This window comes from Platalea leucorodia (assembly GCF_965183815.1).
Source record: "Platalea leucorodia genome assembly, chromosome: 16".
NCBI lineage: Eukaryota > Metazoa > Chordata > Aves > Pelecaniformes > Threskiornithidae > Platalea > Platalea leucorodia.
In genome coordinates, this window is record NC_138838.1 from 4506587 (window position 1) to 4787911 (window position 281325).

General features: G+C 47.0%; 6 protein-coding genes across 26 annotated transcripts; 5 read left to right on the top strand and 1 right to left on the bottom strand.

The window, feature by feature from the left end:
• The first annotated feature begins 988 nt into the window (after positions 1-988).
• UBE2G1 (ubiquitin conjugating enzyme E2 G1) lies at positions 989-30241 on the top strand. 4 transcript variants are annotated; one of them, XR_014229918.1, is made up of 7 exons: positions 989-1180; positions 16329-16431; positions 19506-19603; positions 20683-20861; positions 24590-24713; positions 26848-26883; positions 27005-30241. XR_014229918.1 is itself a non-coding variant. In XM_082328085.1 (7 exons), the coding sequence occupies exons 2-6, from the start codon at positions 4043-4045 to the stop codon at positions 24674-24676; spliced, it is 495 nt and encodes a 164-aa protein (XP_082184211.1). In that variant the 5' UTR covers positions 989-1180; positions 3843-4042; the 3' UTR covers positions 24677-24713; positions 27005-30239. The 4 variants fall into 4 exon arrangements, 3 of the variants coding, with proteins under 3 accessions (XP_082184211.1, XP_082184209.1, XP_082184210.1); XM_082328085.1 differs by lacking the exon at positions 26848-26883 and adding an exon at positions 3843-4070 and having other exon boundaries at positions 27005-30239; XM_082328083.1 differs by lacking the exon at positions 26848-26883 and having other exon boundaries at positions 27005-30239.
• Positions 30242-31857: 1616 nt separating this feature from the next.
• Positions 31858-69506, top strand: ANKFY1 (ankyrin repeat and FYVE domain containing 1). 7 transcript variants are annotated; one of them, XR_014230010.1, is made up of 26 exons: positions 31858-32004; positions 37228-37441; positions 39018-39136; positions 41459-41594; positions 43141-43264; positions 44842-44991; positions 45922-46087; positions 48206-48410; positions 49158-49226; positions 49970-50169; positions 50602-50699; positions 51099-51321; positions 52271-52369; positions 53633-53786; positions 54762-54930; positions 56163-56281; positions 56627-56783; positions 58046-58246; positions 59326-59502; positions 59936-60083; positions 60347-60437; positions 60776-60900; positions 61120-61266; positions 61771-61861; positions 62597-64837; positions 69420-69506. XR_014230010.1 is itself a non-coding variant. In XM_082328666.1 (25 exons), the coding sequence occupies exons 1-25, from the start codon at positions 31995-31997 to the stop codon at positions 62727-62729; spliced, it is 3525 nt and encodes a 1174-aa protein (XP_082184792.1). In that variant the 5' UTR covers positions 31858-31994; the 3' UTR covers positions 62730-67029. The 7 variants fall into 7 exon arrangements, 3 of the variants coding, with proteins under 3 accessions (XP_082184792.1, XP_082184793.1, XP_082184794.1); XR_014230011.1 differs by lacking the exon at positions 69420-69506 and adding an exon at positions 66187-67029; XR_014230012.1 differs by lacking the exon at positions 69420-69506 and adding an exon at positions 66506-67029.
• Positions 69507-69511: 5 nt separating this feature from the next.
• Positions 69512-72758, bottom strand: CYB5D2 (cytochrome b5 domain containing 2). 7 transcript variants are annotated; one of them, XR_014230016.1, is made up of 7 exons: positions 72401-72758; positions 72163-72303; positions 71319-71505; positions 71150-71205; positions 70798-71020; positions 69853-70014; positions 69648-69731 (listed from the first exon to the last, which is right to left on the bottom strand). XR_014230016.1 is itself a non-coding variant. In XM_082328671.1 (5 exons), the coding sequence occupies exons 1-5, from the start codon at positions 72642-72644 to the stop codon at positions 69721-69723; spliced, it is 639 nt and encodes a 212-aa protein (XP_082184797.1). In that variant the 5' UTR covers positions 72645-72758; the 3' UTR covers positions 69591-69720. The 7 variants fall into 7 exon arrangements, 3 of the variants coding, with proteins under 3 accessions (XP_082184795.1, XP_082184796.1, XP_082184797.1); XR_014230014.1 differs by lacking the exon at positions 70798-71020 and having other exon boundaries at positions 69602-69731; positions 69902-70014; XR_014230015.1 differs by lacking the exon at positions 70798-71020.
• A 115-nt stretch (positions 72759-72873) lies between these two features.
• ZZEF1 (zinc finger ZZ-type and EF-hand domain containing 1) lies at positions 72874-132973 on the top strand. Of its 3 annotated transcripts, none has more exons than XM_082328663.1 (55): positions 72874-73383; positions 77597-77741; positions 78852-79046; positions 79951-80122; positions 80809-81008; positions 82094-82304; positions 83780-83896; positions 84127-84305; positions 85327-85425; positions 86505-86596; positions 87614-87762; positions 88321-88432; positions 89650-89865; positions 90769-90869; positions 91208-91377; positions 92172-92305; positions 92611-92681; positions 93130-93244; positions 93837-93996; positions 94920-95041; positions 95128-95238; positions 95832-95998; positions 96615-96696; positions 97333-97534; positions 98590-98738; positions 99118-99358; positions 100951-101030; positions 102241-102334; positions 102905-103421; positions 104075-104239; positions 105544-105663; positions 106515-106676; positions 107332-107461; positions 107723-107861; positions 108070-108235; positions 108819-109081; positions 110087-110259; positions 110842-110989; positions 111556-111695; positions 112138-112415; positions 113492-113666; positions 114205-114337; positions 116044-116240; positions 116826-116945; positions 118218-118406; positions 118763-118863; positions 119397-119532; positions 120667-121026; positions 122901-123044; positions 123919-124087; positions 125989-126087; positions 126858-127023; positions 128587-128737; positions 129260-129331; positions 129827-132973. In XM_082328663.1, the coding sequence occupies exons 1-55, from the start codon at positions 73018-73020 to the stop codon at positions 129899-129901; spliced, it is 8940 nt and encodes a 2979-aa protein (XP_082184789.1). In that variant the 5' UTR covers positions 72874-73017; the 3' UTR covers positions 129902-132973. The 3 variants fall into 3 exon arrangements, with proteins under 3 accessions (XP_082184789.1, XP_082184790.1, XP_082184791.1); XM_082328664.1 differs by having other exon boundaries at positions 111559-111695; XM_082328665.1 differs by having other exon boundaries at positions 88324-88432.
• A 29417-nt stretch (positions 132974-162390) lies between these two features.
• ATP2A3 (ATPase sarcoplasmic/endoplasmic reticulum Ca2+ transporting 3) lies at positions 162391-221898 on the top strand. Of its 3 annotated transcripts, XM_082328464.1 has the most exons (22): positions 162391-162601; positions 182387-182404; positions 182849-182931; positions 186085-186189; positions 186944-187082; positions 190920-191000; positions 192041-192126; positions 192665-193129; positions 199284-199372; positions 202031-202133; positions 202384-202515; positions 204841-204966; positions 206061-206279; positions 206749-207084; positions 207177-207397; positions 208110-208312; positions 208425-208510; positions 209141-209274; positions 209711-209828; positions 210475-210592; positions 212563-212635; positions 216889-221898. In XM_082328464.1, exons 1-22 carry the CDS (start codon positions 162484-162486, stop codon positions 216962-216964), a joined length of 3129 nt encoding a protein of 1042 aa, XP_082184590.1. In that variant the 5' UTR covers positions 162391-162483; the 3' UTR covers positions 216965-221898. The 3 variants fall into 3 exon arrangements, with proteins under 3 accessions (XP_082184590.1, XP_082184591.1, XP_082184592.1); XM_082328465.1 differs by lacking the exon at positions 212563-212635 and having other exon boundaries at positions 210475-210601; XM_082328466.1 differs by lacking the exon at positions 212563-212635.
• Positions 221899-227542: 5644 nt separating this feature from the next.
• On the top strand, positions 227543-240837 carry P2RX1 (purinergic receptor P2X 1). 2 transcript variants are annotated; one of them, XR_014230019.1, is made up of 14 exons: positions 227543-227767; positions 231149-231296; positions 231778-231849; positions 232297-232366; positions 232913-233009; positions 233730-233810; positions 235409-235550; positions 236638-236768; positions 237444-237534; positions 238119-238184; positions 238829-238921; positions 239464-239511; positions 239815-240021; positions 240608-240837. XR_014230019.1 is itself a non-coding variant. In XM_082328709.1 (13 exons), exons 1-12 carry the CDS (start codon positions 227631-227633, stop codon positions 239506-239508), a joined length of 1173 nt encoding a protein of 390 aa, XP_082184835.1. In that variant the 5' UTR covers positions 227543-227630; the 3' UTR covers positions 239509-239511; positions 239815-240308. The 2 variants fall into 2 exon arrangements, 1 of the variants encoding a protein (XP_082184835.1); XM_082328709.1 differs by lacking the exon at positions 240608-240837 and having other exon boundaries at positions 239815-240308.
• Positions 240838-281325: the final 40488 nt, after the last annotated feature.

A 281325-nucleotide genomic window follows, 5' to 3' on the forward strand; every position in this document is an offset into this window, starting at 1 on the left:
AATTTTTAGGTCTTCCTCTCAGCAGTGCCTGTCCTCAGACTGGCAGTCATCTTCTAAAAGCTCCTTTTCTGAAGGCTTTTGCTGGAGATCCAAAATCAAGCCTACATCCTTCAGGGATAAATTCATGCAGGAGAGCCCCTTTACCTCAGAAGCACAAGAAGGGGTTTGCCTTCTAGTCCAGTTTTATACCTCTTTTTCTTTCCTGGGCACATCTTCAGTGCAGCAGCGCGCTCCCCCTCACACAAGCATCCCCATCACACCCACAGACAAAAATCTTCTACATTTTGCAGCAATCCTGCATGAGCAACTTTCATGCAGCAGCTGCTAACTCTTTTTAGCCTGTTCTTTTTTAGCTGCTCTTTTTAGCCCCTCCTCAAAAACTCCTGAGTTGGGGAGATGGCTGCAGCCTAAGGGCAAGCAAGGCTTTGAGGAGGGACAAAATGCCCAGATAGCTTTTGTTACTTACTGCCCTGTGTCTGAGAATAGTCTTGTGTGGTAACTGAGGGAAGACGTGTCTCTCCCAGGGAGCAGCCAGCTGTCCCTCAGGAGAAGACCCTCAGTGAGATGCCGAGCCGAGGCGGCCAGGAAGGCAGCCAGCAGCACAACCACCGTGCTGTGGAGGGACGGAGCATTACGCCCCTCCAGAGGAAAGTCCTCCCCAGCAGTAGCTCTTTCCCTCCCTCCATGCAGGCTAGGGCTTTAAAAGGGAAGGGGGGGAAGGACCTTCTCAACATGGCGGCCGACAGCCCGCTCGACCCGCCTCCCCGCCCCGCAGCCCCTCTCAAGATGGCGGCGCGGAAGGGCCGGCGGCCGGGCTAGAGTGCGCCTGCGCGCCGCGGCCCGGAGTGCAGTGAAATTCCTCGCGGGCGGGGGGAGGAGGAGGTGGCGGCGGTGAGGAGGAGGAGGAGGGCGAGGAGGAGGAGGAGGAGGAGGGCGGCACGGAGCCACGGCCGCTCGCCCCTGCCAGGGACCCTGCGTGCTGCGGCGGCGGCCGGCGCGGAGCCAGACCCCCGGGGGGCGCGGTGGGGGCGGGCTGAGGGCCACTCGCCGCCGCCTCGGGCGCTCGCAGCACCAGGAGCCGCGCCGTCCCCGCCGCCGCCGCTGGGACTCCCTCCCCGGGCAGAGAGGGGGAGAATGACGGAGCTCCAGTCCGCCTTGCTACTGCGGAGACAACTGGCAGGTACGCGGGCCGGGGGCCGGCCGGGGGGAGGGAGGCGATCCGCCGCGGGGGAGCGGCGGGGAGGGGAGCGGAGGCCGGCCGGCCTCTGAGGGGACGGGGCCTGCGGTGGGGGAAGGGGCGCCGGCTCGGGGGAGGGGGCGGGCGGCCGGCGGGGGGTGTGTGTGAGGGGGAAGGGGAGACGCCGGCCCCCCCTCGCCGCTCCCCTGCCCAGCCGGGAGCGGAGGGAACTAGGCCGAGCGGGGGAGGGGGAGCCTGCCTGGCCATCGCTGCCAGGGGAGCCGGGGGGAGGGGTGCGGAGGGCCGTCATGGCGGGGGGGAGCGTTTCCTTCGCTGCCCCCGTCCCGTCGGGGAAGCGGGGGTTGGCGGCGGCCCTGCTCGCCTGGCCCCCCGCCCCGCTGCCTGGCGGCCTCCCCGATCTCTCCTGCGGCCCTGTCTCCCCGGGGCGGGGAGCGGGGGGAGAAGGGAGCCGGAGCTTTCCTCCCCGCCGCGGCGGGCGATGCGTGCGGGGAAGTCTCGGTGGCGTGAGGGGATGTTTGTCAAGCCCCGAAGAGGAGCGGAGGAGGGAGGGTTCCCCTCCGGAAGCGGTACTTCAGGGCCGGGGTGAATCGCCCCGCTTCGCACACCTTCCTGTGGGGACCTGAGGTGCCCCCGTCCCGCCTCCCCTCCCCGGCTCCCCCCCCTCGCCTCCCGTGCCCTGCGCCGGGGAGGGCGGACCGGGAGGGGGAGGCCGCTTCCCCCTTTGTTGTCAGGAGGAGACCCGGGGGCTCTGCGGGCACTGACGGGGCGGGAGAGGACCGGGCAGGACCGGGATCCGGGCGGGGGGGGTGGTGAGCGGGACTGCCCGCCGTGTGCTGCGGGCGGGGGGGGTCCGCCGGGGGCGAGAGGGCGGGACGGGTGCGGGGAAGGAGGAGTTGGAGACTGGGCTCGGGGTGGGGAGGGGGGACGGGAAGGGCCGGAGCGCCGGGCCCGACCCCGCCGCCGAGGCCGGAGCGGGGTGGCAGCTTGGCTCCGCGTCGCCGCGCCCCCGCCCCCTGCCTTTGTCCCCGGGCGGGCGGGCGGCCGTGAGCGCCGGCCCTGCCTGGGCCGCCGCCGCCGAGGGGGCCTGGCTGGGCCCGGCCCGCCGCCGCCGCGCATGCGCCGGGCCGCCCGGGCGGCGGGGCGCACAATGCAGCTCCATGTGTCGCTCGCTGCCAGATTTAAAGAGAAACGAGCCGGCAGCCGGGTGCGGCGCGGAGCCTGCCGCCACTCCCTCCCCCGCTCCCACATGTTCCCCCGCATCCCCTGCCTTCGAGCTGTCTGCGGCCGGGATACAGTAATCCCCTCGAGAAAACGCACAGATCTGCCCGGCACCTTGGGCGAATCTGATGGCCGTTTTCGCCCCTTACGTAAAAATTGCTTCATACCCCGATAAGGAAATGTGTGCTAGGTGTACCTAAACTCAGGCAAATACAGCGCTGGCTGAAGTTTGCTGAGTAGCCGTACAAAGGGACGGGGTCACTGGGTGGCACAGGAATTCCTGGTGGAAGATTTTGGCCTGAGACTTCAGTAATGTCTTTGAAAGCGTAAGGACGGAAAGCAACACTGCTAAGGAGGTGAAGTTGCATAACCAGGTATAGCCAGCTAGATGATGTGCTTTTTCAATGTCCAGCACTGTCTTCTGGTTTTTAGTTGATTATAGTTTGAGAAACTTCAACATAGTTAACTATTACCACAGGATTTTTTTACCCCTTTAAGGTGACATTCTTTTAAAAAAAAAAAAAAAATCTCATACTGTGGCTGCACTCCTGAACATGAGCATGTACCTCTTAATGCCTTAGTAACTACTGAAGTTGTTACTGACATTCAGTGAGGTTTCTGCATGTTTGGCTATGTTAATAACACTAGGTATAGCTTACTACAAGAGCCCAGACTGGATTTGATGTGAAGCTTTTCTTTCCTATAAATGATGCCTCTAGGGAAGCAATAGTGTAGAATAGTTCCTCTTTAAGTTGCTAAAAATGAGCATTTGGTAACCTAATACAGTTCTTCTGCTATCTGTAATTTCTCTTTTAACCACCTAATTGTGCTCCCTGAAAGAAAGTGACATTTAGCTGAAGCCTCTCGATAATAGGTGTTAGCTGTCAGCTTCTGTTGTGTAGTGTGTTGTGTTTTTTTTTTTTTTTCTTGTCTTGTGAGGTCTTAAGACCTTCTGTAAGCACAGGCTGGTTGGATATGTAAGTAGACTTGTAGACTGTTAGATTTGGGGGTTAACTTCTGTTTACCTTTCTGCTCACTCTTTTCTGAAAGCTTCATGTGTAATGGTAAAAACTGGTAAGCTTTTCCAGTTACCCCTATTACTGCTACTGATTCAACTGTGCTGACTCAAGTACTGCAACCATTTGCATGTAACATGCAACTCTTTTGTGGGGTTTTTGTGTTTTAAGTAATATTAGTGCCTTTGGTATCCTTTTACATGTATTAAAAACAAAATTGAAACCATATTAAAAGTGATTGTAAGTGTGCATACTTAAGTGTGTGGTGAGTACTGAAGAAGAGTCTTGAACTCTTCAAAAGGCCTATTTGGAGTAACCAACCTGAGAAAGAAAATAGTTTCTTCTGATAATGTAAGCAACATCTAAACTGAGCTCAAACTAGACTCTGACACTGCTTTTTCTGATGGCAGGCTATTTGAAGTCGCAATGCAGAGACTGAGCTTCATGATGTCTGATCTTCTTCCCTACTGCTGACTGTCTTCTTCCAAGTCTCATCTGCTCCAATGTGCCCCTTTGTTTACACCCACACTGCTTGTTCTACCTCAGAACAAAAATCAACATTGTGGTATTCTTTCCCCTGGTGGGGCTGATACTTCAGTCTTTCTGCTACATGCAGCTTTTGCATTGTATCGAGTGTGGTGAGTCATTGGGTTGTACCTAGTGGTTGGGTTTTGGAGGACAGCGAACAGGCAGTGGATATGAGTTATGTGATCTAAACTAGTTTAAATTGCTCTAGATCACTCACTTGTCAAATTAGCATTATTCAAGCACAAGAGATTTGAAGTCGGAGCTCTTAGACTTGGAGCAAGACATCCAGAAGTGGAGGGAGGTTGAAGGGGGAATCTGAAACCCGTATAATGGTGGAGCAGTTGAGGAATATAGAAATTCTTTAATGGGTGAGAGCCTGGATAGTTCTTCTCAATGCCAAGAGGAAAAAACAATGACAGGAGGAGAAAGGAATGTAAAACAGTAGCTCTCAGAATGGTTACCTGTTTTGTCTCCCATATGATTTCGTTCTTAATAAAGGCATTATGGGGAAAATAGGTGTCTATGGCATGTAGCACTTCAATGACTTGTTTTGATTCTTGAAGACTGTTAAAGTGAAGGTCAACTGGTAAATCTTCTTGATTCTCAGTGAGACTTGAAACCAAGGGTCTTATCAAAACACAGAACGAAACTTGACAACATAATCCCAGGTTGCTCCAATAAGTGTATGAAGAGGGACTTTATTTTTTTCTGGAGCAAGCTGGCTTGTATTGTAACTTGAGCAGGTAACTAGTACCACAGCACCATATATACAACATGCTTGTCAACTTAAGTGGCATGTTCGGGATGCTCGTAGTGCTCTAGGAGAAGGGATATTCAATGACAGTCACAAAATATAACTTTGTTAGATGTGGGCTGGTTTGTTGTCGTCCCCCCCCCCCAGGTAGCTTCACAGTGCATTTGCTAATGAAATATTGAGCTATATCACCAGGGAATTAGCATAGTAGCTGTTACTATATTGACATGTGCTTGCCCCCATTTAGGCACAAGAACAGTTCAAATCAAGATAGTCAGAACTTTGGGTAGTTTTTATTTGTTTTAAGTGTTTAAAGAAACTGCTTAGTGGAGATCCCTGACTACCAAAGCTGGTTAGAGCTCTAGTCTAACTAGCTCGAGCTGAAGGGAGGTTCTCCTGTATGGATATCTGTGAAGCTAAATGGCTGTTTCTTTGCAAATCAATGTAATTGTAAGCTCTAGCAGCTTCTGGAAATCTCTTAAAATTCAATAAACGTATTTGTTCTTACAGATGTTCTTTTTTTTTGAAGGAGAAAGGTTCTTTGTTGTGGATTGGTAATAATGTGAAATAGAAGCCATGACCTGTCCCTTTCCTCTTATGGGTAAGGTGCAGGGAAAACTAAAGGCATGAAGTGCCTCTGAACTTCCAAAAAAGTCAACAGCAAGTATGTAGATTAGTATAGCACTAGATTAGCAGAGTTCGCCCCCCAGGGGAGGTGGGGAGAGGATAAACTGTGTTGTCTGTACAGCCCCAAAACTTTATGCTCTTTAAAAGGAGGCAGGAGACAATTGAGAGTGTGAAGCTACTCTTCCAGTCTCCAGAGCTGTCAAGCCCAAGGGTTTTGCAGACTGAGGCACTTCTCTGAATGCTTTTATTTCATCTTTCTGCTAAATCCTTGCTGACACAGACTTGTTAGAGTAGGCAGACTTGTCTAGTTCATCCAGCAAAATCATGTAGGGAGGATGCAGTTACATCAGTAGCACACAGTGGAACCAGAAGTGCGAGTCTGCTTTAACATAAACATGGATCACTGAAAAAAGGGGAATAACCATGCCTGTGTTGGCTGAAGTTGTGTTGTAAATATTCTCCAACTTAGCATACAAAAAAACCCACACTAATGTTTTTCTCAAACATAAGAAACGTGGCATTATTTCAATTTGAAGTGTATACAGCTCCTATTTCAAACTAAAAAGTCTAACTAAAAATTAACAAGTTGGGAAACTGTATTAAATACTTAATGTGACAGTTCAACAATTTTTACTTCCTTGTGTGGAAAAATCTTGTAGTGTAATGTTGAGCTAGTTGAATTCCTGGCAATTACATAGGATTTGCTTTTAAAATATTTGAGGAGTGCAGTCTGAGGGAATTATGGAATTAAGATACGTTTACAGATGGAAGCTGAGGTGGCATATCTCTTGGGTGGCTGGTGGTATAAGAAGCCTTTGTTTACAGTTTAGTACTGGCTGTTTACTGGCTTATAGTAGGTTTGTCTATAAGGTAATCATTTCAGTGGCATTGATCTGAAGTATTAAGTTGATGCTAGTCTGCCTATTAGCTTCCTTGGAGAGGTTTGTTTGTATGACCAGTAATATTCTGTATTATCCTGAATAGTTAAGACTCCAAGGTCCTGCACATGTCAGACTTAACTTCAGTATCACTTAAAATGCTATAACCCCCCCGCATTTTTTTAAAAGGACTCTTTCATATTTTTAGATAACCATCAGTCTTCGTTGCTCTGATGCTTTTTGGGATGCTTAGATACAGTATGTGTGTACCACTCACCTTAACACTCTTGCAGTGTAGGGCCCCATTATAGCAGATAAGATAATCCTGTTTCTTGTGAGATGTGTTGACAGAAGCATCAAAGCTACGTTGCTCATGTTGACTTTATAGATAATATCATTGCTAAAACACATGCCTCGTTACAGTGACTAGAGTCTGAGCAGTACAACAGCCTGAATTTCTGTTGCACTGCAAATAACATAATGGATGTGACTTGTGGCAAACTATACTAGCTGCACGTGTTAGCTTTGCAAATGTTCCTGTTGCAGAAATAAGCCGAACTCTGCCTCTTCAAAGAAAAGAGTATTTATGAAAGCAGTCACAAGAGTGAAAATTCAGGGATGCTGGCAGTTCTGGAAAGTGAGGTTTAGCTAAACCTCAGAATGGAGGGGCTTGATGACTCAACCACTTGCTTGAACAGGATGAAGCAATAACAACCTGCTTCATAAGCTTACCCCTTGATGGGGCAGCTGTAGTCACAGCCAGTTGGCTCTGGCTAGGTCAGCTTACTAATCTTTCAGGGAAACAACCAAGCTTACCATAAATGATGAGTTCTTTCCGTCTCTGCTTCCCCCCCCCAAACAAGGCATTGTAAGTCACACCAAAGTATGGACGTATCTGGATCTGGCAGTAAAGTGACTTTGTTCTGTTAGGGAATGGCGGAATAGGAGAATGCTGGTGGAAATCCTGTGAAACAAGGAGCAAATGAATACCTATTGAGAAAATACCTTCATTAGAATAATTCCTGCTTTATTGATAAGATCTTTATTTGGAGATGTTAAATCACCTAAATCCCACTAAAATGTCTTGCTTTGTGTGATTGATAGTGATTCCAACTTTAGTATTAAAGAGCTATCTGCTGCAGAAATGTAAACTGTAAGGATTTATTGATTTGCTATAAATGTCTTTTTTTTGTTTAAGAGATCTGGGATAAATCAAGTAAGAGTGAATAGTCCTCAAATAAAACCACATGTATTTATAACTGATTCTGCCTTGACTCTTCTGTATCTCTGATTTTTTTCTTTAATGCAAGGAAGACTTAGAACAGTACATGCATATTCAACTAAGATAGGATTATTTGGTCCCTTTTGTAGTTAGTATTGGTACAAGTTGTGTGTTTTGTTTTTTTTTTTTTTTTTTCTTCCCCCAAAGCTCTATTGTAAACAGTTTGAAAATAAGTGAACTTTGTAGGTAAAACTTGTTTGCCTCAAATAGGCATTCTGCTAAATTTTCATCTTCTATATGGATGTTCTTGTTTGCCACCTGTAAGGCTGGGGTTTTTGAAAGTCTTTAAGCACATGGGGTATTCTGCAGAAGTAAGCTTCAAGTATGGGTGTAGGATAGGGTGGAAGCATTAAGAAAAATAAAATACAGCGTTTTGTTTCCAGCATACAGATTGGGTTCTAATGAAGTGGAACTGAACTGAAAGGTGGCAGCTGTTCTGAAAGTATAAACCAAATACTAAAATGAGTGTGCGAAGTTAGGTGCCTGGAGAAAGAAGAGCAGGTGGCTTGGGTGAGGAAGAGGGCATGTGACTCTTGAAACTCACACTGTCTGCTTTTTGTCCCAACGTATGGGAACAGAATCTGGTTAACACTTCACATGCAGGCCTGTGCTATCACCGTGTTGCACCTGCTCCATGCTTCAGTTTTCAGTGGTGTGTGGATATCTGTCAGTAGACCGGTCTTGGCAAGGTCTTTCACTTACGGAATCTAGTAGGTCTGAGTTTTAGGCCACCCCGCGAGTATAAATGTTCATATTTGCTTCTCCTTCCTATTCTCTGGGCCAAGGCATATCAGCTGCAACAGAGATCAGATATCCAGACCTTGTAAGAACACTAAGTATAGCCATCTAAATGGAATAGGATTCCATAAAAATAACTGCTCTCCTGGGCATGAATGTTAGCAGTGGTTGTACAGGTTTAGAAAGATAGTAGACATTTTGATAGAAACCCTTTGTAAAGGCTTTCACATAGAGTCTTTCTGTATATAAATTGTTAGTTAAGGGAAACCTATTTCCATGCAGTCATCACAATACCTAGTATGTCAAACTGGCTGTTTTTTTAGTTGGCTTGCACTTGGTGCTGATCTAAAAGATGCTGCTGTCAGAAGTCACTTACAGAAGTGTCTTAAAACAATTCTGAATAACAATGTAGCTTGAATTAGGACATGCAAACCTGTTATTCATATTATAAGCAAGAGAGAAAACAAGCTGGAAAAGTGTCCTTGACTTGCACAACAAACTATGCATATGAAGAAAGCTTCTGATGAACTCTTCAGATGTTAACATCTCCCTATGGCATGGTCTTGTGATACAGACTTTCTAGTGGATTTCCTAGAATCACATTCTATTCTTGTATGCAAACCACACGCATCCTAGAGCTCCTAGCTCTGTTCAACAGTGCTGTTTCATGACTGATGTGTATATGACTGTCAGAAGATAACTGGATGGAATTTTTTGTAGCTTTAGTCTGTTGGTAATTTGCAAACAGCTGTTAAGAAGTTAATTAACTTTTCCTGCTGTCCGTGCTCAACTCAACTACAATAATATGACTGGCACCTAGGATGCCATTTGTCTTGCCAAATTCTAGCAGTTGTATGCAGTAGACATCTGAAGCTCTGTAGGCTCCTTTGTAGATGAGAGAAATAAGTACGTGTAGCGTGTGATTCATCTGACCTGTTTTTGACATCTGCTTTGGGACGAGATAGTCACGGAGTCTCAGGAATGACTTATCCTGGTAAGATCTCTATTGAACGCTGCTGAGGGTGACAGTCTCAAATACAGGCAGATGCATGTACCCACCTAATACTTGTCTGACTCTTGAAAATGGAAACATGCATTGGACACTGAGGGCAAAATGAAGGTGGTGTTTCTATTATACCAAGTGTGATAGATGAATGTGGCCCTGTGCTGCGGTTGACTCTTGATGGGCAAGCCACTGAATGTTTCCTGGTGAGATACTTGCTTCCTTTCAGGTGTGGACTTCAGAATCAGGGTCTCATCCTTTTGACTATCCTTGTTCTTCCCTTCCTCATACCACTTCCCCCCCAAAATTCAGACCTTACTAGGAATTTTTTTTAACAGACCCATTCAACCTCCATTTTAACCGGGGTGATGTAACTGTGCTAGATTCTGATGTGATGGGATACACAGCATGCTTCAAGCAGCCTAGCCAAAGGGGGCTCTTCAAGAAACAGTTTATCTCAATTTCTACCAAAAATACATGATTGATATTAATTTGAACATATGTTCTAAACTTAATGCTGAGAATCTTAATTCTGGAAGTATAACTATTTCAAAACTTTAAACTATACTATGGAATTCAAAGGTTTTCATCAGTATATTTTTTTTTATTTCCAGTGTTCTGTGGAAGCTGATTCGGACAGGAAAGTAACTCGAACACCACCTTCATCTTGAGAGTAAAGACTTGTGGGCTTAGTAGGCACGCTGCGCTCGGCAGTTACTTAAGTTACTGAGTCACAGACACTTGCTTAATGGTAACACATCAGGGGGAGGGGGAGAGAGACCTTCCTTCTGTGTATGGTTAGTGTGGGATGTTGGAAAAGGACTGGTTTGAGTGTGTGTACACAGAAGGCTTCTATGTATAAAGAGTGCTACAGAAAGAAAATGTCTCGAAATAGGTCATCTCTATTCTTGCCTGTCTTTATGACTCTTGGGTAAAATGGTGCATGGAACAGATCACGGGCCGAGTAAACTGGGTTGCCAGGTCAGATTGGTAGCTTGGTATCTGTGGTCTAATTGGAACTGTGTGACAGAGCTGGCTTTGAGACCTTTAAGTTGAGATCGGTGTCTGAAGGAGTGTTGACGATGTCTATTAGTGGCCACCTCCATGGACTTAAGAGACTGTGGGGAACTCCTTAAGAACCCAGACAGTACCAAAGACCTGCAAGCTTCCAATTAGTGTGTTAAGAGTCAGTTTTCAACTAAATAGCTAGCCTCCACTTTCAATTGTCTGTCTTCAGGTATGCCACAGCTCAGGTGAACATGGAGCTACAGAACATGCACAACAACTTGATTCTTAGCTTATGTCTAGAATAATGTGACACCTTACTAGTAAAAGAGTCTTGGGCTCTGTCTAGTCAAGTTTCTCTGGTACTTAACCTTAATCCACAGACCCATAGTGGCCGTTATAGGAGCTTCTGCCCCCTCACTTTGGGCTAGTGCTGCTGTCCTCCTGTTTGCAGAGCTGAGCTGTGGCCCTGGCTAGGAAGCTGATTGTGAGTAAAAACAAAAATCGAACAAGAAATCCCCAACCTTGTCCTCCATCCTTCCAAAACCTGCTTCACTGTGCAAATCCTCGGAAGGCTCTACAGGTACGGCTGAGGAAACGGCAAGCGAAGCGTGTTGATGCAGCAGTGCATGAAGCTGTGTAGCACTTCACTGAGATGATTTCTGTGAGCAACTTGCCTGTTAATGCTGACTATACAACCCTCCCTACAAAGCCTCTGAATTGAGAGGAGAATTAGATTTGTAGAAGTCTGTAATGCTGCCCTTATCAACAGGGGGTGATGCATGCAGCACTGGAAATTAGTTGCCAGGCTAAAGTTAAGAGTCAAATGTAGAGCTGCTACTGAACTGGTTGGTAGAGAGCTCTCTCTAAGATCTTTAGTGCTTTGGTCTCGCTCCAGAAGAATTACAATGTCCTTCCGAGACTAAAACTATTCTGTCTTAATTGCGGTCTTATTTGTCACTGCCGAAGCGGCTACCAGGAGTGTGTGCGTATCTCGTGCTGTGTTTTGTCTGAACTCTTTGGATGAGCTTGTGGAGCAAGACAGAACATGATGAAATCAGGTATTACGGAGAGCTCTGGGAATACATCTTTATAAGGAGATCTTGTTACTTTATCTCAGCCCTGATCTTCTAGAATCAGAGACTTACAGCTGGGTATGCAGGCAGAAAGGAAAGTCTTGGAAATCGTCACTGACCTCAGTTAAGTAATATGGAAGTCACGGCATGGGGTATGGAGAAGAAGAGTCTAGAACGAGGGTTTTGAGTCTGTACAGTTGTTAGAAGCTCCTGGACTAGTGCTGAGACTCACAGAAAGCAACCAAGAAAAAATAAGCCTGATGTATAGCAAATGTAAACCTCTGATATGGCCTGCTTGTTCTGGGAACGGTGTGTAGATCAGCTAGGTGACTTCTTCAGAAGCCTTAGCTACAACTTGGGCTGTCTGGTCTCTGTGCTGGACTCCATCCACTGGTTGCACAAAACTCAACCACTGTGTAACTTACTAAAGAGGCTGCTATTAAAAATAATGTAGAAGCTTATATTTTTGAAAGCTTTGTTCTGTAATGTAGCTTAAAATACTCTGAAGCGTTCATGTGCGGTGGCTGACTGGGTGAAACGTCAAGCTGAAAAGTTTAGATGCCGTACATAGCTGCTACATGTAGCCATGGGGCTGTTTCTGCTTAGTCATTTTTGTTGACGCTGTTTTGCTTTTGGATTGGTGAAAGTCTCTTGGCTTATATAAAGGCAGTTTTAGTGAGTGTGGGAACATCAGTAGCTTGCTGTCAACTAAACACTGAAACTGGAAGCACAGTTTATGGTACTGCGTTGGCTCAAGTTTAAGGCAATGGTAACTTAGTTCTGCTTTACTAAGAGCTGAACCGCTAAAGGAGCACTGTGTTGTGTTGGCAGATCATCTGGGATGCTAGGCATAGGACATTAAGGTCTGTTCTGGACTTAAACAACTCTGTTGGATTATGGGCCTGTAGTCTTCCTCAGCTCCCCAATCAGGTATTGATTCAGGACTGGGATTAAAGGGACTGAATGTCTAATTTATAAGCAGCTACAGGATTCCTTCCCCAGTATGTTGCTGCTTGGCAGCTGTCTAGGTTTGTGCTGCTTTGGCTGTCAGCTGCTGCTTGAGCTGCGAAGGACTCTACCTGAAACGGCTTCTAGAGTGAATGTAATATAATATGTATAGCTATAATATTAAACTATCAGAAATGCAGAAAATATTGGCAGAAATACTAAACCATACTGTGTAATACGTAGTAGCAAGTAAATTGCACTTATTTTGGCATGGACATGATGGAAGTGTTAATGTACTCATTTGCGTTTAAAAAGTACAGGGTATCTTTAAACAATAAATCTCAAAGGAAAACTAAGTGTTGAAAAAATAACGTGGAGGGATTCAGTTCTTCATAGGTGTCTGCCTTCTGTGCTTTTCCAGGACTTGTAGGCTAGCCCTTCAACAGGGCTCTGCAGAGGACCTGCGCCAAGGGCTTGTTGCCTCTCCCTGGCTGGGGAAGGGAATTGAATCCTTTGCTTTATGAAGCGTACTCGCTATCTGTGTGTTCATCTAGGAAAACTCTTGTTCAGGCTGCAAGTGGTTAACTGGTGGAGTTGGTAGGAAATGACAGCCGCAGAGGACAGGTGTCTGGTTTCTGGAGCGCAGTGTCAGTGTCACCAGAGGCTCTGGCTGGTGGGCAGAAGGCGGCTCCTGTGACTGCCAGCGTAGTGTATCCCTGCTCCTTTCTTGCCATAGTGGCATCACTATTCACTTGGGATTTTGGTGCATGGATTTCGCTACTGGGTGAGTCTCAACTCATGAAGAGGTAGGTGGTACTACCAGTTAACTCTTCTGATATGCAGTGCTGGCTATACCCAGGGGAAAAAACCAAACCCAAACAAACCGTAGGCTTCAGTGTTTGCAAGTTTTAACGAGTAGCAGCTCTCAGCTATCCATGGTAAAGCAGCCAAGGATGATGTTTTTCATATCCCAGTGCAAAACTTTCCTGAGATTTCCTTTTTTGTCTGCCAACCAGCCATTAGTTGATGTTCAGTTTAGCATAAATAATCTGGATGGAAAAGCTCACTTTAGCTTGCCTATGGTAATTCTACATACCTCTAGTGGAGAAGGTGCCTGAGCTTATATCCATTGTCTTACCTCAAGTTAAAGTATTGGTGCAAGCAATAGCAAATAGCAAGCAGTAGCTATTTGAACTATGCTTCAGTATTGCTGCCGTGGAAGGAAAATGAGAACCTTTTACAAGCCGAGACCGATGCCACCTCCTGTAAAAGAAGTAACATCATAATTTGCTTTATAGGCAACATCCACTAAGCAAATTTCCATAACTGCTGTAACTGAAGATTTTTGTCAACGGCTGTCCCTTTCATACAGTTTACAGATTTTCTGCATTACAAGAGTTGGCATCCAGCAATCTTATTCCTTCTCACAAGATCTCTTGCAATACAGTGCTGCAAAGTCTTAGGTATGAGTCAGAGTGTAAGAGCTGGCTTTCTTTGGGAACAAGTACATGAAAAATCTTTCAAAGGACTTAAGGATAAAAAGAGTTATTTGGAGGCTCAGACAGATGTAAAAAGAAATTGAAATAGCATGAATCAAGAAATAAAGAAGAAAATGTGTATATTGGACTTGAAAATAGCGTGGCATATTTAGATAGAGAAGCATGCTGAATTCTCCAGAGTCGTAACTTCTGGCAGGCTTGTTTACAGTCTGATCACTGAGAAGTGATAACTAGCAAACAATAAGGAAGCTAAATGTGAGCAGCTTGAGTTATAGGAGCTTACACAGAACTTGGCATAAACCTTTTTCTCCCTGTAGAAATGAAAAAATGAGGGAAGTTGTGTTTTGGAGGCTCAAATTCAAGTTTGAAAGTCTTAAGGTGAGACACTCAAATCTAATATTTGTGCTCTTCCTGTTGACTTCTGTAGTTGTTACGCTGGATATTCTGTATTACATACTAATGTAATATCCGAAAGGATGACTTAAGTGTCCTGAACAGAGGTGGCTTTTTTGCACAAGCAATAGACAATTTTTTTTTTATAAAATCCTGCATGAAAAAGCAGTTTGTATTCAATTACTAACGTGGTGGAACTTTTAATATCTGATGCTGGAGGAATGTCTATAGTAGGGAGATAGTAAGTGACTGGTGAACTCCTCACTTGATGTGAGACACTTACCTAGTCTCTCTGCCCCGTCACCTAAAATGAAATAGAAGTTACTCACGCTCACGCAGCTGTTTCCACAAAGTTTCATTGATGCCAGAGGGTGAAAACTGGTCTGCTTAGTGGAGGTGTGGCCATGCTATAGTTTTTAGTTTTCAGGTTTGCCTCTTGGTTAAATAGCCTGTGATATCACCTGTTGTTTCAGGTATTGCCTTGAGAAAACATGATTTGGTTCAATACCTAAGTCTTTGTCCTGCAACTTGGAGAGTGAATGGTTGACCTCATCTGTTGACTACCCCCCTGCTGAGCAGCTTCTGAGAAAAGCCCTTCCAATAAATTTCTTGGGATTTTAGCATTGAGTCATCAATGCTAATTTGATTCTGAAATACTAATGGCCAGACAAAGTTGATATTTCTGCTATCTACCTCTTCAGGACCTTGGTCCTTCATGCGAGCTGAGCACTTTCTTTTCCCTATGTGGACATGGACTCTTCTGTGTAGGGCTTGAATTAATTCTTCTTGCATTTTTTGACCATGTTTTACATAGTTAAGAACTTAACTGGCAAACAGTGACTGCAAGCTTATGGGCAGATCAGTTTGGACTTAATGGTAGCCTTTTCTTCATAAAGGTATGAGGTTCTCACTTGAAGTTCTTCTGCATGTACCTGAGGGCATTATAAGGCCCTCTGAACTGAAGTCTGTAATGCCTAGAAATCAACACAAAACACAGCTATTGGGTTTACAAAGAGGGACTATGTAGACTAACGGTACTGTGGAATATAATAATGAGGGCTATATAATGTCTGACAGGATTTAAAATAAGTGCAGTAGTAATTGTAAAACAAAACAAAATCCCTAATTTAATCTGGAAATTACTGACCAGTTGAAGGAATAACTTTTTCTCCCCTTCCCCTATCCTAAATACCCAAGATCCATCAGGATTTTGTATGTACTGTTGGAAATGTGGATTGAGAATTTCAATTTGGCATCAATATGGCATTTAAATTAGTTTTTGACTGGCAGCTATCAGTTAAGAGATGTTCTCTTCCCCCCCACCCCAAGTTGAGTTTTAGGCAGAACTCGTTTGAGGTGTTTATTTCCAAATCTTATGCTTTTTCCTGGAGCAGGCTGAAGACAGAAACTCAGTGGAGTCCACATCTAGGTCTGACTTCTGCGTAGCTATTTCCAGATAAGACTTCTATCTGGCAGTAACTATATGAAGTAGCCTATAAACTTAAATCTCGTATTGCTTATAACTACTGGATAAACCTGTGAAACAAAAGAAAAAATAAAAAAAAAAAACCCCAAACCTAAACAGCATAACAGCTTATCTTCTATGCTCTCTTCTAATAGTTCAGAATGTAGTAAATCATTGTCTCCAGAATGCAGTGGGCACAGGTCTCAAATGCTTTCTGATTCTGAAAAAAATCATTTAAGGGAAATAGGATGTTAGTTTTAAGTAAAAACATAGTGTGACTTTGTTCTTCTGTTAACATTTTCTAGAGTTAAAGATAGACTTTAGTTTAATCTGGCTCCTCAGGGTTCTTATAAAAAAAGTCATACTGCTTTATTAGTAGAAAATCTGTTTTCTGACTTGCACACAGACCTCTTGGTATCTAGTTTAGGAGACGATGTCCCACAGTTCTGAGTTATTTTGGCTCTTCTGCTCATGATGTACTTAGATAGTTTTAGAGTCAGATTATGGGTCTCAGCTCTGGCAGCGTGCTGTTGTATGTGGTAGGGAGCTGAGGATACTCACCCAGGCCATCAGACCATCAGTAGGCGCCAAATCACTGAAAGTCATGGGGTTTTTTGGTCATGTATAGAGGCATGAGCAAAACCAGTGAATGCGTATCATAGACACCTAAAGTCACTCTTAAATTCTTTTTCCTACACAGAGCTCAACAAAAATCCAGTGGAAGGCTTTTCAGCGGGCTTAATAGATGACAATGATCTTTATCGATGGGAAGTCCTTATTATTGGTCCTCCAGATACACTATAGTAAGTACTGATACTTATACAGAAAATTAAGTGAACTTGGATTTACTAGTTCTAGTTTGGTCTAAGTGAGTAGAAGTTAAACTAAATCTTCATACTGACTAAATTAGGTAATACTGTTCTGTTGCTAGTAAAATACCTGTAAATAGCTGAATTTGTTATATAGAAGTTCTAAACTCCTTTGCTCCCCTAGGAAAATGTAACATTGATCCCTTTGTACTTGTGTAGAGATGAGAAAGAATAGGCTGTACTTAGAGGCAGCTTCTGTTTTCTTATGCATTTAAGTAAGGCAGGTATAATCCACTATTTGCTGTTATTGCTGTGAGGCTCTAGTTTAGCTGATAGTACAATTTTAAACTATTGCAACATCATGCTGGTGATTGTAGGAAGATATTCAAGAGGGATGTAGTTCTGGAAGCTGCAGCAGACCGTAGGATTAGCCTCAAGTCCTATCAGTTTGAGATGGGAGAACTTCCTAGTGTGACCTAGAGTACCTCAGTGTTGATCAAATTTGAATTGTTGGCAAACCTTGCACAGAGGGCTTCCAAAAGCTTGTATCTTTATCCTAAGGACTGGGTTCTTTAATTGGCATTTGAACACAAAACTATGCAGTTGATACAGTAACTTATTTTCCTGGACTTCGTTTGCTGTGTTTTTGCATTGCTGTGTACCTGAAGCACTCTGGCACATGCAGTGTGGTTTTGGGTTTTTTATTTAAAAAAAAAAAGAGCTCTGGCTAATTGAGAGAACTGTTTCTCTTTCTCATAGAGGTTATATATGATCATCTACTCTAGCTCCTGGAAAAAGGTTTTATGCCAAGAAGAAGTCAGTTTAAAGTGTAGCTCTTGAAGATGAACTCTGTTCTCCTTCATTAAGCTGTTCAGTGGTAAATTACTGATACAAAAAGCCTAGTGACATTTACTTAAGATCAATTTTAGTTCCAACATGAAGTTGTTGTCTACCTCTGTCTGCAGACTTCTGAATAAGTACCTAAGCACAGTAATTGAATTGCTTTGCCTCTCCTCAAGCTCACTACATTGTGATTCTCAAGTCTTGCATGAGATGAATTCTCCAACTTCTGTTGACCTCTTTTGAACAGTCTTGTAGTGGCTCCATTATATTCTCATGGCCATCTTATAAATACTGTCAGTAAAGAAATACTGCTTCTAATTGAACCTTTTCTTATATGTTAAAAACTGCAATAGCATTTTTCGCCCACTTCAGTAAGGTGCTGAGCTTGTTTTGAGGCTTTTTAGATAAGAAGCTCTCTTCTGTTCCAGTCCCTACCTGCTGCTTTTCAAGGTAGCATTATACTGAATCCTTCCTCCCTGGTTGTTTTATGATGACAGTAGAACGTAATGGTTTAACTTAACCAGGTGGTTCAAAATTGTCAAACTTTTAGTCTCATTCCTGGTCCCACTTGATTTATTCCGAGTTTACCTAAAAAGACTTTAGACTCGGCGCATGACTCTACTGATAGAGACCACTTTATCAGGAATATTGCTAAAAGTGGCCCTGATGTCCCTTAATTGACAGCTGTACTTCATTAACTGGTTTCTAATGTGTATCCAATTAAAGAGCTGTATTTATATGTAGTTGATGAGGGGCAACCAGGGATGCCATACAGCCTAGTAGCTTGAGGATCTGCTGCTTTAAAAAGGGAGAGAAGAATTTTTCACTTTTAAAGAAAGGGCTTAACTGGTTTGGGGCCATCAACAAATGCAAGCTAACTCTCCTTTGTCTTGACTAGTATGGATGTTAAAATAGCCAGTGTTTCCAGAATTCTTACCCTTCCCAGGATCAAGGATTCTTTGGAAACTGCCTGCCTTTTCTAAAACTTGAGGAAAATGAATGCTGTGGGTTTAGATACCCTCAGCTGCTTTATTTTAAGAGCCAAGTCACTTAGATGTAGTGCTTTTTGGGTTTGGGTTTTTTTTTTTTTTGGAGACACTTGCTAGAATTGCACATCTTTGGTTAGTGGTGGTAAAACTTGTTATTTTCTCAGTAGCTTGTGGGCTTTGGATACTGGCTCCTGCTCCTTTACAAATACAGTAAAAAAAAAAAAAAGAAAAATTTGCACGGAACAGCTTTCTTTTCTACACTAAATCTTTTGCCTGCATGGTTACCGAGGAGTAGCTTGTCATACTGCACATCTCGTGCCACCTTCTGTGGAGGTTATGTTCTGGTTTTTGTAACCTCTGCCTTTGCAATTTCAAATTTTGTTACAAGCTTCACAGTAACAGCAAATGTTATAGTACTAACATTAGTGAAGTATTCCACCTATAAGGCTTCCCATTTAATACAGGCCTTCATGTTTTTTTTCAAAAGGGACTATTCCAGGGTATTGAAACCTAGTTAGTTAAAAAGAACAACCAAAAAAAAAACCAAACCCAAACTGTTACCTTAGTTAAATATGGGCCTGTAACTCCACATAAAAACTAGATGTCTCTTGTTTATTGTTTTCCAGTTTAGTGGGTAACTCTAATGCAGAACACCTCACTGTCATGTCTGAGTCCCTTTAGCTTAGCGTTGAAAAGGTAGTATTGGAAGTCTTTTTGCGAAGTAATGCTGTAGACACAACTATAAAGCTTTCTGTAACTTTTCACTGAGGCTCACTGCTGCAGACTGATATCAAGAAATTAGGACTGAGGTGTCTAAAGGAGGAAAACAAACAGGTATCTGCTGGGCTGTACTTGAGAAGGGGAGTTATTGGCAATACTTTTTTTTTTTTGCACTGTTAATAAATGTACTGGGAGGAAAAATGTAAGTTGTAATTCCAGATGGTGAATTCCTTGGCAGTTTTTTGATATTTTTTTCTTTTTTTTTCTTTGATGTGTTTTTTTCCCCTCTGGAACATCATCCTAATTCTAAAAAAGATACTGTGAGTTCCCCAATGCTGTATCTTGTGAAAGGATCTTCTCAATCTAGCAGCTCTTTGCATTGCATATGGAAATGATGGTACTGTTAATTACTAACATGATGTTGAGCTGCGTGAGAGCTAAACTTAGAGCTTTTGATACATCAGTAAGTTCTAATCTTCAGCTTAAGCTTACAAGAAAATATTTTTGATTCCCCAGTGAAGGTGGTGTTTTCAAGGCTCATCTTACTTTTCCAAAAGACTATCCACTGAGGCCGCCAAAAATGAAATTCATCACAGAAATCTGGCATCCGAATGGTAAGAAATGTCAAAGTTTCAATTTCTTTTTGCAATTGAGAACTAAAATGCAGTGAAGACAAATGGATACACTTCTGTTCATGTTAGAAGTATGAAACTCTGTGTTTACTTTGCCATCTTCACTTCATAAAGAAGTAATAACCATGGTAGAGTCTTTAATAGTCCTGCTCTGAAAGACTGCTCCTAAAGTACTTTTAGAAGCTACTGGAAGTAGCTTCTTGAATTCTTGGTACCTGTTCAGGAATTTTTATTTTTCCCTAAGTGAGAAATTCTGGTCTGAGGAGAAACTTGATGTCCATAGCTGCCTTTTGTTATACCTTCAAACATTTCATCTTAGTATTACTAACCTGGCAGTTCAATGTAGAAGGCCCAAGGTTGTCCTCCTCCAGTGAAGTGTGAAAGGAAATAACAGCATCTTTTAGTCCCTCCAAAGAAGATTCCTCCTAATGTTTCATTTACTTATGGACTGCTGAACATAGATGGAAAGGTAAAATAAAATGGAAGAAGGTTTTTACTGGGAATGAGGAATGCTTTTCAGTTTCTAAAGTCATTATTGAAGTTGCAGATGTTGAAAGCTGGGTGGAGACCAGCACAGTGCTCCCATCATAAGGGGCAGAGAGACTGTTTTGATGCTGTGTCAGTTTCAGCTCTGGAAATATCAGAGTACTTGTCAGGCAGTTTCTAATTCCAGCAGCTTAAATCATATTCCAATATATTGCAGTAATATCCAGCTGTTGCTGTGGAAAAAAAAGTCACTGTCTAGTTTGCTGAACTTAACAGAAAAAGCTTTAGCGGAAGCCTATCTAAATAGTCTTGAAGTTGCAACATGATGTTAAAATTAAGTTCTTCCTCCACGTGTACCCTTTCTGCCAGAGGTCCAGGCATAACGACAGACTTCCACCAAGCCCTATTTATTACAGATTGAGTTCTGTAATAGTTAATTACTTTCTCTTTTTGTAAAGAGTCTTCACCAACGCGTTTTCAGACTAGCTGGAGTGAAGATTAACAGTTCCATAACTATCCTGAAGAAATGCCAGCATGTTGTTCATTACTGAAATATGCCTTGTTCTATTTTGTAGTTGACAAGAATGGCGATGTCTGCATTTCAATTCTTCATGAGCCTGGAGAAGACAAATATGGCTATGAAAAACCTGAGGAACGCTGGCTTCCCATTCACACAGTGGAAACTATAATGATTAGTGTTATTTCTATGCTGGCAGATCCCAATGGTGATTCTCCTGCTAATGTTGATGCAGCGGTAAGATTTTTCTTAGTCTGCCAATTGTCTTCAGTGTAGAAACCTAAACTTGCAATGGAGTTTTGCTTCTAGTTTGACAAACAGTACAATAACTTTTGAAAGAACCTTTTATATCACAGGCTAAGGCTACCTTTTTGTTGGGAAAAGCAGTCATGTTGTGAAACAGAACTGCTAGTTAGCCCTGTGAAATTTCTTATGGATTGCAAGGGAAGGATGCTGTCAGATTTCATAGGCAGTGGTTTAATTTCTCCTATGCAATAATGCAATTATTTATAGTAAATAACTTATGCGCAGAGGTACTTAATGGATAAACTTCAGCTCCTTTAGTCTTAAAAAATCAAAGGAAGCTGGCTGTAAAATCCTGTGTGGCTATATACATGTAGCAGGTACAACTGCCATTAAGTGTAGCTGCGGAAGTTAACATATTCTAGAACCTTTTCTGGTTCCTAGTATGTTATTAGTATAATGCAGCAAAATTTTTGTCTTGGTAATTGTATCAGCTGTTAACAGATTTAGCAATTTGAACGGAAGGAGAAAATGTGGTGGTGTCCCTCAGTATAAATGTGTTGTGACTTTTGCATCCACCTCTCTACAGCAGTCTTCCTGGGTCGTGGATTAAAGCAGTAGGTTTGACTGTGTAGGTCTGTGCTTTGAGAACGTACTGGAAAGCTTCACCGGGCGTCTGGCCTTCAACTCTGGAGGAAGTGTTGTCCCAGACTAGAATGACTGGCTAAGGAATGAGGACGAATGGTCTGGTTTATAGTTGAAGACCAGGGTGAATCTGCAGTAAGGATTCTGTCACAAGTGAGATGCGTTTCATGCAGCATAGTGTTTCTGGAGCATGGCCTGTTCTGCGTGGGTGTATAAACACAGCTATCAGCTCTCTAGAAGAACTGCGTTTATAGCAGAATAGCAATTAGACTAATAACTATTTGTGGTGGGGAGGGAAAAAATTCTCAGTTCTGAGGGGAGCAGGGGAGCAGGCTTCAGGTCCCATTCATTTGAGATATGCCAACATACTTTCCTTTGAATTACTCTTGAATTGCAGTTCAGCAGTGACTAATGCATGATATCCTCTCAAAAGAGAAGTTCTAGGTCTTTTAACGGGGGTAGTGAGGGAAAGGGAGATGGTAATCAGAAGATGCCAAGTTTTCTAGAAGCATGTTCACCTGCTCTGTCAAGCGAGCTATACCTTCCCAAAGTGAGTGGGAGTTTAGTTTTCTGAAGCCTTTGATCTACTATGCTGTCAGTATTTCCTAAGGTGGTTGAGCTCTGCTGAAAAATCATGGGAATAGTCTCATGTGGAACAAACTTAATGGGAAGAAAAACAAAAATGAACACACAATGTTGTAGTGAAGATTTCCCTCATTTAACATTCTGTTCACTGTCAGACCTCCCCTTCTTGTGTCACATTGCTGGTGGAAACAAATAGCCAGGGCATGTGGATGTTTTCTGCTGGCAAACCTGAGAGCACTGGAAGGAGCAAGTTATTAATGAAATGCTAAAAGTACAATTAGAATTCCTCAGTTTACAGACTCATGTAGCCAACCTAACACTGGAGAAAGCTTGTACTTTTAGCTATGCTTGTCACCTTCCTAGCATCTCACAAGATTTTTAATCTTTCTGCAGTGTGCCCCACTCTCTGCCAGCCACTTCAGGAGTGTTTCAACCCCCTCAGAGAGATGCTAGCTAGAAAACTATGAATTTGTTTACCTGAACCTTAGGGTAAAGGTTGAAAATGTCTTAAGGAAACACAGCATTTTCTAGCCCAGCTTGAAAGAACAAAAACTTAAATCCAAATCCAACTGTGAAGGCAGTACTGAGGCATCACTGATGTAACCTTTGGATGCTAGTAACTGTTTTTCTGATTGTGGTATTAGATGTTCCAAGTAACTTTTAACCTTAATGTGCTGCTTGAACAGCTTAGCATCTCCTGCTCAATTGTAGATTGCATCCTCTTCATATTAACCAGAACATACTCACCAGGGTAATGAAGAATCAGCAGCTCATGTGCTTTATTCTGAGCTGCTATCAAGACGCCTTCTACTTGGTTTATGAAGTACAAGTTTACTGCAGCAACAGTATCTGACAGTTATTAAAAGATACTTTGTCTGCTTTCATTAATTTCTAGTTTTAAATGAGTCTAGAGAATAAGGTGCTACACGCAGGTCACAGCATTATAGAGGAGCAGAGGATATGCTCGCTTCCTGGAAAAAAGAACTGTGCACATTGGAGTACTGTCTCTTGGAGTGGGAGAAAAATGAGGGACGGGAGCCTGAGTCGGTATTGTGAGGAGCAAATAGAACAGTTCATGACCTAAAATAAGAGGTTTGGAGAGATTGCTGTCAAATTGGAAACTTTGCTTGCTATTCAATTCTGAACATTTGCTTCATAGAACTACAAATATAAAAGGTAGAAACAAAAACTAAGAATCTGAAGCTGGGAGGGCACAAATTCAATGCTTTTCTTGGCCTTAAGCCATCTTGTGTAAGCTGTCCTATGTCCCAATCCAAGGAACCAAATGCTTGCTGTATTAATTGCTGAAAAGAACAGATTAATTAGTAGCCTTATTTGTGCTTTCACTGGAAGAATAAGACATGCTGGGCTTTCCAGCATGCTGACTGGCTAGGTGAGCTTGGAGGTGGTGAATGTTAGGATATACCAGTTGTCCTAATTTTCTCTTGCTCAAATGTGCTACAACCTTCACTCCAAGTAGGGGGTGAAAAGGTGGTGTGTGCTAGGTTGCTTCAGGTGACAGCGTGGGGTTTTTTTAACCCCTTCCCCCACCCCTGCAGTAAGAATATGTTGCTTATATAAAAAACTAAGAACTGTAGAACTGATTTCATTAAATAAGGGGTTCTTCGTATTTTCCCAACACTTTCTTGCCAGTACCCAACATGTCAGCCTTAGTCACAGTGTGCTTTCATCTGAGCTTGTCATGAGGCTGGCACAAAGAACTTAAAACTGGCTGCGCTTTTTCCTGTGGGTTTTGGTGATACCATGGTGTGCACATCTCCAGGTTCAGACTTACCTCTTGCCTATCTTCCTGTTCATCTTTATCTTTGTTCTTCTTCTGTGCAGTTCTGAAATCGGGTACCTGTCACAGAGACAATCTCCATAGGTGCGCTCAGTATTCTGTTATGGTCTTCCTCATGAGGCAAATATCTTGCAGCTGTATCTAACTAGGAGTTTTCTTTCTAAGGACACTGCTGTGCCTCTTCTGAACACTGTGACTTCTGTATTCCTATCCTGGAGTGTCCTGGCTAGATTGAGAGGGAGTTAAAACTGTCCTAAAAATCACAGAATAACTACTGGCTCCACAGTAGCTGTGTACCTTTTTTTCATCACTGCAGTTAAAGACATTTTCTCTAACCCATAGCAATAGCTTGTGGTCTACAGTTTGAGTTTGCTGCTGCTTTGCAGGCTGAAGTAAATAGATTTCAGCCTAGACATTGTGAAATATTGGTAGCCACCAGGTTAGTCTTGGAGAATGCCTAAAATCCAAGGGGGAACGGTTGCCGCCTCACTATCTTGTGAGCAGTTTGCATAGAAACCCAGAGCAAGCTTTCAAAAGTCCTGAATGTCACAGGTTTTTGGTGACTAGTTCAGTGACTGTAAGCAAATTTAGCTGTTGACTTGATAGCTAATGTCTAAAAACACCGAGAGTATTCCTAGAACTTGTACGTTGTTATAGGACTGACATCTGAAAGCTGTCTATTCAATTACAGAAAGAATGGAGAGAAGACAGAAATGGAGAATTTAAAAGAAAAGTTGCCCGCTGTGTAAGAAAAAGCCAAGAAACTGCTTTTGAGTGACACTTATTCAGCAGCTAGTAGCTTCACTTTTTTCAGGGTAAGTATCCTTCTAAAGACAAGTCAGTTACCTGAGTTGAGGGTTTCCTGCCTAAGTGTTGCTGAACTAATTTTTTTTTCCCTCAAAAGCAAAAAAAAAAACCAACCAAACAAACAAAAAAACAACAAAACAAACAAACAAACAAACCAAACCCAAACCAAACAACCTTTCTTCTCAGCTGCATGGTCTCAGTGGAGTTCTTTGGCTGCATGTGATACTAAAGACTAAAAAGAATTTTCAAGTGCAGTAACAGCCCCTTCTGCCAAGACTGGGGAACTTCTCCAGTACTCTTGCATTTATGCTATTCAGAAGTTGAAATTCTCTTTATCAGTATTCATCCTGCTTTATGAACAGTGCTTAAGGGTTACTAGAGCTGTAATAGAAGGGAATAATCATTCTTTCATGTTCATTATTGTGAAGAACACTTGTTTGAATTTGAAAAGCATCCTGTCTTGCTATCTCAAGGTCATATATATATATTTATATTATATATATATTTTTAATATAAATATATATATTTATATTATATATATATTTAATATAAATATATATTTATATTATATATATTTATCTTGCAGATGTTGGTGGCATGTTGCATGTAGGTTTTAAATAAGACTTCAGTGAGGTTGTTAGGAACCATTCAGAAAGGATTTCTCCAGGTATCTGTGGGAATTCTATTAAAGTCTGCTAGCATATCAGAAAGGATCAAGTTGAGATATTACCCATCAATAATATCAAGAAAGGTGGTGTTCTCTTCAGCAGCCCAAAAAACTTTTTTACTGGGGAAGGCTTAGGAGCATCTTCAGAAAAACAGCTATATTCTGCTTGGAAACTGAACTGTAGCATATCTGAGAGCCTGGACGAGTTTTGACCTGAGAGTAGCTGACGTGATATTTACACTTTATGCCACCCTGTTAAAAATGAGCTTCTGACTCAAGACACTTACTCTAATTTGAACAATCCCATTCTAGTTTTAATGGGAATTTTGGTTTTTTTGCACAATAAGCTCTTATTGAAAGCTCTGTATTAAAACATGGCCCTTAAATACCTGGCCTTTGGTCACTTTAATCTTTGAATGCCAAGGAAAAACTTCCTCAACTAGCTAATAATTTCCCACTCTTGCTTTTCAAAGCAGAACAGAGCTTCATGTTGAAGCTGCCCTTTCTTAATGGTTGGTTTGGCAAATAAACTACTCTGACCTGTTTGGCTGGAGAAGCTCCAAACCATATGTACTAGTTAGCTTCAGCGTACAAAACTTGTTGGGGGGAAAACATGACACTGTAGTTTAAAGGGGTTGTACTGTCTGAACAACTAGACCAGCTTACTAAATGCTCTTGCTAGCTGGTTTTTCTTCACCAAGGTTGTACAGGAGATAACTTCCTTTCTTACACTTCTGTAAGAATTGTGGGGGTTGGGGGTGGGGGAAGGCTCCATCTGTGACAAACTAGTACTGCAGTCTCTCTTCTCTGCAGAAACGCTTTGATTGAACAGAACTTCCTCCAGTAGAGAGAAAGCATGAAAATGGTTAATATCGATCAAAAGACTGAGCAAAGGAACTGAATGTCTTACACAACTGCCTATAACTAGAGTGTAAGAATTGTTAATGCAGCTGACAGTTTTTTCTGTCTTAGAGAAAGGGAGTAACTGTGAGTAACGCTCCAGAGTATCCTTAACTAACCTCAGCTCCGTTGCCATGTTAAACTTGGCCATAGTGAAACAGTGCTCATGACAATTATTTAAGTAATTGGCTGTGTTGCTTTTTTGGAAGGCAAAAGCTTTTCTAAGTCCTGGTGACTCCTCCTAAGTAAGTGATGGGCAATGAATTGGCTGAGAAGGGGCCATATAGCTGGTTTCAAACAAGCACAGTCTGACTTGGTAGCTGTGGTGTTATTGCTTAATGAAGCACTGCTCTGCCATTTTGTACTGCACTGCGCTGTTGAAGCAGCATCCATCATTCACAGTAAGTGATGCACGGAAGCTACAATGATAGATCTACAAGCGTTTAGCCCTATCTGTGAATAATCAAACGTTTACACATTATGCACTTGACAAGCAACACGCGTAACAGGAGCCTGAAAGTCTGATAGTTGAGCTTGGATACGCAGCATGCTGAACTAACTCAAGTCTTTCTCAGGTGATGATTTTGGATTTATGCGTCTTCTGTTTAGAGGTATGTAAAGTTCTTGAACAAGTAATGATTATTTTCCTTGAGCTTGAAACACTATTTAACATCTTTAAAATAATTGAGGATGATGAAGGGTTTTATTTTAATAACTGTGATTTCTTTGTAGGTCTTCAATTGAGAAACATGGCACTGTTTTTTTCCTGCACTCTACCCACCTATTGCTGGACTTCTGTTGTTACAAGTTGGCAAACACTGGCTGGAACTGGGCTGCAATAAAACATGCCAGTTATCAATGCTGACAAGAGCCTAACAAGTGCCAACACAAGATGATTACGCATTTTGAAATCTAATGAACTGCTTTAACCTTCAGGAAGAATTGTAAAGATGTGTACATAGCACAACATGATCCGGATAATATATATACTGTTCATGTACATCCACAAATACACATTGTACCAAATAATGCTGTCTGTAGTTAGGAATAGAATCGTGTAAATTCTAAAGATTTTAGCAGGTTTTTCTCTCCCTATTCATTGTTTCCTATCAGTTTAAAAAAAAACAACAACAACTTGTGAAGCATGTCAAACTAAAACCAATTAGGATAAAGTTGTGGTTTTTTTTTCCCCCCACTTTAATTTTCCTTTGACCCACTGAGGCTTAATTAAAATCTCTTGCTTATTAAAGTTTAGTATCTCTTTTTTTGGTTTTTGGAAATGTGCTCCCTTTTATTTCCCCATCAGAACTTAAAATTTTCCTAATTAAACCCTGAAAGGATTTGCTATGAATTACTTGTGTCTTCTTTTATGATGACCTTTGTAGTCTCAAAGGTGCTTTTTTCTTTTTTTTTTTTCTTCCCATCCCTTTTTTAAACCCAATTGCACATACTTCTTGAATTGGGTATAGCAATAAAACTGGCCATGGAGCACCCTTAAGCAGCCTGCTGGATTTTTAACTTCCAAGGGACTTGAGTGCTTTCATTGGGAAGTTCAGTTGACTAAGTTAGTCCAAGATAGGAATGAGCTGCTTTTTATGGGTGATTTTTTTTTTTTTTTTGCCTTTTTCATTGCCTGTTTGTGGGGCGGGGTGTGTGTGGGGGAGGCTTGTTTTTTCTCAAGGTTGAGTTCAAGCATGCACATCTATAGGCTTTCAAATGACTAACTTCTGGGTTTGGTATCAAAAATAGTTTCCCTCCTTTTCCCTTTTCTCCCTTCTGTGGCCCTTCATATTCTTTGCCTTCTACTTCAGAGTTCTCCTCACCTAATGTACAAAGAAAATGGCGATGTATATTTTCATGTAATTTGATTTTTGGAATTCTGTCACCTTCTGTAGTGAGTTCTTCCAAAATATAATTTTTTCCAATAATAATGTGTCCAAACTGGCTGTCTTGAGTATCTAAATAGGAAGGGTATCTGCAGTTGCAGCACAACTTACCTGAACATCTTCAACAACATAACATCAGCAAACATTTGTTGCGTTTGACATACTGTATTTAATCTTGAAATAATTAAAAAGCAAACAGAACACACACCTTTCTTCCTATTGTAACCATCTTTAGCCCTCCAGTGAGCAAATACTAATCTCAGAGTATCTGGTAACAACAGTTTTCCAAGCCTACCTGAAATACTTTTCTACCAAAGAAACTTTATAAAGGAAGTTGCAACTACTTGACTGTTCTCTGCTCTGTCACAGGTTTACCACAGCTTTTAACAGCACAGAGTAACCCACTAATACATGAAGAATTCCAGTGTTAGAGAGTCATCTCCTAAGAAGCCTTCAGTACTAATTTGCTAGCTGGCTGCACTTCGTTTCAGGTTGCTGTGCCACATGCATATACTAAAAGGCATATATTACAGGTTTCTTGAGGGGTGGGCTGGGGTGGAAGGAGATGACAGTTATTAGTGGCAATACAGCCATATGGGACAAAAAAGCCATATAGTAAGTACAAGGTGACTTACAAATAAAGGTATTGCTTCCTCCTACAGGTCTTGTAGATAAACATAGATGTGTTTAATGTCCACATTTACATACTTTGTTACTAATTATTTTGAGACATCGATAGTTAAATTTGCTTTTAATTGGATAGCAGGCAGATGTGTGCAGTACTTCAGAGCTGTTAGTGCCCAGACACAATAGCTGATTTTAGTTCCTGTTTGAGTGCTTGTCTAAAATTGCTTGAGAGGAGATTTCTTGCCCACCAGCTGGCTGCCCTTTTTCACTTCCCTAGGAGTCGGGACTCTGCAGAATCTCAGTGGCATGGTGCCATTCTTTCCATAAACAAAACATTGGGAAGAACCTACTGTTCCTAAACTTAGTAGTGGACTTCTTCCCCACAGGCTGCCCTTCCTTTTCCCTTTCTATAGTGTATCTAAAGAGCTGGCAGCAATTCAAGATAATCAGTACTTGCTGTTTTCGAGTTCAACAGTGTTCTGTTTTGTCTTCCGAAGTAACGCATACAGTTCACAACTGACTCATCTGTAAACTTCACAAAATGGTTTAAAGCTTTATTTTTTTCTCATTTGTTCTCCAGAAGAGCTGCTTGTTTGTTCTTTAAGGGGTGGGCCTGGAAACATTAGTCTTGCATTGGAAGAACTGTTAATTCCACAGCAGTGTTGGTTTCCCTCTTTCTAAATTACTCAAATATAACCCCGCTTCTGTTTGGCGTACCCAGATGGTTTGTGATTCCACGTGACCCAGATATTCCAAAGGAAGGAGCGTTGCTGTGAGATACTGTTAAGATGTACAAGCTGCAGGCATGGCTAATGCCTAATGACTTAATGGAAGAGGCAGCAAAGGGCCTGGTGCCAAATGTCCAGGTTGTAGAAAGCCTCTGGCAGGCACAGAAACGGCCTATTTAACTTTCCTGTGGTCACAGTTGGCTTTTTTGTTCTTGCCCCACACGTGAAAGGGCTCTGGCTATGAGGGTTACTGATACGACCAGAAATTTCTGCTTAGCCTCAAGATAGGAACACTGTTGAAGAGATGCAGTACGTACGAGTAGTACTGGAATACTTGTTGAACGATCAAGTAAACCAGCATTCTTACCCAGTTTCACTTGTACCGACATCTTGTATCTAGTTTGGTTTACGTAGGTTGTCAGCGTAGTGGATGATTAATTAATTACACTTTTTCTAGTTCTCTGGAGGCTTGTAATTATGGCTGAGCTTTTGTGCTGTTTTTTCCCCCAACACATGGTGGCCTGCTTTCCAGATAACACTGCATCACTGGGCAAAAAGGAAAAGCAAAGCATGGAATTTTAATAAATATCCAAGTAGTATGGCCATCCTAATGCCTTTCTTACATTTCTCCGTGCTGCCCCTTATGCATCAGAGAAGATCTCTGTAAAAATCAGAAGGGCTGTTCAGCTGTCATGCTAAAATTCTTTCCTGCTGTGATGCCTAGAAAATGCTTATTGAAACTAGACGATCAATAAATGGAGAACATTAATTCTGAAGTGATTATAAGTGTATTTTGGTTTTTTTGGTAGGCCGATGGGGGGTGGACGTTTTACTGCGTCTGTACCATCTGGTGCGCTGCTCTTGGTACGGTGCCATCACAATGCAAACAGAGGAGCAGCGCAACTCTTACAATTTCTGCGTATCTTCAGAAGCATGTACGAGTGATTTCAAACCCAACCAGAAGGTGCTTGGGTTTTAAAGAGAGGCTGTAATAAGACAGCTTCCTGCCCAGGCAGATCCTCAACAGAAGATGAGGCTGCCGCTTCCCCAGATGCGAAGCATAGCAGAAGTTTGAAATCTGATCTCTGTTGTTGCTCAGAAATTCAACGAAGACTAAATCTGATCAGGCAGTAATAACTGTTTTCCTCACAGTTACTCCAGATGATCAATAGCGCCCATAAAGCTGTGGTGTGAGTTAGCTACGTAGCAAACTTGTATGCATGTCATTGAGCTGTGAAAAATGAGACGGGTCATGTTTCATGATGTGTCTAGAAACTGCCGTCCGTGGCTCTCCTAGGTCTAGGCCTGGTTTTGCTCTTTTATCCAACAGGCACAGAAAACTTAGGAGGCAGAGCAACTTTTCAAAGATTGCTTAATGAAGTCGGGAAAAAATTGTCTGTAAAACAATACTGTGCATACTGTGTTCAAACATTTATTTGAAATTTGCTCTTTAAAGCAAACAAAAAAATTGCTGTTGGATCAGTCTAGAATATTTTGGTATTTCTGTTGCATCTAGGCAGGAAAGATGATGAGCAATGAAAACAGTCGAGGGTCAGCTACGTTGTACACGTGGCTTGAGAAAATGATCTCGTTGCTGTTACGTGGTCGTTGCCTGTCTCGACTCTCAACCACGCTTTTTACCCACCGGGCACAGATCCAGTTGCCAGGACTGTTGACTCTGAAGCAAAAGCCGTATGTGCGGGGAACCAAAGTAAGGGCGATACAAGCAATAGCTATGAGCTAAACAGACCTCATCAGATTGAAAACCCAAGCTGGCCCTTCCATTTGCTGTACTGGAACTGGATGAGCGGGAGAAGGCACGTGTTGCTTTCGGGCCGTGCTAAAGCCAGTGCAGGACGGTGGCTTTCGGTGCGGGTGGAACCGCAGGTGGGGCGCAGGCCGCCCTCCCCGGGCCCCGGCTGCCCGCAGGCCGCCCTCGGGCCCCGGCCCCGGCCGCCCTCGCCCCGGGGCCCGGGTGTCGTGCTCCAGCACCCCCCAGCCCGCCCGCTCTCTCGGCGTTGTGCGGCCGAGGCGGCCGTCGCGCTCTTCACCAGCCGACGCGAGGCACCGGCAGGGGTCTTGCGGGCAGGGCGCCTTCTCTGAGGGGGGAACAGAAACGCCAGAGCCGCTGAACGCAGCCGCCGGCTGCCTCCTGCCGCTCCCGGCCGAAACGCCTCAGGCGCAGAGGCGCGGGCCGGCGGGCCCCGCCGCCTCCTGAGGGGACGGGCGGCAGCGGCGGGGGGCGGGCCCGGCGGCCGGCTCCCAGGGGGCCGTTCCCTGCCCGAGGCGGGGAGGAGCCGCCGGTATAAAGCGGCGCGGTGCGGAGCGGGGCCGGGCCCGGCGCGCCCGGGGCTCCCGCGGAGAGCAGGCGGCGGCCGGAGCGGAGAGGGGCGGGGGAGCCGCGCTGATCTCGCGAGAGCGCCGGGCTCGGACGGCGGGGCGGGCGGCGGCTCTCGCGAGAGCTGCGGCCCCAGACCCAACATGGCGGAAGGTAAGGGGGGGAGCCCGGGCGAGGGGCCGGGCGGGGCCGCGGCCGCCGGGCGCAGGGGGAGCGCCGCCGGCCGGGGCGGCTTCTCCGCTGGCAGGGGACCGGGGACAGCCCCCGTGTGGGGCTTCTGCTGCTCCCCTATGTGGGACTGGGTCGGCCCTGCCGGCGGCGGGTGGGGCAGGCCGCCCCCGAGGTGGACGTGAAATGGCGGGGGGGGGGGCTCTGTCCTGCCCGGGCCCGCGGGCTGACACCCCCGGGGGCAGGGCGGGCCTGCCACGGGCGCCTTTGCCCCTCAGGAGGGGGATTTTTGGGGTAGCTGTGGCTCCGGGCCGCTGTGGGCGGTGCGGGGCTCGCTGGGACGTCCCGCCCGCCCCTTCCCCGCACTCGGCCGGGCAGGCGGGAGCCGCGGTGGGTGATGCCGCCTGTCCCGGGGCTGCCGGGGTGAGGAGAGCCCGGCCTGGTCTCTCGGGGTCGCTGCGGGCGGCGGCTTTTCTTGGAGTAAGGCGGAGAGGCTGTGCTGCAGCCTCCTGGTCGCTTGCTGCTGGGAGCCCTTTTGTCAAATCTGGGCTCTGATGAGATCTGCAGAACTCGTAGGCTGCTTTTGTTTTGCTTGGAGGCTATCAATTACACCATTGCAAAATTCATTTAACCGAGGTAATGGGATTTGAAAAAACACTTGGATCTTTACAATTCTACTCCTTTCTGCAAGACAGAAGCTTCCTCTTTTCCTCCCTGGAGGAAACTGAGTTGGCAAACAGAGCTAAAATGCCCCAAGTTACAAAGGAAATGAAGGCTCTCACTTCCAGTCTTAAAAGCACAACCTTCAGCTCTTGAAGTGCAACTTTCAGACAGTAGTAGAATTTTAAAACCACTTGTGGAAGATTAACTAGGATGTAGCAGATGCTGATCTCCTGGCATGCATCAGCCAAGAGGATGCTGCAGTCAAGCTGGCTTAATAAATCCTTAGAGCAACTCCTGACTTTGTGTGCTGAAATACCACTGTTTCATATTCAGCTGACCAGCTTCTTAGGCTTGCTTTTAAAAGCCTTGGTGACCCAGTTCCGGTGAGCATTAGATGTCAAAGATTTCAGGAGGTGAAACTTTCCCCAGTGAGATCCTTAAGGATCTGAGGCTCCTGCTCTGCAGAATGAACCTGTAGTTGATGCAAGTCCTGTTTCAGACATCTGTATTTCTCAAAGATTCTTCCCTGGTACAAGTAATTCTCTGATCTTTTGGCTAAAGAAAGCACATGACCAATGAGTGATCTGCATGAACAGGAGTAATAAACTGGAGTTGTAGCTCTCCCCACTCAATTCCTTATGATATCTAGGTGGAGGGGCTCACTTTGTCCTTTCAAACAAAGTACCTATCTGCAGCTACGCAACACTTTCCTAGGTAAGAACTGATGATATTGGAGAGTCAGCTGAAAAGTGAAGGCTTGTTAAGGAAGGGAGCTTGTCAAACTGCGGTCATCTGCTCAGAAGCTGAGTGCTTTTTCTTATAGCAGTGTTGCTTCTGTGTGCAGAAGTTCTGAATTAGATTTATTGCAATTACTATCCACAAATTGATTGAACAGTTTATAAAGACAAGAGCCGAGCTTGCTTTTGTGGTTTCTGTGAGAGTTCTGTACCACTGGTACCGGAGGATACTAGTTTACATGCAGGCATGGGTAAAAGCTGTTGGATTAATGTTTGAGCCTAGAGCAGCAGGAAGTATGCTGTAGTACTCTGGGATGGTTGTCAGGGTAAAGATCATAAGTGTGCAAAAAATGAGGAGGAACAAGAAAGCAATAACTTTTACAGCCCTGGGGAAACGGGGGTCAGAGTGTGGAGCAGTGGACGAAGGACCTGACTTGAGGGGGTAAGGAAATAATGTTTTTCTGAAATATTTCACTCGGGTCCACTTCATAAGTAAACAAAAGCTTTTCCATATTGCTTCTGTGACTGCTCTTGGTGGGTGGGATGGGCATGTAATGGGTTCCACAAGACCCTCCCTTTGGTTTTTGGTATGTGCTATCTGTCACCCCATTGCTTGTTGCCTCCCTACTTATCTCTTTGGATTCAGCTATGTAGTTGCTCTTGAGTACTTTTGTGCCTGTGTCATTAGAAAATGACAGTAGCCTTTTCTGAAGTCCTCTTTAAAGTCTTCAATATGGAACATAAACTTCTGCCAGTTCATGAGATGCTGGTCCAGCTGCCAGATGTCTGTTAACAAACACTACTTTTATTTTCTTGTCTAGCCATCTGTTAACTCTATACCTGGACTGTGAGCTCAGAAAAGGAGTCACTTTGTGTACACCTCTCTGCCAAACCCAGGCATCCTGTTCACTGATGCATGTGAATTCATGTTTAGCCAGAGACTTAGTGGTATCTTCCAGTAGGGCTGTCTTTTTGGTGTCTTCATGCAAGGATCTTCATTAGATGTGTGTATGCATGCAGGAATTGTACATTATACTTGGGAGACAGTCAGATGAATGGTCATAGATAATGTCGACTGGCAATAATATGCGTTCTGTCAAAATGATTGTCAGCTTAGAGATACAGTGGTCACTTTACATTGATTTTAAAGTGATGACATCCCCCAACCCCCTTCCAGATTTGAGGACTGTAAATAGTGGCACCACAATTCCAGGTTTACTTGTTTAAGCAGTGGTGATGCTTCTACCCGAGTTTGAGTGGGCTTTGCTTTTGAAGCAACAGTGCAGTATGAACTCTTTAAATGAACCGTGTACAGGGAAAACTTGAGGCTTTGCTGTTTTGCAATGAATGTTGGTTAACTGGACTTTGAGGACTGTCTTGAATGTGCACCTGAAATGTACTGTAAGATCAAATATTGCCTGCAAGTGTGCAGTAGTAGCTACTACACAACTGGTGTGCGTGTTCTTGTGTAGAATAAGAGAAACTCTTATTTTACAACTCTTGTAATTCTTACAGTAAGCAAATACCTATCAATCCCTCTCACTGAGGTTACAGGAGGTGTGTGCTGTTAATCTGAAAACAAGATTTCTCAAAGCTTCAGTTCTTTGAGGTACTTTCACTGCCAGTAGTGATTGTCTTGCATTGCCTTGGAAGCAGCAGTAACCAGCTTGATTGTCGGTTATGCATAAAGCTTAAGCTACTGCTGTTTGAGGGTTTGAGGTGGTTCTGCATTGTGTCCTCTTGACTTCAGAGTAGTTTGGAGCCAGTGAGCTGACTTTGGTAAAATGACAGTATTTGAGATGTTACCTTCTGGTACTGATTCTTTATTCCCACCTTCACACTCTCATTGCTTGACTAGAGGATGCAGTATTTCTTTAAGATGATATACGCAATGAAGTTCAGCGGGCAACTTCTTATTCCTAGCATTGGAATTTGCATGGCACCTAAAAATCTCACTGTATGAACAGCGGTGGTGTTCATACACTAATTTTTGATGCAATTCTCAGTGTCTTTCAGTGATCACTCTTGGCTCCTATCAGACTTTTGCCCTCCCTGCTGTAACAGCAGGCCTTGCTTTGTGCCACCCTTGACACCTTCCTTATGAATCAGTCGGGAAGGAGCCATTGCTCAAGAGACATGTCCTTCTAGTTCTGGGAACACTGAAACTGCATTTGTCTTTAGATAGAAAGAAAGACCAGAGCAGAATTTCAAACCCTCTTTGAGGGTTGGTATGGTGTTGGTAAGCACAATTCTGAAATCATAATATAGTTCAATAGAATAAGGAAAGTATGCCAAGGGAGATGATATCTATTAACTTTTAAAGGATGAAGCTAAATAAAAGGCTGTTGAAGGAAGTACACTGCCAAACCTGCTTAAGTAGTATTAACTGAAGAGTGAAATAGGGTAAATTACCTTCTGTTTATCCATTACAGTAGTTGTTAAGTTAAAGGGCTTAAGAGGGAGCATTTGCTGCAGCAGTCCATAGAGGAAAGACTAAATGGGGCATTCTGTCTGCAGCTGAGCTAGAGGAGGATGCTCTCCCCTGGGGACCTGTGTTGGAGCAAGGCCAAGGTCAGCTATGTTGTTGAACTTTTCTACAGAAGCAAGAAGAAAACACCGGTCAATAGAGCTCAGTTTCTCATTGTTTGTAGTAGTGACTTACATTTAGTAAATATTTGAGAAAAATTGTTGAACAATGAATTCCTGGCTGGTAGGGAGTAATCTTGTAGGAACTTTCCCACTTAAAATCATTGGCTAGCTTCCAAATTTCTCCTCCCTGCCCCCTCTCATTTTAGGACTGGTTTTGGATTTGTACCTTATTTGGAAAATCAACTTAATGATGGGGGGAAATAATCAATCAAGCACAATGATTGATAGCTACATATAGTTTGTGCAACTAATCAATAAATAAATATGCATAAGTCGGGCTGTTTTTAAGCACCTGTACAGATGTTTCCTTCCAGCAGTGAAGTAGAGGTTTTTCATATGGGTGGCCTGGGTTGAGTTCAGTGAACTAACTTACCACAGCATGTTGTGGAGTGACTATTTAAGTGCGGTGGAAAAGCAGGTTCTACGATGGGGTGGAAATCCTTGATCAGGGATTGGATTCCCAGGTGCTGTTGCTGTGCTACTCCTGAATTAAAATAGCCACCACGGACCTGACTCTGTGTAGTGATGCCTTGTCACTGCAGTGCCTCCCATGGAAGAATATGTGTGTGCTTGTAGTAAGTAGAGTTTTGTATATCTTTGACTGGCCTTTAAAACATAGATTCTGGGGAGAATCTGCTTTCCACTCTGGCCATTTCTTAAGGAGTTTCTTAGCTGGCAGCGTGAGGAGTTCTAAACAGGTCAGTTAAGTGCTCTGAGGTAGATATGGTATGTCAGCAACTATTCTAATGCTGACTTGTGGTTGATGCCTCAGCTGTGAAGTCAAACAGCATCTTAAGTAAACCAAAAAAATGAGTAAGAACCGAAGAGTTAGTCCTCTACCCCACCATAATTCCCACAGTCATGGACTCCCATGGTTTTAGAAAGCTTATGACATTCCTGACTGGACAGGATTCAGGAACTTCCTTTGGAAGTGGCTTCTGTTGCTGTGTTCTGATGATTTTTTGATGTGTTTATGGCTAGCAATGATATAAAATAAAAGGTTTAATATTGGGGGTGAGATGCTCAAGTAGTGTGGAAGAGGAGAGACTCTTACTGGAGTGTTCCATGGTTAAACTAGATGTGTAATGTGCTTGTAGGGTTAAGCTACCCTCAGATGCAAAAAAAAAAAAAAAAAAGTGTGCATGTTTCAACCTTGTAGCAACATTGTGTGCCTCTGCAGAGGAGGTGGCCAAGCTGGAAAAGCACCTGATGCTTCTCCGCCAGGAGTATGTAAAGCTGCAGAAGAAACTAGCTGATACAGAAAGGAGATGCAATCTTCTGGCTGCCCAGGCTAACCAAGACAATGCCAGCGACACCTTCATCAGTCGACTTCTTGCCATTGTAGCTGAACTTTATCAGCAGGAGCAGTACAGGTAAGAAATCCCCCTTTGGGGAAAGGGGCATTACAGGAACCTGTGACTTTATTGACTGCAATAGGTACTAGTCTTAGACAAGGAAAATTCCTTCTCTACTGCCTGGTATGAATAGGGTCCTCAGTTGCAATTGCAGTTGGAAGAGCATGCTAAGATCAGGTAGCATACTGAATCCAATTCTTGAATCGAGACCTCTGTAAGTAGTAGTTCACCTCCGAGACTGACATTTAAGACAAGTTTAAAGAAAACTGACCATCTTCACCATCAACAGAAGTAATTTTAAACTGGTCTATACCTAGTTGATGGATTAATTACATGATGTATCTTCTACCAACTGGAAAGCCCTTCTTTCTTGAAAGGATATGCCCTTGAAACCAGTTCTGTGTTCCTGTTGTGTATAAAGAAGCCTGATGAAATTGGCTGGTCTGGTTGTATGATGTAACAGGTCTTAGACAGTGGTATGTGTGACTTACTGGTATAAATTATATTGTATCTTTGAATCTCAATACAAGATTAGATTTAATGGTTTCTTTTCCATAGGCACATTAAGGATCACTTTCAATACTCTAGATCCCTTAACTGATTTAGTTCTGAGACTACAATGATACTTAGCAATTTCTTTGCTATTACTCAAAGCAATACCAACATAGTAAAGGAGTTCAGTCATGCAAGGGGAAAATATATCGTTTTGATTAAAATTTCCTTCCCCTAACATCTCTTCAGGAGCCTCCCTGAGAAAAGGCTCTGTGCCTGGCAAGAACTTATTATAGCATGCTGGGTAAAAGATTTGTTAGGTAGTGTATGTCAGAAGAGCTGGATCACTTCAATTCTGTTCAGCTTTTGAGTTTTAAAGGCATAGAATAGTGGTCTAGTTATAAAAAGAGAAAGGAAGCAAGTCCTAATGCAAGTTTTGTGAAGTAACATCTCCATATTTTGCACTTTAGTTTATAGCAGTGCTTTGATTTAGAAAATGGTCTGGAAAATACACCTACACAGTCAGAACACTTACAAGCTATGGGATTTTAAAATAACAGGGCAGGTACTTTCTAAATACAAAGGATAACCTCGTGTTAAAGGGGTCAGAATGAAATCAAAAAGTGTTCTTGACAGCTGATCTCCTGGGAACTGGGGATTCCTGGAGTCTGCCTTGTACTCAGACTACTGCCAAATATAATTTGTTCTCTTGCTGGTCTTGCCTGAAACCGTTGGTGCTTAGCTGACAGTATTAGTATGGACACTGCAGCACAAATATTTAACATCAAGATTGCTGGATTTTCCTATCTTCTACAAGAGTTCCCTTGCAGTTTATTCTGAAATGGTTAAAAAAAAAAAAAGAGAAAAACAAGCACTTTAAATATTAGTGCCTCATTGCATTTCCCCCTAGAAAAACAAGAATTGCGTCATTTGGCAACATGTTCTATTTAACCAATTAAATGTATTTTGATGTCTCAAACAACTTGAACTTAAATGTGATACCAGGACATAGATACTATGGAGATGCTGAATCCCTACGTATCTAAGCACAGAGGAAGCCTGCATTATACACGTATGTGCTTTTTTTTTTCTCTCTTATCAGTGATCTGAAGATAAAGGTTGGGGACAAGCACATCAGCGCTCACAAATTTGTCTTGGCGGCACGCAGTGATACGTGGAGTCTTGCCAACCTCGCCTCAACAGAGGAGCTGGATCTGTCAGGTCAGTCACTGCTTGTAGTATGATGCTTAGATTGCCTTTAGGATGACTGATGAGAGGGCCTGTTGGGAAAAGGTACCTTTCAGACTATACTGTCCACAAAAAGCGGTGCTTAATCCATTAATTATGGAGCTCTGTCTTTGTAACATGGTAGTACGCTTGTGAACTTGGTGCTAGTGCTAGTTAAATCAATAACCTACCTTCTTTCTCTTTAATGAACAGGGGTTGAGAATGGTGGCCTGTTTGTCTTTTCTAGAGTCAACTAAACATAATGAAAAACAAATCTATATGGAGGAGCTTGACTTCTTCCTTTCTAAGGACAGGGCTTTTTGAGGTAGTGTGCATAATTTCTCTGAAGTGTGTCATGGAAATACCTTGCTTCTTGTTACCACAGTGTGTGTGGGAAATGAATACAAATACTGATGTGTTATTAAAAAGTTATTTGCTTTGGCACTTTGATACCTTTGCAAAATAGGTGAGGAAGAGAAGTTTTATAAAAGACAGTCTTCTGCAAGATGGTGTTTTGTTCTGCTGTAGCTGTTTCTTGCATGTACTCACACTGGGCAGTGTTTCTGCAGATTGAACCTCTTGACAGGGTTTTCTTCTGTACTTAACAGTACAGAAGAGTCTTATACAATTAATTTGTGAGCAGTAAAAACAGGCATGTAGTTAAGCAGGTTTGCTGGCTGGCATGTTGAATGTTAAGCATTGGCTTCACTTTCTGCACTTAATCTTATCGTGAATCCTAAGTGCAGACAAACTGGACAGAAGCAAGTCACAGCAAGCTAGCTTTATGAGACAGCACAGGCTTTCTTGCAGAACGATTTATGGATCTTTCTGCAGCCACAAGAAAACAGGTGCCAAGGAGTTTTTAAAGTGAGTGCTATGCTAACAGAAGATTATTCAAAAAAGCTCTTATGTTAATGGCAGTTTTGTTGCAAGTGGCTGTCCGTAGCTCTTCTCGCTCCATATTTAAGCTAGTCCGAGAATCTCAAATGTAACTGCAGTCTTGCATGTTTAACAATGCAAACACTTCCTGTTACAGAATGATGCTTAAAATAAGTGCTAGTAAATGATACTTTCTGCTGGGCAAAATAATGGCATAAGGATTATGTTATGAAATAGTTGTAGCAAGCAATAAGCTGTTCCCTTAAGAACTGTCATGGCTTGCTTAAGAGGGTCTCTTAAGAACTTGCAAGCTAAGATTGCCTGAATCCTAACTTCAAAATACAGGCAGCATTTAAAATTGAGTGTTTTTAGAGTTCATGTAATCTGCAGAATTTTCTACTCTTTAAGAAGAGTAGAAAGAGATTAACCCAGGTTTTCTTGGTAGGGAGAAAATGAACTCTGATCTCTGCCAAGGCAGAGCTGCTATTACAGCTCAAGTAGGTTTTCTGACTACTTCAAGTTCAGCAAAAGATAGTTGCCTTACTAAAACCTGTTTCTTAGGAGGCAGCCTACATGCTATGCCAAGTACTGTCTGGTACTCTGCAAATAATCTGGGGCAGCCCTCCATGTAAAGGAGATGTTTTAGGATGGATATTTCAGGGTCTTAAACAAAAGAGCGTAAGGGACTAATGCTATTTTTCTAAATGAGTGGTATTTTTTGTTGTAATTGGTCTCATCTTACGTTGTAGAGTAATTCTCATCTACATCCCTGGAAGCAGGATTGTCACTATACTTCTGACTATGTGACAAAGGTCCCTGCCCATGGGGCTTATATCTCATGTCCTGTGCTGTAGGCTTCTGGTTTTCTTGCTGTGTAAAAAACATCAGGCCTGTGATCAGTGCTGTAAACACTTAAGATCTAACCAGCTTATTAAACTGAATCTTTTGCACCTTTCCTAGATACGGTTTCCAGCAGTTTTAAGTACTTTGTAGTCGTTACCAAGGTGTAAGTACCTTTATTGGAATGCAACACTTCATAACATATGGCTATAATATAAAAGAGGGAGGATTCTTAAAATTGAAAAGAGGATTTGTGCTTGTCAAGTGTAGATGTGGATTTAGCCATATGTGAGGGACCAAAGACTTTAAAAGGGGCATCACTGGCCCCTAAATATGCAATATTTGTGTACCAGATAGGAGATGTTATAGGGCTCCCTGCATTCTGCACAGTGTTCTAATGGAAAAAAGGTTTTCCTGCTTGGTGCCGACATTGTTACTAGTTTTGCCTCTGTTTTGACATTTTTGATTGAACTAAAGCAGTAGTTTCAACGAGGCTATCATGGTAGCTGTGACTTTAACAGTCAGAGGAATAGCAACTACTTGAATAGGCGATTGTTCTTCGAGTATTTTATTAATCCCTGTTGCTCCCTGTACCAGATGCTGACCCAGAGGTAACCATGGCAATGCTGCGGTGGATCTACACAGATGAACTTGAGCTAAGAGAAGATGATATCTTCTTGACAGAGCTCATGAAACTAGCTAATAAATTTCAGCTCCAGCTGCTTAGGGAAAGGTGAGTCTTGGTAAATACAGTGAATCTTCTTGAACTCTTCAGCCTTGTTTGAATAGAAATAAGATGATAGCTGCTGGCAATTGGATATAAAATTTTGCTTTTCAAACTCTTGACGTTTTCAATACTACAGTATGACATTCAGTTGATCACAGGAAACGAAGCCTTGCACTACAGTTAAACTGTAGAAGTTTTTCTCATAGATCTTATGTTTGCTTTCCAGTTCCTCTCCCAGTCAAACTAATAACCCTAATTTGGCATTAAGAGGAAATAGAGGTCAGTATATTAGTAACAAGCTCTAGAGAGCTGCAAGAAAGAAATTGTTAAAAGAGAATGCTAGGAAGGGTCAATGGCAAGTAGCTTGTGGTATTAAAATACCACAGGTGAAAAATTTTTAACTTAAATAGCTGTTGTTCTGTGCATCCTGATGGCAACTTTTCTTTGTAAAGAAGGTTAAATTAACAGTACAATGCTTTGCCATTTTGAGGAGATTATGATTATGCCGTTCTAGTAGGGGCTAGATTCTTATCTTGAATGTATATAATGCTCTAAATAACCATTTAGAGTTAATGAGAAGCCTGAATGTACAAATTGAAACCTCTCCAAGTTTTGTACAACTTAGAAGCCTTGAATTTAGTCAAAGATAAAGTACCCTTTGATGTAATAATATTTTGCCCAGGGGTCGTCTGGGGCTGTAGTGGTACATGGCACTAATTAACTATGATTTAAGTGTGACTGAACATGAAGCAAACTAAATTGCTGTCATTTCTTCTGACCAAAGAAGTTGACATCTGTAAGGCCAATGCTAAAACTGCCTTCAAGCTTTGTACCAGCTTTTGTACCATCTTCATGTTGTATTACCTAAACATTCCTTGGCTGTTGTCTGGTCATGGTAGCCTAGTGACAAGTCCACGCACAGTATGATACTAGTAATTACTAGATGTCTTGGTAGGTATCTGCACCTGGTGACAATTACTTCCATTTTTTGGTCTTAATATCTGCTTGGAGATCACTGGCATGTTTAACTTTGTCTTCATTTTGAGGTACTGGGATTTTCTTCCCATAAACTCAGCTTCACACCTGTAAAGATTAGGTGGATCTGCTGTTAAAGCTTATCCCTTCTCTTTATTAAACAAATAGCTGTATTTGGCATGCCTTTTTCTAGTTTTGGCACAAAAGCTGCTTGTGATCACTGTAGTACTTAAAGATAGACATCTTCCCTACTTTATAACAGTGAATGAACTGCAGTTTTTCCCTTGGGAGTACTAGGCTGTCTGTCTCCACTTGCAGGCTCCTGCAGTGTGTGGTGCTATATCATGGGACCTTAGCTTAGATGGGCTCTAATAGGAGTCTGCTCTTACGGAAACTGTCTTACAGGGCTTCTAATTTAAGTATGTTTGTGCTGCTTAGCCTTATAGTAAAGCAAGGCCAAGCCATTTTCTGCTGGCATCTAGAAAAAGGAGTATGTAGGACCCCGTTACAGCTTGGGAGAGTGATCACAGTAAGGCTGTTTCCTGATTACTGAGCACTGGCTTTCCTATTTTGACAGATGTGAAAAAGGAGTTATGTCACTAGTTAACGTCAGGAACTGCATTCGTTTCTATCAGACTGCTGAGGAGCTGAATGCTAGCACGCTTCTGAACTATTGTGCTGAGATAATTGCTAGTCACTGGGTAAGTACTCTCAGAAGGAAGCAAGAGGAAAAATATTTGCAGAATATAGGAATTTAATCAGTAGAATTTTGCTTAATTTACTGTCCTGTCTAACCTCAGGAGTATCTCTGGGTATGCTAGCATTCAGGCATTCCAGTTGGGATGGGGATTACATGGATTCCTGATAACAGGTCACCTTAGTCACTGAAAGTTATGCTGACCCTTATATGTTTGCAAGGAGCAACAGTGTTGATAAAAGGTGTTAAATCTGCCTGCCCTGCTGTCTGGTGTGAGTGAAGGGGCTTCTGAGGCAGGAGTGACTTTTCCCAGGACACCATCTGTCTCAGTTATCTTTATAATATGTGCTTTTGACGCTGTGTGTTGTTTGGTATTCTCTAAAATACTAATTCATAGTTATGTTTGAAACAAAGCACATCAAATGGCTCCTTCTCTAAGATTTTTTTTAATTGTCTTTAGAGGTTATGTCTGTTGTCTGTCTTGGTGTGAATGTCTTGACTGGGGGGAAATAGCTTATAGGCTGAAGAGTTGTTCTGGTCATTGGAAACACTTCACTGTAAAAAGCATCTTACTTTCCTAAACATGAGCCAAACCAAAGGGACTGTATTCTACTAAGCAAGAGGGTTGTTCATCAAATCTGGACTCTGAACTGTTTAGAAGTTCATCCGTAGTTGGTCTCTGTCTATACAGATCACAAATCCCAGGCCTGCTTTTGATTCTAAAAATAATCCAGGGAAGCCAGGGAAGAGTTTATCTTCTGTAATGGAGGGAGTGGCAAGGAGTCTTGCAACTGACTCAAAAGTTTCCTTTGCTCTGATCTGTTATTTTGAGGAAAGTTTGATTAACTGTGTAATGGATTAGCCCTCAAAGTAGGACTTGTCAACAGCAGACTAGTGTGTGAGGATTTAGGTTATTGTAAATCTAAAATGCATCATCCAGATGTGGATGTTTCTTTGTTTGGCTAATGCCAAAGCAGAGGGGAGTGCTTTGAAATGTGAATATATATATAAAAAAATTCTTGTATGTGAACCTGGAGGTCAGCCATTTTAACTCTTTCCTGATTCTGGCTCCTAACTTTTGACACTGTATTCTATCTGGACATGAGGTTGTTTAGTCAAATGAGCACTAGCTTAAACATAAAGTCTTTATATTTCTAAGTTTCTGTTTACTTTTATTCAGAGTTTTTTCAAAGTTCTGTGGAGTTGTCAGTCTTCAATAGTTGTAGGCCTTTTTGTCAGAAAACTCTTAATCTGTGATTTAAGTCCAGATAGAGAATTAGCTTAGAGACTAGATGTTAATCTACTGTAATGTCTAGTAAAATGCTAGTTTTCCATGTATGTAGACAAAAGGAAAGAGAAATTTCACTAACTGATCTTGAAACTAAAATGTAAGGTGTAAAACTTCCTGAGTGTTTCTTTGTAGTCTTAAAAGGCTCTCTTGGATTGTTCCTGCTTCTTGTGATGCTATCAAAATGGAGCTTTTAACTGAACTTGTTTTGTGAACTTCATAATTACATTGTGTGATGCCTTGTTTATAAATAAAATAGGAGTATTGCTTACCCTTTTTTTTATTGCTTCTAGGATGACTTGCGTAAAGAAGACTTCAGTAGCATGAGTGCTCAGTTATTGTATAAAATGTTCAAGTCAAAGACAGAATATCCTTTACATAAGGCTATTAAAGTTGAGAGAGAAGATGTAGTCTTTTTGTATCTTATTGAAATGGATTCACAGGTATAGTGAGACTGACTTGATCTGTTTTCTAGAATTTGGTGTTCCAAATAACTAGTTCCTAATGGCTAGTCTGAACCTTGTTATTGGATTTTTTGTCACTAATTCTTATTTGCGTGTTTATCATTGCCATAGCTACTTCTATGTATATAATGGAGGTCTAGTGGTAAAGGCTCCATAAAGACATAATCAAGTGTTATGAATCACTTCTGAAAACATCTTGCATGCAACAGACTGTATCTAATAAAATCCAATACTTGATACTGCGATGCACATTTGAAGTTCAATGGTACAATAGTCAACTTTACTGCTTCATGGCAGTTCCGTAAGCATCACTTCTTTTGAACAAATGCTTTTCCTCTTCTATTGAATGTTTGAAGCAGCAGGTATTTGTTCTGTTTGGATGAACACTCTAAACAACTAGCAAATAAGTTGTCCCCCAACAAGGGGGAAGGAAGAATTATTCAAGTATTAATTATCAAGAATTATTTAATTAGTCCTTTAAGATTACTCAAATCCTAATTGGAAGCTGAGACTGTAGTAGCAGTACTTAGCACCCTTAGCTGCTAATCCAGTTTGGATTTGAGGTATCTTGAAGGAATAATCGAATAATTCATCCTAGTACTATGTTGAATATGCCTATATAGGCAGCATCTTTTAAGAGTGTTCTAGTCTTGCTTCCTGTGAGTTAAACAAGGCTTGCAAAGAGAACTCCTGTTTTCTCATTGAACAGCCCTCTGGGTAGACTTGCATGCAGAGATGCTAGTCTTCCGACTGTTTCCCTGTGTAAGATGCACTCACCTAAATGCAACACTATCATTTTGCATTAGAGCTGAAGGTCTAATTGTGATAGTTGAACAGGATGTTAAAACATTATGTTGGACTGGTGAGCATACCTCTAACTAACATCAGTTGACTGAACTTGTGTTGTAGCTTCCTGGGAAGCTCAATGAATTGGATCACAATGGAGATCTTGCTTTGGATTTAGCCCTTGCCCAAAGACTGGAGAGTATTGCAACTACACTGGTCAACTACAAGGCTGACGTAGATAGGGCAGACAAGAGAGGCTGGAGTCTATTACATAAAGCCATCCAAAGAGGTAAGTAAATAGGATATGAAGCCTTATTAACTTGCAGTTGTTCCCGGTGTGCAATATATATGTTCCAAAGTCTATTCCTGTGTCACTTTGTAGTTGACACTTCAGTTAGAAAATTGTAGTCAAGGATGAACTTTGTCCTATTTCTTTTTTTTAAACTTAAAAACAAACTCTTATTTGGGATCTGAAAGCTAGCCTGCTGGCTGGTGAACTAAACTTATACTACATGACATCCAGAAGCAATCTAGTAGAGTATTGTCTGCTAAAGGAAGAAATGTAGGGAGGTACTGAGAATATTCTAATTTGACAACACAATGTCTTTCTGACAAATAGTTGAATCGAGCATGACAGCCTAGTCACAAATAAAGATGAAGCCTTTTTCTAGACCTGGGTGGAATGCAGCATATGCTTCTTTGTGATTATGGTTAACAACAAGGGTTCTTGTTACTGGATAGCAGTTCTAGGGGAGGAAGAACTGGCTGGAAGAAGATGAGGAGCAGGTAGAAGTGTTTCTATGCCAGTCTGAATATCTTCAAAGCTCTGGTGAATAGTAGCCCAGTTATCAGAGCGGAGTCTGAGTACAACTACATGATTATCTTGAGCTGTTCTCCACCTTAGAGTGGAAGATGCATCTTATGAGCCCTGATTGCTGTGGCTGCAGTACTCTGAAGGCTTTGGAGCAGCAGCGTCCTGGCCTATGGCCAAAGCCTGGTAGAAATCTGTAGTGAGTGCCTTGTGCTGCTAGTTGCCTGCAATGGTATCTTTGGCAGCTTTGTTCCAGAACACCAAGTACAACAGGAACCTTACCTGTGACTGGACCTCACGGGTATTGTAGTGCTACAAATTAAAAGCATAAGTTTATTTTTAACAGCAAGCTGTTTTGGACTCTTAAAAGTAGTTTGTTTTGTGAGCTCAAACTACAGCTCCCGACTTCTTCCTTTAATCTCCTGCATATCTAAACAGGGTAATGCTGGTGTCTGATCCTGTGAATGAAACTTCAGCAGCAGGAGTAGGAGACCTTCTAGGCATAGGTCAGTGTTGTGATGGCTGCAGCCCTATAAAGCACTAGAAAGATTGCAGCAGGCTGATCTTCATACTTAACACTAGGATTTGTCCTCTAGTTCTAATGTCTGCTTTCAGTCTAAGCTAGAGCTCTGAGAATGAACGCTTGCTTTTCAGTAACCAAAGCTTCAGTGAATTAATCACTGTTAACAATCACGTGTTCTGGAAATGGAGCTAAAGCAAATTGTCTGAATTTGCCACATGATTCTTATTTCTTATGATCACTGCAGAGTGGGGGAATGTCAGATATGGAAATCAGAAAATGGGATTTTGGTTTTTGCTGGCAGAGCTAATACAGCAATCTGTATTGCTTGTACAGGAGAACAGTCGTCTTTGTTCTCCAGTCTTGCATTCAGGAGAAGCAACTCATGAATATGTCTATTCAAAGTAGTCTTTGGAGTAAGGGCAATTAGTATTATCCTGAAGTCATTCTCTGCGTCGTGGTGTTTCAAGTCCAAGGTTTCATGTAGTGCAGTGGGCCTAAGTTCCGACTTCTGAGAAGCTCTCGAGAGGGAGTTCTTAGGAATGCCATGCATGGTGGGTCCTAACTGTTGAGGCCCTTACCCTATATACCATGGGGCCTAAACTTTCAAGAGCAAAAGCTGTGTTATTGCTTGTTTACGTAGCAATACTGAGCAGATGATGACTAACTTCAACTACACACTTCTGACTGATGCCCTGGAATAGTACCTTTTGTTCAAAAACTACTTGTATGTTTAGTCTCACCATTTGTCCAATTGTGCATTAAAGCAGCAATGGATTTGTCTTGATAGAGGAACTAGCAAACTCACTCTCACCATAGCAAGTGAACTAGTGTGTGAACTTGGGTCACGTGTAACCTCTGGGCAAAACACTTTTTGTTATGAAATATTTTAATCCTGACTTTGCAGTGAAGTGTTCTTGAAGTTACCTATTGCTAAGGCATTCTAAGAGCGGACGCTTGTATTGGAATGATTGTACGGTATAGAGGGAAATCATGTGTATCCATTTTCTGGACTTATATAAAGTATATATGGTTCCAGTGGTATCCATAAATAACCTTATTTTGTTTCACAAAAGGAGATAAATTTGCTGCAAACTTTCTCATTAAAAACGGTGCCCGTGTGAATGCTGCTACACTGGGAGACCAGGAGACTCCTCTGCACCTTGTGGCATCATACAGCCCCAAGAAGCATTTGCCAGATGTCATGGCAGAGATGGCACAGATAGCAGAGTCCCTCTTACAGGCAGGAGCCAATCCAAATATGCAGGACAGCAAAGGAAGGTAAATACTGGGTGAAGTAAAGTCTGTTACTAGTTTAACAGATAACACTGTAGCGATTAGATGCAGCCCACTAGGAACCTGCTCAGGTCTGTCAGCGAAGCGCAGGTGATACTGGAAGCAGGAAAGGTGAATTCACTAATCCAGTTTGAGACCTGTGGGTAGCACTCAAAGTGGAAAGCTGTGCAGGCTGAATGGTACCCTGTCATGACTAAGCCCAGATGTAGAAAGCTGAGGTGAGTTGACTGTGTCGGAGCACATGGCACACAATTAATTTGCCTTTATTGAATCACTGAACAGTAAAGCAAGCAAACTAAGATGACAAATAGTATTCCTGAAAGGTACTTCTCTTTGAAGCTGTCGGTGAAACTGGAATTATGTCAAAGAGCCAGTATCTGCAGTATGTTTATCTGAAGTGTAGGGCCTGTAAACTGCTTTGGGCTGGCAAAGAAGTACATAAAATGGTATAGAAGACTTGGAGTATATCAGCTACTCAGTTCTGACAGGTCAAGCTCTTCTTTTTCCTTGAAGGTTAGCTCTTATGTTAGCGTAAAGAGTTGCTTACTACTAGATTAATTGGAGTCGTGTCCACTAAAAGGGTAGATTGCTCTTTCAAGAAGTGCTTGTGCCCTTCTGAAAGCAGAGACAAAAGTTAGCTGCATAAATCTGTAGGGGCTTGTTGGTGACCATGGGCAAAATCTTAAGCATCTCACTTATTACTAATGTAACTGTACTTTGCTCCAATTGCAGGACCCCATTACATGTGTCGATTGTGGTCAGGAATGAACCGGTATTCAGTCAGCTTCTCCAGTGCAAACAGTAAGTCTCACTTAAATGTAAAATACACTGAGGTTACCTTGCACAGTGAAGGTGTGAAAACTGGTTTAACAACTCTTCTATGCCTTTTTGCCTTATAATAAGGCTAGCAATGGGCTTGGGATGCAAAAGTGTAAAGGGTTTGCATAACTTAAGATGCCAGAAAAATGCCAGAAGCCAAGTAAGTTTTTACCCTACTGAAACAGGAAGCAAACTGCATCTCGGTGTTTTTTTCAAAGAGGGCTAGGTGAAATAATGTAGCAATAACTTCATTTGTAGTGGAGCTAAAAGGAGTAATAAGACTCTTAAAATGTCTGAATATGTTCTTGAGTTCAGCTTGGGTGCTGCTTAAAGCTAATACAGGTGACTTCTTAGGGTGATGAAGCAGAATACTTCATTTGACTCAGTTTCTTTGTAGTTGAATTTGCAGTTCTTGTATACAATTTACTCAAATACAAGAGGATTTGCCTCTTTGTTATGTTTAGTGAGAGCCCAAATCTACCAGGGCCACGCTTCTGCTAGGAGCAATGAGCTTAAATCTAGTAGTCACTAAAAGGTGTCTGGCTTGTTTCAGAGTATTCATAAATTCTCTGAAGTAACTGGAGCTACGTAGGCTTCTTGGCAAGCGAAAGTTGTCAGCAAGATATTAGATAAGCTAGTACAGCTGTTCAGACACTTGAAACTTAAGCTGCATTGGGGACCACTTTTTAAGGTATAAATTGGGGAACATTAACTCTTATTTTTAGACTAGACTTGGAGCTGAAGGATCATGAAGGAAGCACAGCTCTGTGGCTTGCAGTTCAGTATATCACTGTATCGTCTGATCAGTCTGTAAACCCTTTTGAGGATGCCCCTGTTGTAAATGGAACCTCATTTGATGAGAACAGTTTTGCAGCAAGGCTGATCCAACGAGGCAGCAATACAGATGCTCCAGACACAGTAACAGGTAAAACAGAGGTTTGTATTTCTGTGTAGGTAGAAGGCTTGTAAGTTAATTGCTTAATGCTAACTGCACTCTGAGGAGCTGAATGAGGTTTCAACAGCATTTGCTGCATAATAAATGGTAGGTGGTAGTAGCTTTACCCAGAGTTGGAACACTGACAGGTCCCAAGCTGAGCTTGACTTGCAGGAAGTGACAGAAAATCTGGACTCCTTGCAAGGTCCTAATGTCATCTTTACAGTTTCAAAATGTATAATTGCTAAATGGTAGTGCACATGACAGTCCAGCATTGCAAGGGGACTACTAGTAGGTAGGATTTTCCTTGTTGGCTTTGAATTTTAATGTTGTAAGGTAGCGGAGAAGGTGCTAACACACTTGTTAGTATCAAAGTGTGGTTGGAATAGCACTCTATTAACAGTGTTCGTGGTTTTTCTTTAGGAAACTGCTTGCTTCAGAGGGCGGCTGGTGCAGGAAATGAGGCAGCTTCTCTCTTCCTAGCAACTCATGGAGCAAAAGTCAACCACCAAAACAAATGGGTAAATGCAGAAACTTATAGACTGTAGTCTGAAAGTTTCCTTGTTTCTCTTCAGAAATAAGATAGCAGAGATGCTATCTCATTGCTAACCATAGCTTAAAGCAAGTTGGAACACCTGCTGAGCCTTTTGCATGTTTTCAGATATTTACTAGCGATCAGACAACTGTTACATTCTCATGGCATCCCTCATTTTTAACATGCTTTTAACACTTCCTTCAGTGCCTGTTGTAATAAAGGCCTTAATATAGGCTAACTCTTGTAGCTTGAAAGTCCCAAGGAGCTTCAGCTACTAGGACACAAGCTCTTCACACCGATTCTTGTGGGCATAGTAGTTTAAAAGCTACTTCTCTTTCTGGGTTTCGTGTCTCAAGCTGTTAACCTAGTACTCTGTTTGTTAAAGGGAGAAACACCACTGCATACAGCCTGTAGGCATGGCCTAGCAAACCTGACAGCAGAACTTCTGCAACAAGGAGCCAATCCAAACATCCAGACTGCAGAAGCAGTGCTTGGTCAGAAGGATGCATCTTCTCCAACAGCACAGAATGTTTATCTGCAAACTCCCCTTCACATGGCTATTGCTTACAATCACCCAGACGTGGTGTCAGTCATCCTGGAACAAAAAGGTAGGGTTTTTCTGGTTCAGACTGTATTGATGCTGTAGTGGATCGGTATGTCAAGGTGGCATCTAAACTGTTTTGATGAACTACTAATAAAGCGTGTCTTCCTGTAAAAATTGTTTAAGTAGAGCAGTTAAGAAGACTGGCCAAACGTAGTCCTAAATTCAAATAATCTGCTTGTTAAGACTAAAAATTAATTTGCTCATAAATCTTGCTAAATTCTCTACTGTAGATAATAGACTTGAACACTGAGCGCAACATTGTGTTCTAGCTGTACAACTGAGATCCCTTTTCTCTCCACATCAAAGCATTTGCTTCAGGTAAATCCTGGAATCAAATATGGATAAAGGCACCTTTCTGTGGTGAGACTTCTGCCTCCCTCAACTCTTTCAGTAAGAGGATTTTGTACAGAGTAATGCTAGTATTGTAGTAGAGTTGAGACTTGAGTACTGAAATACTAGCAGATGACAGTTTATTAAATGCTACTAGTTCAGCTTTTCCTTTCTAGCAGCAGGAAGCAAGGCCTATTTTGTCTCCTACCATAAGTGGGATTTAGAGGGAGTAGGTGAATTGGGGAGAATATCCTCCATCCCAGGGAGCTGAGAAGGAGGGATGCTGCCACCATCTTGCAGTACAGCCTCCACTCTTCATTGTCAGAACTTGTATATGCCACTCTATTTGGAAATGGAGGTAGAAAGGGGGCAGGTTAAGTCTCTTAGCTAGAAAGCTGAATTTTTTTAGTACAAGTATTAAGATTAGGTAGCAGTAGCGATACTACCTGAATCCTAAGCAGTATCACATCTGGGAAACTGAAGGTATCATGCTCAGATCTTTCAAACTGACTGCTAAAGGAACAGCCTACTTCAAAATGTAGCATTGCTACTCCTGCGGCTTTCAATGTGCAACTGCAGGTCAAGTACAAGAATGCTCTAATTCCTTATACCTTTTTTCCTAGCTAATGCTCTTCATGCTACCAACAACTTGCAAATTATTCCTGACTTTAGTCTAAAGGACTCAAGAGATCAGACTGTGCTGGGATTGGCTCTTTGGACAGGTATGTGCCTTCAAAACAAGATGAGAACTTGTAAAGATATGGAAGCTATGATGTGGATAAGATTTTTTTTTTTTTAAGACAAAACAGGAGGTGTGTGTTCATGTCCTGGCTTGTGCTGCTAGTGAGAAGCTGTCAAGGAGAGCTTTAGATGACTCTTCAGCTTCTAATATTGGATGTTCACGTCTGACTTGCTGATAGGTTTCTAGCCCTACAGCTTCCCTTGTTCACTAGCAGGTAGCCTGGAGCCTCTTGCCCACAACTGTACTTGCAGTTCTTTGGAATTGTTCCACTGAACTCCCTGGTAGTTTTCATATCAGATCACCATATTGTCTGTTCATGGTTAACTCTGTTCTAGACGCTGGTTAATACAGTAATGCTGACCGTTACAAAAGGGAAGGTGAGCTACTTTAAGTAGCTGTTAAGGGGAATGGATCTTGAAATACTGATTCAGAAGATGCTTTTTTTTTTTGTCTGAAATGCGGAGGGGAATGGTTTAGATATTTTTGTCTGCAGCCAAGTGACTTTTCAACAGTATCAGGACATGATCAAAAGAACGAGGTGGTGTGGTCACTACTGAATCAATTTAAGTATGGTCCTGCTGAGCTGGAAACAGCAGCTGCAGGGGGGATCACTACTCATACTCTGGACTTGAGATGAGGCAGAATGCTTAGTGGTGTTGCTCTGTACAGGAGTGCTAGATGGCATCCATATGTAACAAACATCTCTACTGTCCAGGCTTTTCACTTTCCTTTCCAATTAAAGGAAACCAAAATGTAGCTTTCTCCTTACCATTGCCCTTATCTGCTTCCAAGATAAAGGAGGAGGAACTAAGCTAAACATCTAGTACAGCAACATTCAAGGGAATAGCTTATGAATGTAATACCAAAGTTAATATGTTTGTTGGACAAAAGTCTGAAGTGATACCAAGGATTAGGCTAGGTACAGTTAAGGAGGACTCTACTACATTTAGGTTGGCAGAACTAATGGGAAAGCTTTGCTGTATACCAGGCCATATCTTGTGTCTAAGCAAAACCAAAAGGACTCAGTAATCAATATTCAGTAAGCCTGTAAATGAATATTCAGGCTGAGTAGAGCCATGAGTTGGTTTAGCTCATGTATGTAAATTTTAATAGGCCCTAGCATTGATTCAGTGCCTCTCTTACTGTACTTACTGAAAATTGAAAGCTTGAAGCTGTATTTATTAATTTCAGTGTGTCTTTTATAGAACTGAAGGTAGAATACTAATGAGCTTTAACTCTTTAGGCATGCACACAATAGCAGCTCAGCTGCTTGGATCTGGGGCGTCCATCAATGACACAATGTCAGACGGACAGACTCTACTACATACAGCAATACAGAGACAAGACAGTAAGAGTGCACTCTTCTTGCTGGAACATCAGGCAGATATAAATGTCAGGTAAGATCTTAACTGATACAACACTCAACTGGATATGTATTTAGGAGTGGGTAGTGATGACTGCCTTTTGTATAGTGGCTTGAAGTTGGTTTCAAATCACGATTTGTGCATAGTTATGCGTTTGGTGTTCTTTTTATGGCACTAGTTATGGCTGAGGGATTACATATGTGAACTTGGAACTACATATAGCTCCATTGGTCAGCATGTCCTCTTGAGGCTGCAAAGGGAGGTGCCACTTAATTCTAGGTAGAACAGAATCCTCTGTAACAGACTTTCAAGTCCTAGAGACATGGTACTCAACTATAGTATAATGTCTTTGCCAGCTTGTTGGAGCTGCATGTTTTCTTAATTAGATGTAGCTCCATCTCTTCTACCATCTAAACTAATTAGATGTAGCTCCAGCAACAAGATTCTGATAAACTTGCCTCCTGAGTATCTCCTAGACAAGCTGATATTAGACTGAACAAAACATTTATCTGCTTATGTGACTGACAGGCGTCTTTGAAATTTGGTGAGCTATACTGTAATGTATGTCACAGGTACAAACTGCCTAATACTGCTGGTCTAACTTTAGTTTTTTAACAGTTGGTATTTCTGACTGTTGCTTGAAGTGTTACTACAGTGCAGACAAAGCTGTTCACTTCTGTGGCAGTAGGCTTGCTCTGAAGGAACTCTGTTAAACTAATGGCTGCACTTAAGGAAATGATGACAGTGTCTGAGCTAAGAACACTAACGTGCTTTTCAAGCTTCAGAAATTAATCACTTGCTCTAAAGTAGGGTGAGGAAGAAAGGTAAACTGCATGGTTGTGATGAAAAACTAATATGGTGCGTTTGCTCGGCTGTCGATATGTGGTCTGACCACAGCAAAAATGCACATATGAGGAGATAATTCTTGGGTTTGCCAATAAACTACTGTAACATGAGGCCTGACTTTATAATGCAGTAGTAACACACTTCAAACTGTACTTATTACAGAACACAGGATGGAGAGACTGCCTTACAGCTAGCTATAAAAAACCAGCTCCCTCTTGTGGTTGATGCTATTTGTACCAGGGGAGCAGACATGTCTGTGCCAGATGAGAAAGGAAATCCTCCTTTATGGCTTGCCTTAGAAAATAACCTGGAAGATATTGCATCAACTCTGGTAAGACTGTCAGTTGACTTAATATAGTCTCACTTTTGTGCATCTTGCTAGCAACAAAGGGCTCATCAGCAAAAACAAACTCAATGCATGAAAAGAACAGTAGTCCTATACCACTATCTAACTTCTAGAGGTTTTTCTTCACCAGAGGTTTCTTTTTCTTGGGAAGTCTTTTATAAACACTGTAGTCTGCATAGCCAAATATCTCACAGCCACTGTAATAAGAGTATAGAATACGCTATCTGGATTCCTGATTCTGGAAAGAGTAAGGATCTACTAAAAGTATCAGTCTGTAGCATACCAGACTTGTGGAATGATGGGCTTCCTGAATAAAACTGAACACCCATATTTTTGCTTTAAAGTATGTGCTGGTTTTTATTGCGTCTTAAAGTTCCATCAAGAAGGCGTTTAAAGGCTTATACTTACTTTTAAGACTGTTTACTTTCAGGCACAGGTGATCCAGCAGGAGATTTCTTAGGATACATAAGTGGACTTCCTTATGTCTCCTTTATAAGGAAGTTACTTGAAAGCTTTGTCTCTGATATCCAGTTATTGTCTGCTAGAGACAACTGTTTAAAAGCTGTGCGGATGACCTGAGAAATAAATCTTGTAACTGTACTTGACCATTTGTGCTGGTATTGGGTAAGAATCTTTATGGAGTCAGCACTGAAACTACTCATGTATTAGCCTTGTAAATAGTTTGTAAAGTGGAGTGGAACAAGTCTTATTTAAGCAACAAGTCTTATTTAAGGGCCACATTGCTCGAGTAAGTAGTTCTGTAGTAGAAGAATACAAATAGTAGAAATACAGTTCCTGGAAAAAACTATCTCTGTTTACCTGAATGTATAGGAAAGCAAGTAAATGGGCCAGACCTTTAAAGGCAATGTCTGCTGATGCTACTTGACTTGCTTTAGGTGCTTATCATTGCTGAAAGTGGGGTAACTGTTACCCAAACTGGCTTAAGACCTCTCTATTCAGAGTATATGAGTGAATATCTGAATTGTTAGTAAACACTATGTAATTAAGTATTACATAGCAGACCAATAAAATACTGGTCCAGAAGACATTAAAGTAGCTTCCTGAAATTCAATGACTGTCCCAAGAATAGATAAGGCATCTCAAATTCTATCTAAGGGCTAATGTTTCAGAAATGTTAGTCAAGGACTACATAAAGTAGTAGGAGCCTGCTGGAGATGTAAAAAAACTTCACTGTCTCATTGTGCTTCTCCTTCCAGGTTAGGCATGGCTGTGATTCAACCTGTTGGGGGTCAGGACCAAGTGGCTGCTTACAAACTCTTCTTCATAGAGCTATTGATGAAAACAGTGAACAAATAGCATGCTTTCTTATTCGCAGGTCAGACCCCATTCTAAAATACAAACCTTCTAATGTGCATGTAGATATTTTCCTGGCATAAATTAATTGGCTGCTATTTTGAGCCAGTAACAGGTATGAGCTTCACTAGACTTTTGGTGGGTGGATGGCACTTATGGAAGTCTGGCTAATCTTAAAGACACGTTCTGTCTATATTAGCATCATGTTCTTGATGACAAGAATCAAACTAAAACCAGGAACTTGTGCTTATGTAGACTGTGTCAGCAGTTGCTGGATCAGCTCTTGCAAACTTTTTTCTGACCCTTGTTTGGAACAGTTTAAATCTGGACTAAACATAATAAATTGACTGTATTATGTTTGTTTTAGTGGTTGTGATGTGAATAGTCCCAGAAAGCCAGGCCCAAATGGAGAAGGAGAAGAGGAAGCTCATGATGGACAGACACCCCTACACTTGGCAGCCTGCTGGGGGCTAGAAGAGGTGATCCAGTGCCTTTTGGAGTTTGGTGCCAATGTCAATGCTCAGGTATGTAGAGAAATTGTGCACAGTTTCTTTAAAGTTGATTCTTTGCCTCTAATGTAGTGAAAACAAACTTCCTTCTCAGCTGTGTATTTTGCTTGACAGGAAAAAGGACATCCTTCTATTATGGCTGAGCCAATGCGATGGCTGGCTGCAGTTCCACTTTCTTTCCTGTCCCTTGTTACCAGATCTAGTGCTTATCTGCCCATATGATGGGTTAATTCAGGAAGCTATACTGAAGGAAAATAATGATACAGAAAACTTCTTGCAGTGTTAGTTTTCTGATGTAACGATGGGAATTCAACTCTTCTGTCCCTAGTGTGAATTAAAGGCAGGAGCAGGGCTGTATTCTGCTGTAATTAAACGTTAGACCAGCTAGAGTGTAAAACTACAGAATACTCTACTTTGTTAGTATGTTTGGGAAGTGACTTCTGTTACTGAGTAAACTGAGGTGATGTAACTATGAGTTACACTTCATTTTTGATTACACAGTAATCCTTAAACAGAAGCTTGACAAATAGCAACAAAAGAAATGAATGCCTAACGCTTCTAGGTCCTGATGCTATTGAAAATTACATCAAAATGAATGACAGAACACAGTCACAAAGCAGCCATGGCTGTAAACTGCTGCTTGATGCAGACAAGTGATTAAACACCTTATTTGAATTTGCTAGACTTTAATGTACTGTTTGAATAACAAACATGCCTGATGCTGTTATATTTTTAATGAGGGAACTTCAAAGTGCTTCGCTTCCAGAAGACTTAGCACTAGTACCTGAGAGTCGAGCTAGGGAAATACCTGTAGTGCTGAATCTATGGAAATGATACTTCAGGTTGGTATACTGTGGTCTGTACATCGTTTTCAGATAAAAATTGAATTCTATAAATTGTTAATACTGTAAAGTATTAACATCACATACATCAAAGTAATACTAGTTTGAAAGCATTCTCTTGGAATGCTTGGCTATGGTCTTGAATGCTCATCTCTGTCCCCAAAATGTCTGACTGCATGGGAAATGTTACTCTGCGCTACTTCAATGGCTATATAGCACAGGATTGAGGTCAACCTATTTGGAGAAACAAATACCAATTTGCTTCACTTGCACTGTGAATTTGAGCTCCCACTGCAACTGTTTGGTGCCCCAGCTGAAGGCAGCTGGGTGTGTCACAGAACTAAGAACTAATAAGCTGCTTCTACTTTTCAGAGTTAGGGAAGGATTTGTGTATTCCTGAATCTTCATGTAACAAACTTCCTGATTTCCTTCTAGGATGCAGAAGGAAGAACTCCAATCCATGTTGCTATTAGCAACCAACATAATGTTATCATTCAGCTTATGATTTCACATCCAGATATTAAGCTAAACGTACGTGACAGGCAAGGAATGACTCCCTTTGCATGTGCTATGACGTATAAAAATAACAAAGCAGCTGAAGCAATTTTGAAGAGGGAACCAGGAGCTGCTGAACAGGTAAGCTGGGAGTACTCAAAGCATGCTGGTTGTCTTGCTGCACTAGTCTGTGGTAACAGGTATTCCACCAGCAAATTCTGCTTTATCCTTTTGTGGCTTTACATGCAGTGACGTTTGTCAGATGCCAGTTTTCTGTAGCAGGATTTATTAGGAAACTGTAGGTGTGTATGTGCTATGTGTGAGTAAGAACATGAAGGGCTAGTGTCTAATCAAACCTTATCTCATTTTGTCATTACTAAATTGAGGAACAGGCATATGTGTATATATAAAGAGAAAGTTCTAACTCTACTCTTGTCTTATGCTGGACTAGTAAGAAAAAAATCATCTCTTACTTAGCTTTCCTAAAGCTATACAAAATAGAAACCCTGACCTAAAAAAGCTGAATAACAGATGTTATGCTGCACTGCTGAACTATAAAACCTCCAACTGTATCTTCAGGCTTCTGGTGTGACACTTCAGGCAGCTGTTCAGGAGTTTCTTCCTACCCTATGTAAGTTTAATTACTAGTAAAGTATTTGAGTGCTTAGTGAGCTCTCATATCTAAAATGTGGTTACAAATACAGCTGGTTGTAAATATGCTTTAACATCAGCTTCAAGGCAAATATGAACAACAACATGCACTTGGTATTAAGCCAAAAAATGAATACACTTTGCATCAGTGTGGCAGGATTGCATGTTGCTTCCTTCTCAGGTCTTAACTGCCAGATTGACTCAAGTTGGTTTCATTTAACAGAGTTTATCATTAACTGCTGCTCAGTACTTACTACAACAGCTGTTAACCTTTTGTCTGTCATAATACTCTCCAGTGTGTGGTCAAGAAATGATGAGGTTATAAAGTAGAAATAGTCTGAAGCAGACCAGAGTGAGCAGTTGCAGCTGGTAACTTCTCAGTTCAGTTTATTTGATAGTCACATCTATCAAATAAGTCTCTAATGTGAAGCAGTGAAAGGAAAAAGGCTCTACAGTTCACCTCAAGTAGAGGGAGCAAGTGTCTCTTGATGAAAATATGTCCTACTACATAACAATTTGCTCTTCTACAGAAAGAATAAATTTCATTTCACGTGCCTTTTCTGCTACAGGTTGATAATAAAGGTCGGAATTTCCTACATGTAGCTGTTCAGAACTCAGACATTGAGAGTGTGCTGTTCCTGATAAGTGTACAGGCTAATGTAAACTCCCGGGTCCAGGATGCCTCCAAACTAACACCTCTCCACCTGGCTGTACAAGCTGGCTCAGAGATCATTGTGCGTAATCTGGTACGTACTGGAGAGTAACTTTTTCTCTACTTAAAAATGCACATTCTGCCTTAACGCACATTGCCTGTAGGCTGGAGAAGGCAGCTGAAGGTGACACCACCTTTTCTGAAACAGAACTCAGACTTGCATAAAGTTCCCTTAGCTTGTACTGTTAGCTGAGCTGCATCGGTAGCCTTGGTATGAGCATGTTTGATTTGCAGCGATCGCTAGGTAGTGTGGCTCACTTCAAAGGAAGAACCTTGCCTTGCACTTTCTGCAGATTTGAACATGAACACAAGTTGCAGCAGCTCAGTAATGATAGCATTTTATGTATGCTGGAGGCCTAGAAGTATCTCTGTACAGTGGAGTCTTGTGTGCTTCATTCACAGAAATAAGCTGTTGGCTAATAGCCCCGAAAACATCTTTGAACATATTCCTTCTTGCATCTTGACAGCTGCTTGCAGGTGCCCAGGTGAATGAACTGACTAAGCATCGTCAGACTGCTCTTCACTTAGCAGCGCAGCAAGATTTGCCCACAATTTGTTCAGTCCTTCTGGAGAATGGAGTAGACTTTGCAGCTGTAGATGAAAATGGAAATAATGGTAAACTTCTGAAGTTCTACAAGTAGATGTAAACGCTTCAGTAGGTCTGTTAATGGTATCTCCTAGTGGTAGAGAGAGCCCACTGAATGGGCTCACTCTTCAAAGGTGAAAAAGAATGGAAGTCCAAGAACTCAAAGCTGGTGGAAGGAGTTTTGGAGAGGGAAGGTGGGGGAAGTGGAAGGGGAGTGCTTAATTTTATCAGGCTGTCATTATTGCTGACATCAACTACTTCAGATTCTTGAAGCTTCTCTCTTATTTTTCAGCTCTTCATCTGGCAGTGATGCATGGCCGTCTAAACAATATCCGGGTCCTCCTCACAGAGTGCAATGTAGATGCCGAAGCCTTTAATATTAGGTAATTAGTATAGTCTTAACAGACTAAAAGAACCATAGTCTATTTATTTTAAAATATATGCTGGTATGACTAGATTAAAAAACCCAAAGATTTGGCTTGGATTATAGTATTTCTACACTAATTTCACAGTGAAGTGTGCAGAGCATGCTGTGTCTAAATTGTGTGGAAATGATGTGTACCAAGAAAAGGAAGTTAAAGTAGGCAGTTGTGTGTGATGTAGTGAGTTACTTAAGTGTAGCATTGTTTAAGTCTGAATCAAACTTGAAAACAAGGAGAGTTGGATGAGTAACTGTAGTGGCAAGCAGACTTTGATCAGGTTAACAAACTCTTTCCCCCAGAGGCCAGTCACCAATGCATATTTTGGGACAATATGGGAAAGATAATGCAGCAGCCATCTGTGACCTCTTCTTGGAGTGTATGCCAGAATACCCTCTAGACAAACCTGATGCTGAAGGAAACACAGGTAGGTGAGATTCAACAGCTATTAAACTTGAAAGTCACTTGAGTTGTATTAATGGTATGTCACTTTTAAAACTGGAATAATTGGCAGTAGTATGTTAAATACAGTAAGATGCAAACATTACATGGAAACTGAAAAGAACTAAAGATCCTGCTCTGGACTGAGTGTAACACAAGACCTACCACTTTGTTAACAGGGAAGTGTCTGGCTTTTATCTTTCAGTGCTCCTGTTGGCTTACATGAAGGGAAATGCTAACTTGTGTCGTGCAATAGTGAGAGCTGGGGCTCGTCTTGGAGTTAACAATAATCAAGGAGTCAATATCTTCAACTACCAAGTTGCTACAAAACAGCTTCTCTTTAGACTGCTGGGTAAGTACTACTGGCTACAGTTGGAAGGTGTTTTTAGCTTATGCTTCTGAGATACCTTGGTGGAGGAAAGAACTCTGGACATCTGACTTGGATGACAGTAATTCCAGAGGAGCTGAACTTCTGAATATTCTGCTACTTTAACTGGGGGGTAGAAATACTAATTTTTCTCATGATCAACTGAAAAGTTGCATGATGCAGATCTGGCAAACTTAAATATTACTTTTTCTGGAAGGATGGACATGGAGACTCCTGGCTGGTGTCGTAGTCCAATGTAGCTTAATACCTAGATACTGCTTTTCAACTTCTGCTGTATAGTCGCTGTGGATAATGTGATGTTGATGAAAGCAGCTATATATTGTTTACAAACAAGACTGCAGCTACTGCAGGAGTAGTTAAATCAATTATACTGGGTGCAACCTAAAACTGGAAGAAGCCTCCTTAATGTTACAGTGTACGCAAGAAGTGTCTGAGCCCATTTTGCCTTTACATTTTTGCCTCTAACAGATATGCTGACAAAAGAACCTCCCTGGTGTGATGGCTCCAACTGCTATGAATGCACTGCCAAATTTGGAGTCACGACAAGAAAGCATCACTGGTAAGATGACACATCTTGCTGTGCTTACAAGGAAATGGATTCCTCTTCCAAATGTAGCTAGGCTTGTTCCTTCTGGTGGTTTAGGAAACCTCCATGTTAATGTAGGTGTATAACCAGTAATTTAGCTGAAACATTCCATCCTGTCCTTAGATAAGTAACTTGTGGTCTGACTAAGATTATATCTTAAGCAGTTTGTGAACTTAATATTCCGCTTTGTTGGAAATGAGAAATCATGTCAAAGTTCCAGTGGTGAAACAGAGGATTTAGATGCCAGCTTTCGGTAGTGGGGCTGACTTGCTCTGAAACAGGTGACAGATTTGAGCAGCCACTGCCAGCTTAGGCTAGGGGTGCTGTTTGTGATGTGGAAATGACTGAAGATGCTGACATGAGTTGCTCTTGTGTAGACACGAGTTGTCTTTTCTTAACTGGTCTGAACTTCTACAAAATATGCTGGGTTAGATGGATGTTAAGCTAAGATTTTTCTCTTAGCCCAGTGTTCCAGAGAAACTATACATGCATCAGTTGAAGTTGTACTAGGTGACTGACTAGTATAGAAGCAGCGTGTGTTTTTGGCGTTAGTATTCAATTATTACATGAGAGATATCAGAAGAAAAATGTAGCATTTCAATTCCTACTTTTTAGTGATACTGTCATTGGTAAAGAATATCAAACAGTAAAACCCTAGTGTTTGCTGTGAGTGAGTTCACTTTTCTCCCACCCCTCTTCTATCAACAGCCGACACTGTGGACGCCTGCTCTGCCATAAGTGCTCAACAAAGGAGATTCCTATCATAAAATTTGATCTGAACAAGCCAGTTCGAGTTTGCAACATCTGCTTTGATGTCCTGACTCTGGGAGGAGTCTCCTAGTATGCTGTGGAAGTAAAGAGATTCCCAGTCAGTGCTCCTGACAGCAGCTCTGCTTACAAGCCCTCTGGATAGGGAAGAGGAGGCCTATACATGTCTTCTGCAATAGACTGAACTAATTAAGGACCCTGTTATGATATATTCTGGTATAAATGACTTTGACTGTAAATGTATTGGGCTGTGATAGACTTCACTAGGAATTCGAGTGGATTGTTGAAACCAAGTGACAAAAGAATTTAGACCCTCTTCTAGTTGCAGTGGGGTATGGAAGCTAAAATTGCTAGGCTGATGTTTGAATCGACATAAAACAGGTCTGTCCTTGACATGGTGCTTTGCACTGAGCAACTCTATTAAGTCCTGTGGCTTTCAGGCTGCTTAGTAGAGATGGCATTAAGTTTCAGGGTAACCAGGTATCTTTCTTTGCTTTGTCTTAAAGATAAATGTTCCCTTTCTCTAGAGAAGACTTCTTTTGAAGCTAGACTGAGCTGTTGCAACCACTGTTCATTTAAGAAACTCTTCAAAAATGGGGGTAGTTCGAAGCATAGCTCAAGAATTGTGGCCTTACAACAGAAAGCTTTACAACATCTGATGCAAAGCAGTCAGAATTGCAGATCCACATCTTGATACCTCCTCAGTAAATGTCTCGTTAGCTTTAGCATGTTCAAGAGAAGTGCAAGATTTGGTTTAGCCAGTAAATACTCTTGCTCATCCCTGCTAGAGCTGTCAAAGTCTACTTCGTTGCACTTTCATATTTATGTTGCTAGTCCTTCCAATTCATGAAACTTGTATAAATGAACATAAGTGTGCTGAAAGGCCTAAGCATATGCTAAATGGAGAAACACTAAAACTGGTTAAGTAGTCTAACTAGCAATACAGCAATAAATGCTGAAGTGCATTATGAATCCCATGAGGGAGAGTAGCACTTTCCTTTGGTTTAAAGACCCTGGTTAACTGCTGCAGGAGAGTCAGTAACCCTACCAGTGTAGAATGTGCTGCACCTCTAGACATTAAATTTGGGTCCGTTTTCAGCAGGATTGCTGGTGAGTGGGAGCGTATTTGGAGGCTTCCTATTAACATTAAGCCTCTGGCCTTGAAGGAAGGATTCTGAACTGGCAGTGCGGTGCTAGGCATTCAGATTAAGCTGCAGTATTTTAATGTAGGCTGGTTGTGCTCTCTTAAACATGCTGAATCTGTAAAAATCCAACACCACTTTGTCTATATAAACAGGAAAGTACTTTGCTGATAGACAAGATTATGATTTGGTGGGCAAAGGCTTCAGTCAGAAAAAAAATGTGTACTTAAGCAAAACTACATGCCATGCTAAGGCTGTTTTCATCCTGGGAGATGAACCTAGTTTAGACTCAGCTCAGCATTCCTCATCTCTACTCCATGAACTGGTGTGCATTTACTTAATGACTGTTATCTCCAGTGTACCATATGGACAAGTTGGTGACACGTTGCCCTGGTTGGAGTAGTGACTTGTCAGTCTTAAAGAGTAAGATGAGATGATAAACCAGACTGCTGCTTTTATGGGAGACTTGCTTGAGGCTTTTCTCAAACTTGTACAAGAAAAGGATGGGAGAGGGTGTAATTGCTGACATTTGCACGATGAATTTCACGTCAAGTCTCACTTGATCTGCACTTTGATCTTCCAATATGCATATATTATAACTGGAATCTCACCCTTGTAACACTAGAGAAGAATAATGGATGATAATACAAATTTGCCTCCCTGTTTAATGTCTCCTGCTGTCACGTTCTGACAGAATGCCCTGGGTAACACAACTGGTCCCTGTAACACAGTTACTAATACAAATGGCGCACCTCTGGCATAATATTCTATGTGAATGGGGTGGAAAATAATGGTGTCTGAAGCGTTTAACTGCAAGCTACAGTTTGGTGTTTCTGAGTGAAATGGATGATGAAAAACATTGTACTTCCAGTCCATTGCTTTCTGATGTTTCAGAATACCACTGGTTGCAAGTCTCTAGCAGTGAAAGATAACAGTGATGGAGAGAAAATGCATTTGGTGAAAGAAGTCTTGACTATAGTGTATCCCATGGTAACATGTTGACTTCCTTCTTGATTTGGAGCTGCAGTGCTGTGGAGTGGTAAGTCAGTGCTCGCAACACTGAAAGATAGTGGTAGAAGAGTGTTCTTCCAAGGCCACAGCCTATAGACTTCAACTTAATTGGAAAAACTGCACAACATGTAATTGCTAAAGCATTTAAACATCACTTTTTCAGTGACTTCTCTGATGGAAGGGGCAAGGGAACAGGGAGCTCAGTTCTAACAGAATAAGCAACCTTTTTAAATGATGAAAAATGTAGATCTTGTGAAAATTCAGCTTAACTGAATGGCAAGTTTAAGGCTGGCTAGTTGTTCTTTTTAAAAGTAGAATATTAATTATAACTGCCTGAAACTCTGGGAGGGATCTGGGAAACCGTATGTAATGCTCCTAGCTTGCTTTTTACAGCCAATACTGTACCAGCTTTCTGCCTCACTGAAGTCTGAAAGGAAAGTTAAGGTTATTGATAAACTAACGTACAGCCTGAAGTGTTCATTAAATTTAAAGCAACTAAATTCAGCAAACTTGATCATTTTAAAGTGCCTTTTGAGATAGTTTCCTTCCAGCCAACTCTAAATAGCTTTCTGCCAGAGTTAAAGGGGAAAAGCTCACAACTTGAACCAAAACCCAAGTTAGTTCTCTTCTAGCTCTTCAACTAAAGAGGTTGACCCCACCAAACTACTGGTGGGGCTCAGTCCTTTATGCACTCTGCCTGGTATTGGTCTGAACTCTCAGACCTCTCAGATTTTTGGGGGAGTTTTGCTGGCAATGCTCCACTGCAGGGTACAAATGTGAATGGAAGCACTTGGTAATGTAGTAGTGGTCAACACATTTCTCCATAAACAACTGCTCTTCCTTTTTGTAGCATACTACAGTTGTGACCAAAAACCCCACCCCTCTTACCCCTGCTGTCTTTAAGTGGTATCTATTCACTGGAGACTCAAGTCTGCCAAGCGTTGAACAACAGGGTAAATGGAAAACAAACTAACTTCTGTCCCTGGGAAGTGATGCTGTCAAACCAGGCTTCAGGCACTTCAGGGCTGCATGGGAAGTCTGCGGTGGTTCATACTGTAGCTTTTTGTTCTTAGCCTGGATTCCTTTTGATTGCAGTCATCCAGCACTCTTATACAAGCACAAAATGCGGTCTGGCTTAAGTTCTAATTTGTGTGTCTGAAAAAGGTGTAGTCACTGTTTCACACCACTAAGTGGAGTGAGGATGTTAGCGTTGAAGGTACTAACGCAGCGTAGCAAGTTGCTGGCTAAAAGCTGACAGATGCCTTAATGACTTCCTGTGCTGGAGAGCAATGGCTTGTACAACTTCTCACATAGTGCTTATAAATTAACACGTAACAATATGGGAGGCCAAGGCTGGATTTTTTTTTTTTTTTGTAGATCAAATGTTAACGGGCAAGTCCTCTTTTACCTGTAACAAGCAGAGTTGGGTACTGCAGCAAGCTCGTCTCTAGAAAAATCACAGCTTGTATGAGTGACAAAAATAACTCTGAACCTTCTAATACCCTCTGTGAAATAGAAAAGGAAGTCTTAGAACAATGGCATTTTATCTGCAATGTTTGTCTGGAGTCATTGTAAAAATGTATTTTTTCCAATATGCATTACTTTGTTGTGTAATGATTCTACTTGTAATAAAATGCATAACTAGATAATGCATCGTGAGGTGGAAACCTTGTTAAGAAAGTATCTTCTCCTGTAGAGACAGCTCTCCTTCTGCAAGCCATCCTTCACAAGCCACAAGGAAAACTAGGGATATAACATTCAGTTGGGCATGACAACTTTATTCTTCAGTCTGAAATTATTCCAGGTATTCATTTTAGTGTTGTGGAAGTGCTATGACTGGTCTTCTGGCTGTCAAGTTTGGCTGGTGTTCAAGTCTATACCATATAGTCATCTTCAATGCCTTATACGAGACTTACCTATAATCACTCTTACGAAACAATCCTAACTTCTACAGGCCAGAGCTGGTTCACAGAGTAAATCACTTCTTGGCTCAGATGCATTTAAACGGACAAGCTGAGCTGAGTTGACTCCCAGTAACACGCTGTTAGTGCATTCCGTGGTATACTGGTGGGCAGCTTAGCCTCCTGGAAGAGCACGTCACTGCTGCAGCTTTACTTCAGGCAAAGGAAAGCTTCAGTGCAATAGCAAAACCAACCAGAACATCTTGGTGAGATTGTGATGCATTAGTCTTTTTTTATTAATAAAACTTCCTAAAGTACAGATGAATGGTGAGCTTTATTAGAGCACTGTGTTGACTTGACCCCTGTGTAACTATCACTGTTTTCTTCTTGCCCTTTCCTACCATGGGAGAATCTAGCTGAGCTTTTGAATTTTTTTGAATTTCTACTCTTTTGAGTAGAAACAAGATAATCTTGGAGCACTTCAGGTCAGTGAGGGAGTCTCCTTGTTTGCTTTAATAGATGACTTATTCCTTGTGCAAGACAAACTTCCCCCCCCCACCCCCTGTGTTTCCAAACACTAAACTGAGGAATAAGCTGTGAATTCGTTTTCAACCAACTTTACTTTAAAGCAACACCATCCCATCTCTCCTTCCTGCAGCAGCTTATTTGATTTTTGTGTAGCTCTTAAGATCACAACCCTCCCCTCAGCATTTGAGCACTATCTGCATAATGCTCAAGCATTACAGCAAGATGAAACTTGCTTAGAAGTTACACAGCTGATACACCTTCACTAGGACTCCAACTTGTGACACTGATTTCCACTTACAAACTACTCCTTACAGTATTTAATAATCTGGAATTTGCTGCAACTTTTAAAGCTCTTTTAAAGACACTTGCCAATCACTTTTGGGAATGGTTTGACCTCTAAATACAAGTTCTTCATAAAGATGTGTCCAAAAGCAAATGGCATGCTGATGCTTACAATGCCCACTAAGTCGTGGAGACAATGAAGCCCTGCTTTGCAGCTCTTTCCTGCAGATTTTACACAGCTCTACTTTAGGATTGCTATGTGAAGTGAGTAGCCCACTCCAATCTCAAAGATGGCACAAGCCCATGGCTGAGTTTCAGTTTTAAAAGCGTGACTGAGGACTTGAACGCTGTGTGAGGGCTCTCCTGCCGCTCATCTACATGTACAGCTTCCACTGATGACCGCTAAGAGCTGGCACATCTGCCTGAAAGTGCCTTGGAGGACTTCCCTTCACAGTTATGGTGGAAAAGAAACACAAGAACCAGGTTAGAAAAAAAAAACCCAACAAATGCAAAACTCCAAACATTTATTACATGTTTAAATTGCTGTATGGCTCCCATCCATGGCAGCTGTAGCCTCATCTGAACATCGTAGGTGAAAAGTGCTGTCATCTGTCCTGCTGTCACGGCAATGAAGTGAGGACTCTTGCTTGGAAGCAACACTGCCAGGCCTCCTGTAATCTCACTAGTTGTTAACTAATTACTTAGATTTGTGGGACTTTCTTTAGAGGTGGTAGTAGCTCTCAACTAATGAGTTTATAAATAGGTGGCAGCTGCCTTAAGGAAGAAAACACAGCTCAGCATGGATCTGTGCCACTGCTGGATTCTGTGTAATCTGGGTGCCTCTCTCAAGGCTGCAGCTACACCAGAAACTGATTCTAACAGTAGACTCCATGAAAAACAGCAACTGCTTCCCGGCAGCCTGGGGTTTATAGCACCTAGGCCCTGCACAGGTGTTCCCTTGTCCTTTTCAGCCCCACAGAGAAATGGTAATAACTTGCCCTGCTCTTCTGGGAGTCGCTTATTACTGAATTTTGCCAGCTGTGATAAAATATATATGGTCTTTAAGGGAGCTGGGCTTTGTGAGGATACATCCAGCCTCAGGTTGTAGCCTGAGGGACACGTACCAGATGGGAGGAGGTCACATACCAGAATGGAAATAGGAGGCAGGCGATTACAGCAGGATGGTCAGGTTACCACAGAGCTTTTGTTATTGCCTATTTAAAACTTAAACTTATTTAAAACCCTTATCTGAGCAGTCTGAAAGTAGTGAATCAGAGGCCCAGGATGGTGAGGTTAATATAAAACAATGATCCTCATAGCTGGCTTCCAATATCTTCTTTGCACAGTATCTAATACAAACACTCAATGAGGAAATACAGCTATGACCTTTGCCTTCTGTACTCCAAGAATTTGATAAAGCTTGTGTATAATTAAACTGCACCAGTTCATAGATACTACGTACCTTAATTATAGGAGAAATGCAGGCTTCTCCCTGCAACCTTTAAACTCTTTGGAGTCAGTCTGGTGCCTGGGAAGGAGCATTAGCACTACAATGCTGTAGGCAGAGGACACTGCATAAGCTGAGGTCGGTGATGCTGCAGTTCTTGCGCTCACCACCTCGCTGCCTTAAAACACCTTGCACCTGCCACCATGCACACAAGCAACTCTTTCCTGACCACACACGAAATCAGTTTTTAAATATCATTCAGGCAGTGCATCTTACAGTTTGTTGCCAGGTGTAAAAATACCGTAGGAATAAAGCACTAAAAGAAATTATCCCAGTACTGATTTTTTAGCCACTGACTTGGCTGAAGTGTTTCCTCCTTCTCTCAACTCTGTCTCCACACATTAAAAAAGAGCCACAAATAACAGGAAATTGTTATTGCTCCCTTTTCACAGACAGATGGAAGGGAATGGAGCTGGAGCTGCAACTGCCCATGCAAGGTGCAACATTTTGCTGCAGGACTCTACGCCCCCCTCGAATCCAGCACTCGGAGTCACACCTTTAGGACACACTGCTCGGCCAGCGGATGGCAGCCGTCGTATTCCTCCAGCTGAGGGTTATCCAGATCGCCTCTGTCGCCGTGCTCGGTGGAGTCCGGCTGGCCCCACGGGGGACCAGTGGTCCTCACGCACACGCAGCGACTCCCCCTCGAACCAGGCCGGTACAGCTTCCGGGGGACTCCGGTCCAGTCTCTCTTCACTCCCCCACTGTGAATGGAGAATTAAAATAAATTACAATTCAAACTCATGAAAATGCTTCCAGTGAACAGAGAATCATTAGAAAAAACCCAAGACAATCTGGGGGAGTTAGAACTAACAATGCACTCACTGAGGTAGACTTTAATCCCAACAGCCAACATCCCACAGCTTTCTGATACCTTCTTATTGGCTGTGCTTCAGAAACCCGTCGCCTGAACCTGGTTTCATCAGTGCTGCTACACGCTCTCACCCTTCTGGGAGCAACCAACGTCTGCTTCCCACGTTTCTATTGCTGGAAAAGGAATCATAGCCGTATGTAGCACAGCATGTCTAATGGCAAAATGCCTTTTCTGGGGGGAGCTAATTGCTCACAGCTAACCACACGCCGCCTTCTGTGCTGTGACCGAACACAGTGATTTTGAGAACTAGGGCAAAAGAAAAAACAAAGTCTCAAGTACTTCCGCAACTATTTCATAGTGTCTCTTTATAGGCCAAATCCAGCCTCTTCTCCTAACCGCTGCATCTTTTAAGCCTGTAAACTCTTACACAAGCGACTGCCACACAACACCCGGTCCCAAGGCTGCACCCAAGCTCATTCACGCATAGAAACAGATCCCCCAAGGTACGCGGTGCTACTGGTGTACTGAAATGAAGCCTAAGCATTTTGCAATGTGGTCTGTGAAACTATTTCATCTTCAAACCAAATAGTCCCTAAACTGAGAGAGGAGTACAACTAAATAGGCCAAGTAGGAAATGACTACTCAAAGCTCAACCTCATCTTTATGTGGTTTTAAATGAAAACTGTTGTGACAGTAGCCTGTGAGACAGGCTGTGAAACTGTCTGAAAAACATGAGCTAATCCTTGCGTTCCTGATAGGTGAGAAAACCTGTTCGAATGCAGCAGATGGTCCTTGTGGGATTTCTGTCCTGTTTTCCTGAGAACAGAAGGATCATGCGCACATGTGGCAAATTCTGAAACCCGATTTTGATTCCAGTGTGACAGAAGGGTTTTTGCCTCAGAAATAAAATTCCTAAAAGCATTAATGATTGGGATGAAACTTTATTTTCCTCTTACCTGCTCATCAGGTCAGCGAGCAGAGTTCTCCTCCGCTACCTCACGCCAGAGAACATTTTCACTAGCCCAACCTACACCTCTCTGCGACTCCAGACTGGATGGAGGCTATCAGCGGTTGCTGGACTGGCAGAGAAAATCTAAGGACCCCGATTCACACAGCACCAGCAGCAAGACCTGGCACAGGGAGAACGGCACCGCTGCTCCTTGCCGATTGGCTCTGCCTCTGTCAGAAAGCACAGCCTGAGGAACGCAGACAGGGGACGGGACCACGCCCGGCATATTCCTGCCATGCCAGCACTCGGCACGTTAGGACCAGCCTATGCTCTTCTGTGGAGAAGTCAGTAGACCTCACCTGCAGTCTGTGGAGTGCGGTGGCTGCAGGAGCCAGGACATCTTCCTACACCACTCCTGGCAGGAGAGGCAATGACAAAGCTCAGGGCGTCCAAAAAAAAAAAAAAAAAAAGGGCAGAAATGCTCTGCTCCGAAGGGTCCAAGCACGATGGCAGGAAGGCAGGGTTTACCTCTGTCTGGAGCACCAGAATCGGCTGCCCCCAGCAGAGCTCCATTCAGAGTTGCAGGGTGGAAACTGCTGCTTCCTCTGCTCGCTTTCTGCTTGGAACTTCAGAGCCTCCTCAATCGCAGCCTCGGCCTGCCTTAAGGCTTCTGTCGGTGCCCCATTTTCATCATAGAATCTGCCCACCAGCTTCCCTGGGAGAGAACATCGATTAAGACCGCAGTGTTGCCAGGCAAGGAAAATGAACAGTTCTGTTTTTTTGAAAAATTTGTTATTTAGAAGACAAAAAAAAGGAGAATCTCGCCATGGCCCAATTTTAAAACCGAACTGAGCTTACATCCCTTCCATTCTTGGATCACACAGCAATTTACCCACATTAATAAATGCACACAGGACAAGCTCAGGCACAGCCTCATTAAAGATCACAAAGTCAATGCCACTTTCAGCTGCGGAACCCAGAAGTCTTTCCCGCCCATGCACCTCAATCCCCAAAATAGTTTCCCTGCCCTGCTGCTCCCACAGTCTCCCGAGTCGCGCTCATTTCGGTACTCGCAACGCCGGCTCCATGCCTTTTGCTCAGCAGAGACGAATAAAAGCAGGGCAGAGAGCTGCAGCTGACAGCTCAGGGTGGGAAAACCGTTAAGCTTGGCCTTAGAGGAAAGCGGACCTAAAACTCGGTCTGATTTAGCAGCGGCGCCGGCTGATGACTCGCAGGTTCCAGCACCTGGTCCCCAGCAGCGCAGGGGAGAGACCCTGACCCAGGCTACGCAGCGCCGGGTCCCCGACCCTCCACGGCCCGGCGGCAGGCCCACCCCGCCGCGTCCCGCCGGCGCCCGGCCGGGCCCGCTCACCCACGGGGTGGTAGTTGTCGCCGTAGAAGGAGAGCCAGCTCCGGATGGCGAGCATCTCCCCCGCCGACAGCCCCGAGACGTCGTCCACCAGCCCCGCCTGGGTGAAGTCGCCGGTGGCAAACGCCCTGGTGGCATCTCTCCCTGCGGGGCGGGCGGGCGGTGAGGGCGCTGAGCCCCCCGACAGGGCCCCGTCAGGCCCGCGGCCCCGGGCGCCCCCCCGCCACCCCGCCAGCGGTACCTGCCAGGCCGCTGTAGGCTCCGCCGGGGCCGTAGTGCCTGCGGCCGCGCTCCACATCGAAGACGCGGCCCAGCACGGCGAGGTAGAGGCCGGGCTCGCCCGCCGCCCCCCGGTACCGGGCCAGCTCGGCGGCGCTCAGCAGGCGGCCGCGGGGCGGCAGCAGCCAGGCGCGGGGATCGAACCCGCGGCCCAGCAGCCAGGCGGCCCCCAGGCCCAGCAGCGCCGCCGCCGCGCCCCGCCACATGGGTCACGTGTCCGCCACGAAGCCGCCCGACCCCTTTCACGACGCCTTCCTCGCCGCACGGCAGCGTGGCGGCGGTTGACGGCAGCGTGGTGTGTGTGGGGACACACAGACGATCCTTCCCCGCGGCGCCGCTTTACGGCGAGTGTCGCGCGGCGCGGCCGCAGCGTGCCTTTCCGGGGCGGGGCGGGGCGGGGCGGGACTTTGCGGCGCCGGGTGTCGCTTGGCGGCAGTGTGGCGCGGCCGCCGCCGGCCGGGAGCTGACAGGTGCGGCGGGCCGGGAAGTTGCTGACTAAGCCGGGCCGGGCGGAGCCGGGGGAAGGAGAAGCGGCTCTGCCGAGCCTCCGGCCGCAGCGTCGGCGCCTCCGAGGGGCTCATGGGGACGGCGGCGAGCCACAGCAGCGAGGAGGAGGAGGAGGGCGCCGAGGAAGGCATGGAGGGGGCGGCCGCCGCGTCTCAGCCCGGCGCTCCCTTCCCGCCCGGCGCAGCCGCCTCCAGCCCGGCGCCGCCGCTGCCCCCGGCCGAGGTGCTGCTGGACCAGGCCCGGCTGCGGGAAGCCACGGCTCGGCTGCGGGAGGCGGCGCTGCCCGAGTCGCTGGTGTCGCGACACCACAGCACGCTGGTGCGATGGCTGGAGGAGCGCCTCAGCCGCGGCGACGAGGCCGTCAGCCTGGAGCAGTTCTGCGAGGTGCTGGAGAGCGTCTCCCGCCTGGCAGCCGGTTCCCGCGGCGAGAGCGAGGAGGTGAGGGGGCGGCCGGGGCGGCCGGGCCTCTGCCCGGGGCGGGGCGGGGCGGGGAGGGGAGCCGAGCCGGCAGAAACAACGAAGCTCCCTCCCGACGGATCCGCCTGCCCCGCTGCGGGGACGGGGGTGAGCGGGGCGGGAGGCGAGGGAGCCCCTGGCTGCTGCCGGGCCGGGCTCCCTCAGCCGGGGGCTCTTCCCGGGCCCTCCGTGCCGGCAGGACCGTGGAGAGCCCGGTCCCCCCTGCCCGCTAACCGGGGCAAGGCCAGACCGGAGGGTTCTGCAGCAAGGTTAAAAAAAGTGGCTGCCGCTACCGATAGGCAGGCTGTCAACTTATAGGTAGCTTTTTTTAATTTATGCCTCTCTTCAGTGACGGTGCTCAGCAGCCACTCCTGAATAAAATGGTTATTTACAACAATATTTCTGCTGTTGCTACCGCTCGTGCAGCTGGTGGTAGCACAGATAGGAAGTTCTGTACCAGGAATTCCTCTGAGATAGTTCTTGACGGTATCAGCAAGCCTAAGTTTACCAGACTTCATTTTATCGTTGCTTTTCAAAATCAGCAGTGAAGTTGTCAAGTATCTCATTGGTATCCCATTATGTATTGTAAAGTAAGAGTTTTGGAAAACTTGTAAGAAAGTAGTGTAAGTAAGAAAGTAGTGTAAGAAAGAAAGCAGTGTAAGAAAGAGCTCCCCCTCCACAGGCAGAAGGCCTTAAGGTAAGGTGTTGATGGTAGAAGAGAGTACAGTTTGCTTTCTGCTGTGGGAAGGGATATGGGGAACTTGACATCTAGAACATTTGATCTTTAGCTTTAGTCTCTAGCTAGCATTTAAAACGCAGTAGAATACCCTGTTGGGAATTTCACACTCAGTTGAGAAAGTGGTTCTGTCTGAATTTCTTACTGCATGCAGTTCCTGAGTCTCACCAGTGACTTCCTTCTGTCTTTGGATTGCTCCTGAGTAGTAAAATAACTTGGTAAACTGTTAAATCACACATGCGCTCCTTGAAATCAGTGCTGACGTATTAACAAAACTCCTGGAAACTGGGAGGAGATGACTTTTGTTGTACAGATAGGTATGTTTATACCAGACTGTTTTAAGTAGCTTGCTAAAATGCTGTCTCCATTTCCAGTTCCTTTACAAGAGCCAATAAAGAACACTGTAACGACAGTAAGAGTGAAATTAGTACATCGGGGTTCTTTCTGTTAATGCAAACAACTGAGCTTTGCGGGCTGCAGAAATATTTTGAGGATTGTCTGTATTGCACATCCTCCTCTCCATGAAGAATATAGGTTTTAGTTTGTTTTGTTTTTTCTTTTCCCCTGGCCCTTCGGAGTGGGGAAAAAACTTGTCACAGGATTTATCGTGGTGCGGATATGTGGTCACATCTAGTCTGTCCTGCAAGGCTGAGATGTTGGGAGTTGTGTGGAAAACCTTGATGTCATTGTTTCTATAACTGGCACAAGCCCATGGGCCGTAGTATTTTAGATTTCCAGGCTGTATTTTACACTGATGAGAAGTTAGTTTGTGGGTGGCAGGTCAATAGGCTTCACTTCTTAATGTTTATAGAATCCTGTCTAGCATAGACTAAGTTTTGATCTGCCCATTAAGTTTTTCTGTTCTCAGTGTGGGGCTTGTGAACCACATACTTTGAATGCTTTGTGGACAAAACGAACCTCTGTTTAAATGCAAGATCTGTTTTCTAGATAAACTGAACTTCTGAATAATTTTTTAATCATTAGTGTTTTAGCAGCTATCATATAATGCATCCAGCTTTTGCTTGAAACATGAATGCTTCAGTTCTGCTGAGAGAGAAGGATGAAATACAGAGTTTTCCTCACTCACACTTTAGATATTGTCATGCTGTCCAGCTCCTGAGCTGCCTGTGAGACGACGGGGTGATTTTTCCATGTGCCATGTATCCTAGTAATCACCTTAGCCACCATTTCTCAGGAAAGATGTTTCTTTTATGGTTCTTCATGTTCAAGGTTGAACTGGGTAGGAAGTGTGTGGACTTAATGCTTTTATTAAGGAGCAGAATGCAGCTGGGTTGTGGTAAAGCTGCTGCTGCATTTGTATCATGTCCCAGTCATGAACACAACTCAAAAGCTCTGAGTACGGATTTGCATACTGATTTTTTTTTTTTTTCCTTTTTTTGCTTAGACCCCCATTGCACAGGGCAGCTTGTCTGAGCAGTGGAAATTGTGTATGTTTTCTGTAAAATATACAGTTTAGGTTATACTGAACAGTAAAAAAAATAATTTGAGAGTTCTAGGGTTGGCACAATCTACTGAGATCATAGGAAGAGTTTAAAAATAAAATAATAAAATAGTGTATTAAGATGCAAGGAAAAGCATAGATGTGGTAATCTTCCCTTGCATCAAAGTATAAGAAATCGGTTTAAAGTAGCTATCAGCAGATCCAGTTGTGTCGTCTTGTGTGTGGTTTGTTTTCACCGGTAATATCACAAAACTTGCTCGCTTGTTCACGTCGTATTTTAGTAATTGCACAGTTTGACTTCAAACATGAGGAGAAAAAGTCATGATGGCAAGAATGGCGTGGTATGAAACCGTACATTGAATTTTTTTGGCAACTGAGTTGTGTTTGTTAAAATTAATTCCCTCTGTATTGTTGTCCTCAAGCAAAGGTCTTAGTTTTTTGCTTCAGTATCCACCGATGCCCAGCACCAGTCATCTGTACTGGCTGTGGTAGCTACTGGATGCCCAGCACTGGTCCTTTTTGCTGCTAAGAATAAGTTTTTTTAAAGGTGATCGCTGTTAGCGTGGGTTCAGCTGTATGTTTAACAAGGGTTTATAAAAATGCTAAGCTGAAATTCAGATCTGCGCCGCAGAAGTGCCGTTGGAGCTTTAGCCAGCTAAAACACGGCATTTTGATTCTGTTGTCTTCTGAGGACTTTGCTCTCATTTAAGTGGTATAATTATGTCATGGTTAATTGGCAGGTTATTTTGATCTTATCATTTTGGATTATTTCTCTCTAGGATAGTGCTTTTAATGGTACATCAAGATTGATAATCGGGTAGCAAACCAAGAGATTCAAGCATAAGCTTCCTCCCGAACAGCAGTGATTTCTTGACTCTGTCAGATACTTGTGAGGTGATCCGTTCTTAGAGGCCAAATTTACTTGGCTATGCAGCTGAACTTGAAATACCGAGTTCAGGGCTGGGAGACCAAAGTCTTGCGTGTAAAGAAATATCTTTTGTGAGTGCATTCCCAATTTATATGAAAAAAATGGATGTTTCTGAAATACTGCATTTCTTTTTGGGGTACGTTCATTTTTTTTTTTAAGCAATTAAACAGAAGTTTGTTTCCAAATTAAATACAATTGTAAAAATACAGCTAGTTTTTTTAATAGTAGTGTGTTGCTGGATCATGAGTTCTCTGAAGTGGCTAGTTAAAAAAATTACATTTATGACCTTGGTTCTGTTTTATAGGGTTAGCTGAATAAAAATATCTTGTACTTTTCGTTAGTACAAAGATGTGAAACGCATGGCTGTGTGAGTTACTTTTTATACATGCTCAACTTTTTGTATTAAAAATTTATGTTAAGGTCAAAGTTAATAAAGCTGACAATGCTTCCCTTCAATAACAACAAAAAAAAATCTTTTCTAACTCTCTCCATTGTTTTCACAAATACTTTGACAAACTATGTTAAACTGGTATTTTGTGTAGGAGGACAGTATATAGAAGGAAGTACACGTTTAAAAAAATATTCTGATTGTAAGGACACTTTCTTAAATAAAGAAAATATTTAAAACCTGAAAGAATTTGAGTGGATGCAGTGCGAGGTGGATGCAACAGTAATGAGTAATGGATGGTACGGCTTTTAGAACTAACTCACCCTTTAACGGAAGAGCTTTTTAGCGTTCTTTTGTGAGCACCTTCTTCATAGTCACAGACGTCGGGTGGATGGATAGCGCTGATTCACTGGTATAGATGATGTGCTGTCTCCACCTAAGCATAACTACAGTTGACTTTTATAGGAAGGCAGTGCAAATGCCTTAAAACTTGCTAAAGTCTGCAGATTTCCAGCCAGGCTGTTCCCTGTTGTCAGGAATTCAATACTATGGAAAACGGATTCTTCTGATTTTTATTTAATGTTGTTATAATGTTTGCTGCTACGGTTTCTATGAAATACCTTGAATTTCTGCTTAAAGTAAATATGCTGAAATAAATTCTCTTTTTTTGTTTCTCTTCAGGCCTTTGCACAATTTGATGCTGAAGGAGATGGCACCGTAGATGTGGAGAATATGCTGGAGGCTCTCAAGAATTCTAGTGGAGCTAATCTTCAAGGGGAGCTTAGCCATGTAATCAGGCAACTGCAAGCTTGTTCACTAGTTCCAGGTATGAGAACAGAGTGACAAAACAAATGGTTTCCCAAGTCCTGCCCTATATAAGGAGTGCTGCTTCAATAAATTGCTTTAATAGTGTTGTTTGTCCTAATCTTCTCAAAACCATAGTCCAAGTCATTCTCGCTTCTCTAGTATCAAACAAGTTGCTGTAAATTAAAAATTTTCCATAATTACATGCAGCTAACTTACTTTCATAAATAACCAATATTTTCTTCTCTGTGTGACTGGGGAGCTTCTTATCCTTGTTTGGTTTATCTCACAGACAGAAAATGTTCCTTGCAAAATTTTGGTGAGTGCCTCACTAATGCAGTCATGTACTCGGTAACTGGAGGAATAAATCCTCCATTGAGTCCGTTTCAGGTGATGAGTCATATACTTTATTATTATTATATTGTTATTTAGCATTGGAAATCCTGCTAAACCATAATTGACATTTTGTAGCGTGTAGTTTGGAAAGTGTCAGTTTCCAGAATTTGATTTCTGGGATAAGTATCAGTTACTGGCTTTCCTTCCAAGCTTTTGATGGTAAGTGGCTAAAGGGGATTTGCCTTAGAGGATCAGACAAGCAGTGTTAGAATTGGCTAATAGATAAGTCAGAGGAGAGTACTTACGGGGCGGTATTCTGTGCATCTAAATGCGCTGTGATTCAGCGTACCACTGTTCAGGAGCTGAAATTTCTTATGAAGTGGGTGGAAGGCATTGGGCAGCCCTTTGGGAATAGTCCGCAGTGCCAAAGTGAGATGCGTAGCATAGCTCAAGGTGAGTGATGCGAGTACATCAGCTCATTAGCCAGGCAGCATCCGTTTCACCTGGATATTGAAGGTAAGGGTTTGGAACTTTTGGGACAGCAAAATAAGCGTAAGAACTAAGATTGTTTTGAACGCCTTCAGGCATTTCAAGTAACTGGCGAAAACATTTGTCTGCACCTTTCACACTCCTGTAAAGGCTGCAAACTTGAGCTACTTCATGTGATTGAATGTAGTTCCAATATTGGCTCCCGTGCTTAATTTGGATTTACCTAATAATAAGATGTAGAGGCGGAAAATGATGACTTGGTCAAGTCAGGTGTTGCAACAAAGATAGAACTAATGTCTTTTTCTAGGTTTTATTGATATATTTTCTGAATCAAAAGAGCGTCTTGGTCTTCATGCTTCAATGATACTGAGATTCTTGCACCGCAATCGGATTTCTAGTACTGCCATCCCTTACCCAGTGTTGGAGTACTTCAACAATATCTGTACTATGCGGTCTTCTGTGTTGAAGGATTCTTTAGATCGACTTCTCCTGAAAGAGAGAGGTATGTAATATCTTTCTTTTTTTTTGAGGATGGTAGTGTAACCATAGCTTGAAGAAGGGATTACAGATAAAATAAAAAGGTTTCTTTAATGTTTAATTTTTAACAGGCGTGACTTTTTATGAAGTTGATCTGCATGCTTCTGTGGTTTTTTTGTTGTTTTTTTGAGGGACATAAATATGTTTCCTAACTGCCTAGCAATCTGAGTAACACACTGGGGTGTTTTTCATTTTGCTCCTGACGTGTTTCAGAATGATGATTACCAATTTGTCATATACTTTTTTGAGTCAAATATCTCTCCTAGTTGCTGGAAACTTAGTTTCCATGTGAAGGTGAATGTTTTCTGAAGTTGACTGTTCAGTATTAAAAAATAATTTATTGTTTTGGGGTGGAGGTAGTGAATCTTTTATTGTATTTCAGATGGGACTGTCCTGGTTGTCTCCCTAGAAGGAGGGCTCCTTTTCTTCACAGCTTGACTTGATATTTTCAAATCTCTACACTTCTGTTGAAACAGATCAAGTTACTTGGGGAAACAGTCTGCTTTGTCGCTTCCCTAGAATAGCTGAATTGAGGTTTTCTCCATCATATTTTGCTTTTTCCTCTCGTTTCTTTGTATTTTGACATAACAATAATAAAGTTCTGATGAAGCCAGTATGAAAGGAGGAGATAAAGGCTATTGAACTCCAGGCAAGGTAGGTGTTTTCATACTGCAAGTGGTAGATTGAGATTATTGTGATTTCACCTGAAATGAAACTTTGCTGTCTTCTAGGTTCTGTCAGAAACACTTCTTCAGGAGCTGTGTTCTGTGCCAACAAGTTAATTTATATGAGATAATTATTATAAAGGTATAATAATTCTCAAAAACAAGCAAAAGAAGGATGTTATGAGTGATTTCTTTTCTTTGCAGAATACCCCAGTGACTTGAATGGTAATCAGGAGTCGGACAAACTGAAGTCTGTCACGAAGTGCTATACTCACATAGAAACCTCATCCAATTCCGCTGATATTGACAAGATGACAAATGGAGAAACTACATCCTTCTGGCAGTCGGATGGGAGTGCTCGCTCGCATTGGATACGGTGAGCAGCGCAGCAATACACAGCTGAGTTTTGGGGTAGTTAGTCCTTAGGTTTTACAGGCAGTGGAGTGTAATTGAAAAAAATTGTGGAATTAATGAGTGACGGATGAATATAGTTGAAAGCAGAAGTCATTAATCTCTGCATAAAGTTTAAAGGCCTAATCACCGAGTAAAAGTGTTCACCTGTAAAATGCATGCGTCTTCCATGCTGACACATACCCTTGTTTTGTAGCTAAGCTTTCCAAACTGTATTAGAGAGGCAGTGGTCAGTTCTTGAACGGAAGCACTTTCCCACTGTCTAGAACATTACTGCTCCATGAAACAGAAATGTTTAGTGGTTTTTCGGTAGTGTGTATAGAATGTATACTTTAAAAAAAAAACCACACCTCATTTTGGTCATTATTGAGACTACATTTTCATTCCTGAGGAATGAATTCTCAGTTGAAAAGCGGAACAGTAGAAAATTCTACATTCTCGGTGTCAGAGGTGACTGTCTTTTAAGTCAATTACAAGTTTTCTAACTTGTCCACCATGATATGGGGTTGGTAACGCCTGTGAAGCATTAGGTAATTTCCAGTGGATTTATTTGTGTTTGTAGAAGTGGAAACTGAGTGAAGCTTAGCTAAAAGGGAATTGCTTGGCTTACCTTCTCTTTGCAAGAACTGTTTTATCTTCTTTGCTTTGCAGTTTAAAGATGAAACCAGATGTTGTTTTGCGACATCTGTCCATTGCGGTGGCAGCTAATGACCAGAGTTACATGCCACAGCAAGTCACAGTGGCAGTGGGAAGGAATGCCAGCAGTCTTCAGGAGGTCCGAGATGTTCACATTCCAAGCAATATCACTGGCTACGTAACACTGTTGGAAAACGCTAACATTAGTCAGATGTGTGAGTCAATAAAGATACCATTGGTATATTGTTTTGCTGCTTTTTTGAAGGTGAAAGGTTGGGTAGATCATAGAATGATGTGTTGAAATTTCAGTCATTAGAGTAGAAACTTTTGGCCTCATCTTTAGGTCAGGGAAATTGTTTTAATTTCTAGCCTATAAGAGAGTCTTCTGAGTCTTTCTCATGGCATCTGTCTAACTTGGGCTAAAGGTTGAAGAGCTAGAATGGCTAAAGATGCAATTTTAGCCTCTCAATTTGAAGGCACTAGGCAATTTTAAAATATCTTTGCTTGCAGAGTGAAAGCATATGTCGGATAATAGTATCTAGCAAAAAATCTGCTCTGAGCAACTTTTTTTTTTTTTTGGTAGCAAAACTCAAGTTGGTCAGATGATTTTTGTAAAGCAGGTTTTATGCTAAGGATTTTCAAGTAGTGTTATTTTTAAGTCTGGTAGATCTGTGGGTGCTACATTGGAATCAATCAGAGGAAAGCTGCTCCTTCCTAAGATGGTTTCTGCAGCTTCAGAAATTTTGTCCCTTCGGTTCAAATAGGCAGTTTTCACGAAGCTGAACTTTCCCTGCCACAGAAGCAGGCAGTAAGGATGTTGTTCCTCAGAAATAACTAGGACAATGTTAGCTATGCAAAATGGTCAAGGTCTTATGTGAAAATTTTTATGTAACTTACAAATTTGCATTTAGGCTTTACTGTTTTTCCCTATCTTCTCCACTACCACTCCCAAGGTACTTCCTATGTAGGTAGGTAAAAAGGTACTAGTGAAATAATCTATAATCTGTTTTCCACTTTGAGGGTCGTTTACTCCTTTTTTCCTAATTTCTAGCTGTGCAATTTGTAATGGATCACATAAGCCATTCAAAGGCTAAATTTTCCAAATCGTAGGGTGCATGGTGAAGAAACACATGTGTATAGTTGTCTGTATGTGGGAGTACTCTTACATATCTGCTGCTATTTTATCTGCTGCTATTTTTCTAAGAGTCTTTGCAGTAATTACTGTTTTGAATATCTGGATTCTTCTAGACCTAATCCAGCAGAAGAAATGGGAAAAAAATTCTGTTTTGTGTTTTGACAGATGTACAGATAAACATCAAGCGTTGCCTTAGTGATGGATGTGACACCAGAATCCATGGACTCAGGGCCATCGGTTATCAAAGAGTTAAGAAGGTGGGCGTCTCTGTGTGCGATGCTTCTGCGATCTGGTACTGGTCTCTGCTGACCTCTCTGGTAACAGCTTCCATGGAAACAAATCCAGCCTTCGTTCACACTATTTTACAAAATACTCAGTAAGTACCAAACTTCCATGGTGTATGATTTTTTTTTTTTTTTTTTAAGATACTTCCAGCTTTAGTAAACTAATCTACCTTGTGTAACTGGTTTCCACTCCCTCCATTAAGGTGTTTAAACGTCTTTTTAGCTATGGCACTGTTTAAATTTTGGTACTTCTCTTTTATCCGTTTGCACATACTAAAACAAGTGTAATTCTCCTAGCTGTTGTATCTAATCTAGTTGTTAAGCCATGACTGAACAGACACTGAAAAATACATTTTTTACCTATCCTTTGACTTGTAATAATTTTGAGAAGCCTAAAATGAATTAATTTTCATTATTAATTTTATTGATTATAAATATTGTACACCTTCCACTTATGACTGGAGCTTAATTTAGCTTAATTTTCAGCAAATTTTTGCTTGTGTAATGCCTTGTCATGCATTACATGGGGATATAGTCAGGTATATGCAATATCTCTGTGCAGATGTTTGGTTGCGGTGATTGGCCATTTTCTGTGTAACGTTTCCTTGTTTGACTGCCAAACACTTCTGCTTGATGACTTGAAGGATTGGAATCCTAATAAAATCGCTACACACCCACATCAACTTTTGTAGAGCTTAGCTAGCATGATGCCACCATGCTTAAGAGCACTGCTGTCGTTAGGTTAATGAATACTGTAGGCTAAAGTCCACTAAGCCTGTCTTTTAATTTGTGTCATCTATGAATCCTCTTTAAAGTTTAGGTAACTTTATACATGCTTTTGTCTGAGGAAGGTTCATAGTTGCAAGCTTTACTAAAACTGAGGGCCTTCAGTTTTGCTACAGTTTAGATATTTTTTAGAAATATAACATGAATACTGAGCTAATAAAGCCTAAAAAAGTTATAATGGAGAAATCTTGACTAAAAATATACTTTCAGGAATTACAAATTCAGTGTTTAGAATTATAAAGCAAAAACCCAAGCTTTAGTATTGGATAGAATGACTTTGACGAAACCGCTTCAGAATTCCTATTGTCCGGGGTTATGACATTATCTTTGTAACTCAAACAAAAATTCTGATCTGAGCTAACAAGTTTCTCTCTTAGTTTCTGTAATTGTTCTGAAAGAGTTTAGAAGTATTTTTCCCTTTATTAACGGGCTCTTTCTCAATTCTAGAACTATTTAAAACGAAGCAGTACTTGGACACTAAGCTATTTCTAATGCTGTCACAGATTTAATTCAAAACCCCTTGATTTATTTATCTCATTAAGTCTGAGATTATGCGACTAGATTCAAGATTACCTAGCAGTCGTTGAACTTTACCTGCCTAGAATGCAATACTGGTTTTACCTTTTGAAGAGATTCTCTGTGTAAATACATTTGTTGCACTCAGAAGCTATTCGTAGAGACCTGCTCACAAAAAGCATGAAGATTCAAATGTCTAATTCATTTTAGAAGGCTGTTTTCTCCGATTCTGTCTGGTTTTCTGATGTTCTGTCCTTTTTACTAGGAAAGCACTGCAACACATGCCACCGCTATCCCTGACACCGGGCTCTACAGACTTTTCAAGCTTTTTATCTCCAAATGTTTTGGAAGAAGTAGATAGCTTCCTTATACGAATAACAAGGTGAGTTTGTGTTGATGTATTTTGATGCAGTAGAAAATGGTTTAGAAGAATTTGTATAGCAAATTTATCTCATTTTTACTCACCTGCTCTTTTTTTAGTACCTTGAAAAATTCAAAGACATTAAGAAACAGGCACCATAGATTTTTTCCATGCGAGCATTATTTGTCTTTATTTAAAAACAATGTGTCCTGAGTTTTCTTTTCATACTGTTGTTTTTTTTCCCTCCCCAGTTGTTGTACTACTCCAGAGGTTGAACTCACACTCTTGGCCTTTGCCTTAGCCAGGGGGAGTGTCGCTAAAGTGATAAGTTCCCTTTGTACAATCACTGATCATCTGGACACCCCATACAAGGCTTCATCCCTTATCGCTTCCATGGCAACAGTCAGACAGAACCTGCTGTATAAATACGGTAAGTGAATAATTGTTGGATCCTTTACTGTACATACTTATAACAATATGCAGCCTTGAGTTGTTTTACTTGTTCTGCTGGGGTTTAAAATTATACAAGACTTCTAAATTAACAACTGTTACCAAGAAGAATTGCCCTAAAAGTTGGTGATTAGATCAGGTTTCTGTGATCTGAGAATTGAACCGGGTGGCATCGTCTTGAGGGAGAAAACATGAGCTTTGTAGATAGTGGCCCCTATATCAAGATGGTGATAGTGTTTGTATTGTATAACAGGCAAATGACGTCAAGTACTTTTATTCTTCCAATAACACACTTTTTTGTATGTTTAGCCTCAGTAAGTGGTCATTCTTGCAGATGTGCACAAATTTAAAATGTGTTTTAAATGTAATGTCGTTAACATCTATTTACGGTTCTTTTATTTTCACTGTTATAAATTAATCTGAGTATGTCATAAGTGTAGAGCTGCGCGTGCTCTGGCATAAGGTGGTAAGATTTTGCTGTATTGGCTGTACTTGTTTGATAAATCTGTATTTTCTCAGGTGTCAACTTCTGAGATTATCATTAGCCTCTCACGAAGAATTTTTCCCTTTGTTTGCCTTTCAGTATGTTTTGTCAGGACTTCGTGGCTTGTGCCAAAGAAACCATTAATTATTTTGGAATTATAACATCAGTATTTACTTTAAAAAGTTTTGAAAATTGCTTCGTTTTTCCCAGAGCAGCTGCTGCTTTTTGTAAGACAAGAGTGATATTTCATGTATTGTGAATTCCAAAGTGTGCACTTGAAAGAACATCAGTTGTCGTGATTTTTCATTGCCCTTCTGTCTGTATCTAAAACTTGAGCTATTTTAAATTAACGTGTCTCTTATACTTCAGTTTCTTCCCCCTTTTTTTTGTCTGACAATGGTAAAAATCTCGATGTGTTGTAATTTTTTCCATTTGTTTTCTGTATGCAGAACTTTAGAAAGCATATTTTCCAGGTTTTTTTTATAAATTTGATAAACCTGTTGATTTTCTTACTCAGGAAAACCCTTACGGCTAACTCTGCAAGCTTGTGATGTAAAGGGAAAAGAAGATAAATCAGGGCCCGAAAACCTCCTTGTAGAGCCATGGACTGGGGATGGTAAGAGCCTGGACTTAAAATCCAGAATATTCAACCAGACACAAAGGCTATTAGCCAGGCTGTGGTGCTGTTCCATATATATTTGGTGCTACTGGATAGTTTTATGATATGGAAGCTCTGTAATTAAAAAACAAACAAACAAACAAAGCAAAACAATAACAACAAAACCCAAAAACCAAAACAATATGTAAATTCTGTTTTACAACAAGGTGGATTTCTCAGGAGCCAGTTTATTGTTAAAACAAAACAAAACAAACCAAAAAAAGATTGGATTTTGGGGAGAATTATTGATATTCAGCAATGAGCTGTCACAAAGAAAATTTATACTAGAGCACGTTTTGTGGGTTGAAGTCATTAGTCATCCACTGCTGGTTTCCCCAATATTGGTGGAGAGATGCGGTAAAAATAATTGAAATTTTCACTGACTACACATAACTTAATTCTCCTTTAAAGCCTGTCTTTGTTAATGCAATGATTTTATGTACTGGATGCAACCTAAAGAAAGAAGTTTGTGTTTCTTGGCCTCCTTTTTAAGTGAAATACAACCTAATTTTTTTTTTTTTAAAAATATGTATTGTCTTGGGCAGTGCTATGGGTAAATGAAAGCTATTGTGATAGCAAATCAGGCATATTCTAAATGCTTATTTTACCCCTTTGTTGGCTCCTGTGTAGTGTTTGATTCTTTAGTTATTTTGTGGATTGTCTTCTGTTGTTTTATGGATCAGAGTTTGGGGAACAGTGAATTTTATCGGTGAACAGAGCCACAAGCCAAAGTAATAATTGGGAGTTCCTAATAACTTTTAATGGAGAAACACTCTTGAAATTGCTGCAGATGTTGCAGCCCCGAGAGAGAGTGGCTGGAGAGACCAGTGTATGCTCTGTGGGAGCGTATACTAACGTGATACAGTCTTTTCACTTGTCTTTTACTCTTTTATTTAGAAAAATTTCCTAATGAGCATTTCACTAGAAAAGCATCATGGTTTTGTTTCCCCCCTTCAGTCCACAATCTTAGTATTCTCTTTCAAACAGTTTGCACTAGCAGTCCTTCCAAACTCGTTCCATTCCCACTGCTGCTTTAGGTTTTCTTACTGAAACTGGGAAGACCAGAGCAAGTATCATTCTTTCTACTGGAACTGAATCTTCATTTCAAGTGACACAAATTAGAATAAAGGTATGTAGTTCTGCTGTGCTTTTCAAGTAGAAGGCTTCCTGTTTTCCCTAATGGTAGAGGTGAATTAGAATATTTTTTTTTTTCTTTCTTATGAACTGAAATATTAAATTAGTCATGCACTAGTGTTATTTTAGGGGTTTACTTTTATGTAAGTCACAGGGAACTTAAGGAAATGGAGGTCTTAAATTGCTTCAGGGTACTACAAGCATGTAGTAAAGACATGTATTTTTTAATGCTTTTGTCTGTATCTTGTAATATACTCAAGCCAGTAAGCCTTAGGTGTATGGTTTCTTTCTAAAGAGTATGGATTTATTTGTAGGATTAAATACCTTAAAATAATGTTTCAACCCTGAATAGCAGACTTCAAGATGTATATAGTATGTGAGTTCAGATTAAATGTAGGGTCTTTCAAATGCTTTTTAGAGACATCAGTGTAGTTTGAACACTTGGTGCAATTTTATCTGGTTTAAAAGCAAGATGTTGTGATTAAATCTCACAGCTGGGACAAAACTTCAGTGAGATTTCTGCAGCCAAATTTATTTATTTATTTATTTAAGACGAAGCAATAGTTTAATTCCTGGAACAAGGATGCATATTTCAATGTCAAAGACAATTAAACATGGATGGACTTCTGGCAAGTAAATTCTAATTGGAGCTGGAGAGGCAGCTAAGCTCTTTTGCAGTGTAGTGATACTGGGATACATAAGTTTAGTTTTGTTTGTTTTTTTAAAGTCACAGTATACAAGATTAGAATGAGGATTAATATGTGGAAGTGTAGTTAATGCAGAGTGATAAATGTAGCAAATATTAACCACGTAGAGGATCCTGGTTCAGTGAGTTACAAAAGTTTTCATAACATTTCTCTAAATGTGTTTCATTGTTCTTTAGGTAAAAAGTGCAATTCCAGAGATCAGTTTTGTCAGTACTTAGTTGCTTTCTATAACATTTTTTCTGTGAAAGCAACACCTCCTTTTACTGCTAGCTTTTTAATACGTTGCTCTGGATTTGTTCTTTTAGGTCCGAAGAGGTGCCATCGGGGCCCAGTGTGGGCTGGTGTTTGCTTATAATAGTGCTTCGGAAAAGTTCCACGCAGAGGAACACTTCAAAAGATTTGAAAGCTATGACAAATGGAAGCTGAGGGAATTCAAACAATTTTTAAAAAACAGGTATAGGTGGACTTTTTGTAATGAATACAGGGAAAATAAATATTATATTAGATCTTTTTGCAATGCCACTTGAGCTACTGAGAATTGTTCCAAGTGACTTAAAAATGACGCATCATTTAGTTGTTACTTGTTTGATTTTAATGAGCCTCAATGTGATGTGTTTGAGGAAATAAGTATATAGCTGTTGTTCTCAACCAAGAGGTTGATTTAAAGATCTGTTTAAAAAGGGTTATAACAAAATAAACTTTCTACTTGAGGTGCAGATCACTGATAACAGAAACAATTTATAGGAAGATCATATGTTCATTAGCTTTTATTAAATTACTTTCTCAGAAGTGTTGCTTAGGAGTGAGGGGAGGTTAGCGACCATGACTAAAAAGATGTTCTTAATTTTCTTATCTTGCATGTGACAGAGTTTGGGTATGTGAAAGTTCCTGTGGTCTCTCTTCTCATCTTTATAGCCGTAACATGCTAAAAATATTTTTGTAGAGTGTCAACAGCTTTGTAGTTTCTTTAAACTTTTTGTTTACAAACTTTGTTCCATTCTTTTATACATAGAAGCAGTTGTTCATGTGATGATTTGGGAGATGATGATCCTATCGGCTGGTTTGAAGTGGAAGAAGAATGGGATGAAGTTGATGTCAAAATGCAGCAATGCAGAATTTCCCAAGTAAGAAACCATGAAAACCCATTGGCCCAGTCACAGTGAGCAGAGGCTCGTCTCTGTGCTTTGTTGTAATGCCAATTGAAATAAACATAACTCTCTTTTGTGCAAGGAGAACTCTTCTGGGTAGAGGTAAAAATCAATGGGCTTCTAGTTAAACAAATGATTCAACTTCTGCCCTCTTGAGTTTTATTCGGTTTTTCTGTATGTACACATATATAGCTGTAGTTAAATGGTGCTTCAGGATCAAATTTAATGCAAAATTACATGATAACGCGCAGACGACTGGTTTTATCAAGAGGAAGTATTTCTAAAAAGGATGACATGGTTGGCGCTTTATTCTAATATCTAGACAAATTCACTACTGCATAGTTATAGCGTTTATTCTTTGAGAGCCAGGTTCTTCAATCCTTCTTTTAAGGGATAAACGGTTACTAAGCAGTTCCATCAGTTAGATTGATTTTCTTGAGGAATGTGGGACTTTTCTGTTTCAAGAGTGGCAGAATATGGGTTTTGATTTGTAGTGCTGAAGTGGGAAACTTTGCTTTTCAGATCTGCATTTATCTTGTTTCTGGAGTCAGCTGTTGCGTAGTTCCCCAATCCCTTTTTGTACTGTGGAAAGTGGCAGAAGTGGTGGCACAGTTATAAGTCAACTGGGAACTTTTCTAAAACTGTCACTGCTTGCTAAGACATTCTGCTGTTGTCTGTGTAACCCTTAGTCCCTGAGACTTGTGAGTGTGCAGAGTTAATCAGTACATTTGGGTGGCAGAACTTGCTGTTCCCTTCAGCTTTGCGTTCTGTACCTCACTGTGGACAGATTGCATAAAAGTCTGTTTTAAATATCATATATTGATCCTCTGCTTGCCTTTAAATGCAGCTAATTGTTTTTTCACCTGCAAAAATTCTGTAGCTATAGAGCAAGGAACAGAGTATGCAGAATGAATGGAACTGATAATGAATTAACTAACTTTGCAGATGCTTGTAGAGGTCACAGAAGCATCACTGACTTTTTTGAACGTGGGAGGTTTTTTTGGAGTTCAAGCTTAGCCTGAATCTCAGGCTCGTCATTTTAAACTTCTGGGGGTGATTGACAGGGAATAAGGCTTCCCTTATTCCCCTTCCCCACCTGCAGTCTCCTCACGTATGTGCGCTCATGTCTTTTAATAACCAAATTTGTGCTAACTTTTAAAACTAAATCTTGTGCTGTGTTTATATCCTTCTAGTACTTGATGATAAAGTTCTTGTGCACGAGACAAGACACAGCAGAACGACTCGGAGTTCAAGGCCTGAATGTACTTGGCTATCTTCGGCCTATGCAAGACGAGCCCAATAGAAGCATGAACTGCTTGCAGTGCAAGAAGACTGATGATGATACAGTTTGTGGCACAACTCTTCTCCTGAAGACGCTTCATTTCATTCAGCAGCTGGCACAGGACCTGGTATTTTACTTCTTAGTTCTTTTTAAGTGTGTATTTACTATGCTAAAAGTAATAAGGCTGTGCTAACAGTAATTGTGAATGGATAAAGAAAGGTCTTGCTACTAGGTACTAGTAACTGTTAAAACCATGCTGTGGAGAAAAAAATGGTTTCTGAAAAATAGCATTCTGGGTATGTTTACTGAAGTTGACTAGGAGCGTGCTCGCTTTGGGTCTAGGAGAGAGTCAAGCACCATTTTTCAGCATCAGGTTACATTGCTGCGTGAAGTACCTGCAACAGAAGGATGCTCTACTGTCTGTTAGATAGTGCAGCTATTGCTGAAGCAAGCATAGGGAAAAGTGCTTAGAGAGGTAGCTAGAAAAGTTGCATAGATTAAAACGTCCTCTTTTTATCTGAAATAGTTCTGTAAATATCTAGGGTGAGACATACACTGTTAAGAGATATGGCTGGTGCGTGCCGATGAGTGTCAGCACAACGTACCCTACTTCTGAGGATGCATGGTCAAAACCATGTTTTGTTCATACAGGGCATGCATCTGTGCCTTTGCGACTTCGATTCTGAACCGTGGGCAGTCTCCTTTTGGCTATTACTTTCAATCAAATTAGGTGAAGAGGTAGAGGTTGTAAAGTGCTTTGGTATTGAAGGACAGGGATGGGGGACTGGGCATCTGAAAAGTGGAGAAAGAGTCCTTATTAGTAGCTCTGTGAAAGGGAAGGTTTCAGCGTGAACTGTCACATTTAGACACTGGAATATCCATGAAAGAACTTTAATGCTGGAATTCACGTTAGCTGCAAATTTATAGGAAACTAGGCTGCTTTAAGCCTGGTGCTCAGGGATTTACTTCTTATAAATATGTTCTGTATAGAGTTGATTTTCCAATCCTGCATTTTCTTTGCCTTTTTAAGGTTCAACAGAAGGAGAGTGGATTAAAATACAAGTCATTTTTAGATTTCACAGGCCTTGATTTGCAGCTGTTCTGGAATTTTTACAATAAACTTCACCAAAAGTAAGTAACTACTTTACTGGGTGGTGAAGCACTAATCTGTGTGTGTATGTATAAATGAAGTACACTTAGTTTAGTTGCAGCAGTTTCTTCTTCCTAAATTACATCATTTACATAAATAACATTTTCCTACTGCTGCCGTATGTGTTTTTAACTCTAATGTTATGTAGAAGCTTGAGATGTAGATTAATTTAGCTGGTAGCTGTACTTTTTTTGGCTGTGTGCTCTCTACTCGGTGTTTTTTATCCATCTGAGATAGTGACTTTCATAGCATTATCTATTTGGTGCAAAAGAGCCTCTTTTCTAGTTTTTGCTTCTGTTCATTTTATGTTTTCTTACAGCCCCAGGGATGAATGCATCTTTGCCCAAACACTGCTATTGCAGCTTCTCCAGAGCTGCTTCTCTGTACTTACTGGAGACAATAAAACTGCAAAACCTCAAGAAACGTCTCAGAGCAAAACATTTGGTCACACAGAAGCTGCAGAAGAGCTTTATAGACATTTGTGTGAAGGTAATTTATATTGAATACATTAATGGTTTGTCAGTTCTGGCTTACAAGCATGTTACAAGAGTTATAATTTGGGAAAAGATATTTATTGCTAGAGGTCAAGTCAGCTACTGTTCCTTTTTTCCTTCTTCAGGTCGCTGTGTGCTAATTAGTCTATATCACAGTGAAACTTTCCTTGACCCTATGAAATGGTTTTGTAGACTTTCTGACAACATGTGGTCTGGAAACAGCTGCAATAGAAAACGTCTTTTGAACGTGTCACCTGCTTCAGCCAGCAGGGAATGTGGTCCTTTAATGTTACTGGAGTTCATTTATTTCTGATATTTCATATAAATATAAATGATCTTACAAGGAGCCTATAAGGTTTACAGAAAGCCGGGGAAGATTCTGGAGCCAGTGAAGAGAATGGGAATTACACGTTAGATGTCATTGGAAGTAGGACGGTATCCTCTTTATTCAAGAGTAATTTTTTTTTTAATTACATAACAGTCTCCTGAAAGGCAAGCTAGAGATAAACCAGTTTATATAGGATCTATCACATCTTGAAAACTTTGTTAGCTTTGATAGTTGTCAAGTCTTAATGTTCCTAGAATTAATTTACTCAGTGACCAAATATATGCTTAGAAAAATCTCTCTTGCTAGAAGCCAAAAAGTTTCCCCTCACTTTCTATGTGTATGATGGGGTTGCAAGGAGTTGAAGTTGTGTAAAATAACACATTTAATTGAATTGTGCCTCTAATGTATTAGATGGAGTATTAATTTGAACTTGTAATTTTGTTTCCTTTCTGTATGAGCAGTAGTGGATATGGGGGACAGTAACTTCATGCCAATGAAAATGCTAAAAGAGGAAGTTAAGAACACCTTACTCAGTGGAGCAGCAATCTTTTTCCCAGATAGACAGACCAGGCGACACCAGCTCTTCACCATGATGGTAAAACATTAAATGAGAAATTGATTGTTTAGTACCTGCTTGCTTTATGCAGAAAAGAGGACAAATCTGAGTTCTTGTTGTCAACTATTGCACGCTTTGTCCCATTAAAGTAAAAACTTTTTTTTTTTTCTCTGCCTCTTTTTACCCCCCTGCCCCTTCTCTCTCTCTGCAGCTTATTCAAAGAAAGAGGAGGTAACCCTGCCTTTCTTACCAAAAATGAATAGTAGACCACAGAAATTATAATTCTTTCTCACAGAGGAGAGAAACAGAACATATCATAAAAATAAATCTTTTTCCTTTTCTAGAAAAACATCACAGAGCAAGAACATAAGCAATCTGTACATCTTGCCTTCAGATCCTTGTGTACTCACTTCAGGTAAGGAGTCTTGAAATTGAAAATAATTGTCTGATACCTCACGTCTGTTAATAAGGTCATATTTAATCCTTTTTAAAAATGTTATTCCTCTGGAAAATAATTCTCCAAAATAATCAATGGACTTTGCTTTAGAAAGGAGAATGCTACTACTTAATATGTATGTTAACTGAATAGCTATATAAAACATTGTCCAAGGATAACAGTTGGTGCTGAAATCACAGTATACTGCTCATAGGCTTCTCCTAGGCTCTCTTCCAGTTTTTTTTTAAGTGATTGTCCATGGTGATGGTTGGTATTGATATAATCAGTTTGGAGTCATCAGAACACACACCCTTTTGGTTTTCCTAGTAATGATACAGTAGGATCTCTACAGATTTGTCCCAAGGATAACTAAATTTGTATTTTGGAACTGTGCCACTTGGTTAGTAAAATGATCTTTGATTTGTAGTGATCAAGATCCAGGTGGACTCTTATTATTACCAGAGAAAGGAGTTTCTGCAAATTTTGACATAAGTGAAGTGCTATCAGTCATGGATACCCTTCTGCTAGTGGCAGCGAGAGAGGTAACTGTCTTTGCACTGTTTCTCTTCCTACTTCTTTGCCATGATTTTTGTATTCATTCAAACACAAGCTGCGTGCCTGAGATGTATGCTAAAAAACTAGCTTTTCTGTTCTTCTGGATAACACTATTCATGGCTGTTCAAGTCTGTAGGATTAGGTTTTCCAACCAATTGAAATATTTTCCTTGAAACATTAACGGGTAAGTAATGTATAAGATCAGGAATTTTTCCGTAGCATTGAACAAGACTTTATGGCACCCTACCAACACTAGGAAACAGAAGTAATCATCCCATATTGAGAGGTTAGAATTGGTCATGCCACTAAGGGAAGTGTAAATGGAGGAGGGTCATTTACATATGCAGAAAAAAAATGTGCTGAGAACATTGAGTGACTCATATTCCTACTTAAAATTGAGATTTATCAAAACAAAATACAGTAGTTGCTTCATGGTGTTATATGCTGCTTGTCAGTTGCATTTAATCTTTTTTGTGGGGTGAATGGGATGATAATGTCCATTACAGTTTACTTAGTACATATTGTGTGTCATTCTGCAGCAGAAGAGGATATCCTTTTGTTACATTCTTTATTTTTCAGTGTGAAATGATGATGCTGGATGTGGCACAGCAAGAGAGTGGCACAGTCTTGTCTTCCTTATTCTGGTCTGTTCAAGGTAGCCTCCTTTCATGGTGCTACCTGCAACTTAAGGGTAGCGATAATTCAGCCAAGGATCTTGCTGTAGAAATTCTTAAAAACTGTAAGTGCTGGGATTGAATACAGAATTAGATGTGGTGTAATACGGGACTTTAAAATGTGATTTTGCAAATTGCAGTATAATAAGGGTTCACCAGTGGTTGCCTGAGGCATACTCGTAACTGTGATAGCATTTCTAATGTCTCTAGGAAGCAATTTGTAGGTATATTGAGCAACTTAGAATTTTAACCTTACTGGTAATTTTATGTTGGGAGAATCTTCAGAAAACATTTCAGTAAGTTTTGGGTGTCAAATTCTGGAAAAAAAAATATAGTTACAGACTTCCATTTGAACATTTTGGTTTCTTTAAATTTCCCGTATTTTGATAAGATGCTTGTAATAGCAGGAATAATAGCAAGAAGAAAGGAACTTAAGAAGCTGGACACTTCTAAGGGGTGTTTTGCTACAGCTTTTTTTTTTTAATGCAGCAGCTCAGTATTGAGTAGTTAATTGGGCCAAGTACTTAATGGAGGTGTAATTTTATGTAAAATTACTTCATATTTATGTTATTTGTATATAAATAAGTTTGTTGTGTTCCTGTCTTACATTTTAAAATGGAGTAGGGCTACAGCTAAAAATTACTAGCCTCATTTGTTACTTAAGCTGCACAAGAGTTTACACAGAGAGGAGGCTATTTGATTGTTGAAACAATCTTGGAGTGTTTGATTAAATTACTCATCGCTCCTGTTTTTTTTTTTTTTTTTTTTTTTTAATATCGTTGATAAGCATGACTTGTTTCCACAGTAGAAACATCACAGAAAACTTCTCTGAACTGTTTTCACTCTTGAGTGTCACTGCCTCGGGGCAGCAGATGCCTTTCCTGCTGTCTTTCTTCTTGTGCACATCACCATGCACTTAAGTGTTTGATAAAGCAGGTTGTGGTAGCAAATCCATAAGGTGGCTATTAAGGGTTTTTTTTCTCTTTAGATGTGGGCCAGTTCCTGTCAAATATCAGAACGATTTTGCAGTCACTTTTATCTCAATATAGTGGCAAAACAATAGTAGAAAAAATAAGTAACTCTGTCTTTGCTATGGCAACTCGTCAGCTGGTAAGTGAACATCGGGATTTTGTACTATTCCCGGGTAGCATGGCTATGGTTACACGCGTTTTCATGAGACCTGTGTTTTCTCCTAGGTCATCTTCTTGTTGGATTTTTGCACTTTAGACATTCCATACTGTACTCTGCTACAGGGATTCAGCACTTTGATAGAACCACTGAAAAGCCTTTGTAGTGAGCCTCATAAGGTAACTAAAGACTATTGGTGAGCGTCTGAAAGGAGCTGGAAAGCTTCTAAAAGCATGGGATGTGTAATGAAATACTGAGTGAAGAACTAGAAATATATCTGTACTGTTACGAAAGATAAGCAAAGTGACCAGAAAGTACAACTGGAATGAGAAGCCTAGGTAGATAGGAAGGAGGGATTCTGAGGATGAAAGAGGAAAATACATTAAAAATAGTATGTGCTTAACATTTTTAGCTTCATTGCTTGTGATGATGCAAATAAAGTCTGGCTGTCTGTAGTGTAGATGTTTAAATCTGCATTAGTCATCTAGGCTCTCTTTTGTTATCACTGGAGACTTGTAGGCTCTTCTGGGGTTGAGACTGTCTCCTCTCCTGGTAGACTAGATGAATTTTGCTTTAGAAGTGCCTCTTTACCGTGTTTATCAAGGGTGTCTTTATAACTAGTTCAGGTGTAAATCAGTGTGTAACCTCTTAAATGCCACCTTGTATGGTACATCTGGCAACTTGAAAGCATAGACACAAAATTCTAGTGTGGTAATTTTGGTTTTTTCAATGCTTTACGTTTGTATCTCAGGAATGCATTTCTGTTCTACAGGTGGAAATGGAAAGCTGGCAGCAAGAACAGCCTGTAGTATTGCGAACGTGGACAATGGAATCACCTCATAACTATGAAAATAATTGCCATGAGGTCTCAGTCTTCCTATGTCATGGGGCAACTTACTTTGAGGTGGAATTTGATGAAAAATGTGAAACTGAAAGGAGGTAATTTAATCTTGTGCTGTGTTACGTTCCAATACCTATTTGCAGAGGTGCAATTCATGTTTCAATGTGCAAGGAATACTTCTTGCACTCCAAGCATGCCATTTCAATTTCTTCATTGTTCTGCGTAATATACAATGTGTTCTTTTGAATGACTTCTTGTGCTGAAAGCCACTTCTGGCAAATGTACAGACATGCTGTTCATTTGAATTTTGCTTCCTTTGGCCTTGATCTATTTTGTAGTATTGCTGTGACCAACACAGTTTGTGCTTGTGGTATTTATTTTGCCCTCTTTAGGCAAAACTACTGGCTTGGTTTCTTTTGGTAACATATCAAGCTACCGCTTAGTTAAGGCATATGCCAGATGTTAAAATTAGCACCCGTTACCAATTCTGAGGGGTTGGGAAAGTTCTGCTGGAAAGCAGGTCTGTGTTTGCTGGGACTATTGCATTGAAACATGAAATAAATTCCTTAGCAGTCATGTGAAGCAATGCAGGTGTGATTCAGAAAGATGTGACAGGGTACTCTGAGATGCAGCGGTTGTGAAAATCCAAAAGCAAACATTTTCCTCCAAAACTTCAAAAGTACATTTGGAAGTAATGAACTGCAATTTTCACAGGTATGATTACCTGGAGTTTACCGATGCCAGAGGTGCAAAAACTCGTTACGATACAAAAGTTGGCACTGAGAAGTGGCCTAAGGTGAGCACCTTTAAAATTGTGAACCAAGCGATATAGCCAATCTTAGGAAATTCTTACGATTCTTGTGGAAAAACTATTGTCTAAAAGCATGTGTACTTCCACGTGTGTGTGTGTTTATTGCCTCTTAAAGGTGGGGGGCAGGAGATGGGGAAGAAAGTGTGCAATGGTGCAAATAAAAGGAGTGAATGAGTAAAGAATCCCTCTTTGTTGCTGTTATTAAAGGAGCAGTCAGTCAAAATGAAAAGTAATGATCATGTTTAGCTGCCAGTAACTACATGGGTAAAACTTGCTTGTTGACATTCTGCCCTCACAATTTTTTACATTGTGAGATGAGCGTAGTGCTTCCTGCAGCTACTCTCTTTCCTCAGTGACACCTATTCAAATGGGACACTTCTCTATTGTTTTATGGCTCCGACTTCTAAAGCTCAATCATCTATGAAATTTCTCACTAAGCTATTGAACAGAAATTTTATCTGCTTAGTATTGTGGGTTTCTCATTCAGATGGTGGGGGAAATTAGATCTGTTATGGACAGAACGTAATACTGAAAAACCACAGTTGCTGAAGGAAATTCATTACCCTGAAACGTCTTCCTGTCATGTACATTTGGCAAAATGACTGTTTTGTTGCTCTGTAGAAAGTGACCTTTAAGGCTGGCCCACGGCTGCAGTTTCTCTTTCACTCTGACAGCAGTAATAATGAGTGGGGCTACAAGTTTTCCGTCACTGCTTATGGCCTACCAGATGTTGCCGTTTCTTGGGGCTTGGATTTACAGCTTCTTGTATCCCGGTTGATGGGGCGCTTGGCTTCCCGAAGCATGGCACTGAAATCTCTACGAGGTGAGTGCACTTCATAGCTCCAGAAGTTGTGGTGCCATATAAATAGAAGATACAAGGACTTTATGTTTTGAGTCCCCTGTGAAAATAAAGTTCCTTCTGCGTTTCCCTCCTGACTGAGGATGGAAGACTTGCTGTATTGCTGCTGAACGGCCTTTGGTCACTGAGCTGTATCTGTTTTTTCTGGCCTCTGTGCAGCAAGCCTGAGCGCTGTTCTGCGGGACTACTCTGGAAATGTCCCAGGGATCACTGTGATTTTTCTAATAGTCAGAAGCCAATATTAGGAAGAGATGAACACCTGATAGTCATCATACTAAGCTGAATTACATTTATGAAGTAATATCAGAGTTTGCCCAATCAAATTACGTTTGGCTAATTCCAGAAGTTAAGCAGAGTTAGGATTTGGGCCACTGAAGATTAAAATACAAAATGTGAGATGGGTGCCCTAAGAAAAACAAGGAAGTGAGTTGTTTTACCCTTTAATTTCAAAACCAGAACACTTCTAGCTAGCTTGCTAAATCTGAATTCATTCACCACTTTGGAGAAATTAAACGGAGTTAAAGAGTCCTTGCTGCAATCAGGTGGTCAGTACTTACCTTGGAAAATTAGGCAAGTACTTACTGTGGATTTAGGGAACTAGTTGAAGTGTTCTTATCATAGAATGTTTTTCTCCTTTGTTAATTGTGACCTTCCTTACATACAGCAAATTATTATGTCTTTAGTTGGAGACAAAGCTTTAAACTCTCTTGCAAATGGTTTGGGAATTTCTATGGATATCAGTACAGCAAAAATTTTTAAATTAAAGTCCTTCCATAATGCAACATATTATCACTATAAGATAAAATATTGATGCTATCATTAAAGAAAGGGTACATTGGTTTTCTGCACCACATTAGAGAAACAGAAGTTAGAGAATGTTGTTAAATTACTTGTTCAGTCTATTTACATTACCTTTTTTTTCCCCCCTACTGGATGTTTAATATTTATTATTTTCATTAATCTGTAAAAATGAACAAAAATACTTAGTAACTAAAGTGTCTGTTCTGAATTTCTTGCAGAACTAGGTAGTGAAGCAGACTTGCCTCCTTTGAAAGTAACGTCAGTTCTTAATTCTCCTCTGTGGAAACCTGTCTTCAGGCATCAGATGTGTCCTGAGGCACGCCTGGGAGCCAGTCAAAGCAGTAGGCTGCACCAAGATAAAAAAGAGGTACTTACCTCTCCCTGCTACTCACTGCTTTTGTTTCGTTGGCATGAAACCCCTAGGCATCACACAGTTCCTTTCAGACTTAATTAGTTGATACGTCCTTAAGCATTTGCTGTTGTACTGAAGTGGTCATCACTCACGCTGTTTAATTCAAATATCAAGGAGGAAAGAAGCTGTTGTTCTGCGCCCTTTATTAGTTTCCATTTTCATAGAATCATAGAATGGTTGGGAGGGACCTTCAAAGATCATCTAATTCATCCCCCGTGCCTTGGGCAGGGACATCTTTCATTAGATCAGGTTGCTCAACTGCAGTAGATAATTGTAGAAAGGAGCTGCAACAATTTTTCAGGTAATATTAAATGTTTTCTAACATTCTTTCCAGGCTAGAAGCTCTCACCAAGATGACTGCCGTAACTTTCTTATCGAGTTTGCAAAATCAGATCCTGCCCAGGACTTCAGTGGGCAAAAATCTGAACTTTTCAAAGGACTTATACAGGCATGTAAAAAACAGACCCCAAAGACAGATATAGTTGCTGGTTCTACTGTTGATCAAGCTGTGAACTCAACATTTGCTGCTTTGGTGTATCTCACTCCAGATTTATATGAGAAGCTTCAAAAATATGGTAACTCTAATATTAGACTATCTTAATAATGAAGGCTTAAAGTTTGTAAAAGGCGATCTTATAGTTCAGTTTATAAACTTTCAAAAATCGGTTTAGTGGGACAGTTTTTAAAAAGATGTTCTGTATAAAGAAATCATCATTTAGGTAGACTAGGTAAGCCTTATCTCTAGAGTGTTTATATTTTATTAATGTATGCTTTTACCTTCAGAGCTCTGCCCAAATATTAATAACCATCATAAGCTACTGACTAAGCCTTGTAAGAATATACCCAAAGAGAGCAGTGATGTCCTCTGGGGCTTTAATTCAGAACAATGTGGCTCCCAGTGATGAGATGTTCTTATACCATTTTCCACTCTCATTGTATCTTTTCTAAAAAGCCAGCCCCAACTTCTACATGTTTTTAAATGTTGGGGGTGGAGGAGGCATGAATTACCTCCCAGAATGTTATACTGTGGAAACTAACCTTGGCATACTCAAAATATATATATTTTTTTAATTTTTTTTTTTTTTAAGTAAAAGGTAATGTTTTGCTTTTAACTTGTATAATGTCCATTGTATTACAATTTATATATTTTCAGTAGGTAAAATGAACAACTTTTTAACTTACACCATCCTTCCATTAAGCTTATTGATATGTTTGAAGTATTGGATAATAAGGTGTTACTTGGTTTTGAAGGGTTTCGTTTTAGGCTTTCACTTTCTGTCACAATTTTGAAGCTAAACATCTTACATTCTGAGCTATAAAGTTACGGGTAACAATGATTGACACAAAGACTGACTTGATGACTAAAGTGCTTATTGCTTTCAGTCATTTTGTCTATGTCTGACAATTGATCTAATTTTCTGAGTAAGATTGAAAACTATGGTAGCTCAGGAAAATACTAATTTGGATAAGAGTAGATAAGATATCCGTCCGACTATTATGTTAATAGCTTCATCCGTCGTTCTTGCTGGGGCAGACTGATTTCAGGACCCATGTTCACCTATGCCATGTGAAGTATGTACAAGTGGTGCTGAAAAGAAGGAGGGAAAAAAAAATTTTTTTTTAAAACCGGGGGAATGGCAGAGGGAAGACCCTGAACAGGAATGTCTTTTTCTCCATAGTCATTGTCAGGCCAGTTTTGATGGAAACTGTTATGTCAGGTCTTTAATTTTTGTAAATTGGTCTTGAAAGTCCATTCCAGAAACTCATAGCATAAAACAAAAGGGAAAAAAAATTGATAACTAAATACATCTGTAGAGCTTTAAGTTAATACTAAGCATTTCTTGATTATTCTGATATCAGTTTGCATTAGTAATATTTGCATGTATAGGGAGAGGTTTTTATATTCCATGGCTGTAGGCATCAATTTTGGGAGGAGACAAGAATGATATTCGTGATTTAACTTTGCAAATAACTCTGTCAAGGTGCAGTTTATGTATTTAAGGCATATGAAAGTTGGCAGGTTTTATTCCCTTTTTTTCTTGCAGGCATAATTCCAAATATTGACTAAGAGACAAAGGAAAGGCTCTAGCATAATTTTAGTTAAGTAGTCAAGTTGTGTAAAAATGGAGCTGTAAATAAACAGGCATCTTCTTTCTCTCATTTCCAGTCAACAGTGGAGGCAAGGTGCCTTTGAGTGATGAGTTTGCACAAGTATATTCCCTGGCTGATTCAATTAGAATATGGATGGTAAGATCACTCAGGAGGATATCTATTAATGTCATTTACTTTAGTATTTTACAATGCAATGTTAAGGAGTAGGGTGGAGCCATGTTTTCCTTCAGTCAACTGTTTTCACTTAGGAAGAACATATATTCACTTCTAAACTTTGAACGTAAAACATTTAAATGCATTCTTACACTCTCCTCCTTCCCTCAGCCCCAGATGTGTCATCATGAGTATTTAGGACTGAATTTGACTCAAAATCAGTTATATTTGTGTTATTTTTCAGCAAGAATGTGTGGTGTTTATTAGGAAGATTCTTACATAGCAGTTGGAGTTCTTTTGAGGTATAGCATAGAAAGAAATCTGTCTTAAACGTCATTCTCACAGTAGTGCAGTGCTAACAGAAAAGGAAATAATTGCATCTTTGACAAGCAAGTAACTGGCTGCAGTTCAGAGTATGTTTTTTGCACACATAATTTTCCTTGAAATATAAGCCTTATGTCAAGAGCTGGTGATACCAGCTCACAGCCTGGTGAGAGGTGTCCACGTGATCACCTGCAGAGTCAAAATTCATTTAGACTTCACTAGTCTGCAGGAGAGTCTAAATGTTAACAACTATGTGGCCTTCAAGAACAGCTAATTTGGTCTATGGCCTGCTTTCCTGCTACTCTTGTGAGCCCTTCAGATGTGGGCCCACCAAACTGACTGTTTTAGTATCGTGTGACCTCCTCCCTCCTCTTTCCTGCCTGCAAGAATTCCCAGCAGCTTGATGCACTAGAGATGCAATGAGTGCAGATGCATGTTAAGATGAGTAATTGCGTTGTACCCCTTGCATGACAGGCGATGTTTGCATCTGGCAGGACTCACTAGTTAGATGACATGAAGCTTTTGGAGAATCTTACCTCATGACTAGATGTATATCTTTTCCTGAGTGGTGGGGGCAAAGGGGAAGCCTTCTTTATCTTGGAGGGCTGATGCACGTCCAGTCATAAGACGGAAGGGTCTCAGCCTACAAACCTTGAGCATCTCGATGTGAGGCTGTGTTATCTGCTCTGATAGTTTAGGTATTGCTCTTTTAGACTACTGGGTGTTTTGTTCTGCAGTAGGGAATAGTAAATACTGTCATCTGTTCCTGAAATTAAATTCCTTTAATGTGATGCAGTCTTCATACTGCCTTGCTGTATAGATATACAGGGCGGGTCATATTTTAACTATTTTAATGTCCTGTCTACAGTTGGAGATGAAGCAGAAATCCCTGATGGGTAGGGGAACTGATACCGAGGAGAAGCAGAACACAGAAGCAAGTGAGGTGAACCCAGAAACTCTTGGTAAGTGTTGCCTTTCCAAATGTATAAGTGTTCTCGGTAGTTTAGTAAAGCATTGCCTTGTAAATCTTAGATATTATTTTTGCTGTAAAATGTAAGTTAGCAACTGGGGTTACTTTTTAATACCTTAAGAGATAAATGAGTGTATATTACATGAACTGTCTGGGATTGTGTTCTGCTATTCTTTGCAGAAAATAATACGTGAGAAAATTCGACAGGGAGTGACCTCTCACTTGGGTCACCTGGTTCTGAACTTACGTTCATCTATTTTCGTAGATACTTGTTAACACAATTAACTGATGTTAGAATAGCAACTGATTGTTATTAGAATAAAATGTGTTCTCATTGACTATTGTGTGCTTCGTATGCTTCAGTATGATTATTCAAATTTAGCATTTGGAAATCTTGAATTGAATAACTGATAGCATCATGATCAATATAATAAGAAAAACAGTATTTTCTAGCTGTCTTGGCTCAGAAGAAACAAGATAAATCACTTTATTCCTAAGCAGAAGATAGCAAGTTTGGCATCCTATTGTCATGATTTTAACTCTTTCAATTTTTGTGCTGCAGCAAAACTTTGTATGCAGAAGAGTCTTTTGTTATTGAATTTTTTGCCTGTAAGAGCAAAGAGGAAAGATTCTGCTTCAGACAGTTTGGAAGCCCAAGGTACTGATGATGTCCAACAGTATGTCAGTGATAAATGCCAAAGAAAAGGTTCTGTTGTGGACACGGACTTCCAGGCAGCGCACTCATTGTCTTCCAATGAAGTAACTCATCCTGTTTCAAAAGACGGGGGCCAAATGACACAATCTGATACGAAGATTAAACAAATTCCAGACCCCCTCCAAACGGAAGAAGCATCTACATTTCATAGTAAGCCTGTTGAGAATACAGTTTCACAGCAAGAAGATATGTCATCACCTCCTTCCACTCCTACACGAAAATCTCAGTTCAGCCGTGGAAGGCTAAGGCTGCTGTCTTTCAGATCAATGGAAGAGCCGAGAGCTGTGCCTACTGTGAAGGAGAAATATCCTATATTGAAAAACACATTAGACTTTATCAAGGATCAATCACTTTCACATGAAAGGTAAGCAAATTGAAAATGTTGCCAATTATAAAATACAGAAACTTGTCTTCAGCCCTCTTCAGGTGGAATAAAACATCTTTTAGCTGCAAGATAGCATTGAAAATCATTTTGTACATAAGTAGTTGTCAGATTTACTTATCAAACTTCAGTTATTCACTACCATGTAGGGGCTCGCAGAGAGTATTATTTCCTTTGATTCACTTCTATTGCGTAGAACTTCAGAATGTGAAAAACAGTGACTTGGCTGTTTCTTGTCTTGTTTCCTGAGATCTGTTTACAGCGGCATTTTGGTTCTTGTCCGCAAACAGTGAAGACATGGTTATAGCAGTACTAGAAATCCTTGATACCAAATATAGAATAGTTGCATCTCTTATTAAATTACCTGATATTCTGAAAATGTAAATCAAAAGAGAGATCTCCCGTTCTCAGTTTGTCTATTTTAGGCTCTAAAATTTGGATTGGTGCAAGAAGTGCTGGATTCTGGTTGAAGCTTTATCACTCACTCCAACTGCAATATACCGCTGCTGAAATACAATTGGAAATTTAGATACTAAGCTCTTGTTTAACTAGTCAAGTACTTCTTGAATTGTGATTTACTTGGGTTATTTTAAGCACAATGTTTTGAAGTCCTCATGGATGTTTTTTGCTCTTAGTGTTTTAAAGGTTCTTGCTTTGAGAAAATGCCAAGGGCAGAGTATTTTGGAAGTGCTCAGGACAATCCGCCAGTGCCTAGACTCACTTGGGCAGCCACACTGTTTTCATCCACCATGTGTACTTTTTCTCTTAGAACTTCTAGCCTGTCAGAAAGATTTTACAAAGTAAGTAAATTTACAAAGTAAGTAAATTTAGACAAGTCTCACCCATGTGATTTAATGTGTCTTAGTCCTTGTGTTCTCCCAGTTGTGTATATTGAAAACAGTAGAAAGTTATTGGGTTTTAGTCCATGTGGATAATAAAAATATGACCTGAGGATTAGTTTTTAGGCTACCATGCAGATCTTGTGTGCTTCATTTAAAAAAAAAGTAATAATTATTTTCAAGTGGGACTTAGTTGTACAGCTGTTCATGCCAGTGAGTATCATGTGGTTGAATCACAGCATGGATACCTAGAAACATGTTTACAGTTCCAACCAGATCAAAACAAACTCAAAAAGATTGTAGAGTCTTCAGTTATTACTTTAGTTTAAGTTCCTGTCTAATTCTAGATTGGTTTCTTTCTCGCCCAGTAAAGCTGTACTGATCTAACCCATTTAACTGGTAATTATTTATGTAGCATTGCATCTTTATAATTTTTATGAACTTTGTAAATCAAGGTAATACCTATCTGGCAGAAGAACTAACTTCCCAGAACGGTGCATGTTATATCTCGTTAGTCAAGCATTTGCTTGCTCATGAATTTTCATAACTTTGGATGTGATACCTGTACAAGACAAATGTAATTGTGGGGTGATATCTTCCACTCGTGTGCCAGAGGCTGAAGTGATGGACGTGCAAGCTAAGGTCTGCAGTGCTGTGTACCAGTTATAGGGCATCCACATCCACACAAAAAAAAAGAAGAGGCAAAAAGGTCATATCGATTATATGCATGTGCAATTGTTGTTCTAAGTAAGGAAAGATAATTTGGAAGTTTTTTCAAATTTTATGCACAACTAGAAAGCACTAAAACTAGAAAGCACTGTCTCAAAGCAGGAGCTAATACTATGCTGTTCTGGTTCGTGAATTTAGGTTTGATTTCTATCGTGTGTCTGGACAGTGCTGTCTGAACTCTGTCGGCGGGTTTCTCACTTGTCGAGAGCTTTTTATGGTCATCTTGCAGTGCACTGATTTCCTTTAAGATCCTGATTAGATTTTTATAAAGCACCTTTTTAATTTGAAGGAATGTTCTTTCGTTAGTGCCATGAGAATATTCTCTTTGCCTGTTTTGTTCCTTAACTTCTTATTCCTGGTACAGGATTCTTTTATTTTTCTTTGAAAGTGGCAGACTGCATTTTAAACAAAATGAACATCCTTCCCACTTGTGGGGAGTGTTTAAAAGATTGTCTGTTTGTAAAATTTGCACAAATCATGCTACCTGAAATGTAGCAGTGAATTCTAGACTACTAAACTGAGTCTTTAATTTCTAGCTACTTTGGAAACTTGGAAGGCTGTGGTGCCGAGCTACACAAAGAGATTCGAGAGTCCTATTACCAGCTTGTTTTGTTCCTGGTAAATTCTGTGAAGGGATTTAGTACTATTAATGACAGGTACAGTACCTTGCTTGCATTACTTATGCGAGACTTTTTTTTTAATGTTCTTCCTCACCTCTTCCCCTGTCACTTGTTGTTTATTGTCTTAATTATGTTTGACTATTCTTTGCATTATTTACGGAACTAAATAAGGAACCTTGATCTTGTGATCAAAAATGCCAAGGTACCTTTTTATTAATACTATGCAGGAAAGCACAATATCAATGTTAGAACTTTGACTTGTTATGGCATTTTTTAGTTATAATTCTGCAATGTGTTTCTGAAGCTTAATAGTAAAATACTAGAAATAGCAAATCTGTTGTGGAATACTTCAGTAAGAGTAATGCCACAGTAAATATCACAATTCTGCAACCATGCTTTAATGTTAAAGCTCATGTTTTGGTAGCATCCTGGTTAAAATTGGTGGGATTTATAGCCAGGTGTCCTAAAGAAATGAGAATTTTGTGACTGCGATGTCCTGTTTCCCTGCCAATAACTTCCAAGTCCTTTGTCTGGTTTCAACGGAACATGACAAAGGTTCAAAGAGAACAAGTTCCTGCAAATGTCAAGAAAATGTACTGCAGAGAAGAGACAGACCCTCTTGCTAATGCTCAGGCAATAGCATAGGCTCTATCTCAACTGAATCCATTAAAGATAATATCTTTATTTCAAATTGCGTTGGCCATGCTTCTTGCTCAATTGTGTAAGTTTATGCATTAGTAAACCTGATTTTCTGCCACATAGTTAATTTAATGCAGAGTAAATCCTGGAAATCAGTGTACAGTGATTGTCCTCCTCCTAATCCCCAAATATGCAATTTCAGCTTTAGGTTAGAGCAGTCACGTTTTGTTGTCTTGTTTTTTATTTAGATCATTGCTTCCTGCCTTATCATGTGTGGAGACAACTCTCCTTCACCTTTTGGATATGAGTTGGGAACCAAGCGATCTTTCCTTCTTTGTTGAGATTCAGTTACCACATCTTCTTATGACTACATCACAAGAAAACATAAGTACTCATGACAGTGTCATTTGGTGAGTCAGGAAGAATGCAACTTTCACATGGTACTAACTATGGATACCATTTTTACCAAGAAAGGCTCCTGAACTTTGTGCTGGAACAAGCCATAAAAATAGGACTAACAAGCATGGCAAAATTTTGGCCAGTATCCAAGGGCTTAACTGAAGTATTGGAAAATTTTTGTAGCATTACTAGTGCAAAAACTATTAAAATTTTATCTTTAACCTGATTACTGCTGGAACATTTCACTTGTTTAGCAGTGTAGCAGGAGGTAGATAGTGCTGTTTCTTGTCTTGATAAATATCAAATGTTTTAACACCTGCATGTTTCATCTTTATAGTAGTTGTATTTCCTAAACATGAGCAAATGTAAAGGCTAAAAGGCTTTTAAAATTTCCCATCTGATCTGCCAGCATTACCAAAAGCAGTTTTATAAGTGTGGATTTTTCTGATTTTGCATTATGCTCCCCATATGTATTTAAGAACTTGTCACAGAGGGAAGAAGCAGGTGTCTGTATGGTCATTTATTAACCAAGTGAACTGGACTTCTGTTTTTATTAGCATGTTATAGCACTTTGTTCTTTAAAAAAAAAAAAAAAAGTATCCCAAGTTACATTAGAGGGAAGCCTGGTTGCATTCAAACTTAATTTTGAGCTTGCTTTTCTTTTAGTCAGTGGAGTGAAGAAGATGAAATTGCAGACTACAAGCAAAACTGTGAGTGGATGGATGAATGTCAGGATGTAATGTTTGAGACCTGGTATGAAAAGATAGCTCAAGCTGACCCAGAGAAGCAGAGAAAGGTGACCTCATCATTTGCTTATCTATCTGCAGAAGGGGTGAATAGGAGACTTTTAAAAGCATAAAGGAGAGACAGGAATCTGACTTAAACTGATTTTTCATGAGTTGGATCCCTGGCTCCCTGTAGGCCTTCAAAAGTCTAAAATGATGAAAAAATCCCCATCTTTTTTTGGCGGGGGAAGTGTTCTGCTTTCTGTCTAAAAAGAGCTTTCTCCAAGTCAGAAAATAATACTCAAGTAAATGGTGTCCATTTATTGCTCTAGATGCACATGTTTGTTGCTCGTTACTGTGACCTGTTAAATGTGGACATATCCTGTGATGGCTGTGATGAAATTGCACCATGGCATCGCTACCGCTGTCTGCAGTGCAATGACATGGATCTGTGTAAAACTTGTTTTCTTGGTAAGAATCATTAAAAAAACCCTCAAAACCCTATACTCAAAGGCAAAATAGTGTCTTCTAAGTTATACGTCAAATAAAGTGAAAGACACTTCTGGATATTTTAGAAATGTTAAGCTTTTCTTTTCCTAATCTGAACATGAACTTGAAATTAAGAAAGATCCTTTCTCAAAAAGGATTTACAGGGAAATCTTAAAATATTTCTTTACAGGTGGAGTTAAACCCGAAGGACACGAGGATGACCATGAAATGGTTAACGTGGAGTATGCCTGTGATCACTGTCAAGGAGTTATCATAGGTCGGAGAATGAACTGCAACGTGTGTGATGACTTTGACCTTTGCTATGGGTGCTATTCCGCAAAGAAATACTCTGACAGGTATTAAATATACAATTTTGTTCCCCCACTTCACTTGGCAGAAAAGCGATAATTAGCAACTAAGTACAGTCAGTCACTCTCGCGTCGCTTCCTACAAGGTTGCGTCTGACATCAGAACACCTAGTTGGTGTCCTTCAGGGAACCATAACAAATATAGGACCAGTTTAGGAAAAATTTCTGCTGTTCGGAAACCTGCCCCAACCTCTGCAGTAACTTAGTAGCAATTGTTTTCTAGCCATGGCTGTGAAAGCTGCTGAAGGAGAGTTATCAACCCTGAATGACAGGATAGAATAAATGCACAGTGCTGTGGTTAGACAACATAGGTTTCAGTGCTTGACGCCAACGATCTTGAAAAAATTTCATTTCTAGAGCAGGAGCTCTCATGACAGTTCAGGTTCTGTTAAATGAGCACTACTGAAGTCAGTGATGCTCTGACAGTTTACAGCACTTGAAGATCTACAGTTTGAAACTCTGGAACGTGTTGGGTTTTTCGTAGTTTCCTGTAAAGGTGTCGTGTGTTTCTAACTATGTTTGTCAGCAAGAAAGCAGCTACATTTCAAAATTATGTACCTTCTTCTTTCAGTCACTTGCCCACTCACAGCATCACAGTGTATCCAATGGTGACTATTCGAATCAGTGACCGCCAGAGGCTCATCCAGCCGTACGTCCACAATTATTCCTGGCTGTTGTTTGCAGCTTTGACTCTCTACAGTGCAGATCTGGCAAACGGGGAGGAAGTAGAAGGAGAGAAACTAGATTCACAGGTCCTCAGTCATGCCAGAGTTCTGCAACATCAGTGTATACAGCTCATCGGAGACTGCTTGATGAAAGCACAGCACGGAAAAGGTGAGTCAGCTCCTCCTTCACTGAAACAATGGTTTCTAGCAAGTGTCAGAAAAGTCTGTGATTACTCACTTTGAGTTTCCAAAGGAAAGGGGAAGCTACTGTGTACTTCACTGAGCAAAACTGTTTATGTAGAAAGCAAACGTAGAACAAGTGTCGTTCAGGGTCACTGGAACATGGAAAATAGAGTGCTTGAGAAAATTAATTTTATGCTTACATAAATACTGAAGACAACTTGGCAACTCTTTGGTTGTTTTTTTTTCCATCTTAGATGTTGTAAAGGGATCAATCAATATAGCTTCATGTTCTGTTACTAATGTGTTACTGACAACTGAAGGACTTGAAGGAAAGCAAGTAGCTTGGTGGAAAATGGTTTTTTTGTTCTGCATCTCTTGGCAAGAATTTTTTAGCCTTATTTGTGGTATGAGATAAGTTTCTGGGGATGGTGTCTGTTTGTCTGGAGATGAGGATTTCTGTGAACTAAGACCTACTACAGAAAATAGGGTGATACAATAGAGACCTATGTTGAATGGATCAAAAATTATGGACTCAAGTTCAAATAAGTTTACTGGTAGTTTTTTTGAGCAGCTCTAATACAGCTGAAATACCACCACCACCACCAAATACTTATGCATACTCATTATTTAATCTGTAACATACAGTTTTATTGTATAGATATTTAAGTGGTCAAAAGATTAAAAGCTAAGTCAAATTTCATTTATCTTTCATAATTTACACTGGGAGGTATCTCTAACACTTTCTTAATAAGACTTCTACCCTGATGGTATCTTTCTGAGATGGAAAATGTCACCACCTGTTCATCACTATTATTTATGGGAACTACATAATTAAGTGAACATGATGGGGAACATCTTTTTGATGGAGTCGATATTCAAAAGAAGTGTGTGAGGGGAAGTTTGCAGTTCTCTTTCAGAATGTTTCAGTTCTGCTTTTTGCTTGTCTTGCCACTCAACAGCTAACTAGCTTTTATAACTTTCTTCCTTTCAGGTCTGAAAAATTTAGCTCTCCTCTGCATGTTACCAGAAGGTGAATCCTTCTCAGAGAACAACACTGTTTCAGTCAGTCCTCCCACAGATGGTGCTCCAAAAAGTCATACTGGTGATAAAGCAGTGAAGGGAAGAGATGAGAAACCAAGCACAGGCTCTTTTATGCATTGTAATGTAAGTACCCGTTATTTACAGAACCCCCGATACCAATTAGATGTGCGTCTTTGGAGGCTTAAACATCCTATTCTGGATATGTAACTGAAATAATGGGTAGTAATGATTTCATTTGTAGGTAAAAGTTGGAGGGCAAGAGAACAGTTGTTGGTTGGTTGGTTCATTTTTTATTAGATCCAGCTGATCAAAGACGAAGGCATCACCTTATGTTCTTACAGGCAACTGATTCACAAAAGCGTTGGAGGGAAGGGGCGGAGGACATTCGTTCTCAAAGGGTTGTCGTTTCCCCTAGTTGTTAGCCCTGTTTAGATAGGAGAACGAGTTTCCTACAGTTTATACAGTTTATAAAACTATTACAGTGTAATAATTTTATGCATAGGGATACGAGCAAAATAGAAAAATATATTTTCACTGTATAGAAGATTAAGACATGCATACATCAAGAAGTTCTTAACCAATAAAAGGTTTTGAAATTCAAGGAAAAATGCTTGTCAAATGCAGATGACTGGCTGCTGCTTTCCCTGGCTGTTTCTGCAGGTATTAAATTTTGTTTTAATCTTTTAGCATCTGTTTTATTTTTAGGGGAAAGGAGATGCTCACAGTGAAATCCAGTCTCCTGCAGAAGATAAAGTAGAAAAACAAGGAAGCAAAAGTAAAGCTGCCTTTGCAAAGAAAGCTGTTTTGAGACAAGAGTCAGACTTGTCTGTGGATGATAATGTTTCTCCAACAGGTAAAAGATTATTTCTCATTTTCCCTGTCACAGAAATATCCATTCATATGCAGAGCAAAAAGCTGTATTTTTTTTTGTTGTTGTTCCTTTTGTTCCATTTTTATATATTTGCAAATGTCTTTAATGCAAGTGAGCTGTCTGCCTTGTAAAAACCTGCCAAGCATACTGCTTTGAACAACTGCTACCTTGCGATGGGTTTAAAGGATTCTAGAAATCAGAGTAGAATTCCACCGGACATATATCCATGTATAGAGATTATAGTTCCCGTCTAACACAATACTTGTGAATTCTTACCTACTTGGAACCAGAAGTTAAGTGTCTTATTCTATTAAAGACTAGTATTGTTGGAATTATGATAGTAAAATGGATCTGTCCATAGTTCTGTCCTTTATGTTTTTGAATAGGTGGTATAAATCTCTTTACCTACTATCTTCTATACGCTTTTATAATGACTTGCTTTTCAAATTTTAATAACACTTGAATTATAAAAATTAAGCTATCGCTTTTTAAAATTTTATTTTTAATGTAATTTTGGGGATTTTCTTCTTTTGTTTTAATTTAAAAAGCAGATGACTCCCTCTTGGAGGATTCAGCCCAGAAGCAAGCAGAGAAGGTTTTAATACCTAGCCAGGAACAAGTGTTTGCTGAATGCTCGCAGAAGAGGATTCTAGGACTGCTGGCGGCTATGTTACCACCTTTCAAATCAGTTAGTTCTTTTTACTTTCAATCTGTGTGGTTTTCTAGATATCACAAATAACATGAATAAAATTCATAGCAAATTAAATGTGGGAGATGGGCTCTTGTTGCTTACATGTTATCAAATGCGAATTAGAATGTCTTAAGACATTTCATATTACTGAGGAATGTAAGGGCTCGTTCCTGCGTGGGGGGAGAGGGAAGGGAATTTTAATTTATCTGTAAAGCAGTCTATCTTAACTGTTCAACAGCTGCAAAGTTTAAACCATCAGCTTAGGTTTACATGTCAGGTCAGCTTAACAGGTCAACAACAGAAGTGGGAACCTAGTTTCTCATTTCCTTTTGTCCCATTTGAAAAAGAATTAGAACAGAAGATTTTTGTATGTGCTATGACTTTGACTGAAACTCTTGTTTTCTTTCCCTGCCTTACTGAGATTTTTCTTTTTCCATAGGGCTCCACAATGTCTTTGATTAACCTGGAACAAATACTTCCACTGATGTTTCAGGTTGTGATCTCAAATGCTGGCCACCTAAATGAAACTTATCATTTAACATTGGGACTTCTGGGGCAGTTAATCCTGAGACTCATGCCTGCAGAAGTGGATGCTGCAGTGGCTAAAGTCCTTTCAGCCAAACATAATTTGTTTGCTGCGGGAGATGGGTCTACAGTGCCAGAAGGCTGGAAGACAACGCATCTTCTGTTCAGTCTGGGAGCTGTGTGTTTAGACAGGTGCTTTTTAATTTAAACCTATTACTCTCTGATGACTAATACTAATTTTCTTTTATGTGTGCCTCATGCATAGAGCCTTTTTAACAGAAATTCGATTAAACCTGTGCCCTGATCATGGGAAGGGCTTAGCATCTGCAGCCCTTGTTGCAGTGAGAATCTCTTGATTTCCTTCCAAAAGAAGGCCATCTGTTGAAGAGTGGCTTAATTTCCTGTGCTTACCTACATAGCATGTTATGGTAGAAGAAGTAAGGTTTGGAAACTTTGAGAAAAACCGAAATACAGTCCTATGTTTTTGTGTATGACATTAATTCTCTCCCGTTGAGTTACATATCTCTTGTGTAACTTGGGAAAGGTGGAGAGTGTGTCATGTGGTAACTATCACCAGTGCTGTGTTCCGGATCTGGCCCTTTTATCTGAGAGTATTAGAGAGAGGTTTTTGTACAGTAAAACTGCACTGGGAACAGCAAGGAGGGGCAGGGCAGATGTTCCATTTTGAAGATCTTTAGAAAGCTCTCAAGCATTCTAAGATTAATGTAATGCCTGTTATTATGACAGTGTTATTTTTCATTGTAGCTATGTTTTACAGGGAAGGTTCGTAAACAAATAGAAAAGCGTATGAAATTTAAAGGCAGATCATCCAGATGATCAGCTAAGGGAAAGATGTTTCTCAAAGACTAACTTCAGAGCAAGGAGGACAATCTCTAGATTATTGTGTAGTCCACAAAGAGAGCAGATAGTCACGTACGAGGGAAATAAACCACTTGCTGTTGTGCAAAGAAAAACTTCTGAGCTCTAAACTAAAATTAGGAATTAAAGGTGACAACGTTCAGGCGCACTTTGATTTGGGACTGTAAACCCTTTAAGAAAACAGTAGTATTTATGCTCTAGTGATGGAAAACAAAATAGAATTCATGTGTCAGCTGACGTGAAAGCTTCAAATATTTGGAAAAACAGTCATGTAACGATATGAAAGTCATAGCTATGACAGATTAACAATGATACGCTGTCTTGAGGAAAAATAGTTTCAGGTAAGTCTGTAGTCAGCCCTCCTAATACAGACTGCTCTTGCTTTCCAGTCGTGTAGGTCTGGACTGGGCAAGCTCCATGGCAGATATTCTTCGATCTTTGAACTCTTCTGCGCAGTGGCATAATGTGATCGCTGCTTTCACTGACCATTGCATTAAGCAACTGCCCTTCCAGCTAAAGCACACCAATATCTTCACTTTATTGGTGCTGGTTGGGTTTCCTGAGGTAAGTGGCCTATTGATACTAAAGGAAGCAAAATTGGTTAGAGCTTTTAGGTTTCTATTTCTAAACACTATGGATTTCATCAATTGGGGACATCCATTATAAACTGTCAAAACATGGTGTATGTCAGAGTTCACATCTTTCCACTTGCGCACAATTAATGTTTATTTAATGAAGAATAATGTAGCTGGTTTTGCCTTGTATTTCTTTGAGTGCTACTTATAACTATCCTGAGAAAACCAGCTTAGTATGTTTGAGTATCAAAAAGGGCTTTTTATGCAAGCAAAACAAATCAATCTCACTCTTGATAGTCATAACTCTGATATATTGCCTATGTAGCATTAAGTTGTTTGTTATAGGCATTTCTTTTCTAGAAAGGAACAGCCATTTTCTAAAGATCAGCAAATACCTGGCAGCGAGCAGATTTTTCAGCTAAACAATGCAATACCAAGTATAAGCAAATGTAACCAATATAAAAGATGACTGTGTATTTACAAATAAGTATTCCAAACCGTAATTGAAACTTTTGCTGTGATTTCAGGTGCTGTGTATGGGGACTCGTTCTGTGTACATGGATAATGCTAATGAGCCTCATAATGTGATCATCCTGAAGCATTTCACGGAGAAGAACAGGGCAGTTGTAGTAGACATCAAAACCCGAAAGAGAAAAACAGGTTTTGTGACATTTTTATTTTATCAAAGAATCACAGAGCATTTCCTTACAGTTTCTTATGGATACCCAAAAGCATATTTTAAGTAGACCACTTGATGCAGGTCTGCAGAGTTTGAATTTCGGTATTAGTAAGTCGCCTGATTTTCTACTCATAGATTAAATCAAATTGTGAAGCTTCTGCAGTAAAGATTATGGAGATTAATTTTCTTTTTAAAACTTTAACACTTTTTTTTATTCAGAAAAGGATTTAGGAAACTGTTGACCTATTAATTGAGGAATCTCAGAAATAGGCCTTTGATTAAACAATTGTTTCTGTTTTGAGATTTGCTTACTGCTTGCATCTTATCCTTTACAGATGTGTGCTTAATGTTCTAAAACAATTGCAAATTTAAAAAATGCACATGCTGCCTCTGTGTAGTTAGGTCCTGCTATATAAAGGAAAGGTACTCAGAGCCTGAACATTTTTGGGACAGGCCATTTTGTTGCTCCAAAAACACTCTGCGTTTTTATGAAGTGCCTGTTCCCACTGTGGGCAAGATTTGCTACCTGGTAGCAAATGAAGACTAAGAACAAACAGACACATACCCATTATCGATTGATTGCTTCTGAAATGGTGCCGTGTTGGCTGTTTTTTCCTGACCCTGTAAAAAAAGCATGCCGTGGGGACAGGCCTAACGTCTTTAATCATGTGCTTTACAAAATGTCAGTAGTCTATCTTCTCTGCTTTCCTTCTGTCTGGAAGAACTTGTCAAAACAGTTTGGATACCCCTAAACTTTGAGACAAAAACGTAAAAGAGCTATACAGCATGAAATGGTGTATACTCCAGGAAATGTGTCTGTATATTTTAGAATAATCCAATCTAGGACACATCAGTAGAGTGTGTTGGTTATTATGGTGTCTAAAGGCTATTAAAAAAAAAAAAAAAAAACAACAAAACCCACGAGAAAACAACAACAAAACCCCAGAGCTAGATGCTGCCTCCTGGGTCCCATTTGTTGTACCAGAAAGAATTTTCCTCCTGTATTTTCACCTTGTTTAAAAGCAACCCAAGCTAAACATTTAACATATAACAAATCAGTTGGATTTGTAGGAGCAAGGGTTTTCAGCTTTGGCATACATGACCTAATATTGTGAAGTTAATAAAGCACAGGTTGTCCTAAGATTTGACTATTGAAGTTCTCTAAAAGACACTTGGAAAAATCAACAGACTGAACTGCTTTTTGATACTGAAGATAAATTTGAATATAAAAGCTTTTTTGTTTTGGTTTGGTTTTTTTACTGTTGACATTTTAAACAGTAAGTTCAGCAAGATTGATTTCATCATATCAATTGCAGGCCAGAATTTTCCCCATTTTAATTGTAAAATACAACATGCGCTGCTTTGTATGCTGTACTGTTTATGTGCAAATATGCGCGATCAGCTGTTACCAGAAGTTACCTAGGGTTTTTTTAACTTGCACTGAAAAATGAAATATTTTCTTGACTGTTCAATGAATCTGAGACAATTTCAGTACAAGAATATAATTTTGCCACAGCAAAGCAGATAAGTGTTTTTCCTACAGTCTCTTTAATGTAACTGTGGTTATTAGAATGTGCTTCACAGATGGATCGGGTTCATGTCTCAGCCTACTCATATCTACCGGTAAGAAATGATTTCACAACATTTTAAGATGAACCTAGTGAATTGTGGTTTTTCTCTCTTGTAGTGAAAGACTATCAGTTGATTCAGAAATGTGGAGAAGAAGGCAGTGATTCCCAGACCCAGCTGAGACAGTACCTCCAGCACTTTGTCCTCATATCCACTCACCTTCTGCAAACCAGCATGGACAGTAGCTATGCTGAGGCAGTGGAGGCAACTTGGGTCTTGTCACTCGCTCTGAAGGGGCTTTACAGAACGCTTAAGGTATCTTTTGCCTGACACGTAGAATATAATAAATAAAAGATCACATTCTGCCTTGCACTACAGGAACTTGGGTATTGACTAAGCACATTGGGGAACTAACACAAGTTCATTTCTCTCCCAGCTGGCTCCTTTTATCCCCTGTCTGTAGGGGGTTGCAAATGTTGCTAGGCTTTAAATAGCATTCGTGAGTCTGAGTTGGAAGTTGGATCGCTTTTCCTCTGTGGGGGCTGGCAATTCATGAAAGCTGAAGAAGAAATTTATAGGGATAACACTTCGTGGAGTGAAGCTCACTTGTGCCTTTTCTTACTCCTGAAGTATTTGAAGTGGGAATCTGTATTTTTTTTTTTGACTGTCAGAGCAAAACAGATATCCAGTTACTACTCTGTGTGTGTGTCATAGATGATACTCTTAAGGTATTTGAAGTGTGGTTTGTATTTTGGGGTTTTTTAGGGAAATGAAAGAAAAAGATTCCCAACGTAGTTCATCTGGGCAGGAAATTTATCTGAGGCCGTGTGGTAAGGCCTTGCAAGCATTGTGATGCATCGTTCCCTTTTTACTTACTTACCTGTGTGTGTCTGTGTGTAGATCCATGGCTTTAAGGAGATCCAAGCTGCCTTTCTTCAATCTGGTTTGCTCAAGCTTCTAGTGAAGAAATGTAGCAAAGGAACTGGCTTCAGTAAGACCTGGCTTCTCAGAGACTTGGAGGTAAGAAAAGTTACGTTTTGTAAAAAGTCAGGCTGCACACAGTGGCATGAAAGGTTATGGCACTGCATTTCCCTTTTGTGAAGAAAGTCTCAAGAGTATTTCTAATTAGTCTTTATAAAAGTGTTCACTTAACCATATCCCTGAATCTGCCTTTCTCTGTCCTTCATAATTGTGTAGATAATAGTCTAGCTTCTTTAAAGCAGGAGCTGATTTTAATTAATCTAAATGTATTTGAAAGAAATGTGCGAGATGAGACATTAATCACCTACTCAGTTTCTTTTACGAATTTTATTTAGACTGTTCTTGAAAATGCCATTCTTCAATTTTAAAAATAATAATTAATCTCAAAGAAAAACCTTACTTGCGTTACTTGCTGACATGTACAAGGTATTACTGCAGTGCAACGTGGGGCGATCAATACGCCTGTGGGCACATTCTTTCTGAACGTTAGTTAATTGCTGGAAGATAAGTGTGGTTCAACTGTTAGTTATGTTTTATCATAGGCAAGAGTTGTCTTAATTCATACATAGGACTGTAGCAACAGTAAGAGAGAGAAAGTGTAATGCCCTGAAATTCCTCTGAAAAGTTGCTCCAAGGGGTTGGCTAGAAATACTGCAGAACTGGATCTGGACTGTGGGATGCTGCTGCCTCCTGACCTGCAGCCAGAGAACCAGCCCTGCCTCAGAGAGGTGTCCCACCTTCCTCCCCTTCGGGCAGCACCGTACCAAATCAGTGTTCTGCTCCGAGCACTAAAATGTCTCGCCAGAGCTCTGCCTGCATTAATCCTCAGAACTGAGGCTGACACAAATTGGAGGACGAAGGAAGTGCATAACATTATTTTTTTCCTGTTATGAGTACTACTGCTGTTGGCTGTGCTGAAGCCAATGGTATGTTTTCGAAGGAGGAGAGTGTGTAGGGGCGTCGCTGGCTTTTTGGAGATAGTCACCTCTGCTCTCTTCTTGTCTAAGAATCCTCAAACCTTTGATGTACTGAAATGGTTACATAATTATTTCCTCACTTTTGGCTAATCACTTTAAGTCTCTGTAGCAGCCTGGAAGGTGTAACTCATTTGTGAAGTGGGAAATGGTTTGGGTTTGTGTTTTGTGTGTGTGTGTTTGGTTTTTTTTCTTCTTTTTTTAGCTGCTGCTTCTTTTTAGAGTAGGATGTGTTAACCACTGTCCGAGTCTTATAATGTTCTTATAAAATGCTGATTGCAGCTACACTAATAATATCTACAGCTGTCACACCATATGCTACCTCTTTTCTGTATAGATTTTGTCAATAATGCTGTATTCCTCAAAGAAAGAGATCAGTTCCCTGGCTGAACGTGAGGATACTGAACTGGAAGAAAGGGAACAAGATCAAGATGTGGAGCAACCTGTTGTTGGTCCTGTTGATTTAGAGCAGAACAAACTTGATCCTCTGGAGGGTTTGGATGAAGCCACCAAAATATGCTTCTTGGTACTTAAACTTAATTTTACCTCTTTTGAAGTTACAGTGAATTTGCTAGTTGCATAACATAGCTGGTAGTTTATATGGCTGGTTTTCTTCTAAATTTACAGAATATGGGTCTATGATTTCAATGTATTGTTATCTAAAGGAAATAAACTAGAACTACAGTAATGAACACTACAAAATCATTATAAAGCTTTTTGCTAAATTACTTTTCATTTTTACTAATCCACATATTATGTTCATTAATTCTCTTACCTAGATGATAAGTGGGAAAATAATACCTAGGTCATTCTTAAAGAAACTCGTCTTTCTTTTTCCCCTGTAATGTCATCTTTTTTTTTTTTTTTCTTCTCCTTGCTCAGATGACACATGATGCACTTAATGCACCTCTCCATATTCTTCGAGCCATGTATGAGTTGCAAATGAAAAGAACAGATTCTTTTTTCCTGGAGGTTCAAAAGAGGTATGTGAATGACTGGGTCCAGCAGAAAAACAAAGTTACTAGGTGTGGGTGGTAAGCTAAAATCTAATAGGTACCGAGTAGAAATTGTTCCAAGGATACGATTTGGTTTTCATGTGTGAAAAAGTAAGGAAATAAACTCCTACTAAGTTGTATTTATGGAAACAAGTCACCATCTTCTGAAATACGTTGCATATTCTTTTCAATATGGTGACGCCCATATGAAGATCTACTATGTCTCTAAATTATCCTAACTGAGGAAGAATGGAGAGCTTACATGTGGCTTCTTGTAATCAAAGCATGTCGTGGAGCCACCATGTTCTCACAGAGATGAACAATTTTATAACATGTGAAATACTTGACTTGTTAGAACAGGGAAGCTAGTTAACATAATATGATAAAAATATGTAGAGTTTAATGAATCTTTCTAAAACAGAAGGTGGGAAGATTAATTTGCATTTAATTGCACTAATTTAGTTTGCATTACTTTCAAAACACGTTTGTGGGGCTTTTTTTTTCCTTTTGCCTCCTTTAAGGTTTGATGGAGATGTGATTACAACAGATGAGAGGATCCGAACGCTGGCTCAGAAATGGCAACCCAGCAAGCGTTTGAGGTTGGAGGAGCAGAGTTCAAAAGCAGTCGATACAGATATGATCATCCTACCCTGTTTGGTACGTACGTCTCCACAAAAAGAAGTAGTTGTGAAATAATTAATTTAGGCATTGAATAACTTCAGTTTTCCTTAGTAACTTCAAACCTGCGGGGTTTTTTTGGGTTTTTTTTGTTTGTTTGTTTGGGTTTTTTTGTTTGTTTGTTTTTTTTTTTTTTTAACATCTGGAATAATCTGTTCTTAATGTTTTACATCAAAATGAATGAGCAGGTACAAGAAGCGAGTATTTTTTCCTTGTAATTTCTTCTTTAAGGAAGCAAGAGAACTTGATTCTCAGGTCAGGAGAACAAATCGTGATTGCAGGCTGTAATTTCCTCCTTATACAGGAGAGATTGTATCTAATTACTGTAAGCTTATGCCCAAGTGTTACTTTTTTAGCATATTATTGTTATCTTACAGTAATTTCAGCAGAACAAGGAAACAAAACATTTGTTGTGTAAAGTAGACAGTACACTTGCAAGCTTGAGGTTTTGCATTCAATAGCATGGTCCCACAGCTCTTTGATTTATTTTGGGTGCTGATTCCTGGCTGTGTGGTATCACCAGCGCAGTTGTCTATCAGGTGCATAGCAAACTGGATCAAGGGCTTCCTGAAGTAGTTTCACATAATTATAAGGGGGGAAAAAAAAAAAAAGGGGGCCTTACAACAGCTTATACAGAGGCTGTGAAATATCCACCCCTGGGAATTCTCCAAACTTAACTGGACAAAGCCTTGATTTTTGAAGTTGGCTTAGCTTTAAGTCGGATTTGGACCAAACGATCTCTAAAGGTCCCTCTCAACTTGCCTCATTCTGTGTCACAAATAGCATGCGCTTTGCTGCTTTACCTCTGCAGGTCGGCTTAAATGAACGCTTCTGGTTAGAATTCTAACTGCTGTTTCTGCTTGTGCCTACAGTCATGAATGCATCAGTGTATAGTGAAGTCTGTTGACATAAACAGTCTTTTTGAGGAATTCTGTCCCTGTAGGTGCGTGAGAGATCACACTTTTGTGTTCTTTGATGCATCTGATTTTCAGTACGTAAAAGACAAATTCATTTGTAAATTCAGCTTGCAGTCTGATGGACTGGTCAGATATCCAAACATAAGGAAGTAAATTGCTGAGAGCCTGATTTCAAACTTGCGTTTCTTTTTTGCAGTCAAAGCCTGCGCTCTGTGATAAAGCAACAGAAGAAACCAATCCGGTCGCCCAGAAACTGATAACCAACACAGAGAGTGATCTACAGCTCAGTTATGCCAAGCAACGTCGCACTAAGAGTTCAATACTCCTGCACAAGGAGCTGGACTCTAGAAGTAAAAAGGCTGTGAGGGACTACCTGTATCGTGTCAATGAGGCAACTGCTGTTCTTTATGCCAGGCATGTGCTGGCATCACTGTTAGCTGAGTGGCCAGATGATGTGGCAATAAATGAGGAAATCCTAGACCTTAGTGGCCCAGCCCATATGACATACATACTGGACATGCTCATGCAGCTAGAGGAAAAGCAGCTATGGGAAAAAGTAAGTGGATTTCACTTATGTATGTGAACAAGCCCTGTGCCTACATGCCACGAGACTCTGACTAACAAAAATACTTGCGGTACCTTTTTTAAACTAAATTGAAACTCCAAAATTTAAATTAGTTCTGAAAAAGCAGTTGGAATCTGTCAGTGTCTTAATGTACTGATTTTGTTAACAGAAAATGGAAAAACTAGCTCCGTGGAGACAACTCTTCAGTTATGAAAGAGCTATATGGGAAAATAAATCTTGTCGAGAAATTGGTAAAATAGGCAGTCCGTTTTGAAAGCTGCTTTTTGTTAGATTTCAATGTGTATATTGTAATACCTGCTACTCCATTGATGAGCTGACTGTTACCGTGGTGGAAGTGATCTTGGAATTATAATAGAATGTTGTAATGAAAATGTCAGCTCAATGCTTCACTGCAGTCGAAGCAAATCAAGTGCTGCGAATCTTCAAAGAAGGAATTAAAAATAAAACAGAAGGCATCGTTATGCCACTGAACCACTAGTATGCTCGCATGTGAACTACAGCGTGTGACCTGCCTCCCTCATCTCATTTAAAAAAAAAAAAAAAGATGCAGTACGACTGGAAGAGGTCTGAAGAAGAGTGGCAGGGATTATTATAGCCGTGGAATAACTTCGGTATGAGGAACCAACTGGTTTTCTTCATCCTGGATCTTTGCCCTGTGGGGGCATTGAGGGAGGAGGAGTAATGAAAAAGTCTGTTCCTATTTCTCTAGTTTTAAAACAGTAAGCAGCATACAAAAGTTAACAGCAAGTATTATTCACTGGCCCTCCCAGTAAGAAAACAAAGGAGTGTCAGATTAAGGTAATAAGTGGCAGGTCCAAAACAAACCAAAAGAACTGGTTCTTGACACAGTATGTCATTGAAATTGTTGCCACAGGGTGTTTATATAGGTTCAGAAAGTGATGGGATGAACTGATAGAATAAATATCTGTTAAGGCATATTAAATACAAAAGCGTAGCCTTTGTCTTAGGCTGTTCTGCAAGTGTGTGGAGGCAAAGAATGCATTCAGGGAAGTATGCTACATACTGCCTTTGCCTTTTAAACTCCTTTCCCCCAAGAAATCCATTTCTGGCTGACGTGGAGATGAAGCCTTTTGTCTGAGCTTGCATTACGTTTTATAGGAGGAGTTAGAAAATTGCAGGTGAAGAGGTGTCATAGGTTGCTATAATGACCTGGAGAGGGCCTCGAGTAGCAGGACTCCCGATTCAGACCTTCTGTGCACTTTTGAAAAATAAGAAAAAGTGGAGACTCGGGTTGTTCAGAATTTTTATTTAGTGTGTCCTGATAGACTAGATGGCAGTTACTTGTATTTTTAAAGACTGAGCTCTTGCATCTAGTGCTTTCAAACACTGTAGCCACTTAACTGATACTTAATCATTCCTTCTTATACATGGCGTTGTACGTTTTGAAGGCTAAAACATATGACATATTCTGTTCAAATCAAAACCTGTAGGTATAGAAGGTAAAGGTGTCCGTTTATTATGTTAACAATGTTGTTTTAAAATTATCTTCGTTGTTTACAGCTTTAGTTTACTGTTAATTACTTTATAGATAAGCCTTGATTCTAGCATTTGTGGAAAGAGATGTAGCTAATAGCTGCCATGTTTTTATCAGATAAAGACTGAAAGATCTGGAACAGAGGACAGAGTAAAATCTTCTGCACTTATGGAGATGACACTTGTCGACATCATTTGTGAATTTGTCTTGTTTCTTGCTAGTAGCTCAATTCTCTCTTCTGAAATGTTGTGTGGCTAGAAATGACTCCTGTGTCAGTCATCAGCATGTAAGTTTGTAAATGTTGTTTTGATAGCAAATTGTATTTACGTGAGGTGTTGCTTCTCCCCAGATTCTACAGAAAGTACTGCATGGGTGCAGTGAGAGCATGCTAGGAACAATGGCATTGACAGCTTGCCAGTTCATGGAGGAGCCCGGAATGGCAGTCCAGATGCGTGAATCTAAACATCCTTATAACAACAATACTAATTTTGAGGTAAGTTATACATGTATTACAGTGCAGTGGATTTGCATGACTGGAAGACGAGTTGAAAAATATTAATGCTGCGTGTGTATACTTGTGGGACTTCTGTGCTTGAAGCACCTGTGAAATGTCCTCTTCGGTCTTGCTTTTGAAGAGGCTGATGCCAAATGACTGAGGCCTTGCCCTGTAAAAAATACGTTCAATAAGACACTTTAATGTAGTCCTAATTCAATCATGTGGAAAGTGAATGACTTAAATGGTTTTACTACCCGTGTGTTTGAAGCAGATCCTATGGTTAAATGGTTTCAGGGCCTTAATGAGCAAATATTTCTACCCTTTCATCCAAAGGTCTGTTTCACTTGGCCTGTTACTTCCTTGTGCTCCTAGATGAAAGCTAGGAGTGGAGTTCTTTTTCTTGTATTTCTCATTTTAGACTATATTCTCCTGACACAAACAGTTCCTGATTTTCCTCTTCTTTGTATTGTTTGAAGGTGTTTTTCTACTATATTTTGCTAAGTAATTATTGCCGCTGGGCAGTCCTGGGATTTTTAACTTCACTGCAGCTCTGATTCTTCTGATTTTTATTTTTAAAATGCATATAAACATTTAGATTCTGGCAATGAGATCAATGTCAGCAATGATTACAGCTTTTAAAAAACCAAAGCATTGCTAGCAATTAATTTTTACACTCCTAACAGCTAATGCAAAAATAGAGCATGCTTTACATTTGTTAAATTAGCTCCTGATAAAAATAACGAAGACTTTTTTTTCCCCTGTGGAGATGCTGTAATATTTGTTATATCTCCCTTGTTTGTATGGTGAAAGTTACGTGGCTTCTTGATGATATAGTATTACAGTATACAAAGACCATGTGTTTATTTCTCAGGATAAAGTTCACATTCCCGGTGCTATCTACCTCTCAATCAAATTTGACTCTCAGTGTAATACAGAAGAAGGCTGTGATGAGTTGCTCATGTCCAGCAGCAGTGATTTCCAGCAGGATCGGCACAGCTTCAGTGGGTCTCCACAGAAATGGAATGATTTTGAGCTTCCAGGTGAATATGCAGTGTTTTACAGTGCAAATGTATGGGATATTGCTGGTATCCAGGACTCTTGAGAGAGAAAGATGACAGTTAAATGCAGATGTTCCTGAGATGGGGGGGGGGGGAATCCTTTTCTTGTCCCAGTCTGTTTGCTCTGATGTGCTGCTCTTGCATTTGTTTCTTAAAAGTAGGTTTATCTGTTGTTCTGCTACTTGACCTTTTTTTTTTTTTTTTTTTTTCCATGCCTCAGTCAAAGCATGCACTTAGCTACTGGAAACAAATTTTAATCTTGATTCTGTTCCAACACAGTCCTTGTTCTGCACGATATTCACTTACATTGTTTCTGCCTTGTCTTACTTTCCACAGGAAGCACATTTAAAAAAAGAAAAAAAAGATAGGCTTATCTCTTGTCTCTGTGCTATACTAGCGTTCAGAGCAAATAGCGTGTGCCAATGCCTTGTCGCCAGTTGTTGCCACAGAGCATAGCTGGAAAAAAAAAAATCAGTCATTTGACTGACAACTTCAGTCTGTATTCTCTAAGCACGTTTTTGATAACACAGGAGCAAATGCCAGTGAGCTGAAGGACTGCATGGTCCCATGCTTCCTATGTTAAGTTGCTTTAACCCACTGAGCGCTGTGGCATTGCAGGAAGGTTTTGACTTTGAGTACTGTCAGTAGCTGTAAATAGATTTAGGAACTTTCTTAGCAAAGCAGTTTGGGTTACAAGGTGCTAGTTAGAAACAAATGTGTGCTCTGTAGAAAGACTTTGGATTTTTATGAACTCGTTTCTGTCCTCCTTTTCCTCCCAAATAGTTGCAGAGGTTTGCCAAGAAACTGAACTTTGAGGCCCATTGTTTTGGAGCAGCCTTGGCTGTGAAACTCGAGTTTCACCTTGTGAAACTTCATTTCCAGCCAAGGCTGTCTGGATTAAGGCTCTTGATTTCACTCACCAGGCTTTAGCTGAAACCAGGCATTTGAAGGCTTCTGGGCTTTTCATTTGATGGCAGGGCTTTCTCAAGACTCCTAGGAGTAGGGGAGAGCAGTGGCTCCATTTCATGATGAAAAGAGGAGCCGGGTTTTAGATTTTTTTTTTTCTTTATATTTTTTTAAATCCTAAAAAGTATTTTCAAAATTTTTCTTCTTCGTGAAATTTGAAAATTCTGCTTCCCAGCGAAAACTAGCATGCTTGTCCCAGGGCGATAGGATTTTTCATGAAACAGAAGGAAATTTTAAGTTTTAACCAGATCTAATATTACAGAGCACAATAGGTAAGGATATGTTTTGTTTAGCGTTACAGCTAACTACCAGTGCTTATCTCTGTGAAGCTGTAGATGCTACAATGACAAGAACTTCTTGAATGTTCCACTGCCTGATAGTGAAATGGTCAAACATTTTGATAGTTCTTCCACTTTTAAGTGGTTAAGTTTAACAGTTTTGTTCCCTAGAGTAAAAGCATGCAGTTTAATTTTCTGACCTGTAAAAGCAGTTCAACTTTACTTTTGTATTTTTTTAACCTTTTGTTTAATGGACTGTGAACTCGGCTGCCTATGTAGAGGTTCTTTTTTCATAAATCATAACTGATCCATAACACAATTGGAAAAGTAAAGTTTAACTGTGTACAATATAGAGTTTCTTTAACTCCCTCTTCTTCTATGTAGTTGACAAAAACTTAAGAGACATAATTCTTGTAAGTGTGTTTATACAGTGGAAACCATTCTGCCTTCTGTTTCAGCCTCCTGTTTATCATACTGTTCTGTGCATTTCATAATTACCAAAAAAATAAAAGATCACCTCTCTTGAATAATGATATCTAGGATTAATTTATGACAGACTTTTCATTTGAATTGTATTTGTGACAGCCAAACTAACTCAGAAGGTAGTAACGTGGATTTTCTTCCTTCCCTGGTACGCAGGAGACACACTCTATTACCGATTTACTTCTGACATGAGTAACACTGAGTGGGGTTATAAGTTTACAGTGACAGCAGGTCATCTTGGAAGGTTTCAGACAGGTAAGCACTGCTCAGAAGGTATTGGACAGGACTTTTTGGAGTTATTTTGACGAGCTTTGACAGACTTGTGGTTATCCCTTTTTTTGACTTAGCATTTGCTGTCTCCAGTGTTTTGGAAATAACGCGATTAGTTTTGTTCAAGTTGAAACTTGACTGATGTCTCTTGCTTGCTGGGACTTTATGCTAGAAATACGAAATCTTCACAGAGACTTGGAGATAATTATAATAATGTTATTTGCGTTCAAGTCTCATTGTATGACAGTAATTACACACAGGATTTAGTGAACACTCCAAGGTGCTGTAATTGGAAACAGAAATAATTGTAATTGTGTTTTTCAACAGTAGTTATCCATTAAAATAGGCTGGTTCTGGACCTAATTTCTAGATATAGCATGAAAAGTTTTGTTAGTTTATTTTAGAGCTTAAATATTTTTAATAGAATTGAAGCTGGTGGATGACTTGTAATCAGCAAAACTCTACTGCATATCACATAATAGTGAGGACCCGTGTTTGGTTTGCCTGATTTGGGCAAAGCTTTAATTTCAGATAGGATTCTTTCTAATTTTTAATCTAAATTTTGCCCCAGAAAATATTTGCGATGTCAGGATGTAATCTAGAATTATCTCAGATTTGTTTGGTGTTTTTCTTCGATATTTCTTGCTTGCCAGAGCAGTACTTATATATGGAGAAAACTGAATATATGAACAGAATGGGTCCCTACAAAAGTAACAGCTGTTTGATTTTTTTTTATTTTATTTTTTTTTCCCCAGGGTTTGAAATTCTAAAGCAGATGCTGTCTGAGGAAAGGGTAGTTCCTCACCTCCCACTGGCCAAAATCTGGGAATGGCAGGTCGGGGTAGCATGCCGTCAGACTGGTCACCAGCGTTTGAAGGCTATCCACTTGCTCTTGAAGATAGTGCAGTGCAGCGCCCAGAGGTAGGTGCACTGTTCTACGTTGTACACTAAAAGGCAAAGGGCAGGAGAAGAAAAAGTTACTACGCTGATATTATTTTGAAGCCAAAAAACCATGATTTGAAGTAGGTATTCTTAATTTGCCTTTCAGATACCATTCACAGTGCCTTGATAGCAGAAATTTATTATAAGCGGGTTTTGTAAATATTTTCTCTTCTTTCTTGGCTTTTAACAAGGTTCAATGAATTCAAATTTTGTTGTAAAGAAAAAAAAAAATCTCCCCAAAACAGGAAAAAAAATACATTTAAATTAATTTTTCTAGAAATTTACTCTCTTTGTATTAGTCGTACTTCAGAGTTAAGGTGAGGATGGAATAATAAACTGGTGAAACGATGATCTGATTCTCTATGTAAAGGAAATAACTTTTAAATTATTACTTTTAGTTAGTTGTACCACTAAGCCTGTGATTGAGTTTTAGAAGGGATAGGTGTGCTAATGCTTAAGTGTGTATGGCATGGGTATTTCTTACGAAAATACACATTCAAAAGCTGTTGAGCTTTTACAGTGTTTTGCAAATGTGTATACTCACATTAACTCAATAGAAATGCTGGAAACAAAGTCAGCAATTCTGGAACGCTGACATTTATCTCAGTTATGTCCTTTCAGTTAAGAACAAGCAAAATCATGAAAACAGCAGCATCGTACTAGCTTACTTTGATAGAGAGAAGTCAAAAAGTATATTCACATATAGTAATAAAAATGGACAATTACATAAAACCATTGCTTGACTCTGTAAATTTTAGATACACTGATCTGCAGCCAAGTCTGAAAAACTGATTTTGGTATTACTTGTAATCATGGATTTATTATTTTTTCAAGTTCCCTTAGTTTTTTCATCAGAAAATGTCTGCTTTGTCATGTGGACAACAAATTTAATTGCTAAAAGGTCGAGTCTCTGTTGTGCTTATAGTATTTAATATTTTTCTTGTGTTAATCTGATGATAGATTCTGAAATTGAGTTTCCCCTCTTTTCCCCCCTACTGAATGATATTTGTCATCCTGTCTGTATGGTAAGTGACATTTGGGTTAGCTAGCTTTAACTCAGGAGTAGGAAGGAGGCAGGGTTGGAATTGTTTGTGAAGCTGTATATCAGGTTTTGTCTGTCTGCTCTATACAAGGGCATCACCTGCTTAGTGCTGTAGTTCGGTATTGTATAATTGCAAGCAGTGGAGCTCGAGCATTTAGCAAAGTGATGTATATAGTTATTTTAAAGTCCTCATTTCAGGAGGCCGCTCAGTTTTAGAAAAGTCATTTAGACATATTCATGGATATGAGGTTTTCTGCACTTCACTGATTCAGAATGAAATTCATTGTGCTGAAACACCCGACTGAATTTAGATTTTAAAATATTTCTTGTTTCTTCCTTCATTTATACATCTAACTGTCAAAACCGCATGGTTTTGTTCTCTTAAATTTGTTTGGTTTCTTTTTTTTTTTTTTTTTTTTTTAATTCCCTCCCAGAAATGGGCATAAGATCATGGTTACTCACTATTTCATCACTGTTTCATTTAAATTACTTTTTTCCAGGGACTGTGACCTCACCTTGTTGAAGCCACTCTGGCAGCTCTTCACCCATATGGAAAACAACTTGTGTCATGACATGACCAAGCCTGGTATTCTCCTTCCTCTTCATCGTGCACTTGCAGAACTCTTCTTTGTTACAGAAAACAGAGTTACTGTAAGCAGTTCCTGTATTTGTATCCCTCCTCTCCCCAGTGCTGGGAATGATACGTAGTTCAGTGTTAAACTAAATGCAGTTTTCCTTTATATTGGCAAAGTTCATCAGAGCTTTAGACACATTAACGCTTGCGGAGTCTGGTAGCAAATTCTAATAGAGGGGCATACTGTTGCCTTATCCATCGTGGGACCTTAAGTAAGAGTCATGACTCTTCCTTGTGCGATTGAGGCAGTAGGCCCTAAAGACACTCTTTATTCTGAGAGGAACGCTGATTTAATAATTAATTTAAAGGTATTTGAATATGTTTTTCCTTGAGTTGATTTTGAACGTTACATATGAACGGTCTGTAATGAACTGATGGCTGTGGTCACAAACTCTGTTCTAGTCCAGGAGAGTCTTGTGTGTAGTTCTGACACCTTTCGTTCTTGGGGACTGTTACAATGATCAGCGTTTTAACGTTAATTACTAGGATGATATCTTTGGTAGAAACGTTGGTGTTCATTGAATGCTTTCTGGCTGCAGGAGCTTGGATCTCTACAGGAGTATTTGCTTGCCTTAAATACTGAAGATCATCTTCATCGCTGCACAGCACAGGTAATAAGATTGCACAACCCCAGAGATAATGTGTTTTTGTGATATTTTTCTGACAGACAGAGATAATGAATGATTTCTGATTGCCCAGTGGAGTTTTATAAAATAGATATGAATGTACTTGGGCTTTACAATACTGTGACAGGCCTCTGAAATTTGTAAATGAACTACGTGCAAATGCTGTTTGCCTTTAACAGTCAGATGATGGGCCACAAACTGGCTGTTGGGTGTAATCAGGTGTATCTGTTTTACCGAATTGACCTCGCAACTGCCAAAACGTGGAAATGGGGGAGGGGGCTGGTCTTTCGGCAACTGGAAATGCAGTTGCCTTGCTGAAACTGCCTGGATGCATGACAGTTACTGCACTACCAGGAGATGACCAGGTAGAAACAGGATGGTTATTTATCTGTTTCTGTTTCATTTCATACAAGGATTCCTTTACGGTTTTGGATTGAGGACAATCTTTGACGTGATGTTGTTTTTCCTTCTCTCTTCTAGGCCCTGAAAAACATTGCTGCTATCAGCCTTGCCATTAACTATCCGAACAAATCAACAAGTTTCTGGAATGTTTAATACTGGCTCAGGCCAGAGTGCATGGGATAGAGTAGTTTGTCCATAGGACATTGGAACAAACATCTTAACTCCGTTCAGGAAAAGTTCCTTCAGCTTCAGTGTATGAGCACTCTGCAGCCTGCCTTCCTTCCACCTTGATGTAGAATTTGTAAAAGTAAAAGCGCACTTCAATGAAAAAGCACATCTTGAAGTAACTCACGCGTCGCCTACAGTTATGTATGCACATATTGTAGCATGTTAGAGTAAACAGAACAATATTTTTTTTTATTCAGAGGAAGTAAACGAAAGAAGGTAGCTGAAGTATGAGAATGGAAGGCCCCCGCGTTGGTATCGTCTGCTCCCAAGGAAACTTGATTGATGGAACGTGACAGCTTTGAAAATACGGCTGAACTCGGAGTGACGCCGTCAGCAGCATCTATTATATGTCATTGACGTGAAATAGGCAAACCAGAATCTGGTGGGCTGACACAGAAATAGTCCACACTTGAATCCTGTCATGTTTGCTTTTGCTTTGAAGGCTACTACCCAAGGAAAAGAACTTTAATCCTTACTAAACTACAGGTTGTAAAACAAATTCTGGGTGATTTCGCATAGCAGTTAATGGATTCCAGTTTCAGAGCATCCTCGTGCAAGAGATTAATGTTTCTCCTGTTCTTTGATTCAATCAGCTGAATCATCTCTTCTTACCTTTAATTAATCTCCAATGTGTTATTCTAAATAGTACGTGATTCTAGTGCAGAGAGCAAAGGCCAGCGTCCCTTCACAAAGCAGTGGTAATATGAAGAACTGAGGAACTTACATGTTTCTCGAAGGTCACATCTTTCCAAGAAATTATTCATGAGGCTTTTGTCTTTTAATTATTTCGATACTAGTGGCTTAGGAGGTCTTTCTCGGCAACTGGGAACCCAGACTCCCAGCACTCAGGGTGGGGGTTAATGATCAATCCAGGCTTATCTTATAGAGCAATAACTGCATTACTCTTAGTGAACATGGAATGAATTGCAGACCTTCTATGCTGAAATAAATTGGCTTTCTTCCTGCTCAACTACACTGGTTATTCCCTTTCCAAAGAGTTAAAAAGAACATGGAAGGATTTAGGGGCGTATTTTGTATGTTCTTATACAGTGCATAGAGCTGGTCTTGTCAAGTATGAATTCAGAGAACTTTTTATGCTAATTATTTTCTTCTTCCCTTCTTCACCTCAACATTAGGATATGGGAAAAAAGGCTACTACAAAGCTTCAGTAGTAACTGAATGCAGGGTGTGTAAAGGCAGTGGCTCTGTCAGAAGGGACTATGCTTATTGACCTTGCTTGGCCAAAAGGTGAGTGGTGCCTAAATAGCAATGTGCAACGTGCACAGGAGCACCGCTTTGGGGGATGACCTCTGAACTGATGGTCTTATCAGCGGGGGCTGGAATTTTAAGGGTAGTCCAATCTCCCTCTGAGAGGGAAACGTGCAGTAATACACCCCCTTTTTTTGGATGGCCTCAGGTGCTGTAGTTAAAGACGTTTTGACTTCTGTTCAGCCAGGTGAGTGCAAAGCTTCTTCAGGGGATGAGGTTGAATCAGAATGTGATTATTCTGCCTGAAAGACTTAAAACTGAAGACCAAGAAGCACTATGCTGAAGCCATTGCCTTCAGGAATGGAGTGGCCCTCTTAGCAAATGAGAATGCCAGAATTCAGGAAAAACGTACTATTTATCAAAGACTGAAAGGAGGTGGAGAGATACTGCTCTGAAACCCCTCCTCCAGTATACCGCAGTTGAAGGTTAAAGCCCTCCTTCCTTCCTGAACGAGATCACGATGGGAGGGGAGTTATCAAAGTTGTGGCATATCTTTTAATGCATGGATCATTTTGTTCCCACATCCGAGTAACGTATTTGAGTTTGCAGTCTCACTGCAGGGGTGTCTGAGAGATCCCTGAGGAACCAACTGTGTCCCACTTCCTAATAGCATGAACAGATTCTGGGAACGGGGAGTTGCTCCGCCAAAATGAGACGTCCTTAAGGCTACTTTAGGGAGTCATATCGATGGGCCAGGTGAGCATTTTGAAATTGCTCTTCTGAAGCAGTAGGACTTTCTATTCACTGCCTCAGTGTGAACCCATGGCTAAGCAGTCAAGGATATGCAATGGGCTGATTTGCTAAGGCATGTAGCATGCTCGTGAGATCTGCCTGTTTTAGTCAAAGAAGGCTTTTTTCTTTTTTCACATCAGGGATGAAGACTGTAAATAAACCATTCATAGAACCTGTCATGGCTCTCATACTCACATTTTTTTCCATTGGACTGTCTTTTTGCTTTCTGTATGAAGACATGAGACTGCAAGGATGACACAGGAGTGGCCAGTGTTCCTTACTAGGTGTACCACTTAACTTACTCTACCAGCAGTAACTGGCCTTGTGAGGCAGTCGTCTTGCCCTGAAGGGACTGTCTAGGAACAGTGTCCACTAAATATAATTTCTACCCACTAGATGGAACTGAAGGACTGTGACCTGGGCTGACACTGAATCTGTTGCTGCCTTACAACTCGATCATTCATTATGGATTTTTTAAGAGATAAGAAACACTGATTTTTTTTTTTTTTTGGATAGTTTTAATAGTTTTAAAGAAAGAGGAAGAGAATACTGATAATGAATATTCATGATCAATCACATTTTGAAAATCCTGCAGCAGTTCCAAGTGAATGCGGATGATAATATTGAATAGTATAAAACTGTCTGGAAAACAGGTATGCTGAAAAAAATGTGCCTAATATTAAAAAAAAAAGAAAAAAAAAAAAAAAAAGTTGTCCTGCCTGAATGACCTATGATGTGTTTAAAACAAACCATATTGTTCCTAATGATACATTTTACTTGCTTTCATTAAACACTTAAAAAAGAGAGTTTTATAATTTCTTTTCTTACAGGTTTACTACTTTGCAATTTTTATCAGTTGTTTAAAATATATCAGACCTTTAGATTTATTCCAGTTCAGTTCAACATGTAAAAAGAAAGCTACAGATGTGGGTAAAATATGCAAATGAAGAGAAATATATTGTAAAAATTCTATAAAAACAAAAAAGTACAACCTGGTGTCTGTTTTTTTGTTTGCTTTTCTCCTCTCCTCACTGAATGTTAAATGCTTGACTTTGCAGCGAGATCCAGGGGTTTTCTTACGATTCTTTGTTTTCAGTGCCTGTAAGCAAACCCGCTTTTCCTCATGCCGTTAGTGTATATCTGATAGTGTATTGAACTAGGCAGGGTCCATGCTTCTGGAGTCGTCTCTTAAATTCCAGCCCTGCTGTTTACATTCCCGTGGCCTTACCCTAAAAATGAAGTTTTCCCATGGATCCGTGTTGGTTTCCATGCCTGTGTTTGTTTACTTTCAGACCTGAAGCACACATCTGGAGTCCCAGATGTCTCATGTGAAGCTGAGATTTGTCTTAGTAGCTCTTGATTCTAATTAGTGGTGTTCATCAGCGAAGGTGCTTGCACCTGCCTAGGCCAACGGGCTTAGCTTAAAAGTTTATTTGCCTTGCGTTTGGCTTGAGGAAAGGGTTGTTCAGGGAAGCGTAAGTGAGGAAGTCGACATCTTTCTGTATTTACCTAAAGCTGTAAGTTGTTTCCACTGGTTCCACGTGCTCAGAGAATGGTCTTACTAGGTAATTTTATTAAATAGAAATAAATAGCATGATTGTGAAGTTGTGGGAGAGTGGGGACCATTCCCTGAGACAACCAGGTTAGAGGTTTCAGCCGGTGTAAGCAAGGTGATAAAGCCAACAAATTCAGTTTAATCTGCTATTAAATTTAACGTGGTCCCAGGCGTTGGAATGTAACAGAGGTCACAGCCATAATGTTTGGGAACCACTGTTTTTCAGATCAATTTAATTAAGACTCTTTCTCTTCCAAGGGATCAAAATTAGGCTGCAAGCTAACTTAAAAGTGGGTGACTATTTTAAACCTACTTTTAGGAGAAGGCTGCACTATGCTTAGAACTGGCCCAAATGCCCTGAGTTTTCCCAGCCTAGCTCAGGTGTAGCGTTTCCAGTGGGTCTTGCATCTTTGCAACCATTAGGTCAAGACCTGCCCTTTTCGTACCATTTTAAATCTGGCGTGACCGTCTGCAAATCCGAGAAGGCACCCTGCTGTAACACCTGGACACGTTGGAGCAGAGCGAGGCCCAGTAATCTGATTCAGTACTTTCCTTCTCTAATGGCGAGTGTGGTTTCTCGCAACCAGATTGCGGTTGGTGTCTGCTGGGGAAGCCACCAGCATGAGCATCGTACCTTGTTTTCAGGGGACAAACGACGACCACAACCATGGGAGCCTATAAAAAGACCTGGTCTTTAGGTAAAGCTGCTAGAATGTTGGAAAACAGATTAATATGCATAAAGAGGATGCTTTTCGACACTCAGCCAGTTAGTCTGTAGGAGGTCAGGCTGGATAATAACTGGAACAAAGAGTGTGCATTGGTAAAATGGGCTGGGAAAACAGGAACTGTGCTGGGCTTTGTAGGGGGAAACAAATCTGGCCCGCCTCTGAATTTAAAGCAAAGTCAATTCCGATTCAAGTGAATAAGAGAGAAATCCACTGTGAATAGGGAAGGAATTCAGTAAGAGGTGAAGGAAGTAAGATTAAAGCTCATTCTTTCCATGATGGTCAGGTCTAATTTAATGAGGTCTATTCTGCAGTAATCTTTCCTGGTTTTTACCTAAGAAAGTACAAATAATAAAAAGCTGGGACCCAGCTCACACCCAGGCTGCAGTGTTGTGGTGGGGCTCGTAATGGGTATGAGTCTAAGGAGGAATAAACACTTCAAAAAACCTCAGAACCCTTATTTCCTCCAACTGGAAACATGGACAAGCATTCCTGATAAACAGATGGAAATCTCAGGCAGTTTTGTAGTGGTCCTTAGCGTTCAGAGATTTGTTCTTTTTATATTCGAGGGCTGAGAATGTTTGGATTTAGGGAACACAGGAAAAGAAGTGGAGAAAGGATAACTGGACTGTCTTGGAGACAGAGTCTTTCCACTTAAGCGTTAGGCAGTTTGCTGGGGAGTTTCTCCTACTAATGCTTTCCTGACTACTTTAATGATTTTTTTCTTTTTTTTTTAAGCTCGTTTTTTGCTTCCATTCCCCACTTTACTGTCTGACTCTCCATAAATCTTACTGCATTTTTTTTTTTTTTTAAAAAAACAGTGCAAATAAATATTTAAGCTTGTATTGCGTGGAAAAAAATCAATTTTATGAAAACTAACGAAATGTAAAACTAAAGCGCCCGCAAATATTTGTCAGCGGTACCTTCTCTCGCAGGCTTATTTCCAAAACACTTTGTTAGCATCTCCTAGCAGCTGTATGATCAAACGTGCTGACTGCGAGCCATTTCGATACCTGCCCGTGCGTGAGCGCTAGAGGAGATGCTCCGTTTCCTACGCGCGGTGCGGGCCGCGGCCGGCAGTGAAGGCCCTCTTCTCCCTTCACAAGCACTCCGGGGGTGTTCCCCATCCCTGCCTGCGAGAGACTGGGGTTTGGCTCATCGTGGCGAGCTTAATTGTGTTCTCTCCTCTGATGGCTCTGGGCAGTGACTCTAGTAATACATTTCCAGTAATACATTTCCAGTTGTCTCTTAATTTTGTGACCTGCTTTAGGGCGGCTCTGTGCCTTGCAAGTTCCCCGCAGCGCCGCGTTTTGTGGCTCCTTCGCTCGGCGGAGGCGAGATGCGCGGCGTTCCCTTCGGGATACAGAGGGAACCGGCACTCGGGCTTTCTGGTGGTTTCTGAAGGCTGCTCTCAGGCGGTGTGTGCTCTCTTCCAGGAGGCGTTGGTAAGGTCGGTCATCACACCTTCTTACTTCGTGCCTCATATCTGACACACAAAATTCTTTTTAGCTCTTTGTAATGAGTCATTCCCCTTATCTTTAACGCACCTCTGTGGAGGTGGGCTGGGAGCTCAGCTTTCACCTTGCTGCCTTTCAGGTACCCAAAGGTTTTAACCTCCTCGACCACATAAAATTTCTAGGAACCACCAAAATACCTCATTGGACTCCAAAGGAGCTGCTCTGCTCATCTAGTGCCATCGCTGCCGCATCAGGAACGCGGACAAGGGCAAAACAAGGTGAAAAGTGGCGAAGTGATGTGCAGTGTGTTTTGGGAATTGCGTTATTTAAGTGTGTTCCCCGTGTGGTTTTAGCCAGATCAAACTAGGTGGCAGTTATTTCTGTGCTGTTGGAAAGCTGCTGAGCGTTGCTCTGGGAGAGCTTTGCAGGTGCGGGTTGTGGTGCAGTTCCTGCCATCGACCGCAGGTTATTGAAGCTCGGTCTGACTTTCTGGGTGAAAGATCCCACGTTAATGCCTGAGGAATCACAGGGAACGCTTCCTTTTACGCCTTTATGCTTTCTAATCAATAAAAGCACCTTATATGGATTTTTCTCTCTCCAACAAGTTGTCTGCTATAGTGTAACTCCTATGACAGGAGGACTTCAATATACATATAAAGGTAGACGTTTATTAGGGCTTCAGTTCACCACCGTGCTTATCTTAGATTAAATTAAATATGGCATTAAGGTGTAGTGTTAAGCACATCTAGTTAAGCATTTAAAGGCAGGCTTTGAATCGGTTTTGTTGCCTTGGAGCCTAAACAGACCGCACTGTTGATACGAAGTTCACAAATTGTACGGCTTTCTCTTGCATCCAGCAAAATCTGCAAAGGCAAAAGAAAAAAAAAAGACGAATTCTTGAATCAGGAGAACTGTTGAGTCAAGAGACCTTTAGTCTCATCAGCTTGCTTGAGAATAAGTCATGTCTGCGTTTCTTACCCTTCTCCTTTACATAAACCACCCACAGAAAACTCATTAATCAAAAATGTCAATGGTTTCACAGAATCCCCCCCCGCCCCGTTCACGCCTTGGGTTTTATGTTCCTTGGAGTAGAAGGTTGGGCTTTTTTCTTCCTATCAATTGTTTTTTTTTTTTTTTAATGTTTTTGTTCCTTCATACTGGGAGTGTTAATATTTAAAGAGAAAAGAGCGTTTCATCCTCTGTGGGGTCAATTTTGGATACGCTGCTGGATTTTAAACAACATCGCTTTGCCTTCAATAATTTTCCTTCTTGCATTGCTCTGAAAAATTGCGTTTTCCTCCACTCGTTCGCCAGTCTCAAAATACGCCGTGATGCCTTTGATCTTTGGCACCTCATTTTTCTGCAGAAGATGTCTCAGCTTCTTCAAGGCTGACGGCATCTGGGAGGCTGTGCTCTTTGCTCGCCGCCTTCCCCAGCGCGCCGGCTCGCTGCTGCGGCTTCTGCCTTTTCATTCGGTCGAGGGAGGCAAACCTCCCGTGGAGGCAGGACCCGGGGAGCTGAAAATAGTTGCTTTATTTACCAGAAGCTCAAAGACTCTCGGAGCGTAAAGCAAATCCCCCTTGAATTTTGCACAAAAAATGCTTAAAACCAGCAGCGACTGCTGCGGAGAGGTTATAGCTTTTCTTTAAGTCTTCACAGAGGTGAGGGGGGCATCCTTGGATGCGGAGCGTGGACCCATGTCCAGGAGGTCTCAGTGCCTGTCCCCTGTGCTTGCCAGGCACTCGAGGAATTAGAGATGCTGTTCTGCTCCACGAGGTCTTTCTTCTGCAAAAAAATCATGCGTTTACTTCCCAGCTCGTTGCCTCAAGCACATCCAGAGCCCTCGCCAGGCAGCCGAGCGCCGAGGCTCGCCGGCTGGGAACAGCGTGTCCCGTCGCGGGGACCGGGAAGCGCCTGTTCTTGGTACGGCGACAACGGTGGCATACGGCCTCGGCGGGGCTGCCCGCCCCCGGAGCGGCTGCCAGCGGCCCCGCGCCACTGGGTGCACGCTGCCAGCTCTGCCCGGCTCCGGCAGCCACTGGCCACGGGCCACCGCGGGGGAAGCCGGGCGCCTGCCTGGGCTCCTGGGGTCCGAGCGTGGGTCAGCAGGAGATGCACCGGCTTCTGCGGCTAAAAGCAGCTCTGCAGCTTCTCCCAGTTGCAAACCCCATGTGTATCACTGCTGGGACAGCTCTGCCCTTTGCAATATGTGTTTTATTCCTAGGCTCCTGAGCAGGGGGAGCTTGCTTTCCCTGCGGGAAAAGCCCTGCTCTCGATTTCCCCCAGAAAGCAGCCGCTACTCCTCACCCTGGGGTGCTGCACGCCGCGCAGCAGCACTGGCCTTACCTGGATTGTTCCCCCTCGGGACGTGGCTGGCACACGAGTGACCCACCAGCAGTTTTATTGCCCTGACAGACACAGGCATGATGCCACCGTGGGCTGTTGATGCCTGCAATCCATTGTCTGCCCAAGGAAGCCTTTGGCTTTTTTAACTTTTAAGATTTTTCCTGCTTTGAGGATTTCAGAGAACCGCAGAGCCTCACCTGGTTCAGCAAGACTTCAGCCCAGCTTGAGCTAACAGAGAGCAGAGAGCGGCGGTCGCTTCACTCGCACAGGCGTAAGCTGTGGGTGACTGTCTTAGCTCGACTTATGGCTTCTGATTTTTACACCACCCTTTGCATGAGGCCGTTGGAAGGCTCACGGGGGAAGAAGGCAGATCCCTGCTGCACCCATAAAGCTGCCTGTGGTCTCCTCTTCTATTTCAGGGACCGGTTCCCATGATGTCCCTGTGCTTTCCCATGTAGCATCTCCTGGTGCTAAATGCCGCTGTGCTCTGGGCAGCCCTCCGGCTGCCAGATCCTGAAAGGAGAGGCATCACCGCTTACTGGTTCTCTCAAACATCCCTCAGGCTCCCACACTAGCCCTGAAATGGAAAATTTGCTTGCCGGTGAGTTCTGGGCTCCTCTTACCCCAGGCTGCTGCGAGCTGCAGGCATCTTCATGTGGCGTCAAGCAGCTGTATGTGGATTCACGCAGTTGTCAGCGCTGATCTATGGCTTTAATTACAAACTAGTCTTCTGCAAAGTCTCGGATAAGTCAAAACAGACAATGGCAGCTCAGCCCCAGCTTGTGAGCGGTTCAGTTCAGTATTCAGGAGCCCTCGTCTGCAGCAAAACTCAACCTGAATGTGAATCTCTCTGTGCCAAGGCTGGTTTTTGTGTCCCACCACCCAGCCCCTGGCAGCAAGCTGCCGGCTCCCCAGGCCTTGCTCTGCACTCGCGACGGTGCAGCTTGGCCCTCTGATCTTTTCTGGCGGCACAGCCCAGCTCCTGGCTCAGACGTGCCTCCTTTGGCTGCGTCAGATGTCCCAGGAGGTTTTTGCTGAGCCAGAGCCCCCCCTTTCTGCAGGGGAGGCAGGAGGAGGAAGGCAAGACAGGGCCCTGTGGCTGTTAGGGGATGCTGCACCCCCAGATGCAGCGTGATGGCTCAGGTGTTGAGTTGACCTGCTGCTGTTCGTGGTTTTGCTTTGGGCGCTGCCATCTGAGCGGCGGCACAACCCGGCAGCAGCATTTCGCCTCTCCCATTGCGGGTGCCTGGGACGGGAGCAAGGGAGACTCGAGGGCAGCGTCCAGCCAGGGCAGCAGGCAGAGCAGCTACGGTCCCCACCCAGACCCTGGAGACCTCTACAAGCCAGCGAGCGTTAGCCCCGGCCTGCGACCACAAATGGTGACACTGGAAGAGCAGCGTCCTGGTGAGCAGAGCGGGGGGAACCCCCAAAATATACCGTTCCCTTTGGGGTAGCTGCTGCAGGGCCAGGACCCTGCTGTGGCGCTGGGAGCTGCACGACCGTCCCGTTTCCATGGACCACTGAGGAATCCCACCCCAGCTCAGGCCCGGGGGGTGCTGGAGGCGGCAGGTTTGTGCCCGCTGCATGTCCCCCATCCTGCTTTTTCAGCAGCTGCCTCCCACAGCCCTGGTAGCAGCCCCGGCACCTTCCCAGGGAGCCCTGCCAGCTAATAAACGGCTTTTAATGTCTAAAGAAGGTCCTTTGTGCAGCCTTTTGTCAACAGGGCCTGTCCCATTGCTATAGCTACGGCCCCTTTGCTGCCGGACACACCTGTTTGTTTTTCCAGCTCCTTTCTGTTGCCGTCAGATTTCTCTGCCACCTAAATAAAATTACTGAAAAGAAGCCCTGCCCTGGTCCCGTACCCTTGTCGCCCTTCCCAATTAAGGAAACTCCTCGCTCCCCTGGGACCGGTTTTCTACAGGCAACAGCCTCAAACCAGCCCGCTCAGCTAGGGCCCCTCGGCGCGGCTTCGTTTTTCCGCCTTTTACCCTTAATGTTATTGCGCTCGTGGTGGAACGGGGCTGAGGACAGCAGGGTTTGCAGCGAGGCCCCCGGGCGAAGCAGATGCCTTGGGAAGGCCAGGGGACGGTGATGTCCCCACAGCCCCTCAGCAGGAATTCTGCAGATACACCATGGGGTTTTCTCACTGAATGCTTCTCTCCCCATTGCATAAAACCCCCCAAATTAATGCTTTTGGGATATTGGCCTCGTGCACCTGCTCAGGCAACCAGAACTGCCCCGGCTCCCGGGCTGCGGCGCGGCGTGGAGCAAGGTTTTCTCCCCCAGAGCACCCTGGCCCTGTCCTGGCACCAGGAGCCCTCCCTCGGGTTGGTGTCACCCTTTAGGGACAGTAACAAACCAAGCTATATATCGGCTTCATGAGTTGTGGCTGCTGTGTGCCCCGAGAAAAACACCCAGAAGTGGAAACGATCTTGGGGGAATTTCCCTTCATTTGCAAGCCTTGCCCCTGCGCAGGGTGTTTCTCCTGCACCAGGTTCAGGACAGCAATTTGCGATGGATATCAAAAACATTTCCATGAGCAAAGAGAGCTTGTCTTGATCGGTATTGGAGCAACCTGACCATAAATATCTTGCTTTTCTCTTCCTACATTTTATTTCTTTCCCCGCCAGATGCAGCTGAGGTTTGTCCCTGGCACTGGGGCCGTGGGATCCGCTGTTTCGGCACGGCTGAGCTGCCAGTATTTGCTTTCCTTGCTCCGTGCACCAAACCTCGGCGCGGCTGAGTCACGCTCTCCGCTGCCGGCTGACTCACTGCTGTGCCGAGATCACTGAGAAATCTCCGGAGCCGGGCAGAGAAATCCACCCCCGGGCTTCGAGGTTTAATCCCACAGCGCCGGAGCTCCAGCCCTTTCTGCTGGAACCCAAAGCGATGTTGAAAAGGAGAGGGGAGAAGCCTCAGGGGCCACACAGCCCCGGCCGGGCACGAAGGCGCGATGGTCCCGGTGCCAAGGACGGGCTGGAGGCAGGGAGCGGGTTTCCAGGATTTGACCTTACTTTTGCCACAAGCTGGCAACGAAATAATTAAACGAAACCTCCTCCTTATTTCACCCGAATGTTATTGCTATTTATTGTCCTGCTGCTTTGGCGTCGCTTCTAAATATTTAATGTGTTGGAAATTGTATTTTTGATTAATGCAATGTATTTGGTACGTGGTGTGTATGTTACTATTTGGAAAAAAGAAAAAAAAAAAAGACCTTAATGATCTTCATAAACCAAGGCTGGGTTTGGCAACGCCGCTAAGGTCTCGCACCTCGCCCGGCCTCGTGCTGGCCGCCCCCCCGTGCACGTGCTGGCCCTGAGCGCCGTATCGCATCTGTCAAAGCTTCCCGAAATTCGAGCTATTTAGGATCTGCTATAAAACAAGCCACGTCCCTGATGCCAGCTCCGTGGGGACATGCGCGAGGGCTGCCGCGGGTTTGCAGCAGCACTGCACAGCTGGAGCACAGGCACATCTGGGCAGCTGCTCCGGCAGGGATGGAGCAGCGCTGGGGTGCGCAAGCGGGAGGGGCGCGGGGAACAGCTGGAGGGCTTTAGCGACGGTCCGGCGCGCCCGCCGCTCCTCACCCCGCGGTCAGGCAAACCCAAGCTGCCGTTGGGTGGCAAACAGGCTTTTCGGGAGAAATTGGTCGCGCTCGGTTGGATGTTTCTGTAAACGAAGAGGGCTGCAGGGAGCGCGGCGTGCGGCGCGGCAGCGGCTGCTGACTTGCCCCGCGGTCGGATTTATCTTTTAGAAAAACATCCAGTTTTGATATTTAAGATTTCCAGCAATGGAAAATTCACAGCAGCTGCGGGGCTGGGGAGCCAGGCACTAATTGGCGGAACTTGTAGAAAAGGCGTCCCTCCAGCTCTTTTCCATTGGAAAATCCAAAAGCTTTCTCCAACTGTTGATTTCTTGCAAAAACTAAAGCAAAACACACTGGGTGGGGGAGCAGGGGTGAGGGAAGATCTTGACAATGTTGGAGCAGCCCTTTTCACTCCACCAGGACAAATATTTACATTTTTTCATTTTCAAGTTACTCTTGTTTGGAAATCATTTGGTTTATATTGCATTCTGTTACCACACTTTGAAAAATCACAAAGAAAACAAAGTGATTTTGCAGAAATACAATGTTTTGGCCAAAGCAGAATGACTTTTTTTTTCCAAATTTTCCCTGGGAACGTTGACATTTTGAGGCCTTTTCCAACTCAGAAATTTCAGAGCGATCTCTCCTTCCCGTTTGTCCAGCTACAGCATAGAATAATAATTCTCGAAGGGTTAATGTATCTTTTAACAATTTTTTAATCAATCCTCGGTGTCCATCAGGCACTTGCGCTGCCTGGTTCTCGGGACTGGAGCCATCTGCGACGCTTCCTACCGCCGTGCTCAAACCCCCCCGGAGCATCTGCTGCTCCTGTCGGTGGCATCGCTGTGATTTAGCAAATCAGTTAGAAATCATCAATGAGCGAGCGCTGCAGGTAGCACCTGGAGGTCTTGCAAGTAGCATTGGAAAAGAAAATCTTTTCCTGTTGCAAAACCATCTCTCGCCGGGCGAGCGCGGGTGCGTTTTCTCCCTGGGTGGATGCTGTAACGTCCTTCCAGCTGTGGGAATCGCTGCGGTTATTTTCCCTGCATTGGAGAGGGTGGGAGTGATTTGGGTAATTAGCGCTGCGAATATCACCAGAACTAACGGGGCCAGGCGAGGGCTGCGTGGCCACGTCCCTGCCTGCGGTGGGAACATGCTCTGTGTGTCTCATGGAGCAATAGATGAGAGGTGAAGGATGGGAGAGGTCCTGGGAAGGCTGCGGGCTCAGAAATGGCTCTAAATCATCCATGTGATATCACATCATGGCAAAATCCAGTCTCAGCTTGGGGTTTTCCTTTGGGAGGTGGATTTGAGACCCATTGAAGGGACTGTCCCTGTAACCCTGGTGCGTGTTGCAGCAAGGTGGACATGAGTGCTTTGCACCCCAAAATTCGTGATGCCACACTTGTCCCCAGAGCAGCGGCTCCGGCGTTGCAACCCTTGTTATGCCTTTCCTTCCCAAAAATCTCCCTTGGCTCCTGTGCATCCAAACTCCTTCGATCCTAACATCTTTGCTGCTGCAACCGAAGGCTGTTGCAATGCATCCCAGCACCCGTGGGTGAGGAGAGGCTCCGTCCCCTTCATCCTGGGGAGCTGTTCCCATTGGGAGCTTTGCTGCAGGAGGTCTGCAAGGAGGGGATCTGGGGAGAGGGAGCCGATGCCGAGGCTCCAGCCCCTTGTCAGCAGCCTGAACCTCCCTCTCCCTGGGGACGTGCTCAAGAAAAGCCACCGCTGAGGTGCCGGGTCTGTCCCACAACGAACAATGCGCGTGGCTGGGTGTCACGGCTGGGGGGGCCCTGCACCCCCCGGGGCTGCCCAGTTCCTGCGGAAGCTCCTTGGTGTGCGCTCCAGCCGGCAAGGCCGTTCCCTGCTTCGCCCATGGGAAAACCGGCCCTGACGGGCATCAGCAGCTCCCATCTAGCCCAGGGCTGTGGGTTTTGCTTGGGGTCCAGCGCGTGGGTTTGGGGACAAGCAGCTCACTGTCCCTGAGCTTCCTGCTGGAAAACTTCCCTTTTGGTGAAAACGTGGCCTTTATGCATCAGGTGGAGGGAAGCTAATCCGAGCTTGCAGGTGTAGGCAGCTGGTTCAGGTGTCTAGATTAGGGCTAAGCCCTGCCTAATCAGTAGGGATGGAAAAGGCCCAGTCCCTCCTTTAAGAGCCCTTTGCAGGGAGCCCGTGTCCCTGGCGATGCCCTGCCTAGGGGGGATGTGCAGTGCTGCCTCGTGTGAGCTCTCCCTCTGCTTCCCGTGGGTCCAGCATCGCCTCCCACCCTGCATCTCCTGTTCCCGCTTCCAGCCCTCCTGGTGAGCAGGTTTTCTAGACCTCTGGTCCTTTGTGCAGCTTTTTGGGATGCTGCCCCAGTCCGAGGCCTCCAGACAGGGACCCCAGGGTTGTGGGTGCAACTGCAGCCAGCACCGATCCCCCCCGGGAGCCCCGTGATGCTGAGCTCCTGGGGGGACAGTGCACGGCCAGGGGGTCCTGCTGTGCCCCCCACATCGCTGTGGGGCACCCCCATGTCCTGGCCCTGTGGCACGAGCTGGGCACCAGCACTTGAGGCAGGAGCTCCAGTACCACATTTTGGGATGCTCCAGGGAAGAGGCTCAGCAAAGCCCAGGGGAGGCTGGCGGGGGGACACCGGGGTGCCCTGGCAGTGTCGCGGGGTCTCGGCTCATGCAGGGCCGTCTGCCACCGCTTGTTGCCCCCTCCCCTCTGGCACATCCCCTCGCTCGAGCGCTTCCTTCCTCCCGGCCCGTTTTTCCAGCAATGCTTCTCCTCTGCCGCTGTCTCCTGTCCCAGCAGCTGTTTCGTAGCACCAGCTATTTTGACTACTCGGTTAACTATTTATCCAGATGGAGCGGGTCTGTTGTCGTGCGCCTGGCATGTTTTTTCCATATACAAATTCTGCGCCAAAGCGGAGAGGACAAAACCCAACAAGGTCTGCGAGTCGTCCTGAGCGCTGAGCGTGCTTGCTTTGGCTGACGTTCAGCCTCCCCAGGTCCCAGCCCCTACCCTCACCCCCTTTTACAGCGAATTTGGGGGTTTTGTCCTTCCCGTCCCCGCTCTTTCCCTCATGCCAGTCGCGCCATCGGACCTCGCCCTGGCCCGGCTGCAATAAGGAACTGGCGTGCCTTTGTTTTCCTAGCACTTAATTTTAATCAAATGCAAATCCCAAACACTTTGCAAGCCCAGCGACCCGTGCGGATGTTAATTGCCGGGGCTGGGGATGCTGTTGGCCACCCTGGGAAGGGGCAGGATGGGACCCCTGGCCCCACTGGGGTGGTGGGGCGGTGAGGCCCTGTGACCATTCCTGGCTCTGCCCAAAACTGAGGTTACACCAGGTCCCCAGCCTCCAGCAAAGGAACTCAGGGAGGATTTTGGGACCTGAGCAGTGTCCCAGGGGCCCAAATGCTTCACTGGGGCTTTGGAGCTGCGTCTCTGCAGCCCCTATTAGGGCACAAACCCACTGCAGAGCTCAGCTCCCAGATATGCTGCTTTTTCATCCATTTCTGCTGCTAGATAAAGACTTGGCTTAAAGCTGCCCTTTCCCCAGCAGGGTGGCGCGATCACCTCTCCAACCCTCGGATCTCCCCGTCACCATTAGGGATGAGAAATTGCTTCACCTGCCCACCTTCCTGAACAAGTTCCTCGGAGGATTTCTGCCTTCATCCCATGCTCCAGCAGGACTGAGGATTTCCCCGCAAGGAAAACCCGTGGCTGGTGGCCGGCAGAGCCGAGGGTGCCCTTACACCTGCAGTCCTCCGGACCATGGCAGGGCCCAGGGTTGGCTGCTCAGCAGCATTTGCATTGAAAATCCCAACTTTGAAATGCAAAAAGTGCCCGGCTGCAATGGGAGACATTGCAACAGGGAGTTTATAGCAAAGCCTAAATATTTATCCAGAAACACTGTGTTTTCCTTCTGCTCTTGAATTTCATGATATTTATTTCCTTTGCTCCCTCTTGGGCTGAGGACGAGCAAGGGCAGCCCCTGGCTCGGTCGCACTGGAGGGGACGTTTCTCACCATCTCACAGCAAAAATAACTGAAATTCATAAAATCATGCCAAAACTCCTTCCTTCAGCAAAATTTCTTTTCTTTTCAGCCCTTTTCTTTGCAGAGAGCCTGAAGTTTCTGAGCGCACTTGTTGCTCGGCGCATGAAAGGAAAGTTGGCAGCTCTCCGGGCTATTGTCAACCCCCTTACGAAACTCAAGGATTTCGGCTGCATTTCCTACCCGCTGACCTTATCGAGGTTTTGCACGCTCTTGGCATTTCTTCATGCCCCCGGGGCGGTTGCATGGTGCAAAGTGCCGGCAGCATCGGGGCGAGGGGCCGTGGCGCTTTCAGCCACCAGCCCCTTGTAGGGGTGCATCCCTTGTGCATGGGTATTTTAATGGAGATAAGTGACTCCCGGCACGATTTATTTAGCAAATTCAGTGCTATTTCTGTTCATGAGTTGTCAGCCGAGGTTTGCTGAGTGGCTCGTGCTTATTTGTTGCTTATAGTTGTTTTGCAGCAACAGCTTGGGGTGCATCCCTTGTTCTGTATCACTCCCATGGCCCGGGGACACCCGGGGACCTCGAATGTCAGATCTCACCCGCAGAGCACAAGGGTTGCCTGCAGCACATCTCCTCCTGATATTCCCACCCTGCCTCTTAGAGCGTCTGCAAAAATACGTGCAGAAGTCGATGCAAAGCTGCCTCGCAGCGGGTGTGCAGGCAGGGATGGCTGCTCTGGCGCCCTGTCCCCAGGGATGTCCTCAAGAAAGACCTCAGCAGTGCATGTCAGGGTCTGCGGGTCCTCCGTGGGAAGCCATCCCGTGCTGGGGTCACCTGATGCTACGAGACAGGACCAAACCCCCAGGGATTCTCCCCAGCCATTGGAGACATGGTCCGTCTTTCTTTCGGAGTGAATTTAATATGGTGGACAAGTGCTGCTGTGTGCTCAAGCAATACTAAACTGATTTTCCAGGAAGGTTTTTGGGCGTAGGTTGGACATTTATAGCAGGTAAGTGGCTCCTGTGCCAGGAGAGCAAACCTTGCTCTTCAGGAGTAGGGACTTGGTACGTGGTTGAATCCCACCCGTGAGCTACAGCAAGCGCTGCGGGCACGCATCCCATGAGCTGCCCGAGGTTTGGGTCACGCTGCTGGACCTTCATGAAGCGGGTTGTGGAGCTCATCAGCGGGGGATGAGGGACACAACGGGGGCTGGGTCATCTTCTCCCCCTTGAGAGCTCTCACGCAGGAGCAAAGCCACGTGCAAGCGGGAGCCGCGCTGGCATGTCGGTGAGAGGTTTAATACTTGGGGGGTGTTTGGGGCTTTGCACGTGCCCCAGGTGAGGGCACCCCCGGGGACCCTACTGCCCACCTGGGAGCCCACTGCCCCCGGGACGCTGCAGTGGCAGTTTGTGGTTGATCTGCGGCCGTTGCTGGCATCCTCTGGAGCGCTCGCGAGGAGGTGACCGCGGAGGGTCCGGGCGCGGGGAAGCGACAGACGTGGGGTCACGCCACTGCCTCTGCTGAACTGCGAGACCCACAACGCCCCGAAGCACGTCCCCCAAAGGCTGTCCCCAGGGGAGCATCAGGATCCACGGGGCCGGGATCGCCAGGTGCACGGCGAGGATGCGTCCATGCAGATTTGCGTGATGGAAGAGTGAGATCAGGTCAAAAATATTTATCTTTGGTCTGTGCTGCTCGCGGGGGCATGCTGCCGCCCCGGGACGCTGCTGACCGAACCCCGCGTGCCGTGCCCACAGCAGGAGCGCCTGGCCCCGCCATGTTTGTGCAAAACACAAGTGCACCCTTGGCCGGCAGCCACCGAGCAACGGCGCGAGGGTGTTCGGCTTCCTCGAGGCCGCCTGGCCATGGAGATAAGCGCCGGAGCAGGAAGCGTCTCGCTCCGTGCTGGGCTAGAGCGAGTTTTGGCTCCCTGGTGCAGAGGGGCTGGGGCTGCAGGCTGAAGGGCAGCACCGAGTGCCTTGCCCGCGGGACGGCGGTGGTGGGGATGACCCTGAGGTTTGTCTCCTGCTTTTCTGCGAGGTCCTCTCCTGGGGACGGTCCCAGCATGGGCATGGTGGGACTGGAGGATGCAGCAGGCAGCAGGAGGAGGCAGGACAGCACCTGCCGACATCCCCATCCTACGGCTGCGTAACCATCCTGGCTGTGACCCTGCAGGTAAAACACGAGCATCACGGCCTGAGCACCCCACGGTCTGTGCTGTGCTCACCCTCGCAGCACCCCAGTGAGACCAAGTCCCCCCATTTCACGGGGGAATGCAGGCATTGCTCTGACCAGCTACAGAAACAAGGACATCTTGTGCTCAGTGTCCACAGCATCACCGTTAATAGCCAGTCTACCTGGGGAAAGGGAGACTTTTGCATGGTTTGCACAGGTATTGAGTGATTTCCTAATGCCCAGCGCTTGCTGGGGCACAGAAGACCCCTCTGCCCCAGCCAGCTCTGGTGCTGATGTTGGAGCAAGACGCTGCACCGTCTCTTGCAGCCGGCGTTGAGAGCTGCATGCATCCAGCACGGCTGCCTCTGAGGTTTGTGGTGGGCTGTGTTTTGCCAACAGCATTTAGTAAACAACCCCGTGCGTGGTGCACAAGAAAGATCCTAATCTGGCTCAAAAAAAGCAAACCAGCCCGAAGTTATCTTTGCAAGCCAAGTCTGCAAATGCAGGAAAAATTCCTGCACCCTCTATGAAACAGCATCTGGATCCTTGCCGGAGATAATTGCTCCGTGTACCAGCAAGCCGCTCCTGGCAGCGCTTGGCCAGGACGTCGTGTCCCAGGGACCGGCTGCTTCCCCCAGGCCGTTAGCGCCATCACAGGCACCGAGACGTTTGCTCACTGCCGTCTTGGAGGTGGGATTTGCTTTTAGAGGGGAGTGGGCAGGGAGAAGGATGACAGGGTCACCGTGGCCGGAGGCTGCAGGAGGGTTTGCAGAATGACAGCTCTTATTAAAAGACCTTAATATTTGATGTGGGGCATGATTTTCCTAAAGGGTGTTTGCACCCAAGCTTTCCTGGAGGAAAAAAAAAATGGAGTAAAAAAATAAATTAATTGGAGTAATAAAACAGGGGGCGCACACAGGGCTGAGCATCAGCTAACCCTGGCACGTGGCATGCCCTGGACAACAGCTACCTATCTTCGGTTTTTTTAATGTAGCGAAGGTAGGAGAGAGCAGTGGTTTGGCTCAGCGGGGCCGGATTAGCCCTGCCGTGCCTGGGGTCAGGTCTGCCGTGAGCTCGAGGAGAGGAACCTGACTCATGCAGTCACTACAGATCGTTTAGGGGTTTTATTTCTTTATTGGTGATTAATGGCACTGTTTCGTTTTTAATGGAAGGAAATAGGGAGGAAATGGTTTCTTGTGTTCATTTATCAGGGATTTGTTTAAATGGGCGCTCACATTCCCTGGAAATAGGTCACGGTTGTGTATTTTCACGGACAAGAAGCTGGTTGGGCTGGGGCTGGGTGTCAGCTGTTTGGACGGCGCAGCGCTCGCAGGCTTTCCTGTGCGAGGCCGTTCCCCTCGCCTTTCCCGTCCCCATCCTCTCGGCCCCGCGCCAGGGACACCCTGCGTCCTGCTGCCGGTGAACGGGGCGAGATGGTTTGCAGTTCCCAGCCAAAGTAGCCTCTGACTGCTATTCCCAGGCTGCATAGGGGATCACCGGTGAATTAGGTGGAAATTCATTTTCCTAGCATCTCCCCGCAGCTGGCACATGGGGTGTGCAAGGAGGGTGCATCGCCTCCAGGAGATGTGTGCCGCCCCGAGCAGTTTCGGAGCCAGTAGTCATCAGGCACAGAGCTTTTAAAAGAGAAATCCCATTTTTGAGTGGAGTGACGGTGTTGCCTGCAACTCCTCCTGCAAAACAGGGACTTGGAAGAGTCTGCTTCAGGCTCCAAAAAGTCCCAGACCTCCCATGGATCCTCTGCAGGTGCTTTAGATGCTTCAAGATGGAGCACCGTAAGCATGGTGAGCCTCGTGGCAGCCTAAATAGCCCTGAAATTCCGCTCCTCGGTGTGCCTGGAGCCCAGGGCTGTGCAACGGCCTCGCTGGCACGGCTTTGCAGGGCGGAGGGGTGTATTCACAGCTCGTTTGAGGGCTATGGGAAATGCAAGGCTGCCTGGTGCGTTACTGCAACCCCTGGGCAGGCAGGGCAATGCCCGCTGGTAGCTGCTGTGGGACAGCAAGGAGAAAAGTAGAGGTCTCCAGGCAGCTGAATTTGGATGGCATGAGGGAAATGGATAGCTTTTTGAGAGCAGAAGAGTCAAAATCCTTCGCTGCAGGTGCATTTGCCTGTGGGCAGCCTGCGGAGGTGGGAACCCGCCGCCGTGCCTGCCCTGATGCCCCGGGAAAGCTCAGGGCAGGGGCTGGCTCCTGCGGTGCGAAGGATGCCACCCCGGGAGGCGAGGCTGGGGCAGCCGTGCGGGCAGGCGATGGCAAAGCCGCTGTCCCGTGTCCTCACCGCTGCCAGGGCAGCAGCAGCAGACCTGAGATGGGGTCACCGCTGCTGGAGCGTTCGCCTTGTGCCATGGCTCATGTGTTGGCCATGCAGTGGGATGCGGTGAGGAGGCACGGGGGGGTTTAATGGGGCTTCACCCCCCATTGCTGCCCTGATGCTGTGGTCAGTCTGGCACTGGGAGAGAGTTTCAGGGGTAAATAGGGATGTCTGGTGGTTTATAAATGCCAAATTCTGGTCATTTTGCACATTGACATTGAGATGTTTCTGTGAATTCAGCGCTCGGGGCTGGGGCTGAGCAAACCCAGGACGTCGGGTCACTGGGGGTGGCTCTCACCACCATCCCAAAACCCACAGCGGACCCACACTTCAGTGGCCTTGAGGCCCATGGGAGCCAAGAGCATTACTGATAACTGAGAACTGAGCCATTTAAAAAATGCATTTGTGCACTGAAAGGACTCACCCTTTGGAGAAGTTACTCATCTTCCTCTTCACCTGAAATAACGCCATTCCTTGTGGCCATTCTTCCCCAGCATCGCCACGCACTCTCAGCCTGGCCAGGCAGCCGGAGCCCGAAAATCCTAGCAACAATGACATTGTTTTCTATATTTGCAGCACTTAAGGCTGAGCAGAACCGATGACACACCGTGGAGCTGGCAGTGAAGCTGGTATTGATGCCATCTGCAGAGAGCCGCCTCCTCATCATGTTAAAATTAAATTTACTTAACTGTTTGGTTTGTGCTGCTCTGGGGCTGGCGTGCGGGGTGCTCGTGGTGGGCTCCGCGGTGCCCGGCCGGCAGCCCGGGGGGCCCCAAACTGGGGGATGCTCTTTGCATCTTGCGCCGAGCGTGGATGCGGAGGTATCACATCTCATCCCGTTCCTTGGCGCACGTTGTGTGCACAGGCTCCTTCCAGACATCGCGCCCTTCCCATGAGCGGTTTCCAGCAGCAAATGTTCTTGTGATTTTTTTTTTTTCTTTTCTTTTTATCACAGGCTGCATCTGATGTGGGAGACAAGGGCTCAGCTCCACTCTGTCTTCAGAGAGATGCAGGCTGCATGGCTTGCAAACCCTCTTAGGCTTTATGCGCCTTTGGATACTTATGTTTTAAAAGTAAATTTGGCTCTTTGTATTGTACTTAAGGTGCACTTGGGGACTCATGATCTTGTGTGATCAGGTTGACTGTGGGGAGAGAGTTTCTGGCCTCACAGGGAAGCCTGAAAATAGGCAAGTGTCATTTTACAGGCTGGGAAAGCAGAAAGGAAACCCCACGGCCTTTGCTTTCGAGTTTTGGGGGATGTTTTGTCGTGCAGAGTCACGGGCCTTTGGATGCCTGTGGAGAGCAGCGCGGTCTGGCCAGGGCCGAGCAAACGTCTCCCTGCTGCATTAAACCTCCCCGGGGAAAACTGACCCGTGGTGGAAAAACCTCCGCCATACCCACAGGGTCTCTCCCAGCCCGGCTTCGTGCTGCCGCTGTGGAGAGCTGAGAGCGGTCAAGGTCGGATTCCCGGTGATCCCTCAGAGACGCGGGAATTCCCAGCACAGCCGAGCTCCCGCCAGGCGCTGCTGTTCAGCGGGGATGGAGGCAGCCAAGTCCTACAGCCGCATCCCACCGGTAACAAGAGATGCCCTGTGTGGTCCTCCCTCCAGAGCCGTGAGTTTGGGCCTCAGAGCAATGAATTTGGGTTTTTTTTAAAATAAATGCTGGATTCTAAACGCATGAATTCTGGGGTTTGCATTTGGAGAGCACTCGCTGCATGTCTACAGCTAGAAACTTGGAGTGTAAAAATAATGTAAAAGCCAAGATTGGTGTGAGAGACTTCCAGGAGAAGAGGCAGGCAGGCACGCAGCACACCAGGACTCGCACGAAACCCTGTGGGTTGGCGCGGGGGGCCCAGCGCAGCCCCAGACGCCGTCAGGGCCGCGGCGTGCCGGGGTGCAGCGCTGACCCACGCCAGGCGAGCTGCCGGGGGAGCGGGGGGATCCCACACCGCTGGCCACGGCGCGGGGGGAGACGCACAAAGCGGCGAGAGTGGGGAAACGCAGTGGTGGCTGTGGGTAAAGCGCATCCCTCTGCCCTCCTCCTGCCCGGCCCCGCGATAAGCAAGGGAGCAGAAACAGAATAGCAAAATCACAGCTGGGAGGTGTAAATGAAACAGCAGAGGGATGAGGATGGGGTCAGCTCTGTTTAATCGCTGGGGTTGTCCTCGGTAGCAGTGAGGCCATCAGCAAAAGGTGAACTTCAAAACTGCTGACTGCTCCTTGCTGCCGGGAAGGGGAGCTGGGCCAGGCGAGGGTTTATCTTCCCTACCCGTAGTAGGCTACTTTTGCTTAGTAAATGATGAAGACTTACAGATACTAAAAATAATCAAAGCAAACCAAAAACACCCTGGCCCTGATGGCCGACATGAGCAGGCAGCCCTGCATCAAGCCAGCCCTAAAGGAGCCGGCAGTATTTTTCTAGCTCCTCAGTGCGGAACTGATGCTTTTCACGTTGTTGGCTTGCTTTTCCTCTTTGCAGCTTTGTATAGGAATACAAGAAGTGGCTTTGGGAGATGAGTTATCCCATGGGTCTCATCTTTTTCCCCTTGAGCTTTGGGGTTTATTTTCCTCCACACACCTGGTCCTGCCAAGCACCGAGCCCAGCGCAGACCTGGGCTGATGGGGAGCATTTCCCATGGTGATTGCTGGAAGCAGAGGCCAACCTGCGGCAGCAGCACATTTTAAGCATCATTGGCTTTGGTTTTCCCACCCCACCAGACCCCGCAGGCAGCTGCCTTTACCAGCTGCCCGGGCCCAGCAGCGGAGCTGCTCGGCATCCTCAGCCCTCTCGGACCTGGTGGTTTGGGGTTCAGCAGGAGCAGCGGCGTCCCTGGGCGATGGAGAGTGTTTTCCCGGCGGCGGGTGCTTCTGCCGCCCCGGCTGAGCGTGGGAGCACCGCCGGCTCTGTTTTAATTGGCAGTAGTCGATCGGCCCCGCAAGTGCTGGGCTTGATTATCGCTGCCGGCGTTTACGAGAGGGTACGTTTTCCGCTCTCGCGGCGAGGGCAGGAGCCAGGAGAAGCCTCCGCGGCTGTGCCAGGGCTGAGTCACCCGGGTTAGAAGGAAAGGAGTGTGTGTGTGGGGGGGAATTAAACAGTCAATCATGCTTTCAGCAAGCCTGAAATCATGTGTGATATTTTTATTTTCAGATTCCCGGCTTCAATTTTTGTGGCAAGGTTGTTCCCGACGTCCTGACCGCAGTGACGCCATGCCGAGGGCAGCCTCCGCCGCGCCGGTGCCGGGGGCGGCAAGCGAAGCCTGGCTCCATCCCACCACCATCCCAGAGCCCCTGTTCTCCCCTGCCCAACGCACCGGCGGGACATCTCGGCAGACAGTTTGCTTTGCAGACCCTTGATCGCCCAGGGGAACATGGGTGCCTTTTCCTCCCGGCTGCTGGCTCCCCATGCACGGCCCCAATGGCTGCAGCACTGCAGGGATCCCTGAGAGCCACCTTCCAGGGCAGGGAATTGTGTGCACATGAAAAGTAATTTTTGGGAAAGTCCAGGGATGGAGGGAGCCCCCTGGGACAGAGCCTCTGCGCTCGGGTGAGCAAGAGCAGCAGGAGTGCAAAGCAAGCCATGCCTTCATAAAAAATATATATAAAAAAATAAAAGCAGGCAGAACTGGCCCATGGTTTGAGGAGGAGGAGGTGTGACATTTCCCCTTGGCGAAGCCCCAATGGCTTTGCATGAGGTTTGGGTTCTGCAGGGAGGCTGCGGGATGGCGAGCGCCAGCGGTGGTGGCCCTGGCTGGGGACCCAGGCTGGACCTGCACAAACACGGCCAAGACGTGGCTTGCGTTGTGGGAAGCTGGCAAGTCCCCCCGCGCTCTCCCGGGGTCATCCCAGCCGGGCTCCGGGCGTTGAGGCAACACCAGGGCCATTGCTCACGACATTACCATACACCTCAGCAACGTGTTTGCTCCCGAAGCCCCAGTCCCTGGAGCCGTGCAAAGAGGAGAATTTCAAAGGATCGGGGTTTTTTGGCTTGTTTTCTTTATTTTTCCCTCCTTAGCCCCTGGTTGCAGGGCACAGGCACAGCCTGAACCCACTTGGTCCAAGCCCAGCAAGAAGGTAAGAAGAACTAGAGCAACTTGATGTGGAGGGATGCTCAGGCACGACGTCTGAGCCGGGAAACCATCACCAATTCCTCAAGCTGGAAAAATAGCAGGCAAAAAATGGTGGAAAAAAAGCTTTACGTCTCCCGCAAAGGCCACCGCCTTCGGCGTGAGCAGCCGTCGGCGTTTCTGGGCTCGGCATCCAAACCGAAATGAACTGAGCAATCGCACATGTTGTTCCTTTGCGGAGCCAAAAGCTGTTCCTGTCATGCTATATATTTGCTCTCTGATTAATGTAGGATATATTTTTTTTCAGGGAAGAGAATCGGAGAAACCGACAGCAGCATGTTAAGTGTTTGGCAAACAATTTCTTTTATGTTGCGCGTAGGTAGTGCTCGATTTATTTGAGAGCTATATATACCTAAATACATATATATCTCACTCCACATAGTGTCTGTATTTTGCAGGTAGTCTGCAAAAAAGTGGAAACATTATCGGAATCTATAAATACAGTCATTACACCAGCGACTGACAGGCAATTCTCTAAAGATTTTTAATGCAAAACATTTTTGTGTTTTCTAGGGAAAGACAAGGGGGTTTGGTCCTGTCCTGCCCATCCTGCAGGCAGGGATGTGGCTCACACGTTTCAGGGTATCGATGCACCCAGAAGAATGAGGTGTCCTGGAGCCGTAGATGTGTGTTGGTAATTCATGGCAAATTTGCAGGTGTTTGAGAAATTTTCTTGTTGTAGGCATCAACTTGGGGCGGTGGTGGCTTGGCTTCTCCTTTCAAGACAAAAAATAAAGTAAAAACTTTGGGAAAGTGAGCTACAACAAAGGAAACCTTTCCCTTTTTTTTTTTTTTTTATTCCTTCCCTTCTTAAATACAGCTAAATCTGTGTCACTTTAAAGGGAAAAATTCCTTTTATTTTTTTTTGTTTGTTTAGGAAGTGTTGGAACAAGATCCTGGGACTTTTGGAAAAAATAATGCTGCTGCTTTTTATTTTTCCCCTGTTCCTTCCAGCTTGACTCCCCAGTCAAACTGGTCCCTTCTACCCCTGGTTGCATTTTTTATTGTCTAAAAGAGCATCAGTAGAGTCACTGCTGTATTTTCCCAACTCGCAGAGAAATTCGCAGCCCAAACTGTCCATCCCGATGCTGTACAGAAATGTGCTGGGTTACCTTTTTTTTTTGCTCGTGGGCTTCCCTGCCTCAAAGTGGAGGGTTTGTGGAGGTTAATCTGGTTTTCCTTTGTTCAGCACTCACGAAAGAGAAAGAGGAAGGAAGCCCGCCATCGCTCGGCCTGATACTTGGTTAAAAATAGCAGGGCTGGCTGGGCCGGGGTTCCCGTCCTCGCTAAAGGTCACTTCCCCAAGCCCTGCCGCTGAAACCGTGCCGCTGAATGTCCCATTTTGGCACATTTCTGATGGTTTGGAGGCAGCGAAGAGCCCAAAGGAAGGAGGGATGCTCACCGCTCTGCAAAGCTCGGCTCCGGGCTGTGCGTGGGTTTTAGTTTCCATCCTAGTGAACCACGTCCAGGGTCCCCTCCTCGGGGTCGGGATGTGACGGCCACGGTGGGACCTCCACAGCTGAAGAGCTGAAGCTGGCACATCCCAGCTCCCTTCCTCCGCCGCGCGGAGGGCGTCCCACTGGCCAGTGCATGAAGCCTGGCCCCCCCTCCCGCTTTTTTAAATTTTTTTTTAAATCTTTTAAAATTTTTAAATTTTTTAAATTGTATTTTATTTTATTTTTATTTTTCCCTGTGCAGCTCAGCTGCTGTCTGAGGTCAGGGCAGTCCCAGGGCTCAGCAGCGTGGCCTCAGTGGCTTGCAGGGGGAGATGGTGCAGGGCCGGGGGCCAGCTCCAGTCCTGCCTTCAGCATCGCTCCGTGCGGGCAGCCAATCTTCAATCTCCTAGGAAACTGTGGAAGGACTCGGTGCAGTCATGAAACCCCCGGTTTTCCCGTTTGCCACCCTCTAGAACTGGAAATCAGCCTGAAAAAGAAATTCCACAGTAAAAAACCAGCTCCAGCAAATCATCGCACATAGCATGTCGGGTGCCGATGTCCCCTTCGCTTCCAAAAAGGCTGCTTGATGCTGGGATGGGCACCCTCCTCCCCGGCCCCACAGCACCCACCCCTCCGCGGGGCCGGGGTGCAGGAGGGACGAGGGCATCCCTTCGGGCAGCGCCGCGGCTGGTTTGCACCACGGGTCGCATCCCTCCGTCTGGAGGGGCATTTTTGGCTTTGAAGCCACCGTGATGTGTTTGTCCGCTATCGAAGGAGATCTGTGGTTGGAGGGGCCGGTTTCTGGTACTGTGATATTGTGCGATTCCAGCTCGGTAGGAGAGAGAAAAAGCGCTGTAGATGTGAAAAAAAGAGAGGCAAAACCCCAGTGGTGCTGGTTCGGCGCCGAGCGTGCCGGCCAGCCCTTACCTCCCCTTGGTGAACGTTGCATCTCCATGGAGAGCCGGAATCGTTTGTTCTGCCTAGTTAAAACCAGACATTTTTCCATTTTTGGCTTGTGCTTTTGCTGGAGGGAAAAGTGGAGTGAAATTTTGCCCATAACGAAAGGGCTGAATTAACCACCTCAAACACCAGCCCAGCTCCAGGTATGTGCAGGGCTCTGGGCTTGCTCAGCGCTGCCTTGGAGCCTCCTGTTGTGCTATTTGCTTTCGTTGTTTCCTAAACTCCAGCAAAAAACCCAGGAATGACACGCCACAAAGGCAGGATTTTTCCCAGGAGGTATTTTGCATCAGGGAAAAACCCATCTGAGCGTCAGAGCGAGTGTCACGGTGTTCCCCCTTCGATGGATATTAGTGTATTTTCCTACCTTCGAAAGGGATTGGAATACAGTTTTTAAAAAAATAATTGCCCAATATCGGTCTGGATTCGTAAACAGAGGCTCCTAAGTGTGCTTCTGCTGGCTGCAGGGAAGGTGCCAGGGAGCTCAGAAATGCCGCGGTCTCCTCGCTCAAATCCGGCACGGCAGAGCTTGGGCGATCACTTCGGAAATGCCCCAGCGGGGGCCTTGCACCTCGGCAAGCCCCATTTCCAGCTTAATTCGGGACAGTGCCATGAAAGGAAAGGCAAGCCCAATGCATGTGCTTTATAGCTGCCACTGTAAATATTGCCTGACCCTGGGAATCCTATTCCTCGTAGCCATTTGCGGTGGGAGCAGAGCTGGAAAATAGGGTGACTGCCCCGTGCATCCATCGCCTCCCAACAGAAACGCCTTGTCCCTACGGACCGTTCCTCCTCATTTTCCCTAGACGGAACCCCCTGCCTGCCTCGAAATCCGATGCTGGCCAGATGTTTCCAGGATCTCCATCTCTCTGCATCCATGGCCCCAGCTGGGCTCCGCAGAGCCGGGACTGCCGCAGCCCCGTGCTGCAAATCCGCATCATCCCCTGCGCCCCAGCGGGATGCACGGCAGGGCTGGCGCTTCCCTGCCACCTCCAACGGCTGCGTCTATGCTCCGAGAAACCAAATCCTGATGGTCCCCACATTGCTACACCACCTTAGGGTGCACAGGATGCACAGCCGAGGGTATTTATTTCCAGCAAGGGTGGAAATACCAGAGCTCCAGCCCTGAGCGTTGCGGCGGTGAGGATTGATGCTGCCTTTGAGTGTGTTTCGGTGCTCTTTGGCTCCAGCCCTCGGGGAGCAGAATTGGCCTGCGGCTGCTGGGAGTCCTGCCTGGGGGATTAAAAATAAACCCCTAAGCCCGGCTCCGAAAGGTCGGCCGACGTGTAACATTTAGAAGAGCCTCAAACTGTTATTTCAAGGAGTTGGTTTGGGTTTTTTTTCCTCCATAGGAAAAGCAAATATCAAAGCTGCCGCGGAAAAAAAGCCATTCCTGACTCTCCCCTGTGGATGGGGATTTGCTGCATGTGAACTGGGGGGATGTGGTGGGAGAAAGCCTGGGAGCGGGATGGCAAATGGCAGTGGCACTGTCGCCTTTAATTAATTAATGCCACTTTGTGTGACAGCTCTAGAGCCGGGGAGGGTGCTGGAGCGGTGCAGAGGGCAGCTGCACACAACCCCGGGCTGCTTTAGGGAGGCGAGAGCTGTTGACAGAAGGGATTCGCACCTCCTTGTGTGGCATTAGCCTCTCTGTTTGGGGCGGTTAACCCTGAATTCGTTCTTTTTAGGCTCACTGCTCCTCTCCTGGGAGCAACCCATGGGGGCATGTGAGTGTGCAGCTGCAGGTGAGCTCAGGGGGCGGCAATGAGATTCCCGAAACGGTGTTAAATGCACATGGCCAGCGTTGGCTCCTGCATCTATCACCCACTCGTAACTCCCTGCTGAGTTAAGACAAACTTGATCTGAGCGAGGAGTGCAGATGCGGACCCTAACGCCGCAGAAACGAAGAGGATGAAATACAGTCAACCAAAAGCCCTGTACATTTTCTCCCATCCTTCAAGCCATAATTGCCACTGACAGTCCTTAAACCTGTGGCTAGCCTGTGCTCGGGCTCGGTTAGCATGCGTTATCCATCGCTACTTCACACGCCGGAGCCAGAGCCGGAGCCAGAGCCAGAGCCGGAGCCTGGGGGCTGGTTACCAGCACACAGGCTGCTCTCTCAGCCTTTCCAGCAAACATAATTTTTTCCTCATCTCTGAGGAACAAAGTGGAGACAAAAGATTAATCTTCCACAGATTGTAAAATCCTTGGGGCGAGGAGCGAGGCGTCGGTTCGGCGTTGCTGGCAGACTTTCTGCTGGCTCTGGCGGGCTCTGGAGCGGCTCCGGCCGTCCCACCCCCTCGCCCCCAGCCCAGGAGCACGGCAGTGCAAAGCCACGGCTTTCAGGAGAATTAGTCCCAATTTCCTTTTGTAGAAACAAGATCAAAATCAAAACCGGCTGTTGACTTCCGTGCCTCGAATGGTGCTTGGTCAGCACTAGCTGGGCCCTGCTCTCCCTCCCGCACCGCAGCCATGCGTAAAAAACCTCCTCAGAAGCTTGGGAGGTGTTAAACCCACTCCTTGCTTCTTTTTATGGCCCTCTTAAGCTCGTCTACCTCCAAAAACTATAACCGTGGGGCAAGCCAAGATAAATAAGGAAGTTTGCCTTTCGTTTCAGGGCTGACGTGCTGCAGAAGGGAATCCCCCAAACCAGGGGGGCTGCCGGGGATGGAGCCCCACTCCCCCCAGCCCAACTTGCCCCAGCAGCCACAGGCCCTTTGCTTACAATATGGAGAGTGTTTTCACTCCAGACCCTTTTCCCTCACTGGTGATTGTTGGACTAATTTACAGCTCCAAGTCGCTGATGATTTTCATGGATTGCTTAATTATAGGTGGGGTGGGTGGTGCTGCCTCTTACCAGGGCTGCCAGATGTTCCCTTTGTAACTCTGTTCTCAATCGCTCCCAACTTTCTCAAACTTTAACTTTTGGAGCTGGGACATGGTCTTCACGCGCTCTTCCAGTACAAGGACTGGCATCATCCGGTGAAACTGGGAGGAGCAGAAACAACAGGAGTGGGTCTTCATGCGGTGCTGAGCAGAGCTGTGGGGTGCCCTGCCTGGGGGCATGGTGTGAGCAGGGAGGTGGCATGTCCCCAAGGGCGGCCGAGATGAGGGCTTGGAGGAGAGATCATTGGGGGTTACTGAATAAAATGCTCAAACGCTGGAAGGGTGCTAGTGGAAAACACTGTGGGCGCCTGCCCATGGTGGAAGGGGCTCACGTGTGGGGTGGGTCACTGCTGGGCTGGAGGGACCCATGGTCTCAACCGCTGCGGTTGCAGAATGTGATAAAGGGGTCAGGAGATGCTGGGGAAAGAAAGGAGGGTCTCCTGGTCGTACATACACGGACATGCAGCGCGAGCTCAGCGTGTCTTGCCTCATTCTTCATCTGAACAATGAGCATTAAATCAGACCCCCATCTTCTCGGGTGCAGATGAAGGCAGTTTGTGGTGTAGGGCCTTGCCTAAATCATGTCCAGGAGGACACGAAGAAACCTCTTTCCAAAAACCTTGCTCTAGGGGCAGCACATTTGCCCTGGAGCAGGGTAACAAGGATCGGGCAGCTGCCTGTAAGCGGGCTCCTGGCCAGGCTGGGTGATGCAGGAGCCCAGTCTGACACCCTGCTAAAGCAGCTGCTTTGAGGGCAGTTCTCGAGTTTTGGGGGTGATCTATCGCATTAAGTCCTCTGTGCGCCTTCTCGGGAGCACATCGTATTTTAATAATATCAGATTGGCTTCGTTCTCCCCAGGCAGCTGGTGGAACCGCTCAGCCCTATGAGCCAGAGAGCCCCGGGGCAGACCCCGGCCGAAGGCAGCACTATTGCCCGGCGGGCTCAGCAGCAGAAACACCACTTTTTGCCCCAAAACGGTCACAAGAGGCAGATGAATACAACAACAGAGCTTGAAGCGAGGCCAGACCGCAGGGCTGGGAGCTGTGCTTCCTGCAGGAGGGCCCGCGGCACCGCTCGGGGGGGGCCCGCCGGGCTGCAGCTCGGCGAGAGCACCCCTCCGCCTCCCACGCCGTCGGCTGCGGTGAACCGAAAAAAATGAGTTTAACAAACTAAAAAAAATGAACCTACGTTTCCTTCAGGACCTCCGCTCCAGTGGTAGCTGCAAAACATTTTCTAGAAGTGAATCTATATAGAAATAAATAAGCTAGAGCTCCTCCCCGAGATGGCTGCTGCCACTTCCTCGCGCTCGCCGCCGTCTCTGGGCTCTGCTTTGGGTACGTTTCTGCAGGAGCTGGGTTCGTCACCCCCCAGCTGTCTTTGCCTCTTGGCCCGTTCCTGCTCCCCGCGGCTGGAGAGCAGCACTGGTTGCCGTCAGCTTCTTCCAGTGGTGGGTGCAGTGGGAAAACTGGAAGTACCTGAAAAGTCAGAAGGCGGTGTTCACGTGGGGACAGTCACTGGGAGCGGGTTTTAGCCGGGTCACAGAAAAACTGCTCGAGTGAAGAGCCCCGTTAGGCGCGCTACGTGGAAAAGTCCTGCAGGTGGGGGGTGGTCGTTACCCTTAGCTGGGTCGCACCCCTGGATTTTGGGGGCAACCCTCCTTTTCCAGACCAGGGTGACTCCTCACGTTGCTGCTGCTGGTGTCTGCTGCATGGGGGATTTGCTAGAAACAGTCATCTTGCTGCTAGAAACAGTCATTTAAGTAGCCCGTTGCGAGCAAGTGTTGCAAAACAGTGATGTAAAGCGCTTGTGTTGTGTAACCGGGGCGCTGGCCCCTCCTGAGCCCAGCAGGAAGGGGACGGGGACCTGGTTAAACAGGGCGGCGAGGGGGGTCAAGGCCAGCCCGTGCTGAATCGCTGTAAACACACAAGTGCCTCCAGAATGAGCCCGTTCCCTCGAATACGGATGCGCTGCCTTGTGCCGTGGGGACGAGGAGCGCTGAGCGGTGTGAAGCGTGATGCCCCGGGATGCGCGGGACACGCGCCGTGAGACTGATGCTCAGGTTTTACCATGCGCAAGGTGCCTTGGTGCCTTCCTGCGTCTCCCTGCGGTGACATTTTACATTTCACATTTCAAAAGACGAAGGCGGCGCAGCACAGCTGCCTCTCTCCAGATACGGCGCATCGATGGGGACACCGTCGGTGGTGGTTTTAACAAGTGTCAGGCAGCGATTTGTAATTCCAGGGCTCCCGCTGCCATCAGACACTGCCCCTGATCCCGCAGAGGAAGGCGGACACGGACCTGGCCGGGAGGAGCGGGGTTGGGGCTTGATGGAGGGGACCCCCTCTCCCCGCACAGCCCACGCTTTGGCCGGGCAGGGGCTGAGCAACCCCTTCCCACGTCCCCAGCACCTGACCCAGCAACCTGGGGCTCTTTCCCTTTCGGCGGCAGGATTTTCCTGCCCGCCAGCATCACTTCCGAGAAGTTTGGGAATAATTTAAAAAATATTATAAAGGGCGAAAGGGTTTGGGGGGGGGGGGGGGGGAAATGGGCTGCAAAGGGGCGGGTGCCGGAGCCCGGGGGGTGGCGGAGCCCGGGGGGCGCCGGAGCCGGGGGTGCCGGAGCCCGGGGGGTGGCGGAGCCGGGGGGTGGCGGAGCCCGGGGGGCGGCGGAGCCGGGGGTGCCGGAGCCCGGGGGTGCCGGGGGTGCCGGATCCCGGCGCGGTCCCCGGGGCTGCCCCGCGGGGGGCGGCGCTGGGCGCGGCGGCCCCGGGGGAGGCGGGGGAGCGGCGGCAGGGCGGTGCCGCCCGGAGGAGGCGGGCCCGGCGGCGGGGCGCCCCTTCCCGCGGCGGGCGGAGAGGTGCCGAGGCAGCGCGGTGCGAGCGGTGCCCCGTGTGCCCTCCGTGCCCCCCCGAGCATCCCCGGCCCGGGCCGCCGCCGGGGCATGGAGGCGGCGCACAGCCTCCCGGTGCTCGACGTCCTCCGCCGTTTCGGTGTAACGGAGAGCTGCGGGCTCAGCCCGGAACAGGTCCGCCGCAGCCGGGAGAAGTACGGCCCCAATGGTCAGTGCGGCGGGATGCTGCCGGCGGGGACGGGAGGGGCTGGGGGGCGGCCCCAGCGGGACAGCGGGGGCGGCTGGGACCCTTCGTCGGGACCTTCCTCCCTGCCGGGACCGGGAAGGGCCGGGGTGCTGCCCTGGGGGCCCCCCGGAGCATCCCCCCGCCCCGGGCGTTGCGGAGGAGCCGTGGGGAGTTGCCGCCGGACACCTGTTGATGAAGGGACTATTTGCCGGCTTCATTAAGGGCTCATTAATGGCAGTACGGGTGGCCGGGCGGCACCGGCAGTTAGCGGGGTATTAATTCCTTTGGTGGAGTGGCTGAAAGCGGAGAGGGACACGGCTGTGTCGCCGGGAGAGAGAGGGGGAAGTTCCCCCACTGCCTGTGGGTGAAAGAGGGAAGCCCCAAAATCGAGGCGAGGGGTGTCGCGGCGGGGGGACCCCGCTGCTGGCCGCCACGGCCCTGGCTGGGCCCGGGGTGCTGCTGGGGAAGAGGAAGGGGTGGCAGGGGGAGATAGGGTGACGGGACGTGTGGCGGCTTCGCTGCGACCCGGGGAACCCTCTGTGAGCAGCTGGGCATCTTCTTGGGTTTGATAAGGGGCATTTTTAAACTCGTGTTTTATAAGTGCTCAGTGTGCACAGGAGGGACTTGCTGGGGTGCCCAAACCTACCCGGATAAATAGTGATTTGATTGTCCAGGCGGTAGCTGTAGGTCGTTAACTCTGCAGATGGAAACAGGAGGGGTTTAGGGTGAGTTTGCTCCAGTGCTTTGGAGCAGCAAGTCCTTTCTCAAAGTTGTGCAAGGAGATAAGTGTGTAAACTGTCTCCTGGGTTGGAGCTTGTTGCATCTGCTTTTTGCTTAATTCTCATAGACGAGGCTAAGGAAAGCCCGGGTAGATGCTGGCAGGATTGCTGTCTGCATCTCTATTCGTTGGGAGGGCTGTGTTAGGTGGATCGGAGGGCTGTGCCTCCTCCAGACGAGCCCTGGGAGCAGCAGTCCTGCCTGCTGGGCTCTGCTCGGGGCCCCCTTCCCACCAGCACTCCCCGTACCGGGCAGCTTCTGCTCCGTTCCCTGAGTCGGTGTGGTCAGGACTGGACTCGGGAGCTCTCACCATGGAGCGCTCCGCACAAGGTGTAAGCATCACACCTGCCCTTGTCTGACCTGGTTTTGGGGGAGGGCAGCTGGGGACCCATCTGGTCAGGCAGGGGGGAGCGATCGCTCTGCTTTGGGGGGCTGAATGCAAAACGCATCCTTAACAAAGAGGTGTGCCGGTCTGATTTCAAGGTATAATTCCTCCCAACGTTTCTGTGCCGTCCCTCGGCCCCACGGGAATATGGGGATGACGGCCCGTACAGGCGGTCTGCGCCGTGCAGCAGCGTGTCACCTACAGGCATCGCCGTCACAGGGCTCACGGTGGCTTTATCCTGTTTGCCCAAGTGAATCATCGTTGCTGAGTCAGGCACGTTGGCTGCTCCGTGGCACCGGGCTCTCTGCCTTGAAAAAGGTAGCTCGAACGTATGATGTAGGTGCAAAGCAAAGGGTTAGCGGTGGCAATTAGTTTGTCTTTTTGTTTTTTTTTCTTCTTCCTTCCCCCTCTTGCAAGCAATGGCTCTGCGCTTGCCTCTCTTTGCAGTTTTGCTTCCCATACAGCCCAGTGCTGGGTTTCTTGCAGGCTGTTGATTCGCAAGAGTTTCTGACTTTGGGATGTCCCATGGCTTTCGCCTTCAAAGCAGAGCTCTGCGTCTCCTGTACAGCACAGCTCACCGTGGTGTGCCCAGACACTGAGGGCAGTAACGTGGGCAGTGCAACCATCAGTGAAAATGTGGTCAAAGATTTTTAAGAATTCTGAATGTTTGCAATTTTTGTGCAGTATTTATATTTTTCTCGTGGCGTGGATGAGATGTGGACAGATTAGCACAGCTTAAAATCATGCAGAATGGGCCCCTGTGTGGTTTGTTTGGAGTTTTTTTGGTTGGTTGGTTGGTTTAAAACCTCGATATTAAGCAAATAACCTTTTTTCCAGCATGGCAAGAACTTGCAAGTTGTGTGGCAGCAGCAGGAGCCGACCTCCCCGACTGCGCTGGGGCACCCTTGGGTGCCCCGTTTGGGAGAGCTGCTGCGGGGAGCAGCGTGGGACAGCGAGCTGGGCTTGCACCCGAGCGCAGGTCTTGAAGATGGCCTGTATTAAATTGCATTTTAATTTAGGCTTAAATTAAGCTCCGGCAGCGGAAGTGCAGGGCAGTTTGGCGACTCGCTTGAGCTTGTGCAGAAGGGGGAAGAAAATTCAAATCTTGCGTGGCTTGAAGCTCAGAGCAGACCTTCAGCTCCAGCTAGTTTCATTTTCGCACTCTCCTGTCTCACATTCATTCATTTCCTTCTAAACCTGAAATCAAACTGCCAGTGGCGTTGTGAATCACAATCTAAAATACATCATCTTTCTTAAAAACTGCCGCCCGATGTACTTTAGAGAGCTGCTGTCTGCTTTTTTTTTTTTATTGTGTTGTTGCATTTCAAAAATACTGGCTACAACGAGCTCCAACGCTAAGTGAGAAGCAGTGGCCATTGGCATGTTTTATATTAAAAATATATATATTTTTTGGAGGCGGTATTCTTTTGGAGCCTAAAATTGCTTTTTCAGTTCCAGCGCTCACATTCACATTTGCAGGAGGAAAGAGAGAGCAATACTGATTATTTAATATCTCCAGTTCGTGGCTTGGCAGCTAGGCAGTGAGATAGAGATTACTGGACTGGAAGAAGATATTTCTCCGTTAGGAAGAGCTCTTGTTCTAGTTTCAGATCTGTCATCGGCGCTGTCAGCATGGCCATTTCATTTGCCAAGGAAGCTGGAGAAGCCGCAGAACATTTAGGTCTCACCATGGCGATTCTCAAAAGGCTCCTGAATCTCCAAAGCCAATTTTAACTAATAAACGCTTTGCGACGCTCCGCGTGTGCTGGGCGGACGCTCCCCTGTGCCCCCTCCCATCCACCAGCACCGAGCTCCACAGGTTGCTTTTAACAACGCTTCCAAAAAGAAAAATATGAAAGTAAACAATGCGCGTCTCACTTTATAATAGACTGAGCAGGAGGATGCAGGGGTGCAAACGTTTTTCTTTCTAAGTGTAAAACCAGGGGCGCAGTTCACCCTGCAATGATTTTGGTTTTGCCAAGGAATGACAGATGTAAACGGGAGTTGCCCCGCGGACAGTCAAGTGATTTTCTGTTTTAAATATAGCTCTGATTTCTCTCTTCTAAATGGATTTCCATGTGTAAATGAGCATACATTTCAGGCAGGATATTGCCAGCGTTAATGCATATGCAGAATTTTATTTGCTTCATCAGTAACCTAAATGGACTGTGAATGTCAGTGGAGTCAAGTGCTCGGCTGTTTGCAGCATAGGGGCATTTATCTCTTCTTGTATTTCATCTCTTCTGACTCCGAAGCAAAAGCCCTGCTGCCGTCTGCAGTTGGAAACGCCACCGGGCAGGATCAGACCCTGCCCGTCAGCCCTCCTCGGGGTCTCGCCCATGCCCATGCCGCCCCTGGGGCTGACCCCCAGCGTGGTACCCGATGCTCTTCAAAACCTCCCACGCCTCGCTGCAAGGTGCAACGATAACAGTAGTTACGTGCTGACTATTTAAACGTTCTTCAAGCCAGCTTCAGCGCTGTGCGAGCTCAAAGCCCACCAGTCAATTGGCTTTTCTTTTGTAACGCACCTCTCTGCGTCTCTGTAAGCTTTATTTCAGGACCTGGGAGCCCTTGTGTGTATTGTTGCACGTGTGTGCCTGAGCCTACCTGGGCAGGAGGAGGTGGCATCCCCCAGCCCAGATCCAGCCTGTGACGTGTTGCCGCTCTCCCGAAACCCACCGAGACTCATTCACGAGGAGCTTTCCGCTCTTTGGCATGAGCGCACACCCGAGCCCCTGCTTTGCTAGAAGCAGCAGCAAAACCCACGGAAATATTATTTCTTTCCCTCCTTTTCCCAGCCTGTTCCCGGGGCTGCGCGTGCCTGTGTATATACGTCCATCGGCACACGCGTGTGCACGCACGCGCCCCTGCGCGTACTCTAATTGCGGTGCGTTTCTTAACGTCGGATTAGCTGCCGGCGGTTGCTAACCAGCCAAGGTTACGCTCTGACTCTCTCTTGACAATAATAAAAAAAAAAAAAAAAAAAAGAAAGAAAATTTCTATTTCACGCTGAAATATTTGAGATGCCGGTAAGGAGAGGAAAAGCAGCATTTTCTGACTCATCTAACTCTGCTCTTTGTTCCTCTGCGCATCGCCCACCTTTTCCACCCCCGAAACACACGCTTAACAGTCTGATTCATAAACATGCTACGGGGTTTTTTTTTCTCCTCCTCCAAATCCTTTCCCTTAGGAGAAATGCTGAGGCATTGAAGGCTTGCGAGCGCCTTCAAATTTGGGGAGAGACTACACAAAATTTTCCTAATTGCACAAGAGGAAACTTGGGATTTTTCATCCCTGCGCTGTCCTCTGAGGTTCCCCGCTTTCGTACCTACTTTTGAAAAAGCATTGTGAATAAAGAGCAGTGTTCAGAAAAACTGATGTCTGCTCTTAAAATGCTGCAGGATGCAGGGAGGGAAAATTTCCAGGGTGAGGAGAGGCTGGGGGGGAAGGGATTTTGTGTGCAGGTCTCGTCCGTACCCCTGGGGCTGGCCTCCCCTATTGCGCAAGTGTTATTTCATTAATATTTTTACTTCATTGCTGGTTTTAAAGCTGGGGGTGGTGGAGCTGCTGCTATGAAATGCTGATTTAGGAGGAGTCGGATGCACTGTAGATGCCTGGATGCTGGCTTGGGATGTGCCGTTTCCAGAAAGGGGCTGGAGCGGGTCCTCCAAAACCAGCCGAATATCCCTCGTCCCCCGGGCTAATCCTCTTCCCCAGGATTTCAGGTGCCTATTTTGACCTTCCTCCTGGAGCTGAGCATTTTTGCCCGCCTGGTGCAGTCTTCGCCATCACCATGCAGCCACGTGGCTGCTCGCTCTTTGCCTTTCCAGTGGCGTTGGGTGTTCTGCGTGTTTTAAGCCTTCTCCAATTGCCAGATCTGATTTTAAGCTATTGAGTAGCATTTCCATGGTCATACCCCTCCAGGGTAAATCTCTGAAAAATACTATTGGTATTTATGTTGCAAGTATGTTTGTTTGTGTGTTTTTTTTCTTTTTAAAGTTTCTCCTCAAAACCATTTTTCTTGAATAAAAAGCATCACCTGATGCCTGGTGTTGCTTTTGCTTTCTTCCTACCAAGGAGAATTTTAATTTGAGAAGCATCCAAGTCGCTGCCTTTTCACTCTGCGTTTGATCTCCTCCTGCAAATGGGATGGTGGGAGCAGGAGGCTCCTGGCTGCTGCTAAATGCCCCCTGTCCTGCAGGTCGGGTCTGTCCTGGCACATCCACAGCCCAGGCAAAGCTTCTGGCACGGGCCCCCGCGGGACGTCCCTGCTCGATACCCAAAATTGCAGCTGCTGGTGTGAAGCAGGGCTGAGCATGGGCAACTTCGGGCAATTTAAAGCAGATGGTTGTTATTTTCTGGTGGTGACAGCCGCCCTGTGCAGCACTCGAGAGCTACGGCGAGGAGGGGTGCATGCCCCCCCCCCCGAGACCGGTGTTCCCATTCCCTCCCCACAGTCTGCAGCGGGGATCTGAACTGGTTATCAAAAGGCATCAGAAACCTCTCAGGGCTGGCAGGGCTGCACGCAACCCTGAGATGCTTTCATTTTCCTGGTCCTGAAAAATGAGGTTATTTGATGCTTTTTCATATACTCAAACCTCTGGAGGAGCCAGCTTTGATTTTTCTCCTATGTGCAGCATTTGCAGAGGCGGTTGGGATGCTGATGCCCCTCCAAAATGTTTTTTTAGGGTTATTCTTTGTAAACCATGAGCCAGGTGTTGAGTGTTTGCACCCTGTGCCTCTCGGCCAGCTGGTCCAGCCCCGCTCCTGGAGAAGGGGCTCCTCCCTGCGAGGCATCGCCGTGTCCAGACTGGCCACAAAATCCTTCTTGTGGCTCATTGAGCTCGCCGGGCGGGTCAGTGGGTGCCCCATCCCCGTTAATGTTTTCAGGGCTGGTAAAAGGAGTATGAAGGAGTTACGAGCAACACCTAAGCTGAACTCCATGGCGAATTAGGGCAGTAAAAGCAGAATGGCAAACCTCTGTCGGCAGGTAAGGCCAAGCGTCCAGGTGCTGACATTGCACAAGGATGCTCTAAACCGCCAATTTAATTTTTTCCCCTGGGAAAAGCCCGTTAGGGCGCTTGGGCAGCTCTGGCACGTGGGGCAGCGCTCCCTGCCCGGCCCGGTGGCTTGCTCTGCTAATCGCAACCCGTGGTGGTGTGAAGAGGAGGACGTCGTCTCCTGGGCTGGCTGGTTTGCTGTGGGTTAGTTCAGTAACTGGCTGGCAGAGTGGTCCGGAGGGGGCGGCGCTTGGGAGCAGGCTGGGGACCAGGAGCCAAGCCGCTGGGCTGATGTTTTCCAGGAGCATTGCTGGCACTCACGGTCTCAATTACAGGGTGGAAATATTAAGGCAGGTTGTGATTATCAGGAGAGGGATGTGGGTTTCTGCTCGCTTTTTTATCTTTTCTTTCTTTTTTCCCTTTTTCCCCCCCTTTTTTTTTTGTCCCCTTCCCCCGGTTGTCACGTAGCACTCATGGATGACCTCCCATTGCATCTCAGGTGGAGTGAAGGCAACGAAGGCAGCCCCTCCTGGGCAGTCAGTACACCTCAGGCAGGAGAAACAGCTGATGCTGGGGAGACTGGGAGGACTGGGGAAGGTGGGAGGAATGGAGGAGAGGGGCCCACGGCCGCTGTGGGTGGGCTGGGTGGGCAGGCAGCAGCAGGGCAGAGCTGTCTGGGGCTCAGTCCAACCTGGTGCAATATTAATACCCAGCAAAACCTAGAAAGCACCAACCCCCCATCCCACCTCCATTTATTATTGTGCATCTGATATTTTTTTTTTTTGCCAGTATTGTGACTCATGATCATTTTTTATATCTCAGTGTTGGTAGTATTGGAGGTAGAAAGTATAATAGTAACCTATATTAAAAAAAAATTACCGACTGCTTGGTCGAGCTGCTGTCTGTACCAATTACCTTGCTGGAAAACAGGTAGCAGAGAGCTGGGCTGGAAGTGTAGAAATGTTGAAGAACCAGAGCCAAAAAAGCAATAGAGAAAATTGTGGTTACTTGAGTATTTCCATGACGTGAGCGTGCGCCAGAGGCTCCTCCGTGGGCGGTTAACCCCTCACAGGCAGGGCTGCAGGCAGCTGCCTGCTCCGCCAGCGTCTGAGCAATGACGGCGCGGGTGGTGATGAGCAATGCTGGGACAGGAGACTCGTTATTCCTGCTAGGATTAACACAATTAGTGCTAATGGGTCTTTTCCAAGGTGGGTGACTTGCCAGAGTTGAGCCAGTTGTCTCATGAAAGGAGGGTCGGATTTGAATCCAAAGTGTTGCTCTGTTGAAGAGAAGTTGAATTAATCCTTGCTAGCAATTAACCTCGTGTCTATAACTAGTATTTGCTGTTTTTTTGTGGGAACTTCCCAGGTTTTGAGGTTTGGCTGCTCATTATCACTCTGTAAGAGCTTTTTCTCTTTCTCAGCCACAGAGGTGGTAAGTCCAAGGTCAGGCTGTGGTTTGGTAGCCGTCCCGTCTACCTCCTGGGACGGGGTCCGTGCCCGTGCACTGCCTGGTCCCACGCGTCCCCAGGCAGCAGGCGTCTTCAGGGCACGCGATGGCATCTCTTTGTGACCCGTGGTGGCTGAAATCTGAACTTTTGTACCTCTTTTTGAAGTCTAGACCTATAGTACCCTTAAATGCAGGTGTCTCCGCTCTGATCATCAAAATCCTCCTAAAATTTAAATGTTCAGCAACCTGCTGGATGTGCCGGTGGAGGTCCTGGCTTCGCCACCTGTGCTCCCACGTAAACCCATATTTTTTAATATATATATCTCCCGTTTGAGATTATGTGTATCTCCCTCTCTCCCATTTGAGATTTTATATATATGTATCTCTCTCCCATTTGAGATTATGTATCTCTTTCTATCCCATTTGACATTTATATAGATATGTATAAAAAATTATATTTATATATAAATATATATATTTTTTAATGTATATATATATAATATTTTTCCCCCCCACACTAACATTTGCAAGTCACTGGACAACTTTGGATAAAGGGTCTCTTTATGGAGAGGAAGCAAAACACAGACAATAAAAAGATGTTTATTCCTTCTTGAGATCTAACAGGTCCGAGCCCATCTAGGGCTCTGGAGGGCTGAAGGGCGAAGGCACTCGAGGATGAGTGACACCGCGCTGGTGGCCCGGCCCGGCCGCGTGGCAGGGTCACCATCGGCATCGGAGGTGCGATGTTTTGGGGAGGAAATCCGCTTCTTGCTCTTGTGTGTCCCCTGTGCCCCTGGGTTCCTGTCCGCGGTATTTTTGCTTTGGGTGTTTCCTGCTATTTAGCCACTATGTGTATTTTAAACCAGCGGTCGGGGGGAGGCGGGGAAGGGATGTGAGTTAATTCAGACCGAAGGGCAGGGTTGTGTCGGGTGTCCTTGTCTGGGTGGCTGCGGGAGCGGTGGGGGACTGATGCCGAGGGCAGCCCTGGCGCTGATGGATTTTGCTCCATCCCGGTGAAACCACCTCCAGCGCATCCCTGTGGTCCGCAAAGCCACCGGCCGTGGCCATACTGCTCCCGGGAGCTGGGTGGGAAAGCTATCGTTGTGCTGGGACCAGTCCACAAGGCCGGTCCATCTCCCCCTGGGGGAATGGATGGCCAAAATCCTTTTTTTTTTCTTTTTTTCTTTCCCCCCTCTTACTGGAGAAAATCCCTGGAGTCCTTGCAGAGCTGCCCTCCGAGCAAATGCAAGGGCTGTTTTTTCTATGTTATATGTTTGCTTTATTATATGTTTTCTTTAATTTTATTCTATTTTTTCTTCTTCTGGTTTGGAAACAGTTTTTCTTGCATTTCTTGCTGATAAAAATCGGTTATTTTTTGGGAAGGGTGCATGGGCGGGGGAGATTCTCTCTTCTGCTTACTTCGCCGTGGGGAGCGAAAGCCCAGAGATCCTCGAGGAGGAACTCAATTAGCTGAGCAGGGACTCCGGCCCCTCCGGCAGCCGGCGATGGCCGAATCCCCAGGGATTTGCCCTGTAAAACGTCAGCTCAGCTGGATTTTGCTGAGCAAGCAGCACCCGTCCCAAGGAGACGGGCAGCCGGGGTCAGGATAACCCTCCCTTTACCTGCCCGTTTGCACTTTTCCTTTTCCATTTTGCAACCTCCAAGTCAACAGAAGGTCTAAAATAAGGAAAATGTCGAGAGTGAGTGGAAAAAATAAAAATAAAAAAGGCTGGCTCAGCGGTGCGGGATGGGAGAGGGGAAGCGATGGCGCTGTGTCCCTGGCCCTCCCGCTCCGGCCACCGCAGAGGATTCCCCTCGGGGCACCGCATCCTTGGGGTTTTTGCAGGTTTTCCAGTCTTTTGCGCGCTTTGGAGGTCAGGGACCTTCTGTTACCTGCAGGCAAATGGAAACCCCATTAGAGGAGCAGTAATGCTTTGATCCGCTCCCCTCCGGAGGGGAGTCCTGCAGTGAGCCGGGAGGAGATGGGGCTGCTCTGCAGTGCCGGCTCCGGCCAGTTCTGGGGCTCCTCTTTTATCTATAGAAACCTAACTCAAATTATTCTTCCCTTTTTCACCCCTTTTTGACATAAATGTATATAGGTATCTATGCATATACACATATATAAAAAAGATTTCATCCTTATACATAAATGTATATAGGTATCTATACATACATATATAATATTTCATCCTTACAGACATGCACACAGATACTATACACAGCCGAGATGGGACTCATGTTTCCAGGGATCTCCGAATATCTCGCCCCAGGAAAGGAACTGCGTCAACTACAGAGACGTGTGATCCCCAGAGAGTTCATCCATGAAACATATTAATTGTGCAACTCACCCCTTTTTCCCATCCAGAAGAACAGATCTTTTCTATCCTACAGAAATTTTTTTCTTCTGATATAATCTAAACTAAGGGCAGTGTAGACTTCATTTTCCATGAAAACCCATCCAAGAGGACTGCTGAAAATAGATCATGCTCTGAGAACAGATACCAGAAAAAGCAAGTGTGTGTGTGTGTGTGTGTGTGGGGAGCCAGGTCAGCTGGGGCAAGGAGTTCTGCAAAAAAAAAAAAAATTAATAATAATAATCTCAGTTTGAGTTAATTGAGTTGAAAAGCAGCTCATCAGCACCTGCGTGGGTCGGGGTCGGAGGATTCACCACCCTGCGGATACGCTGGCTGTGTTTTATTAGCCTGATTTTATTTACTGCCAGATGGGAGATGGGTTGAGATGCGCTATTCAAACTTTTGAATTTCACAAAGGTTTGCCGTGGTGGAGGCATTTCCTCCAGAAAACAAACAAATGGGAAAAAAAAAAACCCAAAGTTCGGGTTTTCCTGATCCATAAATATACAGCCCAGCTCGTACACTATGGCTCAGCTACAGGCGGCAGCAGGATCGATTGAAATATCAGTTCAAATATGGGTTGAAATACCAGCTTTTGGAGCAGAGAGAGCGAACAGCTTCCTCATCTTGGCAGGGAAGGGGAGAAAATGCTGCTGGGATTTAAAAGCAATATCTTGTAGTTCTTTTTTTTTCTTTCTTAATTGAAGTTACTGGTTTGAGGCTGTGCTTTTGGGGAGTTTCATCTTGCAAACCTCCGTGGGCTGGCTCTTACAGGTGTCCGGGGAGTTAGGTCCACACCGGTTGCAATTCAGTCCGAAACCTGCCACGTGCAAGATGTCAAGCAAAAGAAGTGGCAAAGCAAATTAACTGCGTGTGCAAATTAATTGCCATGAGTGTTGCAGAGTGAGCCCCTTTTTGGGGGAAAGGGAGGACGTTTTATGTTGTTTTGTGCCGGCAGGTTAACGCGGGAGGTGGGTTGGGATGGGATGTCGAAGTGCTTCCCCTCCCGCCGAGGGCAGTGAGGGTTTGGTGTCGCACACCGAGGTGGGCACCCTACAGTGGGGAAAAAGCTGGGGTTATGCCGGGGAGGAAGGTAACCCCTTCCCTGCCTGCCTTCTCCTGGAGAGGTGGCTACCGAGTGTTTTAACGCTGAGAGCCCCGGGACCGGCTGGTCCCGAGCCCCGCGGGGCGGTGGGAGAAACCTCCTCTGAGCAGGGATGCTGCCAGCGGGATGCGCCTGAGCCAGGAGCCACCCAGGCTTTCCACAGCACTTGGCTAGTGGAATACTTTAGTTACGTTTATTATTAATTATTATTATTATTACTTATTATTTTTATTATTCAGTATTTTAATTATTACTTATTTATGTTATTGTTTTATTTTGCATGCTAAGCAAGTGTGATGTCCTCAGTGGTTGCTTACAGCCTCATCAAAGATGCTCGACTCAGTGTAAACACATACCAGATCCTTGGGGTGGCAGTTTTGGGGGACGCTAATCCCCCGACCAAGCCACAGAAGCCCTTTGCTGTGTGCTGAGCAGCATCTGTCCTCCAGGAGCAAATGCGTCCTGTTTTGAAAATGCATCCTAGTCTCATTTTCTTACCTGCCTTTTCAGCCCCAATATCCCTTTTTTTTTCTGTTTTTCAGGAAAAAAAAACGACCTAAACACGGTCTGACCTTGCTCTTCCCCAAGTTTTGCAGAACTCAGCTGAAAGGTGCAACCCAGTTTTCAGTGCTGTAATTCCTCCCCTGAGACGTTTGAAGCCTCTCGGGGCCGTGCACGTTTTCCCGGCGCCGGGCAGGGACGGGTGGCCGAGGTGACCCGGCAGCGCGGGGCATCGCCGGGGCTCCTGGCACCGCCACCTCCGCAGCTCCACGTGTTTGGTTTCCTAAACCGTTCCTCGGCGCTGCCAGGAAAATGTAATTAAATTTTCTGTCGCCGGGTGTTGGACTCACTGCGAGTGGCCTATTTGTGGCGGTGTGTGGCGGTCCGTCGTGGGTTACGAATTCACCGTAGCCATTTTTCCTTGGCCTGGATGGTTCTTTTCTGCCACCGTGCTGGGTCAGAGGGGTTTGGCATCTGGTGGCGTCTGGGTATCGTGCTCGTGATGCGAGGGCCAGCCGAGAGCCGAGCAGCTGAGGGCAGGAGGCTGCAGCGGAGCCCTAAAGGGCGAAAAAACATTATTGGGCAAAAAACCCCAATTTACTTAACACTTACCACTGGGGTATCAATGGGAAATTAGCTGAAAAAATAGTTTTAGGGCAATAAAGGAGGAAATAAAATGATATCTGTAGGGTGCAAGAAGAGGATATACTGAAATTGCAGCGTGCCCTGTGGGCTGGGGTTGTGGCAATTCTGGCAGAAGTTTCCCAGACACAGCAGAGTCGCTCCCTCTCCTCTCCCCGAGGTTATGGAAGGGTCTGCTTGAAGCAGAGATAAGGAGAAGCTAAAAAACCCCAACCCCCCCCCCAAAACTAAAAAAAAACCCACCTCAGCTTAAACTTTATTTTATTCAAGCTCCTGTGGTGTTTTTTTTTTTTTTCTTTTTCATTTTCCAAAACCTGTTACTATTTAAACGCAGATTTTTAGCTTTTCCACCCAGGAGCCGGAGCTGGAAATTCTTTCCACTGCGTTGGTGCAGGAGGGAACAAACCGCTGCTTTTAGTTTGCTCACATAATCCATCCCAGGCTGGAGCCGCGGGTTTCCTCCGCCCCGCTCCCGCCCACTCCCAAAACGAGCCCCGGGATCCGCTGTGGGTGCCGATGGGGACAGGGACGGGGGGCCAAGGCCACCACCTACAGCTCCATTTCCCCTCCATTTCCCCAAGACTTTATTCTTGCACATGCCATGTGGGTACCAGAGCTGCAAGCCTAGCTGGTGGCTCATTTTTTGGGGCAAAATGGGCAAAATCTTCTCCCCTTATTTTCATAGCATTAAGAAAGGAGGTGGATTATCAACAGGGAAGCAATTTGCTTTTTGCCGTGGCACGGGAGGAGGATGCTTGGTGCCGGCTGGGCTTTGTGGCCCCATGCTGGGACCCCCTGCACCGTGGTGGAGGGAAGCTTGTGCTATCTGATGTTTTGGGGATAAGCCATTTCCAAGGATAACGGAAGGGAAGTTTGGGGTGGGGTGGTCAGGTTTTTTCTTATTTTACACAGCTCCTTGGACCGTCGGCCCAATGCCGCACTCCCACCTCCATCCCTGTTTCTCTCTACCCGGACAGCGGGATGCAGTGGTGGTGGCTTATCCTTCAGCAGGGGGATGCGCTGATTTTCTGGGGAAAAGGAGATACCGCGAGGCCAGATTTGCACAGTGCTTCGCTGCCGTTGAGGAGCATGTCCAGGATAACTGTGTTTCCAATTCCCTGACCTGCAGAGATTAGCTTAGCTGGCCAGAAAAGGAACAAATGAGCCTTTCAGCTTCTCCCTTCTGAGCACAGCAGCGGGGCTGCGGGTGCCCGAATGCACCCGTTCTCCCCAGGACCCTGTCCCCATCCTGGAGGGACTGAGGGCGTTGGGCTGGGTTCAGTACCGGCGGGTTTGGAAGAGCAGTGTGAAGGTAGGGTGAGCAGTCGGTCCAGAGCCCCAGCTGCCGCGGGAAGCCCTGCAACCCAAACCAGAAATTTTTGGTGCCAGCCATTTACTACGTCCAGGTGCCAGAAAACCGGTTGGATCATTTCACACTAAAGCATCACCTGGAAAACAGCAAGGAGATTTCTGCTCCTTAAACCTCTGTTAACCATCCTTGCGTGCTGCCCCACCAGCGCTCACCCGCCCCAGGCTGCTGCCATCCCCAGTGCTTCCTCTGGCCCCAAATTTCCTTATTTTTGGGGCTGTGGATCTCCCAGCCAGGAGGGGCACTGGGCTTTTGCAAAGCACGGGGCAGGGCTTAGGCAGGGCTTGAGCAGGGATGAACGCTGGGGAGTTACAGGAACAGCAAACCGCCGGTGTTTGCCGTGGGAGGGAGGGTTGTATCTTGTTCCTTTTATCTTCCTGCCGCCTTTCGAAGCAGCCCCGAGCGAGCGACTGTCGCGGGCAGCCAGCGTAACCAAAACTTGCCCGGCGCACAGGAAAAAGCAGCTGCGAGGCGGTAAGCAAATAAGGTGCTGGGGGCCGGAGGTGCTTCCCCCACCCATGGCACACCCAGGGCCGCCACCGCCTTCGCTCAGGAGGGAAAGACACAGGAGGAAAAGCACCCGTGGCTTTGGGACTGGCTCCTTGGAGATGATGGCGGACACAGGGAAGAGCCAGAACCTCTGGGAGCGAGCGGGTTGTGGTGCAAAGCAGAGGTCAGCCGCGGCCGGCCGGCACGAGGATGGGGATGTTCCCAGGATGTTCCCAGTGCCGTGCCTGCAGCCGCGAGGTGCTTTTTAATGCACAGTTAATTGCTGTTTTCCTTGGGTCACAGGCACTCAGTGCAGCTGGAGACGCCGGTTGCTGCAGCCCGGCGGGCTCACGTGCCGCACACACGCCCGCCGCAGCTGCGCCTGCCCGGGGATGCGATTTCCGTGCGTGGGCGGTTGGGGTGTGCGAGCCGCTGCTCTGCCCGCTCCCCGCGGGCCAACCCAGCTGCTGCTCTGCCAGCCCTGCCCTCGCCTTCGCCTCGGCCCCTCTCGCTGCGGTCAGGGCTGGCGAGTCCCCCTGCGATGGGGGTGCCCCGGGACAGCACCCTGTCCTGCTGTGATGTGGATGGACGGCTGCGGGGAGTTTTAATGTATGGGGTTTTTTTGGTAAACGGCTAATTCAGCTCTGTGGTGTGCTTAGCTACCCATCTTGGTGCAATAGCACATGGTGTCCGTGGGCCCAGCGTCCCCTCCAGCCAGGCTGAACTTCAGCAAGCAAAGGGGTGCCAGGGCGGGTAGAGGGTGACACCTCGGCCAAAGCCCAGCTTGTTCTGCAGAAGCTGAAGCAACCTCAGAAAGCCCCTTTAGCGGCACCCCGAAGGTCCCGCTCTTCCCGAGCGGAGCCACATCCTGCCCCGCGCATGGTCGGAGCCTGGGCGAGATGCGAGGTGCAGGACGGTCTCCAGGGATGCAGCGGTGTTCAGGAAACTTAGGCGTGAAGCTGCACATAAAAGCAAAGCTGTGTGGGTTAATTTAAGTAATACACAGCCGAGATAAGTAGATAACTACGCTTTGTCCTCTGTGAAGGTCGGGTAGCATTAGCACCATTAGGCTTTGAGTGTTTGTCATCCCAGATAACGCTAAAACATCCGGGATTCATTTGCAAGCCCTGTTTTTTTACACTTCTGCAGCTCAAGTGAGACCGTGCAAGGTGATGAGCAGCTTCACACCTCCATCCCCAGGCGTGATTTACACCAACCAGCTGATGGGCTGAACTTGCTTTCAAACAACCCGGCAAAGCCTTTCCCAGTTGTGCAATCCGGCAGTTTTGCGGAGCGCCGGGGATGTGCGGTGGTGCCGGCTGTCACTGGGGATGAAGCAGAGCAGACATCCCTCTGGGACGGGATCCTTCCAGCACAGCCGGCCCTGGGAAAGGCAGCCAGTTAAAATAACAATTTATTCTGCCCTGTGTCTTGTGGGACGGCGGAAGGATCCCAGAGCAGCCCTGCCTGGGATCCTGCTTTATGTCACGGGAGGGGGGCTGCTGTCCCAGCTGGAGATATTTTAGGGGTTTTCTTACTCTTTTCACTACTTTCTTGGGCCCTTTTTCCTGCCTGTTGGCAAAGTCCAGGAATTAGATGCGTCCCTCGTTTTGCCCGTCCATTTCCCCTTCCCTGCATGCGGAAAAAAGAAATTAGTTTACAACATAGAAATATGGCTTGAAGGAGATTATTTGGAGCAGAAAGCTGGACCCAGGCATGATGCTCACCGTTATCCCCCATAGTGGGCACCGTGCCGTTACCCTTCCCACATCACTTGGTGTCAGAAGTGTTTCCCATAAGGGAAATCTGGTTTTACCCTAGGGAAGTTCCTGAAACGGTGGGGAAAATGGTATTTCAGTGTTCACCTTGCAAGATGTTTGCTGTTGTGGGTCACACGCTGGGTCTGAGCACGCACCAGGGTTTGCTTTGCTGTGTGCTGGCCTGGGAGAGCGTCACCTTGTGCCTCAGTTTCCCCAAAAGCAGGGTGGTCTGTGATACCTCAATGCACAATGGAGAAATGCTGGCTGCTATAGGGCTGTGCTGCTCCAGGGATTTTTGATCGTGTTACAGCAGGAGAAACTCAAACATTTCCTTAAAGCAACCCCAACGCTACTCTGTCACATTTTATTTGTTTGCTTTGGCCCGGAAAGCGGGCCAGGGTCTCCTTGGGGACACGAAGGGTGTCGCAGAGCCCCGGGACGGCAGCCTGTACCCATGCCGCCTCGCTCGTGGGTGGCACCCGTGTTTATTTACCTTTTCATCACCTGATTACCGTGCCCTGCCATGTTGCAGGCGCCAGCCCGCGGGCTGCCAGCCCTGTTTGAGTTGGCAGGAGCTGGAGATCAACCTCCAGCTAAAATAGCCTGATGCCAGCCCCACGTCTGCCCAGGGTGACCGGGCTTGTTGCGTGCCCTTAGAGCATCTCGTATCGATATTTTGTGGTGGAGCCAGGGCTGCCTGCACTGCTCGATAACGCAGAGGAGAGCATGCTCTTCCGCTGGTGGGAATGGCCATATTACCTCCAGGGGTTGCCACCAGGCACCCATCACCCTCTACTTTCTTGTCTTTGCTCTCCAAAGCCGCCACGCAGAAGAGCAGTAGCAGAGAAATTGCAGATACACGTCCGCAAGCTGCAGGTCCTGCACTGGGACTGCTCAGCTTGAGAAGCTGAAAATTTGTGGTGCAAGTGGGTGGCCCCGTTTTAGGATACTTGGAGCAACCGTTATCACTTTCTACCCTTGGTGGTGTTATTGCATTTGTCTTCTGGCCGTATTGGGGAGCTTGGGCACAGAGGAGGATCTCTGTGCTGAGCTGTGAGCCACCGACCGAAGAAGGGGGCTATTCAGGTGCCAGCTGGGAGTTTCCATTTCAGCCTGTCTGTGCTCACAATGTTGTCCCAAGGGAATTGCAGAGTTGGGCTTTTGCTGGTTCCCTGCCTCTGCGGCGGGTTTCCCGGCCGGGTGGGACATGGCGGTGCTGCAGCTCGGCGGAGCGGTGCCAGCTCTGCTGCGCTGCCCGGTGCCACAGGGCTGACTCACATAAAACTTGGTTTTTGGCAAGTGGCAAACCCTCTTATTTCTAGTGAGACTTTGGAAGTGAGAGGGGAAGGCTTCAGCCCAAAAATGTTCCTGTTTTCTGGTGGCTTTGTTTGATTCAGACCCAAAAATGTAAGTTTATTGTGATTTTCTGCCCTTTTTCTTTGGATATTTGGTGCAAAATGGGTGCTGAGCCGCCCCGTGAAGGGCGGCGGAAGGAATCACTGATGGCAAGGGAGGTGCTTGGTCCTCAGGATACTCAAAATTGGGGTTTTTTTGGGAGGTGCCTGCAGCAGCACTGCTAATGTTTGGAGTTTGGTGACAGCAATGGCATAGTGTCAGTCTGCCAGTGGCGGTATTTCGGCTGGCCGCCCCGCTGCACGTGTTTCCTCCTGAGCTCACGGAAACCTGTTTTCATGCTTTAATCAAGAGCTCATGCAAAGTCCCCGCTCTGCAAACGGCATCGCTGCGGCTCTTCATGCAAACGCCGTGCAGGGGAAGCACTAAGAGGACCGCCGCGTTTCGGGTGGCTGCTCGGGGTGGAAAGTCACCCCTGGGCACCCCGGCAGAGCCGAGACCTGCGGGAGCCCCAGCCGCCTCCCTCGGGGCACCCCGCCTGCCCCCAGCCCTCTCATCTCGCACGTTCGCACCCTTAAAATGGAGCCTGGATGGAAATAGCAGCAGCAGATCTCTTCTACTTTTAATTTTGGTGGCTCTCTGGGCTGGAGAGAGGAAGCCGGGGGTGGAGAGAAGCCGGCTGCAAAAGGGAGAAGAGCCACTTTCCTTCTGACGTGCTCTGCAGAGTGATTTGAAACGTTGAAGCCACTCCAAGATTATTTTTTTTTTTGCTATATAAGAATAATTATAGGTGTTACGTACGGGTCTGTCTGCTCCTTGTGATGGCAGGGGATCGGAGTAGCCTTATCTAGGAGGGACATGGGTTTAAAACAACTCGTAGTAAGTGTCTCTGTGAACACTGAGGAGCTGATGCAGTTTGAAGCATAAACACGTTTAGGCTTTTTTTCACTGGCTGGTTCAGTGAAGGTGGGTTTGGTTTGGTTTTTGTTTTTTCATTTCTCTGAATGAAAATAGATGATGGAAAACAGCCGAGCCGGTTTCGCTTCCTGCTCCCGCTCAGGGCTCCGTGCTGGGGTTGCTTGGAGACAACCCCGCGTTTGGTCCAGCGGCGGGGCATCGAGCGCGTCTGCCTTGGGCCAATTCCTCTTAAACTTCAGCCAGTCCCTTATTCCCTTCCAGAAACACAAGGAGTTGGAGGAGCGTCTTGTTTTATTGTCACCCCATGGGGCGCAGAAGTCGGTGACAGACAGTGGAGGCTTTGGGACAGCTCTTTGGGAGGCTTCTGCCTGAATTTTTCCCCGTTGGGAGGTTTGGGATTGCGGGGTTTCTGTCTGGTCCCCTCCTGCCCCAGAGCACCAGAGGATGGAGGCAGCGGGTCCCCTGCCCCGGTGCCATGTCACCTCAGTGCTGGTGCCCCGCTGTCCCTTGCAGCGCTGTGCGATGCCTTTGGGCCACCAGCACAGCCCTCCCGAGGGTTTGCTGATGCATGGTTGCGGCTTTGCTTTCTCCATCTCCAGCAAGCTCTGCTACGCTCAGCGCCTCCTGGATTTCCTTTTCCATTAGACAGCTGCAATGTCTGTACTTCGCCACCTTGGAGCAGTTGGTGGAGGGTTTGGTCCAGCTGCCGGCTCCCCTGGGAGCTGCTCTACAGGCAACCAAAGGATTCACCCCGAATGCAGGAACAGCGGGTGCACACAGAGACACCCACCCATGCCAGCACCCATCAGCAGCCAAAACCAGGGGGGTCACTCCTGAGCCCTCCCTGGGTGCAGGACCTTGCAGTCCACCAGCCAAACCTTGCCCGCGGCAGGGCCAGCACACCCATTGCTGCACGGGTGAGGAAGCAGGAGTGATGTCCTCGGTGGGTACCGGGGTTTGCGTATTGCCCAGCAGCTGTGGGACCCTTCGGTGCATGTGGTGTGCGAAGGTAACGGTCATCCCATGGGGATGTGGGAGTCTCGGGGAGACCGTGGCGGGTGTTCGGCAGCCGTGGGGTTTTTTCAGGTTGTGCAGGTGACTGGGCTCGGGTTTGGCTGGAAGCAGTGTGGATGGAGGCTCTGCACCCACCGAGCTGCATTTGGGAGGGCAGCTTGGACCAGCTGAGCATCGGCTTTGGATTTCTTTCCTAGAGCATTGCAGGCCGTAAAGTACAACTGATAAATAGGAAATGTGGTCTGAAAGTTACAGTCCCCAGCGGGTCCGTATTGGGTTTCTGGCAGGGCGTTTTACAGGATGGTTGGACCTCTGTGTCCTGGATTTGGAGAGGGCAGCTCCTGAGGAGTGGTTTTTAGGCAGGCTGAGTGCAGGACTAAATGCTGCCGGAGCCGCTTGCCGCGGGGAAGTGATGTTTCCCTGGTGCGGGGAGCGTCCGGCGCTGCTTCCCGCAGCGTCAGAGAAGTTCGATGACAAGCTGTCTTGATGCGGGAATATGTGCAGGACAAGTTGCATTTTTGGGGTACTGAATGGACTGCTGGGGCATCAGGGAAGGGATTGCTAGTCTGGGCCCAAATCACTAACTAATCTTTTTATTTTTACCATTTTTTACTTTGTTACACTTGCTGGGCTGTCGATGAAAACCCACAGAGCTCCCTGCAGAAGAAGGTAAATTGTGGGCTGGAGGTGAGGGTGGGTACGTGCCTTGAGTCTGGGTGGAGGGTGCTGGGGACAAGGAGGGGGGAGTCTTTGGGGTTTTTTAGTCTTGGTTTTAATCCCAGAGAAAGCTGGGCTGACAGCAGAGCTTTCCTGTGATGACAGAACTACCAGCTGTGAATAGAAGCACAGAGGATTTGGTTTCTGTAGTTAAAAACAGACATAGTAAAACCAGGCCAATGCCAGAAATGAAGGTGTTTAATATTAGAGAGAAAAATCCCCCATTGCAGTGCTGGGTGTCCTCACTAGTGCCCATGGCCGACGGGCACTGGAGCAGCTCTGCTGCAAGGGAGGGACGGGGTCCTATTGGTCTTAGTGGCCTCTGTGGTCTAAATTACCTGTCTTTGGGGGTTTTTTTGAGCACTGACTGTGCTTGGCTTCATGTTTTCCCACCAGGAAAGTCCCTCTGGGAGTTGGTACTGGAGCAGTTTGAAGATCTCCTTGTCCGCATCCTTTTGATGGCAGCTTTTCTGTCGTTCGTAAGTACCCCAGGCGTGGGGGCGGGCACCTTCCAGGGCACGTCCGGACCCGGCGGGCAGCCGAGGAGCAAAGGAGCCAGAGGAGGGTGCATGTTGGATGAAGGAGATGTAGCAGCAGCGCAGTGGTTTTCCAGGGCATAGTGACAATATCACTGTATCTACTTAAAAGATGGGACTGTAGAATTTTTCAGTAATGCCGATCCACCCAAAAGTGGTATATTGGAAAAACTCCCTGGACTTCTTTCTGTTTCCCCAAGACTGTACCAGACAAAGGCAGAAAAGGGCCATAGAAACGTTCAGTCCTGGGCACGTCTTGGTGGGATGCCGGGTGGGATGGGTGTTGGCCCTGGGCACTGTGGAGGGTTAGGGTTGGCGTTTGGAGAGAGCAAGCACAGAGCCCCAGCGAGAGCGGGGCTGCGAAGGGGCTGCCAAAGGCAGGTGGGGGCTGCCCAGAGCTTTCAGTCCTGGGATGCTTTTTGCTGTGATCCACAGTTTATTGTCATTGTTTGCAGACCCTGCCTGCGATAGCGCAGGTCCTTCGGACGTGTCTCTATCTCATTGCAAGATTTTTATCAACAGTTTCCTATGTTTTTAGGTTAGAAGGTGCCTTTGTTACTATGTCTTTTAGCTTCCCTCTTAAATCCATTATATGTTTTCCCTTCACCATTTTTCATGCTATGAGCTTTCCTTCCCCCTGTACTTGCTGTTATGGCCAGTGTCGGGACTGAGGTCTGTGCTCAGGCTCTTCACTGAGTTAGGACCCAAACAGCCTGTTTGCAAGTCCCTTCTCGGATTTTAATTCTTACTGATTGCTTTGCAATGCCATGTTTCATCCAGTAGAACATGACTTGTGCCTCACCTTGTGTAGATGGTTAAAACAGAAAGGTTTTTTTCTTTATCTTTATTTTTTCCTTGGCTATTTTTGAAAGTATTAAGTGTCAGCATGACCACATTCATGTCAGGATCCACTGAACAGAGGACAGTGTCTCTGATGCATGAAGATGTGCGTGTCCATGGTGCAGATACCTTCCTGGTGCAATGGCCAAGCCGTGTATCCTTGGGGAACTGGGAGATGCTGGGAGTTGGGGGGTCCCAGCACCACGTCCCTGCATGCCCAAAGAGGCTGCTAGGACGTCTCACAGCTTGCTTTTTCTTGGCCAGAGCACTGGGTGATGGGTGATGAGTGATGAGAGGAGAGAGCAGCGCTTCAGGTGCCTGAAGCCAACTCAGAAATCCCACGTATCACCTTCACCTCCATTGGGGTGCAGGCAGCGGGGCAGGCACCTGCGTGCGCATCTGCGTATGCAGGCAAAGACGGGGCCGGGAGCATTTCCAAACCCTGTGCAGCTGCCCTCCTTGGAGTGAAGTCTCCCTCCCGGAGCCCTTCTGCTGCTGTGTGGAAGCATTCACATTTTCAATTAAAAAAGAAAATCCAATCTGTTGTTTAATTTTTAATTTTTTTTTCCTCCCTCTGGCTGAGCGGGACTGGCAGCGTTGCGGCTGCCCGCGTGGGAGGTGCCTCCTGCCTGCTGTTCGCTGCCTTCCCGTCCTGCCTGCGTGGCTGGGAGGGTTCGGAGATCCCGGGCTGGTGATGCCCGAGCTGGTGATGCTCAGGGCAGGTTTTGGGTATGGCTGGGCACAATGCAGGGCATATAGCTTTCCTTTACACCTTTGCCGATGTGTGGGGCAGGGTTAATGTTCGCTGACAATATATGCCTCCCGGTGCGTCATGCAGGAGGAAAACATGATGTTACGTTCGGGTAATGTCAGAGAGCTGCTTAGGGTTGGGTTTTCCTTGTATTTAGCAGGGCATGAAGCCCAGCCCAGGCTGCTCCTGCCACCAGAGCTGCCAGTGCGGTGCCTTCAGGGTGTCCCTGGTGCCATCCAGCCTTTACTTCCCCAGATGGTGTTATTGCTCATCTTCAAACATTTCCTCCTTCAGTGGCATATCTCCTGCCGGGCTCTTCTCCTGCCGGGCTCTTCTCCTGCCGGGCTCTTCTCCTGCCGGGCTCTTCTCCTGCCATCGCCAGGGAAGAGGCTGCATCCCTACAGGCCTTTCCCCAGGAGAAGCCATGATTCACCCCCAGCTCCTCCTGCGAGCACAGAGCAGCTTCTCCTCCCCAGGGCATGCAGGCGAGGTCAGCCGGCAGCGGGTGCATCGCCAGGCTGCGTGAGCTGGCACCCGCCAGCACTGCTGACCTCCTCTGTGCTTAATACTGCTGAGAGGTGATCTGGGATCAGCTAAACCCCATGCCCATGTGATTAGCAAAGCTGCCTTTACGGGGGGCACTGAGTAATTGCAATATGACCTCCTTTGTACGTGCACTCCGTGGTGCCTTGGAAGTGTTCATCATCAGCGGCACCTCGCTCCCTGATAGCTGATTTGAGCCTTATTCGTGGTGCCTGGGTACTGAGCTGTTAGCTCAGTTTTGCCCATAATTTACCTTGAGAGCAGCTGTGCATGAGGAGAAGTTTCCCACTTAGCTACTGAAGAAATACTTATTTTTTGAGTATACTCAGGGTGTTTGGCAGTGGGATGGCAAAGCTGAGTCTCGTGTCCCCTCCTTTTGGATACGACTCGTGGGCGGATAAGGAGGGTGGCTGGTCCCTTGTGAGGTTCAATACATTCCTGAAACAACACGCAGCGACCTGTTTGCTGGTGAATTTGCAGAGCTGTTGCAATCTGCTTGATGGCCGAGTCTGCCGCGGCGGCTCTGCTAATCAGTAAAGCAGGAGTGAACCCCTGTGTCAGAGGTCCTTCATGCCGGTGCCTCTGCCGCAGAGCAGCGAGGTGTTGCTGTGGAGTGAAAATATGTGCGTGTGTGCGTGCGTGCTTCATTTGTAGTATGGTATGGGTTCTTTGTGGGATGGAGAGGGAGCTCGGGGGGATAAGAAGCCTGCTCTGCTCCAGCCTTGCTCATTTGATGCATTAGGTTATCCCCAGCAGAAGAGTGGAGGCACCCGAGTTAAGCACTGGCAGTGGGATATGGCAAGTCCATGCTTTAACCAAGCCGTGTGGGGCTGGCCACCACTCTGGGTTGTCTTCCCTCCAGCAAACACCACGTGTTGGTTGGCTCTTGTTTCATCCTTCTTAAAACGGTGGCGTTTGTTGTTTCAACCACATTGTGGTCCTTCTCTTCTCTTGCCTACCAGATCCTGGCCTGGTTTGAAGAAGGAGAGGAGACCACGACAGCGTTTGTGGAACCCATCGTCATTATTATGATCCTGATCGCCAATGCTGTGGTGGGCGTGTGGCAGGTAAGTCGCAGCTCCCCCGCCGCTTGCCCTGCAGGTCTCTGCTCCACATGGCTGAGATGCTCCATTTGAAGGTCTGGCTGCTTCTTGCCGTTTGAAACTCCTTTCTCAAAGGTTCAATTTTCATGTTGGCCGTGCTGCCCCATGCCCCAGCGCAGATGCTCAGTTGTTGGGTGCCTCTTGGCTCGTTCCCTCAGTCTTTCTTTGGCAGCTTTTGCAGTTTGGAGTTTAGGATCTTGCACTTATTTGCCATTGAGGCAAATGCTCCTTGTCTCCTGGCCGTGGCCAAATGCGTTTTCCAAGGGAAGAATTTTCCCTGTCCACCAGAAAGCCATGGTGGCTGCTGCCCCTCACCTCGCTCTATCCCTCCTGGGGGATGAGCAAATGCCTCAGCCAGTGATGCTCTCCCTCTGGTATTTATTCACTGTAAGGCCATTTATTTATCTGCAGCTTGATCTGAGGGGAGTTACTGGATGGGGAAAAATATATCTGGGTGGGATATGCTGCTTCCCAAACCAAGAATGAGAAAATCAAGCCCAAAGGTCCATGCGGTGTCCAGGACCTGCTGTGATTTAAGCCAGCAGGGACCATTTCAGCGCAGCTGAGGAAGACGTGGTGCTTGTCCCATCAACGGTGCAAATGAACGCCACAGCCAGGGCTGGGGTTTGGGTGCTCCTGTCTTTGCAGCAGGTGGGGAAGGAGCCTGCTGGCACGAGCAATCCCACCGCCGGCAGCTCTGCTCCTCCTCTGCTTGCAGGAGAGAAACGCCGAGAGCGCCATTGAAGCCTTGAAGGAGTACGAGCCTGAGATGGGGAAGGTGATCCGCGCAGACCGCAGCGGGGTGCAGCGGATCCGAGCCCGGGACATTGTCCCTGGGGACATCGTGGAGGTAGCAGGTAGGGTGCCATCACCCCAGGGTAGGGGGTGGGATGGGGAGGTGGTGCTGGCCAGGGGGGCTTTGGTGATGGGCACCCTGTGGTCCGGGTGGCAGGAGGGCTCTGCCGCAGCGTCCGGGTGCATCTCCTCTGGAGGCACGGCCACCCAGTCACCTCGTTGTTGTACACTGGAGATCTTAGTTTCTCTTTTAAATCCAGGGAGGTGAAATGATCTGGGCCAAAGTTGGGGCTCATCAGCCTACCGAGGCTTTGCCCCGAGCATAGGGCAGTAGAGAACAGCAGAAAAGAAAAAAAAAAAGTGTGTATTTCTGGCACAAGTTTTGTGTCTTGGGAGGGTTTCCCCATTTTCTGGAAGAACTGGAAGAACTTGGACTTTTCCACCAAGATTCCCTCTCTCTGGAAGCGGCTCTCCCACGCGCATCCCCCGGACGAGGCGCGGGTGAAGGGCCGGTGCTGGGTGCCGCACCGGCGGTGCCAGGCGAGCGCTGCTGCCAGCGTGGGGGGGTTTCAGTGCTGCAGGCAGCGGCGCTGGCCCTGCCTGTGTGGGCAGGCTGCCTTGGTAACTGGGGTTTGTTATTCCAGGAGGGTGAGAGGCAGAGGAGACCAGCTGCAGGGTGCTTTTGCCTCCCCAGTCGGGTTGTCACCCCCAGCCCTTCTGTTGGGGTTTTGCATTCAGCGAAGGATGCCTGGGACTCTCCTGCCTGCCCCACCAGAGCTAAAGAGGATGCATTTCAATTATCCCATTTTGTTTGTTCGTTAAACGATGCCGTAAACCCCCAGAGCCGCAAAACTAATCCTCTCCTTTCCTCCTCGTGGCCCTGCTAGTGGAAACATGCTGCAATCCCTCCCGCGCCCAGCCAGCTCGCTGTTATTTATGTCTTCCAGTTGGGCTTCAGCTGGAAGATGAACATAAAAATAATGCAGGGAGGATCAAGCAGAGGAGCGCCGGCCAGATCCTCAGCTGGGTGAGCTGGCGGCACTCCCAAGCCAGCTCCGGCAATGCACTCCAGCTGCTGACCTGGCCTTTAATTAAATTAATTAATTATTAATTAATTAAATTCTGACATCTTTCCCCAAATTCCGTGCTTGCTGCCGGCCCGTCAGCGGCTGAATGTTACTTTTTAATGGCACAATCAGTATCACAACTGGGAGGGAAAGAGCTGAGCTCTCCTCTGGAAGGGTTTGCAAATTATTAGCCAATTAATTAGCAAATTGTGGGTTTAGGAGGTCATAGCAAGCGATGAGGATGCTGTCAGGCTGCCTGATAGGAAAGCGCACCAGGAGCAATAGCTTTGAATGTGCAGTGGACATCCAGGTGACATCCTGGGGACGGCAGGGGCAGCGCAGGCAGGAGGGACTGGCTTCTGTTTGCATGTGCAAATGCAATGAATTTGGCAGCAGGGAGCAGAAAACCTGCTGCACTAAGACAAGAGGGGAATGGTGGCTGCAAGCTGCAAGTTGGCAAGCCGTTTAAACCCAGCTGATTTTTGCCCTTTTGTAAGAAGGCAATCGAGGTGAGTCCTTGTGCAGGCAGCTGCACAGGGATTAAACTCGGCTGCAGCACCAGCTTTCTGCCTTGCCCAAAAAGCACAGGCAGGGCATTGCCCAGGGAGCTCCGTCAGGTGCTGCCCCATCTGCCCGCTCCTGCTTTGCTCGGGCAGCGTTGCCTCCCGTTTTCCTCTCTTTCCCTTGGCTTTCGGTACGGGGGAGACTTGCAGTGCTTGGGTGATCAGCGCATGTTTAATAGCTGGCTAACAGCAGCTGCCAGGTCTGTACGTCTGTCCTGCGCCGTGCGAGTCCCTTGGGATGCTATCGCACTATCCACCCTTGAGCAGATGCTACCCCCGCGGCCCCAGGGCTTGTCGCTGTCTCTAGATGCTGGCAACAGATTTTTCATCTGCAGGTTGAGCTAATGTTTGCAAACCCTCCCCGCCTTTCCCAGGAGGGAAGAGGAGCTCTTTGCTCCCTTTAAGGTGCTCCGACTCCCTTGAGCAGCTGCAAAGTCTGAGGGAAGCATTTGGGGGGGTCGGTGAGTCCCTGTGCTTAGTACCCCCTGCTCAGCCCCCCAGAAACGGGTGTGATGGGGAGCGGGGCAGGTCTGGCCGGACAGCAGATGTTGCACGCTGCATCCAAGAGCCCTCGCATCTGCAGCTGGAATAAATGGCTGAGCGGTGGAGCGATGCCAGCCCCCCTCCCGCTGCGCTCGGAGGGGGGGGTTTACGAGCCCTGGGAGGAAGCGCTCGTTAAAGTCTGGGACTTGAGACGATCATTAGCGGCCAAGCCGGCAGTGTTGTGTAACGTGATGTAAGGTGCTGTGAGCCAGGGCTCTCTCTGCCTCAATATTTCCGAAGCACCGGAGTGCGGTTGCGTCCAGCCGATAAGGGAGCAGGAGGAAGAGCCAGGAGGAGGAAACCCAGTGGGAAAAGCAGCTTTAAATGGGTTTTTTAAGGAAGCACATGCACCTCAGTGGGTGGTGATCAGTGGCTGTCAGTTGATGGGGCTGCTTTCGCCCATAACCACCATGCCATGCCAGGGGACTCATGGACGGCTGTTTGTCTTGGCCACGAAAGGTCTTCCAGTGTCAACAGCTTCCAGTTGGCCCATGGAGCCCTGAAACGGGGTTAAGAGTGGCCTTGGGAGGCTCAGGCTGCTCCAAAATGGGAATGTTTTGGGGTTTTTGCAGGGAAGAGGCAAGATGGGGGGTGCTGTGGGGTTTTTGCAGGGAAGAGGAGAGATGGGGCTGTGGCAAGGCAGGCGATGCGGGGCAGCAGGCAGGGCCACGCTGGCGTTTGGCTGGAGGGCAGAGGGTGTGATGCTTGCTGCCCTGAGGACCACGCGCCTGTGCCTCTAACTGCGGCGGCTCCGCTCCAAAAGGAAGAGAAAAGATACCTGCCCTCCTGCCCGCTTGCTGGCAGGAGGAGGGATGCAGGTGCTCGCTGCTTGTGATGATGGTTAAGGGGGTCCCAGCCGCAGCGGAGGAGCACACGTCACTGCGGAGGTGCAGCCAGGGTGGGTGGGACGTGGGGGCTTGCTGGGAGCCTGCTCAGGTCCTCTGCTCACCTGGCTGCCCCGTGCAGAGCTCCTGCCTTTGCTGCTTGTCCTGGCAAATCTGGCTCAAACCGCAGTTAGTTTTGCTCAGGTGGCAGCTGGGGAAGGGGATGGGCAGGGCTGGCGGGCAGCTCACCCGCCCCAGCAGCATCCATGTGCAGCAGGGACGGGGCAGCACTCACTCCTGCGGAATTTTGTACAGGGAGATGTGATGCTTGAAACAGGCGGTCGGTCCATGGGAGAGGGTGGAGGGTGCCTGGCACGGCACGAGTAAACCCCTCTGCCTCGGCACTGCTGCCTGCTCCCTGGGCTGGCTGCTTTTGTGCAAGGTAATCCCCTAAAATTAGAAATTCCTCAAGGTCCCATTACTGCGCTGCCCAATGGCTTATTGCAACTGATGGAGCCTCTTTCCAGCTTTCTTTTTTTGACTTGTAAAGTACAGACATACAAAATTAAGCTTTAAATGTGGAAAGGAGGCATCCCGGGGCAGGACTCTCGTTAATCACGGGCTGGACCCATCGTTGCTGCAGGCTGGGTGCTGCCATGCGCCTGCACCGCATAGGGACGTGGTGGTGATTCTCAGCAAAAGCCAGTCCCTGCCCTGGAGACCGGACAGTTGAAATAGAAAACAAGGGGAAACAGCAGGAACCGAGGTGCAAACTGGTGGCCCCAAGCCTTGGGGACAGAGCCTGGCTGTGCTGGCGCATTCCGGGTTTGCCGTCCCCTTCCCCAGGGCAGCGGGTGCTGCTGGTCCCGCCTGACGGAGCTGCTCTGCTCTTGCCCTTGTAGTTGGCGACAAGGTGCCGGCGGACATCCGGATCATCGAAATCCGGTCCACCACCCTGCGGGTCGACCAGTCCATCCTCACAGGTGCGTGCAGGCGTGGTGGGGCGGAGGCGGCTGCTGAAGGCAGAGCTTTCCCTCTGCCATCTGCCCCAAGCCAGATTTCGGGGCTGACACTGGGCTGAATGCTTTGCTGGGGTGGGAAATGGGTGGGAGAATGAGATTGAGGACCTGGGGAGGTCCCAGCGTCATCTAAAAGTCATGGCATAGGTGAGATGTGCCCGGTGCTTGGGCATCCCTCCTGCAAAACGCAAAGTGTGGGGCTTTCCTGTGCGGCACGTGGGGTTTCACGGGGGGCTCTCAGTCCCTGCCCACGCTCCCTCCGTGCAGCCGTCGCACAGTGACCACTGGTGCACAAGGCCTCACAGGTTCAGGGAGAGGTGACAATATTTGGGGCTTTTTTTTAAGCATTGGAAAAGCCCTTAAGGCTGATAATCCATGATATTTCAAAAATTTTCTCTCTGCTGTCAGGGAAGGCCGGTGAATGATCAACCAACAAAAAGGGCTTCCAGTATTTCAGCTCTCATGCATGATTTTGTAAAGACATCGAGTTAGGATACAGCAGCAGGGAAGGAAAAGCAATCAAAAAAATGCTAAGAAACATGGGGAAAGGAGCCTAGTCTCCCTGAAAAGTGGCTTTGCATTAATTTAGTTCTCCAAGGGCAAAAGGAGATGCAGCAAAAGGGAAAATCTGCAAAGAACAAAATATAAACCTTCAGCAGAAGGGCTTTGGGCACCTTTCCTGTTGTGCTGCCCTACAAACCCCATCTGACCGTGCAAACCTGCGCTGTAAGCCAGCGGGCTCCCTGGCGCGGGGATTTGGCCCCATCCCGTTGGGCTGTACGGGAGCTCGTGGCCGCTAATCCACACAGGTCATTTTTCTGCAGCCCTCATCTTCAGAGCACCTTGGCCCAGCTCTGACATCCCCATGATGGATGTTTTGGTGGTTTGGTGGGAAAGTACTGCTTTAAAAAGCCATGGGGGTTGTGATGCAGGCTCATAACAGCGTTGGGCAGAGGCTGGAGAGGAAACACGGGTGGTTCATCTCCCCCGTCTTGTCTCGGCAGGGGAGTCTGTGTCGGTGATCAAACATGCTGACCCCATCCCTGACCCCCGGGCTGTCAACCAGGACAAGAAGAACATGCTTTTCTCTGTAAGTCCCTTATGCCTGTCCCCAACTCTCCTGTGGTTTTCCAAAGAGCTGCCAAGTGAAGATGCTGATGGATACAGGAGGTCTCTGAGCAGTGAAAGGGAGTGCGTGCATGAGAAAGACCCGAATCCATAAAAAGAGCCCCAAATCTGTAAAAACGAGGACCTGCTTCCATGGGATTTCATTTGGGCTGTGGCACTTGATGCCCTTAAATGCCTTGGGCAAACTCAGCAGGTTTTCCATCAAGTAGGATGCATTACAGATGGGGAGAAGGTTTGTGGTTGAGCCTGGAACTGTTGCAAATTTGTGTTTCCTCCTTGCTCATGCTCCTCTCGGGCAGAAGTCAAGTCCTCAAGGGGTGAGAGAGCTCTCAGGAGAGTCTCCTGCTGCTTTAGGGTGGGTTTATGTAAAATCCCAGGATATGTCATTTTCCTCTTAACCAAGATCTCGTTCTCCTTTCACAACAAGCAACCCATTTCCCTGCTCAGGCTGAGAGGTTTTATGCCCGCATGTCCACTCTGGCCCCTTTCTTCCCTCCCAGGGCACCAACATTGCAGCTGGGAAGGCCGTAGGGATTGTCATTGCGACAGGGGTGTACACTGAGATCGGGAAGATCCGAAACCAGATGGTGGAGACCGAGCCTGAGAAGACCCCCTTGCAGCAGAAGCTGGACGAGTTCAGCCAGCAGCTTTCCAAAGTCATCTTCATGGTGTGCATTGCCGTCTGGGTCATCAACGTCAGCCACTTCAGCGACCCTGTCCACGGGGGCTCCTGGTTTCGGGGGGCCATCTACTATTTCAAGATTTCAGTGGCATTGGCGGTGGCCGCCATTCCCGAGGGCCTCCCAGCCGTCATCACCACCTGCCTGGCGCTGGGCACGCGCCGCATGGCCAAGAAGAATGCCATCGTCCGGAGCCTGCCCTCGGTGGAGACCCTGGGCTGCACCTCTGTCATCTGCTCCGACAAGACCGGCACCCTCACCACCAACCAAATGTCCGTCTGCCGGGTGAGTGCCGGGGGCATTTTGGGTTTTGGGGTGCAGGGGGGACGCTCTGTAAGCCCCTGAGCACTCTGCGTTGCTCCATCCCCATCCTGGGGTGACGGGCTTTGCTGTCCTCACCAGACTTGTTTCATATTAGGAATTTGAAGGTGAGCATGGAAGACGGTTTATAGGAAGCCCTGAGCTTCCTCTCTGCCTGACCAGAGTCAATCAGGTTTATGGCTTCTCTTGGCATGGTTGTAATGAGAGAACTCACTTTTATGAGCACGCCAGTTTGGAGGTGCCGTGTTGCAGACTTATTTCAGGGCTCTCTCTCCAGAGAGCATTTCTTCCTGCTGGGATGTGGTGTTGAGATAGAGCTCCTGGAGAAGCCAATGCAATCAGCCTCCTCTGCTCTTTTGCCTGTTTTCCCCCTGTTTTTAACCAAACCAGTGAGAAATCCTGGACCATGCAAAATTACAAAGCCTGGACCTGTGAGGCCAAAACTTGGGGTGTCAGTGCAACGCATGGGTCCAGCTGGCCATGACGAACTTATGCAGAAATCCAGGGGTCAAGAGAAGATGTTCGTGACCTGGTGAAACCGGTGCTTCGGTTACCCGTCCTCGCCTGGCGGAAGGTCTGCCATCCGCAGGTGTGCGCAGCTGGGCTCGGACCGAAAAACACTTCTGACAGAGCCTGGGGTGGTTTGGCAAAGAGGTCAAAGGCTCCTGGTCTACCAAAGAGCTTTGCTCCCATGTGCCTGACCATACAGGGAGGTGACTTGTTAGGAACGCCTGGACCATCCGAGTACTTCTCAGTTTCCCCATTAATCCTCAAGTCTCAGGAAAGCTTTTTTTCATGGCCTTGGCGCGTCGGTTTTATAGGAGAACCTTGGAAAATGTGTTGCTGTGGGGAAAAATGGACCTGGCCACCATCCCTCCTCTCTGACACTTGGGTAGCGTGGTGGGAAGCCATGACCATGCTGCAAGCTGGCCACGGGCTTTGGCCACTGGTTTGCTCAGCACAAACTACAGATGACTGGAAATGTCTGATATTTCTGCTCTGTAAATGATTTAAAGCGAGATACTGCTGGAAGGAGGTCCTGCCCCGGGGCTGTGGGGACGTGGCTGGCTCGTGTCACGTTTGCCGTCCCTCCGGTTTCTGGTGCTGAGCCCATGGTGATGGTGCAGGTGATGGAGTCAGAAACGTGGCTCTGCCGGGGTGGGGCAACACCTCCTGGTTATCAGCCGGGCGCTCCCAGGCACGTGCTCACACCGCTTTTGTATTAATACTAGGGGTTATTTTTATGGGCTGGTTTTCATGCCAGGACAATGGCCAATTTGTTCCTACCTCCTCAATTTTTGAGTTTTCATTCTTGGGCTGTTGGGACAGAGTGGCCAAAGCGTATCCACGCTGCTGGGCTGCAGCAATGCAGAGCTCAGAGCGGTGCGTGCCACCCCTGGCCGAACCACGGGACACCGCTGATTTTCTGCCCCAGGGACGCAGGGGAGGGTGACCCCAGCGTTTGGGGTCTCTTTAGCTCTGCAGACTGCAGAAGGAGAGGTAGGACATGATCATGCCCTCCCCAAACCACCTCCTGCTGGAGGATGTGCTCCTTGAACTGGGGCAGAAGTGCCACTGTCTCCCGTGGTGTGGGGCGGTTGGGAGAGGCAGGATTGGTGATGCTGAGCCAGGGAGAGGGCAGGAGGGGGACGGAGTGGGGCAGCAGCACTCATGAGGTTTTTAGCTTCAGTCAGCCCTAACTTGGACCAAGTTAAAATTTGCAGAGCAGCACATTGGAAGAAAAAAATTTCAATTCAAAATTCCATGTATCCTCTGCCCCGTTTCCCCACAACCCCCTTCCGATATCCATGTTATTCACTTGGCTGAATCCTGACTCCCAGGGCGCGATGGCCTCAGGACACAGAGACACGGCTGTTAATGTTTAACGGACAGGGATTCCCGCGTTGACGCAGGCAGTACAGAGGCTGCCGGCGGCTCTGCCGAGCGGCGGGTGGGTAAATATTTGCACTGGGCGGCCGTTGGCGTGTCCTGGACGTGCTCCTGCACCAAGCAGCCGGCTCAGCTATGGGGGTGCAAAAGCCTATCGATAGCCTGGAAAAATGTATTAATTGAGTGCGATTTAATTAACACACACATTTAATTTGGGTGAGCGCAGCTGCTTGGCCGCAGGGTATGCTGCTGAGCGGTGCTGTCCCTTTACGTCTCCCTGCCGGCGTCAGGCCTGTAGAGCTGTAAAGTGACTCTCGAAAGACTTCAAGTCTGTTTTAAAACCCTCGGCTGTTTTTTAAGGGCTGCACCGCCGGCTCCGTGTTCCGCTCGGCACCCAGGACTCGTGGCCAGGGCGCTGGCTGAGCCAGCTCAGCAGGATGCATATGGATGCCATGCGGTCAGCACGGGCGAAGCGGTGCCCTCGAAATGCTCGTGGGTGTTAAGCGCCCGCTGAAGGGCTTTGTGCCGGGGGCCTCGTCCATCTGGGGCAGCCGAGGCTTTGGTGCTTTTGCTCTGGCCTCGAGTCCGCCAGAGGTTACAGCTCTGCAGTAACGTAGTAAAGCCACAAACCCACTTAGTAAATCAGATTAAACCTGTGGTTCCTGTCACTCACCTTATGGGCAACTGGGGGTCTCCGAGACCACCATCTCACCCAGCCCAAGGTGTGGAGCAACCAGGGACAGCCTTCTCCCAACCATTAAATAACCGTGCAGATGGGAGTGATGGGAGAAGGAGTCAGAGAGGCATTGCAGCTCTGCTCTTGCACATTTAAATCAGTCTCCTAAGAGTTGCGGCACCCTTTTATGCACCATAACTTAATTTTCCAGGAGCACGAGGGTGGCATTTGAGTCAGGACCCGAAGCAGAAATGCGAGTGTGGCTGTGCGGGCTCAGGGCCGCTGCTGCGTGGGGCAGAGCAGGATGGGGCTGGAGGGGGGAGATGCTGGCACCCCATGTCCAGGAGAGGGAGGTGGCTGGTGACGTTTGGATATCTCTGAGATGGCTGGTGTGTTGGGGAACAAGAGCAGAAAGGGATTCATTTTCAGTAAACTTTGTAGCAGAGCCTGGACGTGCAAACTCCCGTCCCGGGTGCAGCCGCCCAGGAGCTGTGCTGGCACTATTTGCTTTTTAATCTCCAGGACGCTGTGCCCTGATTCGGCAATTTTGTCTGTCTAAAGCAGTCACTAATTAATGGGAGACCTCGCTGGGGGTTTCCCAGGGGCTCTGGCCAAGCCGCCGGCTGTGGCGGCTGCTGGTGGGTGCCTGTCGGCCGGGGCTGCTTCCAGCGCAGGAGGAAAATGATGCTGATCTGTGGGCTGATTGATGGGTAAATGACTGATGATTACAGCCTGTTACTATTCCAGACAGCAATCCTATCTTGTCTGCCTTTTGATGAGTAGTTTTTTTAAAGATATTACAGAAAATACAGAACTATGGAGATGTATCCTTTGCATCTCTCTTCCCTGCAAGCCTGCAGCCAGATGCCCTGTGCTGCTCCGGGGACGGCGCACCCTTTGCTTTCTAAAAATACACGCCGGCAGCATCTGGGGCCAGGCGAGGAGCAGGGTGCGCTCTTCAGAAGCACGTAGTAACGTTTTCCTTTCCCTCTCTCTGTTGCATTAAACCCCCAAATTGCCAGCACGATTTTAAAAGGGTCAAGGGCAGGGGGGTGAGCAGGGGGAAGCCCTGGGGGTGCTGGCTGGGTTCCCCTTGCTGGATGCTGGAGCTGGTGTTCACCGTGGCCACGCAGGGGGTCAGACAGCCCCTCTGCGAGCATCTTTCTTCAGCAGCCTCCCCAGCCAAGCTGTGGTGGGCAGCTTTGCCACCTCCTTCTATTGCTCCTGTTATTATTTTTATTATTTTCAGGATGGAAACCTTCCTTATCCTCTTTACAGATTAAGACATAGCTATTTCCTCCAGACTGTTTCCATTGCCTGCAAACCTGCCCCCTTTTTTCAGCCTGGCAATCTGCCGAAACATCACGCCAAAAAAACCTGCAAACACCTTTGCAGTGCCCTGGCCGCCCCCTCGCTCTGCCAGTCACGCAAGCCGGGAGCAGGCAGGAAATTTGATATAACCTCTGGTTGCTGTGGGTTACGCAGCACCTTTTTAAATAGGCATGGAAAAATAAAGGGCCTGGAATGATTTTTTTATTTTTTTTTCTTTTCCTTTTTTAATAAGAAAGTTGCTATTGTGAAAGTAGTAATTGTTTTGTAGCCGTGAGCGTTTGAAAACAAACAGGCTCATATCAGGCAAAAACACCGGTGGCTGGGGTGGATGCTTTCAGATTTTTTAATAACTAAGAGTCCGGTCGGAATTTCTGAGTGCAGGAGTCCATTTTCTGAAGAGACCGGGAGATTTTGGCTCTCTGGAAGGCTGATGCTGTTGAACATCTCAAAAAGAGATGAAGGATGCTCACCCTTCGAAGGTCCCTTTTGGTGTTGCAGAAGGCTCTGCTTTGGGAAATTTCAGCCACACTTCGCCTCTGTTCCTGGAGTCCGTCATCTCCGGGCAATTCAGTTGCCGAAGGGGATGCATGTTTTGGCTCTCTTTATCGTGGTCTTTCATGCATGAGTGTTTGCAGCTCCTGCCAGAGGAGCTCAGTGCCCCAGCGGAGGGCCCGGGATGTCCCGAGTCTCTTCTGCAACCCTTTGGCTTGTGATTTTCTTTGAAACCCTTCAGGGATGGTGAGGGACCTCGAGGATGGGCTGTGGGAAAGGAGCTGAGGGCAATAGCCCAGCAAACGGGGTATCTGCAAATAGCTGTGAAGCTGTGGGGAGGTTGCTTTGGGCTCAGAAGTAGGAGACATATGCTTTGAATCTCCTGCTTTGATTTGCCCAAACCTGTAAAATACGGAGGTGGGAAAACCCGCCAGGGTGTCCCGGTGCTAAACCTGCCGTAAATGTGCTTCCCTGAGCTTGGCCTTTGTCCCTCGGCTTGGCCCTAAGCTTGCACCGGGGGATACCGGGCTGCATGGGGAGGTCTCACACCCACCACCAACGTGGCTGCACTGCCGGGGTGTCCTTGTATTATTAACAGTAGTTAATAATAATAGTAAATTAACCTCTGTTAGTTGCCGGAGGAAGCACAGAGGGGAGAGAAGTAGATGGTACCCAGAGCTGTTGCATCTCTGGTGCCGAGTGATGCTGCCCCATTTCTCCTGGGGAACATCTCAAATGATCTGAGGAAAATAAACAGGGAAAATAAATTATTTGAGACGGGGTGGAGAGGGATAGTTGCCCCTGCACCCACTTTCTGGAGCTGTCAAGCACGTCTGTAGAGCTGAGGGCATCGCTTTCCTGCAGCCGTCCTCCCTCCTGGCTGCTCCCCGCAGGCGCTTGTGGCTGAGGAAATGCATTCATCAAACCAATTTTATTTATTTATTTATTATGTTGGGTTTTGGCTTCAGCGCGGGTCATAAATAATGATTACGCAGAAGCGAGCGTCGCCAAACTGTCGCCCCGGCTGGGGTGGGGCAGTGCTCTTGCTGCCGCTGGACATCACCAAAGGGTGGGATGTGCAAGGGGGGATTGGGAGAGCTTGGGGAGAAGGGGGCTTTTTACTGTATTTTCAGGTTTTTTGTTTTGTCGCTCTCACTATAGCAGCAAGAGAGAAACTGGAAGGAGTTTGAAAGACAAAAATCACTAAAAATAGAGCATGTGGGACTTCTATGGCTCCCCGGGGCTTTATTACTGAGCTGCCACACTGCCAGTGCCCGGAGCGGAGCTGTGATCCCAGTAACACGCAAGGCGAGCTGGTGGCCGAGAGGTGGCTGGAAAAGGGCGGCAGGGGCAGCCCCTTCCCGCAGCTCCTGGCTGGTCAGATCCTGCCCTGCGGAGGCTTTCCAGGGCAGCCGGGGCAGGAGTGGAAACCCGGACCTGGCTCCTCCTCTGCTCCAAGAAAAACACAAGCACCTTCTTAGGAACTGGCTCAGTATCGCTCCTCTCCGATGGAAAAAAGAACTGGAAGAGGCAAACATGAAAAAGGCAGGGGAGAGCTGGAAGGATTCAGGGATGGCCAGGAGTGGTGGGCGACCAGGGAGGGGGCTGAGCCTGGTGCCGGTGGGGCCGTTGCTGGGACGGTACCGGCTGGCGGGTCTCCAGGCTGGGCACGTGGGTTGTACCAAAAATCGCTGCCTAATGCTCTGTCTCCATCTTTCCCCCTCGCAGATGTTCATTATGGAGAAGGTGGAGGGCACCCAGTGCAGCCTGCACGAGTTCAGCATCACCGGCTCCACTTACGCCCCCGAGGGACAGATGTGAGTGTGGGTCCCCTTCGCTTCGCGGGTGACACGGGGTGGCCCTGGGCTGGCAGCATGGTCGGGGCGAGGCGGGAGGGTCGAGCTCGTGGCCACGGCTGGGGGACCCCAGGCTCGCCTGGCAAGCTGGAGAGAAAGGGGGGGTTTCCGTGGTGGTTTGCAGCTGCACTGAACCCCGCCTGTGGGGACACCCGCTGAGTGCTGGTTTTGGCCACGCTGGGCTTGCAGGCGTCGCATGGGAGCTGGGGCAATTGTTTCACCATCCCTCATCGCCGGCTCCTGCCCGACACGATGTGGGGGGCGGGTGCCCCGGCTCTGCCTGCTGCCCTCCCACTGCTCAGCAAAGGGTGTCCCGCGCGCTCGGCTCCCCCTTTGTTAGCAATCCCGATAAAATGAGCCCGCTTTGAACCGGAGAAGACGGCAAGTGTGGGAATAGCGATGAACGAGGCTTTTCGCCATACGTGCTCATTCTCCAAATTTCTGAAGCCTGCGCATTTTCAGTGTCGGCTGGCAACTGTTGCCCCTGCCCCAAGCAGGACCTGGGGCTGGCAGCTTGTCCAGGGGCCGCGCCTCCGGCGATGTGCGGAGGGACTTGCAAATGGCCGCAAACCCCGGCAGAAAAGTGCTCCCCGAGCCCCGCGTCCTCGGCAGGGACAGCTGAGATGGGGCACGATCCTACTGATGTCAGGACACGTTTCGGGGGAGACGTGGGCTTTGCTGAGCTGCAGCCAAGGGCGGGGAGTGGAAGCCAGGGGCTTTTCCCTGGTGTGTTATTACACAAATGGGGTTTTCTGCCGTTGTGTTTGTTTATTCCCCCTCCTTCGAAGGGAGGTGATGATCCCCAGTGTGGGGGAAGTCTGGGAAGGAGGAAGATGAGAAGCTCAGCTGATGGTTGGAGCACTCTCCGCTCCCCTTTGCTTTGCTGTGTGATCCTGAGCATGTTCTTCACCGCGATCCCTTCTGCTCATCTGTGGAGCGACTATAATTCATCCCAGCCTCAGACTTAATTTCATGAATATTTATAGAGCCAATTCAATCCTTGGCTAGGAATCTCTATTAAAAAGTGAGCCAGGTCATAAGCTGGTATCAACCAGTGCGTTTCAATTAAATGAGGAGGACTGAGGAGCTGAACTCGTGTCTGCTCCCCTCTGAAGCTGCAGTGTCCCCTTTCCTCCGGGGACTGCCTGTGGTGAGGCTCTGCATTGATCTGCAGCGATTCGTGTTGCTTTTGAGTTTTGTTTCAGCCCCATGCTCGCCCTGTGCATCAAGGGGGGATGCGAGGGCTCGCTGAGGTGTCATGGAGAGAAATCCCCCCATTACCCCAGGGCTGGTGGGACTGAAATGCTTGGAGGACTCGGTGGCTTTGCTTTAGCCTGGTCTTGGTGTGGGGGATATTGTTTGCTTGGCCTCGGGTTTGCTCGTGTTCCACGCAGCACCCATCCAGCAGCGCCTTTGCTGATGCGTTTCCTGGCGTGCGGATCTCGCTCGGCTCCGTGCAGGGGCAGCCAACGATGGGGACGTATCCCCCCATCCCTTCCCAGCAATATCCAGAGGATCACACGCTGCAAAAGCCATCCCTGGTATTTCCACCTTCCCAAACATCAAAACCCAGCCAAAAGTGCCTGTAGGCTCCCTCCTCCACCCGCGGCCTTCCCCCTGCCCGTGAGCCGGGGCCGGGCAGCATCCTCTGGGCAGGAGGCAGCGGCTCTCCCCTGCCCGCTCTCAGCCCGGCGCGGCTTCTTGTCCCTCACCAAACAGATTTTTCAGATTTTCTTGGCCGCTCCCTGTTTTCCGCTCCTGAGCTGTAACAAGGGCTCCAAAATGTTCTTTCCATTGGGAACCAGCAGTGGAATAAACTGATCCTAATAAATGCCTGACAAATTATTTTTCCAGCAAGCAGATGACCGGCTGGGTTTATACAGCTCTAACCTGCAGTTACCTCTCCTGGAGTCGGGATAATTTTTTAGTTCCCCTGAAAACCACTGCTGCCGTTTCTGCCACCGGGCAGCAGGCGAGAAGCAGCGTCCGGCTTGACTGGTGTGTTCAGGGCTGCTCCTTTCCAGTGACATTTGTGCTCCTTTACATAGCAAAGAGCTGCTATTTAGGAAGCAAAGGCCACAGTTCGCCGCTTGCTTGGAAACAGCCACAGCAATGCAGTTGTTAAATTTGTCTGCTGCTTTTAAATGCTCCCTTGGGTGCCCTCCGGCTCGCCGGAGCACGAAGCAGCATCACGGGGAGGAGAAGGGACTTGCTGCCAGTCCTACAGCTCCTCTGGATCCCCAGCAATCGGAAACCCCTCGGGGAGTGAACATTAACTTGAATTTCTTTGCCCCTTTTCTTGTCCATCATCATCAGCCTTTTGACAGCCCCTGCTTTCAGGTCCAATGCTCTTTTGAGCTCCTCTGCAGCCCCCTTTATTCTGCGGCACTTTCAGGGTTTATTTGCCTCCTGTGATATTTTATTTGCAACTAGTCCTGCCGCATTTGGTAAAACACATAATGCGAACCCAAGTGTTTATTGCCAAGTCTGGGGCTTTAACTGGGCTCTTCCTCCCTCTTTTCAGAAAATTTTACAAGGGATATATAGGAGAAGCTAAGTATTATTTGAACGTTTAACCCGGTGAAGTGTAAGGCTTTGGGGGTTGTTTTCTCCCCGCAGCCTGAAGGACGAGCAGCCGGTGCAGTGCGGGCAGTACGACGGGCTGGTGGAGCTGGCCACCATCTGCGCCCTCTGCAACGACTCCTCGCTGGACTACAACGAGGTGCGGGGGGCACCGGGGCTGGGGCGGCAGGGGGGCACTGGTGAAGCTCTTCCCTTCCCTGCGGGCCCCTTTGCAGCAGAGGTTTGTCCCTTGGGATCCCCTGCCCTGGCTTCAGCCCATCCCAGGTCAATGCTCTGGGAGCCCCAGGGTGGTGCCGTGGGCGACAGCATCCTTGGTTGGAGCAGCAGGTAGGGGATGTGCTCTAAAGCTTAAGCTCCAGCTCCTTTTTTTTTTTTTTATTACCCTCTAGTCCAAAAAAGTCTACGAGAAGGTGGGGGAAGCCACTGAAACAGCCCTGACGTGCCTGGTGGAGAAGATGAACGTCTTCAACACTGACACCAGCAAACTCTCCAAGGTGGAGCGAGCCAACGCCTGCAATTCGGTGAGTGGGGAGAGGCTCCTGTGAGCTCCGGTGCCGGGGGATGGGAGGGAGAGGAGGGCTTTGGGATGACTGTTATTTGAGCAATAACCACTTGCAATGATCTAAGGGACTGATCTGCCGCGAGGATGCAATTTCCTGGCTCGCAGGGGGCTGAGCTGTTTTTGGAGCAGAAGATAGTGCATTGGCCCTGGGGGCCGGGGCCGGGGGGACTCACCTGGGGCCACGGGGAGCTTTGGAGCGGGCGATCCCTGAGGCTCAAACTCAGCCCAATCCCTGCTCAGCCGGGAGAGAACCCCTTGGTGATGGCCAGAGCTCCGGCTGCAGATGAGGAGGTCTGGAGTTTTGTAGCTCTGCAGCAAATCTTTAGGTGCCTGGTTTGTGCTGAGCAGCCATCCTCCATAGCGTGAACCAAACCCTGTTCCCCAGAGCCGTGCCTGCCTGAACGAGGCTTGCTCTTTGGAAATATCTATTTTTGATGTGAAAATATCCCATGCTGGCTATTCCCCTACTCCAGCTCTCCCTGTCCTCCTGGTGAAAATACACTTTATTTCATGTCTGGATTTACTCAGCTTTGGTATCATGGTTAGATCTTATAAGGTCTTTGCTTGCTCAAAGGAAGGGCTCTCTGTTCTGGCATTTCTTCCCCAGATAGGTCTGCGCAGGTCATAATAAATCCCCTGACCCCTTTCTGATAAGGGAGATGGAATTTCCCAGCCGTACATCAGTCCGGCAGCTGCTTCGTTACGTGTGCCCATCACTGCCCTTCCATTCAGATGCCGGGTTGGGTTCAGTCACTGGTGCTTCTCTCCTTGCTCTTGTGTTTGGGCAGGGACAAAAAACCCTTCCTTGGAGTTTCCTGGCAGCGTTTCTTCACTGCTTCTTGATTTTGCTCCCAGTGCCTCTGTGCTTTGACATCTCCAGTGGGATTTCGGGGTTTCCACGGCAGCTGGCTGCTCCCAGGTGTCCTTGCTGCTGCACTGAGCGTGCAGTGCCCAGCGGGGACAGCACTGCTTTTGTGGGCACAAAACTTCCCGCCTACGTGTAGTCACTGCACTCATACCCTGTGCTGGGTTTCGCCTTCAAGAGCCGCTTGGTGTTTGCCTGCTATATCCACAGACAGTCCCCGCGTTTTGCGTGGGCAAATCCCCTTGCAGATCTCTCCACCTCCCCAGCTCCCACTTGCAGCTTCATTGCAGTAGGAGCATCCTTTTAACTCTGAACTTACAAGGTTTTACCCCAAAAGGAGTTTTCTTTTCCTTTGCCCCCTTCACTGATTTATTTAGATTTAAGTTGCTGTAAAAGTTCTGTGCAAAAAGCTGCTTGTGTCCCCATTGCAAGCAACACCTTCCTGGCAACAAAAAATAATAATTGTGTAAGCAGCTGAGCCATGCAGAGCAAGGTTGGCATCAACGTCCCTGCTGCCCTCTCCAGAAAATACTTTGGATCGGCCCCAGTTGCCCTGCTCATTAAATGGGATTTTTGGGACAAGACCAGTCCTCCCAGGAGCTGGGCTCAGCTGCTGTGGTGCTGGTGCGGGTGCGTGAGAGGGAGATCAGTCTGAGGAGGGCTGGCTGCTATCTTGTGGGCGTTTGGCTCCTTAAGTAACGAAGTAGGAGCAATAGTAGAGCCTGGTTTGTGGTGGGGTTTTGGGGGGTGCTGGGGTGCAGGAGCCTGCCTGTGGGCACCGCCTGTGCCATGGGTCCATGCGCTGGGGCAGCCCCTGCTCTGTCCTTGCCTTTGCAAATCTGTGGGTACCATCTAAGTGGGTGATCGTTAGTGCTTAGCTGGCAGTCCTCAGGGTAATTAGCATGTCCTGAAATGAGCCTAATTAGTCTCAGCTGCAATGCTGGTTAATTTGATGGGAACCAATCCAGCCTTGGGTGTCGCTGGTGCTCCCGCTCCCACTGACCCCTGTGGGTGCAGGATCAGGGCAAACCCCTCAGCTGTAATCAGTGGGATGCAATTCCCCTTCCTGCAGCGCAGCTGGAGCCCAATGGGGGAAAGTCTCACCCGGCTCTCTGGCAAACGGAGCTTTATCTTAGGCTACAGCAGCTGTTTGGCATCCCATGTGGGGTCAATAAAATAAAGCTCTGGCACACGCTGGCATGCACTGTGGGCTGGGCAGCAATGGTGTAGTTGGAGGAGTTAAAATTCTCCCGAAAAATTGCACAGGGAAAGCTCCTTCTGCTTTTTCCACTGTCCCATCCCTCCTGGCTCCTGTGGTTGCCTTTCTCCTCCCATCACTGGTGCTGTGCCGGCTCAGCAGGGCTGTTAGCCAAGGCGGAGAGCACCATGTCCCGGCTCAGCCCCACGCCGTCCCCACAGGTGATCAAGCAGCTGATGAGGAAGGAGTGCACCCTGGAGTTCTCCCGCGACCGCAAGTCCATGTCGGTGTACTGCACGCCCACCGGCCCCGGCCACAACTCCGCCGGCAGCAAGATGTTCGTCAAGGTAGGGGAGAAGATCCTCAGCACCCTGCAGGATCCTCCTTCCCCATGCACACCCCAGCAGGATTTGGCCCTCACTGCAGTGGGCAGTGATGCTTTGCAGTTTGTCTCCTCCCTTAGCTGTCGGGGGGGGGGCAGGAGCCAGCAGGTAGACTGGTGTGGTCAGGGAGGAGGTGAGTCTTTGCAGTATTGATAGGAAAAAAAGGAGGTAAAATGATTTAGAGGAAGGAAAAGGTGCTGAGTGTGGTGGTGCTGGGGCCAGGGGAGAACTGCCTCTGTGCAAAACTTGGGTGCTTGCTTTTATTAAAGGCTTGGACCCTCCGGACAGTCATGCCCAAAGGGCGATGTCCAGCTTTCTACTGTAACCAGAAATAAAATAGTGTTTTAAAGGGCATTTTCTTCCCAAGAGAAGAGATGGGGCAGGAATTTCCCCCCTGCTGACTCTGACAAATTTTGTATGTTGTTGTTCCCACTGGGAGATCTTCTGAGTGGGTGAACTCTGTCCTCCAGGTCAGGTTGGGACCCTCCAGAGCCACCACATCTGTGGCCCTGGCGGTCCTGGGTGAGCTTTTTTAAGAGGAGCAATAGAAAGATTGCAAGTTTTACATTAAAAAGCATTGTCGGGGGTCCTTTGTAAGGTCAGAAGGGATGGGGTGAGATGCTGCGATGCTAAAGGACATGTTTTCCTGAATCGCAAAGGCATCGCAAGCATCCACTGAGCATCCCGCTGGCAGCGCAGTTTTTCAGCGGAGACTTACGGCCCTAATCCCCTCCAGGTCTGAGAGGGGATCCGTGGGGTGGGAGTATCCCGGGCAGACATGTAGGTTTTGCAGGAGTCAGACAGATCCCTCACAGAGCAGATCCTGCTGTCTGGTGCCCTGGCGAGGGTTTGTCCTTCCCGGCTGCGGTCCCGGTGCGCTCGGTCGGAGGCTGCCATCTAGCGCGCTGAGCCGCCGTGCCGGGATGTGCGTGCTAGAGTTTTGGGGAGATTTCCTTCTCCTTTGCCCAAACTTGGTGCCGTCCCTCCCTCCGGCACTTCCTTCGGTGCTGGCAAGAGATGCTCATCCTCCAGCTCATAAGCGCTCTGCTCCTCCCCAGGGTGCCCCGGAAAGCGTGATCGAGCGCTGCACCCACATCCGCGTGGGCACTGCCAGGGTCCCGCTGACGGCCCCGGTGCGGGAGAAGATCCTGGGCAGGATCCGGGACTGGGGCATGGGCATTGACACGCTGCGCTGCCTGGCCTTGGCCACCCACGACGCGCCCGTCCGCAGGGAGACCATGCAGCTGCACGACTCTGCTGCCTTCGTCCACTATGAGGTATGGCACCAAGGGCTTTCTCCAGGAGCTTTTTTCCTTATTCTCAAAGTTTTTCCACCCACTTCCAGCTGCCTCAGCAGTATTTTCTCTCTGGTTTCTCTGCGGCCACCAGGCAGTGCAATGGGTCAGCTTCTCCACTGCAAACCCTGGTGCAAAGCTGCATGCAGCGGGGCCGGTCCTGAGGCCAACAGCCCCATCCCACTGGGCATCCATCCCCATGGGGGGGTCCAGGGGCCACCACAAAGGACAGGGAGGAGGGAAGCAAAGTGGAAAGGTGTGAGGAGCAGCAGAGGGGATGGGAACATGCCGTTGCACTGGGGCTATAGAGTGCATCCATGGGGCTCTTGGTAGGAAACCTCCTGAAGGTTTCCTCCCAGGGGAAATCCCCGTGCCCAGGGTGGTTTCACAGCGGGGAGGGAAGCAGCTGCGTCCCTGGGGGTTCATGTGGGTCTGGGGCTGTCCCCCCCAGAACAACCTGACCTTCGTGGGCTGCGTGGGGATGCTGGACCCTCCCCGCAAGGAGGTCACCTCCTCCATCGAGATGTGCCGCAAGGCTGGCATCCGCGTTATCATGATCACCGGTGACAACAAGGGCACAGCAGTGGCCATCTGCCGCAGGATCGGCATCTTCTCAGAGAGCGAGGATGTGGCCGGCAAAGCCTACACGGGCCGGGAGTTTGATGAGCTGCCCCCCGAGGCGCAGCGGCGGGCGTGCCGTGATGCCCGATGCTTTGCCCGCGTGGAGCCGGCGCACAAGTCCCGCATCGTCGAGTACCTCCAGTCCTTCCACGAGATCACCGCCATGGTGAGTCCCCCAGGGATGCCCCACCACCCCTTGGTCCCCTCCTCTTCACCCGGCCCAATCCCTTGCACCCCGTTAATCACGATTTCATGCAGACAGGCGACGGCGTCAACGATGCCCCGGCCCTGAAGAAAGCCGAGATCGGCATCGCCATGGGGTCGGGCACGGCTGTCGCCAAGTCAGCCGCTGAGATGGTGCTCTCCGACGACAACTTCTCCACCATCGTGTCAGCCGTTGAGGAGGGCAGGGCCATTTACAACAACATGAAGCAGTTCATCCGCTATCTCATCTCCTCCAACGTTGGGGAGGTCGTTTGGTGAGAGCCTCCTGCACCGGGCACTGCGCTGGGGGGAGCAGTGGTGGGGATGCGTCCCCTGCAGCAGGTGACCTGGTTGTGTCCCCTGCCCCTGGCAGCATGTGGTGCCCAAAATTGTAACCCCAGGTACCAAACTGAGTAGCTCTGCGTTGTCCCGCAGGGACAGGGGGATTTTTCTTTTGTGGTTTTACAAACACGCCACCCCCCGGAGCTGTTTTGTTAATGCACTGCCTATTTAAGCCCATGCCAGCGTCTAAGACAGATGTGGATATTTGTGGATGGGCTGTTGTCACCAGGTCGCACCGATACACTTTGCATCAGGTCGTGGGCAGCTCTCCCTCTCCGCTGCCCATCCCTCCCAGTAAGTCAGTGCTGTCCTCAGCAATGCGGGCACAGCCTTGGAATCACTTGGGCATCCTTTGCCCTTGCATTTCAGCAGCAATGGGAATCTGCATGGTGTCAGTGGTTGGGTTTTGACCACAAAGCAAATTTTAATAGCAACAGGAACAAATTTTAGCTGCAAAATTCAGTCCTGGACTTCAGGATCCTGACTCAGGGGCGTGGGTTTGTCTGCAGGACTTTGGGTGAATGTTCAGTTTGGGGTGTTTGGATTCAGGGTTCCTGCTCGCTCGCCACTTGCACAACACAGACACTTCCTCTGGCTGCCCTGGAGCTCATCTAATTCGGCATCTCTGGTTTTTTTTCCCTGCAGCATCTTCCTGACGGCCATCCTGGGCTTGCCCGAGGCCCTCATCCCTGTGCAGCTGCTGTGGGTGAACCTGGTGACAGATGGGCTGCCGGCCACCGCGCTGGGCTTCAACCCCCCTGACCTGGACATTATGGACAAGCTGCCCCGCAACCCCAAGGAGCCCCTCATCAGTGGCTGGCTCTTCTTCCGCTACCTGGCCATTGGAGGTGAGCCCCCGCGGGTGCCGGTGGGCAGAGGACGAGGACGGGCATGGGGTGCCATGGGGTAGGGGGCTCCTTGCCAGGCGCCTGGGGGTAAGGGTGTCTCTCTCGGCCACAGTGTACGTGGGCCTGGCCACGGTGGGCGCAGCGACCTGGTGGTTCTTGTACGACGCCGAGGGACCGCAGGTCTCCTTCCATCAGCTGGTGAGTCGGGAGGGGAACGGGCCGACATGTTGAGCAGATGGGTGAGGGCATTGGGGTCTTTCCTCTATCTTTCTTCTGTGGTTGCTGTAGTGTTCCCAAATTCCTGGTGGAGAAGACAATAATTTAAAATAAAAGCAAATTCTCTCCTTCAGGCTCATGTTTCCAGCCTTGCTTCTGCCAGCAACCAGCACGGTGGGAAAAACTTGATTCAAAAAAGGTGAAAGTAGCTCCTGTACCTGATCCCCCATTGAAAGGGATTGATTTTTACATTACTGTAGGTCTGAACAAAGTGGTGGGAAAGCGGTTGCCATCGCACCCCAATGTCACGTGCAATGGAGGATGTATTTTTGATGGATATTTTGGATGGTGTGTGTTCAAACACCTTATTAACTGCACGCAAAAATCTCTAAGCCACTATCCAGCCATAACCCCAAAGCCCCAACCACAGCAGAAGCTGGGTCACTTTAGACAGTTTTATCAGTTCCTCTGAACTGTGGGATATTTAACAGCACCCCTAATAATCAAGGTTCACCATGTGCCCCCCAACCAGTCGACCTCTTCCTCCTCTTTCCTGCCTTTCCTACACTGCTGCTCCGCCGTGTATTTACCAGCGGTTTCCTGTGCCGACAGAGGAACTTCATGAGGTGCACCGAGGACAACCCCATCTTTGAAGGAATCGACTGTGAGATCTTTGAGTCCCGATACCCGACCACGATGGCACTGTCTGTGCTGGTGACAATCGAAATGTGCAACGCTCTGAACAGGTAGGGCGGCTGCAGGATTGCTCTGTATGCTCTACGCATGACTGATTTTGTGTAGGATCTCTTTGAGCATCTGTTGGTGGGCTGAGGGCTTTGCTTTGACTCAGCAGAGCCATTCAGAATGTTCTCACAGGGGACCACTGGGCTCACTGTAAATAAACTCCTCGAAGCCAGTGTGCTGCTATCGACAGCGGTGGAGGAAGGACCGGATCTGCATCTGTCAGCAGTTTGGCCCTGTTAACGACTGGTCCTAATCTGTGCACGGCTGGTTGCGTTGAGATGGGTGTCCAGATCGAAATCGCAGCAAAGCCTAAAGCTGAGCGGTCTGGAAGAGAGGGGCTATAGCGTACAGCCTTGGAGAGGAGTGGGAACCCCCAGCTCGGCCAGGCGCGGGGAGCAGGAGGTTACTGGGGCTAACGCTGTCCCCTCGCTTTCGCAGCGTCTCTGAGAACCAGTCGCTGCTGCGGATGCCACCATGGCTCAACATCTGGCTGCTGGGGGCCATCGTCATGTCCATGGCTCTGCACTTCCTCATCCTCTACGTCAAGCCCATGCCTGTGAGTGCCCTGTGCCACCTCCACGTGCAGCCCCGGGGGCTTCTTCTGTGGGCAAGGGCATCCCCTGGAGCAATCTTTGGGTTTGGAAGCTTCTGGGACCATTGTCCCCAGCATGTGCCCTCAGGACCAGGTTCTGTGACTCAAACCAACATAGGGACTGGGAGACACCCTGCCCCAATGAGACTTTACTTAAGTCAGAAGCTCTCCTTATAGGCAGCGCAAATGGGTATGGATATCTCAGCTCCCTTTGGAGGCATCACCTCCCTTTGCAGTCCAAGGCTGGTGATGCCTCAGTTGATGCCTAAGGGTGCTTAAGATGAAGTGGGTCGCTGCGCCCAGGGGGTTACATTGTCCCTTGTCCCCTGCTAAGCACCTGTGAGCACATACAGTCTTAGCTTGAGCCTCACTTTCCTCATCTGCAGGAGAGATGAAGGATGTTGTTTTTGACTGATCTTGGCCAAGAGCCACCTTGGGATCATGACAGACCTTGAAGAAATCCTGTTCTTCAGGCTGTCTGGATCCTCCCTCCTTGTACCTGGGATGACCCTTTCTCAACCTGTGCCATACAACAACCTGACCTTTAAAACAAACAAAAAAAATCCCACCTCCTTCCCTACTGACATGTCCAATCCTTTCCTCCTTGCAGCTCATCTTCCAGGTAACCCCCCTGAGCTGGCCGCAGTGGGTGGTCGTAATGAAAATCTCCCTGCCCGTTATCCTGCTGGACGAAGGACTCAAGTACCTTTCCCGCAACCACCTGGATGGTGAGCATGGTCTGCACCACACTGGGTTGTGTTTGCTCCATGGCGCTTTGCTTGGGGTTCATGGTGGCTTCATGGACACCTCACCTCCTCTGCTCGTGTGGTGTCTGCACCTGCATGTTCATCCACCTTTGCTGTGAAAAAGGGACTTTTTCTCCTACCCCTTTCCTTCCTGGGTGCCACGCCAGACAGAGCAGTTGGTACTTACATCTGCTTGAAATACTCCCTTAGGAGCTGGAGCACTAGATAAATCTGCCATGTGTGTTTATCCACCTCCTCTCAAACCTCTGGGAACCGGATCCCTTTTCTTAAAGCAAAACAAATCAAATACTGGTTTCTAACGGAATCCTTCCTTTTTCCCCTCAGTCTTCCACCCCTCTGTGGCCATCCTTATCTTGTGTTTGCTACCTCTATGTTAAGATCAAACGAGAGCTGAACGCCTTGCGATGGGATTGCCCTTGGCCAGCAGCTCTCGGGATCCGTCCCGTGGCACACGTGGGGGAGAAGCAGCTTCTGTGACACCAGGGCAGCGGTTCCCCTGTGCTCCTGGGCTGCGTGCTGTAAATCACAGCATGTGTTTAGGCAGCCCTTATCTTGTCTTTTTTTTCTTGCAAAAGATGTTGCTGTGGGTGATATCTCGGCGCTGAGTTGAACCTGCAGGTTTTCCCGGCAGCAGCTGTGGGGCCGTGGCTGCTGAGCGGTGCTGTGCCTGCCACAGGGCTGGCCCCTCTCCAGGAAAACAGATTTTATTCATTTTTTTAGGGTGTGTTTGCCCCAACAGTGACAGTAGGGAGAAGAAGGGCAGGAGAGACCTTGTCCTTGCCGGAGGAAGATGTGGTGGCCCTGGGGGGGCAGATGAGCAACCTGAATGTGGGGACTCGAGGTTCTTCCACAGCGTCATCTTGCTCAAACCTTTTCCCCCTTTGAGCAACCAGCATCCTAGCAAACCCCTCCTTTTACCTTCACCCTTTAATAACGACCCAGGATAACTGTGCAAAGCCACTCTTGCCTTTCAGGGCTGAAGGCAGGTTCATCCAGCCCTGGCAGGGAGGAATGTGGGGGCATTGTAACAGCTCTGTTTGGTTTCTCATGGAGCAGAACCATGCAAAAAGCTGGAAATAATGAATGGGAAATTATTGCAAGCAGGAAACGATCACGAAGTGGTTGCACTCCCCATCACCGGGTCCCCGCGTGCTGGGGGTGCTCACGTCAGCTTTCCTTTCTGTGGTGAGCTGATGGATAACCACAGCGATTGCTCAGCGAAGCCTCTGCTGAGAAACAGAGGTGCAGGGGCTCCTGTTTTTACAGACCAGATATAAATGGTTTCTAGCTTATTTTTATTTAACTGTTGCATCTCTCAACGGACTAATAGGTGCTTTGCATCACCCGGGTCTGTTTTATCGTATGGTTATAAGCCTGTAGCAACAGTTTTATGGCGCGGCACTGGGCTGGGGCGTAGGAGAGCTGGTTTAATTCCTGGCTGTTGCATCCCATGCATGCCCTTGGTCTTCACTTCACCATCTGTGATCTGGGGATGAGTCTGTCTTTCTCCCACACTTTGCATTTCTCTACAAAAACTCAGTGCTGTTGGAGGAAGGGCTCTTCTTCAGCTCTGCCAGCACAGCTCTGAGCACAGCGGGGTTTCTGGCAGGCGTATGATCCTTTTGAGTCCCATCATACCAGCTCAGAGTGTTTCCTCCTCCCATGCCTTGCTCCCAATGTGCCGGGTCCTCTGAGCCACCCTCATCCCCACGGTCACGATGCTGCTGATGCTCACGGGTCGCTCTCTGTCTCATCCAGCAATCCCATGCAGCTATTCAGTCATGGCTACAGGGCAAAATCATGCTTAAATCATCACATTTGAAAGGAATAATTGAAATCCTGCATCTTCCTAATTCCTCTGGGCTTTGAAAAGCAAACAAAAAAACCTCCAAAAGCCACTTTTAAATGTGGTGTTGTGATTTTTTTACCAGGCATTCTCAGGACGGTAAGACACATGTGGAGCGGGGAGCACCAGTTGAAAACCTGCAGGACTCCAGAGCAAGGGTTGGCTTTCTTACGTGTCTCATCCGTGAATGCCGTATTCCTGTGTTTCCTCCAAAGTCTTGCTCGTGTGTGGTGGGGACCTGCTCGGACCGTGTCCGGGTGAATGTGGCTTGGAAAACCAGCCAATAATGGAGCCCAAGGACCCCGTACCCAGACAGGGTCTCCTTTCCCACACTGACCTCTGTGCTTTGCTTCAAAATAAGGTCTAAAAAGCCCGTGAAGCAGCCATTTGCATGGCAGTTTTGGTCAGGGGCCAGGCTGCTGCTTGGTCTCTGCAAGGCAGTGCTTGGGGATGGTCTCCAGCGTGGGACCTTCTGAGGGACGGCCAAGGGCGTTCAGTTGAGGGATGCAAATGTATAGCTGTGAGTTCTGCTGATGCAGGTTTTGCATGGAAAAGTTTCTCCTTTGATCAGATTTAGATAAGTCGTGTTTCCATTATGCTGGATTTTCCTTGTCCTTGAAGCCTCACAAAGCTGAGACTTCAGTTTTCACCGTGGTCTCAGTGCTTTACATTCCTCTCCTCATCATCCCGGTCACTCCTAGCCTCTCATCTTGCATGCCTTGCATGCATCGCTGCCTTCCTCCATCTCTGGCCCCTCTGCGTTTTCTGCTGTCTCAGTTTTGGGATGCAATGCAAGTGCATGGCTGAGCTAGGTTGGCTTGGTGGGACCTGCAGGTGTTCTGGCCAGGAACGCGTCTCCAAGACCCTCTCAGGTGTCCATCACACAGATACATGCTGGCAGGCTCACAAGGGCTGACGACCCTCAAGGACCTCTTAGTATTTTTAATATTTGCTGTCCTCTGTACATTTAAGTGTCTTGCTTTCTGAGCCCTGTGGCATGCAGGAGGAAGGTTTCCAGGCATCTGTGCCAAGACTTTGCAGAAGTCTCTTTTCTGAGTGGTTCTCAAAAGGTACAAAAACCAGACAGGACACGGAGATAACCCTGGTGCTTGTGCACCATCAGTGCGCTGCTGTGACCACCCCGCTCTCATCCAGCCTTCCTGCACCATCCCTGGGACTCCTCATCTTCACCGTCTCGAAGCAAACCTATCGCAGGTGTCGGTGTTGCCACTGTGGTGTTTTCACTTGTTTTCAGCGTGTTAAGCAGCCAGCCCTGCCCAGGTGCTTGTGCTTCACCGTTTCTCACCTGTGCTGTGGTAAAAGCAGGGGCAAGTCAAGAAGTGGGTGCTTTCTGCAACACAGCTGCAGAACTGCCCCGACAGCAGCAGCGTCACTGAAAATCAGAAGTTTTGATGCACGAGAATTGTCTTGGCATGTTCTGTGGCAGATTAGCATTCATGCAGCCGTTTGTCCTTACACTCGCTGAGGACGGCAGCCCCCAGGAGGTTTTGCGGAGCTGCAAGGTGGTGGCCAGACCACTGGGTCCCTGTCCCCACCGGGTACCTGTCCACTCCCCCGCGAGTGGTACCACGCTCTGCAGCCTCCTGCCACCGCAGCTGATGTGCAGGCAAGGTTGCACCCTTGAGTGAGCATCTCCACCACCAAGGGAGATTTGTCCTCTTGGCTGCAAAGTCGGCGTCAGCTTTATTATTTAACATCCTCCCAGAGGAGAGCAGCTCTCAGAGGTGGCTGTGCGGTGACAAGTGCGTCACATTCCCTGCCAGGGCTCTGCATCCCTCCGAGACAGCCCAAAATCTGCAGTGACCAAAATCTCTGTGTCCCATCACAAAAAATCTCCAGCACGTAGCAAAAAGGAGCTTCTCGCCCTCATCTTCCCTGTGTACCTGCACCTGGGGAGGAGGGCAGCCCCCGAAGCTCCCCGGGAGCGGAGGGGCTGCTGCAGCCACCCGTTTTCCCAGTGGAGGAGGCAGGCATCCCTCTCCCCGGCGCGGCAGAGAGCTGGGAGCGAGCGGCCGTGGCTGCCCTTGTAGGGTAATCTCTGTGCGGAGCTACCTTGGCTGGGCGCTGGCGCCGGGGGAGGAATGCGTCCCCACAGGCCAAGTCATTCGCTTGAGCTGTGGGATGCTCTGAAGGAGAGCAGCACCGCACCTTTTGGTGCTGGAGTCTCTCCAGACGGGATTCTACAGCTCTGCTCCCTTGCTTTTTATTTTTATTTCCACCCCCCCGCCCCTGTTTTTGTTTGATGTATGCGCACGTGCCCTGCTTTAGAAATGGAAGAGCAGAGGGAAGCTCTCGGTGCTGCTGCCCTGGTATTGCAAAGGGGTAGGAGGAGGATTTCCCGTTCGGTTTTCTCCTGGGGTCTGGGCTGAAGCTCAGGGTGCCCTGGTGCAATGGGGGAGATGTGCAATTTTCAGAACTACGAGGGCTGCAGTGTTTCCCTCGGTGGAGGGAGTGATCCGGGCTGGTGGCTGGAGCCTGCATCCCTCCAGCATCACCTTTTACAGGAACGTGTTAAGAGGAAAGTTAAAAGCAATAAGGAAAAACCTCCCGAAAAGCCTCGGCTGTGCTGGTGGGGAGCAGATCTTGTAGGAGATGAGCTTGCGTTGTTCGGTTACAGGTTTGCAAGAGTTGAAGGGCTGTGAAACTTGGTGCGAGGCAGGATCTAGATGGATCGTGACCACCCCATCAGTGCTGCAGACAGGTCCCTGCATCCCCCCTGCTCCTGCCACCGGTGTGCAGAGAGGAGAGCCAGACACTGGCACGTAGGGACCTGCATCCTATTAAAGCAAAGTAGGTGCCGGACCCTCGGCTGACTCACTTTCTGAGTTCTGATGGAAACACCCGACTCGCTCTGTGCCGGAGGGGTTAGAGGCCCGAGAGGAACATTTTGAAGAGCAACTGCCGTGGTTAAACGCTCGCTGTCGACGCTGCAGCTGTGTCCCCTTCCTGTCCCTGCCCACCGTACAGCGCGGCCGCCCCCCGGTTTGCACAACTACAGCGTAAAGCATTTAGGGGAAGCGCTGTGGCTGGCAAATAACCACCGTTGTGTTACCCGGTGGGGACTGTTTAGCTGCCGGAGCTGCTGAAGAGACACCCCTGCAACGCGGAGGAGATGAATTTTGATCGTTGCAATGAGATTTAATACAGCGTGGTCACCAGCATCCCTGCTTCGCTCTGAAGCCCGCGGTGCAGAGGTCATCCAGAGGGATGCTGCCGTTGTAGCAATCAATTTTATCTCAGGATGTGAGGGCTGGGCTCTCCAGCCAGCACTGGAAAGAAATTTTGGCAGAAGTTGCAAAAAAGTTTTTTCTTTCTCTCTCTCTCTCGCTCCCTTGTTATTTATTTATTAATTCCCCTGGAAGTTTGTCATCACCAGGGTTGGCAGCGCAGGCGCTGAGCCTCGCTGGTAACCCCAGGCAGGACTGCCATTTATCAAGAGCACATTAACAGCGGTCCTCTGCGAGATGTGCCTGGTGATGTGTGCAGCGATGAAAGATAGAGAAATAGGGTCAACAGATTCACGATAAGTGATTTTTCTAACTCTTCTCAGAAAGTGCTGCCTTGTGAGTTGTTTTATCAGGAAAAAAACTGTTCTGGGCAGGCAGAGCTGCCAGCAGGGTCTCTCCCACCCCTGGGCTGAAGAGTAGCTGCTGCCTCGGGGGGCCCGGGGACGCTGCTGTTGAATCCTTGAAAACTGGGGATCTAGTTGGTGTGAGTCAAGCTCTGGCAGAGATTTCAAGGCTGCTCACACCAAGGTCAAGCTGAACACCATGATTTTCCTTTGGGCCACGTGTTGCCTGTTACCTTCCACGTCTGACTCCATCCATCAGTAGGGTGGGGAGAAGGGAGAGGGGCAGCCCTGGGGCTGGGATAGCGGCTGCAATGGGTAGATTTGTGCTTGGTAGTTGTTCTGGAGGTATATATGGATGTAAATAGATATATATATATATATAGTGTGTGTGTAAGTGGTGTCAGCTCATAGAGCAACATCCATCTGTCTGGCTGTGGCAGAGATGGGGCTTTGGGATGGGCGGTGGTATGCAGTGACCTTCCTCCTCTCTGCACCACTGCCTTTCCCTGGGTGCTCCCTGATGCTCTCGTTACCTGCCTGCTCACCTTCCCACTGTTCTTGCCTGCATGGCTCCAACTCATCCCTTTTCCTACCTCCTGCAGGCTGAGCGTGCTGAGCCTTCCTCGCCCGGGGACCGGCATCCTCCTCGTGCAGCCTGAGCTGCTGCCCCTGCAGTCGGGCCAGCTCTGTGCAGACGGGATCCCAGGTCCCTTTTGGGATCAACCCAGGAGCAACCTCTCTTGATAACAAAAACAGGGAGCTGGTTTGCTTTTGAACCCTCACCAATACTTTTTCTTCTCTTTTTTCCCTTCGTTTCAGGAGAAGAGGACAAGAAATGAATGACACGAAGGAAACGCTCCTAACTAAAGGATCCCTAACTTGTAACTCGGACTGAAGTCTTGCATGCGTGACCATCGCTAGAAGCCAGCAGGACATGCATGTGTCCGACTATCAGACAAATGCGGGTGAATCGTCGAAAAGAAAAATACTGATTTTGTTTTGTTTCGTAGCTTTCTTTTTCCTGTACATAAGAGTGCAATTACTGGACAGCTGGCGTAGGGTTTGGGGACGGAGCTGTGTGGACCTGGGCTGTTGTAACGTGGTTCCTTGGTGATTTGTTCCTGCAAAATTTGAGACCCTCTTTCCAATTTTCACCGTGATGGGTTGAGCTCAGGCAAGGCGTCCTTCACAGGAGATCAAGGGGGGGGAGTCGGGATTTTAGGCAATACGCTGAGTGCGGACGGGAGGCTGCGTCCCCCAGCGGGGCGGGATGTGCAAGGGCAGCTCGCGGGGCCGGGAAGGGCTTGGTGGTGGGTGAGGGCAGGGGAGGGAGGCGAGGGCGCTGCGGGTCGTGGTTGCCAACCCTCGATGATGTCTGTGGTGGTGGTGGGCGCATCGCTGCAACTGCTGCGCTCTGCTCCGGTGGCCACAGCGCCTGCGTGCTGCTGCAGCAGCTGAAAATAGCTTCAAGGTGTGACCACTGGTGGTGTGGATCTCACGGACGCGTGTTAATATGTCGAGGCCAGGCGCGTGTGGTGGAAGGTGAAGTTCTCTCTATTTATCACACTGTCCTGTTTGATCTCTGTGTTGTGGAAAGCCCTGCACCTTCTCAGGCTCACCTGACACCAAAGCGCGACGTAGTCTTGTCTGTTCTTCTCCGTCCAACGTCTTATTAGATCCCACTTGCACTATTTAAGCCGTAGCCATCTTCCTCGTAGGGGCAACCATTTAAAGCAAAGCATGGGGATGACCAACTTCTTTGCATTCCTCATGTCTACTGCTCGCTCCTGGTCATGCTTTCTGTACTCGGTTGATTTTTAACTATTTCCCTAGCAGGAGTAGAGCTTAAGTCCTTAAGAGCATGTCCACGAGTTCGTGTCCTCTGCCTTGGAGGACATCGCTGTCTTGCACAGGACATCCTTGACACCGGTGATCTGCCTTCGAGACGGGAATGAATGTATGCTTGTACATAACGTAGTCCTTCTCTGTGAGCGGTGTTTGTCGTGGCATCCCTTTTTATAAGGCACCAACTTTATTTTATCCTCTTGGGATTTTTCTGCAGCAGGAGTGGCGCAGGCTGCAGCGAGAGTTTGCGGATCCAGTAAATTGATCTTTCTCCATTGAGCTGCGTCAGCTGAGGAGCTGATAGGGGGTGATTTCTTCTCCAGCTCTCCAAATCCTCCCTCCTGTTTTCCTCAGCGTTCCCCTATGATCCGTCCTGATGATATTTAGTTAGCCAGACCCTCTCTCTTTCCTTTCTCTTAAATTCCAGCAACAGCACTAGAACCAGGGTTTTAGATAGCATTTTGCTCCTTTGCTGTTGGGGTTTTTTTGTACTTTTTTGCCTCTTAAAAGCTTCCAGTGCTTTTCTGTTTCTCTTTCACCTGGGCTGAGAGCTACTCTTCCTCTGTACGGTAGGTGCCAAATATCATCTATCCTTTCTTTTCTCCATCACCAGCATTGAAGATGAGCAGAGCCCCCAGACCAATGGGAATGTACAGAATTGTTATACTACTGAGCTGATTTAATTGTACAGAAAACCTTGCATGAAATGTTGTTACTGTATTTAATATATAATGTATTCAAGGAATTTTAATATGGAGCTCTTTAAAAAGATCTTTATAGATACTCTGTGGTTAGAAAGTTGTTGCTGATTTTTTTTTTTTAATGTTATACTTTTTGTCTTGAAGAAGTTTTATTTTTCAAATGTGTTATGTCTAATTGATTTAATTGGTGATCCCATGGGGCAACCAATTCCTCCTTTAAAGATTTTCACCGTGGATGAGACTCACCCTGGCGCAGAGGGCCAGGGCATGACCCAGGTACTGCTTAAGCCTTCAAAATAAGGCTTCAGTAAGACTAACGCTGTAGACGTGTGATTTGCCCTTCCCCAAAGGGGTGGATTTCACCTTATTTTAGTACAGATCATCTCCAGCTCTCTGTGCCGGGAAAGAACCAGTGGGAATTTAACCCAGTACCAGCTCGGTGACTTCAGAGGAAATTGCTTCTGTGTTTCCCTGAGGCTGAAAACCAGTTTGGGGGAGGCTGGACCAGATTCAGAGCATCCCAGCCCCGTTCATAGGGTCCAGCGGGGCTTTCAGCTGCCCGATGGCATCTCCCTGGGACATGGTGGCCTCGGTCCGTCGTGCCTGCGGGAATCTGCTTCGTCCATCCACTCTGTATTGCACCACCTGAGTTAAACTGGTTTCCCTGGGCTTAAGGTCTGGTGTAGGATTTTACCCAAGTATGTATGTGTGTGGAAGAGTTTCTTGTGCAAAGGTCTCACTAATGAGTACTGAATAATGGATGGGAGTCTCTAATGGACCTAAAAGGAAAAAAAAAATAAGAGCTCTGTTTCAGAGCAGAGATGAAATCATGAAATTTTAACTCTCTATTAAATTCCTGCTGGTAAATTTTGCTTAGTCTCACCTGACAGCAGAGAGCTGGGGGTGGTTGTACCAGGCATCCTTCTGAACCCACTAACAGAAAGGCTATGTGAAGAGATGCTGAGTTTGTGATTTTATTGTTGACAGAAGTGCCAAGTTTCTGTTATTTTGTTGTTGATGGAGATGCTGTGCTGCTGCAAGCCTGGGCAATGTCGGTCTGTTTGTGCAGTCGTTGTGTTGCAATTGGGAGTTGCCAAAACCCAAGCCGTCGTGGGCAAGAAACCAGAGCTGTGTCCCAGCCAAAGGCTTGTTCTTTCCAGCAGCAGCCAACTGCATTTGCCTTTATATTGTAAGCCTCTGGATCTACCTAGAAAATAGTGGAGGAAACCTGCACTAAGGCTACCTGGAGCAGGCATCCCCCTTGCTAGGAGGGACCATTTTGACACATCCCCATTTCCCCTTCTGAACGGTTGACCATGTCTCTCCTTTTTCCCTCCATCCTTTAATTACGTAGAATACAGGTTTCACTCCATGCTTTTTGATTACGGAGGCTTATAGTTCAAATATGTTAATGAAGTAGAAAAATATCCACAGATCTAATTATTTTTCCTTTATGCTTTGGTGAAGAGTCAGGATAAATCACGGAGTAGTTATTTATTGCGTGTATGCCACCAGCAGCATGCTGGGTGCTTTTGCAGGCTGGAGCGCGTTCTTGTGCAAACTTGGAGATCCCAGAGCCGAGACCATCGCTTTGGGATCGGGTCTTGTGTCTTACTGAGGCATCCGACTGTGTGCAATACAAGGGAGATGGGCCCTCGGCGGCTGTTTTGCCCAAGAGCTTGTTAAAAAAGGCAGCTTAGGGGGAAAGCCTCTGGGATCCTTGCTTTTTTGACAAGAGAGTTTAGGAATTATTTCCTTTTTAGTTTTATTTTGATGGTGCTGCCTGGCATATTCAAAGTTTTAAAATAAAACTTAGGTCTTTCCAGCAAGACCTTTAGCATCGGTGGGCTGCTGTGCCAGATCCTCCCCCGCGCAGGGAAGCAGCGATGCGAGATGCACGGCGGAGAACGTGCCGGAATGGCAGCACGGGGTTGTCCACGAGCACTTTATACTCCTTTCTCAGGGGCCAGGCACCGTGCTGGGTTACAGCCAAGGCGGGAGGCGAGGGTCCCGCGTCCCTGGAGCGAGCACCCAGCAGGTCAGCTTTGGGCAGCGGCTGTGACAAGTCTTCTGTGCCCTTTTGGGCTGTCATGTTCTCGTGGCCAGTTGCTGGATGAGCTCTTCCCCCTGTGGTGCGTGATCCCATTGGGAGGCACGTTGGAAAAGCAAAAAGAGAGATGCTCTTCAAAGCAAAGTCATACTGCATCCTAGGTTTTATTACTGTCATGCGGCCACCGTATGGCTCCGGGTCTGGATGAGGTTTTTGACTTGCGTGTTTGAGATTTTGGCACTGTGAAGATGTCGTGTGTGTGTTGCTGATGCTGTGCTCAGCCGAGGCTGGATGGTACCACCAGGCGCTGGAGAAGTCAGGAGTAGGAGGGACAGGCTTTACTATAGGGGCTGGGGGACTTCATTCCTGTAACAGCAACAAATCTGGGATTGAAGTGGAGTCACGGTGTGCGTGGCAGAAGTAGCCAGAGGAGCGCTAAGACAACGTGGCAGCAATTTTTGGTCCCTCTTTTGTACGTCAGGTCGATGGTGCTGCTTCCCAGGCAGGGTCCTGCTCCACAACACTCAGCAAATAACTGTTGTGCAGGGGCTCAGGCTAACGCTGTCCCAGTTGGTTGGAGACGTTCATGAGGTTCAGTGACCTTGGGATCATGTCATTCCTGAAACTCAGACACACAGGAGTCCCCAATACCAACTCCTAAGACTTACTGTGATTTTTGGTCCATCCCTGGCATAGCCATCACCGTGTATACAAAATGCCAGAGATTCAGTCGTCCCTGTTCAGTCCCACCTGGGCTTTTTTTCCCCCCCATCTCTGCCGTGGCACTTTCTGGCAGGGCTCGTCCCCAGCGGGGAGATGGCCCAGGGGTCAGGTTTTTGGGACGCAGGAGAAGGCCTTCACCCCATGCAGAACTTGCACGGCACAGTTTGGGTTAGGGTTTGCAGGGCTGCGGTGGGGAAGGGGACACACGGGGTGAATTGCGCTCCCTGGACCTGTCCTCTTGGTGCCATTCAGCTTTTGGTGTGAGTGGGGCATTAACCGAGCCTAAATCTGCGTGCACCTGGAGCGATGGGGACATGGGTACCCCCAGCTGGTGTCCAAACTGGGGATGCTGCTGGGTTGATCCGGGTGCTTGGGACCAAGAGGAGGGCAACCGCTGAGCTGCCGGCAGGTGCCCTCAGTGGCTTCAATCTGGGAATATGCTGATTTTTTTTAATATGAGATGCCCAAACAGCCAAATCTAGAAATCTCTGAGTTTGTGCTTCGTAGCGGAAGGTAAATCATTATATCTTGGGGGGGTGGGAGGGTGTTATCTGAAGGGTAGAATTGAAAGAAACAAGGTTTCCTATTTTGTTATATGAGAGATATTTTTCCACAAATTACCGCTTCCTAAATCATGTCCTTTGTCTGACTGTAAATAGCCAGGTGTGTCGTGAAGACGTGAGAAGGCTCCTCATGGTCACATCCATACGATCCACTCTGTTCACACAATATTGGGCTGATTTGTTTTATACTTATGAAATGACAGAAATAAAAGCAATTTTGCTGGATGACTCTTGGGGTTTTTTGTTGGGCTTTTTTGTTGTTTTATTAATTTTTTTTTTTTTTTTGCTTTTCTTACCCTATTTGTGGCCGATTTGGGGGACATTTGGGAGCCCATGGAGCTGTACGGGAGTGCCTGAGGGCATTCTTCAGCCGTAAAAGGAGTTGTGCTCACCAGATCAGGATTTCTTGTGGGTTTTCAGAGCAGCCAAACTAGAAATGGAGCTGAGCTTGTCTCTGGCATGGGACGACAAAGGCGAAATGAAAGGAGTGGCATGATATGACTGTTGGGAATTTTTTAAAGTACCAGCTAATTTGCTCTCTGGGCACAAGAATACAAATAACAGTGCTAATTTTGACTGTATCCAGAATAGTCCTCACCTTATCTCCCCCAGCTGAGAGAGGAGGCTTAAATAAGCCCTGCAATGACCTCCACAAGAAATAATTATTAAATAAAGAATAATTAAGTAACTTGGCCTCCTCTGGGGGTGTGTTTCCATCTCCACATCGCCCAGAGCTCTGCCCACGGTCATATTTTGAGCAGAAAATCCTGCTGCAGCTGTGGGTCGTGTTATGGAGCAAATTGAGTTTATGGTAAGACCTGGCCATGGTGCGTTTTTGCTGGGATATGGCCCCACGTGCCCCTTCCCAATGCTACGAGCAGGAGAAAGGTGCTGCACAGGGTAACCCAAAACCTTTGTAATCCAAAGGGGGTTGCAAACAGGGACGTGGGACACCCAGGCAAATGCTGATTTTTGGAAGGGGCCATTGCTTGGCCTCTTCTTTCCAAAGGCAGGCCTGGTCTGCAGCGTCGGTGCATGAGGGGCACCACCGCTGTGGCTGGAGGTGGCCCTCAAGCTGGTCCCCCATACCAGCCACTCCTGAGGATGTCTCAGCACATAGCGGTGAAGGTAAAATTCCCTCAACTTCCCTACCTGATGTTGCATCGGTCCCTGGACCGCTGGGGACCATCACTGCTGGGGCTATGCAGGTCTTTCAGAGGCATGATTCAGAAAACAGGTGTTACCCCCCAAAAAAATCCAAGGTCCCTGTACCCCATGGCAAGTGTTCAGCTGCCCCACGGGATGTGCATGCCACGCTCCCTGCGGCTGCGATCGGCACAGGGCCGCCGATGCCCTTTGGTACCCCCAGCATCTCGGGTTCACGTGTTTGCTTTGGCGTTGGCTAAACCACTGCCAAGGTATTTCCAGGGAGATGTGTTGCCGCAGCAAGCGGGGATGGAAATGCCGCTTCTGTGGGGTGAGTACCACCAAAACCATCTGTTTGTGCCGGGACGTTGCAGCACGGGAAGGGCACGGAGCAGAGCCAGCCCTGCTGGGAAGGAGCGAAGAGAGGTCGAGGACAAGTTAAAATTGGAAAGAAAACTGAACATGCCGTTTCGTAGGGCCTTGCTTGCTCTCATCTGCCAATTTTTTTCCACACCCTCCCCCCCTTCCTATGGCCAGCGGGGCGGTCTGAGCATCTCCTCCGGCTGATGGGGGCAAGGGGGTCTGTGGTGGCCAACATTTCTAGGAAGAACCACCAACTTGCAGGGGCTCTTCCTGGTGACCTCAGCCACCACAGGTCCCCTTTTCACCCACCGTCATATTTTAAATCTACTTGCCACTGTGTTATTCCTCCCCATCCTCGGATTTGCAGCGTGCTGCACATTTTTGTGCTGAAATTCAGAGCTCCGTGCTGGAAGCTGCCAAGCATGAGTCTGGATTGTGTAATGAGCTTCATCTATTATTTTTTTTTTTCCCCCCAAGAAGTTTTTGGAAAAGCAATGCCTGAGAGCCTGGAAAGGCCTGGTAGCTTTAATGCCTACCACGGCTTTGCTTTCCTGGGTGCAGGTGGGCTCGAGACCTGTGCAGAGACTTTCAGACCCCCCCCCCTTTATGCCCCAGCAGCTCCTCCATCCTCTGGGTCCGTGTCCCAGCTCAAAGCAAGGATGCGCTCACATTTCCAAATGTCTCCCTTAAAAATACCATTTTTTGCATTTTTTCTCTCAACAGCCGTAAGCAGAGGCTGAGTTTGTTTAACAGGCAGGGGGGAAAGAGTTGCTTTTGCAGCCAGGGACTGAGTCCTGGGCTAAACCCGTGGCAGCACTGCCAGGGATGCCCTCGGTGGGTCACCAGCCCTCGATGCCCTCGGCGTCTGACCCAGCTGGAGCTGAAGGAGATGCTGGATGAGGCCAAGCCCAGTGCTGGGGCCCAGGCAATGCTGGCTGACCCAGGAGAGCATTTGGGCAATCTGGTCCTGGGGCTTTTCAACGCCGGGCACTAACCCAGGGGCTTTAGTGCCTCATTTGCTGTTGGTATTTCCATTTTCACCTCCCGTGGGCAGTGGAGCTAGATGGGCTCGTTTTTCTTCTCTCTACCTGGTTTTGCCCTCTGTATCCTCGCGTTGTCCTGCTCTCACCCTGCTTGCTCCCACGTTTGCATGCTGCTGGGGTCAAGCTCAGCTCAGCGCTTTCTGTGCCCTGCGCAAACCCAGCCTTGGTGCCTAGGACCTGCTGCAGCTGAGCTCAAGTTGCCGCCGCTCCTCCAGCAGCATCCATGGTCTTTGCAACTCGTCAGCCCAGGCAGAGCACCCCCGGGGCCTCCCGCCTGCTCTGCTTGAAAGCAGCCGAGATATGCAAAAGTTGTTCAGAGGAAATGACTGTGAGTGTATCGACAGCGTTGTAGTTTGTGTCTGCAGGAACCCAAGATAAAAACATCCCCTAGGTTACAGCTGCTGCGCAAGCATCTGTGCAGCGGGTTGTGGGCACCCGTCTGGGCTGCACCTTACACGGTATACTTATAAAACCCCCTTTCAACTAATTCTTTTTTTTATTTTTATTTTTCATTTAAGCTTTACAATAATATATTTATTATCACAGCAGATTATTGCAAACAGAAAGCAAGCCCTGACCTCGCATCAGGACAGCCCAGCACCTGAGCTGCAGCAGAAAGCATCACAGCCCCATGAACTCAGCACCTCTCGGCGGGCGACCGCCCTGTCTGGGCAGGTAATTTAACAATTTAACAGCCCAAGCAGAGCCCTTCCCCGCAATAACCACCTGGCAGAGGCGGGGAGGTGTGTTAGCAGCTCATGCGGGTTATCACCGGGAGAAGCATCCCTGCAAACAGGGGTGTGTGGGATGTGGGCACGCCAGCCAGCTGGCACCGCTCGCACACCCACGTCGCTGTTGTGGAACCAGGTAGCTTAGCAATGCCATCCCAAACCTATTAACTTCCTTGTTATAAAGTAATTTAAAGAGTGGCAAACCCAGGGAGGGTGCAGGAGCAGGAGAGGTGTGAGCGACTGTGGCGTGCGAGCCCACAAGGGTTTAGGCTATGATTTTTTTCAAACATTTAGATGTCATGGCCAAGAGGGTGCCCGTGCTGGGTGCTGATAGCAGCCCAGGAGAAGACCCAGGCCCCACGAGTGCTCTCGTGCCAGGGTCCCCTGCTCCCCGCATCGCCCCAGCTGCATCCACAGGGTCCGGCCCTGCTCACCAGCTGCAACGTGGCTCCAAGAGAAACTAAAATGGGAGATGCATATTATCTCCCAATGGAAAATATTTTAGCTAAATCCATGCTATAACCATTTTATTGACTCCAAGTACCAGAGAGAAGGTTAGAAGTGACTCTTTTACAAGTCATTTTGCTGTTAAATTTAGCTGTCCTATTTTCATTATCCCCATGGCTTTGGCAAGGGTGAGCAGCCTTCCCTAAAAGGCCTCGTTTCATACAGTAAGTTATTTGCTTCTCTCCTGACAGATATCTAAGCTTATAAGGTTTGTCTGCGCTGCTCAATAGCAGTATCAGCCTTCAATCTCATATGATTAGCATCAGCATTTTGTATTTGCTTTTGGCTCCCTGTCTGCCAGCTTCCCATGTTGCTGAGGACTGGGGCGTTGGGATGGTGTCACGTCACTTGTAACGTGAGATCGTCTGATTTTGATGCCCAAGGTTCCTGGTACGCCCGCAAGATTTGGATAAATGGTTCATCTGCTTTTTCCCCCATGCTCCCTATTGCCCAGCAAAGGTAATCGATTTGTTCCACTCGTTTCATGGTTGTCAGGTCTGTAAAATATTGAGTCGATAGGTCAACGTGACGCCAAGCGATGGGCAATTGAAGATGAAAGGTGATGATGTTAGAAATGTTCCGGAAAGGAAAGATTTATCCCAGCAGGTTAAACTTTTCCATATTTCTAAAAACATTTCCCCATGCAGAGAGGGACCTTGTCGCAGCCTCAGTGGCCACAGGCAGCCAGCACCTCCTTTGAGGTTATGGGATGGATGAACTGGGGCTCATGGGATGGAGCCTGTCCTCGTGGGGAGCGCTGAAGCTGTTGGACTCTGGGCTTTTTGGGGGAAACAGAGGATGTTTCCCCCAGAAACAATCTTCCCCAGCTCCACTGCTCCCCAGCAAAGAGCTCACCGCTGTGGGGCTGTGCCCTTGGGGCTGTCTGGTGGGATGCAGTGTGGGTACAGGGTCCCCCGTCCACCGCCTCTGCGCTTTCCCCAGCAATGAGCCAACCCCCCCCACCAAAGCTTCCCACTGCAACGATGTCAGGTCCCAAATTTCAGTCTGGCATGTACAAATCCAGCCCCTTCTCAGTGATATTCACTTAAAGCGGTGCCTGCACCACCCTGCCGAGCATCCCTCGCTGTGACCCAGGCTCGCTCATGGCTGTGCCTTTCAGGAAATGCTGGAAATGCTGAAAATGCTTCGAAATGCACCCAGCCCAGCCCTGTGCGAGTGCTGGGAACCGGCCAAGCCCCCGCTGGGCAGCCTCACTGCGGGAGGAGGCCAAGCCGGGCGCCCGGCTGCCCTGCAGGTCACCTCCAAATTGCTGGGCTGGGGTTTCTGTGCCCCCACCCTCCCCTTTCCCAACCCCTTTCCTGGGGCAGCCTTTGGGGGACAGAGCAGGACATGGGTTAGGGACAAGGATGGGACACCCACAGCCTGAGGTGGCTGCTGGGACAGGAAAGATGATACCCCAACCCCAGTTCCTCAAATCCTCTCCCAGGACCTCCACCATCTCCTCCATCCCGACATTGCCTGCTCGCCCTGAGCCCTGCCCGCAGCCCCTCCGTCCCCAGGGAGGGCCCCTGCCCGGACGAGGGTGCATCCCCCGCGGGCGGGCAGCTCTGTCCCAGTGGCACACGGGCTCGGAAGCAGGGTGGCCCTGCACCCTCCCGCACCCCGTCCCACCCCCGGACCATGTAGGGCACCGGCTGCTCCCAGCCCAGAGCTTATAGGAAGAGGAAAACCCGTCCCTGTGCAGAGGAGGAAACCCGACAGCCCAGATGTACACAGAGCAACGCCGATAGCGTTTTTATTATTTTTTTCTTTTTTTTCCTCCTCTCTGCAAACAGAGGAGTTGCACGAGCGGCGGCAGGCACGGCCCGACCCACGTCACGGCGAGCAGCGGGGCTGACGGAAGGCTGCGGCACAGCCCTGGCGCAGCCATGGGGCAGAAGTGCATGGAGAAGGTGTCCTCCTTCCTCTTCGAATATGACACCCCCAGGATGGTGCTGGTGAGGAACAAGAAGGTGGGACTGACCTTCCGGCTGATCCAGCTCATCGTCCTGGCGTACATCATCGGGTAAGGCTCCCTGGCGCCTGCTTTCCCCCGAATTAATGCTTTGCCACTGGGTTAAAAAGCAACGGAGATGAAGGGGCTCATATATCTGATGATATTCTGATGCGGTGGGAGTTTATTGCTGATGGCATCGCATCCCCCCAGCCATGGCCACTCCCATGCTGCCCAGTGTCCCTCCACGGGTCTTCCAGACGGCCGCCTGGTGCCCACGTCCTCCCCAGAAGCGGCTGTGGGTGCGGGCTGGAGGCTCAGCCCTGCCCAGCCCTGCTCCGCGCACCAGGGCCCCGTCTCCTCGCTGAGCCACATCCAAATCCCACTTGAGATGCTGGACGGTGGCCTGAGAATCTGTTGTTATTTTTATTTTCATTTATACTAAGAGGCAGCTGGGGCCAGCACGATGATTTGTGCGACCCAAGCGGCTCGAGGCAGGACCATAAATCTCCCCATCCACCACCCTGCTGGGGAGGCAGAGCCAGCCCAGCGGCTGGGGCCAGGACGGAGCCTCGCTCCAAATCCCTGGTTTGCTTTGCTTGTAGGAGGCAGCCCTGCGAGCAGCCGCCGTGCAAGAGCAACTGCTTTAAAAAGGCAGCGAGTGGAGCAGGCGGGCTCAGAGCCCTGCGAGGATGTGTGTCCTCAGGTGCCCTGGGGCTGCTGCTCCTGCCACAGCAATTCGGTCCCTGTCCCCTTGGTGTGGGACGAAGTGCTGTGCTATGGGATGCAAGGGGCGATAAAAATCTTTGCTGTGCCCCCATGGTTGCTGTGGGCTCAGCCCTCGAGAGAGAGACCAGCACCCCTTCCATTGGAAAGGGCCCCACGGCATGAGGTTTGCAGGGCAAGGGGTTATCCAGCCATGAATTGGAAAAAATGGGTATTTGGGGGTGCAGGGTGCCTAGTGCAGCCCCAAAGGAGAGGCAGTAGCTCCCAGGGCTCAGTGCAAGCAAGCAGCTGAGGGGAGCAGTGGTTTTTAGCACAGATCCCCTGGAAAGGGGGAAAAGCTTCCCAGTGGGTCATCGTGGGACCCCCGCATCGCTCCCACCCTCCTCACCAGTGCTTTGCCTCACAAGGGTAATCCTCATCCCAGACTGCTGCCAAGCCAAGGTCTCAAGGATGCTCCGCTGCAAAGGGTTTTGCACCAGCCCAGACTGGTGTTACTGGGAGCAGTGCTGGCTCTCCTAAAGGCTGAGCCCATGAAACCCCCAGGCTCCAGCAAACCCAGCCGGGGGCAGCCGCTCCTGCGGATGGGGAACTGGCAGAGGTGGTTGCCCAGAGCGGGACTTCCTAAGGAAACGTGGCTTAAGCAACCCAGCTCAAACGGGACAGGCAGCCAGGAGGGAGCAAAAAGAGAAGCAGCTTGCAGGGGACAGCCAGGGGCAGAGGGGAGGAGGTTGGCATGAAGTTGCTGTAATTCCCACATTTTTGCTGTCTTGGTGGGGTCAGGCTCCGTTAGCAAGAGGCTGCCTGTGAGTGCAGCTGCCCATAGCCCCTGTGGCCATTGGCATCCCCTCGCTGCCTGCAGCACTGCCTCCAGTTCCCTGCCTGCACTAAGCCACGATGCTTGAGATTTTCTCTTCTTTGAAAGCAAGTTTCACAGGCAGATATTTATTTATTTACAATTACCCCAGGTTTGGTCCCCTTGGCAGCAGGCGTGGGATGCTCATGGGGATGCATGCCGATGCATGGCTGTGCTGGAGGGATGTGTGTCAGTGCAGAGGAGGGACGTGGGGCTGACCCCACCGAGAGACCCGGTGTTACCCTTGGGAAGCAGCTCTTCTTTCTGCTGATAGGCTGAGATAAGGCGATATCGCTGCTGGCCAGGCGATGCCATGCGCTCCCCGGCTGGACTTCGCTTTCTGGCTTTTGTTTCCTGAAAACCTCGCACGCGAGGAGGCTGCGGGCTGATCTGCAGGATGGGGCTGGCGAGGGAAGAGGCGCTGGTGGCTCTGCCACATGGGGGAGTGACACCAGGGGACTTTTACCACCTGGGCAGGGCTCGATGCAGCATTTACAGCATGATGGGGACATGACACCTTGTTTGCTGTGACCATGGCTCAGCGGCAGGGTGAGGGCCTCATCCTGCCCTGCCATGGGGAGGCTGTGTCGTGGCAGGGTGCCCAGCCCTGTCTGCCCGCAGTCACCTCTGCCAGGGAGGGATGAGGTGGCAGCCACAGAGGCTGTGCTGGAGGCAGATTTAGGGAAACGCTCCACCACGGTGCTTCCCAGCTCACAGCCTCCTGCAGCCCTGAGGGCATCAGGGAAGATGCCCAGTGTAACCAGTGTAACCCAGTATGGCCCTCTGCCTGGAGGAGGAGGTTGGAGCTGGGGGTCCCAGCTGGGTGGCAGCAGTGCTGAATTTCTGATCTCATCCCCAGGTACTGGGGCCGATGCCGTCCCTGAGGTCCCCTCGCCCCCTGTACTGGGATGCCAATAAGGCTGCAAGCCAAAAAGCATTGTCCCCAAGAGGTGCTCATAAAGTCTGGCACCCGTAGGGCAGACCTCCAGGCAGCACCCAGGGTTCCCCCATTTTCCCCCATGCCCACGAGTCAGGTGCCCGAGGACGGGCTGACACGCCGGGCTGGCGTCGCAGGCTGTCCCACAGGCAGCGCGCTGCCGCTGTCATGGCCAGCGGGACCAGCGCTGCGGCAGCGGGGACAAAAACCAGATCGCTCCTTTTTTAGTGCTGGGAATGCTCCGCGCCGCCAGGAGCGTTACCCGAAATGGTTGCTCGCCCGTGTTTATAGTCTCCCTGAGTCAGAGTTAATCCAGTGGCAGCTTTTTTATGCCATAGGTTAAATAGTGTCAGGAGCCAGACCTAATGGCTGCATGATGGGCTGGGAAACGTAGGGAGAGCCCCATGCCAGCCACAGCAGTGTCCCCAGCCCTGCACCCAGGGCCACAGCTCCACAATTCCCTGTGCTGGATGGGGAACGGTGGCCCTGGATGGGAGCCATATCCAGACTTACCCCTGCCTTGGCCCTGGAGGTAATGATTTTTGGAGAGTGCCTATGAAGTGGCTCAGGAGGGTCCGGGTGGGTCACCAAGCCCAGCCCACCAACCACCATAAACTCACCGTAGGCTTTAATCCCAAATGGTCTATGGCCACCCTGCTCCACCTGCCTTCACATACCCTCAACCACAAAATGTGTCCCAGTCCCCAAAATAAATCATCCCACCGTGGAAGTCAGGTCCCGCAGCTACCACATGCCTCAGGAAAAGGGTGGCAGAGCTCAGCAACATGTCCCTCATCCAGCTGGAGGAAATTTGGCAAATAATCCCCAGGTGAGACTTGGTAGAAAAAGCCCCAGTCCACAGTGATGTGCTGGGACTTGGGGCTCCTGCCGATGAGCACCGGTGGCCATGCTCATCCTACCACCTTTCCCCATCCAGGTGGGTCTTCCTCTACGAGAAGGGCTACCAGTCTCAGGACAGCATCGTCAGCTCGGTCTCGGTGAAGCTGAAAGGCCTGATGCTGACCAATGAGAGCGTCATGGGCCCTCACATCTGGGATGTGGTGGATTATGTTTTCCCACCCCAGGTAAGGAGGCAGGGTGGGTCTTGCTTTTGTCTCGACCGCTGCTTTTACCCATGTGCTGGGGTACAGACGGGCTCCTCGGTGTAGGCTTTCCATGGGGCTAACCATGACATGGTGTCCCTGTGGTGAAAAGCAGGTTGCTCCTGCCACAAACCTCTGCCCACATATCACCCCTGGGGAGCATTCAGTGCTTGGGACCCACCATGGTTAATGGGGCAAGTTTGAGGCTGCCTCCAAAAGGATCAAGCCTCCTCTGGTGCCTCCAGTCGAGCAGCAAGGGGGGTCCTCCACTGTCCCTGGGGCTGGTGGCACTGCAGCTCCCCAGGGCCACCACCAGCTTCCCGAGCCGTGGCGGAGTTAGGAAGAAAGGTGCCGTCTGCCTGGACATGGCCCGGTGGTTGGGGTGCCCTACCCCTTGCCCCAGGGAGAGGCTCCATCAGAAAATGCCATGCCAGCTGTGAGCTCGTTGGCTGTGTCTCCGCAGGGGGACAGCTCGTTTGTGGTGATGACCAACTTCATTGTCACCCCTGGACAGAAACAAGGAACCTGCCCGGAGGTAAATGTGCTGGCTTCCTTCAGCGGTCTCAGCTTCTGTAATTTAGGGGGGTTGTGCGGTGGCACTGGGGAAGGAGTTTTCCTGACATTGAGAGGTTTGGTGAAAGCCTGAGTCTGGCCCCATATTATCGTCCCTGACTTGCAAGTGCTATGTGAAGGCTTTTATTCTGCTGAAAACCAGCCAGCAGCCATTAAGTTGTCTTCCCTTTGAGATGATCAAGCAGAGGCTTGAATAAAAGCATCTGCCTGGAGTTTAGAAAAGAAATTCCTCCTTTTTCCTGCTTAATCTGGACATCCTTGGTTGGGAAGCGGTGTACAGACAAGGCTCCGGCTGCAGCCAAGCAGCATTTCCCCTAGGGAAAATGCTGTGTGGTGAGGCAGGAGGGAGAGAGGGACCGAAACCGCGGCATGTGATGCTGAGAGGTGGCTGCCTGCTTTTTCCAAACAGCTGCCGGACGCCGGGCTCTGCTCGCGGGACAGCGACTGCAGCAAAGGGAAATACAGCCGCCAGGGACAAGGTACGGCACGGGGCCCCGAGGCGCCGGCACGGCCATTTCTGGTGAGACACGCTGAGCACAGCGTGCTCCGGTGAAGCCGCAGGGCTGGGGTGTCTGGCAGGGCAACCTGCTTTGGACCACCAGCTGACGGGGTTTGGGAAAAGCCTCTGACATCCCAGGTGAGTGTCCCACCTGGGCTGGTCCTGCTTTCCTCTTCCAAAAGAGATCTGAGCTGTAAAAACCTCTCCCAACAAAAGGTGTTAATCAATACTAAAACATTTCCCCCAAGCTGCTATCTTTCTAACAGCTAGGCATTTTCTGAGGTGTATTTTAGCAAGAAAAATGCTCAGTTACTCCCCTGTACAATAGTGCAAGGGAAACCACTGCCCTGAGCTGAGAGGCCACAATTAATTACCCTTTTTATAAAGGGGCACCAAAGCCCTGAGCATTTTGTGCCTTGGATGTCTGTGGCAGGGCTGAAGCTCCAACTAGATCCCATCCATCCCAGCGTGAGGCTGGGATTTCCCAGTATACAGGGGTGTGAGCAGCCATCTCAATTCCCCACAGGGCTCATGACGGGCAAGTGTGTGCATTTCAACAGCTCTGTGAAGACCTGCGAGATCTTTGGCTGGTGCCCCGTTGAAGTTGATGACCATGTTCCCAAGTAAGCAACGATGTCATTGCCGCCCTTTCCACCCCGGTCCCACCCCAGCTGCACCAGCAACACTCGGTGCAGGGCAGAGCGAGCTGGGGCTCTGCAGGTTGCTGCCAGGACAGCCTGGGTCGATGCAGACTCTGTGGCTGGTGGGGGCTGCCTGGTGTCCTCAAGGGGGTTGTGCCTCTCCTGGCACGGTTTGCTCCCCGCCTCGCTGGTGGCTCCCCCCATCTCTGCTGGGTGCTTTGTGCACGGACCAGCAGCCCTCATCTGTCCCGTTTGCCTTCAGAATAAAGTTGTGCTCTGCCCATGAGATGTTCTCCACCTCCAGCCTCCATGGGCCACTGTGAAGCACCTTCTGGTGGATGCAAAGTCCTGTTCCTCCTTGACTCTCCTCCTCGCAGGGGGGCTGCAGGGACAGCCATGGGTCTCCCAAAGAGCCCAGAGAAGCACCCAGGGCCCTTGAGCTCTCTTTCAATGTGCTTTTGGGGTTTCTTAACTGAAATCCCAGCACCTAACTCCATCTCTGTCCCCTAACAAGCACTTCCCTCCTTCCTTGGGATTTTTCCGAACCTTGTTGGTATTTTTCGCTTAGAAAGGGCAGAGATGAGATGACCAGTTTTTCTGGGTCCTGCTTGTCCCAGTTTGGATGAATCTCTACCAAATGGGGCTTTCTCCAGCGGCCGGAGAGTTGAGTGATGGACACGTGCCTATGCTTGTGTTTTTCAGCCCTGCCCTGTTGTCAGAAGCAGAGAAGTTCACCTTGTTCATCAAGAACAGCATCACCTTCCCCAGGTTCAAGGTTTCCAGGTAAGAGGAGGTTTCAGGGAACAGCTTCTGCTCGGTTCACCCAGCCGTGTCCCTAAGGGGAAACCATGGGTGTAGCTGGATGCTTGATATGGAGGATGCTGTCCCTCACCAGCAAGTCCAGGTCTACTCTAACTGTTGCACTAATCACCAATCACTAATCAGCTGATAGGAACTGAGACATTTCCCTCCCAAATCTGTCCCACCTCAGCTGATAGCTGCAGTTACAGGAAAGAAGGTTTCTGGAATTAATGTCCCCTGCGTTACTCTCATATGATGCATATGAAACTACAGTTTCTCTGATTCTTCATTTTTCTTCTCCCTTTTCCTCCTCAAAGATAACAGTAAAATACTAACTGCCTCAGTGGGGTGCGAGCAGCCAGGACGAGCTTGCTGCCCAGAAATGAGCACAGGCCCCTCTTACCGTTCATGTTTCCCAGCCGCTTCTGCAGCGGGTTGTAGGGTCGGCCCCTTCCAGGCAGCGCTGGAAACGGTGCCGCTGGCCAAAGGTGCACATGTAAGAGGATTTGTGATGACACTGATTATATATCTGATTTGGAACAAATTAACAGAAGCTATTTGTGCTGAAGCCGGCGGATTCTTCTCTCTAAGCCGATCATGTCCCTGCGCTGCAGCCAAGGTTAAATGCTCTGGCAGCCGGCACGCTCGGCAAAGTCTCGAGCCAGCCTTGAGCTGCATCCCAGGAGGTGGCCGGGAGAGGGGATCCCCCACCAGCAGCAAGGAGAGGCAGCAACCTGAGCGAGGGCGGGCAGGAGGGGGGCTGCGATGAGGGACAGCGGGTCCTGGGAGGTGAGGGCGGCCGGGCTGGCTGCCATTGCAGGGGCTGGAGCCGGCTGGGGTCATGGGGAAACTGCCTGCCTTTGATCGCTGCTGCTAATTAACTGCTGAGCATAAACGATGGGACAGGGTTGAGCAAGGCACAAGGGCTACAAACCCATCTGGGTCAGGGAAGCTTCACAGAAAGGCTATTTTTAGGCAAAGGAGCAGAGTGGGGTGGAAAGCAAGACACTGTCCTTCCCTTTTCACCCTTTCTGGAGCAGACGGCAAAATCCAGCTAAATGTAAAAGCTGTGGGATACGCTATCCATGAGCTGTCCTAGATGAAAACTGTTGGTGCATGGAGCATTGCCTGGCAGAACCCATGGACGAGCTGACATGCCAATGGGAGAGGCAGCTGGGAGGGATGGTGGAGGCCACAGGAGGGTTTGCAAAGCTGAGCAACGAGAGGGGATTGCTAGAAGAGGTGAGGACAGGCAGACGTGCGCTGAAGAAATGGGTTTGGGCAGCAGGCAAAGCAGCGAACCCAAAGCAGAGGTGTAGACCATTTGTAGGAGAGAAAACAGCAGAGAGGCTTCCTCCGCAAGAGGAGGTTCAGGGGACATGAGTCGCCGATGGGGTGGGAGCAAAGCACCCACTCTCCCCATCTGCGGGGTCTGCTGAGCACGTGGGGGAGGAGAACAAAGCCCTGAGCTTTGAAGTTACCTGGCTTTGAGCAACAGGTTGGACCAGGGACTTCCAGAGGTCCTTTCCCACCCAAATTATTGGGTTATTCAGAGTCTTTCTCACTCTTTTCCTTCACAGGCGCAACTTGGTTGAGAGCGTTACCAAACAGTACCTGAAGAAATGCACCTACCACAAAGTCACCGATTCCTTATGCCCCGTCTTTGACCTGGGATACATAGTGAAGGAATCGGGTCAGAATTTTACCTTCCTGGCTGTTAAGGTACTTCAATTTCAAATGATGTTTCGTGCTGACATGTGGAGGGAGACGCCAACAGAGCAATCGTCCCCAAGCTGTTGAGACGCGAGGGATCCGTTTCCTCAAGGACTTGTGAGGCAGTGTCAGAATTAGCTCTTAAAGATTATGAATCTCCTTGGGCATGGCCTAATATTTAAGCCTTTCTTGGAAACTCCTCTGTAAGATTGACAAGATTTGACCCGCTGGCAATAAATCCAGGGTTCAGTTTGTTTTAATTTGTGCAACAAATGACTAGAGCTGTGTGGCCAAATCCCATCCGATTGAGCTCAGAAGCCTTGGCTGCATGGTCAAATAATGCTCATTGCACAATACAAACTGCAGCCTCTCCCCAGGCTCAGAAATGCAGCTTTGTCCGACGCTTCTCAGGGCGGTATGCAAGAGTATCTGCTATTTCTGCACTGCAGAGCCTTAAGCTAACTTTGCCAGGCATTAAATAAAATCCAAGGCTTGCATATATTAAAGGTGCAAAAAGATGAGCCTCTGGGGCACAGCTAGTTACAGCCTGGACCGAGCTCAGGAGGGACTGCTTCATTTCCTAGCAGAAAACCTCTTAGAGGAGGTTTTCTTCTGATTTTCATGGGTTCATTTCACTTTCCTCTATGACCTTGTTAAATTGCCTTTGATTTTCCCTGTGATGTTAATAGTTTGATGGCAGGGTTAAGCCACAGGGCAGGCAAATCTTATGGGTAAAATCAGGCAAGAAAAGGCTGTGCCTCTAGGACCGTGGGGGATCTGCAGTGGACACTGTTTCTCAGGACCATGCCTTTTGCACGGGATGCTGACCAGGCACAAGAGGGCATGAATCTAGCTGTGTATCCAGCATTTAGGGCAGAAGCAAGCGCCTCTGCATAAGGTGATGTATAGGGCATGAAGCCAAGGCTGCCGAGGAGGGCTGAGACAGCAGTGGGAGTCCGTGTACCCTGGAGAGCCAGGGCACCTCGTAGCATCAAGAAAGGCCACATATGAGGAGAGAAGGAGCTTCTCCATGCAGGCTAGCTCCAAGGAGGTTGTGCCGAGCGGGGCAACCTCGTGACTCCTCTCTCGGCTGCAGGGTGGAGTGGTGGGCATCACCATAGACTGGAACTGTGACCTTGACTGGCCCGTCCGGTACTGCAAACCCATTTACCAGTTCCATGGCCTTTACAATGACGACAGTAACGTTTCACCGGGCTTCAACTTCAGGTAAGGAAACCCCTGTTAACTCTCCCGGCAGGATTCAGAGGTAACATCTTTCAGGATCCCACAGCACTCAAGGGATAGTCAAAGATCAGGGACTGTTCTCCAAAATACTCACTATCTTTGCAGTGTCAGACAGCAGTGCTCTCTTTAGAATGGCATGAGAAAAATGATAACCCATGCCTTGGCCTCAAAATTACCCCGTTGCCTTTCCCTGTACATCTCCTCGCCCTTGCAGACTCTCCTGCTCAGCTGAGCTCTCGGGGAAACCCCTTGAAAGACTGGAGATGGTGCGAGGTCATCTCGCGTGTTCCCACGCTTCAAAGCGTTCAGCCACAGCGTGACATTTAGGCGTGAGCTGCTGCTCTGGCTGCAGCTCTGTGTGAAGCTGCCATTAGCGCTGCACTAACATCCACTGTCACGTAGCACTTGGGGTCACCAAGCATCAGCACAAGCAGGAGCTTTAGCTCCCATGTGCAGGCAGGGAAACTGAGGCACAGAGGAGAGAGGCGTCAACAGCCCAGCTCCTTCGGGGGGATGAAGGAGAAGGTCGGGACCAGGTCCGTGCCGGTGCATCCCCAGACCCCTGTCCTGCTCCTGCCAAGATCCCGATGCCGTTGGGTTGCAGGGGGCTATTAGACACCCTGGCAAGCCATTAATGCTCACCATCCAATTGGACAGATACGCCAAATACTACAAAGAAAATGGGACGGACAAGAGGACGCTCTACAAGGTGTTTGGGATCCGGTTTGACATTTTGGTGAATGGCAAGGTAAGGGTGGCCAGACACGGGGTTTACCCCCGGCTCTCCAGGACGGCAGTGCCATGTCCTCAGGCGGGTACCAGCTCTGTGACACAGCACCGGGGTCTCACGGGGCCAGGAAAACCAATGCGAGTGGTTTCCTTGGGTCAGCGGCTTTGTCCCAAAAAATGTCATGATGGCTGGGTGGGGGGACTGTGGAAAGTCAAAACCTTTCACTAATATTTCCAAAAGCTGAACATTTGTGTTTTTCTATTTTGTCTTTTTCATCCCACTGGGAGAGAAGGCTTTCCTCGTTGTGTTCCCACTGGGAATATTTGAAGAGTATACTTTTTTTTTAATTAAAAATATAGGAAGCAAAGTAATTTCAATTTGTGTCAGCCTAAAACCAACCTACCATATATTTCTGTTTGACCAATGAGCTTAAAATCAGCTCTTGCCCAGCTCCTGTTTCTCTGTGCTGTGGTTGTGGTTTGGGTTGCTGCAAGGCTCTTTAGCTGAGCCTGACCTATAGCTATGGCACCGGTTTTTTTGTCGTTTTTTTTTTTGGTTTTTTTTTTTGTAACATATCACCTCTTTCCTCTGATTTTATGCAGGCAGGCAAATTTGACATCATCCCAACCATGACCACAATCGGCTCTGGAATTGGTATTTTTGGAGTGGTAAGTTCAGATATTTCCAGCCTCTATATGGAGACTCTCAAATTATTCTCCTTACCTGTGACATCCATGGGGAAGTGTCCCTGAGCAGCAGTGAAATACCGCTTCCCACTCAGGCAACAGGGGATGGGCAGAAGGAGGTGCTCTCCTGCCTCGCTAGCTCAGGAAAATAGATTCCTGCTGCCTACTGGCTGACGTGAATTCTGCTAGCAGGAGCTGCTGCCCTGCCGAATGAGGGGAAGCCGGCTTTCGTGGTGGGGCCGTGTCTTGGTACCTTGATAGTTTCAAGTTAGATCCAGTACTGAGGGGGGTTTGGAGGTGATAGGCAGCATTTCATGCACAACAGAAAACCAATATTAAAGTCATTAAAGACTTTGGCACGACCCAAAGTGTGTTGTGCTCTGCATATACCTAAAGTGGAAGCACTTAACTTCTGTTTACCTAAATTGTCCCGTACTGAACCCAGCACACTTCAATTCTGTCCTAAATGGACATTCAGGGGCTGTACGCTCTTCATCAGCTGCCACGTTGTGGGTTGAAGCAGAAGGGACCCTAATTTGTAGGGCAAACTGGAGCAAGCTGGAAGTACAAGGTGGCACAGGTGAGCTGGGGGGGCAGCCCCAACCCTAACTGCACTTTGATTTAAGGCCTCTGTCCTCTGCGACCTGCTCCTGCTGCATTTTCTCCAAGGACGGGACTATTACAAGCAGAAGAAATTCAAATATGCGGAACAGGAGCCTGTAAGTAACAGCGCGTCCCTCCCCTGCAGTGGCTCCTGTGGGTGTGAGTGCGGATGCGTGCATGGGTAATGATGCTGTAACAGAAACAACATTTATACAATATATTGACGAGCAACCAGGTGCCTTCCTGAGCTTGTGGGAATCCTGAGCCCTTGGGACTGTCAGAGGTTGGGATCTGTGAATCTCCTCTCCTAAATTATAGAGATCTTCTGTGTGACTCACTATTAATAGCTTTATTCCCTCCCTTTATCCCCAGACGTTCCAGTATCTGTTAACACTTGCATTGCTTTAAGGGAAGCAGAGACAGACCAGTGCTTTAGCAAACTGGAAAATATCCCCTTTTCTGCTTTCTGAGAACATCTCTGTGGCCATGGGATGTTTCGTGGCCTTTCATAGGATGTGAAAACAGCTCCCCTCAAATTCATTTGAAATTGTGCTTATACATTGGGGGTTAGAAGTTGCTGTTCAACCACATTTTTCCCTGGCGTTAGAAAGGGGCAGATCTTGAAAAGAATCATCGTTTTGTCTCATTTAACCCCCAGTCGAAGTCACATAAGAAGGAGAAGGAGCTGGACAACACACAGTGAGAGGTGAGTGGTGTTTCCCGAGCCCTGCTGGCATACGGCTGGCAGGGGTGAGGGCTGTGGGTCTCGGGGCTATCCCAAGGGCCCCAAAAAGGCAGCAGGGCTCCAGGGAGGCACGGAGGAGATCTGAGGTGGGGGCTGTAATGTCTAAGCCGGGGTCAGCGTTTCCTAGGGCGGGCAGGCTCGCGGGGCAGCACTGGCTGCAGGATGTGGGACTGGCATCACTTCTCCGATGGCAGCATTGCTTGAAGAGGGACAGCGGGGGGGGCAAGACACCAGAAATCACTGTGCACCTCTCTCTCTTGGCAGAATCCACACTGACCGACAAACCTGCACCCTCTTCCTCCTCCTCTCCTAAGACACGGTCGCCATCCCCCATCACCAGCCCGCACCAGCCCCAAGGCCAGCAGAAGCAGTGTCCGACACCGGCTCATGGGAATGTGTCGCCCTGCAGCCAGGGCAGGGTCCGGCCGGCCGGGCACTCTGCCTCTGGTGGGACACACTGCGATGCTGCGGGTGGGTTAAACTCGTGTTGGGCATCAGGGAGCCACTAAGGCACCCTCGGGGTCTTCCACCAGCCCTGCTGCAGGGCACCGGGGTCTGCTGCCTCTGCGGGCCCTTCCGAAGGGCTCCCACTGCACCCTGCCTGGTGTGCTGGGGCCGTGCCAGGGCGTCCCGCACCCTGAAGCCCCTGGGGAGAGCATCGCTGCCTCTCCTTCCCCAGCGGCACCGTTGCACAGCTCCAAAGTGAGGAGAGGGGGAGGGAAGGAGAGCTGGCAAGAACCATGCCCAGTCCCTCAGCACGGGAGAAAAATGGTTATTTTGTAAGGATGTATTTTATTACAAAAAATAAACCTTTAGTTTTTCTACTACATCCCTTTGCAGTGCCCATGCTTGCCCTGGGGCACGGGGTACGCAGTGCTTTTTGGCACTGGGGGATTTGTGCATGCAAAGCAATCCTGTAAATCGGGCTGGAGCATGGGACATCTGCGATGGGCTCCGTGCAGGCTCCCCTGGGCTCTGCCTTCCCGTGCAGGGCCCCTGGGCCTCCAGCCATGAGCAGGGCTTGTTATCAGAGTTGTCACTTGGGTTTCCTCTTCAGACAGGCTGGCTGGCGGAGAGCACTGGCACGCTGCCGGCCACGAAGAACGGCTGCTCTGCGCCAGCTCTGCCTCCTGCTGCCCATACCGGTCAGTATTAGCCAGTCAGAATTGACCTTCTCGGCGGTAGCCTCACAAACCAGCTCTTTGCACCCAGGAACAAAACTTCCCCTCGCTGCTAGAAGATTTGCACTACTCGGCCTGTGCAGTTGGACATCATGAACTGCGCCCAAGCCCCACATTGCTACGAGCAGCCCCTGCCCTGTGCTGCTGGCTCTGCTCGGTTCTGCAGGATGCATCAGCTCAGACTTTATGCACAATCTCTCTCTGAATGTCGTTTTGCACCCCCTGGAGGAAATTTTGCCTTGGTCACTTCAAAACTGGATCCCAGCTGCGGCAGGAAAGTCAGTAAAGAAGCTATAGGGATTGTTCTGCCTACGGCTGCAATGTTGCTGGCTGCGGTGGGGAGCGTGAGCTAGCAGCCTGCACGATGGACGCACCGCGCTGGGCTCGTAGGGACACAGAGGCACGTGCCACAAACAGTTGCAGGTGATATTTGGTCATAAGCTCAACAAACATTTCAAGCCATACATTCCCCGTGGTGACATTATTTGCTCTCAGAAGGATGCCTCAGCTTTCACAGGCAGGGTGGGGTTTTTTTAAGATGATCTGTTTAGCTAACTTTTTCACCTTTTCTCATGATGCTGTCCTGTGTAAGAGAGGGGCCAGGTGCTTATATTAAAGATGCAGAGGTGAGGGAAAGCTCCCTGGTCTCTGGAGGAGCCAGTGCCACCTTAGCGGGCGCTGAGGGCATGGGGCTGGTGCCCTCATCGAGGCGAAGCACTGCACAGTCGCTGTCTGGTGCAACCGTGCAGCTCTCCAGCAAGCTGCAACCAGCAGAGGGGACTGGAAGACTATTTCACGCAGACACGCCTGGGGAAAATTCAGTTGCCAAAGATTACAGGCAGTGAAGCGAGAGTGTTCAGGTAACCTTTTGCACCCACTTAAACCAGGTCAATCTCCAGTCATAACTTAAAATAACCAGTGCAAGGCTGCAGGTAGAGCAGGGGGTTGTTTCTGCCTGCTTAATCTTTCAAGCTGCTTGTAATGCAAAGCCCTTATTGTTTCCTAGGAAGTATTAAAAGACAGAATAGGAAATTAGGAAAAATGCTAGTTGTAAATGAACCCCTGTAGTTGCTATTCAAAATCTCTGAGCTGGGATCCCTAAAAATCCCAAGACTGCTTTAAAAATCATGGGAGGGTTTATTTTCATCTCCTTGCTTGCTTTTTAAAATACACAGTCTGTGGGGATCCTTTTCTTTGCTTTTCATTCACCAACCATCTCTGCAATCGGCAGAATGAGATATTATCATTTTAATTCTTTCACCAAAACGAGCTCCTTCTCTAAGACTGGGCCCCCAGGGCCCGTGGCTTTCAGGTGGGCACCATGCGGAGCGATGGCTGGCTGGAGGAAACCGAGGAAGTGTCTAGTTTTACCATACGCTGGTCCCCTCTGCAGTATGAAAAGGCAGGGCAAGGCCACGGCGATTTGTTTCGGTCCCTCCTTGTGCCAGGGAGGCTGGAGCTGGTGCTCAGGGGTGGGAGAGCAAGGAGGAAGCGCTGCTCAGCTCCCTGCTTCGGTGCAAATCCCAGCGGGGAAGCGCGGGTGAGCAGCAGGACCGTCCTCTCCGTCTGGTTTGACCTACTCTTGCTCTTAGGGTCAGGGCGGAATTTCCTGTGCTTGGCATCTGTCATGGCCAGAAAGCGTCTGTATTTGAAGCTGTAAAAATGCAGCCAGCGTATCCTGCTGCTCTGACTTCTGAGCAGCGAGCCGAAGTGTCACAGAAACCCAAAGGGATTTGGTCATAGCGCAAAGATGCTTTCAGTGACCGTTTGCTGTTTTGCTTGCTGTTTATGCTGTGACAATTGAGGGCTGGGTTTTGGTTTTTTAAACTCCGTGTTTAATTGCGTTTTGCTTTTTGCACAGTTATTTAACTAATAGAAAAGTACAATAGAAAAGGAACCTTCAGCAAATCAAACACTGCCTCCCGTCCTTTCAGCCAGAAAACACAGAAGAAAAAATATATCTTCTCCAGCTAATCCCTAATCATTACAAACAGCACTAACAAGCCCTCGTATGTGATGTACTGACAGTAGAGTGCTCTAAGGGTCTAACAGAAGACTCCTGGCCGATCATCAGTGTCAGATGAAGGGAGCGAGCCGTAAGTGCAGTGTTACTATTCCCATTTTACAGAAACCATGACACAAGCAAACAATTTCTGAACGTGTACGCAAAAGTGGTGAGCAGATTCCACCTCTGAACAGTTATTATTATCTGTGAAGGTTACCAGGTTGGACCTAGTACAAATATAACTTTTCATCCCCTCAGGTGTGGTTACTCTGAAAGAAATCAAGTGGCACAGATATTCCAGAAGAGCAATTGCAGAAAAACTTATTCTGCAATAATTATGCTGGTTAGTGATGCTGCAACCTCTGCAGAGCTGGCAACATTTAATCATTATGTTTGCGCACAATTCCCAGCACAATGAGGCCCTGATTTCCACCTGGTGCTTCCAGACACTATAACAATGCAAATTAAAAATGAATAACACTAAAGAAAGAGGTAGCTCCTTCCATGTGCAATCTCTCCTATCTCTGAGCCCACTCATTCTTTCTCTGGCACAGCAGACTCCCTTTTATTTTTAACCCAGCCCTCCACGTAGGACATTCTGGGATTTTTCCCTAAAAAAGCACCTGCCTTTCTGGTTGCACTAATTCCCTTTCTCTTTGGATGTGGGAGCATGTTTTCAGTCGGATAAATCCCCTGGCCGATGCATGGTGGAGGACTGACAGGAACATTTATGTCCTCCCAGCTCTAAAGGATGCTTTTATTTCCTTCTGTCCCACAGACGTGCATTCTCTGGCCAGATTGTGCTGGGTGGCGACAGGACCCTCTCTGCCATTGCAGCCTCAGACATCTGCAGCTCAGCCTGCAGTCTTACTCCCGGTGACAGTCCAGTTGTTACAGCTCATTTTCGCTGCTGCCAGCTCTGTATTAATTATGCCACGCTATTTTCTTTTGCTTTCTTTGGTGAAGTGCTCTCTCCTTCTGTTATCTATTTCTAATTGCTTTATTGCCTTATTTTAGAAAGCGTAAAAGTCAAGTGTCCAAATGGATTCTGAATATAGCAACAGCACAGAGAACCAAGGGGCTTTTTCACAGGGGTGAATCAGGATCGTTCCAATTAACAGAGCTCTGCCTACCGGTTCCAAGCACGGATCCTGCTCAGCTTTATGGCACCACAAAGAGATTTGGCCCAAGCTGTTCTTAAAAGAAATGATGGCTTCAACTCTTTTTTTACCTAAACATACTTGTGGAATGCCTGGGGAAATGTAAAGTCTCCCTCTCATGACTGTAACTCAAGGACAGGTTAAATAAACATCCTCCCAGTCCTTGCACCCAGAAAACACGTGGGAAATAAATTACCAACCAACTACACCTAATCATTATTGACCAGAAATACCAAAGTCTTGTTTTAATGTTATTATAGCCATCATGGACAAAGCATCAGAGAGACATTATTTGGGACTCTATTTGCACTGGTCATTGCTGCTTTGCAGTGTAATCACCTGTGTATGATGAAAAGGGAAATTGAGGCACATGATTTGGTTTTGGTTTGTTTTCTGGAAGAAATAGCAGCTTGTGACTGAGACGAGCTAACCAGGTTATTTCATTAGGTCAAGTCTTTGCCAGAGGCAATAGTTTCAAACCCTGATGCTGGTGCTAAAACCGTGCTTCAGATGTCACTGGTGATTTAAACTTCTTGATGCTGAAGGAGATAGGTCTTTAGGGGACAATCCTCAGCACTTTCCAAACAGTCAGCATCTTCTAGACATCTCAAAGCCAAACGCAAATCAGCCCAAATGACTTCTGAGACCCTAGAAAATACTTCTCAGTAGTAGTTATGGCAAGAGGAGCCGGAGGCTGAAAGTTTTACTCATTGCTCAGGAGAAGCTAAGTTGTCACTGTATAAGCATGGCCCTGCTTGACTGAACTGAAAGCCCCTGTGAAACGGGTCCATGTTTTACTTTACACATGTTACGGTCTTTCAGAGCATCTTTTGCGCCTTGGAGCCCCAGGAGCACAGTCTCTCCATGGGCACAGCCACATTCCTGGATCCTGGGCACTTATACCCGGGCATCCAAGAAGGAGGTTGCTGGGGCTTTCACTGCTCAGGGCTGGGAGGAGGCTTTGCTTTTGCTCATGGGCATGTCTTGCTTTTCCTGAGAGGCCACCATGGCCAACAGACAGCCCAGGTGGCTGTCTTGAGATGATATCTAATTGGTGATTGCAGAGGAGCAGACTTGAGATGGTATCATCTAATGCATGATCATTAGCTAATATCTGAGCTGCTGGAAGAAGGCAAAAGCTTTGGAAGCATGAACTCGACTTCTTATTTCTGTCAGAAAGGCTCTCTGCATGGAAAGCGAAATGAAAAAGCATTTCCAGCTGCCAGTGGTTTATCAAAGGGTGGAGAAATGCTGTCCCAACAGTCCTCCTTCAGGAACCACGGGCCCCCGATGCATCATTTATATTTTTGTTTTGGTTTCTTTGCTCTGGCTGCCGCAGGAAGGAATTATGTATATCTGAAGTTCAAAACTGGACCCAATAATAGTTAAAGACATGAAACCAGGGAAACACTATCAGAATTATGAATAAAATACATTGAAGGAGACTAACTGACAACTTGCCAATAGTAAAAACTTGAAAACACGTTTGCTGGTCACTAAAATATGGCAGGGTCCGCCACCCTCCCACTGGTTCGTGTCACACCGCTGTTCACCTGGTCCAAGAGCCCTTCTCTGCCCCAGAGTTTCCTGTTCATGGAGGATCTCTGCTGGATTTTTCTCTCTGATGAGCTGAAGGAACGATCCTTTCTACCTTTCTAGCAGGGATCATTTCACTGAATGTAACAACTCGCTAATAGTCAAGTTTAGAACCACACAAGTACTGGATTTCTAGCTTGCTGGTTAAAGCAAAAAACACTTTTTTTTTGTTTTCTTCCTTGCAAAATAAATAAGGTGACAGAGTATGCCGTGGTCATATAATTGGATCCATTATTTTATTAGCCAATTTAAAGATTAATAGTAGGCAAATAAGGTCTCAAAGGTGTCAAGTGAAATTCAAAACATTTCAGTTCAAAGTATTTTTGACTGAAAACTGGCAAACAGAACGGACAAATATTTTAGGTGGAAGTGAAAGGGCATTAGCCCTGGATAAACCTGTTCATCTGTAGAGAGTTGCTCAGCTGCCTGTGACCAACCAGGGTGACAAAGCACATTTCTGCAGGAAACGTTAAGACTTGGATGCACATGGTAAATCGCAGTAGGCTATGTCTGACTGTAAAACACATATCCACAGAATGAGTAAGTGAAAAAGTTCATGGTCTTTGCAAGGCTTAACAACTTTGCTGTTTTAATGATTAGTGTCTCTTAATTACATTTCAATACTTCTCTAAACACAGTGACAACCTGAGCAAGGTTTTTTGGGATGGAAAACAAAGTTGGTAGTAAACCACAAGCTGCATTATTAATATGTTGAGTTGTTTTGAGATATGAAACCCATGGTAATAAATTAATTTGTTTCCAAAGCAGAGGATTATTTGAGACCCGCTGGAAGTAGGTGCAGGCATTTCCATCTGCTCGTTGTCACAGCGGGAAGGAGCAGCAGTCAGCAGTGGGTTGAGTCAGGATGTGGATTTAATTCAACTCTTGCTCTCCAGCTAAAGCCAAGATCCCCTGATGGGGACCCTGACCGTGAGCGGGGTCGCAGCGGAGCCCAGCGAGCCCGGCCGCGAGTCACTTGTCACAAAATCAACATCCTCACGAATCCCACGGGAAACACACTTCACAGCTGGGTGTGGGGCTGCAGTGGGAACCCCTCGACCCAGGGGCACGGTCAACCACGAGCCAAGAAGGTAAAAGAGAGCGGGGAAAAAAGAAAAGCCAAAACATGAGTCATGAAACATAGAGGGCATTTGCTTGTAGGAATTCCTTGAGTGATGGCAGTGGAATTAGGTGATGTGCAGCGTTCCTCCCCGTTGCCGTAAGACTTAGAAAATGCTTGTGCATATGGTCAGGGTTGACTGTTATTAATCTAGAGATGAAGCCTGGATGAGGGCACAGCCGGCCACATGGAGGGCGAGCAGGCGCCCCTGTGCCAGCACCCCGGAGGACAAGGCCGCCCTGCCCCAGGATGTGCACTCTCACCACTGCCTCCTGGGTGCCAGGGCACAACACAGGCACGGCGCTTCGGCACCACGACCCAGGGAGCAGCCAGCCTGCGGCCTGTCCCCACACCGTGTCCCTTACACCCCGTCCCCAGGCTGTCCCCCATGCCTCACACCCCGTGCCTCAGCCTGGAACACACCGCCGGGCCCAGCGGACCCCCGCTCCCTGCCCTGCCAGCACCGCTTTGCCTGGTTATATTGGCAAAAATCCCCCTCTTTTTACCCCAGAGCCTGCCCCCAGCCCAGATGTGCCTCTGGCTGGGCACCACACGCCCCCGAAAAAGGGGGGTTTTGCCTCAAACCCCGGCCGTGCCCGGCAGGGCAGCGCCAGGCCGCTGCCCCGCGCCGCCTCACCCGCACGGCCACAGGGCGGCCGCCGCGCGGGCCCCGGGAGGCGCGGCCGCCGCCAGCCAATGGGGCGGGGGCTCAGGTCCCGCTCGGCCAATGGGGGGCGGGCTGGCCGCGGCGGCGCGGGGGCGGCGCGCGCTGATAGGGCGCGGGCCGGGGAGTTTCGCCGGGCGCTGCAAACAGAGGCACGTTGGAGCCGGGCGGCGCCGGGCGCAGCCGAGCACAGGTGAGCGCGGGGCGGGCGCGCGCCCGAGGCGGGCTCCGCTCCCCTCCGCGGCCGCCGCCTCAGCGGGGTCTCCGCCGCCCCGGCGGCGTGAGGGGCCGAGCGCCCCGGCTGGGGGAGCGCCTAGGCCGCGCTGCTCGCCCCGCGGGTCGCCCGCCTTCAGCCCTGCCTGGGGCAGGTGCAGCGCGGGGGGGACGCAAGGCGGGTTTCCTCCGCAGGCGGCTGCGGAGGGGGCGCGGCGGGGGGGATCCGAGGTGCGGGTGTCGGAGGTGAGCACCGGCCGAGGGCAGGTCGGCGGTGCGGGTGGGCTGGGGCAGCAGGCTCATCCCCCCGGGCTGCGGGGAGCTGCTCGCCGCCGCCGCAGCGGGGCCGGGACTGCGCTGGGCAACGGCAGCTCCAGAGCCGCTGCTTTTACCAAACACAGAAACAAATGAGAAGAAAAAAAATCCTTCAAAAACCAGGGATTTTGAGCAGTTTTCCCGTCACACCAGTCATCGCTCGCCTGTTTCGTGAGGGAGAGAGGGAGCAGAGGAGAAGGTAAGAAGTGTGGTGAGCTCCATGCAGGTCTGTCACTGCTTCCTAATCCTCCTCGCTGCCCTTGGGGATCAGTCTGAGCTCCTCAGAGTTTGGATTTTCTCTCGGGTCAGTGCTTTGGTCTGAGCTGTCCTGCCCTGGCAGCGGCTCAGAGCACACACCTTGCAGCCAGGCTGGTGTGAAGAGGGGCTTATCTTCTCTCTGCTTACCTTGGCTCTGAGGGAAAATAAACAGCAGCTTTCAAAGGCCTGTATGCTGTGAACAAGGAAAACTGCTGATCCTGCAGGGATATCGCTGTCTTCAGCTGCTCTGATGAAGCTGAAATTACCATTCTGTTGTAGTTGTAACTTAATGGTAAAGGTTTTGTTTAATGGGAAACTGTTGCTTTTCTACTTACAATGGTCTGTGATTCCAAGTTAAGCTTACAGCGCCACTTCACATAACGTGTTAATTTCCTCCCTGTGAGGCATCTCTGGCAGCTTCAATTTGTTCTGGCGTTTGACATGGGATGGCTTTGAAGTGTTGCTTTTGAAACTGGATAAGGCAAGCGGAGAGCCGTTATCTCAGTTGCTTGAAGAGCAAAACCAAAGCCAGCATGCTGGGGCTGTGCTCCAACACGTCCCTGTGCGTGGCGCAGCTTGCTGTGCTGCACCCCGTGCTGGGGCTGGGGTGCGCGGTGTGAATAGGATTAATCTCCAGGCATAGCAATAAATTGCTTTCCTGGGCTTGCTCCCTTGTTTTTTGCCTGGAGAAGGCCAGATCTTAGCAACCAGGAGCGTAAGCACCAGCCTCTTATCATTCCAGCGAGGAGTTCAGGCATGTTATTGTTTGATATGGTATGAAGGCTAAGCTCTAAGTCATAGTAGGTGCTGGGCCACTGGGTCCTGACAGTTTTCTTTTTTGAGGCAAGTTGTGTTCACTGGCATGAAGTGCCTTCAATCTGGAACTGTCTCCAGCTATTTCTTCTCCCTGCTTTTGGAATCCGTCTTGTGGGTTGGAGCTGGCATGCTTGGAGTGGGATATGTGTGGGTACAGATGCTCCCGGGACAGCTCCTGGCCCAGAGAGGGTGGGCAGAGCTGCTCTTCTAGAGCTGAGCTGCAAGGGGACCTCATCTGTCCCAGCATTGCCCCAGGGAGCGGTGAGGTGCACCCATCGTGTCACACAGCCTGTTGGTGCTTTACTGCTGCTGTGGCTTTCAGAGACTGTGCTGCTGGGGGCACAGTTGCCCCCTAATTGGGTTGTTCATTAAGCCCTAAATGCCTTTGCCTGATACAATTAATTGTCCTTGCACTAACCTGACTTTCAAGGCCCAGCTTTCTTTTGCTGGGAAAGGCTTGTGGGATTTCTCTTCCCTTGTGGGCTCTTGTGGGGTGGCTACAGCGGGAATCTCATCAACCTGTGGCAGAGGAGATGTTTGGAAGGACAGTGTGGCAGTGTTTTGTTTGCTGGAGGAAGGAGCACTGCTTAGGTAGCGGTCACCACAGGAGCTTATGCAATGGTTTAGACCTTGGCTGGGTTTGAAGAGATGGCACTTTGCTGAGCGTGTCACTCTGCACTTCAGCCAAGGGTCTGCTTGCCAGCGTACAGCATCTCCCCTTTCTGGTGTTTGTTCCCTGAAGTTGCTGAAGGGTGTGTTAACCCAGTTGTTCATGCCAGCCTCTCTCGAACTGTGGAAAGAACAGTACTGAGTGAAAGCCAACTCTTCTGTGAACTGTCAGTGCTGACCTTAGAAGAGCCTTTATAGGGTCATTGCTAGCCAGGAGCAGGGGAAGGAGAAACTTCTTTTGTAAGAGGCTTCAGGAAAAGGCTGGGGGTGCTGGATGGCTTCTACAGACTATTCGCGGTGTGGTTTGGGTCTCCAGAGTATGTATCTGCCTGGCTGAGGGGCAGAGAGGAGAGATCTGGTGCAAATCAGGGCATGCCAAGCTAGCGGACGGGAAGGGATGTGTGTTGGTGGGGAGTTCAGCGTGAGGATAGTGTCTGTGCTGGAGCTGTGGAAGGCGGTTTGTTTGATAACATCTGAAATCAATATGTGCAATTACTCTGCCTTGGGAAGATGCCTGGAGAGAGCATACCCATTACTGCCCTTAAGTGCAGGTGGATGATGGGCAGGTGGAGTTTCGATGGGTCTGCTCAGCAGCTCAAAGCACTGACAAACACTGGGTGCAGGGGAGCTCTGCTTATGTGGGAGATTGTGCTTGGCTTTGGGAGTCTGAGGGTGCTGAGCACACAGTGTTAGGCAGTGTAAGGAGGCAAAAGGTGGGAGGCAAAATGGTTTGTGTGAGGTCGGGGCAGAGCCCAGCTTTGGGCAGCATCAGGCTGTAGTAGGAGCTCTCCTGATGCCTGAGTGTGAAGGAGGGTGGGCAAACACTGCTTCTGGGTGGGTTTTGACCCCCTCTAACTTGTGTGTGAGGGGGTGACTTCTTCCTGCACAGCCTCTGGCAGATGCGTGCAGCTACTCGGCCCTGCCGCTGCTGCCGAAGCTTTGCAGTTGGTGACGACAGGAAGCTGAGCCCGTCCATTTGCTGAGGGTCAATGAGGAGGCAAGTGACCCCTTTGGACTCTGGCCAAAAGTGAGGCCCAAGCTGTCAGTGTAAAAGCCAAATATAAAGTTGGTATGAGATAAAATGTTACTGGCTTGTGCCTTAAAAGGTAGGAAAGCAGACACATCTGGGGAAAACTAGGTATACAGTAACCCTTATCAAAATTCTTCCTCTTAAGTCTTTCCCTTCATGGTTTCTTCTCCTCTGATCTTCAGTCCTTTATTTTTTGGCACAGGATGTCACTTGCTTTGAGAAGCAAGCATCCAACGTGCAGGGAGGTGACCCAGTCATCAGAAAATATGTGGTTGAAGAAATGAGTGTGGGTAGCTGGCTGTAAAAGCAGTGGGGATGATTGAAGTGTACTGAAGCAATTGTTGACATAATGCAGTCATTGTGGCAGATCTGAAGGTTAGTTAGTGATGTTTGTGATAGATAAAGCATCAAAGCATTGGGTACAGCAGATAAATGAATGATATCAAATAATGTCATGGAGTGAAGCATGTTGTTTTAATTAAGACAGTGGTTAAGCTTAGCATGGTTGGAGAAAAATGTCTGAAATCTTCTAAAGAGAAGAAATCCTGATAATTGATAGATTGGGGTAGGATACTAATCTGAAAGATAATGGTGGGAAGAAGCTGCAGTGACTTCATGGATGTGTGGGAAGGTGGCTGCTGATTTGTGGTGGTGGGTGAGGTGTAAGTATATATGCATGTTTCCAGCTCTTCAAAACTCAGATGTTTCTCAGGCTTGTGTAGTTGGCTGCAGGTGGTGGCTTTAAAGATTGAGTCCTTAATCACAGAAAACATGCTCAGTCAGGGACCTCTGGGCCAAACCAGGATGTTGCAGATTCCTTTGGAGAATGTTGCAGAATTGGCAAGAAATGGAGCTGCTCAGGCCCTGGGTGGCAGTGTCAGCCCTGCACCAGCAAGTGTAGTGTGCCTCAGGCCCAGAGCTGCCTGTCCTGCAGATGGGGGCCCTTGGTGTTGGTCTGGGTGAGAAGTAGCACCTGGTGACAGGGACCAGGGAGAAGGGATGAAACCAGAGGTGTGGTGAAGCAGGGAGCTCTCCTGTGGGTTCCTAGGGAAGGCTTGTGCCTTACTTCAAGGGGTGCTATGAATTAGCAAGTGTAACTTTTTTTTTCCAGAATCAAACATCAGGGCTACCAAAAAATCCATCTGGAAATCTGACTCAACCTTTCCTATTTGCCTAGTTTCCAGCTACTGTGTTGCTTTCCAGTCTATTTTTTTCCCTGTACCCTATACAAATACAGTCATTTTATAGACTTCATCTTTAATGATGGGGTGCAGTCAAGCACTGCATAACTTGCAGTTGTAACTTGCTTAGGAATTTGCAGTCTGGATTTCTTGGTCACTTTTCCTACTGGGTTAAGTCTTTAGAAACACTTTCCTGTTCCATTCCAGTCTTCAGTTTTATTTTTGGCATAAGTGATATGGACAGAAACAGAGGGAGAAGTATAAATATTTGTCACAAGTGTTGAGTACGTGACATTGGAGAATTTTTTTTATTGCTTTCATGTGCTGGTGTCCCTGGATGGGGAAGTTCTCCTGAAAGGTCAAAACCTTTTGAGGACACAGCTTCTCAGCAGGCTGAGGCTTGCAGCTGAAAGGGAAGGCTGTCCCATGGCAGCTGGGAGCTTCTTAGTCCAGAAACCTGCTGGTTTAGGGAGTGAACCTGGCTGAATATGAACCCTTGTATTTTATTTCTTGATGGCACCCAGCACATGAGCTGAGTCATGCGTTGTGGATAAAGGTGTGGTTTGTTGAGGACTTGTTTCTTTTGGGTTGCTGCCCTGGGCAAGCATTATTTTAGGGCGAGTATCTCTGAAATAGTTGTAGTTCTTTTTGCCAGAAGCCATGTGGGATTAATTTAGCCTGTTTGGGGTGGTTTCAGTGTTTCTGCAGATTCGTGGCTGTGTTCAGGGAAGGCTGTGAAATGTTGTGATTAATTCTTCAGTATTGTTCAGAGAGTTTATGGTGAAGTTGTTAGCTAGTTAACAGTGACTGCTCTAATTATTCTGGTGTGAGTGTAAACAGTGAGGCTGTGATGTGCCACTGTCTGCTGGAGCAGCATTTGACTATATCTCAAAGATACATATTCATCCTTCCCCTTTTCCCTGTTCCCATGCTGCACTCTCTGCAGAGCAGCTGTGTGTATGTCTTGGACAAGCAGGAAAGCCATGGAAGTCCAGCCTTACTTTCTGCGGATACTGCTGCTGAGTGGCAACTGCTCCTCTGAGGTCAGTGGAGCCAAATTCATTACCTCACTTTTTTTTTTTTTTGCTACCTTCTGCAATTCCCTGTGTCCAGTAGTTTGCACTCACTCACACCAGTATAAGTGAGGACTATGTCCCATCCTTTTCAGCTGGCAGCAGAGCCTGGGGTTTTGATGGGAGTCCTTGCTGTGGAGCAAAGATGGGGCAGAGAGTATTAAGCCATCAGGAGCACAGAGCTGTGTGCCAAGGTGGGAGGAAGAGAGCAGCTCCTTGAAGCCTGCAGTTCCTGTGCAATATCCCATGAATGTTTCTGGGGTGTGCTGATTGTTTTTTCTCAGCCAAGTGGTTCCATAATTGTGTGACCTTGTGAGGACAAAGCATTAATGACACATTTGGGATGGATGTTAGGTCCCTGTTCCCAGCGGGAAACTGTGCAGGGCAAGACTCTGACGTTGCACAGCTGTGCAGATAACATTTTCTTCAACTTCAGAGGAAAAAAAAAAAAATCTCATCTCTGGTATTCTAATTTTATGTGGATTTCTGCTATGGCTGTTGAACCCTAAGCATGCTATGTAGAAGCAAGTCCTACAGACCCACAAGGCTTTCAACTGGAGAAGGATGATTTGGTATGTAGGATGTTAGATTAACACAAGGAAGACTCATTCAGTTGTTTCTTCTGGCTACAGATTTCCTTGGTAACCTGGAGCTCCAATTCACAGATAGACCCAAACATTGAGTGCTTAGCATGGGTGTTAAACTAGGAGCAGATGTGAGGGGTTCAGCTGGGGTGGAAAAAGGAGGAATAAAGAAATGCTGTGGAAGCCCAGGCTGAATAGCACCTTCTGAAGATGTGTTAGTGTTAGATTTGTGACTGTGGTGAAGGTATGAATCGGTCATACCAAGGGGTGTGAGGTCATCATACTCTAGTGACCTGGACTTCAGTGCCTACATTTGACAGTTTGGTACTGTACTGGAGCAGTGCTCTGCAGTCGGATGCTGCTGTCCTCCTTCTGGTGGCTTGTGTTTCTCAGCTGTCCCTCTGTTGTGGAGATTATTCACAATTTTATCTTGTAGTCTTCTGAGTGCAGCAAAGCTTGGATCAGCCACCCCATAGTTTGTCTTCGTTTTGCCCTGCTTTTTCATGGCTTACATATTAACTCAAAGGCTCTTTTGCTGTTGATCCCTTGTAGTCATGAGAGACTTTATCATGGGTGTCTGTCTCTTCCCCCTGCCCCCGGCAGTAGTTCAGATTTATATTATATAGAATAGATGTGAGTCCTAAAACCACAAAAGAGCTGGCGAGGATAGGATTTTTTTTATATACAGGTAATATGGGCACAGCCTCACGAAGCCCACAGTTGTAGGCTGTCACATCTACAGTAGATAAAGCAGAAGGAATCGGGCACCGGCAGGAAAAAAAAGTGCCAGCACAGCTTTGCAGAGTACTGTCTGCAGGCATACCTACCTGAGGCTGGCTCTAATTACCAGCTCCCGTGCTGTTCTGCTGCTGCATCCAGCTCTGTCAAGTTACTCTCAACTAGCTCCTGCCTTTGTGCTTCCTCACCATGGCACTGGCAACACGCAGGCATCACTGGAGCTTTTTTCCTGCCTCTGGACCTCCTCATGTGCTAGATGCAGCTGGTGGTCTTAGTCTGATCTGCTGCTCTGATGTGGGCTCTTGGAGAAAAATTGGGATGCTCAAAGGGACCCCTGCTAGAAGAGGATGTGTAGCTGTTGCTTCATGCTGGGTGTTTGCTACCAGTCCCTCCCTTCCCTTCATACAGCCCCAGCACATGCAGCCTTGCCTGTTTGTGGACAAGAAGCTGGAAGATGTGTGAGCTGCCTCCTTATTAGGAGCCTGGGATGGATGTGATCTGAGGATGAATCACAGCTCCATTAGGGAAGGAGGCTTCCTTGCTGCAGTGTGTGAAAAGTAATTGATGGTACCAGGAAAGAAAAAGGATGGGTTTGCCCCTCAAGAGAGTTGAGTGCTGCCTTGGAAAAGTGTATTCTGCTTCTTCAGAGCTTCCCTCCCTGTCTTTTATGAATGGTTACAGATCAGTGTGGAAAAACTGGGAGGGAAGGAGAGAGAGAACTGGGTTTGGATACTGGTGATATAGAAGGCGGTAGCCCTGTGCCAAAGAAATCAAGATACTTGAAAGGCAGCAGGACGTGGTGCAGTGTTCCTGTGACAAAAATTATTATAGTACACATGCATAAGCCAAGCACTTAGACAAGTCAAGTCTTAATTTTGGTACTTCTGAACACCTGCTTCTGGTAATGCTGTCTGGGTAGTGCTGTTCTGTGACATTACTTGTGCTGGAACGAAGGGTTTGGGTCTGCTTGGGCTAATGGCCTGCCTGCCTCAAGTGGGAGTATGAGGACAGAAGATTCATCCACTGACCTCTTACTGATGAGATGCTTTGATGCTGAAGTCCAGGTTGACCCTGCTATAGCTGTCAGGTATCTTGACTGACAAAGGTTAGTGATATCTGAGGCTCCCTGCTCTGTGAGGCAGAGTGTAAAACAGACCCGAGATGAGGTTTTTTTGCCTTGCTGTGTCAGCACCTCATCCCCAGGCTGAGAGACGGGCCTGGAGAAGTGGAAGATGCCTGAGTGCAGCTTGTCAGGCCAACCCTTGCTGAGGGCAGAGGGAACAGAAACGTGTGCCTCTGCCTCAGGGCTGGGGCAAGGGGTTACTGTGTGTGCAGGGTCCGACTTGTTGGAACGGTGAAGACGAGGTCCTCTGGCTCAGCTTGGCTAATGTGCACAGCACTGGCAGAGGAAAGGCTGGGGAAGTGAGAACATCTGAGAAAGAGGCAGAAGAAAGGGGTTTATGCAAACTTGAGGGCTTGTAGTTCCTCTACAGTCGGGTCAGTCCAGTCCATTCACGGATGCGATGTAGGCTTTGCCTGCCTTTGTCCTGTAGTAGTGGTCATGAACTTCAGTGCTCTCAGCTGGCAAATCAGGCCACGTTACTACTGTGCACTTACATGTTGGAGAGATCAGGCATATCTTCCAGCATGTTTCCATACTCGGGCTTCTGCTTTTTCCTTTCTCATACAGTATTGATGTGAGCAGTGCTTGTGATTTGCCTTGAAGCAATAGTAAAAAGGCATGGTTTATTCATAGCAATTGCTGGGAGTCTATTCCTTAGTGCCAGATAGATTGATTTAAGTCAGACTGCAGAATGGAACTGGCATTTTGTGTTGATTTTCAGTTTGCTGTTTCCAAGGAGCCAAAAAGTGGCTTGCTCCACCTGAATGCCACTGTATCTGTCTGCCACCCAGAATGATTATCACAGATGCAAAAGGGCAGTATAAGATTATGTTCCACCTGTGGGAATCAGTTCTTCTGTCACATGCCCTCCCAGCCACCAAATGAATAAATGAGCAAAACCAGTACGGCTTTCCCCATGCTCTTCCAAGCATCCATCTGCTTGCCTCATTGTTTCTTGTGTTAAGAGCATACACTTCACAGCAGGGACCAGTGCTTTCTCTGTACAGCATCAGGCACGGGTGATAACTGCATCTGAAATGCCCCAGCAATGGAAAATAAGCCTCTAGATCTGAGTCAAAGAACTGCAAGTGCTCTGGGGGTGCAAGGCCGAAGAGCTTTTTGTTAGCTGAAGTGATGTCTCTCATCTGACTCCAGAGTAGCGTGTTGCTGGGCTGCCTTTGGTCTGGTGCCTGCCCAGCTTCCCTGGGGAAGCCCCCTCCCTTCATACCCAGAGAGGTCCCTGGCCCTTGCTGCTCTCAGGGCTGAGACTGCTCACCCTTGCTTGCTGCTCGCAGTGGGTGCACCAGCCTCCTGCTAATGGCATGGCTGCAATGCCAAGGTATTTGAGTTTTTGCTGTAAGCTGGATAAAACCACCTGGATTCATTGAGGGTGTGTTGTGGTTACTGCAAAGTGCTGAGTCTCATTCCACTAAGGTCTTGTGGAAGAAAGCAAGCCTTCCAGAGTCTTAATATTCCATGTTCTTTAGGTATGAATAAATATTTCCTTGGCCTGAAACATTCTCTTGCTGTGAAATCCATTCCAGTCTCTTTGTCTAAGACAATCAGTTGCCTTCCTTCCCTCTTTCCTCCCATGTCCCAGCTTTTATTAACCTAGAAATGTGCTGACACTTCACCATCAAACTAGTTTCTAGCATGTTAGAGAGCTCTGCAGAGTGTCTTTGCAAGTTGTCAGTGTGGCTGCATGCAGGAGAAGGGGAAGATGGCTGAGCTGTTCATCTCCTGAGGAATTTGCTCTTCCTAGCTGATGGCTTTCTGCAGAAGTGTCTGACAGCTCTGTCCATGTGTATCTGTTCCCCTCCAAAGGAAAGGTGTGGGACTGGGGAGTCAATGAAGAAAGATAGTTTGCCATTGTGCTTTAATACATTTATTTTGGCAGTGCTCCCTGCTGTAGAGAATCCCTGTCCCACCACGCAAGTGTACTGATTTGAGCCTTTTTGAAGCTGTCTGTTCCACTGTCATGACCTGTGGATCACTTGGTGCCTCTGCAGTTCTTGTTCTACTTTCTTGGCCAGAAGCCTGTGACTCATATTAAGCTCCTTCCTGCTGCACTCCCCAGCAGGCTGAGCTGTCTAACACTCTCTCATTAGAGTTTTTTGGTTCATCTGTAGGATTTCTGCAGTCCCCTGATTTGGTGGCAGGTGTGGCTCCTGAGGGGCAAGAGGCCTGAGTGAAGCCCCTGTGTTTTTCAGGAGCAGGTACAGGTGACTGCACTGTTCAGGATGGACTGAGCTCCTGCCAGCAGCTGAAGGCAGCTTGCTTGTACCTGGACAGTTAACACCTTGAAGCAAAGTCATCCCAGCCACTCCTTACTTGCTGACATTGAGAAGCACCATTTCTAGCAGCAACTTGGCTATTCCAAAGCCCTTGACCTCCTCGGAACCTTTCTGCAGCCCCAGTATCTCCCAAGCTGAGCAGTGCTGGCAGTTGGAAACTCCGGTGTCCAGGCTGAGGCACTTGCAGTCAGCCAGCTCTGAGGCAAATGGCATGTCTGCTCTCCTGATGGCTTCTAACCTCACAGAGCCTGGCTCTTCCCACCCTGTGCAGTCCCATCCTCTGGCTAGACAGTCCTGTGGAGATTCACCAGAGCCAGAGGCTTTGTGGGGATCAGCTGAGCAGCTCCTGGAGGCAGGCAGGAAGCCAAGAGCTGGAGCACAGGCTGCTGAGCAGGAGGGGCTGTGGAGAAGCCTGCCCAAAAGGGACTCTGAAGATGCTCTGAGGTCACTGCTAAGTCTGAACAGCCACAACAACACTCAGTTGGGAACCTGACCTGCAAAAGCTGGAGTCTTAAAGGATGTGACAGGGAAAGGAGTGAAACACCTCTCTGTCATGGTGAAGACCTGGGCTATACGGCCTTGGGAATCTGCATCATAAATGGTTTGGGTTGGAAGGGACTTTTAAAGATCATCTGGTTCCAACCCCCCTGCCATGGGCAGGGACACCTTCCACTACAGCAGGCTGCTCAAAGCCACATCCAACCTGGCCTTGAACACTTCCAGGGAGGGGGCATTCATCCTCCTTGCCTTGTTCCTGTGCAAAGCTGGGGCTGTTGGGAACACAGTACACTGCTGCAGTGGCTGTCACCCTGACGAGCTGAAACTGGTCAAGGAGTAAGCGTGACACCAGCAGAATCCCAGAAGCAAACCAGTCTTCTGATTGCTGGGTCACTTATTCAGAAACAGGGCTGGGTGCTCTCTGGGCTTGTCTGTGGGAGATGTCTGTCTCTGACCAAGCGTAAACCACAGCCTTGCTATTCCATTCCATGTTTCCTCCCAGTCCCATTCCCCATACCAAAACTGCCACAAGCTGTGATCCTAGTAGAAGGGATGCCCAAAGTGTCTGTTGGCTTTGGGTCCCTTTACTTTAGACTCCTCTGAAAATTGCAATGATAACCCCTCCCAGGCACCTGGGGGTGATGTTGATGAAAGGAGGTTCCTTGCATTAAAACCAGACGGACTGTAGCTGCTCCTTCATGTATGAAGCTGGAAGCTGTTGGGCTTGCCACACCTCTTGCAGATGCTGGGGAGCAGCTGCTCCTTCGCCTGGTGCCAGGCAGGTCCTGCATCTGCCTCTGCAGTGAATTAAACCAAACATGCTCTGATTAGGGTGGGCAGAGTCTCTCTCCAGTCAAACTGCTTGTTCTGGCTACAATTGTGTCTGCTTGCAAACTTGTCACTTTTCTAGTCTTTCAAGTCCACCTCCCAGAGAGCATGGGAATTGTAAGTATTTAGACATATAATAAGAGTGATGTAATTAAAATCCTTAATTTTATTTTTCTTGTTTGAGTTTTTTAATTCCTTTGATTTAAAGGGTGGTAGTAGCTAATTGGATTCTGGGCCAGGCTTGCACAGGCAGCCGGGGGGAAGGGACTGCAAATGAGCCTAGCCAGGAAATTGCACATTTAAATATAGTTCTTGGTAGGGTCAGCAAAACACCCAAGGGACAAATTAAGAATAAAATTTCTGCTGTAATGTGTTCATTTAGCTGCAGACATCATCTTAAGGGAAACAAAAAGGAAGCTTGGGAGCGAGGGGAGCAAATTGAAGGGTAGGTGTCCCTGCTGCGGTGCATTTGTGTACTGCTGCAGATCTCTCCCAGGCAGTGGCATCCTTCTCCTGTCCTCTGGGTTGGCTGGTGCAGTGGCTGATTCCAAGGAGAAACCACCGAAGGGATTTTTGGGTTTGGGAGAAGCTGGTGGTTTCACTGGAAGATGTAAATCCATAGTTCACATAATGCTATGGGGCTGCCATTGGTGTTACCAGCTTTGGCACAGATTGCTTGGGTCACACTGTTCACCAGGTGGTAGGGAGATGGGACCAACCACCACCTTGTTTGCACTATTTGGGTTAATGGGGGACAGCTTTCCCTGTGAGGCTGCTGCTTTCTTCCCAAATGGATGGGTGGGATGGTGCTTTCTGCCCCCATGGGTACTGACCAGTTTCCCTGAACTGGTATGCTGGGAAGGTGATTGGAGTTGGTGGCAGGAGGTGGATTCAGCCTGAATAAAGGGAATTCAGGGAAGTGAAGCACTGGATTTGTCCCTTTGGAAATCTGCAGCCTTCTGCTTTTGTTATTGGGACCTGTGGCCCTTTCAGCAGAGGGACAAGATTGCTGTCCCTGCTGTGGACATGAGGGAGGAAAGCAGTGTATAAAGCAGCCAAAGCCCAAGATGCAGGATGCAGAGCACATCTGGAGTAACCCCTGGCTGAAAGCCAGCACTGCTCTCTACTTTGGCTAATGTGGGCATTAGTTTTCCAGCCCTCTTTGTCCCTTGATTCCTTCATGGCCAGTGGGATGTGCAGCAGAGCTCACCTCCTCCTTGGTGGCACTTTAAGAAGAGCCTGAATTAGTCCTTGGCAATTTTATTTTCTTCTTAAGGCTAAGACAAAGAAATACTGCTGGTGATGGGGGAGGGACGATGCAGCAGAGCAGCTTGTTTTGTGTTTCCCAGGACCTCAGATCCAGCCTGCAGTGCTCTCCCTTTGGTTTTGACTATCTCCCCAGGGGAAGGCCATGTGCTCAGGGAGGCAGAGCTTGTCAGGAATGAGGCCTGACCCCACATCCCTCCCTCTGTTGGCTGTTCAGTCTAGCTGGAATAAAATTTCACAAAAGCTGGGGGCCGCTGAAGGGGCAGTTGGGAGCTCATCATCCCACCCTGCCTGCAGCTTTTCAGAGCTCACTCTATCATGGTCCCTGGGCAAGTTTCACAGACCCAAATTAAGAGCTCTGTGTGCAGCCTGACTATGGTATTTGGGTGCCTTCAAGACCTGCTGGAGGCCTGTAACTGGATGCCTTTCCCCTTGCCATTTATAAACGGCATGCAGAAAATACCTTGGGATCACAGAGAAACAGCTGAAACCTTGAGCTTGGAAGGTTCCAAACCTGGAAGACAAATGAAAGGAAGCATTAAGGAAGGAGCAAAATGTCTTTTTTTTTTTTTTTTTTCTAATCTGGGAGTATGATTCATCTACTGAGTGGTCGTTTGTCACAGATGCTGTATATTGTATGAACCTTTTGAAAAATCACACCTCAAAGGATAGCCCTGTGTCACTTGACAGGGTTTTCCTTGCTGCTGCTCCCTAAACAGACATGGTAGGCTTGTTTGTGCAGGTGCCAGTTGGGGCTAGACTTTCAAGGGAGTTTAGGACCTTCTTAAATGCACTAGCCTTTTTGGGATGATTTCTTAAGCTCTCTTTTTAATGCCTGCTTTGATTATAAGCTTTTTGTGCCAAAGTTTGCCTTTCTGTGTGCCTTACGGCATTAAGCACAGTGGGGCAGTGAGCTCTATATTAATTGGTGCTGTTGCCAGACTATTGAAAAGTTGTGATAACCTGGCCAAATTTTCAAGTGGTGGTCTAGGCTCTCTGCCTGGATGTCAAAAAGGGAAAGCTAATTACAGTGTGAACCAAGGAGAACAGGCTGGCCTGAAGGAAATGTCATTAAGGTCCTCTTCAGGCCCCAGGTCAGCCCATGTCAAATCATAGCTGCATCAACCTCTAAATTTCTTCCTCCTTCAGTTACATTTCCACCAAGTGATCTCTTGCAAGTGTAACCACTTTTTATACCAAGAGAATGAATACTGGCAGTTTTCTCTAAATCCAAATAATAGAGCTTGGGCTGGGATTGCAGAAGCAAATAGAAGAGGACAGGGGTTTTTTTCCCTTTCCCTTCCTTCTTGCTCTGTAACACTGTACAGAGTTTCTGTGTTGCCTTCCTGCTGATCCTGCGTTGGGGTCTACCATGGGGCAGTGAGAGTGTGTGTGTGTGTGGGGGGGGGCTTATCCTCTCTAATACCATAGGAGATGGGTGTTGGGGGTGCCTGAACTTCCCTGCATGGCCGGCAGGTATGGCACAAATAGTGCTTTCTGTGCAGTGCTTGTCATGTTCCAGAGCTCAATTCCCTGCAGTGTTGTGGAGGCTGAAAAAATAAATAGCTTCAAAATGGTGGCAGACGAATCCAGAGATGCTCTCTCAGGGCTCCCTGAGTGACTGGTTGAAGCTGGGAGGCACTGTCAGGAGGACAAGCTCCAAACTTTTCCTGATTATCATTACTATTTTTAAGCTCTTAATTTCTGCACCAGCACCCCTCCAAGCATCCACTGCTGGCCCCTGTTGGAGACAGAAACCAGGGCAAGGTGGATATGTGGCCTGACTCAGTATGGCTTTTCCTATAAACGATCTGCTGGCTTGTTTTCTATAAGCTGTTGACCTACATCTCAAACTTAGTGCTGGTTCAGGAAGGAAGAGTAGTCACGAGTTCATAATGCATGTGAGTGCAGAGTTTCATCGTTATCTCTTGCAGCTCCTTCTCAAGATGGGAGGTCTTGGTGTCAGCTGGGGCTAGGACTTGGGACTAGAACCATGTAAATCGGAGCTTGCTGTAAAAAAAGTGTATTCCAATTTTTTTAACCTGAAACCAGACCCTATGTAAAAGACAAGCCATACATCTGCTGTGTATCTCTGTCAGTCCTGTCTCCCACGCTTGCCACCCATCAGCTTCTGGAGCCTTTGTCCTCCTGGACTCAAGTGTCTCACAGTGGTTAAGGCTTCAAAGATGTACTGTTACAAATTTTCATGGAAATGGATGGCTGGGTAGAGGGGGAAGATGTTACGGTGAGGGGCTCCAGTCATTATTTCTGCTCATCCCAGGACAAGGTGACTTAATGCTGCTTCTCTCATCTTCAGTCTTTTTCCTGCCATCCTTCTAGTGCCATTCTTTCCCTTTGCCTGCCCATGCTGCTTGGTCCTGAAGGATTCTTGTCCTGTGATCGTTTCTGAGGCTGAGCAAGGACTGCTCTTGTTCAGGGCTGGCCTGCTGGGGGGGCAGTGCTGGTCAAAGCTTGGGTCATTTTGGAGGAGCAAGTGGGGCAGTGATGCTGGGACATGTGGAGACTGAGCCTCAGAGCTGCTGCAGGCTTTCTGCAATGGAGCAGAGAGCTTGGGGGGACTGGCATGTTGGAGGTCGAGGGTGCAGGTAGCTTGCCTGACCACAGCTTAGTACGGAAACCTTAACTCTAAGAAGACTACAGAAGCCTTCACAGGGCTGCCAGCAAGGCTAGCTTGCATGATGTCACACTGCCATGCCGTTGCTACACCAGTTCAGTTGGTGTTAGTTTTCATCTTCCAGGATGGCCTATCTTGGACTGTGTCCTGAGCCTTTCTGAGAGCATATTTTCCCCTTTAAAAGTTCATATGGGAAGTAAATATGGAAAAGAGAAATCCCTGAAAGATAAATAATTCTACAGTCTTCAGCTGGATGCAACTCTCCAGGAAACAATTTGCGGTGCTCTTTTTAACACTTCATCATCCTCCAGCAGTCCTTGGGCAGGCAGCGTTGAACCCCTGTTGCACAGAGGGAGGAAGGTGCTGTATTTTGAGGCTGGAGTGAACTGAACAGTGTCAGATCCAGGCACAAATTTATCTGCAAGTCTTGGATCACAAACCATTGAAGGAGTCGGTGGGATGTTTGCATGTGGGTAAGGAGTGGGCAAATGCAGTTTGACTTGGGTGCTGGCTAATAAAGAGTGTAGGACAGAAAATAAAATCCTCAGAGATTTAATAACTGGGGAGAATAATTGTAAAGTACTTCAGAATATTAACCAATGGCTGAATGCGTCTAATTAGCTTAATGAAGCTGGGTGGTTGGGTTCTTTTTTAATCAAACAGATGGGCAAAACATTATGCACAAAAAATGAGATCTGAATACAATGAATGTGTTTAATTAGCAAATAAAAGAGAAAGGGTTTGTTTTTCAACTTGAGAAGGGAGGAATTCTTCTTCACCGAATGCTGAAAAACAGCCTTAAATGTCATGGTTTCTCAGAAGTCTCAGATTGTCACAATTATTATTTGTAATGGCATGGGTGTTTGAGATGGGAGTCAGCCTGGGGCTGGCCGCACCTGCGGGGAGGCGAGCGGGCACTGGTGGCAGCGATGCCTCGCCAGCCCCAGCAGTGCTGCAGCGGCACGGAGCAATCGGGGGCTGCTGTTGCCGTTGGATTCCCCAAGGGCAGACTCAGTAGCAGTAATACTGCTTAATCCACCGCTCCAAAGCCTTTTACCTAAGTGTTTATGTGTGATCACCTCTGTTTTGCAGAAGGGGAAAGCGAGGAAGCAGTAGCCTGAGGTTAAGCAGGGTGTAAGTTCAGTGTTGAACATATGGTGCTGGTCAAGGTGCCCTCAGTATTCAGGACACCTGTGGAGCATTTCCCTGATGGCCTGTGCTTGCATTGTCTGTGCCTGGAGTTCCTGCAGCCGCCCATCTGTAGTGCTGCTGGCCCTGGTCAGAGAGATCAATTCCTGCCACTGATTTCACTCGCCTTGCTGCAGTGCTGGCTCCTATCCCTGTTGGTGCCCACTACAACATGCACGCTCTTCTGCTAATCTGTCTAACCAGTTATGCTGTGCCATGGAAACCTGGTGCAAATCAATGCCTTGCCTCTCCAGACAGCCGACTCCTCTCCATATGAACCTTGAGTGCTTATGTAGGTGTGTAATGTAGATCTGTAGTATCTCTGAGTCTTGCCAAGGCTGGGAGCATTTGCTCCAGTCTAATATTAAAAGCTGAACAAGCCGTTTTGATATTAAGCCTATAATAATAACACCTTGTAGCTAAAGAGTATGTTTTTCCCCATTGGTGGATTACTCAGCTCTATTCTTTTGAGGCAGTGTTTAACAAAAGCAGAGACTTTCCCAGACTATATTTAATTAAACAGAGCTCAGAGATCTCTTCCGCTTCATTTCAATGCTGTGACTATATTGCTCTACAGTCTTATCTTTGGGGCAGTTAGAAATGGAGCTTGTGCTCTGCCTGCACGCAAGCCAGGCAGGTTACTGTCTACTGCCCAGATGTGCCTGTCCAGATGTGCCCAGTGGTGTCCTAATCCTGGAGGGGCTCATGTATTTAGGGACCCACAGGCTCCAGCTGCTCTTTAGTATGGTGGGGAATACGGCACTTGGGGCAGCCTCTGAAGCTGGATGTGGCCCATTCAAGTGGCAGCTCAACTGACATGCATGTGTTACATTACAACTAAGATTTGGGGTCCTAATTTCTACCTGTTTCATTTTTTTGTGGCTAATATAGGTATAGGAGTATTTATGGAGTACGACGGCTTGGTTATCAACAGTTAGATACAAAGTGAAGGCTTTAATTTGAAGGCTTCTTATTTGTGTCTTAGGAGGTATCTGTGAGCAGATGGCGATATGCTCTGGTTTTGCTTATTGTTGCAGATTATTTGCCAGATAATTTTTCTGACTAATCCTTTGGCCTGTAGACTGTTTAAAATCCTGGAGTCAGGTTTCTGGTAAAAACACTTGTGTTTGCAAATTTTAAAATCTGTTCCTGTGCCTGCTTGCTGATGTCCCTGTGAGCAGGAGACTTTTCTCTGGGTGGCAGATGTCCTCTGCTCTGTGGGAGAGGGGCAGCTCCTAAATCAGAACCTCCCTCCTGGCAGCAGGATGGGAAGTAGCACCTTCATGCCCGGTTTTGAGTTTTTTTTTTTTTTTTAAGTGTGGTATGGCTGAAGTGCTCGGCATCGGTGCTATCATACTGACCTCCCCTGAGGCTGCATTGCTGTTTCATGTGGTGTGGTAAGGAGGCAGCCCTGATGACACAGAGCTTGTGTTTTGTGCAGGTGGTGCTGTGTAACTTCACCTGTGCAGAGCAGCAATGGGGTGATTTGCCTGTGTGTAGCTGGGCAGGACACTGATAGCGGCACTGATGGGGGTACTGCAGCCACTGGCACAGCTCTCCCTCTGCTGAAAGGCTGCTGTGATTTGGGTTTTTTTAATTATTATTATTTTTCCCCCTCATCACTTGCCACCTCTCCCTACCAAAAAAAAAAAAAATTTCTCTTGGAAGTCTCTGGAGAGCTGGCTATGGTAACTGCTTGACTGATTTATTCTAGTATTTTAACATTTACTGGATTTACATAACAGCCAAACAATCTGTTTCAGGAGTTTAATACAAACCCAACTCTAGTGAGTCACATCCATGTTAGCAATAATGCAAAGAGGCAGCTGGGGGAGTGAGGAGGTGACTTTTTCTGGGTTTCTGCATGGGAATATCTGGCTGCCTGAAATATCTCTGACACCTCATAGCCGAGTGACACTGCCAGTTCTCCTCTGCCATCAGGGAGTTGTTCTGAAACTTTGAAAGAGCAATGGGTGCATCACATCAGTGCTCCCATTGCTGCTCCCGGCCTTGGTGGCCTCTCCAGAGGTACCCAGGTAGTCCCTGGCGCTCCTCAGACTCATGGTGTTTTAGGTACCTTTACCTGGTGTGCGCATGTTTGAAAGAGAGGGAGTGTAACTATGAGAGTTGCAAGGTAAAGCCTGTAGTGATTTGCCACTTGCTTTTTCAGTTAAAAAACACGCAGCCTTTGTTTGTGCCAGAACTTTGTGGGCCAGGTCCTCAAGGTGTGCAGATCAGTGCAGCAGCAAGCAGGATGCTGATGTGTAACAGTGGGCATCCCTGCTCCCCTCCTGGGGCCCGGCTGCACCAACCCATGTGCGGGGTTTGGGGGCTGGAGTGGGTCCGAGCCCAGCCAAGTGAGGGCTGGCCCTGTGCCCCCGTGCAGTCACAGCAAGACAGCGGAGCAGTTGGGGTCTCCCTGCCCAGGCAGGAGCCAGGTGAGCAGGGCTTGTTCCTTGGGGACAGCAGGAGTGACATCCATCAGGATGATTAACAGCAAGGGGTTCCCAAAGTGTGGCACGTAACCTGCCGCTTTGGGTCCTATCCAGGCAGAATAATTTTGGGACTCCTTCAGTTGTCTCATACGGTTGTATGAATGCAGCAAACCTCTGGAGCACCTCTGCCGTGGGTAGCCTGGTCCTCCCTGCTCTGCAGCCTCTGTCACCTGTGTAATGGTGGGGTTGTAATGTGGTCAAGCAAAAATGGGTCTCCAACTTGAGTTGTCCTTTAGGAAAATCCAGAGCAAGAGATTGCAGGAGTGGAATAGCCAGGTTTGCATTGCTGCCTGTGTTAGAAGTTGTCTGTTCAGCTAAGCAAGCGCTTCACTTGCTGCAGCTTGCTTATTTGAATTCTTGTCTTTAGAATAGAAAATAAATGCTGGCTCATGAGATCCATTACAGCACTAATTTTAGAGCATGCCAAACACTAGGAAATTGTTTCTAACCTTCAGTCGCATTTCTCCTTTATTTCCCCCCTCCATTTGTGAAAACTGCCTTTGTCATTTTCTGAATGCCTGGTGATGTCCTGCTCACTGGTATCTTCAGGCATTCTCCTTCCAGCCCTCTTTTCTGATACTTCTTCGTTCAGCCACTTGACACTGCTGTTATAAACGTGCTCTCCGGGGCTGCAGGCAGCCGCGTTGGCACAATGCAGACAGTGCGTGCTCAGCCAGCTGGGGCGGGTATGCCAGCAGAGCCCCCTGCAAGGCTGGGGGGAAGCAGGGGAGGCAGTATCAGAGTGGAATTTCTTATCCTTGGGAGCCCAGGGCTTTGTAAGTCTTTCCAGCCCCACCCCAGCCTGCTTTCTCGATGAGCAAGAGGGAAAAATCTGAATTTCCCTCTGGTCTGCTGAAGAGTTTAGGAAGCAGTCCCAAAGCTTCAGTGTTTGTCTTTGGCACGAATGAAAACCTGAGTCCTTGCTCGAGAGGATGGAGCAGGCAGTGAATTAGGAATCAAAATGTTTGATCAATGCCGGAGGGAGATTTTTAAAACATGATTGCTTTTCATCAGCTGGAAGCTTGCACTGGTTTGAGAAGAGCCTGGATGTTTAACTGGTTGTCTCCTTTGAAACCTTCAGGGTGGCTGCAGACACCAGTGCTTCCTTTAGCACTGCTCTTTGCTCACAGTGTTCAGCAGTCTGATTGAGCTCTAGATTCAAGTTGGTGGCACAAGTCCAATGGTTTCACCCCATGCAATTTTCAGAAGCTCTCTGGAATATTTGTTTCACGGGTTTGGCAACCAGACATCCCTGATGGCAGCTGCTGTGACCATTAGCAGACAGATTGCTGAAAGACTTGGTGCCTGCCCTGAGGGGGGCTTTGAAAACCTTCCCTCTCCTGCCCCCAGCTCTCTCACCCTTCTCCACTCTGGAGAGCCCAGTCCGCTGGCAGTGGCCGCATCCCTCAAAAAGAGCTGTCACTTGCCCTGGCTTCTTGTGCCACAGACTAGTGAAAAACTCCCTACTCCTAGCAATTATCATTTCATGCCTTCCCTTGGTGTGCTCTGAGCCCTGTGGCTGCTCGAGGTGTGAGCCCACGGGAATTCGGCAGGCGAATGTCTTCATAGTCGGCCTTTGTGAACGTGGCTGAGATAAACCCTTTACTGAACTAAATGCGGTAACAGCTAATCCCTTGGAAACAGTCACCTGGGCCCTGCACGATGAAAAGAGGCTTTGCTGCTCTGATTAACAGCACTGGCAAGAACATTAACTCACTTTTCTTTGGAAATGAAAAGCACCTTTCCAGGAGCGTTTAAGGGATTAGGTACCAGCTGGAATATTAAGGTAGGTTTTTTTGCACCTTCCTTCTAAATATGTAGCTTAAAAGCCCGTTCAGCCCTGATGGGATGGGTAATTACGGCTGAGTGTCCCTGTGCCGTGGTAGAGACTTGACGTGGTGCAGAGGCCAGCGTGAGGCTGGCATCACCCGAGGAGCTTCCCTGGGAGGGCGGCAGCGGTGAGCAGCTTTTGGCACCAACTGTCTACGCTGGGGTGTGTTGCAGGGTGCCAGGGCTCAGTGGTGTAAGTTAACCCCTGTCAGACTGACCAGCCCCCACCTAAGGGGCTGAAGCTCATTTAAGCCTTGCTAAGAGCCAAATGACACTGACCTTTCCCAGCCCCTTCTTTAGCGAATGCCGAAGGCTGTGGAGAGCATTCCAGCTGTTTTGACAACTCCACTTTCCTTTTTTGAGGGACATTTTCACTGATTTCTTTTTTTTTTTTTTTAAACAAAACACCTGGTTTCAAAAGCCTGAACTGGAAATTCCATCTGCATTGAAAGCAAAGTTCTTGTACTTCAGTGAAGGCTGCTTTGGGCTGTATGAAGTGAGTGGCTATGAAGGCAGTGAAGGCTGCTTTTGGGCTGTATTTTTGAGGCCAGGCTTTTATCTTGGTGCTGGTTTCGATGAGGCTGCACGCCCGAGTTCTGCCCTGGCAGGAGTGAAGCCTGACCAGTGAGCATCCCGTGTGATGCTTGCTGATGAAGGCTGTTGACCAGCAGCCTGGCTGGCTGAAAGGATTAAAACAGGTGTATAAAAATTGTCTATAAAATAATGTGAGATTGAGAAAAGATTAAACACTTGTGTTAAGTATTTGTTGTTCAGAGCAGGTTTGAGTGCTCAAAATACTTCCAAAATCCTGTTACCTTTCTTCTACTGAATTTGCTATTTTAAGTAAATAGCACAGAGTTAGCTCAGAAGGGTAAAGATACAACTGTCACTGTTCAAAGTGTGCTTTACTGGTTAGATATTTATGGGAGGCATTCAGGAAATGAGTGAACACTTGAAAGTATATGTATTATTTATTATTGTAGCTGATTAATTACCACTTGAAACCTTTTGGTTGGTGTTATGGCTCTGTATACTCTTCACCAAGCAATGCTCCAGCAATGTATACGCTGGCATTTGTCCCAGTTAAACATTGCAGGAGATGAAAGTGCTGCAGTTGATTTATGGAAGTTGGGAGTTTGAGCAGTGGAAGATGACAAGCGTGGCACTTGGTGCAAGCACCGGTGGAAGTGAGTGAGATCTGCAAGTGGATGGGAGTGGCGAGACACTTGGTGATGGCTCAGTCCTCCCAGCACCAGGATGAGGAGTTGCTGACCCCATTTTGGGGAGAAGCAGCAAGGTGGGGTTAATGTGTCTGACTCTGTGTGGTGAAGTGATGACAGTCAGGAGTAAAACTTGGCTCCCAAGCATTGGGCTGTTAGCAGGGACTTGGGCTCCCTGCTTCTACAGTGGTGATTCCTCCTCTGGACTGGAATAGAGAAGTGCAGAGTAATTGCTTAAAAAAAGGAGGTGACTCTTACCTGTCCCAGCTGTGCAACCTCTTCTGAATCCATGGGCTCGCAGGGCATGCTGTGCAGCAACCTGCTGACTCCATGTCCTCCCTGGACCCATCATTAGATGTTGCTGTATGTAAGACCATGCACCACCATCTCTCTTCCTGCCCAGGTTCCCGAGCTGTGACTGGAAAACCTCTTTAATTCATGTGGAGCCCACCCAAAGCACTGGGTGAGCAAAGCACAGATCCCATCCAGCAGTTCTTCCCTAAGCAATACGCGCTCTTAAGCATTTGTTTAGCTTTAACAAGACCTAAGCAAATGAGGCATGTGTTGAGGTAGTTATTTAGTTCTACTCTGCACATCTGGAAGAATAATATGATAAAATCACAGTGGAAGGGATGGTGGGACTCCTTCTGCCTTCAGCAAAGTAGATGTGATGCTCAGTTGCAATGGGAAGAATCCCGTTTCCCTTGCTATTGCTAGTGTAACCAAAGGTGGGCCCTTTCCCCCAGCGTCGGCCATCCCCACACGGATATGCTCATTTAACCCTTCAGCAAAAAAAGTTTGCAGAATGCTGCAATCAGAAAAGTTCCTTAGTCAAATGACTCCTGCGGGAGAGGAGTGAGGGGGCTTGGAGAGGAATGGAAGCGTCATAAGAAAGATGTAGGAAAATGCTTTTTATGGAATGAATAATTTTTGGTGCAGAGGCGGCAGCGTCTTATTTAATTCTAATTTGGGGTTTTTTTGGGAACGCGTGATTGATGCCCAACGAGGGGTGCAGGATGTTGTTTCTCAGCAGGCTGTCATTCCTGCACTCCATTTACCTGTTAGCACTCCTGTGGAGACTTCTCTCTTTGGATGCCATTAACCCATTTCCCACAACATGTCCCTGCAGCCTCTCCCGGGAGCTGGCAGCACACAAGGGGCCTCGTCCAGTCCCCGCAGTGGCGGGGAACCACTCTGGGGTTGTGCTTTGGCTTGTTTTTCTTGGCTGAACTCTTTGCTGCACTGGAAGGAGCCTTCCTGCTGTAAGTCCATCTGTGGCTTGCCACTGATGGGCTGGTCAAAGCCCTCAGCTAGCCGATGCCCCATCAGATTTGGGCTCGCTCTTGCTCATGCGACGTGGTTTTACCTACCTTGCATACAGACACCCCCAGCTCTCCTCTCTCCCCAGCACGGCTGTGATCTCCCTGGGGAAGGACTAGCTCTTGTTGTACGTGGGTTGGGTGCCTGGCCTGCAGCAGCGTGGGTGCCTGCACAGCATCGTGCCCAGACCCTGCTGGGGGCCTGCTCCTTTCTCTCCCATACTGGCTTTGCCCAGGAGAGGAGAGACTGGTAGTCCTACCCTTATAAAAAGGGACATTAAGTTTTGTTTTGCTGCAGTAAAAACTTCAGCCAAATTCTTCCACTTGGCCCTGTCCCCTTAATGAAGTGTGTACATTAACTGCTGTGAGCCTGAGCAAATCTCATTGCAAAGTGAACCCAGAGTGTGGGACTCAGGCGAGTCTTTTGTTACTGCTGTACAGGGCTTATGCTAATAACAACAGCAGAGATTGAACCCAATGCCTGATGAGCTTTCCAAGAGTCTGATTAATCTCTTTAACAATGGAGCTGGGTTTTTGTTTTGATCTTTTTCATGAGAGTTAAATTTTTGTCCCTTTCATAGTAGCTGTGGATCATGTAAGGACAGCCCTATTGCTTTCCTAATTGGCTTCAGGTTTATCTGTATCTATTATGTTAAGGGTTTGCAAGAGCACCCGTCACCATGGCATCAGAATGCTTCCTATGCCAAAAACGCTTGATAAAAACATGCATATACGTGTGCACACACTTTTTTGGTCTGTTGGAAAGTACGAAGACATTCTGCTGGAAGATCATGTCTTTGCACGATTGTATTCCCCAAATAGTTAGCGTTGCAAATAGCTCTTTTCTGCTCATGCTGGTATTATGGCTGTGGTCCACGTGCCATTGAAGAGAGCCGTCTTTTCGATGAGCTTTGGACCAGACCCTGTACAAGCAGAATTTTGCATTTCTATTGTTTATGGTTCATACTGTGGGGACGGCGGGGCAGGGTCCCGTCGCATTGGTGCTGTACAAAGACAGTTGGTGACAGACCCTGACTCAAAAACTTCTTGCCTAAAGGTCAAGATATAGCAAAGGGAGGAGAGAAGGGTGGGGAAGCAGGGGAGACAGTACAAATTTTTAGCTAGTCAGAGTAGTGTCTCCCCTGGGCAGGCCACAAATGCTGTGTCTGGCTTTGACTTTCTGAAAAATACAGAAGCAGTATGGGGAAGCAAGATATTTAAAGTGAAGATGCAGATGTTGAAGGTAACAGGATTTAAAGGCTGCGTGGCACAAAATACAATGCGGCATAGAGCTGGAGGAACCAGGCTACACAACATGCACTCTGAGAAATGTTCCACTATTTATAGCAAAAGCTTCTTCCTCTCTTGATTTCACCTCTTCTTGAATGTACTCAGTGATTGCTTTTCATGTATGAATACTTGTAAAAATGGAGCTCCCTAAACAGACAGGAAATGTTTATGAGTTAATGACTTCAGAGAGCTCTGGCTGTTTAAAAACAGAGTGGTGATGAAGTTGCCTCGGCCGCAGTCGGCAGTCCCCCACGGAGCAGAGCCGGTGCCGGCGGGGGGACAGCACGGTGGTGGCTGTGCACAGCTCCATCCTTGGGGAGCTTTGTCGTTACCGACTTTACTAATGTGCTTACGGTGGGGTGGGAAGGAGTCTTCCCAGGGGGTGAGAAATCCATGTGAAGTGCTAACCTCTCTGGGATTTATGCTGTCACAGAGCAGAGGGTGAATGAAATCTCACCAGTGGTTTCCAGTTGGAGCAGGATGAAACTCTTAACCTGAAACTAGGGGCTTGTAATGGGTGGGTCTTTATAAACTGTTTTATTCTGGGTGTTTTCCTACTGCTTCTTTGCTCCCCACAGTCCCCTTTGAATTCAGCTACCAGGAAAGAGAGCTGCGTCAGTGTGTTGCCACTTACCCCAGAGGCAGACCTGCCTTGACTGCAGGTTGGATGCAAACAGCTGAGGGAGTATTTCCCGGGGTGAGACTGTCCTACGTCTCTGCAGCAGACTCCCAGAGAAAGGGATTAAGGATAAGAGTAAGCTCCTTTCTGCCTGCCCCTCTCTTTCCCTAAGGTACAGCTATTTGTCTGCTGAGAGGATCTGCCTGTCTTTTGGGTTTGCTTTTCACCAGTGCCAGAGGTGTAAGTTCGAAGTGCCGCAGCGGTGTGCCAGTCTGTAATCCTCCAGCAGCCAGTGAGTGCCTTGTGTGATGGCCAGGAGAGCTGGAGGCGGCCAGTGGAGTCTTGCTCCCTCATCAGTGCTTGGGAAAGTGGCTCGGATGGAGACAGACACACGGAGTGGTTACCGCAGCAGGGAGTAGACAGATCTTATGACGTTATAACCATAGCAGAAGAGCTGGCAATTATCCTTTATTTTGAAGGATGCCTTTAGTATGGGAGAGGGGACTTGTATGCAGCAGCGTGAAGTGGATTCGTGGTAGAGCTGCTGTGCACTCTTCTTGAAGGCTGTTGGGTTTTCCTCCCTCCTGGAGACTTCGTTTGTGCATCTGATACAATAGCCATGGAGAGCAATAGCTGATGATGTGCTGGTGGGATCGGAGCTGTTTGCTTAAATTTGTGTGCACGCGTGAAGGTGTGTGTAAGTGCGTGCGCTATCCTGGCAGCATCTGGGCTGTGGTCGCAGCTGGGCTGTGGTCACAGCTGAGCTGTCAGTCCCGAGGACCTCCATCCAAGCCCTCCAGAGGTGTGTGTCGACCCACCTGCAGCTTTAGCAGTGTTTGCTTGTAATGATGCTGAAAACCAGCTTATCCTTTGCTGATCTTATACCTGCACCTGCAGGCAGCAGTTGTCTTTAGAGATTTTTCAGCCTTTTCATCCTGTCTCATCAATGCTGGCAGCTGCTGCATCTGCTTCGTGGTAATTTTGACTGAGTTATAACATCCAGGTTTTTCTGGGCTGTTTCTTTGGGTGTAAGCCTCTCCATCCTCAGGCCAGCCTGTTATCTGGGCTCTCTTCCCTTCTGCTACTGGAGATGGGTCATTTTCCATGTTAGCAGATTATTTCAGTGACGAAGTTGAAGTTGTTGGAGGGGAGGGGGCGTAGAAAGATGGCCAGGAGGCATGGGCAGACATGGTCTAACGTTTCAGACGAGGAAGATCACTGCCGCACTGGGCACAGCAGCTGTGCAGCCAAGGCTGACTGTCTGTATGGGTTTAAGCACTGTTATCTGACCTCAGTTTGCGAGAGGTTGATTTGTGGTCACTGGATTCAGTGCAACGGGGCGCAAAGTTTTCCTCTGGGCCAAAGGGAATAGTGAAAGCAAAGCAGCCTCAGCTCCATGGAGGAAAGCAGGTGGGTGTTGGTGACTGTTAACACCTTTAGTCCAGCACAGGCAAATTGCAAATGCACACCCTGGTGAGAAATCTCTGTTTTATATTTGTTTATGTAAAGGCAGATGCTCGCAAGGCTGGCCAGTTAGGTGAAAAGCCTGGCTGCATTCTCCTGTGAGTCTGAAAGATTCAGAAAACCTAAAAACTTTGGAAATGCAGCACCAAGACATTGGTCATAGTGTGATGCCAGCAGTACGGTGCAGAACTGTTTAATATAATTCTGTGAAGTTATCCCACTTACGAGTGTATTTTTTGTGCTGTGCTAACTGAACATGGAGAACTCAGCAGCCCCACAGAAAGGCTGTGCACTGGACTGTAAAACAGATTGAACAGATCGCTCATTTCTGGGGGTGCCCAGGCTGTTTGCTGGGTGTGTTACTACATCTTTGCTTGTGGCTGCCCTGATGGAGCACAGTGGTGCGAGGAGCCTTCAGAGGAGAGACCAGACCTGCTGACCGATGTCCTCACCTGAATTTTAGGAAGAGGGCAGAGGGACATCTGCCATAGACCTGCTGTCAGATCTTAAGCTAGCATTTCAAAGGCATCAAGGTATCTGTTGGGGTTTCTTAAGAAGTATTTACGGGAATGACATCTGCTCCCCAGGCTCTATTTCCCTCCTCGTGAATGTATCCCACAGGATGTTTGTGAAGATGAGTGCATTTGTTTTGCGAGATGCTCGTATTCCTCCAGACTGGAGAGATATTTAAGTACCATAAGTGGTTTAACTTAATGCTTTTGCAGCTTCATATAAGAGCTTTTGCAAGAGTAACAGAAGGATGTTGAAAGAGTTTGGCTGCAGTCCTGGCACCTGCCTGCACTGAGCTCCGCTGGCTCCGGGAGCCGGGCTCTGCCTGTCCCTGCTGCCAGGAGCAGGCCTTGTGTTTGCATTTGCAGGGATGCTGAGCTGCACGACTGGCTGGTGCCAGCAGCTTGTATGTGCTTAGTCCAAGTGTTAGCTGAGGTTGGAGGCATCTCTAAGGCTGACTTTCAGAACACTTTTTAAAATGCAAATTCCTAACATGGTTTTCCTCTGCTATTTCAGCCTAGGGTTTCCTAGCAGTGCTCTGTCTATCTTAGGATGACAAGATCAGCAGTAATTACACTGGCGTAGGAAATGGGAACCCCTTCCTGACCTTGGAGTGCTGCTGCATTAACATGTAAAATGGACAAGTGATTTAGATAATGAAATGATTTGGATTTGGTCATGGATTGAACGAGACTTCTAGAGCCAATGTACTTACTCATCAGATGACTCACATCTTAGTCACTTTTAGAATAAGTGCTTCTCTTTTTGGGTGCTTCCAGAATGGCATGGATAGCAATGAGCTTAAAATTTCCACCTCCCCCTTGGATAATTTAAAAAAAAAAAAAAAAAAAAAAAAAAAAATCTAAAAAAAGAATGATTGTGGGAGGGAAGATAATATAATCAAATCAAGGCCTTTGGAAAGAACAGGATGGGATGGTTTATCAGACAGAAGAGGAAACAGTTCTATCTGGCAAGTAAGGTGCACCCCAGGTACTTAGCCTGAATTTTACAGCACTATGAGACTTATAATTAATTTTGTTCTTTGCTTCCTGGTCAGGCAGAGTGATCTCATGCTTCAAATCAGACTTCTCAAGCTTTGTTCCCAGAGTACTCAAGTGAGTCCACGTTGTGGGTAGGTGCAAGTCTGAGCCTATTCTCAAAACTCCTGTGCCACCAGCAGTACATAAAAGCATCCCTAGATGGAAGCTGGCCCCTGAAGCACTCTCAAGATTGCTGTGCAAATAAAATCCTGCTGTTCTCAACTTATTTATATGTAATTATATTTTTCATTACCAAATTATTGAAGAAGTTGACTTAAAACCTGGTTGTTCAGAAACATGCACATGTTTAAGCAAGTGTGAATAGCATATCTGAGAACCTGGGGAAATGATGAAAAATTACTTCATAATCCACTGCCAGCTTTATCTATATAGCAAATAAACTGTGATTTTTTTTCTTCCTTCTTCTTCCTAGTCTTTCTCCTTGTTTCTAATCTCAGTCATCCTGCAACAAATACAACGTAAGCTACTCCTGATCTAACCAGGTTCCTGATGATTCAGGTGAGCTCAGAGTGGCATGGTGTGATCTCTGCTTCTTACTTGACCCACGTGGCTGTGTGGCAGCCAAAGTGGGAGAGCTGTGCAGGGAGCAACACGGGGTGTTGCTGACGGCTTAGGCATAGGCTTTGCTAAGCTGGATGTGGTTAAACTCTTATCAGTGCTTCAGATGTTGAAAATGGGGATGCACTGACTGTCGATTACAGGTCTGTAAGCATGACTCCAGCGCAGATGTTTTGATTTCTGACAGGAATGATGATGTAGTGTTGTTACAAAAAATGATGCTGGAATTACTCTTACAATGGTGCGTTCAGTTATAGGGAGAGTACAAAGTCAAATGAAGTAGCCTGAGGTTGGGAATCAGAAATTTGGGATTCTCTTACTGAGTACTGTGGAGCCTTCTGGGTGACCCTGAGCAAGAGCGTCTCTTCCAAACTCCTCTCTGTAAATGTTCTCTCGGCCCTTGGTGAATAGGCACCATCTGTAAAACACGGGTAGGTCACGGCAGGTGACAGATAGTATGTAAATGAGAATTTCCTATTGAAATGTACTGGGCTAAAATTTCAAAAACAGGAAGCTGAAGAATAGGGTTTTATTGTTAAACAGAACTGGTGAAAGGAAAGCCAAATATAGCTTTCTTACGAGTGCCCTTTGTCAGGTACTAGAGAATAATTCACAGGCTTGTAGGTTTTAGGGTCTCTGTAATTGTCTATGCTAGATCTCCTGGGTCACAAGCGTGAAGGATTTTACCAGCAGTCCCTTTCAGAGAATTCAAGTCGAGGAATTTATCACTTCCTCAAGGAGTTTTCCGGTTTGTTTTGCCTCTTTTAATTGCAGAAGTTTCTTTGTTCTCTGTTTTTAAAAGTAAATAATTTACAAGATTGCTGCTGAAACTCACAGGCAAAGGAATTAAACTAATACATAATAATGTAATAATAATAAAGGCAAACGTTAGCAATTTGGCGGTGTTACCACACAGAAAACCTTCCAGGTGAGGTTAGTTCACGTGCAGGGAATGCAGATAAAGCTGCCTCCAAGTGCGTTACTTCTGTGGGTTTATTTGTCCTTCTGCTTGGTGTTTGGTTGATGATATTGGGTGTTTCTGGCATCCCTTTCCAAATGAGTGTGTATGTGTGCCTCCCAGACATCGACAAGCAATCAGGAAAGCACGGGAGATTTATCGTGCTCCCTGCCCCCCGCCATGCACCTCGCACGGGCTCGAGTGGCCGCAAAGCAAACAGCCACGGTGGCTTAGAGCCAGAGAGGGACAAAGCGAGAGGAACTGAGCAGAAGCTGCATCCAAGTGTGATGCTGGAGTACCTTCAGCCTATGATGGGAGCAGTGATTTTGGAAGACTTGATCCGAGCATAGCTGATCTGCATGATCGCATGAGACCTTCCTGCAGCCCTCTGCCACCCCACAGCTGGTTTTTGTCCTCGCTCCCCATGTCTTCTGTGCAGGCAGCTGCAAACTCGTCCGGACTGAGCCCAGCCCTGCCTCTGTGGAGCGTGTGGTGCCCCGGGGCTGATGGGGAGCGCTGGTATCACAGCCGTGGTGCTGTGGTGCTCTCTCCTCGCTTGCCACGCAGAGCTCAAGGGGGCTGTTTGTGTGTTGCAGCTTGTACAGGTGGAAAGAAGAAAGCTGGAGAGAGGATGGATGCAAGAGGAATGCAATAGGAATTACTTCCGATGCTTCCTTGATGTGAGCCCTGCTAGCCTAGGAAGAGCTGTAAATGCAAATGTGGAAGAAAATGCTGTTGTCCTCCTCCCCTCCTGTGAAAGGAGCCCTGAGACAGCTCCAGTGTAACTGGGCAGCTGTGAAACACATTCACCCAGACACTCACATGAGTATTTCCACATTTTTGAGGCTGAGATTTTCAGTGTTGTTCACACGTCAGCACGTGAATGTTGCCCCTTCTGATGTCCTGAGACCATAGCTAAAGTTCAAGTATGTGCTTAAGTGTTTTGCTGGAGTAGAGCCGACATCTCCATCACAGAGAGAAGTAGTGTGTTGGGAAACTTGGTGGCTGCATACAGACTAATTGTTCTGCCGTGCATCCTGGAAGGTGCTGAGCACCCTGGCTGGGAGCCAGCAAGGCTTTTAAACACATGCTTTGCTCTTTTTTTTTTTTTTTACGTTGTTACGAGTTGTGTTCTTTGGTTTCTTTTCCCCTGGCAACTAGAGGAGGATATCTGAGTAGCCAGAGCAGTGTAATTCATCTGCCAGCGATACCCTGACCTGTACCGCAGGCGTGTCTCGTGGGACGTGGGATGGCTGATGGGAACAGGTATTGCTACTGGTGCCCAAGTCAATTGGCTTTAGATTTTCTCTTCTGCATTCTCCTGCTGGCCATGGGGCAGGCCAGGCTGGATGAGCAATGCTCAAACTACCTTTGTAAACCACATCCCGTCTTTCCACGTGTCTCTGCTTGCTGTTAAACTGCATAGATCGTATTTCCTTCCCTGCTTTCCTCTTGGACTGTATTCGCCTTTCCCCTGCCTTGAAAATTTTGGCGCCAAACTGCCAAATTCAGGTTGTATTTGGAAGTGGCATCATCTGCAGTGGAGCCCAGGGCAGAGCAGGGATGAGCCTAAAAACCCTCTGGGGGTTGCTGGCTTCTAAATGCCATGGGGTTTTCAGGACATTGCTCTTTGGCTTTGCCTGCTGTGTGCAGGAGAAGGGTGCTACAGCCCTAGTCCAAGTCTGGGAGGGAGGCTTTGATTCTGCAAAGCGATGGCTCCATGGGTGCTGCCATCAATATTGGCTGTGTCTCTTCTGTCCCTATGTCTTCAGCTGGGGAGCTCTTCCTGTAGCTCAGCATGCCTCTCTGGGGCTGGGGACAGGGCTGGGGTGTGCGAAGCAAGACTAAATCCTGTGTTGCTGTCGAAAACTGCACCTCCCTCAGCAGGGGACATCTCCTTGCCAGCAGATTTACTCCTGTCCTCCTCCTGCACCTGCTGACTTGATGGCCAGGAATGTGCATTTTTCTACTCTTCTTGTTGCAGCTCTACAGAAGTGACAGCGCTGTTGGATGGGTTTGCATTGTTTCTCATGCTTCAGAAAGCATCTGGCTGGTGGACTAGGTCACGCAGTACTGGTCCTGAGCCACGGAGAATGGGGGAACTGCTCTGGTGTCCCAGGGCAGCGTGGCACTCTGACCGTGACTGCGGCTCAGCCACAGGCTCGCTGTGCACAGCCAGAATCGCAGGGGTGCAATGAGGGTGCCCCAGGGTGGCATTTTCACACTTGTTTTTCCAAATAAAACCGCACCTGGAAACTTTCGTTGGTCCTTCAGTGCTGCAAAGCCTTTTTCATGTTCTGACAAATGCTGAGATTATCATCAGCCTGAATTTCTGGAATAGCATTGCAGTGACTCAAAAGAATGGCTTTCTCCCCAGCAGCCTGTGCCTAGTGACTCGCTGGATAATCTCCAGTCATTGACCTTGGGGCTTTGAAAGTGCATTTTGGCTTAAAGAGCTAAAGCTTAAGGCTTCAAAGGAATTGGGAAGCCTGCTACCCTTTACATTTCCAAGCAGCGTGGGTTACGGGTGCACGGACAAGGGTAATCGTGGGGGCGGTTTACCTGGTTCTGACTCCTGCAGGATCTGTCGCTCATCCCCCCTGGAGCCTGTTCCCTCTGTACAGACAGCCTCTCTGCTGCCGTCTTTGATTTTGTGCAGGTTAACTGAGGCCGTGTTTTGAAGTCCTGGGGTTTCTAAAAGATGTGAGGATTATCAGAAGATGGGAGTTTTCCATGTGGAAATACAGCAAATACTTTGAGCTCTGAATTTGAAGTCCACTTGTCTTTTCTTACAGTGTTCACCGCTTTTTGTCTTGCCCTGTGTGGTTCTGTGCTTTGCATCTTGCCTTGGGGTATGCAGATTCGCAGAGCTGATGAAGACCTTCCACCCATGGATGCTTAGAGATGGGTGCTGAGATCATTTCCCTGGTTAAAACTCTTTGCAGAGATCACCTTGAATAGGAATCTCCACCCATATTTGAACCACTGGGAAGAAGAAAGCCTGCAGTGTTCTGTGCTGTATGTTTTTATTGTAGATTGGCAATCCTGGAACAGCTGGAAATTAATGTTTACAAAATGCCAGAAAGACTTTTCACTGAAGCTGGCTTACAGAACTAAGCAACTCGATATATTCCCTGAAATACCTCCAGATCTCTCAAAGGCAGCTGAAAGCGTTTTCCTTATCTGGAAGATAAAACTCCAAGACCAACACGTATAAATGTGAACTTGCCTGGTGGCTTGTTCAGTTTGTTGTAGATGCTTTTTAAACGCCACTAACTTCAATGCTGATCTGTGCTACGAGATCTGAGGCTAGCAAAGGTATCTTGATGCTGAATTACTTTGCTGTGTTGATGATCTATACATGTGCTTTCCCAGATCCCACTTTGCTGCTCCTAAACTATACCAGCGTTGTTCCGAGTGATTTGCTTTTCTGTCGTTGAATTCTTATATATTGTGCAGCAATAGGAAATCTGAGCATCCGTGAGCACCTCAGAAGCAGAGTTAACCATGGCAGTTGGTATGGAAGGTGCTGATGGGTGCAGGGGAGGAGGCAGGCAGGACTGAGAAATATGCTGGTGAAATAAATTAATTGGGGAGGAAGAAAGAAACAGTGTGGAAGTGTGCAGGCTGTCTGCTGGGTGCCGATGTGCAGCTGTGGGCTGAGACACCGCTGCTGAAGAAGCAGCCTGGCTGTACAATTTCAGGTTGCTTCTTCCCTCCTCCTTTATTTATTTACTAGTGTATATCCTGGGCTCCACTGAGGAAGCAGGGTGCTGCTCAGGCTCACAGGGCCTTGCTGCAGAATATATCCCAGAAATTTGGCAATTTAAGTAGAAAAACAGCTGCAGGCCCTGGGTTGAGCTGGCAGCATTCATGGTTGGGAAACCCCTCAGTTCACTTGTAACCTGCGTAGGTTTGCAGAGTGCTGAATGCAATGCCACTTAACCTGTTTTTTTTACAAGACTTCTGTAAACTCCTCCTGGCAGGAGGAGGGTGGTGTGTTTTCCTCTCTGCTC

Coding starts and splice junctions, on each gene's coding strand:
- UBE2G1 (XM_082328083.1), top strand. CDS start 1,135: ATGACGGAGCTCCAGTCCGCCTTGCTACTGCGGAGACAACTGGCAG. Junction 19,604..20,682: donor AGAAATCTGGCATCCGAATG/GTAAGAAATGTC, acceptor TCTATTTTGTAG/TTGACAAGAATGGCGATGTC. Junction 20,862..24,589: donor CTGCTAATGTTGATGCAGCG/GTAAGATTTTTC, acceptor ATTCAATTACAG/AAAGAATGGAGAGAAGACAG.
- ANKFY1 (XM_082328666.1), top strand. Junction 50,170..50,601: donor TGCTCCAGACACAGTAACAG/GTAAAACAGAGG, acceptor GTTTTTCTTTAG/GAAACTGCTTGCTTCAGAGG. Junction 50,700..51,098: donor TCAACCACCAAAACAAATGG/GTAAATGCAGAA, acceptor TGTTTGTTAAAG/GGAGAAACACCACTGCATAC.
- CYB5D2 (XM_082328669.1), bottom strand. CDS start 72,644: ATGTGGCGGGGCGCGGCGGCGGCGCTGCTGGGCCTGGGGGCCGCCTGG. Junction 71,506..72,162: donor CGACAACTACCACCCCGTGG/GTGAGCGGGCCC, acceptor GTTCTCTCCCAG/GGAAGCTGGTGGGCAGATTC. Junction 69,732..71,318: donor TTCTGGTGCTCCAGACAGAG/GTAAACCCTGCC, acceptor CTCCATTCACAG/TGGGGGAGTGAAGAGAGACT.
- ZZEF1 (XM_082328663.1), top strand. CDS start 73,018: ATGGGGACGGCGGCGAGCCACAGCAGCGAGGAGGAGGAGGAGGGCGCC. Junction 95,239..95,831: donor TTTGTAGTGAGCCTCATAAG/GTAACTAAAGAC, acceptor TCTGTTCTACAG/GTGGAAATGGAAAGCTGGCA. Junction 106,677..107,331: donor ACTCATGACAGTGTCATTTG/GTGAGTCAGGAA, acceptor CTTTTCTTTTAG/TCAGTGGAGTGAAGAAGATG.
- ATP2A3 (XM_082328464.1), top strand. CDS start 162,484: ATGGAGGCGGCGCACAGCCTCCCGGTGCTCGACGTCCTCCGCCGTTTC. Junction 206,280..206,748: donor CTGCCTTCGTCCACTATGAG/GTATGGCACCAA, acceptor TGTCCCCCCCAG/AACAACCTGACCTTCGTGGG. Junction 207,398..208,109: donor AACGTTGGGGAGGTCGTTTG/GTGAGAGCCTCC, acceptor TTTTCCCTGCAG/CATCTTCCTGACGGCCATCC.
- P2RX1 (XM_082328709.1), top strand. CDS start 227,631: ATGGGGCAGAAGTGCATGGAGAAGGTGTCCTCCTTCCTCTTCGAATAT. Junction 231,850..232,296: donor AACAAGGAACCTGCCCGGAG/GTAAATGTGCTG, acceptor TTTTCCAAACAG/CTGCCGGACGCCGGGCTCTG. Junction 233,811..235,408: donor CCCAGGTTCAAGGTTTCCAG/GTAAGAGGAGGT, acceptor TTTCCTTCACAG/GCGCAACTTGGTTGAGAGCG.